General features: G+C 40.9%; 14 protein-coding genes, 1 long non-coding RNA gene and 1 other non-coding gene across 35 annotated transcripts; 10 read left to right on the top strand and 6 right to left on the bottom strand.

Annotated features, from left to right (window-relative positions):
* Nucleotides 1-42,588: 42,588 nt before the first annotated feature.
* On the top strand, nt 42,589-45,326 carry LOC113744880 (homeodomain-interacting protein kinase 2-like). Of its 2 annotated transcripts, XM_027275949.1 has the most exons (3): nt 42,589-43,304; nt 43,615-44,911; nt 44,976-45,326. In XM_027275949.1, the coding sequence occupies exons 1-2, from the start codon at nt 43,271-43,273 to the stop codon at nt 44,865-44,867; spliced, it is 1,287 nt and encodes a 428-aa protein (XP_027131750.1). In that variant the 5' UTR covers nt 42,589-43,270; the 3' UTR covers nt 44,868-44,911; nt 44,976-45,326. The 2 variants fall into 2 exon arrangements, with proteins under 2 accessions (XP_027131750.1, XP_027131748.1); XM_027275947.1 differs by having other exon boundaries at nt 43,615-45,326.
* A 16,074-nt stretch (nt 45,327-61,400) lies between these two features.
* LOC109139512 (homeodomain-interacting protein kinase 2) lies at nt 61,401-64,099 on the bottom strand. 2 transcript variants are annotated; one of them, XM_027275496.1, is made up of 3 exons: nt 63,423-64,099; nt 61,816-63,112; nt 61,401-61,751 (listed from the first exon to the last, which is right to left on the bottom strand). In XM_027275496.1, exons 1-2 carry the CDS (start codon nt 63,454-63,456, stop codon nt 61,860-61,862), a joined length of 1,287 nt encoding a protein of 428 aa, XP_027131297.1. In that variant the 5' UTR covers nt 63,457-64,099; the 3' UTR covers nt 61,401-61,751; nt 61,816-61,859. The 2 variants fall into 2 exon arrangements, with proteins under 2 accessions (XP_027131297.1, XP_019118934.2); XM_019263389.2 differs by having other exon boundaries at nt 61,401-63,112.
* A 70,711-nt stretch (nt 64,100-134,810) lies between these two features.
* trnai-uau (transfer RNA isoleucine (anticodon UAU)) lies at nt 134,811-134,904 on the bottom strand. Its single transcript has 2 exons — nt 134,867-134,904; nt 134,811-134,846 (listed from the first exon to the last, which is right to left on the bottom strand). It is a non-coding gene; the product is annotated as a tRNA-Ile (tRNA).
* A 1,469-nt stretch (nt 134,905-136,373) lies between these two features.
* hcar1-3 (hydroxycarboxylic acid receptor 1-3) lies at nt 136,374-139,332 on the bottom strand. The gene is made up of 2 exons (XM_010739660.3): nt 139,238-139,332; nt 136,374-138,350 (listed from the first exon to the last, which is right to left on the bottom strand). The coding sequence occupies exon 2, from the start codon at nt 138,292-138,294 to the stop codon at nt 137,317-137,319; it is 978 nt and encodes a 325-aa protein (XP_010737962.2). The 5' UTR covers nt 138,295-138,350; nt 139,238-139,332; the 3' UTR covers nt 136,374-137,316.
* Nucleotides 139,333-141,170: 1,838 nt separating this feature from the next.
* Nucleotides 141,171-150,653, bottom strand: haao (3-hydroxyanthranilate 3,4-dioxygenase). 2 transcript variants are annotated; one of them, XM_027278411.1, is made up of 11 exons: nt 149,187-149,371; nt 148,962-149,040; nt 148,534-148,617; nt 148,312-148,418; nt 147,616-147,705; nt 147,470-147,513; nt 147,245-147,390; nt 146,563-146,631; nt 146,354-146,436; nt 146,116-146,231; nt 141,171-141,196 (listed from the first exon to the last, which is right to left on the bottom strand). In XM_027278411.1, the coding sequence occupies exons 1-10, from the start codon at nt 149,273-149,275 to the stop codon at nt 146,159-146,161; spliced, it is 864 nt and encodes a 287-aa protein (XP_027134212.1). In that variant the 5' UTR covers nt 149,276-149,371; the 3' UTR covers nt 141,171-141,196; nt 146,116-146,158. The 2 variants fall into 2 exon arrangements, with proteins under 2 accessions (XP_027134212.1, XP_019118937.1); XM_019263392.2 differs by lacking the exon at nt 141,171-141,196 and adding an exon at nt 150,572-150,653 and having other exon boundaries at nt 146,016-146,231; nt 149,187-149,386.
* Nucleotides 142,036-145,878, top strand: LOC104925917 (transmembrane protein 229B). Of its 2 annotated transcripts, none has more exons than XM_027278412.1 (2): nt 142,036-142,060; nt 143,969-145,878. In XM_027278412.1, the coding sequence occupies exons 1-2, from the start codon at nt 142,057-142,059 to the stop codon at nt 144,451-144,453; spliced, it is 489 nt and encodes a 162-aa protein (XP_027134213.1). In that variant the 5' UTR covers nt 142,036-142,056; the 3' UTR covers nt 144,454-145,878. The 2 variants fall into 2 exon arrangements, with proteins under 2 accessions (XP_027134213.1, XP_019118939.2); XM_019263394.2 differs by lacking the exon at nt 142,036-142,060 and adding an exon at nt 142,355-143,004.
* A 2,451-nt stretch (nt 150,654-153,104) lies between the features above and the next one.
* papolg (poly(A) polymerase gamma) lies at nt 153,105-167,992 on the top strand. Of its 4 annotated transcripts, XM_010739641.3 has the most exons (24): nt 153,108-153,532; nt 154,278-154,439; nt 154,651-154,717; nt 154,888-154,969; nt 156,223-156,332; nt 157,273-157,326; nt 157,887-157,998; nt 158,213-158,302; nt 158,563-158,701; nt 158,821-158,893; nt 160,505-160,625; nt 160,848-160,932; nt 161,882-161,935; nt 162,183-162,302; nt 162,565-162,674; nt 163,290-163,411; nt 163,532-163,674; nt 163,787-163,971; nt 164,126-164,328; nt 164,898-164,978; nt 165,065-165,124; nt 165,244-165,347; nt 165,434-165,534; nt 165,685-167,992. In XM_010739641.3, exons 1-24 carry the CDS (start codon nt 153,516-153,518, stop codon nt 165,858-165,860), a joined length of 2,571 nt encoding a protein of 856 aa, XP_010737943.2. In that variant the 5' UTR covers nt 153,108-153,515; the 3' UTR covers nt 165,861-167,992. The 4 variants fall into 4 exon arrangements, with proteins under 4 accessions (XP_010737944.1, XP_027134211.1, XP_019118936.1 ...); XM_027278410.1 differs by lacking the exons at nt 160,505-160,625; nt 160,848-160,932; nt 161,882-161,935; ... (9 more) ...; nt 165,434-165,534; nt 165,685-167,992 and adding an exon at nt 159,084-159,545 and having other exon boundaries at nt 153,106-153,532; XM_019263391.2 differs by lacking the exons at nt 160,505-160,625; nt 160,848-160,932; nt 161,882-161,935; ... (9 more) ...; nt 165,434-165,534; nt 165,685-167,992 and having other exon boundaries at nt 153,106-153,532; nt 158,821-159,545.
* A 1,774-nt stretch (nt 167,993-169,766) lies between these two features.
* Nucleotides 169,767-184,266, top strand: rel (v-rel avian reticuloendotheliosis viral oncogene homolog). The gene is given in 11 exon segments (NM_001303377.1): nt 169,767-169,849; nt 170,334-170,372; nt 172,069-172,208; nt 172,379-172,527; nt 173,289-173,380; nt 180,063-180,203; nt 180,922-181,026; nt 181,247-181,465; nt 181,590-181,655; nt 181,784-181,843; nt 181,948-184,266. Coding segments are annotated over 11 exon segments (1,935 nt in total). The 5' UTR covers nt 169,767-169,842; the 3' UTR covers nt 182,865-184,266.
* A 7,609-nt stretch (nt 184,267-191,875) lies between these two features.
* On the top strand, nt 191,876-195,997 carry pex13 (peroxisomal biogenesis factor 13). Its single transcript, XM_010739638.3, has 4 exons — nt 191,876-192,063; nt 193,240-193,943; nt 194,148-194,270; nt 194,939-195,997. The coding sequence occupies exons 1-4, from the start codon at nt 191,990-191,992 to the stop codon at nt 195,304-195,306; spliced, it is 1,269 nt and encodes a 422-aa protein (XP_010737940.2). The 5' UTR covers nt 191,876-191,989; the 3' UTR covers nt 195,307-195,997.
* A 251-nt stretch (nt 195,998-196,248) lies between these two features.
* sanbr (SANT and BTB domain regulator of CSR) lies at nt 196,249-206,395 on the top strand. 7 transcript variants are annotated; one of them, XM_027277069.1, is made up of 21 exons: nt 196,249-196,551; nt 197,813-197,964; nt 198,115-198,286; nt 198,990-199,086; nt 199,171-199,409; nt 199,627-199,685; nt 200,109-200,269; nt 200,373-200,459; nt 201,274-201,384; nt 201,493-201,616; nt 201,756-201,908; nt 202,462-202,604; nt 202,694-202,790; nt 202,885-202,917; nt 203,061-203,160; nt 204,369-204,454; nt 204,728-204,756; nt 205,029-205,102; nt 205,227-205,315; nt 205,509-205,584; nt 205,678-206,395. In XM_027277069.1, exons 1-21 carry the CDS (start codon nt 196,494-196,496, stop codon nt 205,761-205,763), a joined length of 2,226 nt encoding a protein of 741 aa, XP_027132870.1. In that variant the 5' UTR covers nt 196,249-196,493; the 3' UTR covers nt 205,764-206,395. The 7 variants fall into 7 exon arrangements, 5 of the variants coding, with proteins under 5 accessions (XP_027132870.1, XP_027132862.1, XP_027132875.1 ...); XM_027277061.1 differs by having other exon boundaries at nt 198,987-199,086; XM_027277074.1 differs by having other exon boundaries at nt 198,987-199,086; nt 205,502-205,584.
* Nucleotides 206,396-209,059: 2,664 nt separating this feature from the next.
* xpo1b (exportin 1 (CRM1 homolog, yeast) b) lies at nt 209,060-234,074 on the bottom strand. 5 transcript variants are annotated; one of them, XM_027277047.1, is made up of 25 exons: nt 233,932-234,074; nt 231,534-231,665; nt 231,274-231,375; nt 227,085-227,157; nt 225,623-225,684; nt 224,402-224,446; nt 221,855-222,036; nt 220,530-220,578; nt 220,318-220,437; nt 219,998-220,126; nt 219,738-219,896; nt 219,401-219,598; nt 218,651-218,789; nt 218,299-218,480; nt 216,474-216,630; nt 216,192-216,355; nt 215,887-216,021; nt 215,609-215,801; nt 214,290-214,396; nt 213,591-213,785; nt 212,130-212,298; nt 211,622-211,756; nt 211,139-211,298; nt 210,931-211,027; nt 209,060-210,526 (listed from the first exon to the last, which is right to left on the bottom strand). In XM_027277047.1, exons 1-25 carry the CDS (start codon nt 233,935-233,937, stop codon nt 210,380-210,382), a joined length of 3,237 nt encoding a protein of 1,078 aa, XP_027132848.1. In that variant the 5' UTR covers nt 233,938-234,074; the 3' UTR covers nt 209,060-210,379. The 5 variants fall into 5 exon arrangements, with proteins under 5 accessions (XP_027132848.1, XP_027132849.1, XP_027132852.1 ...); XM_027277048.1 differs by lacking the exon at nt 233,932-234,074 and adding an exon at nt 233,256-233,648; XM_027277051.1 differs by lacking the exon at nt 233,932-234,074 and adding an exon at nt 233,523-233,648.
* A 6,111-nt stretch (nt 234,075-240,185) lies between these two features.
* LOC104925895 (uncharacterized) lies at nt 240,186-241,463 on the top strand. Its single transcript, XM_010739634.3, has 4 exons — nt 240,186-240,426; nt 240,513-240,758; nt 240,877-240,966; nt 241,103-241,463. The coding sequence occupies exons 1-4, from the start codon at nt 240,334-240,336 to the stop codon at nt 241,361-241,363; spliced, it is 690 nt and encodes a 229-aa protein (XP_010737936.2). The 5' UTR covers nt 240,186-240,333; the 3' UTR covers nt 241,364-241,463.
* Nucleotides 241,464-245,103: 3,640 nt separating this feature from the next.
* On the top strand, nt 245,104-255,702 carry LOC104925894 (RING finger protein 122). Of its 2 annotated transcripts, XM_019263386.2 has the most exons (7): nt 245,104-246,091; nt 247,014-247,093; nt 250,220-250,361; nt 251,730-251,772; nt 251,882-251,923; nt 252,240-252,322; nt 253,138-255,702. In XM_019263386.2, exons 3-7 carry the CDS (start codon nt 250,252-250,254, stop codon nt 253,253-253,255), a joined length of 396 nt encoding a protein of 131 aa, XP_019118931.1. In that variant the 5' UTR covers nt 245,104-246,091; nt 247,014-247,093; nt 250,220-250,251; the 3' UTR covers nt 253,256-255,702. The 2 variants fall into 2 exon arrangements, with proteins under 2 accessions (XP_019118931.1, XP_010737934.1); XM_010739632.3 differs by lacking the exon at nt 247,014-247,093 and having other exon boundaries at nt 245,105-246,091.
* A 3,492-nt stretch (nt 255,703-259,194) lies between these two features.
* On the top strand, nt 259,195-264,684 carry pcgf6 (polycomb group ring finger 6). 2 transcript variants are annotated; one of them, XM_010739631.3, is made up of 11 exons: nt 259,195-259,325; nt 259,613-259,706; nt 259,832-259,931; nt 260,384-260,480; nt 260,714-260,769; nt 261,098-261,157; nt 261,357-261,471; nt 262,050-262,077; nt 262,507-262,605; nt 263,630-263,716; nt 263,830-264,684. In XM_010739631.3, the coding sequence occupies exons 2-11, from the start codon at nt 259,632-259,634 to the stop codon at nt 263,875-263,877; spliced, it is 765 nt and encodes a 254-aa protein (XP_010737933.2). In that variant the 5' UTR covers nt 259,195-259,325; nt 259,613-259,631; the 3' UTR covers nt 263,878-264,684. The 2 variants fall into 2 exon arrangements, with proteins under 2 accessions (XP_010737933.2, XP_027134204.1); XM_027278403.1 differs by having other exon boundaries at nt 259,206-259,325; nt 259,580-259,706.
* A 411-nt stretch (nt 264,685-265,095) lies between these two features.
* LOC104925892 (alpha-internexin) lies at nt 265,096-270,235 on the bottom strand. The gene is made up of 5 exons (XM_010739629.3): nt 269,942-270,235; nt 268,375-268,605; nt 267,713-268,240; nt 266,090-266,214; nt 265,096-265,952 (listed from the first exon to the last, which is right to left on the bottom strand). The coding sequence occupies exons 1-5, from the start codon at nt 270,233-270,235 to the stop codon at nt 265,757-265,759; spliced, it is 1,374 nt and encodes a 457-aa protein (XP_010737931.2). The 3' UTR covers nt 265,096-265,756.
* A 14,561-nt stretch (nt 270,236-284,796) lies between these two features.
* Nucleotides 284,797-285,858, top strand: LOC113745670 (uncharacterized). The gene is made up of 3 exons (XR_003462307.1): nt 284,797-284,969; nt 285,184-285,278; nt 285,434-285,858. It is a non-coding gene; the product is annotated as an uncharacterized LOC113745670 (long non-coding RNA).
* The last annotated feature ends 2,500 nt before the right edge of the window (nt 285,859-288,358 follow it).

Genomic DNA, 288,358 nt, shown 5'->3' with positions numbered 1-288,358 from the left:
GAAAGAAGTTTCTCATGAAGTTTTTGAAGTTTAAGGGCTACTTAAAATTGTGTAACAGCAATACAAGCGGTAAAACCTTATTTAAAGCAAGATAATACAGTTATTGATATTAATGTTACTGATTTAGTACCGTCCATTTCAGAGTACAATACCACAGTCTTAAATATGTACACAGGACATAGTAGCCAGCTAATATTACTTGCTGTACTAGTCCAACAGCAGTCAGCCCAAACTCTCACCATTGACTAAAAGTCAGTCCCAGATTTACTCTTGTTGGGCGACCTCTGAGCTCACAGCCAGAGCAACACAACTACAACTTAACCAGCTGAGCTAGCATTAGCTAATACAGTTAACAGCGGTTTACCTCACTGTCTATCAGGAAACTCTGTAAATCACAGAATTCAGGAGGAGGACCAGAATATATGATCACAGTTTTCACCAAAATAAGTTAATTTGGTGGTGCGTGACTAAGTGCTGTAAAGCACTGTTATGTACGGGCATCAGTGGCAGAGGCTCCATTCATTCATTCATTCATTCATTCATTCATTCATTCATTCATTCATTCAAAATTACATAATGTTGCATAAATATATGTTTTACCCCTTCTTCCTCTCCCCAAAAAGAAAATGCCGCATGCTACCTTTTGACAATCTAAACGACAATTAAGATAGGCTGGTTAGCTTCATGTGGTATAACCAACAAAACGACTAGGATGATAGACCATCAAAACTGATTTTAAAAAAAAAGTCAGTAGATTGGCATTGGCTAAAGCTATCTGTGACTGTGTCTGTACTGTTGCAGCTTACATCTGCTCTGTGGTTTCTATGACATAACCGTTTTGATGTGGTAAAAGAGTCAAAAGATTTTCGTCTTAACTCAATTTTGACCAAATATAAAGTTACTGTGTTTGGGTTTTGTAGGACATAAGGAAAGAAGTATGACGAGGGCCATGAAAGGGCAAATCGTTAATAATATTGCAAAGGAGAAGGAGAGGTGAAGGTCAAAATAAGTGAGATTATTGAAGAAAAGAAGAGAGGAAAGCAGGATAACAAAGAAGATGGGCAACCAAACAGGATAGAAGAGTATCTGCAAGAGACGCTTGGAGAGAAGATGAGAAAGAAAGAGGGCAAGAAAAGGTTCCAGTCATTCACAGGAGGAGAAGGAGGAGGTGGAGCGGGATTTGTTGTTTTCTTTCCTGTGTGTTGATAAAGCAGGACAGGAAGGAAGCGTCCCAGTGAGGACCAGTAAACTCCACTCACTGTGCCAGAGCTATTACCGCTGCATTGTTCTCCATCAGCCTCTGTTATTGGCTCTTGTCTTCATTATCTCACCGCTATTGTCTCAGGACCCTTAGGTGATGAGCCCAACGACCTGACGACACCCACGGACACGCGCATAATCACACATGGGCACAGACACACAGTTATACACTGAGAGACAAAGGGGACAGACTGAAAATAGAATAGTAATGACCGTGATGTGTGTGCCTCTGTGTGTGTGTCTGCTTACCACCCTTGGCTGAGCTACAGTAAAACGGCCAACACAGGACAGATGGCCACTGTCAAGTCATTCTTCTCCCGGTGTATATCTCTCTTTCTTTAACTCTCTCGTATTTGTTTCCACCACCTCTTTAAATCCTTTCAACCTTGAACCAAGTGGTCAAACTCCGTCTGTCTCTGTAACTCTCCCTCTTAAGCCAAAGTTTCATTTGTGCTTTTTTCTCTCCATTAATTTACACTCAAGCTTTTCAAAACTAGATTTTGATCTGCTTCTATCAAGTTGTTGGAGTGCCCTTGAACATGATACTGAACCCCTAATAGACTATGTCACATGCATTGTTTTCTTCTATAGGAACACCTCATTGTGCATTATCACTAAGATATTCCACAGTTGGAAAAGGCAACATAAAACAGGATTATGGCTTCATGTCTCAGAGAAATAACTACGACATTGTGTCTTTCACTTTTGATATTCACAGATGCAATACAGGAAAGAGATTACACTTAGGAAATACAGAACATTCAATGTCTACGTGCAGAGACAGATGTGCAACAAACACAGCATATAAAAAAATGACAGGAGTGTGTTTGAGGGTAATATTCCGTGTCTGAGTCAGTTCAAGCAGTGACTTAATGTGTACCAAACGGCCATGCCATGTGCCTTTTAGCAAGCAAACAACGCGCCATTAGTTTCTGTGGTCTAAATCAAAACCACTGCTTGTCACAATATCCTGCTGTTTTAGTGCACTCTCACATGGCTTTCCTTTACTCGTTCAGTTTGCGGCTGACAATGTTTGACTGTTTAAAATGTCCCTCTTTTTTTCCTTTTTGAGGAAAAGTTTGAGCCCCCTTCAGAGAGCCTTTGAGATGAAGCCATTTGGACAGCAAGTAGAGAGAAACAGTTTTAAAAGATCTTTTCTCTTCCCCTCCACCCTTCTCTCTTTCTCACTATATCCCTCCTTCCGTCAGTGAGGGAGTGGACTGGACAGGAGAAGAGGGAGTTGGGTTGTGATGTTTTCCGTGCAGCCATAAATAAGTCCGTCCCTGCTCATGCTTTATGGAATCCAGAGCCTCTTTATCCCTTCCATGTGTTCCCTATGAGCCAGGACCCTGACCTTTGACCCCCTGACTCTTGACTTGGTTATCTCAGGCCCAAGAGAGACAGTGTGTGTGTATGTGTTAGTGGGTGGAGTTGATAGGGGGTTGATTATCTCATGACCCTATTCCCCCTCGCTGCATCACCTTACCCCCCATCTTCATTTCACAGGCTATAAAACACACACATACTCAGACACAGACGCACACACACACACCAGGTGGAGTGGTTCAACTGTCACATCACAGATCACCTCTAGGCCGGTCTGACCTCAGCCGTGTCACAGATATGTCTTCTGCTATTCTTACATGCAAACAAACTTGACATTCCCATCAGCTTGTGCTTTAAGTGCTCATTAGTGAATGTTGCTAACATGCTAAACTAAGATGTTGCATCTGGTTAACATTATGTTAGCATGCTGACTTTAGCATTTAGCTCAAAGCAACACTAATGCTGTAACTCAGTTTGTATGCTGTGTACTGTTAGTACACCTCTATGTACTACACTGTGTACACGATATACTTCCTAGTGTAGTGCACTAATTTCATCAGGGTAGTGTTCAATTTGAGTATGGCTGCTGTGCACTTAACGGAAATGACCATTATGACATTTTATTGCCAATTGCAACCAGGCGGTGCCTTAGTGCCAGCAGTTGACTGCCAAATTATAAACATAAAACATATGTACAACTTAGGTTTTGTATATTCTTCAGCTCCAGCAGCTTCCTTGGTTGCCATTTCACAATGCCAGTCCCTGGCCTTTCGCTACGTATCCAAAATGACGACTACTGAGGGCGAGAAGTGTTCCACACTCAACTTTCCAAAGTTCTCACAGTCTACAGTTCTCACAGTAACCGACGGTGTGAACACACTTATGCACTCAAAAGAGCAAGTGTAAGTATGGAAGAATGCAAATTGAGACGCAGCATTTTCCTAACTGCAGCTTAGGGCCTGCTAGCGGGGTTGTATTAGTCTTGTTTTTCTCTGTGAGCACCACAAACCAAATACCATTCACCTCCATTGCACTGGTGTGGCCTGAAGCACGTTGGGCAATCGTCCTTGATTTATAAATACAGAGCAGTTCAGAAATTGCTATATTTTTGACATATGTTAGCAGATATGTTTCTCACACTGCAGCTGCCCACAGTATTTTCATTGGGGTAAAATCACACATGGAATGCAGTGAGGCAACCATTATGTATATTTCGGTTTTATTCATCCGGATTTATTTTCAATTGGAGACAGACTATATAGATTTCATTTAAGTCCTTGCATTTTGGTTGCGATATGAGCCTCTCACTGTTGTTTTTTTTCTCATTTTCAGTATATGAAATGCGTGTCTAAGTGCAGCCTTCTGCTTATGTTTTGCAGTACTATGGCCTCGCCTGTCCAACTCTTTTGATGCTGTTATCCATACAATAATTTATCCCCTGCAAATTGTTCCCAGTGAATTTGTTGGTTGATTACATTTATATAACACAACTGGCTGCATTCCCACATACGTATGATATTCTCTCTTTTTTTGCTGTCTTTTATTTCTTGCTGCAATGGCACAATCTTCCCAAGGGGAATCATTAAAGTTAATCTTATCCCAGTGTTACTATTATGTCCTATGATCTACTCGCTGTTTGAGATGCTTGCCTTGCCAAGAATGAAACACTGGGGAAACAATGAGTACATTTTTATTACACACATTTTTATTACATGTAATTCTGTGTCGTAAAATAGCCAAATGTCGATGTATTGGAACACAATGTAAGAAACACAAGTATCATCTTCAGACTGAAGTCTACAGGTGTCAGCCTTCATAACGCCTCATAAGTTGAGCCTGAGACGTCATGTTTTTGTGGTTTTGGGAGGTCTTCTCGTTCAAAAAGAACTGATTGGACTGTGCCACACTGTATGATTAACACATGGAAACTCTTTGACTGAATGATCCTTTAAATGTTCTCTTATGAGCTGTGTGATCAAGGGAAGTTGGCCAGTGTACATGACCAGAAACAAAGTGTTAGTGAGCATTGTGAGTGTGAGAGGAAAAGTGTGTGTGTGTGCCTTGTGTTAAAACAGCAGGGAGGCCAAGGCTGCTCTGTGTCAACAGGACACAATCACTACTCATCCATCTACACACACACACACACACGCACACACACACACACACACACACACACATACATATACAGCTGTCTGGTTCTTTTAGTGCCTCTTCCCAGGTTGCTCTGATCTAAGGGGAAAGGGGCTAAAGCTCAAAGGTTAAAGGTCATCTTTACAGGGAGCGCTCTCCTTTTACCAACAGTTCCTAATTAGGCTTTAATCAAGCTAATTAAGCTTTATTAACTGGCCAAGGGGGTTGGCTCTGTCTAACCCAGGCCAGACCTCACCCATTTACAAGCTGCAAAAGACAGAGTTTGGGGTTCAGTGAACTGAGGCAGAGGTAATAGAGGTCCCCACACAAAAATGTTGATTTCTGATCAAGATGAATCTGTGTTACATAACACTGAGAGGGGAGAGAGGGCATGCACACATGTGTGCCCGCATGTTTTATACACAGTTCAGCATCACTATATTCCATCTGCATTACAACAAACTGAGGTCATGTCCTTTTCAGGCTTAAAGGAAGCTTATTATCCTTTGGATGTAATGAAATTATAAAAAGGAACAAACTTAGGAGACTTAGGAGAGATGCAACCGCAATATGTTCCTGAGTGCCCTTCTGTCTTTCCGGGTATGTGTGTGTTCAATGTCCCCGTGTGTGTGTGTGTAAACCTCCCTTTTGTAGTCTGACGTTCCCAGTGCGAGTCCCGGGCCGCCGCAGACCTGTGGTCCAGAGAAAGGCCTCTTTGTGTCAGTATGGGACCGATCGGCCACTTCTGCACTCTTGGCTCCCCCTCAAGCCCTGGCCGACCTCCAGATCCCAGAACCAGGCCAGGCCTTGCATCTCTGTAGTCCATCCCAGACAAAGAGCCTCTACACTGGGCTGACTCTTCTCTCAACCCCCGACCCACCACTACCACCCTCCACATCGCCCCTCGCTCCCTCCCCTCCATAGCAAACTGGGTTACAACAGTGTGTCCAGCCATTAATGTTGACATCAATACCTTCCATTGATGCAAATGAAATTTTCCCCAGTAATGCATGATTTCCTATTGAATTATGTGATTTGCATGGAAGTTCATGAGCAGAATACGGCCCTTAATGATTTATTCAAGACGTGCTGCTGTGCGTTTGCCCGCGCATTTCTTAGAAATAGTTGTTTCTTGAAAACATTTGCATGTGTTTGAAAAAAAAGAGTGTGAGAATGAAAGGAAACTTTTGATTGTTTCCAGCTAAGAATATGGACTGTGTGTGCTAAATCTATGTTGAATTGCTTAAGTGTGACTCAGTGTGACAGTGCTGCCAAGAGCTTGTATACTCTGGCAATTCCTATTTTTGTACATTGGTTCTTTTTTCAAACAGCATACATTTCATTATGTGTCTATCAGCAGCAAAAGATAAGGCCAATAAACCTGGTGCTTTAACATCCCACATATACGGGGCTACATTTTCAGTTAAACAGTTAAAGTTGTAGGGCAGAAGCTGAGGACACAACCTTAGCTGTACCCAGGGGACAAAGGTAAAAGGTCAGATGTCAAGTTCCTCTCCCTTCACTGTGGAGTGAGATGTTCTAGTGACTGACCACAATCCATATCAATGAAGTTGTTTTGGAGAGGTACTGAGCTGGAGGTCAAGGGTTAATTTGTTTACTGGGTCTGATGTTTTTTTTCCGCTACAATTGAAAACATTTTGTTGACAATAATATGCTGCAATGGTCATGCAGATTGCAGTGTTTCAAATTAGTCAATCCCGTTCATGTGGTTTTGCAAAGAGAGAATGTCTTCAAATGATCTTATAGCCCATGAAAAGCATCCAAAACTGATTATTTCACTCCAAAAATAACTTTGCATCAGTGGGAAAATCTACTTTTTGTTTGTGAGGTCCAGCTGCCCACGTATCATATTCAGTATGCTTGTTTAGGCCTAGTAAACCATGCCAGAGAGCCTGATGAACAACATCCCCAGGTAATAAACTGTAATATACATTTATTCTACATTTCATAATGACTCCTTTTTTTTAAAGATTTTTTTTTTTGGCCTTTTCAAGCTTTATTTTGATAGAGACAGCTGAAGAGTGACAGGAATGTGGGGAGAGAGAAATGGGGTTAAGAGCCACGGGTCGGATTCGAACCCTGGGCTTCCGCAGCAAGGACTGAGCCTTTGCACATGGGGCGGCTGCTCTACCAACTGAGATAAACACCGCCCCCATAATGACTCCTTTCAACAGTGATGCAGATAGGAAAGAGCCTTCAAGCACAGAACAAATGAAATTTTATGATTCATAGCAATGTTTTTTTTGTTTTTTTGTTTTGTTTAACATAACTTCAGTCTAAAGTACCACCTTTGTTCATAACTCAGGTTGGGTTTTGTCATGCTCACACGTCTGGACTGAACAGCAGAAACTCATTAGAGCGCTCGCAGTAACACGCAAATTCTTTTATAGGGTGGATTTCCCCTCGTGGAGTGCTTGTGGAGCCCCTCACCTCCAGAGGAAACCGGCCTGCTGCTGAAGGTTTTACCGTCTTAAATGCGGCCACAAATTGCTGCACCTCAATTATCCGAATCCCAACTGATAATTAGTGTGCCACTCACTTCACCTCGCTTGCATGGAGGAAGGGATTCACACCTGACGCGACCGTTTGCTTTTTTTCCACCTCAGCGTCATCATTCACTTCAGTGCGCTTCAGCTCTCTCCTGCGGTTTGTTGGCTTCAATTTCCTGCGTAATTTGCACGCACACATGTATGCCCACACACGGAGAAGCCTAAGGACACGCTCGAGTCACATCACTAATCAACCTGAAGGCCCTGCTGAAGTGCCCTTGAGCAAGAGGTTGAATGTCTACCACCAGGTGCAAACCACAGGAAGTGTTACAGCCACTTTGCTGTGCAAAAGTGCTGAAACAGTGAATGGCAGATGCATTAAATCTACCCACAGCTGGCAGGACACTGAGCTTCCTAACGCTGATCCTCAGGAATGTGGAGGAATTCGTGAAGGACACACACATGCACACACACATGCACACCGACAGAAACCAGAAGAGTCTCCCAGGGAACTCTTGTGTGTTTGTACACCCTCCTCTAGGTCTAATAGCAAATCATTGCCCCCCTTTAACCCCTTAGCGTGACATGTCAGCTTTCCTCTATGCATGCAGCACAGTACATCCTGTGTGTGTCCGTTTGTGTGTGTGTGTTTGTGTGTGTGTGTGTGTGTGTGCTTTGTAGGTGGAGGGGGGTTTTCCCATAACTGTATGGCAGCCAGCCAAATAGACCTGTACATCTGGTTTGATTGTATAGTTTTGTTATCGTGAGCTCAATCACACATTTACAGCAGTCTTGTACTCAGTTCCATTAAATCATGTGTGTGGACTTCATCACAAGCTTTCTGAACATACACACACACACATGCACACACACACACATGCATAGACGCATGCACCCTGCTGGCCCGGCTTCTCCCTTGTGCATAGAGAGCGTGAAGGCAAGAAAAATACGACCTCACAATTGCAATTCCACACCTTTAGTGTTGTTGTCAGGCTCGTCAGACACGGCTGTCTGTGGATATGGGCAGGGCAGGGGCTGGTTACGCTGTATTGTATAGGAGGGATAAGGGTATAAGCTACACCCGCACGTCCATTCTCTATTCTACCAAACAGGTTCTCTCATCCGTCACGTCCCCCCACCCCACTCAACAAGCAGGCCCGAGCACTCCCCTTCCACCTCCGATTCCCCCTGCCAAGGAAAAAAAACAGCCTTTCAGCTCCAGAAAGCGGAGGTAGGGGAGGTCGGGGGGACGACAGAGGAAGAGACCAATGCAAAGAGATTTAAGTTACACGCAAACCAGTAGAGACGACTACCACCACGGCCGCCTGGTTCCGGCCCGGAGACAAACAAAGGCATAGCTGTGACAGTGTGGGTGCCTTCATTGTGAAATGAAGGGCCTGGCTAAAAATAGCACATCTGGTAAGCATAATAACCACAGTTACATATGCACTATGTACATGGAAAGACAAAAACAAGTCAATGTTTTTAACATTTTGTTTTTTTGAAAAAGCCACCAAGAGACAGATAACTCCGCTGAGATATATATTCCATATATACACATATAAAACCATATGTGCATGTAAAATGACACACACAATGCACGCTATAAAAAAATCATATTTTTTACATGCCAGCTCCCACTCACTTGCACAAACAGAAAAAAAGAGCCCAGTTGGTTTCACTTATTAACCCAAATGAAGTGAGATTATATTACCAGAAATGGTAGGAACAGCAGGTTTTGCTTAGAGCTTGGCACATAGAGCAAGGACACCAGAAAAAAACGGTTCAAAACAGACCTTGACTCAGTCAATGAGCTAACCAGAGAGCAGTGTGTCACAACTGATCCACTCCATCTCATCAGAATCACCCGAATCCACAAGAACTTACAGTACAAATGGTTAAAAAAAGGTCCTGGGGTTCATGAGTTTTTCGGGAAATTTGTTTGCAGAGAAGCAGCAAGACGGGATTAAAGCACCCGACCTGAATTTTTGACTGGAAGTCTACCTGTTGCCTGCAGTTATTGGCAGTGTTAGTTATGATTAGAAAACGTAATGATGATAACTTAATATTCTTATCAGAGTGTGCTTTACATCACGGCAGCTCCAGGAACCCATTCAAAGTAATGAAAGTGTTTACTGAGTGTACGGAGTTGTACACTGTCACGAAATTAAACAGAGGTGCACCGTACAAACTAGTTATTACATACATACATAGAGATTCATTGTTACTGAATGGTTACACCTGTCAGGTGTTTGTTATGGAGCCAACTGACAAAGCAAACGATAGCTTGACTCATTTAACAGTGAAGAGTACAAAGTGCTGTGATCAACACGTGACCGGACACTGTTAATGCTGTTTAACAATGATGTAAAGATTTTACAAAACCTATACCTCAAATTACTATTATTTATATAATCCGTCATATTTCCCATTAATGCATACACACAGGAAGTCACATTTACAACATTTTAGGATTGTCACTTCAGCAATAGTTTTTAAATTTGGGAGTAATAAGCTCTTCCCAGCAGCCGGTTAGCTAATTTTAGCATCCCAATTTCATGACTACTTTTTGAAACTAGTCACTAAGAGCTCGGGGGCAGGAATGGATCCCTGAATTGCTGCTGAAACCCAATCCAGGTGCTTCTTTCTGCCGTTTACTGTAAGTCCCACTGAAGATGGAAATCAGGCTGACTAGCACAGCCAAGTGCACCGCAGCTCTTTAATGGCTTTTCAATGAGGGAACTGAGACAAATCAACTATTAGCGGCGGTGGGGGTTATGGGATTGCTTGGAAATGACACTGTATGTTGTGTGTGTGTGTGTGTGTGTGTGTGTGTGTGTGCGCGTGTGTGTTACATGCGTGATTATGTTCAGGAACAACCTCTCCTTGGCAAACTTTTGGTCATAATTTGTGTTTATGGCTCTCCCTTGTGTGCGCTTTTTACGCGCCCTCCATGCATAATTGTGCTCATGCATGACCATCCATTTCTTTCTTTTAATGGCTTGTGTGCAAAAGTTTATGTGTGTGTGTGTGTCAAATGAGGGTTTGGAGGTAGGTGTGGCTGCCCCCCTTTCCTCTAGGTCACCTGCTTTACGGGGCAACATTCCCTCATATTCCCTCGTTCGGAGGCCATTAGAGAGGAAATGGGGCCGCCAGCACTCTGACCTTTCCCCCCCTTCCATCTCTACCCAAATTCCCCCGAAGCTCTCAGCATCCCGTCATCACCCCACATCCACCCCCTTTCACCCCCTCCTTCTCTCTGTGTTTTCACAGTGTTAACAATCAAGCCGTGGCCCTGAGTGTTCCGGGGCCTAATTGGGCCCAATGCTGGCGTTGATTGTGATGGATGGAGGTGGGCTGGAGCCAGGGCCCACTGTGGACGTGTCTTTCATCCGCCTGCTCCAGCCTGTTGTGCTGCAAGGGTATGGGGAGATGGAACTACTGAGTCCTGGTTGTTGAACGTTAGACTACAGGCCTGTGAACACTGTTGTCCCTCAGTTTAAAGAAATATTCTACCAAATGCTCTGAAGAGTTTGTAGCTTGCTCATATCCTTATCAAAACACTCCTCCTGTGATCCATATACTCTTTTTTGTTTTGTTTCGTAGAGGGAGCTGGTTGTGGTTAAGTAATGAACCCTTTGAAATGAGGCCAGTGTTACCTGTGTTTGCGGAGCACTTAGGGCCATTGGCAGCTTTCAGGCCATTTGCTTATCTTTGGGGTGAGTAATGTGTGTTTGTGTGTGTCTGTGGTTGCAGCCTGGCCCTGGCTGAAATCATCAATCACCGCAACCCTGGGGCTGGTTGACTCAACGTGGCCTATATGGGGGTGGGGGCCCTTGGAGTGGGAGAAGAAGAGAGTGCTGTAAGAGATATAGAGAAAGACAGACGTGTGCATTTATGTAAATACCATGTATGTGTATTTGGGTTATAGAGGCTACATCAGGATAGTCACCCTCATTTGTTTAGTCAAACTTTGGGCCTAACTCTCTGCTATGTGATCAAATCGGCTATAGTTTGCATAATGTACCCGTCAGCAAGAGAAACATCATGCAGTATGTTTACAAGAATGCATGTAAACAAAACATACAGAATTAAATGCACCTTGATTTGATGATCTTTAGACACACCGGCTTAACGTTCCACATGCATTCAGTAATGCTGTAGCTTCTCCTCTGCCTGCTCTTGTTATTATATCACCTCAACGCGAGTGGACACGGCTGGAGAGGAGCGTGAATCTTTGTGAATCCAATAAAGTTTGAAGTAAAGTTGTAACTATAGTTTAGAATTTTCAGAGGGATGTAAATCAACGTCTTCATCTTCTCACTGCTGACAAAAGCTTGGACTTCCCTTCCCAGTTTTCATCCGCACACCGTGAAGATGGCCCCAGCATTGATATGAAACTCTGAAAAGCTTGTCAAGCTTGTTCTTGGAAGACTTTAGTGGGGACAGTGGTGTCTTGTGGTGACGCAGGCTGAAAACTATTCAATAGATTGCGATGAAATTTTGAAAAGATATAATGATCCCTGATGTTTCCTCTAATGCCACCATGACACTGACATTTATGGTTCCAGGTGAAATATCTCCACAACAGATTGTTTGCCAGGAAAATTTACAGCACATATTCGAGGCCCACATGGAATGTATTTTAATGACTTTGACTTTTCTTATAGTGCAACTAGCAGGTCAAAACCTTCCCTTATCCTGCAATATGTTCCAACATCTGCAACATGGATTAGCATAAAATTTGGCACATATATCCGTATCCCTTCGGACATTAATAATGCTTGCTCCACCATGAGGTTGACTTTTTCATTCTTTATTAAATATCTGAACAACTTTTGGATGGATTACTGGAAATTAAATTCATGGTCTCCAGAGGTTGGACCATAATGGCTTGACGTCTCATCTAATACTATCATCTGGATACAATGTCGTTCTATCCATTACTTTGGTTTATGACTAAATATCTGCAAACTTTTGTTACCATCAGCTTCAGCTGTACTTATATGTGCTGCATATTTCATAGTATAAGTGTAAGGTGAGGGCTCCATGTGTGGTGGTTGGATCACTCTTTTTAAGAATAAACAGCAGGATGGAGATGGATAACTTTCTCAAGCAGCATTTTATTCGATTATTTACTGACATAACACTTCATAACATCTTCACTTCTTTGTTCGGACTTCTCTCATGACTGAACTAACCAATCAGAAGCTAGGACTTAACCTAAGGTAAACGTAATTGAATCAGAGAGGCAGATTTAACAGAATATACCAACTGTCTTAAAGATGCAGTTGTAAATATTTAAACATGTAAAATAATAATAATAATAATAATAACAATAATATGTAAACAGTTAACTGATGTAAATTATAACATAATAGTAAATTAACTCATAAGTTAACTTCCAAGCTTTACAACTATCAAATATGAATTAACTTTGCTTCTTACCTTACATAAGTATTTGTCAATCTTTTATTGGTATCTGCCCTAAAGCCTATTTTCTGCTGCAGCAATGACCCAGGCTTCCCCGCAAGGATCTCTGGTGTTTCATCTCATAAATCAGTCACTCATGACTCATATTCAAGGTCTGGCACGTGCAAACTGCAGATTGGTGTTGTCCAGTCAAAGGTGTCCTTGCTTTTGCACATCAAAATCGAGTCATCTTCATCCCACGTGTGTGTTGGGTCATCAAAGATACCAACAAGATGATTCTACTGCCATGATTGGAGCAGTGACATGGCCTTCTCCAAAACCACATCTGCTCATGGTAAGAGGTCAGAAATAAAGAGATGTTATATCTCGAGATGGATAGAGGTAACCAGCACATGTTCCCTTCATGTTGGATGTGATGTCACAGGGAGGGATTCTCAGCTGTGTTGTTAGCACAAGGACAGAAGCTATAAATCATAGCCATGGCACAAGGCAGGATACAGAAATAACAGTGCAAATGTTGTATAGATCTGAGTGGCTGTATGTGTTTAAACGATAATGTACATGACAGCTTAATGCTCAGGGTGTCGAGTGGATCAAGTTGTCCTGCTAAATATTCGTGTACAAGTTGTTCACCATGTGAGTCATCCAACCCCGTACAGTTGAGCCTTTAAAGCAGCAGCCACTCATTTTCCAGTTTGTTATGTAGTCATTGTGACATATTGTTGCTACAGGATCATTTCAATATACAGTAATGTAAATAAAATACAGTAAATAATATTTTTCCATTTGTACACCACATTTAAACTTTTGTTTACAGTAATGGGGGGGACCAAAATCCATTTTGTTTAACTTCTTTCATTTCTCTATTGTCTTATATATACACATATGGTGTCGTGCATCTAACTCTGACCCCTTTTCAGTCAACATCACTGCTACAGTAGTAAGTAAATTTAGTGGTGCTTCTGGAAACAAACTCATCCCCTTTCATAGAAAAGCATAGAAATGACTTGTTGTATTAAGAACACATTTACATTTCAGGAAACATAGACACAGTAGGAAATGTAATGTTGTAATGCTGTGTAATGAGTGTCTACATGAACTTTTCCAGATAAAAGTAACTCCACGTTCAACAGGGATTTAGTGCAACATGCACACTACTAAACAGGCAGTTTTCAGTAGAAATAATATTGTGGCTGTGTCTGTTTTCTAACTGTATTGATGGACAAATAAAACATTAACAGAAAACAGAAATGTTTGTGCTGTCATTAGGCAATTAGTATAATGGCACATAATTGTGGAAAGCAAGAATATTGTGAATTCACAGAGAAAATTTGTATGATTATTGTCCTCAAAGTCTATTAAACTGGTAAAAAGGCAAGAAGCTAATGACTGAGCTACACTTGCTGATAATGTTCTTGTCCTTTTAACGACTATTATATATATATATATATATATATATATATTATAGTGTTAATATATATATAAATATATATATCTATATATATATATCTATATAATTATATATATAATATATAATATATATCTTTATATATAGATATATCTATTCTTTTATATAATCTATATTAAATATATTATCTATATATATATAAGCTTAGTCCTCCTTTCCAGTGCATTAGAATAACTTATTGGATACCAAAAAAGAAGAATAAAAACAAAAACAATCATTTCATGCTTCCATTTGTGTATTTGTTGCTTCAATTTGGCCTGTGTTTTTTAAAGCAGTCTCTCCAGCAAAGGATAAACACCCTGGTATAAACAGTGACATGTAAGACTACTCTCAGCAGTATTTGCACGGTGTTTGTGCAGCTTGACTTCAGAGAGCAAGGATTATTATGTAAACATCAGCCACAGAAGAGCTGCAGATTTTACAATAAATACTGACCTGCAAATGATTGGGACAACAACATAGTTATGCACTTTGAGTGTTACTGCATTAATAAATGAAAACTGGACCTATGTCGCGTAAAATCAGCACATAGAACACTACTGCATGATAGGCATCAGAGGGATGTAGAAGTGGGTGTACCCAATGCTGACTGAAAAATAAGTAGGTATACTCAGTGGCAGATTAAGGTGGTCATGGGCCCCTAGGCTACTCTTTGTGTCGGGGCCCCCCTATTCGTTACGCTTTACCAGAAAAAAGGTGGACTTGGGATATTACGAGGCCCACACACACAGTCAGAGCAGCCTGGCATTTAAGATATGATCTGTACATGAATATTTCAGAGACTCAAATGTCTCAATCCATTATGAGTCAGATACAAACATTATTACTACCTGGAAAATCCTCAGAACATATAATACAATCTCAATTTCATGGATTACAGCTGAAAATGGCTAACTAGGCTACTCAAAGTAAACTTTGATCATTTGGTGCATACAGGTCATGGATGTCAGTACCAGTAAAGTTATGTTTACAGTGAGTGGAGCGGTTTCTGCAGTGTCAGCACAGAGATCTATCCACATTGAAAATGGCAGAGAATGCAAATGCCACAGTTTGCGTGGCTTAAGTTATGTGCACACACACCGAGCTCTCCAACATCTCTAACCAACTTTCTTGTATATTCTATAGCCTCCTATCTATAACATAATCTACTCAAATGTCAAATACAATCAAAATACAGCTATTATTGTGACTCAGGCAGGTCTCAGTCATGTTTGAATCTTTCAGTAACATTGTTCATGTGTTTCAGAATGTATCTGGGATGAAACATCAGGACTGAAACTCTGTTTGCTTTTCACAGCTGGCTGTGGGTCAGACTTTTAATCCTTTAACATTATTAAAGTGACATGCCATCCCATCTGGTTTGAGCTCAATGGGATCATCATTTGTTTTTCAACAGGACAAAAACACACCTCCTTCTGTGTAAGTAATGGCGTGCTACATGAGATGACTTGGCCTCCTCGATCACCCTCTCAGTCTCAACAGAAATCTGACATAAGCTTTATGAAGACAGTGTTTGTCTCATGGGTTTTGTATGTTTTAGAGGTGCTGATGGAATTGTGTCCGCTCCTCTGTGTGATCATACTGAAAACGGATCAATCAAATGTGAAAACTGTAAAAAACCAAAAGCCTAACAATAACTCCTCTTGTACAAAAATACAAGACGTCTGCCAGCAGCCTGTCTGTGCATCTGTTTCAGAGGAGTCGAGCGTGAAAACATTTGACAGCAGGTATCTGGAGGTCACTCAACCTCTGCTTCCTTCCCCAGGCCTGCAGAGCTCCTCGACTCTCATTTGTTCCATATCAGAGTCATATAAACTCTCATCACTCTGAGATCTGTATGAAAATAAACAAGCAGGCAGGGAAGCAGCGGCAATGACGTCAAGGAAGAAGACGGAATCTGATCAAAAACACAACCAGATAGAGAGGAGGGTGTCCGAGGCGTTTTATCATAGTCAGGGAAAATGTTTTATTAGTGGAAACCTGCGGTTAAAGATATAGATTAGATTGTTATAGTCACTGTTAAAGTGTCATTGGGCAAGGCACTTACCCCTGCGGCACTTCCCGTGGAGCAGCTGCCAATACAGGACTGGGTATCTCCTGTGTGTGTGTGTTTGAACGTAACCCGAGGGGAACAGCCCTGCTGACGTCAAGGAAGAAAAGAGGATCTAATCAGAAACACGCATGACAGCTGAGGAGGATAAAGAATTGGAACAGGAGCTGATCTATATTCAGATTTGGATGCGCTATCTAAATGACAGCTGGGTAAAAAGTTCCAGGCTAAAATCTGCGCTTCAGAGGAGGGAGGAAAACACTGGAGCTCTTCGATCAGTGGAATCCCCGGAGTGTGGCAGGGTTTGATGTGGCGAGTCGTCGAGTGTTTGCATGAGTGTGTATGTGTGTGTGATATTATCCAGACACCTGACGACTCAACACTCAGCTTGTGGTGTTGATAGCGGTGGGCGGGGCCTGCAGGTTGTAGTGAGAGGTCATCCACTTGGTGGGATCTGACAGGAGGCCAACGGTTATCTCCCTGACCTGCTGACAGCAACACACACACAAACACAAACACACACCACATGTGTATTGCTTGTGTTCAGTATATCCATTAATGTATAGCTGCATGTATGTTGCGCCACAAAACAACTGGCTCTGACACACTGACCAAAGTCACGCCACCACCCCCTGCCAACTCTCTCAAACATACACATCTTCAAAAATCAAACAACACCCTAAGCCCACTCCCTTTACTCCACGGTTTACCCTCTGACCCCATCCAGGCCCTCCCCTAACACAAACACCCCCAACGCCTCACCCCTGACCTCACACTCCTCACACACCCAGCGGCCTGCAAAACACGAGCTGGGCATTCCATCGCTTCTGCACACAGCAAAGCTTTGCTCCTGATAGCCAAATGAGCCATGATACAAACTAGACATTTGTAAGCCGCGTGCAGTGCTTGGTGAAAAGTAATTGCCAGTGTCAGTGAGGCGGCTAAATAAATGAAACTTATTTATCTATAATAAAAAAATACGTCTTAAAGAGACACAAAAAATGTCCTCAAACACAAGTTTTATTCATATTTCTACACCAAAATTGACCATGTGGTTTTCAATTAAATGTAGATGTTTGGTGATACTTTATATTTTTCACACTGTCAAGAAATCCCATGAAAAGACCAAAACCATCAATGAATTGTAGAATTGATCTATCTTCTTCTTCTGTGCCACAGTGCTCTATTGTTGTTCAAAAATGAACACACATCAATGAGCCATACTGTTGTGTGTTCTTGAACCAGAGGTGTGGACTTAAGTCGCATGACTTAGACTCAAGTCAGACTCGAGTCTCAAATTTGATGACTGTAGATTTGCCTTACTTTGACACTAATGACTCATGACTTCATTTGGACTTTAGCCTTCTGACCTCAAAATACTTCCCCAAACGCCAAAGATCAAAAAGTATGTTATTTAAAAAATGTGCCACGAATCAGTTAATTTCCCTTCATTTCCTAAATCAGCTAAATACAAGAAGACAGGACGCAAACAAACAGAATTCATTCTGGTAATAGTGTTATATGTTGGGAAATGCCTTGTAGCTCAATGGTTACAACGCATGCCACATGACTGCACAGTCACTGTATCTGTCACTGTTTCCCTTTTAAAGATCAGTCTCAGGGGTAATCACATGCATACGTGTTTCGCAAAATATCTCTGGAAATAACTAGACCAGTAAGAGAATGCCACAAGGTTTGCAATAAATATCTATTTTTATTATTGATTTTGATCTGATCGATTACTTTCTTCATCAATTGATGAATCCTTTGCCAACAACCCAAAGAAATTCGGGTTACTAACATATAAGGCCACGGAATTCAATAAATCAACAATGTAGTCTGAGTAGTATTGACTAGTCACGTTTGAGTGGGTTTTTGTTGCATGCATTACAGCCTTGTAGCAACCAATAATGTCATGACGTCCAATAATGTAATACCCGCTGATAGTGTAATAATTTTGACCATTTTGAAAGTAATAAAGCCAATAATGTAATAACTGAGTAATAACTTTTAACTTTTTCATCTAACACTGAGCAAACACATGTAGGTCACATGAGCACTGTTCTCTTCCTGAGGTCTTGCACATTCCACTAAGTGATCTAACTACCATACACTTCACAGTAATGAAATAAATAATATTCCTCCACACATGAAATTATGAATTTACATATCTAAGCAAATAAACAATATTCTAAATAAAGATTTTGTAGAACAAATAATTCTCAAATTGGCTCTTACAACCATAATCAAGGAGAGAGAGTGCTGCATAGTACATACCCTTGTTGAATATGATGACTATGCCATCCACTATATCAATTTTTGATGAGCAAACTGCATAACGTTTTTAATGCTACACCAATAACGTAATAACCAGCCAATAACGTAATCACATTATTGGCATATTATTACATTATTGGCTTTATTACATTTATAATGGCCAAAATTGTTATGTTATTGGCCTGCATGGAGACCAAATGAGGTGAAATGTATTGGCCACAATTCAATGATGATTTAGTTTTTTATTAGCTTTTTAAAAAATTCTGTTCTATTCTCATGCCTCCAGTTGCACACAGAGGAGGTAGCCTTGGCTCAGATACCTGCTATCCAGATACACAGTGGCTAGACTGGAAGCCCCAAAACATTGGCTGTTTTGGGGCTTCCAGGAATCGTTGTCAAGAAATCAATCACCAAACCACAAATTATTTCTGGATCCACATCAGATTTTGCTTCTGTGTATAAATTGAGTTTCAGCTGATGAAGACAACACACAAATTCTGTCTACAAACATTTTATCTACAGTGCTGCAACAGCTGCCCACACACCCACACACAGTGTTTCCCTGACCTGTGCCACATGACAGCGAAGGCTGTACACACATCCCACCACATCCCTATCATAATGGGTCCCTCCTCAAGACACCCAGGAGGATCCTAGTCTGTCATTGGCTCTCACAGCGGACCGCTTTTCAACAGCAGTGACACAACACCTCTCTAATTAGCCAAAAGGTTACTAGACAGTGAAAGTGTGCATAAGCATAAGTGTGTGTTTGTCTGGACATATGTGCATGTCCATGTTGTTTGTGTGTACGTGTGTGTGTGTGTGTGTGTGTGTGTGTGTGTGTGTGTGTGTGTGTGATAGGGAGTGTGTGTGTGTGTATGGGTCTATCAGTCAGCAGTTTGGTTAGGCTCGCTCGGCAAGGCCTGTGATCACACAACCTTAAAGACTGTGATTAGAAGGACACGCACAAATACACACACAGCAGATCTCAAGCTACAGGAACACACACGTACACATGTGCACATGACTACACTCACCACTCACCAGTAGCAGCTTTGCTCACGGGCACACACTCCCACAAACAGAAGCAAACCACTACACACACTCGTGCTCCAAACACACACTTACGCTTGGACTCCTGTGAAATGACACACACACGTCTCTGGACGCTCTCTAATTTCCTGAGGATGAGCTGTGTGCTTGTGAGATAAGTCATGATGAGGGATTACTCATCACGCTTGGTTGGGATTATATGGGGAACTCCGAACCACATGCTCAGTTTTTGACTGGATGTGTCACACACTCAAGGTCAGGGAAGCTAAACTCAAAATGGTAACATGTGGCACATTTGCAACGCACTGTTCTCTGCATAATGTCATCATTACTCAGGACTATTTACATTCCATTTACAAGCTGTATAGAGTGCTGTAAGTCCATCTTAAGTCACAGGTCACAAGACAATCAGGGCAAGTCCAAATTATGTCTTATCAAAGGAAGTCCAAGTTTTTGAGACAATCCAACCAAATTCTCATCAAATAAATCAAATAAAATCAATCTTCACTTCAATTTAGTTTGATATATAGCCCCAAATCATAGAAGAACTTATCTCATGACACTTTCATGACTCCATATAAAGCAGGACTAGACCGTACTCTATATGTTATTTACAGAGACCCAACAATTCCCACCGTGAGCAAGTACTTGGTAACAGTGGCAGAGAGAAGTCTTGTCCAAGTTCAGACTAAAGACCTAATTTGACAAATTCAGATTATATAATATCAGCCTGATAACAGCCGGACTTGACTGACATATGGTGTCAGGAATAAAAATGGGCATTTGATGTAGTTTTGCCACTTCAATAAAATTACTTGTCCTGGTCACTCCAGTAGGAAGGTTCTGGGTATGAATCTCCTCATGTGGCCTGCTTAACCTTTAAGTGGGATAAGCACGAAAGTAAAAAATCTAATCAAATACTTACACCACTAACTAACTAACACAGCAACCAATAGGGTATTCTCTAAATAATAAATGAGTAGAGTATACTGTTGGTACTGTGTGGTTACAGATCGAATCTTGTCAAATTCTCAGGCTGGCAGTCAGGTAAAGGTCCTTATGCTGGAAATATTTGACAAAAATAAGGTTCTTCTTCAGTGTATGATGCTATACAAATATCTAAGCCACTGATTAAATGCATAAAGTTGTTCTTTCTGCAATTTTTCTTTGTGAGTTTTTTAATACTTCAAGACTTGATTCATTCCTTTCTGCATTTTGCACGTAGGTGAAGTTGTACCTCCACTTGACCTGTAACCAAATGATCACGTATGACTCCCACTACAATTACAAGTTAAGTTACTGTAGTGTGACTTACTGTGCGTTTAAATAAAAGCAAAAAGCATAAAATGTACACCGGTTCTTTTGGCCTACTAACAGATTACAGTTTCCAGTTTTATTGTGAACAATATGATTGTAATTAAGTCTCATGTAGTCTGTTACTCCACAACCTTAAACATTCCCCACAGCTTGGAAAGCTGCCTCATAGTTTGTGGGTGAATCACACACATAGCAGGTTTTGCAAAACTCTATCTATTTTGAGAGATTCCATGTCAAATCTAGCATCTGCCACTTAGAAATGTTGGATCATATTCTGCTCCAAATCCTGCCAGTGATAAATGTCTGCTTGGGGTGTGTTAAGTAAAACAAGATTTAACTAAATGAGATGGTGGAGTGTTTAGTGACACAAACTGGATTCTGTATTTATATTTCGTAAAACCATACGATCCCTGCCAGTTCTGCGAGGGTCCACAGGGCGCCAAAATGGCCGACCTTCTGCTCCCATGGCCTTTAACTATAGGCTTCAGCAGAAAATGACCACCTTAAGTCTGCCTCGACCGCCCTGCACGGCGACAAGCACCCCCGGAGACCCGTGATTGGTGGGTTGGTGACAGATGCGTGCCATGATTGGTGGGGGCCATAATTCAGGCTGTAATTTGCAAAGTGGAAATGTAGGTGACTGAGAAGTTTGTGTGTGTGTGTGTGTGTGTGTGTGTGTGTGTGTGTGTGTGTGTAAGAGAGTAAACAGCCCTGTCAGAGTGGGATGGACATGCTCAATTTGCAGAGAGATCTTAGATACAGTCCCCCCCCCCACCCGTGACTCAATGCACTTTCTGTCAACCCTATCATGAAACCAGAGGAATGACAGTAAGTCATGACATCATTTCCTCTTTAATGCTTTTCATATTGCTCTGGTCTGGGTGTCTTTCCACATGAGTTTTAAGTCATAAATATGCTACAACAAAATGTGTTGTAGATTCAGGGAAAAGTGCCATCACACCCTGATGAGTGATTTGTGTGTGTGTGTGCATGTATATCTGTGTCATTGTGTGACTGTATGTGCGTACGTGCCTGCTTATGAATACGTGTGAGGCAGACTTTGGTGGTTAAGCAGCCTGTTCTCTTAGAGGATTGGTTAGAAAAGAGAAAATATCTCCTTATTTTTATTGTGGCAGCAGCCAGGAGATAGCTGACCAGCTGCAGCGCTGACACACATAGAACGTTAGGGGAACCAAAACACAAAGTTGCAATCTGTAAAACCAAAACTATGAGCTGAACGATGCTAAAACGCCCTATGAGTGAGTCACTTCATACATTGTTCATGTAAAAACAATTGAAACTGATAATAGCAGCTTCATATCCAGCTGACACACACACACACACACACACACACACACACACACACACAAAACCCCCCACCTGTTCCTACACCACAATCGATTGCTGCTTTGATGCATGGGAGCGCGGGGGCGATGGTGGAGAGCCGTGGGTGTTTGGGTAGAGGGCTACATGGCCCATGGGAACTGCGGGTGTCAGAGGAGCTTTGATCCTTGTTACGCCCCTACATGCAGAGTACTGGTCTCTGGGGGGGGGGTACTATATACTATATCCCCTCTGTCCCCCCTTCTCACACCAAGTTACCCCCAGAAGACTGCCCTCCGTCCCCACCCCCTTACCCTTCGCCTCTGCTCCAGCTCTAGTGCTGATCCTCTGGGACAGGTGAACCAGATACCAGGCCTGAGGAACACGGACGCTCTCACGGCTGAACTGGACTGATTATTAGAGTTGGAACACATGCTGGAGTTACAAGCCAAAACACACAAACACTGTATATTCACAAACATGAGGCATATTTAAAGTGTAAGTTTGACTTTTTAGAACATACACATATTTGTTTTCACGCTGAGAGTTAAATGAGAAGGTTGATACCACTCCATAAATGTAAGCGTTCAACCAGCAGCTGGATAGCTTAGTTTAGCATAAGCTAGCCCGACTCAGTTGAAGGGAAACAAAATTCCCATCCCAGCACCTCTAAGGCTCACTAATTAACATGGTATCTGTGTTTAAGCCATACTTCTACCTATTCATTTCTCTGACCTTCTGAAGTTGTGTCATCAGCTGTGACTAGACTTCCAAGCTAACTGTTCCCCATGTTTTCAGTATTATTGCTAACCTAAGCTGACTGGCTAGCTGTAAAGTTAAGCAAGTTTTTGAAGACTGATAATGATACTGCTTAAATCAAAGATATATATTTTTCATGTTAGCACTGTTGCAATCATTCCAAAATATTACGCCATGACCACACAAAATGCTTCTTTCGAACTGGCTGACAAATGCTCATTCTAAGATGATTAAGAGGTCAGAGAAGGTTTAACTTCCCCAAAGTTTTCACTGCAAAAAGAAGTTTCATTTCATAGGCTGTAACTAACAGTGCTGTCAACAAAATACTAATCTGAGTTCCTAAATATCAACAAACTTGGGGTTCTTTGTCATGTATGCTATTTTCTCGTATTAGAACCTCTCAGAGGGCATTACTGGTTACTTCATACAAAGTTATACAAATATGAGGTGTTTCTGAGAGATGGACACTTTTAATTAAAAAAAAAAACTACAAAAATCTAAATCTAAACTAATCTAAACGTCACTCTAACAAGGCACCAGAGGTAAAGTAAGTAATTTTTTAGTCCAAGTCAAGTCTCAAGTCTCTCGCCAACACTAAATCAAATTCAAATTCAAAAAGTCTGCTTCTTAACACAAAACACGGCAGGAAATGTGTGGGGATATTATAAAATATGTATATATAAAATGACCATAGTTAACGCAACTTTGTGTTTTTTAATAATTAGTAGCTGAGCCACTAAGTTAGTAGCATTAACTAATGGAGTCGCGGCGGTTTGCTGTCTGAGCTTTCAAAATAAAACCTTTGCTATTGTGCGCTTCTTCTTCTTCTTATTATTATTAACAAACAAATTTGGGGCTTGTCAATTATGGGAGAAATGACCAAACGAGAGGGCAGCGGGAGATGGGTTCGAAATATGGGAAAACCAGGGAAAAACGGGAGTGTTAGCAGCTATTTTATTAGCATAAAATCTCCCGGATTTTACTACTCAGTTGTTGGCTGGTATGTCATAGACTAATCTTCGTAGCATCGTAGACCTGGTGAAATGTTAACCCAAAGTCTGTCACATCATATGGCCAACAGCAAATATGCAATCTGCCTGTTCACAGCATTAGCAGTTTGTTGTGGCTAGTTTGATAGCTAATTGCTAATTTTAACGTCTTTCACGTTAGCAAGTGACTAACCCGTTTGGGTGTGTTTTCAGATGCAGGATGAAGTTTGATGTAGTTGAACCACAATCTTGTATCTTTTTGCACACTGTTCGCTTGTTGGATGTCTGTGTGAAGGCATTGTATCCAAAAGTAACGATCCGAGGCACTCCTGGTGAACTTTTGGCACTCGCCATTGTCTGATACTGAAGTAATGTATCAAATATATGATACTTAAGATGTGCGCTTCACGCATGTGTGTGACATGACGTTGGCGTTTACATCTAGCCAGAGATCATACAAAAAGATGAATGACAGATAAATAATGAAAATAATACCATGAAATAAAGGTTGTTTGTGACTTTCGAGCCTCAAGTTGAAGTCAAGTCTCAAGTCTTTTGAGGTCGAGTCCAAGTCGAGTCTGAAGTCTAGGTTAACTGAGACTTAAGTGCAATTCGAGTCCGAGTCTCGAGTCTGAGTCTCCAGCTCTGCAATGAACATAGAAAAACTTGTGCAACCGCATCCTGATACAGGATGAACACGTATAGTATATACAGTCACACAAAGGTTCAGTATCATTATCGTGCCTGAGCATAATCATATTTATGACTGCCTGGTTCATTCAGAGTTGAATTGTCTTCAGTTTGAATGTAAAGAGGACGGATACAGTAACCACAGCACAGGAAAAAAAATGAAAATGAGACAAAGGAGTGTAGAAAAAAGGCGAGAGAAGGAAGGTAAGACACTAAAAATGGGTCTATGTTTGTGGGCTTGTGGTTTCAAAAACAGTCAAGGCCGGTGGATGTTTCAGAAGATAAATGGGGAAGATGAAGGGGGCATATAGAGAGAGACGCACACAGAGAGAGGGATTGAGAGAGAGAGGAAAGCAGCAAGAGAAAGAGGAACACAGTTCAGCATGAAGAGGACAGCAGGACGAACAGTGCGTCCATTGTCCATGTGGCCTGGTTAACATTTTAATGAAGGAGCTGCATCCAGAGTCCTGCCACAAACTACACACTGACTCACACAATGATTAACACTCTGTAAATACGCTCAGACAATACTGCAGCTAACTGCAAACTCATTGACATGAACACATACAGACACACTGTGGACACACACACAGGAGGACACACATTCACACAAACCTGCAGATACACACATGGATCTATGGGGGTGAATATTTAGAAGATGATTCAGCTTTTCGTGGATTTAGAAGAGCGTTTCATGCTGTAAATGACTGCCTGTAAATGATGGAGACAACAACCGACAAGGGAAGGGTGTCACTTTTGAAGGGAGAAGGAGCCTGGTTAGCATTATGGCTAATCTAGTTTGGTTTGCATATCTGACCAATATTGGCTCTGTGACCTGTTATTATTGCATCTTATCTTATTGTACTATTTTATTAGTATACATTGCTTTGGTTGATATGAAAGCTGCCATTCACACCCTAATGTGAGTGATCGAATAGTCTTCCAGGGTTCAGTGTGTTTGTGGTGTGAAAGTAAACAGACCAACCACAATATTTTGTGATAGTAGATGAGTGATTTTAGCACAACCAAAGCCAAACTGCTAATAAATTCATCAGTATTCATAAAGTCGATGAGCATCCATCCATCCATTATGTGTCACTGCTTATCCCCATCAGGGACACGGTGGCTGTACACAGGTACACCGTGGACGAGGTGCCAGCTCATCGCAGGGCACATAGAGACAACAAGGCGACAGTGCTAACCACTGCACCACGTGCCACCCCTGATCTGCAAGTTAATATGCAAAAATAGAAAGACACATTTCTGGTGAACAGAAATCCACATATGAATTTAGATGACTTTTTGGACAAAGCCTTCTGACATTTTTGCTGTCCACACTGACTGCTGCAAGTCCATTCATACTGAACTGGTGCCAAAATCTTGGTTGCTTGCCTACAGATTCAGCATTCATATGCAGATATCTGTTCATTACGTAGATGAGTGTGAACAGAAGCTGGACGAGAACTAAAATGCAACAAAGTATCTTTTTTTCATTTGGTCCAGACCAAAGGTGTCAAAGAAGACTGTATGTTACAGAGGGTACCATGACATTAAACTGTGCTTTCATCATTATATGCTGAGGGCCCTTTTCATTGGATGTGGATGGTCACAATCCCTCTCCTGTACTCTCCTGTACTTTGATTGATACTCTACACAATGGTTAAAACTTGTTTAATCATTTGATTGCATGTGTTTCTTGCTTCCTGACTTCTTTTTAGTGATGTTGGCATGTTTCCACATCTCAACAATTCAATTAGTGAACACCATTGTTTTTACAGATGGTTGAAAATGATCACAATTACAAAAATACCAAGATTTTACAAATTAAGAAATTAAAGTACAATCACCATTGCACACATAACTTAAGTGCATAAGATTACAGACACATACACACACATACACACACACATGTAACTGATGGATCCAATGAGTTTTCCTAAAAATCAAAGGCCAAATGTCCAGTTTGCATGCCCACAATAATATGGATGATTAGAGGAGACTGCTTTGATTCTGGCAGGGGAGGACATTTGCAGCGGACTCGTATGTTAAATATAAAGTGAATATGAATGTTTTGTTGGTTTTTTTTGTTTCCTTTCCAAGAAATGTAATTTTCTATGATGAATAGGTAGTTCTGAAATTGTGGGTGAAATGGCCCCTCAGATTGTGGTGAAATAGCCATAAAGACTAACAGCCGTCAACCCACCACCCGTGCTGCTCAATGCACAGGAAGCGAAAGATTCTTTAACTTTGGCCAAATGTTCAAATGCATAAGAATGACTGTCCTTTTGAATGAGCACAAAGAAGCCCACCCTCCTCTTCCCTATACACACGCACACACATACATTATACAAGACGTAAAGACCTGCAGGACATATGTTGAAGGGGCTACACAGGGTTGTTTTCAAACCAGATGCAAATGGTATTGAGAGGAGAATACAGAAAGACGTATGTAAATGTCGGTAAAAGTTCAGTGTGCCTTCTGCTGCCACTGTGTCGAATGTTCTCCTCTTCTGTCTCTCACACTCTTTCCTTTCACTCCTTATTTTCCCATTTCTTTCTTTCTATCTGTCTTTCTCTCTCTCACACACACACACACACAGAGCACATAATGTCTTCCGCAGCTGTCTCTCCAGGGCAGGCGGTGTAAGGGTGATATGATGAAGAGGGTGAAAGAGAAGAGAAGGGAGGAAAAAGGAGGAGTAGGAGGAGGGGGAGTAAATCTTGGGGGTCACCGCCACTGGAGTTGGATTCCATCACACCAGTTGTTGAAAGCTTCCTCTGCACGCATGGGAACATGTGTGCATGCAAACACACACACACACACACACACACACTAAAGAGGTTTTGCGTAGTGTTTCCTGTCAGCTCCTACTACCTGCCTCTGTATTGTGTGCTGGGAGGTATGTCTTGACCAGGTGCATTTGATCACACACACATACACCTTGTGCTACCACAGGCCCCACCTTGATAGACAAACACACTGTCGAGGAGATCTGGATAAAGAAAGGAGGCAGAATGAGGGAGATTCCTTTACATAAAATGTTTCCCAGAAAGAGATACAGCAGCAAGTGAGTGGTGGGACTTTCCGACATGAAGATAGTACAATGGAATTAAACGCTCCCCAGTCACATCCCTGATCCCTAATCACAGGGTGCCTTATTAAGAGTTTGGGCCTCCTTTCTTTATTCAACCCCTTTTACAATGGCCACTTAAATTAATGATTCTCAGAGTGCCTTAGAAGCTCACTTTACTACTGCACAACAGGGTCTACAGTTTCAAAACAACGCAGTGAGGAGGGCTGCATGTGCAAGAAAACTGGACCCAGTCACACTTACATTACTGCACTGGAATAACTCATTCTAATTTGATGGTATTGCTGCTGCAGAATTACTCTCACGCTTTTATTAGTATCCTTCTCCACTCTGATTTCTGCACAGATTGAAGCACTGCAGGGGCTGCAGTAATAAAGTAATAACTTGGTTATGTAAAGAGTTTGTTGGGGTAGTTTCTCTTTTAAACTTTTCCAAATCCAAAAAACACAAGAAGAAACGCTCTAATGAAAGCTGCAAATGTTGTAGCTAAGTAGCATAGTATAAGCATGCTGTAAGCGTCACAGTCCAGTCTACAGCAGACATAATAATTAACTATCTACATGAGTGTGTGGGGTTATAATTTACATTTTCACATTCTCCATATGTACTTCCCCATGGTGTGGGTGTTGGTTCTGGATGCAGAGTTTAGGCTAATGTTAGCAACTCTATCTTGATCTTTATTGGACTCGGAAAAGTTAAAGTTGACCAGTGTACTCTGTCAGAAGTGCTTGTTGGTTTCTGAAGTTGAATAGATTTCAGAAACCACTTCCCCTCCAACGTCAGTTTGCAGGTGCTGTGTCTGCCCATTTCTATAACTTCCCAAAGCTGGCAACCCAACATTAACACAACATTGGTCAGCTATGCAGAGGTGAAAAAGGAGCCAGAGTTTGAACTTCTCTTCTAGCTGACAACTGAGTGAGTTACTATTCTTATCATCCTGTGTGCCATTACCTCCATTTTTGAAGACATTGGGTCTCATCACTCTCTACAGCTTTTTTTTCACCCTGCCTTTGAGTGTGGCTGTTGTCAGGATCAGGTATTAACACTTTTGGTGTCCAATTACAAGACTTCAAACAAACTAGTTCTGATCAAGTATGCCATGACGTACACCGCAGGCACCAGCACCAGGTAACCAAGAAAGTGTATTCTAAAAGCATTTTCTCAGTTCAAAGTGAATAAATCTGTAAATAGGGTATGTAGACTGATTGAAATTCAGGTTGAAGATACAAATATGCTCTTTGGAACTTTTTAAATCTGAATTGGGGAGATTTTTAGACTTTTGATCAGTTTAAAACTTTTGATCTTTCTGACTTCACATCAACTTTGATTTATAATTCATTAGACAAACTTATCCTGATTGCAATGCTGAAGTACTCTCACTTCTGTGTCCCTACAGAAACAATAAACAAAGCACATATCCTGTAATATGGTTTCTTATATGATTTCTCTGGAATAAAAACAAATCATGTATAACTGATGGCTATAATCTTAATCTCTATTGATGTTATTGTTCAAACTAAATATATCCACACTGTTCCTGCTGTCACATCAACATGGCAGCAGTGGAATCACTGTCCCACTGTGCCGCATTAGAATTCCTCTTGCATTATTATTACTACATTATATGGTCACTATAAAAGTTTAACTGCTGTCCCAGCTAGCAATTACTGGTTCCAGCACCGCTCCTCCAACATTCCTACTGGATTATGAGAATATCTTTTTAAAATGTCCTGATAATATGTTTTGTATAATGTTTTTAAAAGGAATGTGCCTAATGAGAAGCTATGAGAGTATCCCTAAAACATTTTGATGTTTGCACCAGCGCTCTGGGAACAACATTATGTCATCTTTGCTTTGCCAACAGAGGTCGAGAAAGTAACTAGGTATATTTACTCAAGTATTATTTTTAGGTACTTCACTTGGTTATTTCTGTTTTCTGCTGCTTTACAGGTCTACTTTATCACGTTGCAGAGGCACTCAGTAATCTTGCAGCGATATGCATGTTACTTTATTTGCATATTTTGATTTTATGATAAGCTTGTGGAATACAATGTATTGTTAAAGATTTAAAAAGCGGCTCCTGGCTTGTTTACCTTGTGGGCGCGCTCTTGGAAATTATCAGATAACTGCCTTTTAAATGCTGCAAATCAAAGTGCCAGAACGTTTAAGCAACATTTAGCAATATTGTGCAATGAAATTCTAAAATGTATGTCTCTATCATGGGACTGAATGTACTGAATGAACGGAATGTCCCTATAATCAGTACTCACATTCATTCAGCACACACCTTTAGTTGACACCTCCACTGTACAATTACACTGTGCAGTAAGCTGAACACACACACACACACACACACACACACACACACACACACGGACACTCAGACACATACTGTGCACATATGCTTGTTTCCAGACACATTTCCTGTCAGGGATCAATGGCATTCATCTTATCTTAACCACACACCGCACACAAATGCATGAACATACACACACTCACAAACCACACACATGTGGATACAAAGTTTGGGATTCACAGTTGAGCTTGGACTGAAGGGCACACACAGACATGTAATGTCCGGGTTAGTGTGAGCACAGAAACACACACACAGATATGCAGTTTGCAATCACACCCATTCACAAGTGTGCGCACACACACGCACACACACACACACATACACTCAGAAAGTAAACACACACAGTGAGTGAGCATGGCTGGAGGTGCATGGTGTTGTTTTCGGACTCATATTACAGCTCGCTGAAGCAGCTCCATGCAGCTCCTTCTGCGGCCGCCGCTCTCATTCCTCTGAAGCCACATCAAGGAGTGCTGGCTTCCCTGCTAAACAGACGCTTTAGCAGCACCGCCGCTGGGTCCCACCAACCTAGAGAAAGAGAAAGAAAGAAAGAGAGAGAGAGAGAGAGAGAGAGAAAGAGAGCCCTCCACCCCGCAGCAGCACGGCTACACCACAGCCATTATGTGCAGATTCAATGGAATCTAATGTGGAGGATGTGGCTGGCTATCTCAGATGCTGTTTATGTAACCGTGAAGAGAAGAAGAGAGGAGAATGTTGAGCAGAAAATGGTGGAGGCCAAAGGCAGAATAAAGCAGTCCATTCTCTGCCTTTTGTCTAACTGGGTGAACTCTCCTCTGCAGCCCTTCAGCTGCCCTGTGCTTTCTAATGGCTTAATGAGCGCTAAACAGAGCCATTATAGACCAAATGACCCTGTGTTTAAGGTTTGAAAAATTGGGTGATTACAATATGGTGATCATCTGTATAAACAGAAAGAGGGATGTTTGTGCCAGTTCTGGACTGTTGTTGTTTTCTAAGAGGGTTAAAAAAAAAGTTTGGAGTTTCAAGCAACATGTGTGTGATCAACCATCATACCCCTCAGTGCAGTGCTTCCAGTGTGAGTGACTCAGGGCTGTGCTCTCCTCATGTTTTCTTAGATTAGACTGCCCCCTAGTGTCGGCGCCTCCCCTGCCTCGTCTCTCTCTCTTTGTGCATGAAGTTATCTAACAGGTATTAGCTCCGAGGGGATCTCGACTTGAGTGAAACCAGCAGATGTTGAGGTGATAATGACTCTCAAAGTCCTCTAGTCCTTGGCTCGGGAAGTTTTCCCAGACTTTATGTGCTCAGTCAGCTAAATTAGTAGAACAACAAGTGCTTGGGGAGTCAGAGAATAAGGTTTGTGTGTGTGTGTGTGTGTGTGTGCGTGTGGATGGTGAAAGATGGAAAGATTATGTTGGCCATATTTGATCGATCCCTTGTGTTCAACTAAAGTGGTGCTCACAGCCCACTCACTGTCCAAGCATGCAGATGTGCAAATACGTTTTTTTAGTCATTGTTCAAGTGATATGTCAGCCACAGATTTCTTTATTTCCTGTTTTTGTCAGCTTGTAATTCACTCCTGTGTCGCTGGCTGTTGATGCCGTCAAGTCAGTCATAACTTTGTCATGGTTAAAAGCAGAAGTAGACACTGGAATCTGTTCAGTTTCTGTTTGACAAATCCCCAACACTGCTTATCTGAGCAAATCGGAGGCCTTATTTCACTTTATTTTCAAGCTGTTAAAAACTCTGAGACAGATATTTTGGAGCATTGGAAACAGGTGGAGTTGGCTTACCACACTGCCTTGAGTAATTCCATTTTGTGAGACTTGATACTTTTTTCCCCACCAGATTTCACAAGATCCTTTCCTCCACTAGATTAATCTGACAGCTGCACGTTTTACTTTGTGGAGACTTTCACATACATAAGCTATGATGAGCTCACGCTGTGTAGAATCATGCACTGATAGAGCCTGAACTAATCATTATTATATAGTAGAGCCATCACCTGCAACACTGAAATATTAATAATAAGGAGAATCTGAACAAATGAGGTGAAATCTTTATTTTTACTCTATGACAGGCTGCAGACTAAAAGTTTAGATGTCCTGTGCACATTGTTCCTCCCTCATGTATGAATGATGAATGATGGTATAATGGTACAAAACACTACACACTAAACACACACACATAATTGTGTCATAAAAGATAAGTACAGTAGAACCGGATATAAAGCAGGAGGTGCTTATTAAAAGAAAGCCTCAAGTTGTAATAGCCTGGTTAAAGACATTAATGATATAAGAACAGATATTAAATGCTCTCTAAGACGATGGGCTTTTTTTTATGTTTTAGTAGAGGCTATAGTATGTTTTATAGTATTTTGTAGTATGATGATGATGATTTATTAATTGAGGTTTTAAGTGTTTAGTAACATTCATCACTTTTAACTTCTTTCTGTGTGGAGTTTGCATGTTCTCCCTGTGTCTGTGTGGGTTCTCTCCGGGTACTCCACCCCCCGTAACAGGTTAGGTGTCCTGACTCTCACCAAATGTCTGCTGGAATCGGCTTCAGCCCATCGTGACCCTGATGAGGATATGCATTTATGGAAATGGATGAATGGAAGTTATTTTCCTTGCTAATGGTCAACTAGATGATACTACTTACTTATGTTGCACCTACATGTCATGTACGTGCAGCACAAGTACTTCCACTACTGTTGATACACATTTCAATGAGGTACAGTGAGTTTCTATAGTTGTCATTTGACTGAATATGATACCAAATGTTAAAGAAAGCCTTTGAATTGCAGATGGATCACATTTCTCTGCAAAGCTCTTCAATACACAGTGTGTTCAAAGTGAAGCTACATTTAATGGGTCAGAGTTCATGAATTGTTTTCCACTGAGGCAGAGACAGAGAAAACGATCAGAAACCTGTTGGGACGTTAAAAACATGATTTTTGGTTCTCCTGACCTGGAACGTATCCTCACAAGACTCCGATATGGCCATGTGGCACTTTCCAAAACTCATTCATCTCCCTGAGCAAGACAGGTTTCAGTGAATACCTCAGGCGAACACACACACACACACACACACAGACACACACACACGCACACACACACACATGCATGCATGTATTAACAGTAAAGTGTATGTTTAACTTAGCAGCCAGAATATTCCTCCAGTGAGAGGTGTTGATGGATGGATGTCAGAAGGCGATGACCTGCCTGGGTCTCCTCTATTTCACACAACCACATTAACTAGGTCATCAATCAGTGTGTGTGTGTGTGTGTGTGTGTGTGCACATGAACATTTGAACATGCAAAAACACACCATGTATTTGGCTACACCAAAGTTCCAGCATGTGAATTGAGCATGAATCAATTCAACATTTAATAGCAAGATACACACTTGCACACACACAGGGATAAAGATCTGTTCTGTTGACCTGCAGGACCTCATTACTGCAGCCAATCAGGAGACAAAACATTAGTGACTGATGTAACTGATTAGTGAAAGACCTGCACAAATAAACAGCAAAAGATTGAACACAGGAGGGAACACACACACACACACACACACACACACACACATATGCAAACACACCCATCAGTTCACACACTTGTTTTTCTTTCCTTATACTAGTATCTCTCTCTCTCTCTCTCTCTCTCTCTCTCTCTTTCACACACACACACACACACACACACACACACACTGACACACCTAATGTTCCCTGCAAAGAAGATCTGTCCACAGTTGAGCAGCGGTACAGCTCAGTGGTTGTGATGAATGAGGAAAATCGTGACTACAAATCTTATCTGGGCCTTCAGTGTGTGTGTGTACATGTGTACATGTGTAGGTGTGTGTGTGTGTGTGTGTGTGTGTGTGTGTGTTTCCCTCCAGCTGTGCTCTACTTCATGGTCCAGTCTCCTGTGTCTCCTCTGATACTTCTTTAGTGGATTATATAAGAGTTGGCAGACTCAATTGTAGGTTGTGTGTGAGTAAATTAAAATATACGTTACTGTTTGTAGATGCAGGCATGTGTGTTAGGAGGTGTGTGTGTGCTTGTGTGCCTCCAGCTCATCTTAGTGACACACTCACACCAGTGTGAATGGCACTACAAGAGCTGAGGAATCTGGCTGCTGGATATTTCCTCCATTCCTCTGTCAACCATTCATCTCTTGCTCCGAGGGGAGGAGTGGAGTGAAGGGTGAGAGAGGTATACAGAGAGTCAGAGATGGAAAGAGAGAGAGAGAGAGATGGTCTCTTCATTCACCCGCTGGCATCTGTCCAAGAACATTCTGTACCGGTTTGTCTGTGAGGGAAATAGAGAATACGTTTCTATTCCTTATGAACCTGACCTTGATCTGCCTCTCCGTCCATATGCTGTCTTTAGGATTCCCTGTCTGTCTGTTTTCACATCTGTCTGCGACTGGCTGAGCCTCTGTGTGTCAACTCGTCTTCCTATGGGTCTGCATGCAATGTGAAGTCTTAAAGCTCACACTGTCAAAGACGCAAGTCAGGTAATGACCTAAGACAGAAAATATGTCTGTGAAGCTTCATATGTAACTGTGAGCCCTCGGTTCAACACAACTCAGAGGCCCGGGTCACCAAGATTGCTACAGAGGACTAAATCTTGTACAGCTGGTTCTTGGAGTCGTGCCAGATTTGTGATGGAATGATGTACCAGAGTCAGGACAAGATCACTGGCTTTATTTTGGATGCAGACACTGGGGCATGTAGCCCAAAGGTGCCACCAAGTTGATAATTATCTCAGAAACAGCTACAGTATGGCACAAAACGATTACCACCAAGACACTTTTAGCAGCTAGCTGATGTACAGTTAAAAGGCCAGATACGTCCCTCAGGTGTGGGTAGAGACCAAAACAGAGCTAAAAGTAGCGTGAATGTTTGATTTATATTCATCAGATGACCAAAAACTTAAAATAAATGTTGATCACTGTTCCTCATCAATGGTTGGAATGTTCTCTCCTGGAGTTGTGTGAACCTGTTTTGATACCCCAACTGAAATCATGCAGCAGCAATTAGAAGCTATCAGTCCATCGAACTGAGATACCACACAATCAAAATGATTTTAGTGAAGTGAACAAGCCCCCCATTTATATCCATTAAAAGTTACACTGTCAGATGATGGTCTGAAGCTCTTTACAGCCACTGAGAAGGCAGTTTTCCTTTTGTGACACCAAGGGGCACCAATGTGAGAACAGTTTTCACAAGCAGCTTCAAACACTAAATTGCATGACATGTTAATGGATATGTTTAAAGTATATTTACCTGTCTGTCTGTCTCTTTGTCTGTCGTCCTGCCTGCATGGACCACGGTACAGCACACGACAAAGCGTCTAAACACAACCAGCTGTGCCCTGGACTGCTGGGAACCCCCCCATCACATCTCTGCTTTCAATACACACACACACACACACACACACACACACACACACACACACACACACACAGACACACACGCACAGACACAGGGAATCATACAAGCACAAGTATGTGCACAGTATAATTGCATGGATGTACGGTGTGCAGACACACACCTAAAACCAAAAAAAACATACCCTGTATGAATCCCTCAGGAGAGAATGTCTAAATTAAACAGGCCAGAATTATACTAAGGTTACATATTTAATCACATCATGTAGTTGTGTAGCAAAGCTAATTGCATAGTTACCTCGACTGCTACTTCCTCTTCTTAGACTTCTTTTTGTATGTGCATACTTTTTTATATGACCATGTCCTTTGTGTGTGTATTTATGCAAGTTCATGGTGCACGAATGTCCACTCGACCAACAATCAATAAAGGCTCTTTGTTAGAAATATATTAGAGTCAGTAGACCTCTCTATGGGCTAGGCTGTGCCATAAACACCACTTATTAAACTGTATGAATTGGCATTATCCAGCACAGATCTGACAGTAAAAAATGTATTTTCAGTGCTGCGTTGGCTGGCATATATCAGTAACAGCTTCTATAAGTTATTAGCGAGGGTGTGTGGAAAAGCTATGATGACAGAAGAAAATGTGCCATACAGCAGAAAGCTATAAACAGAGTATGAGCTCAATGTAAACTGAAAAGTATTAGTTTTTATTTCAGTGCCCCGGGCAAATAGAGAAGGCAGTGGAGTTCATTTGTTTGCTGCGACTGGAGAAAAGTCAGCATCAACGCTGACTGACATCTCATGGGTATCTGTGATGTAGATGATGATATCGAACTCTAAGGCAAAGAACTCCATGAGGGCCAAAAGAAAACAAAGTATACAGTTGGTATAGATTTTCATCTCTGGTGGTTGTGTATAACATGACTACAGAACATATTAGTGTCATGCAGCGTATGTAATTGACAATAATAGCCCCATTTCCACTGCAGGAACTGAACAAACCTTAACATGGGGCTTACCAAAACCTGAACTTGAAGACCTTGACATAGAGAGAAAGTTCAGGCGTTTTGAAGTGGGGGTTGTTTGAGTGCACAGCACAGTTCAGCATATACCTATGGAAGTTCTGGCAAGGTAAAGTCATGAAAATATAAAATATTAAAATAGCAAACACTTGAACTGATATTGATTTTTTTATTGACCGTGCATAACTCTGCTTCTCTGCCTGAATCCCTGTCTACTTCTTGACAACTGGCGGCACAACTATGGATAAGTACCTCATCGAACCATACTTCAAATAACCAAACTATCCCCTTAAGGCTTTATATAATGACCTCAATTATTGTTATGTGCTGTTGAGTTAGATGAGAAAGAAGTGGTTGCTAAAAGAAGCTCTGATTTTGATATTCTTTTACATTTATGTGAACATGTGATACATCTTGATCTGCTGAAGAAAAATCCAGTGTTGGTCGGTGGTCCAAAACACACTGAACCACTTTTCCAACCATCAAGTGCAGCTGTCATTGGATGGCCTCCTCTCCCCACATACTAATGCATGCCTGAACATCTTTGTTGTCAGTGTGAGTCCAATATTAAGTCTTCTTTTGGATGTTTACAAGCTAAATTGTCTGCCATTTGGTGCTGGACAGGTAGTGTAATGTGGGTTCATCAGAATGCCAACAAGGTTGATGAGAGCGGTGAGGGTGGCCGTTAAAACAAAGAACTGAAAACAAAATTGATTACAGCAACTTGCTCTTGAAGTATGCTTCATCCATCACGAATACTAAATGTGCATCAAACACACACACAGGTGTAACTTGTGTTTTTCCTTTACTTCTTCAAACCTGGCTTAGTCAAGCCTCGGGCTATCTTCTGTTTCACAGGTAGACAGCTCATCAAAATGAGTGACAACTACAGGGGTGGGAACTTGACCAACTGTGGGGGAGGAAAGCACGACTGACAATAGGCTTTCTGCCTCCAGGTAAAAAGTTGCATACTGAAGCTTCAAGTCGTGTCTTGCAACATTTGAGGTCATAAGCAATCTGTGAAACTTCCAACAGGTTTCTTTCTTTAAATCCTGAACTTGCAGCCGCAGCTTATGAATATCAAACGTCTTATCTAGCAGACAACAACCTTTGAAATGAAAAGGTTAAAAACCTCCCCTGTCTGCTAGAGACACCATCAGTTAAGTATAGTATATTACCAGTACTAAGGCATGCGTTGTTTTTACATAGCAAAACCTCTCATATCTGACTCTAAATCCAAGCCAAACAATGCTATATCACTATGCTTTGATACTCATAGTAACACATCCTTCAACACACACACACTCATACGCACACACACACACACACACACACAAGACTTTCAGTGTGTAAAGGGTCCACCTTCCTTCCTCTGCCTTTGAAAGCAGCCCGAGCGTTCAGCAGCTGTAATACTCTGCTGTTGACTTCATGTTGACTTAGCCATTAAAAGCTGTAGCAGGTCTGAAATCAAAACCTTCACAACTGTTTGGCTTGGACCGAGCGTGCCTCATAAGTGTACACTTGAGCTAGGTTAAACACTTGTACCTCTGACACAGCCCTCAGGTCGGTTTGGTGCATCTCTCAAAGAGAAACGTCACTCAGATTAATGTGTTATTTTCAAACCTTGCAAAAAAAAGGTGAAAATGAGCATCATATGCCAGAGACTGAATGTTCGGCTTTTGAAAAAAAGAAGTTGTGTGTGTGTGTGTGTGTGTGTGTGTGTGTGTGTGTGTGTGTGTGCGTGTTTGTGCATGTGTGAACAAATGGGTGATTAATTGCCCTGGCTCTGATGAAACAATAAACAGAGGAAGAGTGGGATTGCTCCTGTCAACCTGACTGTCATGTCAGGCTGAAACATCTCGATTTCAAGATTCCTCCATTCTCCACATCTCATTCATTCATGATTCATTCCTGACTCATGTGTTTGTTCTTTCTGAGTCATTTCTTTTGAAAATGAAAGACATTTCAAGGATAGTCTGAACGTCTTTGGAGTCTATTTCACCTTTTAAAGTTGTGAGTTTTTCAGAAAAACGTAACCTTGCCCTTTAAGATGTATTCACTCTAATATTTGGTTTTGCTCTGGATAAATACATCAAAATGTGCATGCACACGCGTTTTCAACTTCTATCAACACAAGAACATTCCAAAAAACCCTCAGACTGATTGCTACACCCTATTACATCTCATACAGGTTGCGTGAACCCGCTCGTTTTTCTTTTTCTTTTTTTTTTCTCTTCGTCTTTGCTTTGACGTTCTAAAGACGTTTTGGCAGATTGTTGGAATGACGTTTAAAGTTGTTCCAGATGGACCGTTGATGGGTCGCCTGAAAAGAAGTCCTTGTTTTATAGAATCAAAGTGGAGTCAGGCCTGCTTAGAGCCGAGAGTGACATTAGAGAAGGAAAGGAAAGGAAAGGAAAGGAAAGGAAAGGAAAGGAAAGGAAAGAAAAGAAAAGAAAAGGAAAGGAAAGGAAATGTCTCAGGTGTTCACAACCTGTCCCCACTTTGTGTTTGACACTGTAAAACAACCTAAAACTCCAATTAGGCTCATCTTTTCAGTATGAGTAATGTGTATGTTCTTGTGTGTGTTGGAAAACTAATCCCAGATGGGTAAATGCTTTCCAAAGTGGTTGGACACTGTAAGTGTTGGGAGAGAAGGCATGAGATGGAAAGTGTCTCTTAAGAATCCAATTCCTTCCTAATCCTCATCTGATTAGTTATCTTAGTATTAGCTCCCCTCCAACGAAAACACATAAACACACACTCACACTTGCTGACTCCCATGTTCTGCATGAGACAGGGTCATGTATTTTGTTCTGTATGTGCAGACATTGTTTTGAAAAAGAGGACAAAGTGCAACACAAATTTAACTGTCGTCTGCTGCTGCTGACAGAGCATCTGCTGGCCTCATTACGATTGATGATGGCCGCTCAGTGAAATAGTCTGGCCAGGCTCCTGGGAGATGACGAATACGCAAACACACATAGACATGAGCATGTGCATATGAATGCATTTTAATTGTCAGATATGAAGTGCCTTGTCTGGTTCCTTTAGTATGGACACACACACATTCATATAATGACATGCTTGTGTGGAATTTATGCAAAAAAATTCATCCACAGATGATGAATGTAACTTTATGTGAGAAAAACATAAAACTTTTACTTCCATTAATATTACTTCCATAATATGCCTGGGTATCCGCCACACAAATATACATCTAATTTAAATACAGCCAACTCCACTACATGCCCATCTTGGCTTCTTCAGGACAAGCTGTAAATTTCCAGTATTCACTCTCCAGCTCCTGAGAAAAATACTTGGCTAGTTGCTTAATGCTCCAGACTGTTGACCATTTAGGCTGTGTGGTGCTGGGCAGGTAATGTACAGTATGTTTATTAGAGCTTTTATTAGAGCAGCTGCCTGCTGCTGACAGAAACAAGGTTGATGAGAGCAGTGAGAGTGAATCAGAACAATAAAGCCGATGCTAGATCAGCTTTAAGTTCCTGTGGAAAAGCTGAATCAGACAGGTAGAAACACAGGTGTAACATTTACTGTAAAACACTGTCCAAGTGAACCATTTTTACAGTGAACATAGTCAATCAATCCAATGATGATTCATAATATAGAAATATTATTTAGAGCAGCTTTAAATTAAACTTTACATATCCATATTCAGCATATTGTTCAACTTTTTTCTTTATCCAGCTGTTACTGTATGTGTGCCGTGTGTGTGTTTCTTGTGAGCCATGTCAGAGGCATGCACAGGCATGAACTGGTATTTGTACAGTCTATGACATGAAAACGTGTATTATTCCTGCATTCATTGACAAAATCTGATGAGTGACTACCTTTGAATATCTTCAAAGAGTCGTTATTTTGTCTAGGCCAACCTTTTCATACTGTATTATATTTCTGTGCATTTTCTTGTTTCTTTATTGAGGACATTTCTGTGGCAGGCTAACCTAAATCGAACTCATGATAACCCTAACTATAACACGTTCTGACAGTAATATCACAATAGTTTGTTTTCCTACCAATCCATAGAATAATAAAACTATTTCACCAGCCTCTATTATCATTCCACATGCAAGGCAGTTTGGTTCCAGTAGAAACAACGCTGCTGCCCCGCTGCTCACCATTGTGCAGTTATCTGAGAAATAATATTTTCTCTCTGAATTATCATTATGGAATATGGACCAAGGCTGAGGGCTTCAATATAACAAGGTAACAAATCACTGGCAGGCAGACGTGCCGACGCACTCACAGGCCAAGACACACAGGCACACAATACTGTACACACACTGTAAGCAGACACACAATGCGTCAGCTGGGTAGTTATTGTGTAGAGCAGTGTAAACAGGAAACATGTCGCAGGACTTTACGATTCGTCATCAGACCTCCCGAAGCTTTGGTACACAGCAGAACAATATGAGCAAGATGCTAAAAATACACACACACACACACACACACACACACACACACACACAAACACACACAGGGAATCATACAAGCACAAGCATGTGCACAGTATAATTGCATGGATGTACGGTGTGCAGACACACACCTAAAACCAAATTCCCCTGGGTTTCAGGGGAATGAAATCCTACACCTTTATCTCTAAACCTTATTTATATAACACACACAAACACACACAAATAATTTTTCTCAATACACACATTTATACCACACTTTTACATCAATACCAGAACACCATGTTAATTGTAATCATGAATCCTGTTTGCAAGCAAAAGTCAGAAATGCAACAGAAAAGGGCCTCAATTAAACAGCATATAATGGAGCTCTCAGCCATATATTGGAAAATGACGTCATCCATCCAACCATTATCTATAACCGCTTATCCTCATCAGGGTCATGGTGGGACTGGAGCCTATCCCAGCTGATTTTGGACGAGAAGTGAGGTGCACCCTGGACAATTCGTCAGCCCATCACAAGGCATATAGACATTCACATTCACACCTACAGCCAATTTAGAGTCACCAATGAACCTATTATGTGCATGTTACGGCTGCCGCCATTTCGCCCCGGCGTATATGCGTGTGTTTAATGTCTATTCCCTATGTGAGTCCAGGTGTGTGGTTGGCAGTGAAATACTGGGTCTCAGCTGAGGAGGTGTGGTCCCGATGACGCCCGAGCCTAGAAGCCGAGAGGGCTGGGATTGGAGCAACATCCCCTGCGTCCTCTCCCGGCCGACCAATCCGCTGGGCACAATTGACCTGGCCCGGGCATTTAAACTGCAGCCGCCCGAGCATCGTGGCGGCTGTCCATGGTGTTTGTGAGCTCGCCTCAATATTCGAAATTGTGAACGTTAACTTTGGTTAAATCAGGTCGTTTGAGGAGGTTTGTTTTGTGTTGAATTACTGGGACTGGGCAGGGTTTAGTTTAGTTATAGATCTACTGATTACTCCACAGTATATTTCTGTTAGACTCATTAGTTCACGGGTGCTGTTTTGATGTGTATTTTGTTATTTAGTATAAAATTTAGACAGTGAGGTTTTTGTTTCTCGTTTTGGTTTACTATTTAGATAATATAGGCTCTGGTTAGAGTTCTCTTTTTGTTATATTTGTTTGTTCGTTTAAACAGCACTCGCTCGCCCTTTGTTCCCTTTTGCCTCACCTCCTTTTGTTAAAACATTTTGAACTTTCATTTAATAAAATACCTTTGTTTATTAACCACAACATCTTGGTTTTATGTTACTTCCTCATACCCCTTTTCCTGGTCGTAACAGTGCATGTCTTTGGACTGTGGGAAGACTTTTAGTACCCGGAGAGAACCCACGCAGACATGGGGAGATCATACAAACTCCAGGCAGAAAGGCTGAGGTTCAACTTTCCTGCTGTGAGGCGACAGCGCTAACCACTGCACCACCGTGCCGCCCGAAAATGACATCATATGGTAGAATATATGAAAAAAATTCAAGTGAAAAGCTTAGATTGACAAGCTAGTCACATGTAAAACACTGTTTCATGCTGAAATTAGAGTAGGATCAAAAATGTATGTTATACAGGTCAATGGTGCAAAAATGTCCAAAGGGTAAAAGGTGAAACTTTTTCTTCTACACAGTGTAGTATAGCCCTATTATTAGATCCAAGGCAGAAATATTTAAATTTAAAATGACAAATTCTTGCAAAATTTTGTCCTAGTCAAAATAGTATTTTTAATTGAAAAAATGCAAAAAAAATGTACCAAGGGGTGCATAAGGGTTAAAGGACCAGTGCGTTGGATTTAGTGGCATCTAGTGGCTGGTATGAAGGAAAAACTACAATGGCCACAAAACATGAACAACTGACTGACTTATATGTCCATGTGTATATGTATTTAGGAATATGTACCATGAAAAAGTAATATGTAGGCCCTAGATTTTAACTCACAGTACTTAATGAAAGGGACTTAGGAGTAGGTCTCATCATATGTTGTGCTTTAGTATGATTCACAGTATTATAAAACAGTTTGCCTGATTAGTAATTCAGCATTGGCCGCTCAACACTTGGATCATATTGAAATGAATGAGAGGGTTAAGGTGTTTCCCTTAATACTGTTGTTGTTTAACCATGGCAACAGTAGCCTTTTCCACCTCATAACAACGAGTGATTTGATTGGTCGAGCTGGAAGGAATAGAATAAAGGAACCCGATGATGTCACATAGAATGTGCCTTTGGTCTAGATCCTAGAATGTCCTTAGATTCTACTACTTAAAGTACAGAGACTTACAGAGGACATCGGTGCAGATCAGACCTTCATCGCGACAAGACGTGACGTTTGATAAGACCAAGTGCAAGGAAAATATCTTCTTTACATTTGTTTAACACCTCAGGAGAAAGATCATGAACTGCTTCAGCATTAACACTAACACAGCCAGTGAGTTCAATTTTCTGTTTTATTTCTGTGTAACCACCATGAGTGGTCCAATGTTTCATCTTTACAGTAGTTACTAAAATGTTTAATCATGTGTAAGGGTCTATACTTGTAATAGTTGAAATCAATTCCATGTAACCTTCAAATTAAAGGGATCGGCTCAAAGAGTTTAATAGAGCTGTTGTCAGTGTGACAACACCTGAAAGTGTTTCTTGGTTATGAGAATGTTATATTTTTGACTTTAGATTTTGTTATGCTCTGTTGTCTTCATGTTGTAACCTTATCCTCTCTCTGCTCTTCTTCTACTGCACAGATGATCTTCAAATATACCAAGGGACCACTCTGGGAAACTTTCATAAGGTAGAGTCCATCCTTGGCGAGGGCGGCTTTGGGTATGTTACACAATGCCTCAACCTCAAAACAAACAAGCATGAGGCGATCAAAATAATGAAAAGCTCTCATAAGACGATCCAGCAAGCCAGGCTTGAGATTTGTATCTTAAAGCGGCTGCGATGCCTGAACCCAGACACCTGTAACATTGTCAGGTGGAACGGGTTCTTCTTTGACCAAGACAGGATCTGTCTCAATTTTGATCTGATGGACCTAAGCCTGTACTCATACTTGAAAGAAAGGAACTTCGAGGGCCTCACCACGACTGAGCTGAGGCCAGTTATCGCGCAGCTGGCCACAGCCCTGTCCCACCTGAGGTCAATTGGCCTGGTTCACGCAGACTTGAAACCGGACAATGTTATGATCGTTGACCGCCATCAGACACCGCTTCAGGTCAGGCTAATTGACTTTGGCCTATCACATCCAGTAGCTACAGTTAAACCTGGTCCATGGATACAAACCCTCTGGTACAGGGCACCGGAGGTGACGCTTCACCTCCCCTTTAACGATGCCATAGATATGTGGTCTCTGGGCATCACAGCTGCAGAGCTGTCCACAGGGTACCCCCTGTACCCTGGTAACACAGACTATGATGTGTTGCGTTTCATTTTTGGAACGCAAGGACAGCCATCAGACAACGTACTGGACCGTGGATTGAAGACTGGTTACTATTTTGATAGAGACCAGACAAATGGCCAACAGCATTGGACATTTAAATCCCCTGAGGACTTTGCTGAACAAACAGGGATCTATGCCGTGGATACAAGGGAATATAGGCTCGAGAACCTGGATGCCCTTGTCCATGTCATGGAGGAGGAAACAGAGAGGACTCATCAGGGACTGCTGGCGGATCTCATAAAGAGGATGTTGCACCTTGACCCAGATGCACGTATAAAACCTCTGGAGGTGCTGCATCACCCATTCTTCTCCATCACATCAAGTTCCTCAGCAGACCCTGTCACTACAATGGACGATGGACCAGCTGACCTGGAGGTCAGCACCGAGAACACAGAGGAGACCGAAAACATCGAGAATATGTTGGAGGACCAGCTAGTGGACAACGGTGGATATGGACAGGCAGTGTGGAGTTTCTTTAGCAGAATAAAGAACACTGTCCAAAACTACTTCAGCTGGAACAGACAGCCAGTTGTCAACCCCCCCCCTCAACCTCCCTAACTCCCTCTCCGTCTAAACCAAACCGGTCACGGCAGATGACCGTCCACCATGAGCCTGGTTCTGCCTGAGGTTTCTGCCTCCTAAAAGGAAGTTTTTCCTCACCATTGTCGCCAAGTGCTTGCTCATGGTGGTAATTTGGTTTAGACCTACTCCTTGTAAATAGTTTAACTTGGGTTTTCTCCGGGTTGCTCCGGTTTACCTATGATTCTATTATTCTTATTACCTAGAATCTAAAAAAAATGTAGTTTAGAATGACATATATCTGTCATCTGTCATGTAAATATTTTCTTTATAAAGGTTTTCTCCGGGTTGCTCCGGTTCGCCTATGATTCTATGGTTTACTTACAACTGGATTACCTAGAATCTAAAAAAATGTAGTTTAGAATGTCATAGAATGACAGGGTTTCTCCGGGTTGCTCCGGTTCCTCCTATGATCGAAATAAATGTTACTTAGATGCAGTATATCTGTGTGTCTTCAGGTGTTCTCACTCTATATGTAAAGTGTCCTGACATTATGATTGTGTTATGATTTATACAGTATATCGTATTTAAAACATTTCCTCCAGTTTGCCTTCTATCTAAATAAATGTTATTTAGAGTTAAATATATCTGTGTGTCAACAGATCAGGTTTTCTCACAGGCTAACAGCTGAGCTGTGACACTTTTGTATTACTGCAGTTGATGCTCATACCTGTATGTCAGAAAATAATCTCTTACAGTGCTTAATCATCCCATGGTATATCTTTATTTTTTTTTACTTAAAAAATTATCTCAGACATCTTGATTGGTTGAAGTTCTCCACTTATTTTAATTTATTTTTTAAACTTTAAGTTTATATCTCTGTTTAATTTGCTTTTGCATGTCCACTACAATGGACCTTTCAATTGAGACGGTGTAAAATGTCAATATAATGTTTCCCATTCATGTTGGTTTTGAACCATACAGTATGAGCTATCTGTACACATACAACATGACAGTTTAGTTAATATAAAAACAATAACACAAACTACTCAAAATCCCATCAGATTAGATTCATTTTGCTTCTGTTTAAATTCATTTTGCAGATAAATTCGGGCTTTTTATTTTTGTCCATCCACAATGACACCACAAATCTAACCTATGGATATCAGAAGGTGTGATCCTCCTCAGTCTTTTTTAGATCATTAGTTCTAAATATGGTGTATGCAAGAACAAAGATCTGTCCCTCAGACTTGAATTATTTTTGTGAAAAAATAGAAATTTAAGAGTCATAAGTAAACACACACACACACACACACAAACACACACATCTGTCAGCATATCAGCACATACCTGTTATGTGTGTGTGAGAGTGCATGTGGGTATCTGTGCATGTCTGTGCATGTATGTTTGTTAGCGAGTTTATCTACTCGATGTGTGCTCATATTTATGTGTGTGTGGTTAGCTGTGTCGGTAAAGCGGCGCAGATACAAACAAACTTGTGGTCTGTTCTGGAGAATGGAGCAGTTTCCTGATACACACAGCCGGATAAAACCCTGGACAAGTTAAGGCAGAGAGAGGAAGGGAGAGAAGAGTGGACGCCAATTTTTGTCCTCTTCTCTCAGCTTTCACAGCTTTTATTTTTTTATTTTTTTAAGAGAAATTGCCTCCTATTTTACTTTACTTGCCTGAAAAATACTTTACAAAGTTTAATTAAATTGATTAAAATAGCAACTAACAACTAGAATATAACAACATACATAAACAAAGCATAATCTACCAGTGTAGAGTTATATTTGTTTGGTTGGGTGACTAGTAAATAAGCTTGTACTGTGAGGCTGCTCTGAGCTAAATGTCACCATCACCTTGCTAAAATCTTAATATTTAGCGTTTTTTGGATAAAGCTGGAGACTTCCGAGTGACATTTTTTCCACAATAGTTAATTAATGAGCTTCTCAAGCAGTATTTCAATCAGTATGAGACAGTAATAACAGGGATTTCAGAGAGGCACTGAAATGTATTTAGTTCAAATGATTTCAGTGGAATCATTGTGGACAGAAGATCTGCAGACACGTACTGTCTTGACAGTGCTAAACTTTCAGGAACTGGAGAGGAAACTATTGTAGCTTGTCACATTATCCGCTTTAATTGAACCTCCTCTGTCAGCGTAAAAACTGCTCCACAACAGAGCAACAGATAGCAGACAATTGTGAGACAGCAGTCAATGTTACAAATTCATGTTAACCTATTGCCCTATTTAGCAACAGAGCTAAGCTAGTCAGTGTCCCATATGTATGTCCTACCAAATCAGTTATGTGCAGCTACAAAAGTCAGTGCATGTGGAGAATACACATCCATGTTTGCAGGACTTTTTGCAGGTAAGCCTACACATCCATCCAGTGGAGTGTGGACATGCCGAGAGAACAGGCACTCAGCCGAGGCCACAGCCCCCACTAACCCCTTCCCCTGAGACTGAGATGCTGTAGGCTGGTTATGGGGGTCATGTCAGACTCAGGGGGGCTCAGAGCTATCACCACTAGGGATGGGAATTGATAAGATTTTTACGATTCCGATTCCATTATCGATTCTGCTTAACGATTCGATTCTTTATCGATTCTCTTATCGATTCTCATTTGGGAAAAAAAGGAGAACAAACAGTTTGATCAGCATCAACTAGAGGAGGTAGTGAACTGGAGCAAGTACTAGTACAGCTGCCAGCCTCTGAGCCAGCCAGACTCTCTCTCTCGTCATGGTCATCTTCTAAATGTAATGCAGAAGGCATTCGTTTAATGGTAACTGTTAAAGCATGTTTTACAAAGAAGCACATTGCGCTAACATGGTAGGCAGTGTGTTATTTACCTTCCGTAGTAACCACAGAGGTGGTCATAGCCTGGCTGCTGCTGCGAGGTTGAGATTCATCTCCAGTCTGAAGCGTGTCAAAAACACGACATTCATTTAAAAATATTGCATGTTGTGTGCGCAAATGTTTCTGCATGTTCGTCGTGTTCCCTCCCGACGCTGTTATCTCCACTTTGCAATGATTGCAAGTCGCCCTCTTTCCATCTTTGTTTGGACCGAGTGGGTGCCATTGTTTACTACTCATTGCACTGCACGTGCCAAACTTGCGTAAGTTACGTGCCATAATTAGTCGTGATTGCTGGAATCGAGCGTGCGTAACTTCTTGCGGAAGTTACATGACGTAATTTGTGCTTCCTGGAATCGATAAGAGAATCGTTAGATAAACTGCCAAAGGATTCCATGGAATTGAAACACACGGAACCAGTTCTCAACAAGAACCGGTTCTCGATTCCCATCCCTAACCACCACGGCATGGAGAGTCTGCTGAAGGTGTCTCGTTAATCCAATCTGTCCAAAACAGAGCAAATGTGTCATTATAATACATAATGTACAATATAAGAATAAAATAATCTTAAATAGACTCTCACTGTGAGCTGCTTTGTTTGCAGTTAACTCACTCGCTACCATCAAGTAAAATGTTCACACGTGCGTGGTACAAATTGTGCAGGAGTAAGTACATGCATGTGCTGAATAGATCCAGCAGCCAGCACAGGTCTGGTACTCATAACCCTGACAAGTTTGCTAACAGTTATGTGCATGGTTAACCCATCAGCTACAGTAGTTCACTAGCTAGCCCTGCAAGTACACACTACAATTCAACTCAATGTACACATACTGTAGGTCACCAAGCCCCCAGCCCAGTTTATTTCACATGGATGACAAACTTCACCCTGCTATAAGAAGTTGTGCCACTATCAGAAAGTCACAGGTTTGATCCCACACATGTCCATTTTTCTCATTCAGTGTGACAACTGTTTATAAAGACAAGCAGCTTAATACCTGCTTTGAAGGTTAAATTAAATTGCACAGCAGCTTAGCTGTGTTAAAGTAAAAGCAGGTAGTTTGCTGTTTGTAACCCTGAATGACATGTGACACAGCTAAAGACCGAACCTGTCCGCACATGCATATACAGCTCATACTGATGTAATTGGATGGCAAAGAACGATCTTATCATTCTGCCATCTGAAAGGAGTCATTCCACAAACACACACACACACACACACACACACCCATACACACACACAAACTGGGAGGATGAAAGCAACACATTTTATACATTGCTCTGGCCTAACCTACACTAAATTAATGTTGCGTTTCCAATGTTTGCTTTGGAGCTGGGCCAAATGTTCTCACAGCCTGCAGGCCTGACTAACTTTCTTCATAACGTGTCGCTGGTTAGATTTGGGCTTTGGATCAGCAATGCATGTTCACACACACGCACACATGCACAAGTTATTAATGTGCGACCCCCACTAAAACACTTAAACCCTTAAAGATTACACTGGGGGTAAACCCTCTGATGATTTTCATTTGAAGTGCAGAGAGCTTGTTTCAGTACAGCACATTTAAAATATTTTTAAAGCTTAATTGACCACGAACATGACTTAAGATTTTTCTCCATATCTGTGCTCGACTGTTTTTTTCCGTATTGAAACAAAGAAGGCTTGTGTGTCTGCAAAGTCTGGGGATTACGATCGACTCTTTGATTACTGAGGCTGTTTTAGGAAGAGAGTGGGGCGAGAACGAGGAAGTGGTACAAGACAAGAGGAGAGTGGGTGACTAGAAAACAGTGCAAGACGTGATGAGATGCAAAGTTAGTAACAGTTTATCATCTTGGGTCTCAACGGCTGGTAAATTGTGGCTTTGTTTGTGTGTGTCTGTTTGGAATCATGCCAACGTCTCACACCTACAAGGCAACCTGACACTCGCTTCTATTGTTGTCTTTGTTTTCCAGAAGACTGTGGGTGTGCGTGCGTGTGTGTGTGTGTGTGAATTTTCAGCATGTCTGAACAAGATTAAACTTACCGTAACTTTGAAACCTGATTTACACAGATGTTGTTTACGTGTAACTGCACAGTACACATAGACAGTGGTTGTAAACTAATACAGTACAGACAACATTCAGTGTACAAAGCACGTGGAAATACCCGACATCCTTGCTAATTTTATCCTCTGAGCAGGATCTAGTATAACTTACCTGTCAGAACACTGGAATGTGTGTTTGAAAGTAGCACTGTCAGCTGCATGAGCTAAGCATGCAAAGAAGAGGGTTTCCACTGAAGCAGACTGATTAATGGAAGTTCTTTGGATGAGCCAAACATTATCAAATTTAGTAAAGTAAAGAGATGCATGTCCTAAAGATGACACCTGTATGTAATATATTTTATTAAATCATTTGTTTATTCATATATGTTAACTGTCTTATAGTTTCAGGTAATCTTTACATCAGAATGATAGTTTCAAAGATCTGACCTTTATATGAATACCTTTTGAAAACACAATACCCGCAGGAGAAAAGTAGACACTTCAACGCATTTTATTCCGCTGTGACATCATCACTGGATCTGTTCTATTCAACTTTGACATTATAATTGGATGCATTCTATTCTACTGTGGCATCATAATAATCCACTAATGTAATAAACTGACTAATAATGTCATCAGTAACCTAATCCTGTGGTCATATGTATAATCAAACTATGACTATACACATATCAAGGACTGCCTACTAGTTATAAAAGTTCTACTACACATGGCCTACTTCACCCTGCCTTTAAATATGCTGGTGTCACAACAGGTTCTAATTGGCAAAGACTATTCACATTTCTTCGGCTTACATCCGGCTTTATCCAAAGCATATCAGTTTTACACTAAATTGGTCACAGCTTTGCTTGCTTATTTGTGTTTCACTGATGTGGTTTTATTTGATTTCCCTTCTATTTTCTGCACCCATGTATCCTGTTCAGGGTGTGGAGTGTATCCCAGCTTGCATTAGGTGAGAGGAGGTGTTCAGCTAATATTATTTTGTCTCACTTTTAAATGTGAAGTGCTTATTGTGGTTTGGTATTCTTTACAGTTCACCTTCCAGACACCAATTTATCACTCAGTATCATTTGCTTTGCTCACAGTGCTACCAGACAGAACTGTAAATACAAAAGGTTTGTGGTCTATATATAGGCTGATTCTGGTGGTATATACTAGAAAGACTCCATGGGTAAAAATGGTGTTTATCTTAACCTGTGTTTCTGTCTAATGTCTAGCAGGTATTATGCTGACCCTCTTCTCCACCTTAGTGTAGCATGTTACCTGTAGCATGCTAAGATTTGCTAATTAGCACTGAACACAAAGTACACCTGTGGCTGATGGAAATGGATTATTGTTTTGCAGGTGTTTGGTCAGAAACCATAGTGATAAATGAAAAACTTCATAGATGAGCAATTGAGCAATCCCCAAAGTTTCTACAATTGAACATCTGCACAAAGTAAAAGAAACATCAAGCCATAGATTATAGTTTTGGTTTTATTCACCCAGGCTTTTGGTTAATTTTGTTTTCACTGGTTGTTTGGCCCAGTGAAAATTGTTCTCTATTGTCCAAAGCAGACATTGTTGCTGAAGAGACACATTTCTGTTGAAACTTTTAAATCAGATTTTTCAATTTAATTCTGTTCACTGCCAAATTTTTCAGGTGGAGGCAGAAACAGAAAAATATCTCAACAAACTGAACAAATGAAACCAAAACTATCTGCCTGGCAACATATGCCTAAAAGTGAGAAAATATGTCTCTTGTACTATGGATGAGCTGACCTTTTAACTCTGCATGCTTCGTGTTCATGTGCACAAAGAGACAGGTTGCTTCAACCTCTCAGGCCTTTTCTGTAAAGGGAGTGGAGCTCTCCCAAACCCAAGGCTGACTTATGTTTTATGAGCTCATATTGCTGCTGTAGTACGTCGGTATTAGAGTACTCAGTGTAGGAGTGATATATGCTGTGAAAAGGATTCCAGTCTCCAGTCTTTTCAGATTCTTTTCTAGGCTCTGCCTTTCATCTGTGTCTCTTGTAATACTCTGTGAATTCCAGCACAATTTCCTGTCCCACTGGAGGACGTTTTGTGATTGGGAGATGAGGGAAAGTAAAGACAAACACACAAAGTTTATCTCATACATATGCGTATGGATGAACACCCACACACTGATTACACGTGCTACAGGGCCCAGGGGAATCCAGATAAGATTTAAGTATGCAGGCAAAAATGAATACCCTCAAAGCCAGCCTGACACACAGGCTTACAAGACAAAATGCTGCATAGAGACAGGATGTAAAATGCAAACAGTGAATACCTTCTCGTAACGATCATCCTCAACCTGTTTTATAACTGCACTCATGTCCTCTTTTTGAACGTCAGAGCGGTTTACGAACCTCTGCAGGTCTTAAAGGAGAATTTCAGCAAATTTTGAATTCTAATTCAATCCTCAAAAACTTCCTGTGTTTGTTCTATCTGAGCGTAAACACAGTGGAAACAGAAGCACCTTCCTTTTGACCATACAGTACATTCAGCTTTGTGTGGTGCAGAAAGGCTCGCTGAAATTTCTGGGTCTGATATTTACAGTGTTAGCAATATGCAAGAAATAGTTCAAAGATATTTCTGTGAAAAATACTTATTTCCTCTTACACCAAGACTCTAAGAGAAAGTCAGTCTAGCTCTGTCCAAAGGCAACTTAAATGCACATACCAACACTTTAAAGTTCACATTGCATTGTATTGTCAATTTGCACAATCAGTTGGACTATTTCCTGGCTGTGACTTTCTGGACTCCACACTTCGGTCAGAGCCAGGCTTGCTGTATTCAGTGTTAAACTAAGATAACTACTAAAGTACTACTCCTACTTCTACATATGGCATGCAGATATAAGAACAGTATAGTTTCACATCATGTCTAACTGTTCCTTTTACCAATTCTTACATATTTGTTGCTAAAAGAGAACACACCAGATATGCGTCTGCCACATCACACCATTCTCTGCATAAATAACGTAATAAATTATTAATGTTCTCTCAATGGGAAAACTGTTGTTTGTACCAGGCTGTTTATTTCTGCTGTGAAGACATTTTAATATGGGCGCTTATGGAGATTGATTCATTCTGTAACCAGACTTAAGTGGACATTTAAGGAACTGCAGTTTTTGGCACTTCCACATTGGATTGGTTTCACAGCCCCGGATGTTGCTGTTTGGTTCAGATCTGTACCAAAGAACTGAGGCTTGCTTAAAGGCATCTAGAGTAGAGAGTAGCCAGAGAGGGAGGGCAGTGAGGGCTGAATTTAAGCTAAATTGGCTTCATCCAGATGTCTGTTATCTGTACGTGAGACTGGGTGGAGGGACAGAGACTGAAGAGAATGGTATCCTAGTTCAATCAACTGGCCTTACTATCCGATGAGAACTCTGTAGGCCACAGATCCGGAGTCATCCCAAATCCCAAAAGCATTCCTTGACAGCAGAGCCCAGTGATCTGCCTCTATTTGTTGTGTACACAAATCTTAAAATGCTGTAATGCGCTCAGATTTAAATCAGAGTAGACCTCTATCAGATGTGCCTGTTTTTTTCACTCTCACGTCAGCCTTGACACACTAAGCTGACCTTAAAGAAGTTCTATCCGAGGATTTACCTCTTCTTTTAAAGGTCGCGTTAACACTGCACTGCGAGGACTATAGACGTCATGCACATTCTGTATATTCTGTATTATTATTATCCAAAACACTGCAAAAAGACAATTTTCAACAATTTTCAAAATAATGTTGATTATTTAAACTTAGATGGAGTGGAAAGTAGCAAGTACTCAAGTACTGTACCTAAGTACAAATGTAGCGTACATGTTATATAATATTTTACTTTCTATTGCACTACATTTATCAGAAGATATTTTGTTTTTTATATTTTGCCATATTTTAGTTTTTTTTTTAATTAATATAAAAATCAACTTTTTCAAAATGTTGTGTCCTATCCTGATTCATTCATTCCTGTTCCAGGATTTAAATTGTTTCACTATACTGCTTTTAAGACTTTTAGGACTCAATTATTTCAGGAAAATGTTTCTGTAATGTCTGTAAAGATTTTTGTAGAAAAACACGTCCATTCCAACCAACTTAAACTGAAATGCTGCTCTAATGTATATGCATGATGTGGTATATGACGTTATGAAAGGTGTTATTTCGCACAACAGGTACAAAACCTTTACTTTTATTTGAGTAAGATTTTGTAATCAAGTGTTCTTTTTACTTTCTTATTTGAACAATTTTTCCACTGCTGAGAATGTGTCTGGTAAATCATTTAAAAAAAACATTTGGCAGTAAAGTTTTACTTCTAGATTAGAGGTAGACGTGACCAACAGGGATAAACCACAATAAAACAAACAAACTGATTCACAGTGCAAAAGTCAGACAGCTGTGTCTCGCCGGCTACTTCCCATTCACAAGCTGAATCACACAACTTGAACTTTATTATCCCAAAGTAAGAAACTACAGCCAATGGTCAGACAGAAATGCTAAACAATTGGCATGGTTTGTCAGTACCCTTAGACTCTCAACATTTCACTTCATCTTTTTATTTCGTCTCATTCCTCAATACTAAACCCCTCCACCCTCTCTGTCTCTCTCCCTTTCATTCTTTGTCTCTCTCTCCCCCTGTAGTCCCAGGAGTTTGATAAACACAGTTGATCCTGGGCCTATGCACTGAGTATGGAGTGTTTGAAGGGCAGCCTTTCTACTCAGGACCTTGTTTATTCTGCCCACTTCACGTCAACCGTGTTTAATGTCACCAAGGCTTTTCTCTTCCCTGAATACACATGCACACGCACACACACACACACACACACACACACACACACACACACACACTTTACACAAGTTGAATAAAAAGGCAGACAGAGTGGAAGAAGGGAAGGAAACAGATAGGAGCTCCGTGATCATACTGTAGTATGTATGTGTATGTTATGGTAGGAGGGAGAGGCAGTGCACGAAAAGCAGAGCTGCTGATTACATCTCCTTTGAGGAGTGTGTATGTGAGAGAGAGAGAGCGAGAGAATGACTGAGTGTGTGAGTGTGGGGGGAGTTTACTGAGTAAAACCAGGCACCCCAATGTTCTGGCACATGCACACGCTTTTGGCATTTTGGTTTTATTCACAGAAAAACTGCATTCCCTCTTTTCAAAGGCTGCAGAGTGCAGAGGGGTGTGTGTGTGTCTGTGTGTGCATTAAGCCTGTTTGAACAGTGGGTTTCTATGCTCTCAGGTTAAGGTGTATGATTTCTATGGTATGTGTGTGTGTGTGTGTGCGTGTGTAGTTAATGTTAAAAGTGAACCAGCAGTGTAATCTGAGTGCTGACAGTCTAAATCCTCAGTGGGAAAGTGGCTTTTGAACAGTAAAAATTAAAAAGACATGTGACCCAGATAGCTAGCAGAAGTGTACATATCATTAGATTATCCAACGTATAATCAAATATCATTCATTAAAGTCCGGAACTCATACTCTGGAAAAAAAACATATATAAGTCATGCAGGATCAACGGATATTCTTGGAAAAATGAACTGCAACACAAAGTTCAAGATTTTGGTGCTGTGTTTTCTCATCACAGTCTTTTAGTTGTAATTTAATCAATTCAATTTGCTTTTAGTTTTTAACTGTTGCAAAGCATGACATAAGTGTTTCTCTGTATATATGAGTTGAACTTTAGTGAAACACAGGTCAGTTTGATAGCATCAGCAAACTCTCGTAACATAAATCACATCTCCACTTAGTTTTACTCCATATTCTTCCCCTCGTCATCCACGCCGTCTTGCAGTGGCTCTACACAGTTTGAGGAACACTCGTGTGAAGAAAGAATGTGTAACTTAGGCCGAACAGCAGCTACTGTGGTCACAAGTGGCAATTACAGTTTTCAGTTTTCTTCCATTTTCCATGTTTGTCTGAAGTTTTTGCTTTAAAAACATCATCGGGTTTTTGGGAATGAGTGGAAAATGACCACTAGCAGGAAATAACACAGTGTTTACTGTGTGTTTGTGCTAACACACACCAGCATACTGTAGAGAGTCATTGCATAAGCAGGCCGACATTAGCACACAGCAGTATCTGTCTAATGCTAGGTAACATTAGTCGGTATAAGCTACTGGTCACACCAGACAAAGCCCCTGGATGTATTATACTGACCAACAGTGTGCTGTATCACTGAGGAATTCCTCTTCATTCAATGTTATACTTTTGAGATAAATAAGCTTTTATTTGTCCCTTCAAATGTAACTTGAACATGGTCTACTGGATTTAACTACTAAAGCATATTACATATTAACTGCACCACAATATATCCTGGGTTGTATCAGTAGCCAGCACACAGAGGGTTTTGTGTTTTCCCCACTTTGTTTCAACAGGTCTACTTGATAGATTTCTGTAAATCAACAGGAGCAGCAGCTAAAGACATTTATACGCTGGGCCTGATGTTTCACTAAGTCACACATGCACAAACACACACACACACACACATGTAGATGCATGTGCACATAAAACCCTGAATGGTTCACGGACGAGATCATGGATGCAAGCACTACACAGACACGTGCACACAAACACACGTGTGCACACACAAACTCACAAATGCAAACAGCCCTCTAAGGTCTAGCCATCTCCGTAACCCCCCCCCCCCCCCCCCACACACACACACACACATTTTCAAAACTCCCAAACCCCCCCATGTCTGCTGAGTTCACAAAGAATTTATTAGCCGAGCGGAGCCACATCTGCAAGCCATTTCAGCTGTTGTTGTTGAGTCGGGCCGGGTCGAGAAGAAGGACTGGACACTGCATCCAACCCCCCCTTTTTTTTTACCTCCCCCAGGTCAGGACATCATAAGGGAGTCCAGGGAGGATGGAGTGTGCATGCATGTGTGTGTGTATGTGTGTAAGGAAAGACCAGCAGGAAACCCATCCTCCCATTTCATGCTCAGAGAGACTTTATTGTCCAGGTCCGGTGCTAAACCCCTCAAGTTCATTAACGTGTTCAAACTGCTTCAAGGTTTCTTCCACAGTTACACCCCCCACCACCACTATCAACCTCCATCTACCGCAACAGCAAAACAATACTTCTTTCTCAAGGATTAGCATTCAAATGGTGCATACAGTACAGACCCTTTGACACTCATATTAATGGACCTTATGAATGTGAATGAGACACAGTAGGGGGGAGACAGAGCTGGATGAACCCACTGGATATTTGCATGTTTCATTAATCTGCTAACATTTGTCCTTGGGTGGGCCATGTGTATGTGTGTAGGAGCATTTAAATTTTCCACTATTTTAGGCATTCGATCTCTGTTGAATAGAGATGGTCTGTGAAACCACGAAAAAAAAAGAAAGAAAAATCCCATCAGAAGTAAAAAGGAGCACATAGAAAGTTTGGGTGGCACCCGGCGTGTACACTTAGGAGTGTGTGAGCTGGAGATCTACAGTAAGCCCTGTGCACACAAACCGTCAGCTGTGATGAATAGGCCTACCTGTTGAGAGGGCCCTTCATTGGCACACACACACACACACACACAAAGTCTTCTTGCAAATGCATTACACTGCACCCACAATAGTCATCTTCTGTTTCATCTCTTTTATCCAAACACCCCCCCTTCCTTATCCACCCTACCCCACACACAGACACAGACACACACTGAGTGTAATCCACTGTATGTGTTTACATTGTCCATGGCCCCGTGGATTACAGCAGCTAAGCAGGGAATGTTGGGAACAGCAGGTGAAGTACCTGATGGGTCTTCTTTCCATGACGTGTAGCTCCGGAAACAGGAGAACTGAGGCGGCAACACAGATCTGCAGAGAGACGGGAAAGTAATCAAATGATGTGATGCGAATAAATGACTTCATTTTTATATCTTAAAGTAATGTAAAGAACCTTGGAGAAAACATTACCCGAGTCTCCAGTTGTCCTCGGCTCTACAGATTTTTAGCATCTTTTAGCTCATTGTTTTGGTTTTACAGGCCACAACCACCACGAGAGTGAATATCAGACAGGTAAGGAGAAATATGGCTCCAAATGAATGCTGATTTTGCCTTGTGGCTGTTGTGTAATGAGGAAAGTGTTTGTTTGTTTTTTTTTGACACATTTGCTGTATTAGCTTTATAGGGTGATGATGTCAGGGTTGTGAATGCAGCTTGTTTCACAACCAAACTGCCCATAAAATCAATTAATTGTGCTTTAACTCTTTTTAACAACTTTGCCCTATTCTTCTTTTGTTTTTTTGCAAAAAGTACTCATAGTGAAACCTTAAGAACCCAAAATGAGACCAGAAGGGGAAAAAAATGACATTAATTCTGGTTTATACAGCTTGTGGCCATCATCTGTGCTGGTTATGATAATGTTGCGTTCACCAAAGTAATTACTGAGATCTGGGAACCCAACAAAGTTTTCTAAAGAAAAGTCTGACCAAGAAATATGAGAAACAGACTTTCTGAATCACTTTATTTGGAGGTGAAATAGAAAGTAAGCACATCTGAAATGTCAGCCAAGAAGTTGGTCTGTAAACTGTGATGGATGTTTACAACGACAGTCTGGGAAATAATTCTTCTGTTTTCTTTTGTTTTCTCTTTCACATATGTTTGGCTAACAAAACCAGTTCCAAACCAGTATAATCATTCTTCCACCATACAACTTATTTTAAGTGTTGTCCTCACATTTCCAGATCTCAGAACAAACCTTGGTCAGTACAATGTTATTATTACCAATAGAACTGATGACCAAAACTACAAAAATAAGCCCCAAGTTGTAATAACCCAAAATTATCCTTTCGAGTTGCTGAGTGAAAGAGAAAGGAACCAGTGAGAATGATGTGAAGAGACAAACATCCTCTCCTCTCCATCTGTGGATCGCTGAGGGTAGCAGCAGTTAACCTGCCTGTCACTTGTTCTACAACTGAGGAAACCGCTGTCCAAACAAGATACGCTGCTACCGCGACACCCGGCTCTGACTCATCTGACTCATCTTCCTTGCTTTTATCGCCGACACCACTTTCCCACAGCTGAATCCAAAGCCATTACAGAGGACCTTCCAGGTCAAAGGTCATGGAGGCAGCCTGGGACAGACTGTGAGATTCCATGAGTAACAATATCCTCATATTGTATTAGCTGAATATAGTGTCGTATTACGATTATGCCAAGCACTCATACAAGCTTTCAATAGCATATACGTGTTTCTCTTACATGCAGTAAAAGCCGCAGGTGTAACACTGGTATTATGTCTTTTATTTTAGTGTAGCACTATCTTAGAGTGTAAATGTAGCCTGCGCCACACTGGCGCCACACTACATTCACTGTGTTCATTATGTCTTGGATTTATGTGTGAGAAGATATTGATAGTGATCTTCTCCATAACGTCTGCATGTCTGCCTGTGGAGATGCCAGGCCTTGAAAAATAGTCAACAGGCACAATAAGACAGTTTTTTTTTTAGTTTTTTGGTCATTAAGCATGCCAAAGGAATTTTCTGATGGAAGGAGGTTTCTGGTTCCCAAGCCAGGGTTATTTCAAGCTTTAAGCTCCATCACTGCTGCTAAATTTTAATGTTTCCACAGGCAGACATCAGATACCTCAAAGGAAATAACTGTAAAAGCAGCAATGAGCTTTAATATTAATAATAGCAGAGATGTTCCAGGTAGGGTTAGCAGGTAGCATTATGGTGTAACTGAAATCTCACAGATAGAAATGTTAAGAAGAGTGTGTTTGAATGTGGGTTGTACGGACATCATGTGCTTTATCCAGGCTTCCCAGGCTTTTCTCTCAAATTCATACATTGTGAAAGGCCAAGCCACTGTCATGTGATGGCTGCTTTGAATTACAGAACTGAAAAAGCTTTCAATCACATTTCCGACAGACTGTTTCTATACAAAACCACCCTTGGTTGATCACGCAAAATAAAGGCAGTCATAATTATATTTACTCCTTGCAAATGACAGCAGCTTGGCCAAGCAAATCTTTTGGGCATCCAAAGTTAAAGCATCTGGAACTACTTAGCTCATGTAAATGCTTCATGTCAGTCATTTGCCTAATCATTGTTTTGTGACTTCATCGCCTGGCTTGTAATATTCTGACTTACAGCCGTTCAGTCTGTGGATGTCACAATTTGTTGTTTGCCTGAGGAAGCACTGTTTACAGAATATGGCAGAAATGGAATATAATGTTCACAAGTATGTTTCCATAAGTGTATAACCATCTGAATATAAGAATTGTTATGTTTTTGTAACCTTAGAATGAGCCTTGATATCTACAGACACCACAGGCTCTCTTTTATGGAGTTCACCATGTTAAAGCACCAAGTTTCTACAGTTGCCCAGATGGGACAAATTAAATTATGGCTCCCTCACACTAAAGCAAGGGTGAATAGAGGGGGTTGCAATCCAGACTCCATGCCACCGGTCCTTGACCTGTATGTGCAGGTTTGATACTAAAAGAGGAGGAGAAGCAACAGAGAGCTGGAGGCCTGATTTAGAAAAAGAAAGAAAGGAAGTGAAAGATGGGATGAATGGAAGCAGAAAGCAGCAGGGCGGCACTCATCAGTCAGTTATATAAGCTGGCCAAATAAGTCAGTGCAGAAATCTGAGCTATCAGACCAGTGAAACAGACAGACTTGGCCAAGGAACTGGAACAATGTGAAGAATAACACACAAATGATAAGACTGTGTTTCATGGCCTCTTGGCTGCTGAATCAAGTTGTGTCTCGGTCTTGTTTTAATAAACCTGGAGATCAAAGTCTGGAGCAGATCTGTGCCCAACAAATGATGTATTTCTGTTTCCTGGTAACTCTAAAAAATCTGTCCTGGCAGACAAACTGTTAGGCACACATTTTAAAGACTTCCTGATCATTGACTAAACTTTCTGGCAACCCCATTGTGTTGATCATTTGCCAACAAATCCATTACAGATTCTATCTTACCTTAAGCAGGTATGTGCAGTAAAACAAACACTGTGTGTGTGTGTGTGTGTGTGTGTGTGTGTGTACTTGACTCTTAAATTTCTATTTTTTCTTCACAAAAATAAGTCTGAGGGACAGATCTTTGTTCTTGCATACACCATATTTAGAACTAATGATCTAAAAAAGACCTTCTGATATCCATAGGTTAGATTTGTGGTGTCATTGTGGATGGACAAAAATAAAAAGCCCGAATTTATCTGCAAAATGAATTTAAACAGAAGCAAAATGAATCTAATCTGATGGGATTTTGAGTAGTTTGTGTTATTGTTTTTATATTAACTAAACTGTCATGTTGTATGTGTACAGATAGCTCATACTGTATGGTTCAAAACAAACATGAATGGGAAACATTATATTGACATTTTACACCGTCTCAATTGAAAGGTCCATTGTAGACATAAACTTAAAACTAAATTAAAATAAGTGGAGAACTAAGCACTGTAAGAGATTATTTTCTGACATACAGGTATGAACATAAACTGCAGTGATTGTGATTGTGAGTGAAAGTGTCACAGCTCAGCTGTTAGCCTATGAGAAAACCTGATCTGTAGACACACAGATATATTTAACTCTAAATAACATTTTTTTTTAGATATTAGGCAAACTGGAGGAAATGTTTTGAATACGATATACTGTATAAATCATAACACAATCATAATGTCAGAACACTTTACATATAGAGTGAGAACACCTGAAGACACACAGATATACTGCATCTAAGTAACATTTATTTCGATCATAGGAGGAACCGGAGCAACCCGGAGAAACCCTGTCATTCTATGACATTCTAAACTACATTTTTTTAGATTCTAGGTAATCCAGTTGTAAGTAAACCATAGAATCATAGGCGAACCGGAGCAACCCGGAGAAAACCTTTATAAAGAAAATATTTACATGACAGATGACAGATATATGTCATTCTAAACTACATTTTTTTTAGATTCTAGGTAATAAGAATAATAGAATCATAGGTAAACCGGAGCAACCCGGAGAAAACCCAAGTTAAACTATTTACAAGGAGTAGGTCTAAACCAAATTACCACCATGAGCAAGCACTTGGCGACAATGGTGAGGAAAAACTTCCTTTTAGGAGGCAGAAACCTCAGGCAGAACCAGACTCATGGTGGACGGTCATCTGCCGTGACCGGTTTGGTTTAGACGGAGAGGGAGTTAGGGAGGTTGAGGGGGGGTGTTGACAACTGGCTGTCTGTTCCAGCTGAAGTAGTTTTGGACAGTGTTCTTTATTCTGCTAAAGAAACTCCACACTGCCTGTCCATATCCACCGTTGTCCACTAGCTGGTCCTCCAACATATTCTCGATGTTTTCGGTCTCCTCTGTGTTCTCGGTGCTGACCTCCAGGTCAGCTGGTCCATCGTCCATTGTAGTGACAGGGTCTGCTGAGGAACTTGATGTGATGGAGAAGAATGGGTGATGCAGCACCTCCAGAGGTTTTATACGTGCATCTGGGTCAAGGTGCAACATCCTCTTTATGAGATCCGCCAGCAGTCCCTGATGAGTCCTCTCTGTTTCCTCCTCCATGACATGGACAAGGGCATCCAGGTTCTCGAGCCTATATTCCCTTGTATCCACGGCATAGATCCCTGTTTGTTCAGCAAAGTCCTCAGGGGATTTAAATGTCCAATGCTGTTGGCCATTTGTCTGGTCTCTATCAAAATAGTAACCAGTCTTCAATCCACGGTCCAGTATGTTGTCTGATGGCTGTCCTTGCGTTCCAAAAATGAAACGCAACACATCATAGTCTGTGTTACCAGGGTACAGGGGGTACCCTGTGGACAGCTCTGCAGCTGTGATGCCCAGAGACCACATATCTATGGCATCGTTAAAGGGGAGGTGAAGCGTGACCTCCGGTGCCCTGTACCAGAGGGTTTGTATCCATGGACCAGGTTTAACTGTAGCTACTGGATGTGCCAGGCCAAAGTCAATTAGCCTGACCTGAAGCGGTGTCTGATGGCGGTCAACGATCATAACATTGTCCGGTTTCAAGTCTGCGTGAACCAGGCCAATTGACCTCAGGTGGGACAGGGCTGTGGCCAGCTGCGCGATAACTGGCCTCAGCTCAGTCGTGGTGAGGCCCTCGAAGTTCCTTTCTTTCAAGTATGAGTACAGGCTTAGGTCCATCAGATCAAAATTGAGACAGATCCTGTCTTGGTCAAAGAAGAACCCGTTCCACCTGACAATGTTACAGGTGTCTGGGTTCAGGCATCGCAGCCGCTTTAAGATACAAATCTCAAGCCTGGCTTGCTGGATCGTCTTATGAGAGCTTTTCATTATTTTGATCGCCTCATGCTTGTTTGTTTTGAGGTTGAGGCATTGTGTAACATACCCAAAGCCGCCCTCGCCAAGGATGGACTCTACCTTATGAAAGTTTCCCAGAGTGGTCCCTTGGTATATTTGAAGATCATCTGTGCAGTAGAAGAAGAGCAGAGAGAGGATAAGGTTACAACATGAAGACAACAGAGCATAACAAAGTCTAAAGTCAAAAATATAACATTCTCATAACCAAGAAACACTTTCAGGTGTTGTCACACTGACAACAGCTCTATTAAACTCTTTGAGCCGATCCCTTTAATTTGAAGGTTACATGGAATTGATTTCAACTATTACAAGTATAGACCCTTACACATGATTAAACATTTTAGTAACTACTGTAAAGATGAAACATTGGACCACTCATGGTGGTTACACAGAAATAAAACAGAAAATTGAACTCACTGGCTGTGTTAGTGTTAATGCTGAAGCAGTTCATGATCTTTCTCCTGAGGTGTTAAACAAATGTAAAGAAGATATTTTCCTTGCACTTGGTCTTATCAAACGTCACGTCTTGTCGCGATGAAGGTCTGATCTGCACCGATGTCCTCTGTAAGTCTCTGTACTTTAAGTAGTAGAATCTAAGGACATTCTAGGATCTAGACCAAAGGCACATTCTATGTGACATCATCGGGTTCTTTTATTCTATTCCTTCCAGCTCGACCAATCAAATCACTCGTAGTTATGAGGTGGAAAAGGCTACTGTTGCCATGGTTAAACAACAACAGTATTAAGGGAAACACCTCAACCCTCTCATTCATTTCAGTGAGATCCAAGTGTTGAGCGGCCAATGCTGAATTACTAATCAGGCAAACTGTTTTATAATACTGTGAATCATACTAAAGCACAACATATGATGAGACCTACTCCTAAGTCCCTTTCATTAAGTACTGTGAGTTAAAATCTAGGGCCTACATATTACTTTTTCATGGTACATATTCCTAAATACATATACACATGGACATATAAGTCAGTCAGTTGTTCATGTTTTGTGGCCATTGTAGTTTTTCCTTCATACCAGCCACTAGATGCCACTAAATCCAATGCACTGGTCCTTTAACCCTTATGCACCTCTTGGTACATTTTTTTTTGCATTTTTTCAATTAAAAATACTATTTTGACTAGGACAAAATTTTGCAAGAATTTGTCATTTTAAATTTAAATATTTCTGCCTTGGATCCAATAATAGGGCTATACTACACTGTGTAGAAGAAAAAGTTTCACCTTTTACCCTTTGGACATTTTTGCACCATTGACCTGTATAACATACATTTTTGATCCTACTCTAATTTCAGCATGAAACAGTGTTTTACATGTGACTAGCTTGTCAATCTAAGCTTTTCACTTGAAATTTTTTTCAATTATCTACCATATGATGTCATTTTCGGGCGGCACGGTGGTGCAGTGGTTAGCACTGTCGCCTCACAGCAAGAAAGTTGAACCTCAGCCTTTCTGCCTGGAGTTTGTATGATCTCCCCATGTCTGCGTGGGTTCTCTCCGGGTACTAAAAGTCTTCCCACAGTCCAAAGACATGCACTGTTACGACCAGGAAAAGGGGTATGAGGAAGTAACATAAAACCAAGATGTTGTGGTTAATAAACAAAGGTATTTTATTAAATGAAAGTTCAAAATGTTTTAACAAAAGGAGGTGAGGCAAAAGGGAACAAAGGGCAAGCGAGTGCTGTTTAAACAAACAAACAAATATAACAAAAAGAGAACTCTAACGAGAGCCTATATTATCTAAATAGTAAACCAAAACGAGAAACAAAAACCTCACGGTCTAAATTTTATACTAAATAACAAAATACACATCAAAACAGCACCCCTGAACTAATGAGTCTAACAGAAATATACTCTCGAGTAATCAGTAGATCTCTAACTAAACTAAACCCTGCCCAGTCCCAGTAATTCAACACAAAACAAACTTCCTCAAACGACCTGATTTAACCAAAGTTAACGTTCACAATTTCGAATATCGAGGCGAGCTCACAAACACCATGGACAATGACAAGCCGCCACGATGCTCTGGCGGCTGCATTTTAATTTAAATGCCCTGGCAGTTCAATTGTGCCCAGCGGATTGGTCGGCCGGGAGAGGATGCAGGGGATGTCGCTCCAATCTCAGCCCTCTCGGCTTCTAGGCTCGGGCGTCATCGGGACCACACATCCTCAGCTGAGACCCAGTATTTCACTGCCAACCACACACCTGGACTCACATAGGGAATAGACATTAAACACACACATATACACCGGGGCGAAACGGCAGCGGCCGTAACATGCACATAATAGGTTCATTGGTGACTCTAAATTGGCTGTAGGTGTGAATGTGAATGTCTATATGACTTGTGATGGGCTGACGAATTGTCCAGGGTGCACCTCACTTCTCGTCCAAAATCAGCTGGGATAGGCTCCAGTCCAACCATGACCCTGATGAGGATAAGCGGTTATAGATAATGGTTGGATGGATGACGTCATTTTCCAATATATGGCTGAGAGCTCCATTATATGCTGTTTAATTGAGGCCCTTTTCTGTTGCATTTCTGACTTTTGCTTGCAAACAGGATTCATGATTACAATTAACATGGTGTGCTGGTATTGATGTAAAAGTGTGGTATAAATGTGTGTATTGAGAAAAATTATTTGTGTGTGTTTGTGTGTGTTATATAAATAAGGTTTAGAGATAAAGGTGTAGGATTTTATTCCCCTAAAACCCAACTTTAAAATGAGTTTAGGTGTGTGTGTGTGTGTGTGTGTGTGTGTGTGTGTGTGTGTGTGTGTGTGTGTGTGTGTGTGTGTGTATGTGTGGCAAGTGTTCCTGCATTTATGTCTGTGTGTGTTGTGAAGGCACAGAGGAGCCGGGCTGTAATGGTCCAGCTCAGTTTGTTTGCACAGCCACCCAGAGACCCAGCAGGTCTATAGATTCAATCAGAGAGGAAGTGGTTTCACTCAATTTTACACAAATAGTTTTGGCTATGCTACGGGCGACTGTAGAGTCGGGATGAATGGATGTACAGACGGATGGGTTGTAGGAGATATGAGTGTGTGTGTGTGTGTGTGTGTGTGTGTGTGTGTGTGTGTGTGTGTGTGTGTGTGTGTGTGTGTGCGTGTGTGTGTGTGCCTCAATCCATGTCTACATGCAGGCATGTGGGGAAAAGAGGAATTCTGTTCGTGCAAAGGCATATAGAAAGTCTCATGCATACATGTTGTGTATATGCACTACATGTGTACACACAGCATCACGGTGTGTAATTTGCATGCGTGTGCAGAATTCCTGACCCACTGCTCCTACAGCAGAGTAGTAATGAGCTTATTAGTCGGGGGATGTATTTAAAGCAGGTCAGAGCAGTCTGGATTATTAGCAGCAGACTGTACACACATGGGCATTTGATATACTGTATGTGGTAGTGGCAGTAATTGTAACAGCAGTATTAGTAGTTGAGGCGGCATTGGTGCTAGTTGTTAATGCTGTGGTCATGTAGTTTTGTTAGTAAGCACGGCCGATATGTCTGTATCGTATAATTTTGATAATTGTAACCATTTGGCTGTGGATACACACATATTTCCTAAATGCTTGATAGTAACCAAAACTCACATTCCACATACAAGTTTGATATGAGTGCCACAGTGTGTCAGACCGCTACCAACATGGAAAACTGGCGTTCATTCATATGAAAAATGCAATAGTGCATCTGATTTTGGCCACACCATTAAAGCTCTTTTGAAATGACATGGACACACATCTGATGCAACTTCCTTAATTTTAAAATGTGGAATTATTTTTGATTCTCACTGTGAAATCACTTACCCCAAATGAAAGTGTGATAATAACATTCATAGTGTGTGAGATATGTAACAGCAGGTATAGTTCTACTGATTATTTGACCAGATTGCAAAAATAAAAATAAGCCTGAGTATATGACAACACTGCACAACACAATGCAGGAATTTGTCATAAGTTTACTAAGGAGTAAGAGAAATATCTAGATGGTGATATCCCTATATTGTTTTCCTTCTTTCATTCACTGTCATTCCTTGTTTCTTGCTAAGCATCCAGCAGTGAGTGACATAACAGCACTGCCTGTGTCATTTTCAGTTGATATAAAATCTGTGATTATCAAAGAAATACTGTATGTTAATGCAAAGTTAGTTTAGTACAGTACAGCTACAAATTTTCGATTCACTGTTTTATTTTATGAATGTGGCTTGGTGGCTAACTATGAAAAAAGATGATGACCCAACCTACAAAACTTGACTATGCAATTGATCTACTGTTTCTCAAAGTATGTTTGTCACTATTCTAACTTTTTTCATTAGTGATGCCTAAATAATTCTTAAGCCCACAAACTAGTCATTAAGTTCTGATTACTTACATAGACCAATTGGCCATTGAACTACACAAAATTCTGCATGCTATTTTGGGAACTGTAATTAAATATTTTCTTCCAGTACCATTAAAAATCAATCTATATATCGGCAGTTTGTTTAGCAGTTATGACAAGTACAGCGACTAAAGTGCTGGAACCAATAGCAATGTACAGAAGGACATTGTAAATGATGAGCCACCATTTACACCACGGTATTTAGGTGTAATTCCAGATGTGTATTAATCCCTTCGTATTTTCCATATTAAGTCTAGCTATCTAGTTATCCTATAAATCATTACATCTGACAGTGTTTTTTTTAAAAACACTCTTTTTTTTCTTTTCAAGCAAAGGTTTAAAGGCCTCTCTGAGCTAGACTGCATTTATAGCAGTAATTGAGTAAAAAGGTGGGTAAACACACAGGTCAAAAGTTAAAGGCAAATATTGACCCACTGACTCAAGACCAGGAGGCTCGAGAAAACAGCTCCACAAAATGAGAAAGGTGAGTGAAGAAACTACAAGACGTTACTCATGGAAAGTTTTTACTGCTGCTTCACAGAACAGCCTTCTTGGACCATTTTCACAGACAAAGAAAGTCACACCAAAGGTCCAACTCTTCCCGTTTCTATGTGAGCTTTAGGCTTTCCAGCAATGATACAACAACTTCAAGTTCAAGTTCCTTTTAATTCCACAGAGTCAAGCAGGAGGAATTTGTTTCGGTTTGGATGAAAATTGCTCTGACATTTACAGCACCTAGCAGTGCCATGCACAATATAAAAACAACCGAGCCTGTGGACAGAACAAAGTGCAACAGTGCAGGAGTTCACAGAAGAAGAAACTAGTGTGGTTGCTTTGTCTTAAATATATTGTTTGTCTGTATATCTGCTTCCTTGGACCTTCACAGGCTTGTTTTGTATTTTTGTATTAATGATGCAACAAACTCAGCAATTACTTTCCAAACTCCCTCTGTGTCCTTCAGCCTGCTGGCTAAGCCTTCCAGTTCCTTCTTAAGTTACAGTTTCATATCACTGACATCTGCACAGAAAAATTTGACCCTGGAAAAGCCTTTCAATCTCTGAGATTGGACAAAAAACCTTATTGCCTTTCATAGTAAATTACCTATATCAGAGAATGCATATCTTAGCTATATCTTCAACTGCTTGCTTTTGCTTCCATTCATTATGAATACTCTTGAGTTTCAGCCAAGCAACTATCACGATAAAGACCCCTGGGTGGAAATCTAAAGCAGAGGCCATTTTGGTTCTTCAATGACACGTAATGGAGGCCATTGAGTGGTCCCTGGACAGGAAACCAGGGGCCGTTGGGGGTCGTTGACAGGCGTCACTGACCCCTTTCTCCACTCATCTGGGGAGAAACCAGAGCCCTCCAGCTGACAACACAACATCTCCTCACATTCAGACCCGGGCCAAAGATTTGGTGCTAATAGCTGAGGAATGATGATTGTCCCTGCGGTTAGGTTTCACAGAGGAGACGTTTGTGGACAAAGGACAGGGAGGGGAGAGTCAACTCAGTGTCAAATACTATGTGCATGTAAGTTCCTAGAGATAGAATCCACAGGAAGGAGGGGAATGTGCGTTTTTCTTCCTTTGGCTCGTAGAAAACATCAGTGATTCAACCTATATAAAGTCTTAAAGGCTCTAAAGACCCCGGACATCCTGCAGATTCCATATAATTAAAGTCAACTCTAATTATTTGCTTTAGGGCTTAGGCTTGTGATGTACCAATATATTGGATATGAGACAACAAGCATCTGTGACCCCAGTGACACTGGTCACATACTTGTATCCTGGGGAATTACATCCACATTGGAATATTCCAGACCGCACAATGTAAGTGTAGTGACAACACACACACATCGCATCTGCAGTCCAACAAGAAAGACACATTTTGGTCATCTCTACATCTCTATAAACTGCATGTGAATGCAGAAACATTTTTAAAAACAAAGCTAATAAAAAGCCAAATCCTTATCAGACGACAGCCAAGGGCTCTGACATTGCACTTTGGCTGTACTCAGCCACCTTTGCTCTCCACACGGACTGTTTACCTGAATGCAAGCAAAGCCAACTCAAATATGATTGGTTAATAACCACATGGACTACAAAGAGGAATCAGAACACTCCAGATGCCAAAATCCTGGCCTACAGACAATGCAACTTGATATCCTCTTTTATTAAATCCTTCCTGTCTAGAAAACGTTGTCTCAGATTTGAAGCACACACTGTGATAACCCGTATCACATCATTAGGGTTCATTTTTCAGACTCCATCCAGAGCCACAGAGAACATTATATAATTGTATGCACAACTGTATCATGGCTAAATTATCCCTGCATGGCACCAGAATATTTTCTATGAGAACTCCATTCAGCACAGAGTGAGCTTAAGTAAACATGGCAACACCTGATGAGGTTTTTAAGTCAGTGCTCATGAGATCACGGCAGAGAAAGTGGCACAGACACCTTCCTAGATTAGTTTCCCTTCGAAACTTTTTGTCATTTGTTCAGTCTGCTGTGACCTCACTCACTGATGTAATGTCTCCTCTATTTGTTTACTTAACTGCGTCTAATCTTGTGAACATTAATTAATTTCAACTCGGAAAATGTTTTGTGACCACAGTCGAGCTCTGCTTTGCTTGAATCTTGTAAGTTATAAATTCTGATGACACAACCGTCAAACGCCGCAAGACCCACATACACAAACATCCCTCTCAGATAATGACATGTGCAGTGAATCAAGTGATCGAGTGACACTCAGATCCCTGTCCTCAAACACTCCCACAAACCCACCACAGACGGAGAGGGAGAGGCCTCCAGTCGAGTGAAAAGTCAAACTCCATCTCAGAATCAAACAAACAAAAAGATTTGCTTAAGACAAGCAAGACCAAACAGGATTAGTGTCGATTGCATATAGCACAGACATAAAGGACACGAAGGAGTGACTCGTAAGTCACAGACAAAACTCTGCTTTACTTTTCAGACCACAGTTTGAAGTATGAAGATGTGGATGTAGGTCAATAGAGCCCATCTCTCTCTGTCTCTGTTTAAAAAGCATCCAGACCTTTCGTCCTTCCTCCAACCACAAATATCTCCTTATTTCTGCCAAGTCTTCCCTTGGCTCTCACCCAGCAAGGCAAGCACAAACCTCTCCTCCCTCATTCCACCCCACCATCCATCTCTCCATCTTTCTCTTTCTCTGTCTGTTTTGTAAACCTCGTAACTACAACCACAGGGATTTTCATGTTTTTACAAGAAATGAAGTTTGACATGGCCCTCAAAGGTACGCTGAGCTCCGTGACCCCATGTCCCTTGAAAGCTAGTCAAACCCCAGAAGAGCAAATTAAAAATGCATCGTCATTAATCTGAAGTGACGTCTGTTTTTTCTTTTTTTCTTTTCCAAGTTCAAGGAAGTTTTTTTTGAAGTTACAAGCTTTCCATCTCATCAGTCCATCTCCCTGGCAAAGCTCTATTACCACTAATCCTGCTGTCTGACTCAGGCCTGGGACCCTCTTCTCATGGATGGCCAACAGGGAGAAACCTCATCTGGGTACAGGCAACCAAAACCACAGTACGTTATGAAGGATGTGTGAAAACCCTGCAAATATCTGGGTTTGGAGTAATGAGAGGGAATCTGATGTATAGCACGGAAACATAAACGCTGTTCTTTGTTTTGTTCCCTTGCCCATTCCGTCAGTGCTCCTTTCCCTCAGATACATGTATCGGTGAATCTCTGTTTGTGTTGCTGGTACATGTAAGGAGCCGATGGTTATATCAAACCTAATTTTTATTGGCTCGAGTCAAAAGCAAATACCAGTGTTCCAGCAGTCAAGCAGTGTACACACACACACACACACGCATACACACACACAGCTTTCTTTGTTTAAAGCTAAGGCAGCGTGCCTGGAGTGTAGAATTAAACTTGTTTAATCAACAAAGCTCTTTTTTTTTGTTTTTAGTTACATAAAATTGTCTACAGATCCTCATCCAGCATTTGAATGTGCGAGCACAGAAGTTTAACGTGCCGATATTCATGAAGTACAGTCAGGAAGTAAATGCCAAAACATTTCAGTCACACTACAAATCAAGAGAAGACCTGATCTCTTGTTTTAACTCTTTTTTTGCATCAACATGAAATATTAAGATGTAACTTATGCAAAATGTGGCTGGTACACAGAATATGAGTGATGAGAACTAGTTGGAATGAGACTAAGAGAGAGAAGATTGATTGTACTTGTCTTTAGTTGCGGGACATGCATGCAAATGTAGTCACAACAGACAAAAAATGAGCAAAAGTCAGGCCAGAAGCGTCCTTAAACGGTTTTCCTAAAAGTAATCAGTGAACAATTACAACAATTTATCATGACTCTTTCAAAAAAAACCCAGCTCAGACTAGCTCACACTACAATGCTCAGCAGTGATACCATTTACTAAAGAGGCAAGTCAAATCCATTAGGTTGTTAGGACAACAGATAAAAGGCCACAGGTCAGCAGGCTTTTGTCCCACAGGACGACTCTGTGATGATTTACTATGAGGAAGCTGCAGAGACTCATCTAGCAGAGACACATACAGAGTCTTAACCAGCATCAGACCACCCATCGTACAGAAACAAACACTCACAAATAAGGCCACACTGTGAGAGATAACTGTGAAGCTTGAACATGACACTCGCTGTATCAACAGGCATGGAGGGGTCACGCAGGGAGAGGGCTTGTCCTTAACACCTGTGTCGCAACAGAAAACATCCAGCCAAACAATGATCTAAATATGAAAGGCATTCTGGGAAAACACAGCTGAGTAATGGAAAGGGCTAAACCCCAGACAGACACTGACGTGATAGTGAAGAACTAAAAAACAAAATGAAGCCTCTACTGTGACTCTACAAACAACATAATATATCTCCAGTGCATCATTGCAAGTTGGTATATATAATATAACCATTATTGCTGATTGCTGTTCCTTTCCTGCTGCAGTGAATATGACATTATTATATTGTATTGTACTGTGCTTGGTGTATGATTGCAGGAAGTCGAGGTCAGAGCCTGGATGTTGCAATAAATATATTCCACATCATACATCACTCTTTATTATAACTATAATATTCCATTCACTTGGATTCAGTCCCTCAAAAGAAAGCAGCAGCATTATGATCACCCACTATACATTTTTTTACACCAGAGGTGTGAACTCAAAGGACATTTATCACAAATCTTGTGACTTAAACTCAATTTGACAAAAATCCAAAAGGAATTTTGTCTGCAACTGAACTTGGCCTTTCTACTTGGAAATACTTAATATCCTCCTTAGGCCAGAAGATTATGATGTTATTAAAAATGTTCAGGGAATCAACTCCTCTTTTTCCCGACAACGGAGTCTAACAGCAGCCATCATGTTGCGCAAGAAGGAGGCATAGGGACGTTTGGTAGTGTCTGAAAACAACTCAGCAAAACAATGAACTGAAACAATATATAAATTACACTGTAAAGCTCAGTAAAACAGAGGGGATGATCACTCTGTTGGTTCATCACTACAAGTGACCTCACCTGCTTTCACACTGTCGTTTTACACATTGTTAATATAAAAATATTGATGATAGACACTTTAAGATTAACTTGTGACAATAACTTTGTCCCATCTCTCTTCTATACTGTAGACATGAATCCAAGTTACAATGAGTTACATCAGAATGAGCTCAGTTTAAGGGCTTTGTGTAACACTACAAATGCATGTTGGTTAACTTTACATTACATTTGAAACTAAGTGGACCGTATTTGATTTTTAATGAAAGCAATCTGCCTCAGACCTGTACTGTACATCAGCAAACTCATACATCAGTCTAAGCCTAATATGCAATGAAACGTTCAATGTGTTTTTCTCTAATACTGAAATGGAGAATACTACTCAAGGACTTTATTTTCCTCTTCACACCCTATTCAACATACCATTTATTGTGGCATTTCTGAAGAGCCATTATTAGGTGCTATTACCAGATGAATTACAGTCTATCTCCCAACACACATGCTAACTTCAATGACACTGTAAATGTACATACACTCCCACACACACACACACACAAATGCAGCTGCTGGTGCTTAGGCCTCCCATCTGTACATCTCAGACACTGATAGACCCCCATTACTTTAATATGAAAATTACAACCACATGAAATTTCTCCCATGGTTCAAACATACAGAGGCTGGCAACCGCACAGTATGGCAGCCTGTTGCTCCAGTTCTTTGTTTTTTTTCCTCCCCTCCCTCTACGGTAGATCAGGCACTTCAAGGTTTGCCAACCATAACACAGTTGGCACACAGCATTTGCCCTCCCATCACCGTGGTGCACGCAAACGTTGTTTCACGTCTTTCTTCTCTTTTTTCCTCATCATCTGTTTATTTTGGTTGTTCTTTTCTTTTCCGAATGGAAATTTTGAGGTCGATTGGTGTTGCCTGTTCCGGGCGAACAGTTCCGAGCACAAAGAGTAAGATGAGGGATGGGCGGAGGGTTGAAAAGAGACAGCAAGAAGTCGTGGGGGAAATTTCGATTTTTAACCGGCAGAGAGGGAGCTTCAAAACAGCTCCCATGTGTTCTTTATTTCAGCTGGGGTTTGATCGCAAATGGAGCGAGGCGAGAGCTGGCTAGACCCTCTACCCGACACACAAGTACTCTACGCGCTCACACATACACACACACATGAACAAGAAAGAAGTACATACTCTGCCCGCTATCCCCATCCACCAACCACATCCACTGACTACAAACCGATTCAGAGCAGAGGACTGTACTTTCCCAGACCCTGCTGCCAGCTTGGACTTATTACATTACCTAGATTTGGTTTATGACAATACAACAAGACACTGAGGTTTCAAGGAATGCAGGACTGTCTTACAAAGCCATGAATATACACATACTTACAGCTTACAGTCATCCAGGGGAGGCAATTGAGAACACTTTCTCTTTTCCAGAAGCAATCTGCTTCACAATCAATCAGTTTCAGGCCTGGGAGCTGCCAGAAGACTGTTGGCCACAGAGCAAGGCTTCCTGCCTTGCTCAAGGGCAAACAATGCATCTGATGAGGGGGGAAGAGAACATTACTCATTTCTTTATCCTCCTGGCTGGTAAAAAGATTGAAAGGAGCCCCGCTGTGTCATACACACAAGATGAATCTCTTGGCTGTGGCTATTAAAGGAAAATTCTGATTAATCACTACTTATTTTGTATACTTTTGGGCATCATGTCTATTTGTAATGATGTGATGGTTGTTTAAAACAGAAATCAGTTTTCCATTTTGTCCATTTTGCTAATTAGGTTTGGCTAACTTGTCTGATTATCGTTTGATCAGTGTTCAGTTAATTTGGTCAATACGATGTTATTATCACAGATGGTAATAATGGCCAAAACTATTAAAGCTGCATTAATGCAAAACTCGTTTAAGTTGTGTTTCTTGCCAGCTGACGCCTTAAAGTCCAATATTCACTCCCCTTTGAGTTTTGTTTTGCTTTCCACCAACTCCGGAGAAAAACATCTGGCTCTTTCAGCTTCTAAACGTTCCGCTATGCTGACCAGCCAGTCGCTAACTTCGTCCGCCTGACTGTTCGGTGATGAACGGGGGTTATCAGAGATCTTTCAGTGAAAACAGCTGTCCTCTGCATCTGGAAACAGGTCCATTAGAACATTGCGACTGAAAGAAAACAGCAATGCTGTGGTGTGTAAAGCCAAAACAATGGCTGAAAGGCGATAGAAGGCTTCAGTAGAGCCGAGGGGAACTACGGAGATGCGTGATAATCCTCTTTGGGTTCATTTGCCACTACAGACACCTTCGACACAGCTTTAAAGTAAGACTCTGCTTGTAATACATCAGAATTATCATTTGACAGCGCTGATATATTATTCATAGTTACCAGTGTTTGACTTAACTGATCATTTGATCCCATTTCTGACATGACTTTTGTTCATAACCAAGAGTCTGAATGCAAATGACCATTACTGATCTCTAATCAGTCAGAGCATATGTTTTGTTTCTTACTGCTAGAAGGGAAGGCGGTCATGGAAACAAGCATATTACAGATAAACACAGGAGGTGAAGCCCTCCTCTGTTTGTTCTGCTGTAAACATGAAAGCACTTTCATGCTGGTGGAATGCAGCGGCCTTGTGTTTTCTTGAGTGCATGTCTGCGCTTTCATGTATGAATGTGTACAGAGCTCTATGCCTGTTTATCCTCACCCTTGCATGTGTCAGCACTATTGCTCAACCTTGACGTATCAGCCATATCACTGTGTTATGTTTCGGTGAGCAAATTGAGCCCACTGCCATTTGTAGCACAAATGTTGTTGCAGTAACAGGCGGGACATACAGCTATTCTAATCTTGGCTGCTGATGGGAGATGTTCGACTGCAGCCAAGCTCTCAAACCCACCGAATGAAGAAACATGCTGACCGTGGTTAACATCATCCAGCCAAAGTTCTGCCTGTCAATTTAAATAAATGGTTTTCTTCAGGTTTCTCTCGTTTATTGCGGTGAACACATATCTAGCATTCGAGGCATATGGTTGTAAAGAGAGTATACATAGAAACAAAGCTCATAAATCCATGTGTGCAAGTCTGAGAACGGGGTTAAAGGTGCATTTTTCAACATCAGCTTGTTACTTTCGTGCCACTTATGTGGTCAAACAATTGAAATGACCTGTCTGTAATTTTTTTTGGTGATGTGACCTCTTGTGGCTTTGTGAATAATGACCGTTGTCTCTCAGAAGCACAGGTGGAAGTAGCATGACGGCTCCACAGTGGACGTTTGGAGCACAACAGTGATAGGCCGTCCACATCCTGCCTCAACTCAACAATTAATGTTCTTTTAACAATAACACAATGTTCCCCCAACCTTAACCACATAGTTTTATTTGCCTAACCAAACTGAACCTATAAGCAGCACATAAGGAAGCACACAGTTTGTTTTGGTCGTCTAAGTAGATAGGGTGGAGGACTTGTTGGCAGGGAAGTTGTTCAGTTAAATCAGACACCATCTTGATATCCAGTAATACGTCCTTGGTGTAAACACAGAACTGCGTCCCCGAGCATGCTATGTGATGTCTTGCCCAAGACAGAACTTTCCAAAACTCTTTGATTTGGAATAGGAGCAATGGATCTGCTCTAAAAAATGAACGGGCCACCTCAGCTATAAACTCTGCTGGAGAGCTGTAACACTGAGCAACCTGTGTCTTTCCAGTCTAGACGAACTGTAACAGGTTCCCCCGTGACTGTGATTATGCTCTTAATCTCACAGAAAATGTCAATGATCTGTGCTAAATACCTTGACCTGTAGCCTTGGAGCACAGGCACATGGAAACATGCACACATGCAGCGTGCCGATCGGCCATTTGGTTTCATTTTCAGACACAGGAAGAGGTGTGGTATAACAGATTACTGGGATATTCATCGATCAGGCTGTTAGATCACGCCCCAGGTTCTTACACGCTGTTCAAATCCACACACAGATAGTGTTTAAATCGAGTCAGATCCTCGCTTGAGGAGAGCTAACGGCAGACCAGATGTGGCTGTTTTAATGTTAGGACAACTTCCATAGGAGCGACCTGCTTCACCTAGAGCACCTTCAACACGTCATCAGCAGGACTAGAGCCACCGAAGTGAATCAGTCAAATCCCTTGTTTGAGGATTAATATAAGCTTCACTAGAGCGAGTGTAGGCGTCAAAGGTAGAGCGCAGTGTTTGATAGCATGACAGCCAAACCTTTGGATGTTTTATCTTTCTTAAAGTTTGGCAGTTTTGCTGTCTGGCGATGATGTTTGTTAACATTGCTATGGTAATGTTGGACATAACAATTATTATCATAACAGGAGTCATGATGAGGGAATTTCCACTGCAGGAGAATGTGTGTGTGTGTGTGTGTGTGTGTGTGTGTGTGTGTGGAGGAGATGCAAGCAGATATGGCAGAGATATCTGTGTGATGATAGCGGTGGTTTGGACTGAATCAGGTTGGTACGGCCAAGAAGTCTCTCTTTCATTTCTCTCCTTCGCCCATGTTGGCTGTCCTCCCTGTCTCTCTTCCCCTCACAGCTTTACCTTATGGGAAATGTTCCTGTTCTTCATTTCCTGACCCAGATACTTTGTGTTTAGACAAGTGAATGTAAAAGACTTTACAAAAATAAATAAAACTCTTTCAGTGAAAATAAAGATTGGATAACTGACCAGACCTGGAGTAAACTGCAGTCCTTCACACAGTTGCAGTTTGCATGAAGGACGGAGAAGTTTTATGTTGCCTTGCCAGACAATTAAAAATCAGATTAAACAGTTGTGTCTGGAGTGTCTGAATGTGCATGTGTGTGTCGCCTTTTTAATCTTCACTGCAAAGCTCACTGAGGTTTTGCTGGTGAACAAGTTTTTGCCTTTTAATGGTTTGTTTTAGGCTGTTTTCTTACATGCTGTCAAACTCTTCGGGTAGTCTTGAGACTTAAAGTTTTTAGTAAATACATCAGGAGAGATACATACATACATATAAACCAGTGGTGTATGCAACTGGAAGACATGAACATTTCAAACACCTTGCAGCAACATGACTGGATGTATTTTTAGCACAGCCCCAATGGGAAATAAAGCCAAAACCATGACTGTTGATTAACTCAAACCATAATGAGGTTTCATAATATCAGAGATACAAAGCTCACGTCAGCCCTCAGATATGAATCATTGCTGTTTTTGGCAGTCTGGATATCTGCTCTAACTGAAAGAACTGTTTTACTTCTTTATTCTCTCTCCAGCTTAAATTGTTGGAAAATACTAATGCTTGAATAAATTGTGCAATTGTCCACACCAATTTCTGACTCTGCTTCGGTTTCTCATGCACCACGCCAGTACTCTGTGTATCCTACTGTGAAGAGATATTTGCCAATATGTCATCATCGATGTAACAACATGAAAATCCTTAATATTTATTGTGCTGTGTGATTTAAAGTGGCTCTTATTCTGTTCCTCATCTAATGAGTCGGAGCTGCAGACAGTTTCTGCCAAACATTTCTGAGAATGACTTCCAAAACAAACCCGTGCAGACTTTGGGGTGAGTCTGTCAGTCTTGTGAAATTAAACCCATTAACCTCCTCTTATGCCTCCTCCTCCTCCTTGTCCTCCTTTACAGTACATGCTGAAGAGTAAATATGTACGCCACAAAGAAGGAGAAAAGGCAAACAGAGAGCCTGGACTCTGCTCTGTTCACTCCCTCCTTTCATTCACAATCTCTGCCTCCTTTTCTCCTTGTTTCTTTAGCCCTTATCACAAGACTATGACTGCAGTTGACCTAATTCTTTTAAATTTTAGAAATCAGTACACTTAGTGTGTGTTTTGAACTTAATTGGTCAATTATATGGCAATATTTCATAATATCACATCAATTCCAACTTTTTAAAAGATAGCTAACCAGCTTACTTAATTCCGTTGGCCGTTCAGTCTCATCATAAGCACTGTGATAGGTATGTTCATTACTCCTTGTCATGATTGAAGTGAATAGGTTATTTCAGGAGCCATTTCTCAAGTATATTGTCACTGTCGAATGAAAACTGTGTAGGTCCAAAAATCAACACAGTCATCAGTGAACCGTTTCATATTTTTTTATTTTATATATATCCACGTAACTATTTTAACATGGATATGCATGTTTTTGGCTCTAATGACATACAGTACAGGTGGTTGTCCTGTCTTGACCTGTATGTCACAGAGCCTGTCCTCTATCCTTACTACATACATGATGTAACAAAGCATATGTTCAGCTTCTGAATGCCGTAGACTGAAGAGAACATGTACATTCCATATAGAGAAACAAGTTATGGCATGCATGGTTTTCATCGGATAGTGACAATATGTGCAAGGTGTGAACCTTCACTCACACGGGTATGACAGATGTCACGCTATGTTGTTGTATTGTATGTGTGTACGGTTATAGATGCTTGCATGCATCACGTTAAAGAGCTTTAAGGGTGTATACCATCTAAGGTTATACAAGGTAGGTATAATAATTCAGCAGCACACACCCTGCAGCCTCCAAAATGATCATGAAGTTAAATCAAACCTCTCTGAAAGAGTTTCAACACAAACCTGACCTCTAACCTTCATGAAGGTAGGATTTGGTTTTCATTTATTTATTGTAACTTTAGCTAAGTGTACAAAGAAACTCTTCTGTACAAAAACTATTTAACTGAACTAATTAAAACTGAATATGAACACAGAAAAAAACGTAACCCTTACACACACACACACCACAGCAGCCAAGCAGGTGCACACACACACACACACACACACACACACACACACACACACACACACACACACACACACACACTCCATCCTTTTTTCCCTCTTTATTTTTCTACCTGATTAAACACTAAATTAGAAGGCCTTCATGTTCCTGCCTGGGAACTCAGCTTTGGCACACACAGCCTGGCTTGAGCTGTGCTACACATCCTGGGAAAAAATCATCATGTATGGGACTTACACAGTTTCCATGTAGAAATCCAATGGAACAATATTGACGTTTAAAAAACTATATTTCCACCCCCCTCACTCTCTCTCTCTCTCTCTCTCTCTCTCTCACACACTCACTCACTCTCTCTCTCTCTCTCTCTCTCTCACTCTCTCTCTCTCTCTCTCTCACTCTCTCTCTCTCTCTCGCTCTCTCTGGGACAAGGAGTTCATTGAAGGAAGAAAATACAGCTAAGCCCACTTGATTGCTGGAGCGGCCTTTTCCTCCAACTCCCTTGGGTCACCTGCTGCTTCCCCCCACCGCTCCCCACCACCACTGCTGCCACCACCAGCTCCTCCCTACTCCACCATTTCTCTTTTTCTTTCTTTACATTGTTTGCCAACAGCGGGCCAAGAATGTGTTAATCCACGGGGCACATCAGCAGATTAATTGAGGGCGTTTTTCTTTGATCAGGACGGCAGTATCTAACGCTTGAAATATTTAAACTCAATCAGCGGTGATCAATTAGTAGAACAATAGCTCCAGGGTCGGAGTTGAGGAGCAGCATGTGCCCCCTCGTCTTTTTCTCCTTCTTCATCTCCTCCCTCTTCTCCTTGTGTTATTTTTTCTGTCTGCTGATGATGACCCCCTGGCCAGCAATCAGGGCAGCGCAGGAAGGATTAGACGGACATTAACAATGATTAATGGGAAAAATAACAAGGCAGCCAAACAAAGGCTCCACTTCCATGGCATCTTGGAGCGGCTTTGAAGAGGGCTTCTCATTCTCGATCTCCTCGAGCACACCGCACACACAAACACAGACATGTACACACACACAAATGCATGTGCGTTAATATGCACAGATGTACACACGGACACGCACACATGCAAACACACTCCCCCACACAAAACACACACTTTTCCATCTGTGGGCTGCCTTTCACCCTGACTGAGGACCTATAAATCAAAGCCTGAAGAAAGAGAGGGAGTACCGGACTTGTGTTTGTGATATAAAGGAGCAGAGTGTGTGTGTGTGTGTGTGTGAGCATGTGTGTGTGTGTGTTTGTGAGAGATTTAAGGGGAACTTTAGGGCCATAAACCCCCTGGACTAAAAGAGAACAAAGGGCAGACATTCATTAATCTCTTTGTGCAGGCCTCTATTCTCTCCACTACAATGGAGTACAGTCAGCCACACACACTCTGCTGCACCACTTCTTATATGTGACAACCTGCCTCTTCAGTGTGTGTGTGTGTGTGTGTGTGTGTGTGTGTACATGTGTGGGTGTGTGATCTCATATCAGCCCCATATGGAAACACTGCTTCTTGAAAAATGCATCTGTACTGTTTATGTATTACTTCCAGTCATGTGGACACAAATAAATAAATGTGTGTGTGTTCTGGTTGGTGTGTACGGTGCTTCAGAGAGAGCTGATGCTGCAGTCAGGCCAAGAAAGGCAGGATGTTCCCATGCTATGGAGTGTCAGGCAGCTGGCTGGCCCGCAGCCAAGTCAAACCTGTGGCGGCTGGAAGGAGAGCAGCCCAGGACTGAGATCCAGTTACCATTTCCTCAATCACAGAGCGAGAGAGAAAGAGACCTGATGAGCAGTCTTTCCTGTCTACACAGAGATGATAAAATGATAGATTTGGGAGCACAGGCTTGGCTGTGGGCAAACACCCCACGCCAACTAAAGATGAAAGCCACATTTCAGATTTCACTCGCAAAGATAAACTGCCAATTCTCTTGTTTCTTCTTCTTCTTTCCCTCCCATCATGCCCTCTCTGGCTCTGTGGAGAAGGAGGGAGAGGTAAAAGAGAGAGAGAAAGAGAGAGAGGTGGTGGTTGGGGGGGCAGGGGGGTGTTGTACCCCCATATGGAAGCCATTCTCCCTGTCCCTCCTCTATTCACTGCTGGGAATGTTTTGGCGTGCTCTGAAGATGAGCCTGTGATGTCACACGCTGGCATAGTACTGCTGTGTCAGTAAAGAGGAGGAGAAAGAGTGAAGCAGGAGAAGGAGGGGTGGCAATGGCGGTTGGCGGGAGGAGGAGGAGGAGGCGGGGTAGGAGAGCGAATTGCTGAGCCGCCAGTTTTTTCTCACCACACTGTAAATTAGCGTGCCGGTTTCTTGATGGAAAACATTCGGGGTGCAACACCGAGGGGCCCCCAGAGATCCTAGAAATGTGAGCGAGTCGTGTTCTGTTGGGGTTGGAGGGGGTTCTGGTTTTGGTGTCTTTTCAATTAAAAAGGCCACGAACGAAACATCTCTGCCTCAGTGCGAGTCCCAGCAGAGGAGCGAGAGCCTGAGAAAGAGCAGATGAGTGCTGCTCTGAAACAGCAGAGGCTGCTGCTTCTAATAAAGTCTCGACATGCACCCCCACCCCCTCCACCCCTTTACGGAAAAATCAGAGGCGGTACTGCCCGGCCTCGCACTCCACTGGAGATAATTAGGTAAAAATAGAAGTGTAATTTCCATTGGTTAATATTCCAGAGCTGCTGTGTTGTCACACTAACTGTCTCTTGAAGTGGCACATGCAATCTGCAGTCACACTCACCGGCCTTTACTCACCCGTGTGCCTCACCTGTTGATCGTTTCATTCAAAAATGTTGGAGGATAAAATGAAATATGTTGTGTCTATACTGTTGACACACCAACTCCAGAAAAAGTTGAAGTTTTGGACCGCTTTGCATCGCATCTGTTAAAAGGATGAACTCAGTATTTATGAATGAATTTTAGCCTGAGGAGAAACAGGAGCATTTTATAAAAACTATGTTTCCACGAGCTGACACGCACTGTAGCCATGTGTGTATGTGTGTGTGTGTGTGTGTGTCCACCATACTGCTCACAATCATGTGAATTGCGGTAATCCTTCAAGTTCTTTTTGATGTGGGTTTCCAGCATTTTTAGTAATGTATCAAATCAAACCCTTCGGCCTTGAAGCGATTCTGCAGCTCCAATGTCGACATGTAAAATGATCCCTGCTATTGAAATGTGTGAGGGAGAAACAGGACTACCTGTGGGCTGAATTTTATTTTGTGATTTGAATTTTCATATTTTCATGATTTAGAAAAGCACATAGTTTATAGGTACGGTCAGTCAGGATCCAGCTCTGCGGTGAAAACGCAGGTTTTCCCATTCATCTGAGAGGGGGAAGTGCGTTGCACTTGAAGCGACCTGCATTGGAGAAGTTGAGCCGGATCCAACTTCTTGTCTCTGAAACTGAGACTATCCACGTGGATTCATGGACTAAACTCTGATACTCTACTGTTACGTTCACAAATGGACACACCCCGACAGTCCCCCCTCACCCCCACACTGCCACACAACCCTGCAGCGATTCACCATAGCACCAAAATCTGTCTGAATGAATGAACAAACTCACTTGTCCCAAAGTCCATATTAGACACAGCATTCAGGTGCGGTCATAACAGAGAGTTCACTTGCATGTGAACAGGTTGTGACGTGAACACGGTCATATAAAATCTTAGCGAGGTACAGACTACTTGTAGGCCAAGGAGAAAAGTTGCATTTGTATCAAGTTACAAGTCTCGTTTTGTGACCCTGCCTCTTTGGCACAAAGGTTTACAACAAAGATTAAACTGGCGCAAAAGAGTCTCATGGTTTTACTTTACCCCAGAGATGAATTCAGTTGAATAACACAAAGTCTTAAGCTTCATCATCAGAAAGAGTTTACTTAGCTCTCTGTATGTAACTTGTGGTCAAGTGATAACAGCTGGTAGTACTGAAGGGTTGAAGTGAGTCTATTTTCAAAGATCTTCTACTTATAATATAATGTAATCTTATCTGTAGAGAATAGATTCCTTCATAAAGTTCAAAACAAAATGGTTGCAAACATGTCTGGTATTTAGTAAGTAGAATATTGAGCTGATAAATGTCAGACTAACCACACCACACACCCCTTTACCTCTCCCCCACTTCCTTACAGTTGTGGAAAGATCTGAACTGCAGCTCTCAGGTTAAAAATATGGACAGAAAGGGGAGGGGAGGGGTGTAAAAAAAAAGAAAAAGGAGGCCACTCTTTATGAGGCTCAACTGTATTGACTGTGGCACACATGGTGACTGCGGGGGTCGGGGGGTATTCTGTCACACACACCTAAATTTAAGCCATTCCCAGAGGCCAGGCCAAACAAAGCTTCAGGAAAAAGGCCCCAGCTCTGCTACAGTGGGCCGGCACAGCGCTGCTAGCCTGAAAAACAACAGGAAACACATGTGAAGGTTCTTGATACAGGGAGGGACGGCGGGCCTGCAGAGCAGCCAGGAACCAGGATCCCAGGACTGAGACCCAGCCTGACCCTGCCGGTTCCCACTGACACTTCCTTATCCGCTACATTGGGGCAAAGGTCGGGGCAGAGCGACAAGCAGCAGATATCGGTGCTGAGCTCAGCCACAGGAAGCAGCCTGGGCACAGAGCGAGGGATGGAAGGAGTGAGAGGAAAGGATGATGGATGTTTTTGTCCTATCTAGGTCAAGGGCCTTCTGTGGCGTTGTCATGCTTACATAACAGATAAACACAGCCTTAACTTTTAATGCTCTTGCAAAGCTATTTCTGCATTATAGATCAAAACAGTACATCAATATATCTTGATATTTATATACAAAGATAACAGTTGTAACAGCCAGCTGGTATGAAAGAGCACCACCTGTGTCTCATATTGGAAGTTGAGGTGGATGACAGTCATTCAGCCATGTTTGTTTTGGGAGTGAAGCCTCATTTATAGAGAGTGGGATTACTGAATGACTGGACCAGAGGCTGGAAATGGGGTGTCAGCTGAGATGTGTATGAAGCCTTGTCGTCTTCCAGCTCATACACAGGAGATGGATCACTAGAATGCCCCCAACGCTTCTCATCATCATCATCATCATTATCATCAACCTTCCTGTCATGTCCTTTTCTGTTCTCTGTCATTGCTCAGTGAGTCAGACAGAAAAGCGAGGCAGAGTTTAGTCTGAGTTTGGGAAGCGGCGATCTCCTCTTCCAGCAGGGCCAATGTCAATGAGCAGAGCAAGCCAAGAGCTTAACGGCAGGAAGTGATATCAGTTTATAAATCTGACAAACGTGCATAAAGAGAAATGTACGATCTTTAAACTCAGCTGCCAAAATCAAAATGAGAAAAGAGTTTATAAGTTGTTTTTACATAGAGCTTGGTCACCATCAATTACTTTGCACTCACAGATATGACCTTTGCTGGGCTATCAGGCCACATTACAGGCCCTTACCACCACAGGACCGTCCACAAACTTTGCGGATGCATTTCTCAAGGTAAATGTCAGCATCACTCTGGAGATGCTACTAAATCCAAGTTCCAGGTGCTCTTGGAGGAAAGGAATGCAACAGCTCATTTACAACACTGCAAACACAGCAATACGTAACGCACAGCATGTGTTTAGCAGTGAGAGGAACTATGTTTCAATACGCAGGTGACATTCTGATTCTGTTCAGGAACATGCTTGTTTAAAATAAAATTCCCTAACAGTCGGGTATTGTTGGTATTTGCATGTAATATCCCCACTGGTCTGATGATACAGAGCAGAGAGAGAGAGAGGGAGAGTAGGTCTGGCAGCTAGTGGTGCATCTTACAGGGCAGCTGATCTGTCCCATGGGATGCAGCCAGCCCTGGAGAGCTGGTCAGCGGGGTGGAAGGTGGTCTGGCGCCGGTTTCAGGTTCTCTCTGCTCCATTTTATCGACCCCCTACTGTGAGTGGGGCCCTCATATTAACATAATGATATTGATGTTTAAAAGACATTGTGTTTGCCCTGGTGTCACCTTTTGCAACAGTGTATATGCAAAGCAGTGTCATATTTTCATTTCACAGTGGACAGAACCTCACAGAGCCTCAAACCAGAGTCTTATGCTTTCCAAAAAAAAGTACAGGTTATGGGAGGCTCCATGTTGTTAAAAGTCCAGCAGCGAAAAAAGGCCTAATAGAGGCTAAGCCTGCAGAACTAGATGGTTTGTTACACAGAACCAATGACAGAAGTCGACGTGGGAAACTGTTGAACCATCTGTCTATATCTATCGCAGGCAAATCAGAACAACGGTCAGTCAGACAGAATCTTTTCTACCAAGAAAAACTTTCAGTGCCGCTCTTTGCTCTTCTTTCTAAATAGAGGCTGCTGTAATCATTTGTTTGATTGGACCTATGAAGCCTTATAAAAAGCTCTGCAGACAGTGCTCAGTCTGTTTGGGTATTAAATCATTTCATTGGATTATGTATGTATGGTTGCAGTTGTTGTTGTCTACATTTTTAGGGGTAGTGCAAAATAATCCAGAGCTTTGGGCCATATTTCTAATTCTTTTGTTGAATTCATAGAAGGAATGAAGACCAGTTTCATCACAATGTGTTATTTTGTAATACATGTATGTATTCACGTTCAAAGTTTTTTTGCCCTGGACTTTCTTGTGTCACCTCCTACTATGTAACCAACCTACATAGTTGTGTTTGACTGACATTTTGACACTTCCCTATCAACCAGTGACTCATATTTCAAATACCCCATATTTACTACAGTCCTTGCTCCCTTTGATGAATCACACTCCAGTGTGTTACCACTGCAGCCACCCAATTTCCCCGCAGGATCATTAAAGTTTCATCTCATCGTCAAAACAAACACCATTCCCCTCCACGCTGCGCCATTTGCACATTTAAGTCTTCCTGTGTAAACTTTTGTGTTGTACGTGTTGACAGAATCTTGCATCAGAACCCCGTGAAAAAATCCCACACCTCTAAGATCCAAATTATGCAGCACTCCTTATAGCTAAAAGTTTTATTTCTCAGGGATTAGATCAGCATTGTCTCCTGTCAGGACACGACGGTGCAATTATCAATCGCATCCAGAGTCAACATAAGGAGAGATGGAGGGCAGTTAAAGTTTGCGGTTCTTGGGTGTGATCCTGACGTGCAGGGACGGACTGGCAAAAAGATAAGGATTGCGATCTAGTAACACATGGATGAACCAACACACGTGAATCTGCACTTGCACTTACAAGCTTTCAATAGCCTTAAGATAATCAGCACAGGAAACTCTTGATTCACTGAGAGCTGTTTATTTAAAAGAATCAATCACTTAGATGCATGTTCAAACCACAGCATTTTTGAGAGATTAAATGAGTTAGAATGAATTTCTTTCTCATTTGCTCTCCGTCCACATTCGGCACAGAGCTCACAGGCGAAGCTATTGCGATGGTAATGAAAATAAATACAGGCCTTGGGAATCCATGTCCATTCCAAAAACCATTCATCTATGAAGCAACCTCATTCTTATATAAGAGTCCCTATTTGGATTCGGTTCACATCACAGTTTATTTAAGTTGATTTCCCTAAATAGGGTCCTGATTGGGTTGCATGAGGGACTCTGGGTCCTCAGTGGAAAGGGGGTGGGGGTTACGGGACGAGTAGAAGATGGAAGGGGTGATCGGGAGGAGGAAGAGAGAGTGAAAGACTAATGACAGGGGTGCTTCACGTTCAAGTTTCAACTTTATTTGTCCAAGAAAGGAACTGGTTTGGCAGCGAGAAGTTACACTGACATTACATAAATATGTAAGCCAGTTGCTGATGTAAGGTGCTGAAAACAAGAACTTTAAGACAAATCACGGCTGTCCGCAGCATCATTGACATTTTACTCATCATCAACCACATTAATTCGTAATCTAGCCAGAATCAAAGCCTTCCTCCTTTTCCAAGAGCCATCACACCTGTTTGTCTCAGCTGTAGAGCACCTGTACTGTTTAACAGAACATTGTATTACATGTTACACATACAGCAAAGGGCACAATCGGGCCTTATTCTTTCAGATACTGTGCAAAAACCATGAACAGTTCCATGATACAGTTGATCAAGGGTCATCAATGCTACCCTTTAACAAAGATAATTCCACTGCTGTGAGCACTGAGATCCACGAAACTTCAAAATCACAAATGTAAAATGCACAGTGGTACTACAGAAGAAGGGGATCCTTTATCTGTGCACTATGAATGTGATCAAATAGGTATTGATATATTTCACAAGTGACAACACTGACCTGCTGGATATGTCAGATGAAAGTAAGGGGATCACTGAATATATCTAATGCACATACAATACATCGAAGAGTTTTGGAGATTTGGTCCAAAGTAGTGGACTGATCAATCAACCATAATGTACCAACTGTCCTCAACCTCTTCATCATGTAGAATTTGATAAATGGCTGCTGATAAGGGCCAACTAGATCCAATGGTGCCTGATATAACAAAAAACTACAAACTACTGTTAGCCATAGCCTGTCAAATGAAAGTCTGACTTTTCAATGAGCCAATGATGGTCATTAAAGGAACATTATGTAACCTTTAAAAAAAGACAGACCACATTCAATATTGTACAGATGAAGATTTGAATTATTTAGAAATAAAGCACACTCTTGCTACTACAGCCTTTTATTTGGTCTGGTATGACCACTTGTGGTGGCTAATGTGAGCTAATAGCAAAATTAGGATACATAATGCAGTATCATTTAAATCACTGTCTTAGCTTGCTGACTTTATGACTCTTATGTCTTTGTGCTGTTGTTACACCATCTTATAATCACACCATAATTGCAACTTGTAGCCGCTGTCCAGCAAAGGTCCAGAGGCCATGATTACATGACATTACATTTATTTGGCTGACATTTAATTGCAGTTAACCATGTTAAATCATACAAGTACTATACATCAACTTCATCAAATATGCTAATTTCAGAGACAAGTAAATACTTACTCATTAGGGTCAGGGTGGCTGGAGCCTATCCCACCTGACTTTGGGTGAAAGGCAAGGTACACCCTGGACAAGTTGCCAGTTTATCCCAGGGCACATAGAGACAAATAACCAATCACACTCACATTCAGACCTACAGGCAATTTAGAGTCACTAATTAACCTGTTGAGTGCATGTCTTTGGACTGTGGAAGGAACGACCCGGAAAGAACCCCAAAAAATAGTGTGCAGTCTAAACAGAGTTTCACAATGATTGTGCAGCTGCTGTATGTGTAATAGTCTATAATTAAACACTAATAAGCCAGAAAAGCGTTTTGGCTTCTTTGCATCATAGCTAGCTAGCACAAGTATGTGACAGATGCTGAACTTTTTATTTTTGTGACACATTTTTCATTTTAAATACATCCGCTTATCCAGGCCAGACTGTAGAAAACAGATGTTTTCAGATGTGTTCGCATTATTGTGGACATGGTTTTAGTTTGTTTTCCGCCTGTCTGCTGTGTAGCTTGAGTCACTTGTGCTGTGATACTTACTCCCACATATCCCACTATCTTCTTTGGAGGATTTGCTCTGCCATCGCCAAATCGCCAATGCCATAATCAACAAGTATAAAAGGTCACTTCATCTGGCTCTAAATAAGACAAACGTTTCTTTCCTCTTTTTGCACATCATTTCAGTTTTGCAATCCAGTGTCAGCCAATTATTTTTTGTAAATTGTTCCAGGTTGAAATAGCACGTTAACCAATGTTGAACTCCATTAGCACTTGAAACTGAGAAAATAAAACAGTTGAATGCAAGAGTTGAATTGGACTCTTGAATCTTAAAAAAGCATGTCCAGGAATTTGGCATTATCTGACTCATGGTATTTCTAATGGTTTTGAGAGCAGGATAATGACCTATCGTCTTCTTTCGCAAGACGGTTTCAATTTTACAAGGTTATCCATTTAGTTATTTCATAGTGCATCTGCACCTGAGAAAAATATAATATCTTAAACAAGCTTCTCGTGGCAAACACTGACAGGAAATGACAAGAAACTGGAGACTTAGAAAAGGCCTTCCCATGACTGCTTGTATCACAGAATATTTTTGCAGATATTTGGCCCAAAAACTTTTGTGGTTGGTACGTCCAAAATAAATTTGGGGCTGCAGTGGAGTGAAATAAAAACCAAACGAACTAGTCTGATGATTTATTCAGAAAGATTTTCAAGAGTCAGGACACATTTCACACACCACGGACACAAGAACTGTTCCGCTGATTAAAAAAAATGCACACACATTTCCACATAGAGCAACCTCACGACCCAGAAAAGCACCATCGCCGCACAAAATCCCAGACACATACAGACAGGTGTGTGTGGGGGGAGTGTGAGAATCCCCCGCTAGTGTGAAGACAATGGTGAGAGATCGCTAACACCAGAGCTTTTTCTCCCACACGTCTCGTCTGGTGAATAAGCCTCTGTGCGGTGCGGCGGTCCGTCCGAAAGGCCCATCCGGATGCCGACAAGATTACCGTGGGGATATTGCGGGTGAATTCCTGAGTGGCCGCTGTGACATTTTAGGATTAGTCATGATGGCTGAAAGCATGAGCGCCTGTTAATTGCATTATCAATGGATGGTACTGTCCGTTCTGGTCGCCCACTCATATTTGAGGAATTCTCTCTTCCTCTCTCCCCAGTTCTCTGTCCTTGTGGTTCCTCTCTATTCATTGGGTTGGCTTACTATTGCTTCACCTCCAAAAACACAAAGAATCTGAGGTTCTAGCAAACATTTCAGATTTGAATTTATGACCTTTGGATTATGAATCTGGCTCTAAATTAGCTTTCACAATGTTCATCCTTTGTATTTGATCCAGTACATTTCTCTATAGGCAGAAGTTCAGATAGAGCTTGGAGTCCTAATCCTTTAGGGGAACTGTATTGGGGACTGCATGGAGATGGAAAGTGATGGACAGTGAGAACTATGTGGACTATGAGATCCTCCTCTAAGCCCCAGTGATTGTGGGATAAGACAAAGGTCTGCTGAGGCGTCTTAGTGGAGTGCGAGAAAGCATGTTAAAACTAAAAAAAAAAAAAAACCTCATCTTCTTCCCCTTCTCAACATCTGCAGCCACTCACAGTTTCCATGTTCAGGCTTGATGAGCCACAACACATGTTGGGTCTGAGTGAATACGTTTCAAGCACACACACACACACACACACACACACACACACACAGCGAATCAGGGGCGACAGTGATGGTGTGTGTGTGTGTCTGTGTTTGTGTACACTAGAGGCAGGGGAGAGATGTTCTTGGCCAAGACACAATCAGGAATCAGACGTCTTTCTCTGCCAAGGACAAGTTCACTCTATTCTGCTTATTTTTGGCAGCAGTGGCCAGAGTAAATCACAGCGTTGCTTTATTGGCAATTGCTGAGAAGCTGCCACGGGCTGCAGCCCAGCTCCGATCCACTCACTATGTCAACAAGACTCCATACCGTTTAGGGGTCAGAGGTCACACTGCTGTACAACTCCCAACCAGTGGAGGGGCACAGAAAGAGTCTTACACACTGGAAAACAATTTTTCAAATGTCTGAAAAAAAAAAAAAAAGTGAGACAGCTGCCCCTTTTCTCAGTCACAGACTGAAGAGGAATGTACAGTAACCCTAGACTATGATTTAAGGAGGATCCTGACAGAGAGAAATTCACAACATTTCTTGAGGCTTTCATAGAAGCTTTCATTGTGTTGTGTAAGTGTAACTAAACGGAAACGATTGATTAAAATCTCTCTTTTTTTGGCATGTGCGTGTGGGGAGGGGGTTCAAGGGTCCCCATTTAAGGGATAGCTTGACATTAGAGTTACATGAGGATACTGATAACTCTCTCACCTCTGTCCATTAAATATGAAACTACCGCTGGTTAGAAATACATTCCACTTCTTGTGTGGTTTTGACTGGGTTATTTCTTGGGCAGAAGCTGTCTCCTGCTTCATGGCAACCTCAAGGTGACAAGACTCGAGGAAGTCACTGCTCCCTGCAGCAGTCAAACACAACTTGTACAAACCAAAATATGTTGTGCTGGTGGACATTTTACCAGCTGTTTCTTCCCCTTTTTCCTGTCTTAAGTTAAGCTAAGATAAGGTAACCATCTGCTGGCTGTAGCTTCATACTCTAATTATCAGCAAGAGAGCAAAAAATGATGATCACATCTAATCCAGAGAGTGGATTTAAACCTTCTTAAACAATAATAGCGAGTAAAGATCTGTTGCAGTTTTACCAAACCAGCATCTTTGTTTCTATCCTTGACAGAAAGTTTCTCTCTTGAATGACTCTTTCCAGCTTTTTGATTGGAAGCCTCCACCCACTGAATGGAAACACATGCATGTGAGTTAATATGACAAATTTAAAGATGCAGGAGAAAAAACTCATACACGAATCGTTCTGGAACATGTGGTGACTACCACAGAAGAAAGAGTACATGGAAAGTTTCGTGTTGATAATGGTTCTTGGCCAAGTTATGTAAGGCATGGAGCAAGTTCAGGCTGCCTTGTTCACAGTTTAGGGTCCTGGCTTGGAGGGGTTATGGGGTTATGGGGGATAAGAGGGATACAACCATGTTGGTGCCTCTCCAGTGATTATAGTATCATTACAGGAGGATTAGTCAGAGGATCATCCAGGACGATACACCAAAGACAGCTGTGGTGTGTAGGGTGGTCCAGCGGTCCTGGGAAATGCAGCCCGATCTTACAGAAACGAAGAACTAAACAGGCAATAATTTCATTTAGTGTGAGAAAAGACTAAACTTACTTTTAGATCAGAAACAGTGTTGTGTCTAGGACTAAGACATGTGGTTTGCAGGCCATCCTGAACTATCCTCACTAGAGGAGTCAAGTCTGCAATGTCACCCCTGAAATCGATGCAAAGCTGTAACCAAACCTGCTCCCTGGGGTGAACTGGGCAACCGCTGCCTGTGTCACTGTGTCTTTGTATGTCTGGTATGTATGTGTGTGTGATGAGGAACGTGAGAATGTTTAGTGGAAACCCACAGGTTCAGACTCACAGGCCAGAGGGGTAAAACACACAGCAGACCAGACTTCACTACACTGTGAAACACTCAAATAGAGAAGTTACACTGACCAGACCAGTGTAGTAGACTTGGGGCACCGTTGCACATTGACTGGTCTGTTGGCAATTTATATTTCCAGTGTTGTACTTACGTTGTTTTGGTTTGTAAAGGTCAAAGAGAGAAGCACTCCAACCTATAAAAAGACTTTTCAGACTTTATTTTACTTTTCTTTGACTTAAAAGACCCCTGAAATACTTACCTGCTTACTTACATACTTACCGATTAATCAGTTTTTTTTAACTTAACTTAAAGACTGTAAGCAGAGAGAAAGCCAGTGTTGAATTCCAGCTGATGCATTTTAAAACAATAATTTTGTCTTCATTGTCTTCAATATGCACTTCATACATACATGATGTCATGCTAAAAGACTGAGGCTAATGTTACGTGTCCCAAGTTACATGTTCAAGATCCCCACTAGTTGTTGTGGAACTTTCTCACAAGTTCAGTCTAGAAGCTTCCTGGCTAAGATACTTATATTTTTGTGTGACGAAGAGCAGGACAGAGCTGCTAACATTAACATAAACTCTGATACAGTCCAGGATCTCAGCTGTGAACGTGAACACTGTGACATAACGAACCTTTAACCACAAAAAATAAAATGTCGCTTGCTAATAATTTACCCCTTGGCCTTGGAAGTAGGTTAATCGTTTGTCTGCATTAGCCAGACATGCCAATGTCTGCAGCTAAGAAACTCACTGTTTAATACATTCTTTACACTTTTGCACTTGTGAAAGGCAAAAAAACAAACTGCTCTTTATATACCTCTATTACTTCAACAGAAATCCAGAACTTAACAGACCTGCCATGTGTAGTTGGTCACTGGGCAGTCACTTCAGGTGAGGGGTGTAGTGAACGGTCAGTTTTAGGTTTTACAGAAGTAGTTGTTGCAGAGCTGATTGCATTACAGAAAATGTGTTGCTTTTGTTGTTTTGTGTGTCTGCTATGCTATGCAGCAGCAGCTAGTCATGAAACTCTGAATGAAGACACAATTTTTGGCCATTTGAATGAGATCTGTGTCCTCGAACGCAGCTCCAACATTACAGAACTCAGAGTCTAGAAATCAATCATAATCACACACATGCACACACACGTTAGATCCTAAGTGTGATACACGACTGATTGAGAGGAAGGATGAATAACAGCCTTGTGTTTGACGTCACCCGGTCGACCTTGAAAGGGGCCAAATAGGCCTCCATTCATGATCTCTAATCATAGACCTGTTGCTTAGCAACTGCAACAAAAACACAACTGTTGCGGAACAAATTAGTCGATGTGATTCAGTGAAAATTCATAAAAGAAGACATGAAGCGCTGGATGGCAAAGGTCTGAGTCATGAGTGTCGTCATGCTGCAGTGAAGAGCTTTAACACAATGCACGAACACACACACAGAAGTGGTCTCATTAGCATACAAAATCAATTATCCGCACACTTTAACATGCTTTAATATGCATGCGACACACTTCTATACATTTTCACACATATTCTCTCTGTCACACACACACACATTCTCTGTATACTATGGCCTGTACAACTCCCTGTGGATGAAATCCCTTTATTAGTGGCCAGTAGCCGCTGGCTGGCTTTAAACCTGGCAGCGTCTGCCAGGGCCCCAGAGAGAGAGGCGAGCCATCTATAAATGTGATGATTGTTGCCCTGCGTTTTCCCCTGTGCTGTGTAAAAAACAGCCAATGACCTCCCTGCTTCCCATACTGGCACCAGTCTCAGCATCCCACTGGCCCCACAGTGGCTCCAGCAACAGAGCCGCGAGCTCCAGTCATCTGCACTTAACTGTAATCTCAGCGACATTATTGTGAATTCAATAAAAATAACAGCCGCTGAATCTTTCACCCAAATTATAGGGTTGAGTGTGGGGCAGATTAAGGAGGGGTAGGAGGGTTGGAGGGTATGGTGTAGGGGTCTTAAGGAGTAAAAATAAGGGGGTGGGAGTATGGGGGTTGGGTTGTACAGGCTGAACCCTGAGTTATGACTACAAACTGACCGCTAATGGACCAAACTCACACTCCACTGTGATTTGTGAGGGGCGAGGGGTCACTCCACAATTCTTTGTCCTTGCTTTGAATCCAAGAACCTCGCAACACAAACCATTTATTTTCTCCATCCTTCAGTTACTTCCTCAATCCACTAACGTTTTCAATCTGGGGTTCACGATCCCCAAAGGAGTCACAAGATGATTCATGGAGTGTGAAAACAAGGATCTTGAATTCACAGCTACACAGCTGTGTGATAAATGATGTTTTTTCCATATGAAATTAGTGTTTTGGAGCTTTTAATGTTCCGAAATTAATCAAATTAAACCTCAAAAAGGGAATATCAGATTTGGTGTTGTAAAATCACACGATGTTCACACCCACAGCCAACGGCTGTGAGTCAGGCTGATGTATGGCTTTGATTAGGACCAATCTTGGCCTGACTAGAAACACAGGCCTACTGGCGACTGTCCAGTATCTGATTTAGGTTTTGTTTCAATAGTTTTGGCCATAATTTCTGTCAGTAATGATAACATTGTACTCACAAAGTAATTGCTGAGATCTGGGAAGAAGCAACATTGCTATAACAACAACAGGGGAAGTACTTCTGTCTCACATTCATCTGATGCAATAGATATGCTTTTCTTCTAATCAATACTGCCACTTTAATTCCACAGTGCACGCACACACTAGTCCGACACTTCCTGTGAGTCATAAGTTGCACTTTGGTTTTAAAGGATGAGCAGCATAAAGCGCGTGACTGAGCCTCTAGCCCAACGCTGGGCCTCATCCTGAGGTCCGGGGATGTGGGACTCCCAGCGGGCCAACCCAGGGAGGGTGTTTAATGGCTGGGCGGAGGCCTAAATCCTTGAACACAAGTCTGTCCAGAAGAAAAAGTTACAGCTGCTCAATTGGGAGACATAACGTCAGATGAGTTTAAAATTGTAATGATCCCCGTGAGAGACCCTGGGTAGCTGTGGAGCCAATGGTCATAAGCTACAAAACGATTAAGAATGAAGCAGAAGATATTATATTATTATATTATAATGTATATGTATAGGACTGAAGATCAAGTAAATGCATGTATATACGATAAATATAAGACTTGAAGAGCTGCTTATGTGCATTACCACGGCACTATAGCCACTGAGTCCATGCAAGTGTGCTCAGTGACGCCATCTCTCCTCCCTCCCTGTTTGACAAGAAGCCAACAACTCAGTACAACCAGCTGTTTCTTATTTTTCTTCTGCCCCCCCCCCCCCCAACCTCTCCTTCGGTCTCTCCTCCATCAGCACTCCCGCCATCCAAACATCCCCTCCACATGGGAGCCGCAGAGAGAGCCTACCTGATATCCACATCTCACACACATGCACACACAGGAAGGGTGGAGGGATGGAGATCACATATGATTGGTCAAACCAACCACTGTTGGTTTGGTTAGCTCGTGCCCTGCTCACACAATGCCCCCTCCTCCATACGATATATTCTGTGTTTGCAGCATAAAAGATGGATTTTAGGGATTTGCGAGCATGTTCGCGATCTCATATAGAGACTGTTTTTTATCAAGCGCGCCCACTGGGAGCTCGCTCTAGTAGGTGTTAGCAGTTAGCGTCTATAGTGACAGCGTTGTGAGGGTCCTCACACACAGACATACAAACACATACAGACTGTCAATTAAGTCCTGACATGAAAAACTGTACTTAGCGCTGTTTTCCTGTAGTTTGTTGAGTAAACACTGCAGCTAAATGAGCATCAGACAGCAGCAGTAAAGGGCACACACATTACTGACAGTGCCTCTCTCTCACTTTCCCTCCATCTGCCTTTATATCACTCACTCACTCACCCCCCGGGCCTTTAATAGCATCTCTTTATACCTAAATATTTTCCCTTTTTTTCTTTCACAGGAGGGGATGATGGAATGATTCCTGAAATTTACGCCTGTCAAAATAAGTCTATGTAAACATAGACTGTGTGTGTGTGTGTGTGTGTGTGTGTGTGTGTGTGTGTGTACACATGCACACATTAGTCCTTCTTTCACAGCTTTCACATAACTGATATTTGGGTGTTGTGAACTCAACACAAATTTATTGAAAACAGACCCCGTCATCCACCAAATATCACACACATTTTGCTTTTCCGTGTGCTAGTTTTTTGTTGTTTTTTTTAACTTCATCCATGCGTGTGTGCTTTCTCTCCATCACACACATAAACATAACCACAGAAAACATCTTTGTTCTTGTCCTATCTGCAGAGGGCGAAAGATAAACAAGCATTCTTTTAGAGGAGATGAAAGAGAGCTGGAGTGATTGCGAGGGGGGGGGGAAGAGAAGGTCAGGGGGAGGCGATGATAAGATCTGACCCTAATTATGTGGGTGAGATAGAGCCCCATGTTGGAACGGGGGGAGGGCTTCTCCTGCAGACACCAAATCAAATGCTTTCAGATAGCTGGATCAGACAGCTGCTAATCAGGATATGGGCATCACAGGAACTCCTTAAAGAAATAGCTGAATATTTTGGGAAACAATTCATTTTATTGGGGAGAATTAGATGTGAAGATTGATACCACGTGCATGTCTGTATAAAAAATACAGAGCTGGAGCCAAGAACTAATTAGCTTAGCATAAAGGCTAGAAATAGGCTCTGTCCAAAGGTTAAAAAAAAAGAAAGAAATCTGTCTTCAGCAGCTCTAAAACTCTAAAACTAACACATTATGTCTCATTTGTTTAATCTGTTAACTCTAAAATATATATAGTAAAAAATATAGTAATATAATAGTATATCTATAGTAAAATGTCAACAAAATATCAAGCTATTCCTGTGATACCCCACGACAGGTGTGATCCATGTTACATAGATAGTGTAATATTTTGATTGAATGATATGAGTTTTTGTGCAAATCTTCAAGGGAAAGAAAAGTGCTACTGGCCCAAACTTTCATTTCTCTTAGACAATTCAATGTGGGATGATGTCTTTTCTACAAGCATGAGCTGACGGGCCCGGCCACTGAACGTTTCCTCCTACGACACAGCTGGTCAGCAGGTGATGTAACTCTCTTGGTGGAAACTTGGCGAGAAGTAAAGCGTTGATAGACGAAAAGCTGAAATTGTCTTAACAACTGATTTAATGGTTGAACAAAGCTAGAGCGTGATTATTTATCCGCGCTTGTCAGAAAGTTTTTATATTTCGTGACAAATGTTGGTGAGTAAAAATTCTGAAATGAGTGTGTCATTTTTAAATAAGCTCATGTCTGCAGTTACAAATGTTACTCATTAATGTAGAGCTTTAAAAAATTGTGTATAATGTTGAGTGGATTTTGTTCCAGATAATATGAACTCACTGCCAGATGTGGAATATGACTAAAGTCATCATATTTAAAGCTGCATACTGTTTTTTTTTTTTGGCCTTTTTGTCACCTCATAAAGTTGATTTGGCAAACAGGTGCTTATTTACACATCCAGCAGAGCTAAATTATTATTCATTTACAGTCATATTTGTGGCCATCTAGCAAATATGTGTTCAGTATGTGCTCTCCTTTTAGCTTTGTTTTGGTCTCCACTCCCTTTTGGGGAAATATCTGGATCTTTAGCAGCTAAATGCTCCACCATGTTCACCAGCTGGGTGTTAACTTTTACTTTAATGTTTGGTGGAGTCAGTGACTCTTTTAACTATTGTTTATTTTGTTAACAAACGGTGGATCAGCATCTCTTATGTCTAATGTGTAACACTTGATTCTAAAAAGGAAAAATGTATGGCATGGTTGCTATTGCGATGCCATAATCCAAGGCCTTCTAAATCATGCTAAGGCCAATCCCTTACTGTAAAACACTCCAAGGCACACTGTAAAAAGGAATTATCAACAGGGGAGGGAGGTCGATGTTTGGATGGTGCGTGTAGGTGTGTAGGTGTATGTGCACGGGTGTGTGTGTGTGTTGGGCAAAGGGGGTTGAATGGACGAGAGCGGATGGTGATAAGATTGAAATATCTCAGCAGTGTGTTTACTTTAGGAGTCAGTAGTGCTGGTTAGAGTCCAGACCAGCTGAGAGATGTCTGCAAAATGTGGGGAGGAAGTGTGTGTGTGTATGTGTGTGTATACTTAAGGAATTTAAGTATCGAACAAAAGGTCAATAGGCTGAGGAGGTGAGTAACTTCCATAATATACAATAAAATCAGGAATGCTCTCAGTCTGGCTCAGTCTTTCTCTACGTTTGTCTCTCTCCATCTATGTTTCTTGTACTTTTTCAGCATCCAACATCCATCTCATTTGTTCCCCTCTCTTTCTCTCTCTCTCTCTCTCTCTCTCTCTCTCTCTCTGTAGGGATTTAATGTGGATCAGTGTGCCCCATTGCAGCCAATCACAGCTGTCCTGGGGTCTTTTGTGCCAAGTGCGAGTGTGTTTTTTGAGTTATGTGTATTCAGTGGACCACAAAATCTAACCACATGCATGCACGCAAGCATACACTCGCACATATAAACACAGCACACAAACTTTTCCACATTCTCTTGGTGTGTATCTTTTTTTTCTTAAGTTCAATTGTTGGAGAACCACCATCTCCTCTTTTCAAACTCGGATGTTTAAATATTTATACATTTGATTATTGTACATATATTCAGAGTTTGGAGTTGGAAAGTGGGAGCATGCAGAGCTTTCATAGAGAAAGCTCCATCTGTGTCTTCAACGGATGTGTTCAGGCACAGTATTGAATGTACGTCATCTGCATTTGGCAATGCTCAGAGCCCAACAAACAATCACATACGCAAATAAAACTGAAGAAAATAGACTTGAAGCATAAAAATGCCTCAGGGCATGTTTATGTGCATTTAGCGTGAGTGAAACGCGAGCCATTACATGTGCTGTATTGTTTGGAACAGAAGCGTATCTGTCCTGGCAGACACGCGAGATGGCAGTCTAAAAAACGTAGTTGAAAATACCTCCTGAAGATAAACTGTCCGAGGCGCAAATAAGAGCTGTAGTGAAACAAGCTGTGGGCAAAATTTTAACTGTTTTCATCCAAAATTCAGAATTTAAAAAAAAAAAAATCGAGTTAAGCAATTGGATGTTTTATGGCTTAAATGCAGAGTTGTAGTTGACCTCTCACCTTATGTTTCCATGTACCTGTACTTTTTTAAGAAAAGATCATTTCAGACAACAAAAACAGAGTCATTCATGTTTTGTACAGATTCAAACCATGGAAGTGCTCTGTCAGTCAGTTAACATGAGATTTCACATCTATGGGACTTTCCAGAAACAGGTGCACAAGCAGCAACCTCTGTGGCTGTGAAGTGAAGCTTATGTGGAAGTGCCAAAAATTGCAGCTCCTCAAATGGCCACTTGAGGCTGGCTACAGAATAAGTCAGTCTCCCCATGTCCAAATGTCCATCTTCACAGCAGAAATAAACATTTTTACAGCCTGGTAGAAAAACTGTTTTGGTCTCTATAGCTAATTTCCCCGTTCATGACAGCTGTACTGAGGATGATTTTTTTATACAACTCACCTGTTTAAATGATATTAAGACTTAAAGATATGCATAATTAACATATGGCTGCTTTCACTGACAGGTTGCAGTTACACTGCAGTTACAGGTGGCTTGTTTGAGTGTCCAGGCGTCATTCAGCCCACCTCAGGTCCACTGACTATCCACATCTTTGACATTTTTAGATTAAAAAAAAAGAAAAACAGGCCAGAGCCACCACACTCTGATCTTCAGAAACCTCTGGGTCACAGATATGATATCCATTCTTTATACTGTCTATGGTGCACCCAGCATTTCCCCACTTCACAGTACTACTACTAAACTGTTAAACTCTAATTCAAGATTTACTTGTTTAGAGAAACACAAAATATCTTCTAATTTTGCGATGAACTCTCAGGGAAATAGGATAACAAACACCCATCTTGCAGATTTCTTTACATATGATCATATTTACTATAGATTAGGTCGCCCCTGTGTTCAGTGAGAAAAGCCAGAACACTCTGAGGAAGTGGAGGGATAAATTACATTGTTTTTCCCAGAAGTGCGTGGGAAAAAAACTCATTTAAATTCAAAAAGTCACGGCACTCCTGCCTGCAGCCTGCAATGAATGAACTAAAATATGCTCATTGACACATTTTGGTGTTCCTTTACTGGTGGAGCAAATACAGCTAAATCCCAGATCCATTTTGGGTTCCAAACAATTGTTTAAGATAGTACAAACTAATGCTGCGGTATTTTCCTGTTCCTATAGTTCCCCTCTCTCTTTACACGCTCTGCTGCTTTTCATTCTCTCAGATGGTGATTGCTGTCTGTTTTTCAAGAGCCCGGCGATAGTTCCCTAGTGGATGGGGGGCCATGATACTTTACAGATGTGTACGCCTGTGTGCGTGTTTGTGTGTGAGCACGCCAGTACAGTTTCCACTGATCTGTTCTTGGATTTTATGAGCGGGGCTATCAGATGAAGAGTGCTCCTGAAACGTAGCTGAGGGTTTCACCTCAGCAACTGCATGCTGGAGGTATGTGAACGGACTTTGTTTGTGCATACATGCATGCATGTGTTGCTCTCCCTGCCAACCAGTATTCCCTTTCTGTCACTCAGGAGCAGGACCCAACAAGCCTGCATTTATTAACCAAACCAATCCTTTGGAAATCCCGCTTAATCCTCCCTAAGTCCCCTATAGCCCCTTTATAAACACTCCAAAAAGTTTACCTCATGCTTTGCCTCATCAAGGATCTGTATTTCCAACCACCACAGACAAAAGATGGAGAACGCCCACCACTCAATAATCAGAGACAGGCTGATTGAATGGTGAGCAGACTCAGAGGCAGCCAGCGCCTGTCATTTGGGTCACTGTGTTATAAAAGATGAGGATTGCTATTGTCATGTGAGGATATTTTCTGTCTGGTTGTGTGTATTTCTGTTTGTTAGCGTCAAAAGTTAACATGATAATAATAATAATAAATAATAATATGACCTAGAAAGAAAGAATAGGTCCACGGACAGACCCATGTGGTACTCCACGAGCAAACAGCTTTTTGTCCAATAGTGTTTACTAATGAAGACCTGTAAGACAGAGTGGCTGACCATGGCAAAGGTTGCGCTTAAATTAAGCAAAGCAGAATTCACTCAGTTTGTCCAGTACTGTGCAGTGTTCTGAGACAAGACCAATTTAAGAGATCAGGTCTACTCTAGATATAGTTATCTGAATCTTTTCACAGGAATAGTAATGTCAACATTGGTCTATAAGAGAGTCGAGTGACAGTGTCCTGGGGAGGATCTCACTGCAGTTTTAAAATTTAAAAATAAGTTTCAGTAATTTTTACTTGTATGAAACAATGAAACAAATTCAGAGACTTTAATTTGAGTGTCAAACATAACATAGGTGCGACATACATCTTTATGTGACAGTGTCCAGCTTTTTATGGAGAGTCATCTCTTGTGTTTATTTGGGAGATCTACTTTTCTGAGTTTGTTTTAAAATTTTTGATTTTGTTACTTAATGGTGAAACAGAATAATTGTAGTGACACCCTCTCATTCAGTATACACAAGTTACTCTTTGTCCTATTAATTCAACCTTTGATTTAGGGTGTTGTCATTATTGCTTTAAACTTTTATCCTAATTTTGAGCTGGTAATATATCAATTAGTTAATCAATGCAGTTGTCAGAGGATTCTCACAGTAGTACTATGTGTGTGTCTGTGTGTGCTGACAGGAAAGAGTATTATCTTTGTCCTTGCCAATGCTCCAGCAGGTCCATGCCTATACTTGAGGATTTAGTGTCTTTCAGCACCTTCACCCCACCTCCAAACTCTGACTCACGAGCACACACACACACAAACACAGACTCACTGATTGAAGTCCAGACCTGTTACATGTGTTGCAATCAGTATTGACACACTTACACAAGAACACATGATCACTAAGTGTAGAAACACACAAACGCTTTCACACAAGTGTGATTCTGTGCACAGATTTGCACAAATACTTGCACAGGACTTCTTCTGTGTACACACATGCACAAAGCACACATAAAGGTACACATACAGATGCTGACCTAACAGTGTAAATGACACAGCAATAAAAGGTCATTGTGTGTTTCAAACACAGAAACATGTAGCTACAAGTGGTAAAGGTACATATATATTCATGCACATACAGTTAACAAGGGTCCCTCCAGCACAACACCCTGCTGCCACTGATGTAGGTCTAGGGTAAAGCGTTTCAGCGTTTTTTGTAGCACCAGCCAACAAACAGGACTGGTTCAAGTCAAATTGTCAGAACACATATTTGGCAGGTCTTGAAGCATCCCTGTTAGGAGGTCAGCCCCCACTGTTATGGAATAGTACAACAGAATCTGGAGCAATTTCCTTCTGTGTGAGCTTTGCTCATGTTTGTGAAAGTTTCCTCTCTTTCATCTCTGTTTAGTTTCACTTTCTTTCTTTGTTTTATGCCTAGCATAAAGACTGGAAACACCGCAAGATTTGAGTTTATCAGGAATTATGTGGCAGACCATTTCCGGCACTTAAAACCACCGGGGTTTGTGTACGAGTTAAACAAACAATACACAAAGCATTAATTAGTGAGTTAGTTTGATGTGCTGGATGGTGTAGTTTGTTTTATTTGGACTTAGTCAGGCTAGCTGTCTCGCCATGTTTCTAATCTTAAGCTAAATTAATGAGCTGTCAGCTTCAGCTTTATATCAATGGGACTGATATGATTCGTATGAATTTTCTCATTAAACTCTTTGCAAGAAATTGAATCTTGTTTGTTGAGCCATTCCTTCAATGTTTTGTAATGCTTGAGAACTGGAACAGTGGTTTTCAGCTGCAACATCTCCATCTCTGCGCTAGGCTTTAATTGAAGACCCATAGGCTCCTGGTGAGCAGTGTTGCATTTCAAACACTCAGCAGTCATAAACTGTGTTGTTTCCCGGACCCCACTCTGACAGTCTCAAAGAGGGGTCGTAACACAGGACAGGAGTCCAACTAGTGCACCTGATTTGTGTCAGAGGAAGATGGTTACTGGAATAGCACTCGGTTTAAGTCATGTGCATTACTGTCTTTATTTGAAGAGGCTCTGACGCATGCTGGCACTCAAACAGAGAGCGGCAATGAGAAACAGACTGTGGTTGGTTGGGGGTGGAGTGGAGGTAAAGCAGGAGGGAGGGGATTATAGAGAGAGTGTGTGAGAGAATTTAATTTCTGACACGTCTTTATGGTTGCAATATAACACCACATACAACTGATAAAAATACTGTACACTTAACCAAGCATCAGTGAAGCCAGATCAAGATTAAGCTGTCTCACATTTGGAAATTAAATTCCGCTATGGCAAGAAAATAAGAAAAGGGAAAACAGTGAGCTGAGTAGCAGAGCAAAAGGCAGTTAAATCAAGGTCAGCTACACCATAACTCATTTTGCTGGCTTCGTGGTCAGTTTGGCAATGCTAGCTGGGAAGATCCCAGAGAAACCAGAGTTCCAATTAATTTCCAATGGGTGGATCTGCATCCATGGGGGACACATTAATGTCCCAGTGTCCCATACAGGCTTGACTTCCTGCTGTCTAAGCAAAATGAATGTGAGTGTGAAAAGACCATCTGGAAAAATGAGAGGTGATCCAGGAGAAGAAAATAAGGGAAAGAAGCAACCAAAGAAGGCGAATGATGGGGTATTTATCTTTTCCATCAGAGGCAGAGTAAAGAGGTAGCACTCCTTAGAGTCAGTGATGTTTGTGTTGAAAGCCTCTTAGTTCTAATGTACATAGGCCTACCACAGATCAAAATATTTCATGTGATTGTTTGAGAAAGTGTGTTGTGATATTAGGTATAGCTCTTCTTTTTTTTATATCCATAGCTGAGAAAGTGTCTGTGTATTTGACCTTTGGAGTTCCTAAAGTGTCAATCCTGGGACCTATTATATTTTCAATTAACATGCTTCTTTTTAGGCACATTATCAGTTCAGTTAATTTGAGTTTGTTCTTTCTCCCATACAATGCCAATGATGTCCAGCTTAACTTTCACATGTTGTCATATTTGTATGTCAGTAACTAGTTGGGTTAGCTTAGCATAAACACTTGGTATTAGCCATTTTCTAACTGTAGCTTCATATTTACTATTTGAAATTTCTGGAAATGATCACTATTTCTTGATCATTAATAATATGTGTATATCTTTTTTTCCTTTTTTTCTACTGTCTTTGCATATAATTTTGTGCAACTAACAATACATTTGTAATAAAGATAAAAGATAAAAGTTTTGAGTTAAAACTCTCACATTGGGTCAAAATAACAAGATTTTACTTTGGAAAAATAAACCAATGGCAGCATAAAAAGATTAAACTAACACGGGATGAGAATCATCCATAACTGAAGTGAGTAAAGTGAATCCAGCATTGTGTCAGTGCTATATTGATGCAGTGTGATTTTTAGTGTGAACTTCTCTTTTATCATGGGATTGTCAGCCTGCCATGGACGTGTTTTCCAAGCAGTCTCTCCTTTACAAAAAGTGTCAGATTTTATTAGTTGGCTGTAAGATGTGACTGAAAAACTGAGGGAGAGAAAAGTGGTAAAAGGAAGAAGGAAGGAATTATGATATAAATGAGAAAGGACAGAGAGGGTAACAGACCTGGGTCAACTAATTTTGAACATTTGCTTTAACCTGCTTGGAGTACCAGCAGGTTTGGTGAGGCTTACACCATTAAAACAGCTTAAATAGTGTCAAGTCAAGTTGCCAGCCACAGAGAAGTTCAACAAACTGACTTTCAAATACTTTCAAATGATTGTCTAATAGTTCTGGCACTCATTGTATTGTTCTATGTGGCAAATCCCACCCATCTGGCACCGAAGCAGAGCCAACACAAATCATAAAAAATATCGTCAAAAAATGATTTGGCTTAGTTTTTTGGGCCCCTGGTGGGAAGAGAGGGAAGGAGAGATGGAAAAATAGAAGACTTATCCTCTCTTCTGTGAGTCTCTAGCTCCCCCAGTGGGGCGACTGAGGCGTCTCCCAGGCATTCTGCATCCGTTTGTCATGTTCTTATCTGTCATCCATTAAAACATAATGGAGAGCAGATGCCCTGGAGATGGATAGCTAACCATAACACCCACCCACACACACGTACACACACTAAAACACACACAGACATCTGCAGTGTCCATAGAACTAGGTCTAATTACATAACACTTGCCCCACTCGCTGTGGAACACTGGCAACCATGCCAGGCTTTCCTAAATCCAGAGATGCTGGAGCGATAAGTGACACCCTACATATAAATATACAAAATGACAACATAAATGTACACTCACACACAGTTAAACAGGAGGAAGTACATACAAACACACTTTTTTTGCACAAATATACAAAACTGATTGAATGATCACAAGCAGAAAAAGGCAAACTCACGCACACAGACTCGACCAGTCACACATTCAGATGGAGTGATGTAGTGATGGGGAAATGGAATAACAATTAGCGTAACGCCTTGGGAGAGCAACGCCTATAAACTGCTGAGGACGCACGGCCAAGAATAGATTGTCAGAGAAAAGGAAGGGAAGAGAGGAAGAGAGAGAAAGAGGGGAAAATGTGCAGTGTCACTGGGACCAAACCACCATCGAGCCTGTTCACCTGCCAAGAAAAACAACCATCACCAACAACACAGAGGGAGAAAGAGGAAGAGAAAGAGAGAAACAGACAGGGAGGGATGGAAAGAGAGGAGGGGAAAAAAGGCAGATGTTGAGAAACAGAAGCAGAAGGACAAAGAAAGATGTAAAAAAAAGGGAGAGAATAAGGAGATCGGTGTGAAATGGACAGTTTGCGTGGAGGACGGCGATGATGATAAAGGGCGCTGATTGGAGATGAAGGGCCGACGCTATGGAGACAGGGCAAAAGTGGCCGTCCGTTTACGTGGAAACGAACATTATTATGAGTACAGTTTGTCCTCTGATGTCATCCTACTGCTTCTCATGGTCGGGCCTTCAGCCATACCGCTGGTCTGCCGGTAACACACATTGACACACTAACACAAAAACACACACTAAGACAAGAAAAAAATGCAAATATTCACATATTAACACTCTCATTTCACAAAAATACACATACTAAGCTCATACAAACACACATTTTAACATGCAAAGGTGTGAAACAGGAACCAAGGCCTTATAAACACAACACCTCTCTACTTGGACCACTTGTTATTTTACCATAATGGTGATGATGATTCAAGAAAAAAGCCCCGTTTATGGAAATGTAGTGGGAAAGCTGCTGAAAAGTGTTTCCCCCCTCTTTCTAAAAGGAGACTTCAGGGTCTGAGTAGAGGGTAAGTAAGCTGGCTGTCTCTCTCCAGGCTCGGCTTGCGTTGACTGATTCTATCTCCTTCTGGGTTTGGCTAATGCTGACGGATTCTGTCACCATTGGCAAAGTGGGTCTCCATATGCACGGGCACTAGCCTCCACACTGCAACCTCCTAACACACATACACACAGGGAGCAGGATAGATTCCCACAGTCTACTAGATTTTGAGAAGCATGAAAACTGGCTATCTAATGCAACATTTTGTTCTATATGTTACAGTAACACACCAACGCATTATCTTGTCAACGATTCCATTAAATTCAAGGAAATATCATTCAGACTAACATTCATCATGCTAATGGTTTAGCATTTGTAAGTGAACACACGCAAATGGTATTATTCAGAGACAGATTTTTGGAAATGCTTCATGCAAAACGATTACATAAAGGTTGTAGCTATGTACGCTTAGATAGCCAGCCAAGACGTGTCTCCAGCCAGTGAATAAATACAAGAAGGATTCTGTCTGAGATGCCTGTGTGTACCATGATATGTCATTAGAAAAAAAAGAAAAAGCTTTATGCTCAGTATAAAAGCAGATTGATGTAGGCATGGCCAGTGATTTCACATTTCATGATCCAGTCTCATTTTCAAATTTCATACTGAGCAGGATCAGATGTTCAGCAGGAGAGGTAATTTTGAAGTTATAGCCTACAGCTTTAATAACTGGCGTTTTCCATTTATAATTAGTTTTGAATGTTTTCTTGTACTATTAACCTTGACACAACAATGGCTCTGGACCATAGTTTAGATGGTCCTAAGCTAATTTAGCCTGGCTCGTAACAGTAACATAGCTTTTAACAATAACAGCATTGGTGATGGTTGAAAGACAATGTCAGACACGAACAAAAGATTCATTTCTCTTCTGTAGTTGCAAATAACACACATGGATGTGCCAATAACTGTGTCATATTAAAGGATTTACTAGAAAGTTGGGTTGATGAGCAGCAGAGCTATGGCTAAATACTGGACAGTCTTGCAGAGGGCTGCTCACACACAGGTACAGACACAGTAACTGTTTCAAATGGGCATGAATGTGCTTCTAGTGGAGACAAAGGAATCCCAAGAATAGTTGCTCATGGCTGTTTAGTTTTGACTACCAGCACGAGACATGCATGGTCCTACCCATGAGTGTGCTGAGTGATCCGGTCACTCTGTGTATATAATTGTGCCCCAACCCTCACATCTCTGTTGCATTTTATACACTGGGGGAGAGGGTCCCAGCTGAATCTGAGGGTGTACTTAATCTTTAATGGCTATTTGAGGAAGTTTTATGGGTTCAGACTTTGGCCACATTTGCTGAGAATCAGTTCAACCCAGCCGCACGGGCTTGGTTTGGGGCAGTGCTGGCACCAAAAATTGGATCAGTGCCTGACATACCATTCATCAGAGGTCTGGCATGAATCCCAGAGATAGCTATACTGGATTTAGGACTCTGTTGGGACCACTTTGGCCTAACATCAGTTTGAGTTTGAAACAACACTGATAGCTTAATTGGGTATGTCATATTTCATGTTTATCAAAACTCCCAGACTAACCATATCAACATATTAACCACAGAGTATGCTAAAAATTTGCTTGGAGGTTCATATGAGTCACCAGCATAGATGACTGGACCACATGATTTATTGGGACATGTGTGACTATGATGTCTTCTTTCCAACAGGTCTATTTCCCAAAGACTGCGTGCTCCATTAAAGTAGAAAGGAAATCCCAGTTGCTGAAAAACACCCTAGCCAGAGTATACAGTATACTGAACTCTGCTGTAGGTGAGGCCAAACGAGACCCGACCTGCTCCATGCATGGATTTTTACACATGACTGGATTTGTTCGTGTTTAATTAGACTGGTTGATCTGCAAACAATCGGAGCAGGTTTATTTTGGCTAATGCGACACCGCTGGTAGTGAGTCATCATGACAGATGAGGTGAGCCAGGATCTTAAGATAATTATACTTGTAGATAGTGTGATTTAAAGATTGCTTTGTTATGTTAAGTGGTTAATGTTGTCATCGACATCGCCTAAGCAAGGACTAAGAAACTACCATGTTTCAGAGAGTTGGAGATTAGAATAATTACCAAATGGTAAGATTGGACAAAGCTGTTTATTAAGAGTCCACTCTTATTTACAGCAGTTAGCCTAAGGGCAGCAGTTGAATAGGGTGGATCAAACACTCACACCTGATGGCTGCACTGCAAAACCACAATTACACACAGAATCTGTGGTTACTAAACAAGCAGTTCAGTCAGTAGATTGACAGGTTGGCCCATGTTCCAACCTGTAAATGGCAGTCATAGTTGCAGTGCCCTAGACACCCAATCCCAATTAGGATGTCTTTAGGCAATATCTATTTAACCCCAACATATTTAATGAAACTAACATAGAGGTAAAAAGGCAACACAAGATGAAGAGGAAATAGGTTGGAAATATTTTAGCGACCGATAATAAGTTAGAAGAAACAATTAAACCTGGTTTCTAATTACATGTTTAATTGGAAGTGGTTTCGTAGATGACTCAGTCAGTCTTATCTCTGTAACCTCAACCCAACTCTTAATACTTTGTTTATCCCAGTAATACGACAACCAAAGTGCTCTGACAGATATAAGTGTTCTCCGGGGCCTGATTGTGTGGGTACGTCCTAAGGGAGACCCAGATAATATCAGTCCTCTCATAAATTTGCAGCTTTCCGGGGGAACTGAATGTTCTCTGGGCAGCAATGATTGACTGCCACTCTAAGAGTCATTATTTTCTGGATGAGTGGCTGCGTCTTAGGGGAGACAGCAAGTAACTCATGCCTCTGGAACCAGAGCTATAAATCTGCGTGGATGGATACAATATGTGCGTATTTCTGTCTATGTGTGTCAGTGCGTTGCCTCAGGGCTCACTTGATGCTTGCTGTGGAGCTTGCTCCTGCTTGCCCATCAATCAGTTCTCACTTTATAACTGTAGAGTGTCAGACATAGACTCAGGGAGTCAGATAAGTTACCCCTGACCTTAAAATATCAGTGTTTAGTGGATTCTGAAGTTAAACATCTGAATTTTGCAGCCACAGGTGGAAGGTTGAGTTGAACAAGCCTTTGATACATAAGGTCAATTACATAACAGTAGGTGTTGGATGTATATCCACAAATCTAAATAGAGTGAAACCCCAAACTCTGCTTTCAAACAGTATGGCGCCCTAATTAGAGAGAGAAAGGCACAAGCATAGCAAAGAAAACTTTCATTATTCTAAATGTGTTTTGTAAAAAATATATTTTAACTTGAAATTCAACTTCAATGAGAGGACTTCAGTGGACTTAGTGGACCCTGGATTGTTGAAGTTTGCACTACAATGTTTTCGTATCATTACTGTTGTAATGACGGGGTAAAGGTAGGTGTCCTATATAGAGAGTCACAGACGAGCCAATATAAAACATTTTGAGACTACATGACTACATGTACTTACAATACACAGGCACAAATATTCACATATACACATCCTCACGCCCTTGCACCAATGTAAGGTAGAATACAAATGAAATAACTATTCCCCGATATCATTTACAGATTCTTCAAGTAGTAAGAAGATAGAAAGAGTAGACAAGAACAATTTTAATTTGACATTTTAGGCATCTTGACAAGCCTGACTATTGTCCTTGAAGTGACAGTTACTGTATTAAAATAGAACATTAAACATTAAGTAACCTAGTGACAGGTGTGGTTGTTGTTATTGTCTCTATTCATGTGTAAAGGAGTGTAATCTTTCAACCATGAGGAACGTAAATCACATGTCGCCTCACTGAGTGTTCAGTACTTATTTTGAATTCTGTTGTTTAAAAGCAGAACCTGACTGTCGATGCAAAGAGTTTAAAACCAGTTCAGTATCGAGTATTTTGCATTAGAATAAAAATAACACAGTTGAAGTGGTGTTGTGGCCTATTATTATTATTTACAGTACTAAGCTGTAGCTTTATTAACATTTATCCAGATGTTTTACCAGCCTGGATGTGCTTGTTTCTTGCCCTGTTAGTTATCTTGTTATGTCTTGTTCCCAGATATCAAGCTAACACAGCATTTAACACCTTTTAACACATTTAAAGGCTTCACTTGACAAGACTCCAATAAAGCTTGAGCAATGCTGTACACACGTACACACAGTGCGTGTGTGTGTAACTGTCACATCACATTCACTCCTCATAACTGACTTTACTGGTTACCAACTGATGTTCTGGGACATGAACAGGCCTGCGGTTGGCGCAATGAGTATGACTCACTTACCCATAATAACACCCTCTGCTGTGATTTGCCTAAATCAATCAAACCTCAACAACAATAGTCAGTCAACCTTGACATTATAGAAGTGAGACTTGAGGTGAATTGGGTTATGTTTGCTGTATAACCTGCCAGCATGAAGAGTGAAGATTTGCATGTCAGTGACAGGAACGTTCTGTATACAGCATTTATTGACAGTTTTAAATGGTCTCCAATGACAATGACTGTGTTGTCTGATACCAATGAGAGAATTTACTGTAATCATCTACTGCAATATAGGAAGTTAATTTTAGGTCAGAGTTTATGATTCATTATGTCAAATAAGCAGTTGTGTTCCACACTGCTGTATCCTGCAACGCACCATGATTTATTTAAAATTTCTATCAATCTTTCTGGTAGTTTTCTCTTTTTTTCAAGTTTTTTTTTTTTAATGGAAAGTCTACAGACACAAGGACAAGAGAGTTCTGCTGCCATTTTTTTTGTCAGCCATATTGTACGCTGTATATTTATGACTATGTGACAACAACGTAATCCGAGGAAATGTCAGCTCAGTCCGTGGTCTTGTATTCCAGCCCTCTGTCTGCTTCTCATTGATACTATCACATCATTATTTCTCCAAATAGCAGGAAGAACCTAAATCATTGTGACGTAGGCAGAAAGCAAGGACACACTCAGAATGGCTCGATGAAAACAGGCAACAACAACGTCTCTCTGTGAATGTGAGAAGGCGCTGACAGACTCGGAATCGAGGGAAAGCATTGTGACAAAAGCTGCCTTCTTGTTGTTATTGTTATGATACAGCAAGACAAAAGTTAAACAATTTTCTCTTAGCAATGGAAAACCGCTCGGCCCAGTGTGCTCCAGCTGCTTCAGTTTCCTCCCTCACCCGTCTCCCCCAGCAAGACGTCTTTCATGCCATTGTGGATGTGGCATGCTGGAAACACAATGAAACAAACATGAACCCAAACTACACTTCCCCTGGCACCAGAGTTGCATTGTGGGACCCGGTGGGAGGAGATGTTGGGTCAGGGGTAACTGAACTGGGGCCTTACAGTTGAGAAAGCAAAGACAAAGAGCAGTCAAGTAGATATATACTGACCTTTTGGCTACTTTCTTGTTTTTATCAACCTCTCTTCATGCTTTTGCCTTTACAACATGAATTATTTACATGTTACAGTCTGAAGGAGACCAAGTATGTGGAGTCTAGATGGGTAGAAATTGGTTAATCACGTGGTCGATTGAATCTTTAGAAGAATGAGATAGAAAAACAGTGTACATGCAGTGTGAGCTGTCAAAAAATGTACTGTGGTTTTTATGCAGTACGAGTTTGCATCAGTAGGTGGTAATGAGACCGACAGATTACAGGTGTGTGTGGCCGCACACAAGTACAAGTCTCACCTAATCCCTAGGATCCCTAAATTTTATCTATATTTGTTGACCTAACCAGAGTGTATGAGGTGTGTGTACACAAAAAAGTTACCCTCCAACAATGCTTAGCTTTGCCACTTCGCTATCGCTTGCTAACTAGTAATTACCTAACGATAGACAGACAGAAGTTCAGCAACAGCAGGGAATGCTTGTTCAAATGTTACGTTAGCTAACATGTTGAACCATAACTTCATGGAGCTTGCGTAGTGTTGTGAGCCACATTAATGTTAGACGCTAGCAGAGATTCCAAGAAGTTTTGTGCCCAGTTAAGAAAAAAATATTTTAAGTGAAGGCGTATATAATTGAAAATGTGTTTATGTAATTGTTTTCATACATGTAGAAACAAATAAGACGTGTTGGATCGTACAAAGGAACAGGAAAGGCAGAGCTTTTCAATTAGCTGCTCATTTTATACCCAGAACCTTGGAGTTAAGATGTTTAGTGGGTAATGTACTGGTTTAATTAAACACCCCCAAGCCCTCCAGTAACACCAGCAACACCCATTTACAGCTCATGTCATGAGCTCTATAGGAGGGGCTCTATAGGTAGCAATTAACAGCCACCACCCACCTGAACCACACGCACTTATAATCCCTGTCCCTCTATCTCCTGACCATAACCCCACCATCCATCTCGTGTATCTTCTCTGCCTCCTCGTCCTCCTCTATCAGAGAGATCAGATTACAGACCCATCTGATAATTTACCGTGGTTAAATGTTGACTCTGGACCTGCGAGTACGTGTATGTGTGTGTTTGGGGACGTCACGGCAGTAGTAGTTGATGTACAACAAAGCTATTACCAATCCTGCTTCCCTTTTTTTAAAGCACCATCCTGCTTGAAGCACTACGACACGCACTCACACATGCTCATGCTCTTGTTTGCGTTTCAAAATAGATTATAGGCTGTTTTGTTTTCCTCGTCTCCTGAATTCAATTTGCAACCGTACACGCGGTCTGCGCTATGTGTTTAACTCCATCATCTGTTAGGTCATGGTCTGTTCAGCCGTGACATCCAGACCATTCTGTCCCTGCAATCGAGCCAGCCAATTACAGTAATCCTATTGATCCAAAACACACCTAACCCCACCATTACATGTTATCTGCAGGATCGACCACAAACAGCGAGGGAGCCTCTCGCTGTACACATCCGAGGGCTGAATCGTGTGTCTGAGCAGCGCTTGATATTTATTAAAGATGACATCTCCCTTCCAAATCAAGCCTTTACTTGAATCCTCCTCCCTACAGAGTTTGAGTTGAAGCAGGAAAAAAAAAGCCAAGCGGCTGTAGAAATGTTGCTGTGGTTATGTACAGCTGCCTACGCTCAGACACACTGGATTTATGTTTACAGCTAGCCTCGTTTAATCTGAGCAGTCTGAGTGGTGTGTGTAACGGAGCTGTAATTTGGTGGATGTAAATCAAAAACACTCCAGTTTAAAAGAGCTGAGAGGAGAGTGTCAATCAGAGCCTGTCTGAGGAGCAAGAGATGCTCTATCTTCATCTTAATGACTTGATGGTCTAGCGTTTAATGCGAAGGTTCTGAACGTTTTGTTTTGTTTGGAGTTAGTTTAGAAAAAGTTGGAAGATTCAAGTGGGACAAATGTCACCAAGAGCCAAGTTTTATGGGATTTTAGGTCCTCTTCTTCAAGGAATTACCCCCTCATTGAGATAATTGCTAAGCATAAAGTGAAATATTAAGTTACATTGCTGAATATCACAAGAAACCCCAAAAGAACCAGCAGCTAGCTCTATAAACAGATAAACACTGTTTAGCAACGGTGCTCATGTGCTGAGTGTTAACAGACAGGCCACATACCAGTGTGACAGGTCTGTTTCTATAAAAACAGAAAAAGGAGTCCTGTGATCACCTGCCGTAGAAGGGTGGGACTCTTCATCTGCCACTACAAGAGCGCTGAGAGATGGACAGATTGGAAGATGGGGGGCCGGATTCCTCGAACACAATCACACGCAAACACCTGAGATCAGATCATCACCTGCAAAGATAGACAGACATGTGCACACAGATTAGGCCCCCCTCCCTCAACGGCTCAAACACACACACACACACACACACACACACACTGCACAGACAGATACGGTCCATGTGTGCAAACAGCTGAAATGAGCATAAATTGCAGTGACATGAATGCAGAAACCTCAAAGATTAAAATGGATGGGCTGGAGCAACAGGTGATTCAAACCAGACCTGTAATGTTTGCCTGTCATTCCCGGGGGTTTCTTTTCATGCCACAGGGATAATGCAGGTCATGTCAGGTAAGTGGTGTGCAACTTTTGTATACCTACTCTGGGATTATCCAAACTTTCTGGTGGTCATTCCAAGTAAATACTTTCAAACCAGGTTTATTTCAGATGTTGCCATGCAGGAGGCCACTGCATCTGCTACTGCTAGCTGGGAGGGACACACACACACACACACACACACACACATACACACACACAAAAGAGGTACACAATGTGCTTTTCATGCTGGTCAAACACACACATAAACACACACACGCGAGAGCACATGGAGTCAGGAGGCAGGCATCCCCTTGTAGGCATTTCTGTGGGCAGCTGGAGCTCTTTAGTGGTCAAGGCAGACGCAGACACAGTCAGAATCAGAGCGGCATGGAAATCTAAGGCCCTCATTAGCACAGATGATTCAGCCCCTTTTCACAGGGCCATGCTGTGTGTGTGTGTGTGTGTGTGTGGAGGGGTGAGGGGGGCGAGAGTGGGCGTGAGAGAATCATCCAGCAAAGTATTGCTTACAATGGAAAGGTTGTGACCTGTTGTATTTGCAAACACTTCTTGCAGTTAATTTCTTTCCTGCGTAGGTGCCAGGAACTAATAGTATTATTCATATTATTACTGCTGCCGTCATGTTTTCCTCCTCTGGATTGTTTTCATATAATCACTTGAACATAAACAGCTTGAGACACAGGTTTTAGTGCCGCTACTGAAGCTATGGAGGCCAAAGGTCAGCGAGGAAGGCCGCAGGTGACCACAGGTGTGTATGTGTGTAATCACAGAGGTGTGTTTTACTGGTAGCAGGGGGTCACAGGTGAACACAACAACAGCCACATAACACCAAAGGTGAGCAAATGCCAATCACAGGCTAACAGGTATTTTCAGGTGGAAGCTTAATGGGTTTAGTTTCCACTTGAAAATACCATGAATTAAACATAATAATTATGTGTTTTTGCACGGTTTAAATTTATCAAAGGGGCCGTGAAATTTTAGTTCACTTAGATTCATATGCTTTGAAGCAGAATTTCAGGCTGAATTAGGGAATTACCTCCTAATATCTTATTAACATCTACAATTGACAGGTCATGTTGCCCTTTACTACTTGTTCATTAAGGGAGTTTGAAATTCAGTCTACACTAACTTGACTTTTTGGCCACTTGGGGGCAGCGGAAACAAGTTGCGAGCACAACATTGACATATTATCACCTAATTAAGTTATTATGGCTAATGTGTCACCTTAGCAATAATTGCCTATTTCGACATAAAGATCAACGTTAGCATTCATTACAAGTAATTTCTGACCACCTGATGGATGTAAGTGCAACATTCTCTCTCCTTTTAGCTCTGTTTTCATCTCCACCAGGTCCTGAATATCAGACTATGCTCACCCACAGCTCCTTACTAACTCTGTTTGTCTGCTGTTTGCTGCTGGGAAGGTAGCGTGCAGTTGGTTTATTTGAGTTTCTCTCTCCCTTCTGCTGCTGGAAACAAGGTTGACAAGAGCAGTAATATAAAATCCAAACAGGGAAATTGCACGGCAGGAAAAACATATTTGAAAATGAAGTTCATTCTTGACATTGGGAACATGGACTAGGTGAACTGTTTTCAACCTTTTCAACCTTATCTTATGTTGGTATACTGTTCATTTAGCTGTAAAAAGGTATTTATTAAGCATATTTAAGGTATCCTTATTTCATAATGTGTCAAAAATGCAAGAACTAGAATGGAAATTAGAGTATTTTTGGACCAAGGTATTAAAGTTATCTAATCATTATTATCATCCAGGGCTAGCTGACTGGAATAAATGAATAAATTCTTCTTTAAACTGTTAATGGAACATTTTTTACATTCTTATTAGACAAAGCACAGTAGAGAAAGAGATGAAAGGCAGGGAGCACAGAGTGGATGACATGCAGCAAAGGGCCCTGGCCCGGACTCGAATCCTGGCTGCTGCATACAGACTCTTTGGTACTTGATACATGCTACGTGCTTCACCTGGTAAGCTACCATGGCGCCCCTTAATGTAACTTCAGAGTCAGATCCATCTTGTGCATGTGTCTGCCGATGTGGACTGAAGCTTAACTTATTGGACTAACCCCTTTAATTAATGCCTCCAGAGGAATGATGACCCGCTGCCTCAGGTAACCTGAAGCCAACTCCGCACACATACACACACACACCCCGCTTGCCCGACTACCTGAAGCATTGTGGGATATTGAAACAGTCGCCCCCCCCCGTCCTCCCATCTCTTGTTCCCCTCCACCCAAGCTCATTAAAACTCAAGCTACTGGAGGAAACGCCCACTTCCTTCACATTCCTGAAGGATTTTCCATACAGAGAATAGTAAACAAACCTGCGAACAAAGAGCGGGGGGGGCACGGATAAGTTAATGTTATTTCCTTTGTGTAGTAAATCAAACCAAAGGGCGAGGAGGGTGGGATTTCTTTTGTGACTTGGTGGAGGTGTTTACCATCAGCAGCGATGGCGGCAGGAGTAGGAGATGGAACAAAGGCCTGTGCGAAGGGCTGCATCACCCTCCTCATCCTCCCACTTACCATTCCCAGCTGCCCGCATACACACACACACACACACACTCAACGAAAAGAAATAAAAAACACACTCACACTGCCTAGCACCACATGCGAGGAGAGAGGAGTTGGCAGTGGGAGGAAGGCCTCCTTATCAGCTTTCAGCATGGGAACCTCTGTGTTGTTCACTGACTCGTGTCAAAACCTCGGCCTGAACTTGACGCAGAGGGAGTGTTTGTGTGTGTGTGTGTGTGTGTGTGTGTGTGTGTGTGTGTGTGTGTGTGTGTGTGTGTGTGTGTGTGTGTGTGTGTGAAAGAAGGACAGAGAGAGAGAGAGTGCAGAATCTTGAGAGACAGGAAGAGAAACAGTCTGTCGTTAACTGACAAGTACAAACATCCAGTCAGACAGTTAGCCCAAGACTAAATGGAAAGATAGACGTCTGGCTTATTCCCAATGGGACTGATAGACAGGTAAAGGTCTGATCTGTTAACCGGTGTGTGTGTGTGTGTGTGTGTGTGTGTGTGTGTGTGTGTGTGTGTGTAGCTCTGTGTGTGTGTGTAAAAGGGAGGGGAAGGATGGCAAGCACCCAATCGGTGACATTTAACATTTTATTCGACCTAGCAGGTGAGTCTTTTGAATTTTCCAGTACTGAGGGGTCATGCTGGCATACAGCTGTTGACTTTTAAAAGTGCTGATTTGTACAGTTGTCAGACGTTTCCTGCTGGCACACACACACACACACACACACACACACATATATATATATATATACAAATCCTTGGCCCACACAAACCTCTGGGCCTCTAAAAAAGTCAGCTTCCTTCTTTAAAGGTCACTCCACTCAGTGTTGACAGTTTCAGAGGGCATGTGAATTCAACATTCACCGATGCGTCCAGAAACAATAAACCCCCGTTCCAGCCTTAGACCTCCGAGCTGCAGAAAAGATCCACTGCACTCGCACAAACACAGCAGCAGGCCCATTAAACTGCCTTCCACTGTCTTGGAGGCCAGCACAGGATGTGTGAATAACTCATCTTCTATCTTGCTATCTAGCAAGGGCCTACTAAATGTGAGTCCTGACCTGCTGCTTGTTCTGACGCCGTCCTTTTTTTTTTTTTTTTTTTTTTTTTTTTTTGCTCAATCCCTCTGGCAGAGGCCGGCCTGTAGCTGTGGATCCTGCCCCAGCTTGCACACAGGAATGTACTATTGAGAAAGCTCTGCACCGCAAACCCTCCCAGCCATTCCAACCCGTAATCAGATCCAGCCCGTCATCCCCCATCCTGTCTCCAATCTCTCTCCCTCTTTTTTATTTCTCCTCCCTTCGATCCCTCTCTCTTTAAACGACATGCACACACGCAGAACACAAACACCCACGTACAGAACAAGCACTCAGACACCCGCGCTGAATCGCAGACACCAATTTGTAGGCATGTAAGCTTGTGCAAACACGGCGCTGAAGTGAATACTGTGGAAATGTGCAGCGGCAGTACACCTAATATAAAGAGATGACGAGCTGATGCTAAAATATATTTGCTGGGAAGTGAGAAACACCCTGATCTCAACAGAAAGTGGCACAGTGAAATTATCCGTGCGTCCTCACAAAATAGGTCAGTCACAGTATCTCTCTGTGCTTTGATATATTTTTTCTGTGTGCTGTTACCCGCCCCTGGCATTGTGTTGTCAGGATTGTATTATTTAATTACAAAGTGGTTGTAATGGAAAAAGAGATGATATTTTATGTTAGCTTGTCAGGTTTTCTGTTTTCATTGTAACATCTCGTGTACGCCCTCTGACCTGCCCCGCTCATCATTTCATTAAATAAAGAGTTATTGAACTTAGAGGAGAAGCTCTCCCAAAAAACAGCTCAGTATCAGTCTGGTGTCAGAAAGCTTGTCGGTTAGTAAGCTAGGCTGCTAAACGGGACAATAAATTCACAGTTTGTCCAAAAGATTCATTCGTGCGATCCATTTGTGTCTCGTGACATGGCAAATCATCCCAAAAATTCGGGATCATTTCTCACTCGGACAGAGTCTGAAAGCAAAGCCCCAAAATCAAAGTTGCCAAAGTTCAACATGCAAAAGACTTGCATGAATTCATTCTCACCAAGCAAAAATCCACTGATCACAGAAATGCACCATTCTAATTGCTGCCATGACCCCGAGGAGTCAGTCACGCAGAGTACAGTGGGCATCTTTGATGAGATGAGCATGCATAGGCTGTAGATGTTTTGAATTTCAAATGTGATTCACATTTCAGTCTGCTTCGGACACTTCATGAATGTTTCACTTTCCCTACTTTTCATATTCATATTACATTTCATATTCCGTTTTGGTAACACGGTGTTGTGGATGTGTTTGCTAACAGTTGTAGATTTATTCTCTTGATGCTATAAGACATAGGAAGTCACGCTTGTGTTATAACTGGCACTTTACATGTCTAGTTATAGCATTAGTTGGAGTCTCATTCGAACAATGAGCTACCTCTCATTCTCCTCTGTTCCCACCTGGCTGGCTATGATTGCTGCTTATCCTACCCTCGTCATCTCTCCATCTCCAGAGCTTCCCCCTCTCCTCTCTCTCTCTCTCTCTCTCTCTCTTTTTGTCTTTTCACCGAGGCGGGATGGGGAATATTTCTTTAAGCTCCCTTTTCTCTCTTCTTCTCTCAGGAAACTCTGACTGTGGGGCTGTTTTGCTGGCTTTCAATAAACTCTTGGATCCTGCGCCTCTCTGAAAAACCACAGCTTCGATTACACAAAATGAAGCGCCACACAAACCCTGGGCAACCAAAAGGTGTTTTCAATAATTACTTATTATATGTGTTTGGTGAATCAGAAACATCTGCGGTGAATTTGACTGAAACAGCCCCAAAACAATTCTAAAATAGGACTGACGCACGCAGCCTCTGAGACACACAGTCGCACGCGCGCACACACACTGGAAGGCTACACTGCGCCATTGTCAGTGTGGGTCTATTTGCGGGCTGTTTTTTTAGCTGGCCACAGCTGCGGAAATGAATATCAAATGTGGTTCTGCTCCCATAAATCAAAACCGTCTGCCGTGTTCTGACTTTCTTTCCCCCGTTTAAAGTCAATTCGCAGGGGCAGTGTGCATTACACTTACACCCCACGGCTTAACTCTTTCCTCTGAAACAGTCACAGAGGAGTGTTCAGGAGCTGGAGGTTAAGAAGAGGCAGGGGGGATATAAAAGCTTGTTTTGAATGTACAGCCGTTTGAATGCACATCATGTATTATGTATGCCAACAGGAAGCCTGGGAGGCATTCGATATTGAAAGTGTGGGAAATGAAAGGTATGATGATTACAGAAGGAGTGACATATAGTGGAAATGACTCCATGTTGTTTGCCCAGTATGAATCATGTGAATCTCTTCGATGTTTTCTTTTTGGTGTTAGAAAGCATTTCTCCCCTCCGAGGATGGTTAGCCACAGCTTTTCAAATGCTGGGGTAGGACTTTCTTATAATATACTGAGTAATGAGTCTTATAATTGGACCTGGCTTCACGGTTAAAAATAGAATTAGGTTTAGGTTAGGGCTAAAGTTCAGGGGTAAGACGAGGCTGCGTGTGTGTCTATGTGAGCTTTTACTATCCCATTTGAAGCCTGGTCACATTAGCATTTTTTGTGGCAAATTCAATTCACTCACATTGAATCACAACAATCGGTGGATTTGCCTGTGGGCCAAAGTAAATCCACACTAATTTCTTAGCAAGAATTTCAACTTGTGTCAACTTTGACTCCAGAAAGCCAGAGAGTCAAATGAAAGAATTTATTGTTAGAACAATTTTTTTATACAGCAAGTAGTTCTGACCAAGCAATCGGATCGGTCGACTCAACATTTAGGACATGCTCAAATCAGCATGACAGCACGCCTGACTCATCACTTGTCCTGACTCCACATTGTCACGTCTTGAAAATATAGAACACTGGAAGTCAAGTTGCGAGCGCCAGCAAACGCCTCGGTCCTGACCGCATCACTGCCGTGCCAATAATGACGGTAAAACACACCCTTTCTTGTCATATTGCTTAATTACTAACTGACAGGCTTGCTCGTGGTTAGCCTGTGAGTGGTTGGCTTGCATGCTGCAGTAGTTCACCAACATTACGTGCGAGCATTCACTACGTCACGAAACTTCTGCAGCCAAATATTTTGTGAGAATGCACAGATGAATTTCTAAGAACCACTCTCCGGTGTGACCACGCCTTTAAAGTAAAGACATCGTTGCTGATCCACTGTGGTAATCACAACAGCGTATGTGTGGGCGAATTTGCGTGCGCGTTTGCAGGTGAAGGAGGGGTAAAAAAAGCGCCGGAGGTCCTGGACTCGGCTTTACTTCTGCTTTTTGAGGATTAGAGGGGATCCAATGCTGTCCAAACGTTATCCTAACCCACCGTCCGGGCCAAACCAACACACACACTCCAGATCAAGCTGTGGGACAATAGACCTGGCCGTCTGTTGGTTTAACAGGTCTGGATGCTTACTAAAGGGGGATTGGGAAGGCCTGCTCTGATGTCTAAAGGCCTGGGAGGGTGAGGGAGCTAGGAGGGAGTGAAGCATTGCCAAAGGGGAATGTGTGTGTTTGTGTGTGCATGTGTATGTTCAAGTAGGGCAGGGTGGAGAGGGGTCACATAAGGCCGTGTATGTGTGTATGTTTGGGAGAGTGGAATGTGAGGGAGGAGAGGGGGGACATGCAGCAAGGGACATCCCATTAATACCAGGCCTAATCTCCACCCTGGGCACTGAATATATACACACACACATACACATACACAGACAGACAGACAGACAGACAGACAGACAGACAGACAGACAGGAGGAAGATGGGGGGTGAAGTCCATGTTTTCATTCCAAACTGAAATGGAAAGGAAGAGGAAATGTTTTCATTCCATTTGATCCGACCAACACCTTCAGTCAGAGAGGGAAGAAAAAGGTCTGAACACACATCATCAGCATAACTCTTCACTTCATGTGACTTTAACCACTTATTTTCTTCACTCCATGAGTGCTTTTGGTATTAAAGTGCTGGGCGTCAACAGTGCTGCCTAATGTCAACACTCAACTCATGATTAAATGTCACCTGCCTGGAAAGAAAATATGTAATTTGTTTATGATTCTGACTATTTTGTAGCTTTATTTGCCATATACTGTATGTGGAATTTAATGTTTAGACCATCGACATATGTCAATCATAACATGCACAGCCTTTTTTAAAAGGCAAATAACTCATTAAAAGCTAATTTAGCAGAAACATTAAAACATGAGCGTGATATACAGTAAACTGCCTAAAATGGCAGAAAAATATATTGTGTATTGAGTTTATGACCATTACTGCCACCAGAGGGTGATCAAGGTGTTTTAGCTTCACTTTTGGGAAGCTGTCATGTCATCCATCTTATTATTTTTTTAAACAATTTGCACATTTACACAACTGACTGATCTGCAGTGCATTGACTAAATGACTATTGATTGGTTAGTTATAGCATTAGTTAGAGTCTCACCGGAACAATGAGCAACTTCTAACTATTGGTCTAACTTAAATTGAATTGTAAAAGTTGTACACTGTCCCTATAATGAAAATCAAATGACATGGGCCTTTCCAGGAAACTTCCTAGAAAATGATCAGGAAATTCCATGAAATCCAGGGATGTCTTCCACATTCTGTGAAACGAAGTGTGCTCTGGCTGCTCACAACACGTCCAGTACATGCATACTTTGTTACTGTATGTATGCAATTTCAAGCCTTTACAGGAAATAACAGCTCTGCTATTATGAATAATGATTGATATGGTGAAAACCTAAAGGATTTTAACTTTAAAATATTTCTCCTCTGCATTGATTCAGATGAAATAGCCTCTAAATGTGTCTTTTTAGTTTAAAGTCTGCTGGTTTCCCCATTGAATCATTGTCACGCTGCTTTGGTTACAGTGTTTTTTTAAGAATCAAACTTCTGTGTCACTTTTAAATGCACTTCTTTTCATACAAGGCCAAAAAAACAGAGTGATAGAGTGCATCAAAGGTTTGTTCATGTGTCTGACATTTGTATCGAGTTACTATGGCTTAACAAAGTTTTAAAGAAAGCTTATTTCCCATCAGCTATTTCCCAAAGTCAAATTTTTTAGTGCACATGTGAGTGTGGACGGTTCAAATAAATTCCAGATTGCACCTTTAAACTCCATTCAGCTTCGCCCGCACTGTGCTGTCAGGCTTCATAAATTTCCCCTGAAAGCATGTTCTTTGCATGCAGCCTAATGTGTTTAAGCCCAGAGTCTGGGTAACATGTGCAAGCAAGTGCCTACTTGTGCTCTACCCATGTGCGCACACACACACACACACACACATACACATACACATACACACACATATACATACACACCCCCTTCCCCAACCCAGCTTTACCTTATTAAGATGGGCAGATTTACAGCTGATGTTGAGCCATAATTGGCGGTTTCACCAGGAGTGATAATGCAGCAGTGTCAGGCTCTCTCTGTAATTAAAGTGGAAATTATCTTGCTGGTGTGTGTGTGATTGTGTGAAGTGCGCTTTATGCTTACGTATGTGTGAGAATGTGTATGCTAGTCAGCGTGACTGTATCCTAGCACGTGTGTGTTTGTGTCCCTGTTTGTGTGCGTGTGTGTGTGTGTGTGAGTCTACAGTAGGAAATGACAGAGCCCCTGTGATGTGAAGTTCCATACAAATGTTTAGCTGTGCCTCGAGCTCCTCTGAGCTGAGAATGGCAACAACAACAACCCCCTCAGCACTGGAAGGAGTGATGTCAGCCTCTCCCCTCCCTTTACCCACACAAAAACAACTGACACCCCCTTGATCGCTCAAATCAGACACTGGCGCAGCATACCAGCCTACCTCAGTCCTTACAAAACGCACACGGCTTCCTTCACTTTACACTTTACTCCATCCCTTCCTCGCATCCTCCGCTGAATAGCCACATTCATAGCCGTCTGCAGCGAAACATAAAACACTATTAATAAAACAGCAAGGGTCTGCTGAGTGACACCTGCTCGGCCCTGCCAATGTACACGTAAGCTCGCTCCGGCAACAAGTGTTATCATAGTCAGCCCTGAGGAAGGTGTCGTGAAAAAAAATATGTTAAAAAGAGTTAAAAATATAGAGGAAAAAATGCTGAACTCTAATTGGTGTGTGTGTGGAGGGGGGGTTGTACTGCACCTTTGGGCAGGGCAAGATGGCAGAGTAACAAGTATAACAGCATCTACGGCCAGGCATGAGAGCATGGACTGCACATTATAACATAGCGTGGAGTGTTGGAGGTGATAGCCAAGAGCACAGGAGAACCAATCAGAGCACTGCCTCATGGAGAAGATGATGATGAAGAGATGTCTGACCTTTTCTCCAGCACCCTGATTAAGATAGAGACTAATTTTAGTGTATTATTGTTCTGTATGTCTTATGTACTGCAAACATTTTTGACTTTTGGTTTAGGGGTTTTTGTTTCTTTTTTTATCTGAATGTTGGTCAGGTTTCACTGAACTCAGGTGTCGTTTTTTTTTTTGTTTTGTTTTTATGGCCCGAAACTCAGGCCATAATGTACAAAAATAGTGTCTTGTCGACAAATAATGACCGAGCCTCACATAAATAAAAGCTAATAAAGCGGTAGTATTTCCTTTAATATCTCGCATAATATTCCATTTGTACAAATTTAGACTCATACTCACCAGTTGTTCAGAGTTTGTCCAACAGAAATATTTTCATTCATTTTTTTTTAGTCACTTCTACTTTGCCGTTGTCAACTGCTGTTACCATTAATAAAACTCAGTTTTTCTTTAAGCAGCCTTAATGGATATGATTCATTTTCCAAGTACATGTAGAAACCACCCTGGAAGTTGTGACTATGTTAGAAAACAAAATTCTCTGATTAATAAAGTGCAAAATAAGGGAACAAAGCACTAAAAATATTGGCAGAAATGGAGCTCAGAGGTTGGAGGAGCCGCACCAGTTTGGACTCTGGTGGATGAATTGATTACTTTTTCTACATTTTAGACAGACCGGCTCGTGATTATTTTTTTTTTCACATACTACAGTACACTCTGTGCCAAGCCGTCAACCCTCGCCTCTCATTGAAATACATGAAATATTGTTCAGCTTTTTCAACAGATTACAGTTTCTGGCATATCACCGAGCCTGAGCAGCACTGTGCAGCACCTGTAAGTCCACTTGCCTCCCTGCCTGTAACCACAGGCAAAGACGGGGGCTGCAGAGTTTTCCCAGGCTCAGCCAATGTGAATATAAAGACCTCTCTGTTCGCTCTCTGCCTGCATCTCCTGCTCCATCTCTTTGAACTGGGCGGTCATGTCAGCAGCTCCCAGCCCCCAGCCACCATACCGCCCTTCATGTGCCCACGGGGAGCGATAGGCTGGGCGCCGACAGATCCACAGAACACCCCAGGACTAATGCACGCACCTACACACACACACACATATATACACACATACACACACATATGCACTTGGTTGTGCCCTGTCTGCCTACAGGAGACGCTGATGCAGCCATGTGCAGAACACATAAGACAGAGAGGGAGGAGGACTATGGGCCACTTGCCTGTATTTATGTTTTGAGCTTGTGTTCAGTTACAGGGTTTGAGCCAAAGGGCACCACTGCAAGAATTAGCCCTTTAAAAAAACATAAAATATTCTGTCACTATAACGTTGCTGTTCCCAGTTGTCCACCATAAAATCAAGGGCAGGATAGATGCTGTTAGCTGGCTTTACAATTTAAGATTTAATGAGCTCTCAGCAGTTAGCCAAACTATAAAATTAAATGTTGGACTGTTAACCAGTAAGCATTCGTTCAAAACTAGTGCACACTCGAACCCAAGATCGTTTATTACAGAAATGTCCCACCGCAAGCGACCAAAGCATGCAACAACGACTCCAGCATGTCGATGCATGCAAGCCAGCTAGTAGCCAGTACTGTGGAAAGCAACCTATGACAACACTCTATGTTCAAGAAGACCTGCTGACTGATGAGTCTGCCAGCCAACTATCCAGCATTAACTGACTGCCTCCACCAAAGATAGCACTGAAGCACTGACTGACAGCTGACACTAGCTGAAGCTGTAATGTCTGTGGCTGCATTGGTATATCATCACTTTTTAAGTGGATATGGTACAGATGCAATGCTCCACTATGTTCTCCACCAGCTAGTTCCTAACTTTATCTGTCTTTATCTCTTTTTTTAACTTCTTCACTGAAACAGCTGCCTGCTGTGGCCAAAAGTGGTAAGAAGAATGAGAGTGGACCAGACGCACAGAGAATTGTTGGCTAGACAGCTGAACAATGAAAATAAAAAATCACAATTGCAACAATATGTAACTTTGACTGTGATTGCATATTGCATATTGACTGTGATTGATTGGTTGTGATTGTGGGCTGCAGATTGGATCTCCTGTGAGAAAAGTGCAGCACTTTGCAGTACAGACCACCAACTATTTCACTTATTTTGAGGATGATCATATTTTAAGGAGATGTTGTTGTTGAAATGTTTTTCTATTCTTTTTTTGTTTCCCCTCTCTCAGCTCTCTGTGATTTACAGAGGTTACGGGTGGACAGTAAAGCAAATTGCAAATTGTAGCTGTTGTTAGCTAATGTTAGTTAACTGAGTAAGCTGTGCTGCCCAGACAGTGAGCTTAGAGCACTGGATGTTGTTCATTTACATTTAGTCATTTAGCTGATGCTTTTATCCAAAGTGACTAACAGCGAGCAATTTGGGGTCCAACGTCTTGCCCAAGGACACTTCGACATGCAGACTGGAGAACCCAGGGATCGAACCACTGATCATCTGATTGGTTAGGATGACCCGCTCTACTTCCTCTGCCACAGTCGGCCCGTTAATGTTTGTACCACAGGCACTTTAGACGACTGGGAGGAGAAGGCCCCAGGGCGTGAGGGGAACAAAGCCAGAATGGGCACCAGAACTGGAGCTGTTGTTGTTGTTGCACTTGCTTGATTTTTGGCTGGTCGCAAAGTTGTGAACTTACTTAATCATAGGTAATCATAAGTAATATCATCATAAATGCATGTGTACAGCAGTCCATGTTTACGATTGGGGGGTATCACTGGTAGTGATGTTTGTTCATCACTACCAGTGATACCTTTCACATTATCACATTGATTTCACATTGTTATTTGGCACATTGTTATCTTCAAGTATGATTACAGCCACTTAAAGTACATCACATCTTCATCTGGATCTCTGTACATTCAAAGCTGAACAGCAGCTTGTTCTGCCAGTGAAACTACAATGTTAGCTAATGTTAGCTGAGCAGCTAAAGGGAGAATAATCAGCAGGATACATTTAGATCTCTTCAGCTTTAATACTTCAACAGCTGTGTATTCTGTAGTCAAAGTAATGGAGCTATTAGATGTTAATAGACTGGTTTCCTTGATGCAAAAAACTAGTCATATATCTAATATACTACGCCTAATATCTGGTCTAATGTCAGTCATTTTTTGTTTTCACAGGATTTTGCAGTGACTCCGTGAGAAGTACTTATAGGTCCATTTGACCCCCTTCCTGGATAATCCTGGCTCAAACATAGCACACCTGCAAATGAAGAACTACATACTAGAGAAAGTTATGCTGTCATGTTTAATACACGCACACACAAAAAAAAACGTATAGACATCAGAGAAAAAGCAAGTTATGAATTCATTCATAAAAACACATGCTAAAATACGCCGAGCGGCTCTGCCTAGACAAATACGCAAGCAAACGCACTCACATACATTCTCTCACACAAACTAAATATACAAACTCGACACTAATCAGGCATCCTGCCCTCCTTTTCCGGCCGCGGTGACGTTAAGCTGGCTGAGCAGGTAGAGTACACAATCACACACAATGGCACAGGATCAGACAGTCTGCTTCCTCTATCAAAGGTCATCATTCTGTTTATTAAACCACCCAAATCTGACTCATTCTGTAGTTGTCACACAGCAAGCGAAACGGACACAATGGAAGCATTATAAATCATTTTCAAGTCCACATTAATTATTTAGAGAAATTATGAAATACACCTGACTTGTGCCAAAATGAAGATTATAGAGTTTGTTGTGGCAACAAAGTGCAAATGCACAAATCACGGTGACCAGAGGGGAGTGTGTGTGCGTGTGTGTGTTCGTGTCAGTGCCTGTTGTGGCAGAAGCAGATGGCTTAAAGAATCGTCAAATTTAGAGATGTTAAACCTTCTGTGTCCGTTTATCTGCACATGCAAAGCGTTCATGGGAAAAGACGAAGCAGCAGTCAGAGAGGCAACTGTGAAAGCAAGACAAATACTCATTGGTATTAACAACATAAAAAAACTTCTCTGTGATGAGTTCAGGTCAGTTCAGCCAAGAATGCTGCTTGGCTCAGACTCTCAGGAAGGACCCTTTAAGGGATCCTGGCCCTCCATCAGGTCACACACTCTTCCTTTTCCAGAGGACTCTGCGCACACATAAATCAAACGCACTCCCAGCACTTCCCCCATTATTTGTGACATCTATCTGGATGGGCAGGCGCGTTGTAGAGGATGTGGTCGTCCACCAAGCCCTGCCAGGCCAGAATCCTGGGCCAGGGGAGAGGGGCGGAGGCTGGGATACAAACAAAATCTCTGGCTGGGGTGATAATACTCCCCATGCTGTTTTTTTTTTCCTTTGACAAATGAAAGCTTTAAACTTTGCTGGGAAGATATAGGAAGTTACAGACGTTAAGGAGTTTCAGGTCCAAGTTTCCTGGAAGTTATGAGACAGTGCGATGGTTTGTTGTAAAGTACAATTTTTTCCTGGATGTTAAACAAGGGAATGAGTACATTCATGCATGTGAACCTATATACACTCACACAAACACTGATTCATACAACATGTTGTATATCTGACCCTAAATGAAGAGTGAAGTGCTGCAAATCCTTTAAACCCAGGTAATTTCCAGGAAGACTGTAGTGTGTGTGTGTGTATTTGTGTGTGTGTGATTGGAGTTGGCATAGGACCCAGGCCGTTGGAGGGATGTCTAATTAGGTTAAGGAGGTGCAGCAAGGGAAGACAGCCAACTGGCCTTACACACCCTTGTCCTCAACACACACACACACACATACACACACTTGTAGACACTCCACTGCTTAAGTGCATCTGGCCCTTCGGGCTCAGCACAGTGTTCAGTATGTAAAACCTGGAAAACTGTACAAGTTTCCAGTTGCCACCTGCTGCTGTACTCACTTTTCATTACTCCTGTGAGAGAACACACAGCACAAATTACAGTAACCAGTAACCTTTCATTTGTTATTTATGCTTGACAGAGCAGACCCAAGTGGAAAAGACTACTGGCCTTTATTCAGCCTTTGAACATGTATAGTATTGTAGCATATTGAAAAGATACAAATATATATCAGAATAATGATTTGAAGGATCTAAAATGAAGTACTCAAAATGCTGTGTTTGTTTAACTATCACTTAGTGCATGTTATTATTGGATTATTATTACTGATGAATTCAAATTTTTCTGTTGTTTATTAGTTTACTGTCAGTTGAGGTGGAACTGATTTGAATCAAATGGTTTTGAATAAAACTCTGCAGACTGCAAATACGATGATGATACAATGATAGAAACTACACAATAGGACAGACCAAAATAAACTGGGTGATGTACTGAACATAATCAATAACCGGGAATATATGTAAGGATGAAAGTATAGTCATATATTTTATAATAATTGTAATCCCTATCTCTCTCTCCTCATACTCCTGTCACTCCTAGTCGAAAGCAAACTTGGGCTAAGACCTGACTCAGATGCAGGTTTTTTCGTTCATGTAGGGGGAGGCAAAACGTATGGTGGCTTGAGAGAGAGCAAGACTAGTTCAAACTGAAGTGTGGTACCCAGCTGATGGAGTGATGCTAAGTTGAATGAATGTGATTTATGTAGGAGAAATGCTTTTGTGCTGACCTTTATTTCTTTTTGATTTGTTGATTTTGTTCATTTGTTGCTTCCTTCTGTCATTATTAATGATTGATAAAATCTGTGGGATGGGTGCTGGGGATGAAATGAGAACCACTAGACTATGCACACAAGCAGCAAACGGTATGATCTGGCGCTATGAAAAGCAGTGCACAGCCATTTTCATTATTTTGTTTCCGATGCAGACCTAATTTGCCCCCCGAGAATTAAGGCTCCTCGTTTATATCATGTAAGAACACATTGTTGGTGCTGCAAGGTGCTGCCACAGGGTGGATCAGCAGGGACTATTGAGGTCCTGTATCTGCACTGAAGATGACCCCCCTCTGCTCTTGTGGAGCTGAGCCTGGTTATTGTTGGTGTTGTGTCAGGGAACATTTACATAAAGTTGACATTTTCTTGAACCTCCTCCTGTAAGCGCCGATAAGTGTCTCTGAACGGGTCGCTGGCTGCAGCACCAAGTCCCTTTCACAATGAAAAGCAGCTTTTGGGTCTGCATGTGTGAACAGCACGTAACACAACAATTACCCTCCCACACACAGAACGCCATCGTGATCATTCGCTGCCAAAGATGATGATGATGAAGTGTGAGAGAATTTCACAGGTTGCCTTGAAAAAGTGGAGGTAAAAAAATTTAAGTGGTACACCTGGGAATTCTTCGACCACAAAATCTCCACCGTTCCCAAGAAGAACAATCTCATAATGGACTTCCTAGGAACAAACATCATTACGTCTTTCTCAAAACTCATTCAACCATATTTTATATCCAACACACACACACAAGCACACACACACATCTCCCCTCCTGACAAGACACACCTTTGACCTCAAAGTTTACCAGGGAAAATGACATCACTTCCTTTTGGCAACTTGACGGGCGCTTCATCAGCGAAGTGGCTCCAGGCTTGAGAGTGCAGTGGAAGGGGAAAAAGAAAAAACAATAATGATAATAATTGTACCTTCACACGTAATGAGCACACAGCCTACGGGCCACAATACATAACAGCTGGGCCTGGGAGCTGTCAGACAGCTAGATAGTGACTGAACACTCAGTGCTAACCAAACACAGATGTGAATTACAGCTTGTGACACATAGCTGCATGATTAGTAATGGGCCAGGGGCGGGCTTGGATCTAAAGATCTCAATATGCTGTTGCAGGGCTCCCTTCAAAACACTGAAATGCTGCTCGAAGTTAGAAAAATTAAAGCTCGAAGTTGTGGGTCATTCTATGTCTGTGTTTCTGCTTGTTGTGTGAGAATTTCAGTGCATATCCTCCCACACTCTTGTGGGAAGCAATTACCCTAAAGTTTATAGTCTTATAACAGGTAAATAAAAACTTCAAATAATCACTGGTGGTTTGAATTCATGAAAATTGTAATCATCATAACTGTGCTGATTTAATGACTGCAAAAGACTGCGCTGATTTATGGTCTTTGTGTTGCAGCAGTGTGTGTGTGTGTGTGTGTGTGTGTGTGTGTGTGTGTGTGTGTGTGTGTGTGTGTGTGTGTGTGTGTGTGGTGATTAATGCTGCAGGCCAGATCAGGGCAGAGATAGGAGAACAGGTCTTGCCACAACACCTACAGACTTGCAGTTGCGATGCCTTCGGGTTCTGTTTATTCTCAGGTCTCTCCTTCGTCACAGAGACACAGTTTTTGTAGATCTCTCTCATCCTCACACACTCTTTCATGCTTCCATTGAACATTTTGTCCCGTCACATTTCCCATCATTACTCATAACGTACAGAATGTAAAGCCCTCCGAGGCAAATGTACTTTGTGACTTTGGGCTATACAAATAAAATCTGATTTGATTTGGTTTGATAACTCAGAACATACTCATACTGCACACACGCCCTGATTTCTGCTCTCTGTTAGAGGGAAGTGGGCGCTTGCATGCTGTATCTTTAAATTTATAACAAAGACACGATGACCTACATCCTTTACAAACAAAAAGTGTCCCTAGTGGAAGTGTTGGTTGACACAAATCTTATACGAAACAAATAAAACAATAATAATTCTGCACAGGTTGTTCTGACATAATTGAAACAAAACAATAAAGTGTGCAGTGTACACTACTGTCACATGAGGAAATGTCACAAAGACAAAGTTTGGATTTTAGACAAAACATGACTTGGAAATGTTCTCGTCATGTGCTGGAAGCAGCTTCTTGGTTGGATGGTTGGCTTGTTGAGTGAGCGAATGGAAAACAGACACAAAAGCATTCGTGTCACTGTTACTTATACTACAGGAGACTCCACTCACATTTTAAGCCTGGCCTATAATAACTTTTATATTTACTTTATTCATCTTTTATTTCACCTTAGACCTGTATTTAAACCTATCACCTTAACCTATTTATATACTGAGTCATTAGCCTATATGTGTTTATGATTGATAAAAAAGTTGCATAATTATTTTTGATTATTAAATGCCAAGAGCTGTGCGTCTTTGGACATGTCCACTGACTCATCCGATTGGATTGGAATTGTCAATTATTATGACAAAAGTTGGCAGACGTCCTGCAGTACCTCTGCGGACCCCCTCTAGGGGTTGTGGATGAAGACCCTTTGCCTCAGACTCTACTCAAACACAACAGTAGGGCCCATGTTAACACTTTGCATGTTGACAGCCATGTATAGTCAAAGGTTTCTGCTAACATTGTTAGCTGCGCTAAAATTTCTGTATACACGAAGATGAGTGACACGTTTCATTTCAAATTACTGTGGATTTAGCTTTAGCACTGTCTTTTTTACAATTACACCTACAACTACAATTCCTCTTGTCTAAATACATCCAACTGCATGTTAGCGGTTGTTATCTTATAATGATAACTGATTGAATTCCACACTTTGCTTGTCATTTTACTCTGCACTTTTACATTTATTCTACCATGTGTACAAATAAATTACATCTTGCGAGGAGACGTCTGGTTTACACTGGGAGCCAAATAAAGAGAGAAGTCATCAGTGGGACGAGGGGGGGGAAAGACTCTTCTGCAAATGTTTGGACATACAAGTGTGGTACGGTGATGATAGGGACGGTGATGAAAAAACTGACAGAGTGTGTTTGTTAGATTAGAGGAGACAGATCTTATGTGTGACCTTTTCTCATCCCACATTTGAGTAAATACTCTTTACCCGAGTGGGTAATGAAGTACTCTTTGAACCCCAAACCAACACTCTGATACACACACACCGATCCTGACTCTTTTTTTTCTTTTTTTTTTGCAATATGGTGATCTCATGCACATTGCATCTGGCCTCAAGCGATCATAATGGAGCAAGTTGAGGTCTCTAAGCACACCATGTTTTCTACATTAGCCCTGTTCCTGAGCTTGTGACAGCCAGTGATGTGCATCTTACCCATCCACGTTTGGTGTCAAGACAGTTCAAACCAGTGTGTGGGTGTTGAGCTAAGGTTTACACCATGTGATATTTCCCCTTATCCATCCATCTTTCCATTCATACATGTAACCAATCATGTCTCCTCCTACACTGCACTCTGAAGTGTTTTAATGGGCATTACAGCAAGATTAAAAATGACTTTAGGTGTGCAGGAGCAACCAGATGACACACTCCAAAATGCACAGCTTCGTTAAAATGCATTTAAAAATGCATGTTATGTGCGGGCCTTGCAGCAGTTCCCACTAGATAATAAAGTTCAGTTTGTGTACAATGTAATGAGACAGAGAGAGAGAGAGAGAGAGAGAGAGAGAGAGAGAGAGAGAGAGAGAGAGGGGTAGAAGTGGGATGAGGAGAGAAGGACCAACTGTTTTCATTCAAACAGCAGACACAGCCAGTCAGATTCAAGAAGTCTCATCTGCAAAAAAAAGAAAAAAAGGCCAGCTCCTTCAAACAGTGGGCAACAGTGACCTCTAGTGGCAGAGTTTTGTATTACCTCCTAATGTTTCAACAGCATGTTTATCATGTTGGGAATATTAAAATGCACGTGTGGAATGACTGAACTTTCTTTATATCCGATTTACAGTACAAAGATTTTGACTAGAGTATTATTCTATCCAAAGAATGATGTTGGACATTATATGAGTTTGATATTTAACTATTCATGTAGTAACAAGTTATGGATAATGTGACTTTATTGACAAGAACTTGGATTTCTAATGTGAAGTTTTATAGTTAATATATTTTAAAGGATAATTAAAGGGATCTTACTACATTTTGTATGGTTTCTATGGTATCACTATAATAATCCTATTGATTTGTTGACGTATGCCCTTGTACCTCATATCAAAAGTATAATTGTACTTATAGGCTCGTTTGGTCATAAAGTGACAGGGAAGTATTCCGTTCTGAATATGTTTTCTTATATTAATAATACGACATAACGCCAATTCGGCTATGACACGATTCCGTTTCAAAAGGCTGCTCCAGGTGAGGCTCGAACTCACAACCTCGGCATTGCTCTACAGTGTACTGTCATATAAGTACCGCGCGCTAACCGATTGCGCCACTGGAGCTCACTGCTTCTGCTTTGCAGTTGGGTTTATAAACACGAGGCCGTGATCAGACGCAAAGCCACTGTTCTTCCTTTCTTTTTTTTTTCTTTTTTTACTACTGTACGCATCACTCTGTAACGCCGTGACACTGGCTCCACACAAACCTTTATGTTTGATGTTAAAGTGAAAACAGACAACTGTAGATTGAAAAATAATTACATTGCAGATCATTTGTTCCACGACGTGTAATGTAAAGGTGTTAGCCGGGTCGTCGAACAGAAAACCGCTAATAAATATACTAAACGCTAATAACAGAGCCATAGAGGACTCAAATTAATTTATTTATTGGTAAGTTAATATATCAGTACTGGCTTTTCATGGCCCCCCAGCGCCTCCCTGCTGCCAGAGAGCCTGGTTAAAAGACAAGGTCGGATCTATGATGTCATGGTGAGACAAGAGGAAGTAAAACACGTTTGTAGAAAAAAATTATCACAATTCTACAGCACAAATTGTATTGACGAATATAACACACCATTACCAAGACGTATTCACTTTTAGTCACTTATTCATTACTACTTACTTCTCTAATTATCAAGACAGAGAAAGTTAAATGAATGACTCAGCACTACGTCATAAAAGTACACTGACAATGTTTTCTATTTGCAAAAGTTACATCTACGTCAAGTTTGGGGAAATATGGCATTAAAACGTGTTACTAAAATAAAATTAATAAAACAAAACAACAACGAGCACCAACACGCTAAAGTACCTATCAACAGCGACAGTCTTTGGGACTGTAGTGTGTCCATCAGGACCAAAACCTCTTTCCTCATCAGCAGGGCCCCTGACTCTGAGCCCTACACCCACCAGGGGCCCTACAAATGACATCAACATAGGGTCTACTAACTCGATGTGTTACATTAACACACAGCTTTTAACAAATATTCTGTGAACCTTTGCACATTACCTGGAAAATACTGTATATTCCCACACAAACTACTCTTTTCATTTAAAAACATATTTAATGCTTGACTTTTATTTATCTTTCTTCTATTTTTTACTTAATGTTTGTTATGCACCAGACACACCGAGGCGAAATTCCTTGTATGTCAAAAATTACTTGGCAATAATTATCATTCTGAATCGAAATATATGTATATTTATTAAATAATATGATTTTTTGAATAGTTTTTTACTATTTATTACAAAATCATTTGTACATATAAAGTACAATATAGTGTGTTGATGCTGTTTCATTTCCTCATTTTGACACTTCTGCACCGCCTGTGTGCTGAAGTACTGTTTTGTGTTTTATTGATGTGCTCCAGTTGCAACAGACAGGAAGAATTTCCCCCATAAAAACAATAAATCAGAAATGAAAGTTATTATTTTCAGGAAGTTTTACTCTTATTACAGTAATCATGTTAACAGGTAAATCAGATCATGCATAGACACGTTTATTGATTTTTGTGAGACTGTGGTGGGTGGACCTCAGAAGTTCTTAAACATGATTAAACAACTTTAATCATGTTTTTTAAAAAAGTCCCAAGACTAAACTTGTTCACATTAATTTCTTTTTTTTTTTTAGGGTGCTTTATCTTGAGTACTAAAACACTGGTGTCCGGATTTATTTTTCTGTATACACAATTCAGTCATGCATTTTGCAAGGATTTGTATCATCTTTCCTTTGATGCATGTTTGTCAGATATATGTCATATTAGGCATCCATAATCCAGTTGAAAAGTATATGGTAATAGAAAACAGTCCTGCACACAGTTTTACAGGGTTACATGTAAATGTTTTGCAGATCCAGAAGCCTGTCCTTACCTTTCCTTGAATATAATTGTTACGTCCCAGTCTATCATCAAACTATAAAGCAGATAATGTAATGAAATTTCATAGTTCCGACAGTGTTTAAGCCAAGAAGGACTGAATTGCTTATTAATTATGCTTCAAGAGCTATGTATTTGTTTCTTCCTTTTAATTTAATATTTTGTTATCTCTGCATTATTATAAACATCTCTGAAATCAGTAGAGAACCAAAAATAAAAAGACATAGCACACACACTTTACATGTTGTTGTTTTTTATGTTTACATTCATGTTATATAGTTTGAGCATATATATTCAACATTTGCAGGGATTCCACTGGTCACTGTATTTGTTATACTGATGTTATAGACATTAGAAATGCACTGACTGACAATACTTGCAGACAGAACTCTACCTGTCAGGGTACTTCCCTGCAGCATTCATCAACCCAGACTTAAGTTCAAAACACATACTATAATTTCATCAGTCACCTGGCTTGCCTTATTCAGTCAGTAGTTTAACATCTTCCTCAAGACACCTCAGCAGTCTGAGGATTGAACCTAAGACCTGGTTCTGGAGAAGTCTGTTCATTAAAACATATTTATTTCATTATGTTTGCCTTTCAGGAAGTGTCTGAGCTGTTGGCAGCTCTGAAGTTATTCTTGAATCCTAGGTGGCTGATACAACTCTTGAGGGCATCACGAAATATGGTGCTAGAGAAACAGTAGATGACAGGGTCCAAAGCACTGGTTAAGTAGGTCAAGCCGATGAAAATCATAAACAGGTGGGTGGTATTATTGTACAACTTGCAGTCTTCTGGGTATAATTTTTTGATAAACACCCCAGCCAAGCCTGTAACGACACTTGGCATGAAGCAGAAGGTGAATACCAAACTGATCACACATACCACTCGCATGGCCTTCCGTACCTTCTTCTGCCCGTCTAATTGCCGTTTGTGCAGGAAGTAGACAATCCGGGCTGAGCAGAACAGCAACAAGGGCCAGGGCAGGATGAACTCTGCAATGAAGGCCACATAGTGTACTTGTATTGCCAAAGGGATTACACTGTAGGAGTTGAAGCTGCGACACCAGGAGAAGTTTTGACCTTGGTGACTAAACTTGTGGAGGAGTTTGGTGGTCATCAGCGGAATCCGAAAGGCAACCACAACAATCCAGATCAGACCTGCGAGCCAACCTGACTGAGTTAAACTAATGCGGCTGATGCGGTAATGCGGGTGGACCACTTTAAAGTAACGATCCAGTGCCACCACTGTCATAAATGCAATGCTGGCAGAACGATTGACAGCCAGCATGAAGAGGTTGATGTTGCACCAGAACTCTCCAAACCTCCAGTAGTCCCCTTGGAATTCGGTGTCAAAGCGGAAGGGTATGCTGATGAGGACCAGGAGGTCAGCTAAAAGCAGGTTAAAGAGGAAGAGAGTGTGGGGTTTCCAAAGTTTCATGCCAACGTAGAAAATCACCAAAGCTATTATGTTGAGTGGCAGACCCACGATCATCTCAATGATCATCATAATACGCAAGAACAAAGTCGAATTTTCTTGGATGGATTGGCAGTGCAAGGTTTCATTTGTGGTACTCATGTTTGATTCCTCTGTTTTTTCCTATGCTCCTTATTTTCAGCAGATTCCAGAAACCCCTAAAGAGGAGAGAAAAAAAGAAAAGGGAACTTAATATTTCATAGATCAAATAGTTAAAGCAAAAGTTTGACCTTTTGGGAAATACATGCAATTTATTGTTGCAAGACTTTTTCTCAAGAGACTTCTCTGATATGTACTGTGGCCTGGATTGTACATAATTTGTACGTTGCTTTTAATAAAAGATTCTGTGAAATTAATATATTCAAATGTAAATGTCGCTTTCTTACCAAGAGTCAGATAAGATGGATTAATAGTACTCTCATGTCTGTACAGTTAATATGAAGCTACAGTCAGCTGCCAGTTCACTAAGCCTATAAAGATTGAAAACACCTAGACTGGCTCACCAAGATAACAAGTGGTAACATGTTAAATTTCATTTATACAAAAAACAACATGCAGCTTTAATCGGGCTTATGTGTCATTGCACGGTAACTTCTTGAAGCTTTGTCATTGCCAGAGGCTTTAGAGGTGTTGGTTGACGGGTTTTGTTACCTAGAACCGCTGTTTCACACTACTCCAAAGTTTCTACTAAGCTATGAAAACCTATTACTGGTTTCAGCTTCATATTCAGCGGACAGACATGAGAGCCCTATCAGCCCTATCATCTAACCTGCAGCAACAAAGAAAACTGATGCATTTTCTGAAATGTCAAACTACTCCTTTAAGAAACACATATGTGTTTGTAATGTAACCTGTCCATGTCGTGTAGTCTAAATTTTCCGTGTTATAAAGTAGTGTGCCAATTTTGAACTCTTTTCTTTCATGTATTGCAAAACATTTAATAGTTAAATTACCTTGATCTTGTAATGTAACAGTAATAGTAAAAAAACTGAAAGTTATCAGACATTTATAGGAATACACACAAGAATTAAATTTCATTACTCACCAGAAGTCAACACTGAAATCCTTGAAAAGACCCGCACACGCTCCTGTTCAGACTTCTCGTCTTTATCGTTACATTCAGAAAATGTCCGAATATAAATGTAGTCTGATGAGATCTTCCTCTATAAAAATGCTGGCCAACTCTGAGGGCTTGTCACAACATGAGAGTCAAATATGTTCCAAGGAAAGGAAGCTGAGAGTCACTTCTGTTATTTGAGGTCATCTAATATAATCAGGACATGTTTTGTTGATGGTGGTGAAAGAATAAATATTTAAATTAATACAGAATCAGAATTTCCTCTTTATTATGAAACCACGAAACCACACCTGATACTGGACTGATTCTATTACATTTTCTCCCATATTTCATTCCTCATCTCACTCCACTGCATCCTGCATCAGTTTACTTCACCTCACCTGAAGCCAAGTCACCTACATCTGCCAAAATCACACCTTCACTCCAACAACACCACATTTTGCTTCATCACATTACATCTCATCTCATTGTTGTTCATGTCAATTCATTTCAATCTACCGTATTTTCCGCACTATAAGGCGACCAGGAGTTCAGTTTTTGACAGATTAAGCTGGAGATGGTGGTCTTTCATCCAAGTTGACAGATCAGAGAGACAGGCGGAGATGCGTGCGGAGACCGTGGTGTCGTCCGGCTGGAACGACAGGTATAGCTGTGTGTCATCGGCATAGCAGTGGTAGGAGAAGCCGTGTGAGCGGATAACATGGGACAGCGAGGTGGTGTAGATGGCAAACAGAAAGGGACCCAGCACCGACCCCTGCGGCACCCCCGTGGAGAGGGTATGAGTCGATGACAGACGACCTTGCCAAGACACATTAAAGGAGCGTCCAGCGAGGTAGGACTCGAGCCAGGAGTGGGCAGAGCCTGTAATGCCCATGTTAGCGAGTGTGGTTAGGAGTATGTCGTGATTGACTGTATCGAAGGCAGCCGATAAGTCGAGAAGGATGAGTACCGATGATTACCCTCGTGCTCTGGCTGTTTTTAAGGCTTCTGAGACAGATAGTAAGGCTGTTTCGGTGGAGTGACCACTTCTGAAACCCGATTGTTTTGGGTCAAGTAGGTGGTGATGGGTGAGGAAGTCAGTGACTTGTTTAGAGACCGCCCTCTCAATGGTTTTCGAGAGGAAGGGAAGCAGTGACACCGGCCGATAATTTTCAACCAAGGCGGGATTAAGCGTAGTCTTTTTCAGTAATGGCGTAACTCTGGCTTGTTTCAAGGCCGCTGGAAATACGCCTGAGGACAGTGAGGCATTGATCACGGATGTGATAGGTGGGACTACCGTAGGAGCGATATCTTGTAGGAGTTTAGAGGGGATGGGGTCCAGCAGGCAGGTGGTGGGTCGGTTGTTAATGATCAGTTTGGATACCTCGTCTTCTGAGAGAGGGGTGAATGAGGAGAGAGTTGCGCTGTTGTCTCGGGGGAGTAGCAGGTTGTGACCGGGGGGATCACAAAATTGTTTGCTGATAATTGCCACCTTGTCTGTGAAGAAGGAGACAAAGCTGTCACCAGTGAGGTTGGTGGCAGGTGGGAGTGGGGGAGGATTGAGCAGCGATTTGAAGGCGGAGAAGAGTTTCCGTGAGTCAGTTGTGCTGCTGATTTTCTTGTTGTAATATTCCATTTTAGCAGTCGTGACAGATGAACTAGATGGAGCTGCGCTAAAGGGAATGTCAACAAAACAGTCAGATAAGTCAGTCAAACTTTATTAATAGAATACAAACCAGTGTCCTGACAACTCCGTTCACTCTCAAAATGAATAAACAGATGTTTTATTATTTTTCCCGAGGTAATGTCAGTGACGTAGTATTTTCGCTACACAAATGGTGTTGGACAGGAATTCCTCTTTACCGTTCTTACCGCTGTTACTTCCATCGACATATATACATAGACATATATACATATATGTGTGTGTGTGTGTGTGTGTGTGTGTGTGTACACGTTAGTGCTCTTTATTCAGAAAACCCTCATGTCACATCTACATTTCAGATTCTGTGTGTGAATGGGTGTATAAGAGACATTAACTTAAAGAACTTTGTAGAAAGGCGCTTTATGAAGTTCAGTCCATTTCCTTGTATTAGTTTACCGGCAGATCTGCCCGATCCAATATGGCGGCGACGTCGACGTACGATTCAGCGCTCAATGCGGTGTCTATGTATATATGTCTATGTCTACGTATATATGTCAATGGTTACTTCGGCGACGCCCCCTGACTATGGTAGCCATGATTAACCAATATTAATCCATATATAAGGCGCATCGGATTATAAGGCGCACTGTCAGCATTTGAGAAAATTGAAGGCTTTTAGGTGCACCTTGTAGTGCGGAAAATACGGTAGTTTGAGTCCATTCAATTTGTCATACCATAACGACCCAACACTGAAAATAAGTGACTTGTAAAGGGAAATGTGAAGGCCCTCTGGAGCTCTCTGAAGAGAGAAGATGCTAATTATCCTTCACCAAGCTTTCATCAATGACAGTTACATTATTGATGACACAATGATTGATGATTACACAACAATGCAAAACACACACACACACACACGTACACACACACGGTCAGCCCAGCTTGCCACTGTGTGAACAATACAACCTTTGTCAGCTCGATAACTTTATGGTCATTGACTCCCATACAGCGGTGCAGTCCCCTCTTCCCAGCCCTATAGGTGTGTTTGCTAGTATCACTGGACTCTGATCTAGAAGTCCGGCATTCATCTAACTGTTTTATTAGAGTACACACAAAACAAACACACAGGACTCAGCAATGGCACCATGTGAGGACAGACATCTGCTCTATGGGTACGTTGTATGCTGTACATGTGTGAAACTACTGCTGGAGCTCTGGATCCATATTTATATTTATATCCCTACAGCATGTGTTTATATGTGTGCTGGCTGCTCGTCTTGCTGTTTGTGCATAATGAGTGAATTCTAGTTAATCCCTTTTATAATTGAAGGTGGCTGATTAGTAGCAGTCTTTATTACATATCATAAATGTCTTTACTGCAACCAAAACATTCAACTGCTTAAATAACCAAGATGAAAACAATATTTACAGAGAGGCTAAAAATAATAATAATAATATAACAATAATAATTGATCAAATATACAATTTATTTTTATGCAAACCTGACACATTATATTACCGTCTAATGTAATAATATAATGATACAGACCTACAATAACTTTGCAACTGGAACACAGGAATAATATGGATAAATGGATTTGTGTTGTTTGCAAATTCATAAATTATTACCAAAAGAGATTTGAGAGCAGCTTATGTGACACACCCACCGATAACCTCCAAGTTCCCCTTTTAAAACATACATTTGCTCGCTTACTGTGTGCTCAAAAGAAACTATTCATGCAGCCGGTGTCAAATCAATACTTTTATTGGTGCTACATGCACACACACACAATTTTTTCCTCAGGTGGTCTAGGTTTGTTTCCCGGGTCTGTCCCTTGGTTCACGACCTCACCAGCCTGTGACAGGGACATCACTGTCTCTCTCTCTGATAACACAGAGCCGCTTAATGTTTAGCCCAAGATCCACACACACACACACACACACACACACACACACACACACACACACACACACACACACACACACACACACACACTCAAAGACACACACACACAGGGAAGCAGAGGGATTACAAAGGTGCAGAGACCCATATGCTGCCCAGGGATGGAGGCGAGAACACTAAATGCAAGAAGGACGCAAGTTAGTACGGACCACGGTGAGAATGATTACTGTTTGTTATTTATTATGTTTAATAACTGTAGCAGGCCACACCTGCTGGCATAATATAGCATTTATTGCCACTGCATCCTCAACTCAGTTGACATCAGTAAAGTGATGGAGTTGAATTCAGTGCTAAAGTGACACTGTTGCTGACTCTTTTTTAGTTTAAGGATAAATCCTTGATTGGCAGTGATGTCACCAGGTTGATTTGGCATTGTTGAATGGCGCCTTTTTCAAGCGCAGAGTGAAAACCTGTTGAGGATTTTCCAAGCCTTTACCCTGCTAAGCTGGGCTATTAGCCTCTTAATCTACATTAGACCCTGTACACTCTGCTGTGCATCCTGTGGACGAGGGACGAAACAGAACTGTGTGAGCTGGAGGGATTTGAATGTGCGGAAGTACAGTAAGATCATGGAAGCTTCTTCTAAAAGGAAAAAAATATGATCTTTAATGATTTTACTACATTTGAACACATATTATGTTTGTTTAAACTGAAGATGATTGTAAAAACAAATGCTGAATGGAACACTGTGTTTTCTTTATAAAGAGAGCAGTAATCATAATCCTAATGTAAACAAACCACCTCTAAAATTCAAAGAGGTCAGAGATTACAAGGTGCTATCACTCCTGGAATAACTCAGTTTCTTTTTAATCAGGGACAAACAATAGGCATTAACCACAGTGGCTAACAGCTACCTAACTCTGTCGAAGATAACAGAGTCAGCCTAGCAACTCCTCTAAGGGTGACTAATTTACATATTTTGTAAAACTGTGAAGACAGTTTGTGTTTTCACAGAGGTTGTGTGTCCCACTGGTCAAGATTGTAACCTCTGCTCTTAACTTTTATTGGCATGTTAGCTGAGTTTAACATTAAATAAGAAAGTAGTTTGCTAAAAGTATTTAAAGAACAATCATACTTTTATTACATTTTGGATATTTAGCAGTTTCCTGTGTGACAGGGTCTGGTGTTGAGGATGAAGCCCCAGCAGAGCCACACGAGAGCGTCTCAGGCCGTCCTCTCTCTGCTGCAGTGCGCCTCTATGTGTACGCGCTGCATGGCTGCCTCTGTGAGGTGGCCTTCACTGCCGTGTGGGACTGGTGCAGCACTCAGGACAGAAGGCTGGCAGGTCACAGCAGCCTGTGGGCGCTGCCTATGTACGCCATTGCGATATACCTCATGGAGAGCCTGAGAAGCCGACTGCTGGCTCAGCAGCACCCACTGCCAGCGCGTCTGCTGGCCTACACCGTGTTCATCTACCTGTGGGAGTTCAGCTGGGGGGCAGGGCTGAGGCTGCTGGGGGCCTGTCCGTGGGACTACTCAGGTTATAGGTACAACCTGGGAGGACTGGTGACTCTGGAGTATGCTATTCCTTGGAGTGTGGCGGCGTTTATAGCAGAGCAGCATGTGATCAGAAACACTCTCAAGATAAGACTGTACAACTGAACTGATATCAGTCTGGAATCATGTGCTTCCAAAAGCAACAACAGAGCATTTAAGGACACTTTTTTTATCATAATTATTTGTTATTTTTGAGTTTTTGACATTTTGATTTGAAAAAGTTGGTGGACCTTTCTGAACTGTGTCATTAAATCTGACAACTTTTCACTCTGTGAGTGTGTTTTTCTCTCAGACTAACATACAACAAAATGTTGACACCACTCTTCAATCTCTAGTTGCATTTAGCCTAAAATCTGAACCTTGGGGTTGATTCTAGATTAATCAGTGGTGGTGCAGCAATGTGAACGTTTTGTCCAGTTTCTACTCACGCATACTACAGACTGTGTTCATTAACTGTCCACCATTGTACTGCCCCCGGGAATTTTCCTCCATAATACTGGTGGCTATTTACATTCCACCTTCAGCTAGCGCCAGCACTGCTTAACAACAGCTGATCGTATTGTGGAGGCTGAGCGTCATCGTCCAGACTCTTCGGGGTTATTATTCTGGGAGGATTTCTAAGTGCTGATCTTCCAAAATATAAACAGTTAATAAAAAAGACCCACTAGAAGGGCAAAAACACTGACCATGGATGGCTACAGAGCTAGCACCAACTTGGACACTGAAACCAAACTGTCATTTTGACAGAGTCTTTATTTTTCACTGATCACCTCCAACTCTGTTTTTAAGAGATATGAGATGTTATTGACCTCATCTAAATCATAGCAGGTAAGGGTTGTCAAACTATAACTTTAGATATTAGATTATTTGAATCAGCTCAACTTTGGACTGTCTAGTCACTGAAACTAAATGTGAATGTACGTTATAAATAGTGTTAACTCTAAAAACAAACACATCTGTGAGTAAAGCAGCAGAAAATCATCTCATATCTAAATGGGAATCTGTGCTGTATGCAACTGAGTTAGTCGTGCAAATTCAAAAATCACATATTATTTCTACATTCTTTAGCATTTCAGTGAACATTTGTAGTCTACATTAGCAACCTTTCTGAAATATCCATAAGCAGATCTTTCGTTCCCTGTAAAGAGGAGGTTTTTGAGGGCAAAAATCAAAAGCAAAGCATCCACTGGAAATCCACCAACTTCTGTGCTGCCCGTCAGTTGTTTATTGCTGCAATCTGTTATCTGTTGCAATTTATTCAATCAAGCTGTGACAGAAGATACTGCAGCTTCCAATCTCATGGGTGGAGGGGTGGGGGGCCTGCAAAACCATTTGACTTAGACAAAAACAATAGCTGCACTCATTATAGGATGACAGTGTCTGTAGTTCTGTGGGAGTATGTGTCACAGCACGCACAGTTTTTCTGGAATACACCCACAGATGTTTTTGATAAAATAAGAATCTGGTTGGCAGGAATATTATCTAGATGACACAGCATCTTGTTGAAACCTGACTTTGGTTTTAGTGAGTGCATTTTTTAGGAGGTAGATAACATTAATGGGAATTTTTGTGTCTTTCTTTATGTAACTTGAAAGTGAAAGTTAAGAGTGTGTGTGACACATATATTTCCACTGTTTGACTGCGTCACACATAATAGTAGATTCAGATTTAAATGAGTGCATGATTTATTTTACTTACTGTATGTGATATTACACAATTTATAATTAGAGTTCTTCTCCCCACCTGCACGGAAACTGTATATTAAATGTGTGTGTGTGTGTGTGTGTGTGTGTGTGTGTGTGTGTGATGCTCAGGGTCTTTTCCGCTCAGGGTTTTGGACCACAAACAGGGCGACGGTCCCTTCATCTCTCTGCCACCGGTACCTACAAAAGAAGAAGCTGTGTTAGCTTATTTTGTGGGGATTTTAGAAATAAAAATAAAAATCTTGGAAAATAGTATCCCTTGTCATTCCTGCCAAATAACATCCTTTAAAAATCTGACTCACTGGGTCTGTTCAGGAATGAGTAAACTGTCTCCGGCAGAAAGAGTGCACTCCTGCTGATTTATAGTTACTTTTGAAGCACCCTCCTGAAAGACAGAGAGAGAAGTGGATGGTTTGAAGAAGACATACAGAAAGTTAGGTTATTACACAGCAGGTCCGACATGAATGCAAGGACATTTAAACAATACAGAGAGACAAGATGGAGAACAAACCATCTGCCAAATCCACACATCACTTTGTCGTACTGATGCCTCTGCCTTCCCAGGTCCAAACAACATTGCCTGTAATTGTCGTAAGAAGAAGCATTATTACCATATTACCATCACCTTCTACAGCACATCACATCTGCTGCTCCTACTCCGTGCTTTGTCCATTCACAATCAAACGCACTCTTTTCATTTATAATGCAATCCAAGTTTAGTCATGGAGAATGTCCACTGGCAGGAAAATGCTGAAATTGCTTTTCCTGGTTCTGATTTTTGACTTTGCTTTACAAAAACATTTCATTATGGCGTTAAAATGACACATTCTGACAGAGGTCAACATTAAAGAGTACAAGCAACAACAAGAATAATGATATCAAACACTGTGTGTACTTTATTCAGCTTATTATGTGTCTATTTATCATAATATATATATATATATTTTTTTTTTTACATTTTTCCAGGTACATTTTAGATCGTTGTTTTAAAGTTGACACTGTCAGACACTGAGAATGTCAACTAGACTCAAGCTTTTCACTACCAGTGCCAATATGATCCCTGCATGTTGCTGCTGAAGCTGGATCAATATTGTATAAAGCCAAAGCTCAAAACTATTAAATAATACCAGAAGAATCCATACAAGAGTTAGAGCTTTGTGCGAAACAAGATGTTATCTGATGAGTCCTCGTACCTCTGTCTCAAACTGAGCTCCGAACATGTCGATGGGCCCACCGTTGGCCAGTGATGGCCTCTGTTTGTCCAGCCAGTCTTTGAAGGAGAAGGGCAACATCACGTTCATGGTGTTCATCTGAAACGGAGGTTCCCTAAAGACTTCATCTGTTCATTGAAAGAGAATCATGACCTTAGGTGGAAAGTTAACAGGGATTAGATTTTAGATTAATCACAGGAAACTCACTCGGATTTGGTTTTCCTGTTTTGAACTGCTTTGTTGCCATGAACCTGCAGAAAAGGTCAACCAACAACAACAAACTTAATTAAAACAAATAACGTGATGACAGGAGACCGTTTATGAATATGTAGATCACAATGAAGGTGTCTTACTCTTTGATTATTGGCACCAATTCAGTTCCGAGATCCTGGCAGTAAAACCATTTCTCAAACAGGATAGCCGTAGTGTTGTCCACGTAGTACCTGAAAGCACCAAAACATACAGAAAAAACATTTGTTGTTTTTGATCCATACCTGTGAGGTGTGTGTGAAGTGTGTGAGGGACATGGAGGGACAATGAATGGACGAACTACAGTTGTTGTAGTGAATAATGTGAAGGTGTCATCAGATGGAACTTTAGAAGAAAAGTCCAGTATATAAAAACATAAAATAAACAATAAAAGCAATTGCCTTCCATTGTGTGTGTGTGTTTGTTTTGTGTTGTTTGTATAGGCATTTAGAAAATGTACAAACTTAAATCTCATGTCCAGGGCTTGGTCTGAAGTTATTTTAGTCAAGTACAGTCGGTTATGTGTCTAAAAGTCTATGAGTAAATGTAATTAACAGACAAGATAGTGAGCAGTTAACAGACTGCCCATAATATAATGTTGATTTTATTGTAACAAAGCACAATTTATTCATTTATTCAACATTTTTACAGAATTGTCTTTTTACAGAAATAAGCCACACAGCTCTGGTGTCTGTCACCTGATCTCAGAACTGCTCTTTGCTTTTGTTTTGTTCTTGAACCCTCTAGGAAGAGAAGAGAAGAGAAGAGAAGAGAAGAGAAGAGAAGAGAAGAGAGTTCACCTCAGGCAGTCGGTCTCAGTCAGCAGCCGTCTCCTCTCCACCACCAGTCCCACAGTGTTGGCCTGTCTCTGGGGGGAGTGGGGGATCCGAGCTGGCAGCAGAAACATCTACAGACAAGGAAGAAACAGAGTAATGATACATTAGAATTTATTTACAATGTAGAACATACAACTATGCAAAAAAAATGTTTAAAACAGTATATTAAAGCACATTAGAGCTCACCTCTCCCTCCTTGATGTGCACATCCTTGTGTTTGCCATTTTCAACCACCTTCAGACACATGTCCCCCTTCAGCTGATAGAACAACTATTTAAAACAGAGAGTGGAAGACAAAAGAAATATTCTCAAGGGGGGATTGATTACATAATAATTAATATGTTACATGTGGCTGTCACCTGACCACTCTTTGAACTTTGCCAAAACAGAAAAGGATGTCAACAGTGGCAGCCAGCCAAAATAATTTCACCAAGTGTTGCAACATTGTGGTGGAGTTTGCCCCCATTAGTGGGGGAAGAGGCCCAATTTAACACGTGATTCGTGGGTAATTGAACGTAGGAATGTGAATGAAATCAAAAGAACTGAGGGCTAAAATAACAGCAGGAATACATTTGAATTAAATTATCTAATGTAGAATCAAGACTGTCTCTTACCTCCTCCCCTTCCTCGATATGATAATCCTTCCTCACATTAGGACCTCCAACAAACATGACATTCAACTGGGAAAAGTGCCTGACAGAAAAAGGAATTAACCACATGGTGTGCTCACTGCATGTCCTCAAATACTCTATATTTCTATCAGCTGATGATCTGCAAAACTGACTATTCATAACAAACATATCTAACAATGTGTCTCACGTGAAAGTCAGATTACTCACATGAGCTTGTTGCACACTGGTGGCAGAAAAGCATTCTGGTTCTCTGCAATCCATTTTTCGACATTCACAGGACTAGGTGCATTGCTCATTTTTGCTGCAGAACTAAGCCTCTCCGACCACTCTGAAGGTCTGACTGCTTTAAACAGTGTCACTGAGACTGAAAGTCCAAAATGCAGAAGTGGGGGAGGAGTTCTGTTTTTCTAGAAAAGGTGAAAGGTTACTGTATAAGTAACAGAGTGGATACCTGCACTGATTCTCTACACCTATAGGAATCCCATGCAACACTCATGAAGTCACACTGATGACAGCCAATGACAGCATACACATTAAGTTAGTCATGTAAAGTAGAAAACCTAATTTGTTTTTATTTTTTAAAAAAAGGACGCAGGTCTTATCTCATAGAGACACTAATGTCAGAACTAGCAATAGAACAAACACAGAAAGGCTTTGAAATACCAGAGAATATTCAATATTTAACTTACCATACATTTTTAGATGTGAACATAGATCACATCAAAGCTCTAATCACAGTTTGATGACAAACACTGGTGACCAAAAACTACACTAACCAAATAAAACTAAATATCATATTTGAACTCAAACATTGGCCTTACAAACATTAATATACCTAAGACAAGAAAAGATAAAATAAGATGCTGCTGCAAAAGAGTCTGACAGCTGTTGAATGAAGGACCTGTGCTAGAGCTTCTTCTCACATGGTGGGAGTAGCAGTCTGTTGCTGAAGGAGCGGTTTAAGGCCTCCACAGTCTCATGCAGGAGGTGAGAGGAGTTGTTCATGATGGAGGTCAGCTTTGCTAACATCCCCCTCTTCCCCTTTTCCTCTGTGGAGTCTGGGAAACAGCTGATTTGTCTGCTGTACTAACATACATACTGTTACATATCTTACCTTACAAAGGCTTTGATGCACAAAATAATGAACTTGGAGATTGCAGATTATACATCATGTGTGCAAAGGTCTAAACTCTGCATTCGACTGTAAGCATCATTCACTGTTTACACTGAAGAAGAATCAAGGCTGACGGTCAAATACATTTATTTGAGGTTACTTCAGACCAGATGTAATCATTTCAACTGTCCACTAGATGAAGCTGTTTAACCTGAAAGAGTTGGACCTTCTGACTAAATCAAATGCTCCATGCTGTACATTTCAATAATTTAATATCAGAATTTCAAAGTTTATCAGTTGCCCAGAAGCGTCTCATTACTGTTTACTGTTCAGATGGTGACAAAGTTATTTCTGAAGGTGTAGATAGTACACAGTAACACAGCAGATAAGAGTCGTCAAAAGTACTGTTACTTTTATACTTTTACTTTCACTTCAGTTTTATATGCAATAGTATCCAAACAGTGAACAGTTAACACACCTGGTTAGTGCTGTTATTTGGTACCACTTTGGTTCTGACAAAAGGTTCCTCTCCTCTGCAAAAGGCGACTCACCACTGCTGTGAACACACAATCACTGTTTTGTTTTTTGTTTTGCTTTTTTGGCAGCTTCATAAAAATATAGTTGTTCCTGTTTGATAGAGAGAGCACGAAACAGAAATAGGCTGAACAGAAATGTGTGCAGTTAGAAAGTAAAACCACAATAAGGAAGAAGCAAAATTAAAATGCTGATGTGAGAAATAAATAAATAATAATAATAAAAACTCACCTTACAGGTTGTTCATTTAAAAGAAAAAAATCTGTAAGACGTCGTCAAAAGAGGCACCGAGTGCCTTTTTTTTCAGTGCTAGTGTTGTATCAAAGTTTATTCTGGCATCATGACAACCACAGTATCTGTGATGTCACCCACAGGTTTCTGAAAATCAGTGTGGTGGCTAGTCCTTCCACTGCCAGCTCAGCTTAATTTCACAACCACGGAGGTTGCTGCTTGGAGAAAACCTTACAGCAGATTACTTTTGACACATTCAAAGTTTTATTTTCAGTAGAAAAATATGTGGGCCCTGAAGTACAAAACACAAGAACAGAACATGCAGCATAACAGCATTGTTGAGAATCAACATTTAATTATTACATTTTTGATATCTCACAAACATTTGGAGCTTTAATCTGCAGATGGAATGTTATTTATATTTCTGACTGGATAGAGTATCATCATCACTGTCGTGGATATTTGGATGTGTATATGTCTGGTACCAAGGCCAAGGCGCAGGAATGAAAACAGAATTTCACACAAAGTAAGGGCTGTGTGTGTGTTTTGCTCTCACTGGTTGTGTATAGTGTAGGATTTTCCTCAAGGCAAAACTCCACTTCTGAATCCCTTTGTCTCTGAAGGCCACATTTGAGCCCATTTTCACTCAACATTCATGTGATAGTCTTCCTGGCTGACAAAACAGGTGGATGTAAATCTCAGCATGTCCAAAATATGCTTTTTAGGTTTGTTTCAGACACTCAAACACTGTTACCAGCTCATATTTTGTGTTATTTTGAATTAAGAATGTCGTACATATCACACTATTCTGAGAAAGCAGGTGGATACAAATATTTGAAAGAAGACTGACATGATACAAATCCACTGAATAATGCATGCACACTTGCAACTTAATTTCCAGAGATCAACAAACCTAATGTTTTTATCAGAATATGCCATTTTGGCTTGACAGTGTGGAGATCAGGTCAATATAACCTTGGATGAAATAACAGGAGGTGCATACAGTCACAGTGAGTTATGCTGAATAACACTATCAGCCCTGAACGCTCGGCAAGGACACTCTAAATCAATCTGTGATAGCAATAAAATGGTGTTATCAGCACATGCTTTATTTTATTGAGTTTGATAGAATGTGTTTGACACTCAACATTGTTTTTTCTACATTTTAAAACACCAACGAGTCCTCAGGAGTAACGACAGATACATTTGAAAATAATCAACATGCTAGGTCTACTGAGTTTTATAAAACATTGATGACTAAACATTCAAAAACTATAAATGTTTGATCATTTCTCATCCACAAAGAACCCACAAGTAACCTTCTGAGCAGACAAGCATACATTAACACAAATAAGACACTTGAAATGCACCCTGTATAGGACTTATTTTCTACAGTAGGAGCCTGAAGAACACAAACCATTGCCCACACTGCAGCACAAATTATTCACAAAGCTATGGCTATGTTTTTTTAAAGTGGTTATGGCAAGGGGCGTCCAAAGATTTTACAGGATGACTGTCTTACCAATTATGTGTTTTACCTTAAGGCCACCATAGAAATGCAAGATGCATATACAATATGTGGCCTGCTATAGTCCTTCATTCCAACAGCTGTCAGACTCTTTAACAGCAGCTTATTATTTTATATTTTCTTGTCTTAGGTACATTAATATATATATTTGTAAGGCCAATGTTTGAGTTCAAATATGCTATTTACTTTTATTTGGTTAGCGTATCCACCAGTGTTTGTCATCAAACTGTGATTAGAACTTTGATGTGATCTATGTTCACATCTAAAAAAAATATGGTTAAGTTAAATTTCTTTTTTGTGTCTATAATCCCCAATTACAGTAAGACAGTGAAGCTGTGTATTGTTTTTAGAAATATAACTTACCTTACCATTATGTAATTATGTTAATTAAGGTTAGTTTTGTGCAATGGTGAACTGTGTGTAATATATTAATATAATATTATATGTATTAATACTGGAGGAGTTTTCTTCTGAAAAACGGAAGTTGTTCTGTGCAGTGGGCTACATTTGCTTCATGTCAGGCTAAGACAACAGCCAATATTGGTTTCTATAAATGTGGCTGGCGTGCTCTCCCAACAAAGTATTACACTTTAGCCTCCATGCTACCTCATATACAAAACACTATGTTCATAAATGTGTCGTATTTTACTACTTCAAACAAACCCGCCAAGTGTAACAAGTGTTGTAACATGTTGCAGACAGTGTTGCTTCGTGTCGGCTCAGCGGCCTCGGCGGTCACGTGATTTAGCGGCGCCCGCCTCCTGACGATGGTTGCTCAGCGTGCTGCACGCAGACGTTGTCTCGACAAACGCCGTTACATTTGTAGTTTTGAATATTTAAAAAAAAGGGCCTAACAGCTATTTAAACGCGCGTTTAGCTGCTAAGCATTAAAAAAAAAATCCTTGTGCGTTTTGTAAATGTATTCGATATGAGTTTTCTTTCAGGACTACGACCTGATGCGTTATCTTATAAGAAGTGATTCCGGTTCAGTGGGAAGGTTTGAACCGCTCTCTGAAAAGTGACCATTGTTGGAATCAGGTCGAGGCTGTTATCATTTCCACTTGCCGACTTTCTTAGTTTTTTTTACGGGTTTACAGCGGGAAAAACAGTGCAAGATTTTTAGAGTGTCATGAAAGAAATGTCAAGGTAAGTCGTGCATGTGGCACATTTCCCGTGTGTGAACATTTGTGTCCGCGCTGAACAGAGTCCTGAAGAATAGGCTAAGAGCTAACGCGAGCTAACTGTCACAACAACCAAACAAGGCCCGCGGCCGCCGCTGGTCGGCTGCTCTGCTTGTTTTGTTGTTGTGTAACTATGGCGTGAATCTGTCTCAACGGAACGAGCCGACTTCACTCGTCGTTTTCGTCCAACAAGACACGAACTCTTCGACGGAGGTGACAGGGAGGCGACTCGTTGGTTAAAGTAATTCTTCCGTAGCGGTCAGCTAACATTTGCTAACTTGCTAAGTTAGCTACATTTGTTAGCGCCACCTTGTTTGCAGCCGCGCGGCTAACGCGCGTTCAGCTCAGGTTGTATCACAGCGATTAAGTCACGTTTAATCTTAGTGAATTAACTCTGCGGTTTTTGAATAACAAACAACCGTGTAGTTATTTCGAGGCTTATTGTATAAGTAATGTAAACGAAGCACATTGCTGTCAGAGTGTGCTAGCCTGTGTTTACACATGGGTTCGCGGCAACAGAGAGCAGAGGGACAGACATTAGTACACACTTTGTCTTTGGCCTTAACTTGCTAACGAATCGTCAAATCACATCTTGTTCATTGTTTAGGCGGCATGAGTAGCCACGACGTGAACACAGATAACGCAGTAACGTGGAGTGTTGTTGTTGTTGTCTAGCTGTCATTAACGTCAATATTGCGTTTCCCTCGCAGCACCATGCCTGGTGGGCAGCAGCAGCCACAGAAACACTATGGCATCACCTCTGCCATTAGCCTCGCACCCCCGCGAGAAATAGACCACCAGTACACCAAGAAGCTCTGTGATGCTATGAAACCTTTTGGGGTGTTTGAAGATGAAGAGGAATTGAACCATAGGTGAGGAAGGAACAGCAAGTGCAATTTCATATGAATCACATTGTGGCAGTCACGTCTACAGTTATAGGACGTACAGACAACAACATGAACACCCTTTTGATATCATGCATTTCTCTGATTGTGTGCCGTGTCGTTGTTGTAACTAAATGTGCGTCTTGATGCTTAAATGCATAATTCCTGAGGATTGTGAATGGATTGTGTCTCCTTTCAGACTTGCAGTTCTTGGGAAGTTGAATAACTTTGTTAAAGAATGGATCGCAGAGATCAGTGAATTAAAGGTAAGCTCTGTGCTGTGAAATGCATTTTGGGTAAAAGCTGTGATTTCTGATGCATTATTCAGTCAGTAATGTCAGCTGACAAATCAGAGACACTAAAGTTTTCTATTGTTGGGCCGTAAAGTGGACAAACACCACGCTGACCTCACCATGTATCCTCCTCTCCTCCACAGAACCTTCCACCATCAGCTATAAGCTGCGTTGGAGGCAAGATATTTACATTTGGGTCATACAGACTCGGAGTGCACACAAAAGGTATGACTTGTTGATGCTTAAGTATAGTAGTCATTCATGCAGTATATGCCGGAAAGTTGTCTGACAACATTGCACAACAAAAAGAGCAAAGCGAGACAGAGGTGACATTACTACTACACAGCACTCGACCCGACCTGAGCAGGCATTGTTTTTGAAAAGCTCACTTTACTCTAACCACACTAAAGCACACAGCTTGCATTGTCATATTCCTCTGCTATTGAGTGTTTTTGAAAAGACTAGTTTTGGTGTCCGAAAGCCAGGTAAACACTAGCTTACTATACCGGAGGTATCGGTGTGAATGTGGTCTCCTTTATGTAAACACAACAGGTGAGGTGAAAAAGGTAAAAGATATTTTTGGAAAACATACAACGGGATAAAACACAGCTGTGTTTGTATTAGAAGAAAATAATTTAAAATGTATATTTTCATCAAACCATGCAGTGTTTACCATTTAAGGATAATCTAAATTGATAATGATGCTGGTGGTGATTGATTGTTTTGTCCATTGATGGCTATCAGCTATATAACTCCTGACCAATGTTCAGTTCTGTGTTTATAACAGCCTGCTGTGAAGCAACCTAAGGCAAACTGATTTGTGATCATGCACTGTTCAGATAAAATGTTATTCGACATTTGTCAATAAATCAAACATGAAAACTGCCCATGATGAATTATTTACCACTAAACCAGTTGAGTTGTTGTGTTGTGAGCTAAGTTAACTGCAGAGGTGACAGTGGAAAGCAGCTAAAGTTTCAGTTCACAGTATGGGCAGAGATTACAAGTGAAGGCTTTTGTTAAATTGGGTTTAAAACTGTATTTAAAGTTGTGTATTATACTGGAGCTAAAGGGAGTTGAGACTCTGTTAAAGATGCACAAGCATCAGTGTAGAGTTGATTTGGTTTCAGGACAGCAGATTTTTCCCCCTGCCTTTTACTGGGTTCACTTAAGGTCATCGGAGTCAAATCCAGCTCTGATGTGTAGTTTAACTTGTTTAAAAATGTTGACTTGCACAACATTTTTTAGGTTGGGCTTGTCCAAAGCAGGGCCAGGATTTACAGCTGGACACTCAAACTAAATAGTGTTCAAAAGTTACTGCACTTCACTTCAGCTGCTCCTATTTGTTTTATCACATGAACTCTCTTTAGCTTGGAATGCAGTTACTTTGTTCTGTGTACTTATCAGATCGTGACAGAAGTCATCAAACATTGAACCTACTGGGCAACACAGATTACAATTACTACTGTTTCTTCCAGGGGCTGATATTGATGCCTTATGTGTGGCTCCACGCCATGTAGAAAGAAGTGACTTTTTCCAGTCTTTCTTTGAGAAGTTGAAACAGCATGAAGAGATCAAAGATCTGAGGGTAAGTCTCTGTGGCATTCTGTCATTAAAGCACATGATAGCTCACTAACTTTTAGATAGATATTTATACACTTCTATGACAGAAGTCCCACACTTCTCAGAGCATTTAGAGGCTAACCACCATGTTGGCCATTCCCCAATGAATCAGGCTCCTGTTTCATCCCTGGGCAATGTAAAGGTTTACAGTGAGAAAGGTGCAAGAGCAACACACTGCTTGCATCACTGCTCCTGGGGGAGAACACTCCCTCTCTCGCTCCAGGAGAGCTGTACTGGGAATGCAGAACTATTCCTAACCTTGGTCCAGATTGCTGGATTACATATGTGTGTTCTGTAAGTTGACTTTGGCTAGGTAGAGGAATAAAAAGGCACTTTACCAGTGAGTAATAATGTAGCAACTCACAACTGATGAGCAATACCCAGGAGCATTCCTGTGGTGTTGTCATGTCTGCTGGTAACGACATTAATTTCGTGTGTGTGTGTGTGTGTGTGTGTGTGTGTGTGTGTGTGTGTATTCATTAACATCAGTACACATTTAAAAAGTGTGTACACCACTTTTAGTGTGATTGTTGTGACAGTACATTCTGTTTAAATAAAACAACCAGATTGGCTTCTATTTGTTGAAGCATTTAATAATAAAATTCTTGTTGATCTTGGCAAAAATGTGTAGTCATGTTTTCTGAGTGCACTGTCTGAATAATCCTGTGTTTCTTGGGTGATCATTTAGTTAAATGCTGAATGTCTGTATTTCCATAAACATCCATAAAAGATAATGTTGGAATGATTACTCTACATGTTGTAGTCTAAAAGCTCTTGACCCTGATTTCCACCTCATTTGATGTTAGTTTGGTGTTGAGTTCAGTCAGTGATGACGTCAGTCAGCCATGTGACTTCACCTTGTCTCAGATTTGTTGGTGACGTTGTCTTTTTTGTGCTTTCTTAAGGCTGTCGAGGACGCTTTTGTACCCGTGATAAAATTCAAATTTGATGGAATAGAGGTAAGTGACTTTGATTTGCCTACTTAACAAAATACACACCACTAAGAATATAATTCCATAATTGACCCAGTTTTTCTAGATGTTGTGTTTGTAGTGTTAAGCATTGTTAGGGCTGAGGATTACTTCGCTTCAGATGTAAAAGCCGTGCCGAGAAGTGTTTTGATTTCCTTTTAACTTTAACAGAAAATGTGACAGAAAACAGGTTTTCTCAGGTAGGAAACACATGAGTCGGTTAGTATCAAAACAAAACCACTTTCCAAGTATCAGGCTAAATTTGAAACCTCTGCACATGTTGTAGTCTGAATTTGAAGTGTTTTGACTTGGAATGGGTTTTCAAAATAAAACACTTAAATTGATCAATAAATATTGGCTGGTCTTGCTATGCCATACTGGCTCCTGTCTACATATTCATCACCAAAGAAAAGCTGTCGGTTGTCCCATGTTTGGCTCTGAGAACCACCAAGTCCAGCTACCCTGGACAGGATGGCACTTGTAGTTTACTGATATGTAGTTTGTACTGTTTCATCGTGACTTTACTGTTTCTGTCTCGGTCTGGGTAGATTGACCTGCTTTTTGCCAGACTGGCCTTACAGTCCATTCCAGACAACCTGGACCTGAGGGGAGACTCCATCCTGAGAAACTTGGACATTCGATGTATCCGCAGCCTTAATGGTATGCTACATGACTTCTGTTAGGTTACATACATACGATAGCTTATAGTAATATAGTGTACATTACATATGCAGGCAGCCAGTTGTGCTGTGTGTATGGATCTAAACAACAGATGTATGGTTTCATCTGAAACTTGAACCTTCTCTTACGGGGAATTTTCTGTGAGAGCATAATATGTTTCTCAGTGTTTTAGGTTTCTCGTCTTCTCTTACAGGCTGTCGAGTGACTGATGAAATTTTGTACCTGGTGCCAAACAAAGAGAACTTCAGGCTGACACTGAGAGCCATCAAACTGTGGGCAAAACGTAAGTGGGCACAAATGTTCTTGTAAATGTTCGATGCACTTTTTCATTTACTTTTTGTATGTCTGCCTTTCTTGTATCCACGGCTCATATTTTGTATAATATATAGAAGTACTCTGATAAAAACAAATCTGTCTGAGGAATAAAGATCTTTACATCCTACATGTGTCCTCCCAGTTTAGTATCTACTCAAAACCAACACTGTGTTCATGTTTTGCATAACACCAGTCACTGCCTGATCATTATGCGTCCTACTCCTGCAGGTCGTGGGATCTACTCCAACATGCTGGGGTTTCTGGGTGGAGTGTCATGGGCCATGCTGGTGGCCAGGACCTGCCAGCTTTACCCTAACGCTGTGGCTGCCACGCTGGTCCACAAGTTTTTCTTGGTGTTTTCCAAATGGTGAGAATTGAGCTCTTGCTGCTCTGACTTCATATTTGTGCTGTTCCACTTGATGGCAGTATTTCACAGCCGTGTGCAAAGTCGGATGTATTTCACAATTTGACATTTCCATCATGCAGGGAGTGGCCAAATCCTGTGCTATTGAAACAGCCAGAGGACAGTAATCTGAATTTACCTGTGTGGGATCCTAGAGTGAGTATGATGATGGTGCTTTACCTCCACATGTCTTTAATGTTGCTATGTGTATTTGTGTGCACAGGAAACATTATCTGAACAGAGCTAAACTGCTGAGCTGTGAAAAGTTTGCTTTTAAAGTTAGCTCATCAGATGGAGTATTCTCTTATTTCATTGTCTCCTCTGTCCTCATGTGACCCGGATATTGATCGGGTCCCCTATATGAGTTCCAAAGCCCTTAACTGTGCTCGGAGGAGGCCTCCCAGAGCAGCTCGGAGCAAGGAAGACTTCCCACGTGGACGTCTTTTATCAGACATACACACCCGTTCAATAAAAACTCATTAGCAAGTAAATAACACAACAGATCTGACGTTTGTGTTTAAATCACATCAGTACAGCACTGCAGTCAGAAACCTGTGTGGACAGATGGATAACAGTACTGTGTGCAGTCAATATATTCAGGACACGTTTTGAAGTTCTTTTCATTGGCCAGCTTTGATATTTGTTTTGACTTAAGTTTTGCTTTTCTTGTTTGTTTTTTTATAATAATAATAATCTTAAATTATCCCAAACTAATTGCTCTTTAGCCTTAATGAAAAACATACTAGCTGTTGTAACTGCTGTGTCATGTTTGTGGTGTCCCTTCAGCAATAAACACGTTTTAATTATCTATTGGTGTCGTTTTCGTTCAGTCACAGTACGGCCAACAATCACCATGCATTTAGATCTATAAATTCCCAAATGTTTAGGCAGCTTGAATTATTTCTGTGTGCTCCGATACATTCTCATAATGATGAAGACTGTTTGAAACATTTCCAAACAAAATATGCAGAAACAAATAATTGCATGGCAAAGGCTTTGCTGCTGGCAGAAATGGCTTAAAAGCCATATGTCCAACAGCTCTTCAAAATACAGTATGTTCACCACCGTTTGGTGGTGAAAGGGCATTCTTTCTCACATAGTCTCCCTTTTTTAATGGAGAAAGGTTGGACAACATTGACTGGCATCTGGTTTAAAACCGCTTAAGAATGTGCAACCTGTTTACAAGTTTAACTGGTTTGATGCATCTGTACACTAGTCTAACTACAAGTCTGTTTTGTGTGTTGATGCGTGTCATGTAGTTCAAGGCTCAGTGTGCACATGTAATATTTTAAATCAGTTTTGTCACGTTGGAGAACATAAAAAATGAATGGCACAAACGTGGTGACACTGACATTTATTATCAATGCTAAAGCTATGTCACAGCCGCAGATGTGATCCAGCTGTGCAACCTTCGTGAGTGGCTGACAAATCACTTGATGCGATGTTTGAGAGGGAAGGACGTCTCCTTTCACAATGCGTGCTTTGTCCTGTCTCACGTCACTTTGAGGAAAACATGCAAATGAGGGAAACATGCAGCAGTAAAGTAAATTGGGATGTACCCTGTGGGATGGTGCCATCAGGTTTATGATGGCTTTCGGTGCGTGTGTGTGGGTGTAAAGGCACCCTACTCTCAGTTCGGTGGGTGGAGTGTGTTGACAGGTGAAGCCGCTCATTTGTGCTGTAAAATCAAATTCAGTCCCTGTTTTTTTTTTTTTTTTTTTTTTTTTTTTTTTTTTTTTGTGTTTTGTTTTGTTTTGTCTTTTTTAGGTTAACCCGTCTGACAGATACCACCTGATGCCCATCATCACGCCTGCCTATCCCCAGCAGAATTCCACGTACAATGTCTCCACGTCAACACGAACCATCATGAGCGAGGAGTTCAAATACGGTACGACTAAAACAACAACAAAATGTAACATCTGTTCATCCGATTCAAGTTCTTAAACTGATCTTTGTGAAATGGTAATGGTATATTTGTCTACTGACTAACACAATTCTTACAGGGCTAACTGTAGGTAACAAATGAATGAGACTCCACGTTAGTTGACATTTTATGTCACTTTGAATGTTTATCTAAGCCCAATATGTTTTTGTCCCACGGCGTGAACAGGCCTCAGTGTCACAGACGAGATCCTTCAAGGAAAAGCAGAATGGTCCAAACTCTTTGAGCCACCCAACTTCTTCCAGAAGTACAAGTACGTGATGCCTTTGTTACATAATTGTGACCAACCAAACACAGCAAATAAAACCTGCAGAGCTGGGTGTTTCTCAAATATATACACACGGGTAACAAATTAGTATCTTAGTGAGGTGCCGTGCCTCCAACATGCCACCAGAACAGCTTCAGTACGCCTGGCTTTGATTCTACAAGTCTGTCCTATAATATCCACTCTACACGACTGTCTACACACGCTTTCAGTCTGATCGCGTCCTGAGTTGACCTGCTTGAGGAAGACTTGCTCTTCTGTTTTTCCTCACATATCACAATAATGCACGAGCATCACACTAAAATTTCCAGACCTTATTTACTGACATCTTTCCCACAGATCTGAATGTAAATGTCACGTTAGTCACTGTTCCTACAGAAACACGAGCCAGTCGAGCGGTTCTTGTCACTTTGTGTGCATTTCTTGATTGGATGCACTTGTGTGGAAGCATCTGCATCTCCACTCATTTATACAGGCTTTTCCTTTAATTTGATTTGTCACCTGTTTCTGTGATAATTATGAGTTCCTTGCTTAGAACTAAGATCAAGTAGTGAATTTCCCTGTTGTGGGATCAGTAAAGTATAATCTAATTTAATCAATAAATCAATAAAGTATAATCAAATTTAATCTAATCAGTTCTTCATAATGCATGTTGTATGTATTTGGTTTACAAGTATTAGTAGTATAGTTTAAAAATCAATCATGTAAGGCTTTGTGGAGCCAGGTTTTGGCAGGCCATACATACATTTGTGCAGTTGAAACTAAAAAACCTGATGGTGTAAGATTTTTTTTTTTTTTTTTTTTTTCCAACCAACCTATTGTTTTCACTTTTTGGGTATGGGTGGATTTGAGTCATCTTAACTGTGGTCAGTAGTTTGGTCGACTCATTTTGTTTATGAAAGTTCCTCCCACACTGAGTTTCTGTTTTGTGCTGCAGGCATTACATCGTTCTGACTGCCAGTGCGTCCACAGAAGAAAACCACTTAGAATGGTGAGTGTCGAAGAACTGGGTTGCCAGTAGGTCCTGTAAGGTGAAATCATATAAAACCGCCATCGCTCGCCGCTTCATTGTGTTTAAATTGCATCAGTACACTTTGACTCAAGCTAAATGGTGTGCTGTGAATTTCTTTGAATGTATACACCACTAGAAGAAGAACTCATGCCGCCGAGAAACTGTACTGCCATCCCCTGAAGAGGACTCTTTATCAAGCACCTCTGCTCTGATGTTTTCCCCTCAGGATCGGGCTGGTGGAGTCAAAGATCCGTGTTCTGGTGGGAAACCTTGAGAGGAACGAGTACATCACCCTTGCTCATGTCAACCCCCAGTCCTTCCCTGGGTCCAAAGAGAACCGCAATGAGTGAGTCCAGTTCATGTATACAAACCGCTCCGTGAGTTAACAGTTAATCGTTACCTTCAGACCTTTTTATATGGTCACTCAGCAAGTGTTTCTCCTTGAGTAATTGGAACAAGTTGTCTGTTGAACCAGTCAGTGAGTCATGTTAGGCAGGCACATGGAACAAATCAGCCGAATGCAGCTTTAAAAGTGTGCATGCTTTACTTCAGTGACTTGGTCTAGCATCACAAGCGTGTTCAAGCTACCGTGTGTGTTTGTGGAACAGGAACGACTTTGTGTCCATGTGGTTCATCGGGATCATCTTCAAGAAAGTGGAGAACGCAGAGAGTGTCAACATCGACCTGACGTATGACATCCAGTCCTTCACAGACACTGGTAGGTCACACCATAGCCCCCCTCGGTTGGTGGTCATGGAACAAGCTGGTAAACATTTACTGGTATACTGTCCACCTACACTGAGAGTGAAGGAATTAAAATGACTAAACTCAGGGCTCAGATTAATAATCACATTTCAGATAAATCCACATGTACCAGAACTATTTCTGCTGGTTTGCTTTGTTGGTCACCACAAAATGAATCACATTAATATTGCACTTTCACTTCTAATCACATTGCAATTTACATTTCCTTTCCTTTTTTTTTTTTTGGGCCAGTGACATTTTTACAATCTGTATGAGACACTTTTTACTTTAGTACTTTATTAAAAATGTCATGGAGTTACTTTAAAAGCTTTTTTAGTAAATTGAAATAGACTTTTTATTTCAAATGTGAGTGGAGGTTTTAAAGTCATAGTTCAGGTCATTGGAAGTGTGGTTGTCTGCTGTGGATGTGGCAGTTTTTCTGTTGCTTAAAGTATTTGAAAATATTCATTCAGCAAAGTCGAGTGTTGAAGCATCAGAACTAAAAGAAATGTCCAGCAGTCACTCTGACATGAAGAAGCCTGTTCTGTGTCAAAAATGAGTGAGCCTCTACACGCTATGTTCTCTGCAGTGTACCGACAAGCCAACAACATCAACATGCTGAAGGATGGGATGAAGATTGAAGCAACACACGTGAAGAAGAAGCAGCTCCATCAGTACCTTCCTCCTGAACTGGTGCAGAAGAAGAAGAGGGTGAGATGTCTTTCTCTCCAAAGCCTGAATCGGTTTAAACATATCACAGTTATCGTCTTAATATTCGTCCTCTCTGTCTATTGTCTGTTAATTCCCCCCTTTTCTTCTTCTTTGGTGCAGAGCATAGCTGAGTTGAACCGGAGCTCTAAGCGGATCTCTCTGGACAGCAGTCATCTGGACAGCTCCAGAGACACAGACTCAGGGACTCCCTTCAGCTCCCCAACCAGCAAACCCTCCAAGCCTGTGACTGACACAGATGACAGGTAGGACACACCTCAGCACGTCCACTGCAGCTCCTTTTGTATTTGCATGTTTCTAAATGATGCACGACAACACGGTGCTGACAAAATGTGAATGTTCTTCTTTGTTTTGCAGCGTCAGCCCTCCCAAGCAACTTTTCGTAGAGAGCTCTCCGGCACCCAGCACAGCAGCCAGTGCGACACCCAGCGCAGCACCCAGCGCGACACCCGCCGTGGCACCCAGCGCAGCACCCAGCGCAGCACCCAGTGCAACACCAGCTCCTCAAGACCAGGGCATGTCCATCCCTGTCATTGGCTCAAGTGAGTCATTTTTCCAGTGACTATTACAACAACACTATTTAAGTATGGCAAAGTAAAGTCACTTTAGTTTCTGGGATATGATTAATACTTTGTCATTGCATAACTCAGTCATTACCCAGCCTGTGAATCTAATTTCTGTCTTCTCATTCTGCAGAGCCTCCAGGTAAAGTGAAGCCTCCCTCCCCACCAGCCAGCAGCTCCATCACCACAGTGCTGAGCGGGGATGTGACGCCCAACACCGCCAGCAGCCCCAGAGAGGAGCCCAACGGCCTGGAGGACTCAGTTAACGGAGCTCCTGCCAAGAGACCACACTCACCTACAGAAGAGGACCTGGCCAAGAGGCACAAAGACTCAGAGGTAACAGACTAGTATGAAGGATCATTGCAGGGAAACAGCTGAGCACCTGTGACAGTTGCATTTGTAGCTGTAGAGAATGGTCACAGAGAAAAATGCTTTTCTGTTTTTTTCCACAAATAATTTCACCTTTTCAGATGCCTCATACAGGTGCACCAATCCTTACATTGCTGCAGTGGATATGGTGCAAAAAAACATCCTGCAGGCCAATCATAAGTGACATGATGAACTGGCTTTAATGAGTTGTCATGGGAAACATCAAGTCTGAAGGACTGTAAGTCGAGCATAGAGGCTGTAACTGTGTGTTTAGGGAAGATTAAAAAAATAAATGATACAAGTTTGTAACTCAGGAAGCATTTTTCAATGTGACTTTAAATTCACTGACGTGGTTATTTATTTATTTATTTATTTATTTATTTATAATTTTCACTGTCACAGGTGCTCAGTTGTTTTTTTCAGTGCCTTCATATTCTCAGGTCAGGTGTTTAAAGAATCTATTAGGTACTGTTAGATGAAATGGCATGAAACTCATTCAAAGTGGAAGTTGTGACTTGATCATTTCTTTGCTGCAGGCGTCCAGTGACGACGCTACATTCAAAGAGCCATATCCACCATCCTCTGACCTGCACGCGCACGGAGAAGGACCCAATACTGTACGTATTATTTACTCTGCGTCTGTTCACTTCAGTCAGACAAACACGAGCAGCATTTTTACTTTTTGTCCGTCTCCACCGTTTAGACTCCCCTTTCTGGATCAAAGGCTAAGCCCATTCCAACCATTGATACCTCAAGAACACAGGTAACACCTTTGTCAATCGTTAGCTCTGTTTTAAACCTGAATAGTTTGATTGAATGACTTTGTCTACGTGGTGAACCTCAATGATTTAAAATCCATAACATCTCCGTCTCCTCCCTCAGAGACTTCCCAGCATGGAGCTGCCAGACGCCTCCTCGCCTCTCCCAGCCAGCAACAGCTGTCGTGTCGTGAAAAATTCCATTAAACTGGCCCTCAACCGCCACAAGTAACTATTTTCACCAGCACCATTGCAGCAAACTGCTGGTTTTATTTAATGTTTTTCTAACGTTATGTCTGTTCAATTTAATGTAGCATCACACCTCCCAAGCCCCCAGTGTTTGAGGGCACCATGGCCACTGACACGCCTCCTGCCAGTGAAGAAAAGGGCATGTCCATTCCTGTTATCGGCTCCAGTGAGTGTTCAGCTTAGTGCCGATTTGTTTATTTTGTTAAGAAAGCTGTGACTAAGAATATTGAGTGAGGTTTTATTTCTCAAAAAACTTGAACAAAGTCAGAATCATGTGCCAAAATATTCACTGTTCTCGTCTCCTCTTTCTTTCTAGAACACGTGGTATCCAAACACACGGCGCCCTCCGTTGGCAGCTCCATCCCAACATTAGTGAGCCGAGGAGCCGACCCACTGAACGGAGCCGCCTCCAAGAGACCACTCTCCCCCTCTCTGGAGGAGCAGGCCAAGAGGCTTAAAGAAACGGAGAAGGCCAGAATCCACATAGCTTGAAGACACCAACTATAGACTGGATTCATACATAACACAGAGGTGGGGCTTTACAATTAAGTCAAACACAGAGAAGATGACTTCACACAGGGAACAGGGAGTGTGTTCAGGTCAGTCAATCTCAAGTGTGTGAAGCAGCAGGATGGGACACCTCACCTCAAATCTTCAGAGTTTATAGATTTGCCAGTGGATAGGTGATTTGGTCAAACCAGATGTTGTCAGCTCCCTTCGTCACGCTCGCAGCCAGAGGGCATTTAACACAACAGTCACGGAGATATCTGACATGAGAACTCAAGCGACAGTCTTTTTTTTTTTTTTTTTTTTAACGCGTCTTCTCCCTCCGTGTTTAAAAATGTTCACAGTACAAATGGAAATGTGCTGTTTTTTCTTTTCATTTTCCCTTTTTTTTTTCCAGTCGACACATTTTAAAACAGCCCGGAACATTTATCGACGCTTGCTACACACACTTTCGGTGTATGCTGATTTCTTTTCTTTTCATTTCTTTTCTTTTCTCCCAAACAGAAACCTGTACAGTAAATGTTGATGTACATAACCTTTTTTGTCTTAAAAAAAAAAGCAAAAGATCACTGTTCAGTCTTTTGATCATTCTATTGTAGTTTTATCTAAAAATGAAAAAAAAAAAAAGTTTAAAAAATTGTAATTTTTTTTTGTTTGTTTTGTTTTTCTCTATTGCTTGTGCCCCCAAAAAATAGTGTCTAGCCCTGGATATTTTTTCTAAACACTGTATAGGTTTGGATACAGTTGCAGGGAGGCTTTATTGAGGGTTTGTTTGGATATGACGGAGATCACCACCTCAGTTCTTTGGACCACCACGACTACCCAAAGAAGACCACAGGTTGGTATCGGGCTTGCAGTGTGTAGGTGATGCTAGACGCGGTAAGAGCACCCTCACAACAGCAAGGAAACGTGCATTTTCTGGAAGTGATCTGTATCAGTAATTGCTTAATTCTCAGAAAAGGAATGGTACAGAACATCAGAGGAGAACCATATCAAAACGCTACGCTAATCCTTCATTCAGTGTAGCTTCAGTGTCACACCTATTGTTCGTCTTGGATTAAAGAAAAGTTCAAGTTTTCTGCTTACTTTTCATTGTGTGTTTAAGCCGTAGATGTCAGATAGGTGTGCGGGTTACACAAAACAAGTGAACGCTGGACAGTTCAGACATGTCACAACAAACGTACCTGTGATTCACAGATTGTCGGACCTTAAACCCTGTAGTCCATCAGGAGGGCTAAACAATAACAACATCAGAAAGAAATAGGTCAGGATACCGCTTGACCCCCACCCCCACCCCTACCAGTTCACCGTGGTCCATTTGTTCGAAGCCCCAGTCCCAGTTGTTTTTCGTGTCCACGTCCATGAAAGATTTTGTGGTGCTTAGTGGAAAAAAAAATGTTTCGAAGCTTTTTGACAAGTTGCGCTGGTTTGTGTGTGTGTGCATGCGTATATGGTTGACTGTGTGTGAGCGTGCATGCATAGATGGTTGTGTTTACGTGTTGGAGAGAGACAGAATTCCCTTCGTTTTGGGTGTTAACCCTCTGCGCCTCCTGTGGAGGTTCTTAAAAACAGGCATCTCCTGGGGCCACGGGTGGGGGTGGGGGTCAGGAGACAACTTTTTTCCCTTTCCTGCCCGACCCTCCATCTTTCTGGTCTGAAGCTGCGTGTGATTTCAGCACAGAAGATAAACTGTATGCATACAACAAAGTTTAAAGTGATGCTGGCGAGGCGCCCTCTTCTTCGGAGCAGGTAGAGAGTTGGGACACGGGCTGTCTTTTTTCCAGCATCAGTCCCCCCCCCCCAACGAAATGTACAGAGAACAGTTTTTTCAAAAGGCATATTCGTCATTATTGGGGGTTTTCTTATCACTTTATTTATATTTGCATATTTGTACCATGTGATCTTTTTTTTTTTAATAGCATTCATAGCAGGTAGGTCTCTTTTGAATGAAATCTGCACCACTCTGTTTCAGACAACTCATGTTTTGCTGTTTGAAAACATTTAACAATACAGGTCATTTAGATGTTTGTTTCTAAAATGTATTGAAAGGGTATTTTTGTATGTGTTTATCACTTCCTTTAAATGAATCTGTACACCCATTAAACCCCTAAAAACTATATTTGTGTGTATGTGTGTTTTGTTATATTGATACATTTGTTGTTGATGGTTAACGCGTCATTAGGAAAGCCATGCTGGCAGCAACGGGGGACATTTTATCTAACCTACAGTTTACTCACAACAAGGATGGTGACAGAAATGACAACAGAGCAGCATCTTGTGCCAGGTTTGTTCTGTCAGTAACTGTTTTGAAGGTGAAAAATCTCAAAATGAGAAAGTAACTTTATTTTTTCTTATCCTCAAGCTCATTAATATTCAAGTATCTAGAGAAGTAACATGGGACAGTCATAACATAAGTTAGCTGTTGGTTTCACCTATTTTCATATGACCTAGGTCATCTCACTTTGTACCTCTCGTGTATTACGACTGCACTCAAGTCACAAAGTGAAAATGAATACTTGCTGATCTTTGGAAAAACCCAGAGACCCTCTTCTAAAGCTGTGACTAGCTGTCCTATCAGCTTGCTGGAAATGACGTACTGCTTTTTTGTTTGTTTTTCTTTTTTCTTTTTTTCTTTTAAATATACATTTTGGCAATTGATTTCTTTGTATGTGCAGATGGCTGAAAAGATTGATACCGCAATCATATCTAACAAACACAAAGCTGCAGCCTGCAGCTGGTTAGCTTAGCAAAGCTAGAGACATGGGGAAATAGCTGACATAGTTCTGTCTAAAGGTCACAAGAATCCACCTGCCTGCATCTCCAAAACACACCAATTCAAACGTCATACGTTATTTCTTTAACCCGTGTAGAAACCAAAGCGTAAAAGCCACATATTGCTGGTTTACAGGGGGGTTATGGGCAGAACTGTTTGTTGGCTGGGTGCAGTGGCTCTGCAGGTCGCCTGGTAAATGCTCACAGTAAAGAGTAAAAGGCTGTCGCTTTTAGGTTTTTGTCATCATCAAACATGATAATTAGTGACCTGTAGAGGTGTTTGAAGGCTACCTGTTTCCCATTTGCATTCTTTATGCTAAGCTAAGCTAACCAGCTGCTGGCTCCAGCAACATATTCTAAGAGATGGATATGAGAGTGGTCTTGATTTTCTGACTAAAATGTTGAACTGTTCCTTTACAGGTCTAGCCTGAAACATTTAGAAGGATCTATTGGAAATGGAATATAACATTCACAAGTGTTCACCTGAAAATAATTTTGTTTTTATGACTTTAAAATGTCCCTATATGTACAGAGAGAGCGGGTCCTCTTCCACGGACTCCGCCATGTCGTGCCACCATATTTCTACAGTAGCTCATAATGGAGTGTTGAAGCCAGTGTAGTGCATGCCAACACACTAGACCTTTAAACAACAGATATAGACTGTTTATTATTCATGAAATCAGATGTTTAGCTCTACTTTAATATAATCTTAATACATGGGAGACTAAGGTGGCTAACACAAAATGATCTGAGCCATCAGTGTTGGATGACATTAGGCACCCAGTTTAGCACAATGTCTGCTACTGCTAACAGCTGGTTACTGATCACTGGACTTTTGCTTTCATTCTTTCTCATTTGTGTTGTCATGTGCCTCTGCTCAGCACTGTGACTCCATATTTGACCCACAGTTCTTATCTTGGAGGCTACACTGTGTGAACTCCCCATGAAACACTCTGGACTCACAGGCAGGCTCTGTTGAGGGGAGTGACTCCAGCACTGCTCCTTCATGAGTCATGTGGCTTCTCATTGGTCAATTCAGATGGAGTGGGTGGTGACATAGGGGAATTCCCCCCACTTGTCTCTTCTAACAAATATTACTTTTCCTGTCCTCTGTCACTCATTCACATCGGGGTTCTCCAAGAGACAATAACCTGTAATACGGCTGAGGGAGAGAGAGTGTGTGTGTGTGTGCATCATGGATGGTGAGTAGTAACACCTTTATTTACTGTATAATAACAAAGGTAACATGTAGGATGTTAGGTTAAGTCAGAATGTCATAAATAGTCATAACCATGCCTGTTATGTTCAAAAACATGTACTCACTGAGGTTTCTATTAATATAAAATGTACAAGAACAACACAAACGCTTAGTTGTGAAGTTTGATTTAGAAGATTTATTTGAGTCTGAACAGCAGTGAAACTTCCCCTCGTTGCAATGATTGACAGTGTCTCTGGAGTCAGTGTCAGTAATTACAGGACAGCTTTAGCATGAGCTCACAAAAAACTACAAACCAATTTAAGTGAAATCCTGTTCAGTATAGTTTTGTATCTTATTTGCATATATATATATAATATCTATATATATATATATATATTATATATATTTATATATATATTATATATATATATTATATATATATATATATTTGCTTCATTTCTTCTTATATTTCACATTTTCCTCCTCAGTTCTTATGCCCTCCATGCTAGGGGATGATCCACACCTTAGTAAGTAGATTTTAATACCTCTTTCTTGTGTCAAAACTAGCTGCTCCACAAGTCAAAAGTGCCAAACAGTTAATGTATTGCAGTGTCACTTCCTCATTTTGTTTTATTGGTAAGCATTGCTTGTTTTTCAGACCTGTGTGTGTGTGTGTGTGTGTGTGTGTGTGTGGCTCTTGTAATCACCTTTTACAGTTCACAATATATATATCGTGCTACAAATGTCAATGTTTGAGCCCCATCATCTCTCAGTTCTGTGTTTGGGATGTGCTCTGCTAAAGTAGCTGCAAAATGAGGAATGCAGAACGAGACCGAGCCACTTTTTTTTTTTTGGCTAGCGTTAATTTCTTAATTATGTCAGAAATGTAACAGGACTTGTTACTTTTGTTGTTTCATGCAGGCATGCAAAGCATCTGTGTGTGAACGCTGGCACCTTTTGGTCGGCACGCTTATCGCTCGGCTGTCATGTCCAAAAAAAAAAAAAGAAGCATTTTGGTGTTGGTAAATCAATGGAAACACTGTACACCAAAAACAGACGCACTTCCCGGATCAGTTTTAGTTCCTCTCTCGCACACAGGCATCATGTGGGGCAGGTTTTGTTTCATGCAAAAGGGTCAAAGCCACCCGGACAAACTCATTTCACACTTTGTTTTGAGTGCAGAATGAAGGTTTGTCTTTTTAGTAAGAGGTAACTGCAGCTTAAAAGCCCACTATATGTCTAATCAAGCTAAATTTGACGCTCACAGATTTTACATATTACATTGTTCGGAAGGTATTTCAACTACTGTTTAAATGAAAAGCATAATGCCACTCTGAAAAACACATTTTCATGTAGTCTTAAATGCAAACTACTGAACCAGTGCTTATTGATTTATTGAAGCAGACAGTATCCATTTTAGATTTAGCAGCGAACAAGGAACAAAAACAGGAAGGCTGTAGACAATTGTACACAAAAACACAGGTCAGGTTCATGACACTGGCACTAAGGCTGTAAAACCAAAAGGAGAAATAAAGAAAATGTTTTCTGTAGTCGGTGTACAGTAGGTCAACTTGTATGAAGTTTGGATAGTTGACAGTGTCTCTGAAAAGGTTTAGTGTTTGGTAATAGTTTGCAGCCATCTTCAGGTGGCAGGTGGCAGTTTTACACAAACCTTTATGCATAACTCCAAAACACAAAGAGAAAAACAAAATATAAACTCTAAAACACAAGACAGAGGTCGTTATGATGCTCTTTCCTGACATTTTTTAGAACCAAACTAGTAATAGGCTTTAAACATCTGGATGTTTTTTGTACTCCCTGTGTTATTAAATGTCAGAATCATGGACCTTAGTCTGACTTATTGATCTTGACTATTCACTATTAGATCCTGTATTTCGTTAATCCAGGGGAAAAAGCCAAAATGACAAAAAATCTGCTTTGCTGCAATGTTTTTAGAAATGATTCATAGTTTGATCATCTGAATCTAATCATTTGAAACCACTTTGTCCTCTGATGAAAGCAGATTTGTGAACTCACTTTCCAAACACAAAAGCACTGGTGTGGAAATCCAAACAGCCAAATCTAAAAAAGCAGAGAATTCTGTCTCATCTGTGTACCTGTTCAACTCGTCTGCATCACCATTACCTCCCTAATTTCCCATCCCTTCATCTCTTCCTCTCCACATCCCTTGACTGACTGTTTCCAATCATCTGTGCTCTCCAGTGGCTGAACCGGAGATCCAGATCTTTGAGCAGCCCAAGCAGAGGGGAATGCGCTTCAGGTACAAGTGTGAAGGTCGCTCGGCAGGAAGCATCCCCGGGGAGAAGAGCTCTGACAACAACAGGACCTACCCCAGTCTGCAGGTCAGTCAGCAGGACTGTAATGTCCTCAATGTTTATTTGTACTTCAGAGCACCTATGGAGCATACCTGGCTGTAGTGGTATCACACAAAGCCCTTAAAACATATTGTTGCATGCAAATGTGGCAATATATGTACCTATAAAAGACTTAAAACAACCTCATGCCTCCACAGATCCTGAATTACTGCGGTAAAGGTAAAGTGCGTGTTTACCTGGTGACCAAGAACGAGCCTTACAGACCACATCCGCATGACCTGGTGGGGAAGGACTGCAAAGACGGATTCTATGAGGCAGAGTTTGGTCCAGATCGCAGAGTGATTGCGTGAGTTCTCCTCCCACAGGCACCTCCGTCCAACAGCAATCTGTAGTAATATTCACTGACTTTCACTGTCACTGCCTTCATCAGAGTAATTATCGCCCCAGTCTCAGTCTTAATCAGCAGCTTCTAAATAACTAAACACAGTCTCCCTGTTGCACACACACACACGCACGCCACGACATAATCTATTTGCTCTCTATTAATAATATTTCGTGTTTCACTTGACGGTTTCGGAAAGCATCAAATGTAAATTGGACACCTCTCAGATACAAGAAGGAACTCATACAGCAAATTACACACACATACACAAAGCATATTTGTCAAACCATGTCTGTGATGAGGATGGCAATATGGGAATTCCCCAAGTGACATCACCCATATTTGCTGTGTGTTTGAGAGAGAAAACAGAGGTTGTGTGTGTGTGTGTGTATGAGAGAGAGAGTGTGAATGAGTCAGTATCTTTTGGTTTAATTTGCAAATACCTCATGGACATCTATAGTAAATTTAGATTCATTTAGACTTTCTCCGACAGATGCGGCTCGAACACTATCAGAAAATCGTTAGTTTGTGGAGATCTGTTTTACAAGAAAAACCAGATGGGTTACAATAATCGCACGATTGCTTCACGCTCAACCTTATACACACCAACATCCTTTTTTGAGATCATCATACGTCACTCAGGTGTGGCCCTGTGTGTTATTATGCTCATCTTGTTGTGGCAATGTCAGCGTGTCACAGCCCTGTTGTGTTATTTATTCGCACAGTTTCCAGAATCTGGGTATCCAGTGTGTGAGAAGGAGGGAGGTGAAAGATGCCATCATGCAGAGGATTACCAGAGGCATCAACCCCTTCAATGGTGAGTCTGCTCCTAATTTCCATATTCTGTCTGTTTCTGTGTCGATGCAGAGAACACATCACACTGACTCACAGATTGGTTTCTTCACACATGTATAGCTGTACTGATACTGGATTTTTTAGGGCCAGTACTGATATTGGTATTAGAGAATAAATAAATAAATGTTATACAGAGACCTAAAGTTTGGGGCATCTTTGGAGATATATTGCAGCTAAAAGTCAGTTATTGTCAATAAATGAAAAAACTAAAACCAACAAATAATTACAACAATTTGAAAAGTATTGGAAGGTGGACTAACACATTGTTGGTTTTGGCCTTTTTTGGGGGGATATTTTGACAGCGCTATCAGCCCCATTGGTGCGTTGAGCCAAATGCTCAGAATTGAACACAATCCATTAAATAGCATCTGACATAAGCAGTGCACTAACCTACCAACAGAGCGGCACCGCCATCCCCAGAGTCACGCTCCTGCTGTGGCAAAAAAAACAACAACTATAGAACAACAAGCTTTATCCTTTAAGTAAATTTACTTTTAAAGTAAGACTGTGTAACATTTAAATGAAGAATCAACACAGCCTTACTCATGCAAATAAAAAGTTCAATTCAAAACAAATAAAATAGTTTAGCTTCTAGCCTAGTTTGGAGGGTAGGGGTTGTTTTTACAGTCTCACTTGGTCTGGTATGACTATTCTTTTACTTATTAAGCTAAATATGTGATATATATTTGACTATGGGTCAAACATTTATAATAATGGAGCCTGTAAAACATTAAAAAGTTCTTTTTGCATGTCTGCCTTTACTGTATATGCTGATACCAACATATCTTTGATACTATCTACTGATAATATCAGTTGTCTAATATATAGTTCACACTCTAAGTAGCTGTGGACAAAGTAAAGAGTGTCATTGTATTGGGTTGAAAGACTTCACATACTTGAATTCTGTTACTGTTGCTTCAGTTGTTGGTGTTTACTGTCACTGGATCTGCTTCTGTTGCTTTTCCTGCAGTTGTTACTGTTAAACAGGTTCAAAAGCAATTCAAAAGAATTGTTTTCAAATGCTCGTTGACCCAGTTCTCAGGCCGTTTGAAAAGATTTTCCTAGCATCAAGTCAAAAGGCCGCTCTCTTGCCACCGCGCAGTCTACAGTAATGCCATTTCCTCAGTGTGCTTTTATTCTGCGGTCCTCCAGAGCAGACAGACAGCGGTTCTCGTGTACAAACAGGCGTTGAGCTACTTCCCCATTCTTGGTCACAGTTGCTCAATTCAGCACAGTGCAGGATGCCACGTGAGAGCTGGGAATGCAGGATTCATTAAAAGGGGGAGGGTGGGCCGAGGGGGTTCCCCGGCTCTCAGAGATGATGATAAGCGCAGGGTATGGTGCTTTACAGGACTGTAAAACCATGGAGGGAATGCAGGGTTTATGATCAGGTTTGATTTCGACATATATGCTTTCAAGTTTTTATGTTTGGTGTCTCTCAGTGTTTGTTACAGACAAACACTAGGACACATTTTTTGGTGACTGAAACTTCTTGAAATAAGTCCATTAGCTAAATTCCCATCCTCATGGTTATCTGCTTATTTCACTTTTTTGTAATTTGCTCCAATGCTTTGATTTATGTTTGCAAAAGTGTCATTCATAAACCCTGCAAAGTCAAAGCACTGCATATAGTCTCAGTCATACAGATGGCTGCTTACTAGTATTAAAGTCAGAAACTAATGTAGGTCTTCGAAGAAGACCTCAAACACTTGTAGTCTCATGGATGTGGATTATGAAAAACGTATACTTTCATATCAACTTTTCCCTGCATGTCATTCTTGTCAATGGAACAGTTTTAGTGGTTTCATTGATTATCATGAGTTCAGATGGACTGATAGATGAACAGAAAGTGTGAGTGGAGTATAGGGGATGTCCTGGGCATTGACCTCAAATGAGATGAAGAACCATTCATGGGAAGTGGAAGTTCAGTTTGCTTCATTTTTATGTAGCTACAACAAAATCATTAAGAGTGTGGATGAAGCTGATGAAAGATGGATGCGGACCCTTTTTATTAGACCTGTTTGCAGCTTCTAGATGTTGGCTTACGGGCAGGAATTATAGTTTTGTAACTGTAAATAAAACAGTCATATGAAGCTTCATATCTGTCATATCTTGTATCATGAATAGATATAGGAGCTGACTGTCAGATCGCAGGTAGCCATGGTAACATCATAGACATAGTTAAAGAGTGTTTGCAGACTGTGCGATGGGCAGCTTGATGTCTTTGTCACATGGCTCAAACCTTCCCCTCTCTTCAGCTCACTTCTGCTGTGAAACTCAGCTGCTTCCTGTGTTAGGGGGAGATATGCGTTTCCCTCTACTCCTCCTACACCCCCAACCCAAAACCCCCTGACACCACCTCACTTGAGGCATGTGAAATGTTGTTTGGGTAGCATCGGCGTCCTAATGAGATCACAGACTCAGTGAGGTCACTGGCTATTAGTAGGGTTTACCTCACTTGTACTAGTGATGACACATAACCGAATACATGTGTGTGTGTGACGTAGTAGCATGTTTCTGTATTACTTTTCTGTCTCACAGTGTGGTGGTGATGTGGTGGTACACCTGGTAGATGTTTGCTCTGTTCATATGGGTGCTTTCTTGACCATAAAAATTCTCAGTCTTGGTGTAACCTCACTGCTGATACAGTTTGTGCACATGTTGTTGTTAGAGAATGTTTTCTATGATTACAGTTGATTCGTTTTTAAAAGGTCAAAGGATGATGCTCAGAAATTGTTTCTGCATCGCTTTTCAAGCTCTAAATTCTTACTTGCGGAGACCATAGTTTTGCCTCTCTATCATTAATATAAAACGATAGTACTAGTAAAAAGTACTAGTAAAACTTGCATAGACACACCTATCACTTTATACCACCAGGGACTGTGGCTCAAAGCACTCACAGGTTTACAAAGGATTACATGCACCCACTTCATCAACATCATTTCATCAAGTCCAAAATTTCTAATCAACTACTGCTGCAACTGAGTAGATTATCATAACAACAAGAAAACCTAACACTGCTTAAAAATGTTGCATAAACTATATTTGACTCAGATCATCATTGGCAGATTAATTCTTTCCCCTCTGTACAATCAGCGTAGATAAATTAGATCATGGGGGAGACTCGTGTAGAGTAATGCTGACAGGTTTTCCAAGCTCCATGAACCCGAATGCTTTCTCTCACAGAGGAGATATCTACGCTTGTCCCACAATGGTGATATACTGAAGAGGATTGACATGCTGCAAGTGCTACTTCCATTTGCCATTGTGAAAACATGTAGGTTACATTTGTATCCGAAACATCCTACCTACCATCTTATAAGTTGTGTGCCCTAAAGCAATTTCCATCTGTTCTGTAAAGCAATACCAGATTTCAGAGAAAAACCGATCTACATGTGTTGGACTTTAACATGTTAAAATGCTACGCACAGTAGTTTAATAGCACAGTGAAGGTGTGTTTTATATATGATGTAACTGTCATATATGATTCTGTAGTCATTGCCTCAGCCTCAGTGAGATGCACAAACTGAAAGATACGTGCCACGAAACCCAGATGAAATTATGAGTCACACAGTGGAGACGCTGTTTGTGGTGAGGCTTGCCACCTGCCACCCCTTCTTTCTCAGTCTTTCTCACACTAACCACTCGCCCCGCACGCCACACGCCCACCCCACACGCCCCCACCCAGCACTGTCCCCATCGCCCACTGCAGACAATGACCTCGTCCCTGTGCAGGTGCAGTTCTGCACCGCCAGGATGCTCGCTGCCTCTGTGCCCAGTTTTTCTTTCCACAAAACACCCTAACCCACCACTAAGTTTACCTCCAACCCATTTTCCTTCACCTGTCTACCATCTGCCCCCTTCAGTAACATAGTCCACACACACTCACGCATACAGACTACAACCATACTATGTTCCATCAATATCTACTACTCCTTCAGTTTCTCCACTGTGTGTGTGTCTGTCTGGGCCACCTACAACAGACAAACCTGATGACCGAACAGAAATTTAAAGTAGAGCTGAGCTGCAGGACTAACAATCGTTTAATATTTAGTGTTTCAGTTCTTCTTTTTGTCACCGCTCAAGACCGTTTGGAAATGTTGACGAAACTGATTTAAAACCTTTTAAGTACTCCTATTTGTTGCTTTAAAATTCTATAAAATGATTTCGCTGTACTCCAGACAACAGTGCCATATTAATTATGTCAAATTCTATACTCATAAGAACTAAATGCTCACCCTTTAATCTTTTTTTCATCTTTAAGTTGAAATAAATAATACAAACCGAAAACAAATCATCATAAAGGTGTTGTAAACGTCTTCTGTGGTCATCTTTATGATAAAAACACATGTAATTAAACATGAAGTATATATGCAGAATATTATTCTTATCTGAGCACAACTGCTGATCTTTTTTTAAACATAAAGGGAAGTGAAAGTTGTAAACACTGCACACTCTGTGATGTCTTTATCAGGATGTGTTCATTTATATACTCCTACAAATTCCTTTACATACTTCTCAAATCTTTATGGCTGTCTTAAAAAGATAGTTCTGTATTTGCTTATTCACTTTCTTGGCTTAGACAACAAATGTATCAAATGTGAAGCTACAAGCAGGAGACAGTTAGCTTAGCTTAGCATGAATAGTGGAAGGCACGACTTTGAACAAATATAACAAATCGTGTCTTGTAGTTTTGTATAGATTAAACAAATGAGAAGCCGTTTATTTGTCGGTTTACTTCGAAGTTTGGAAGGAGCAAGGCAAGCTTTTTCCAGCTTTTATGCTAAGCTAAGCTATGCACCACCTGGATGTAGCTTCACATTTAATGGACAAGGGAGGTATTGATGGTATCCAGACAAAACTGCAGTTAATATAAAGCAGCTCAGACAGTCTGAATGCTATATGCCATCTAAAATAGAACATTGTCATGAACGTAAGAGCCAGGCTGACATGTTTTGGCTGAATCTGATATCTAATATGAGAGTTTCTGAACAGACAGCCTTCGTCTGGTGTTGTATCATTTCTCACAAAAATGCTTAAGCAGAGGCTCGAACGCTTGGAGAGACATGTTGGCAGCTGTTTTAGCTCTTTTTCTCTGCTTGTTAATTGCACCTCTGTGGAATCCAGTCAGACTCAGGTTACAAATGTGATGACTTCTGACTAAGCAAAATCCAAACAGCACTGATGACCTATGACTTCACTTGGACCTGTGCCTTTAGAAGAGTAATGTCTTGTGCCAGCAGTGCATGCAGAGACAGAGCAGGGCAAATATCTAGGTAGCTGTTTGCACCGAGCATGTCCAGTGACACACTGAGTAAGGATGAGGAGTTTCCCTCCATCTCATGTGTAGCTGCACTGTAGTTTTTTTTTTTCTTGTATACTGTGTGTCAGTATTATTACAGTGTAAAATGTTTGGAAGTGTAATAACATTTTTGCTAATATACTGCTGAAGTTTAGTCAAAAAACAAAGAGACACTGATGCACTAAGACTTTCACACACGTCAGGATGGTGGTCACTCGTGCAGGGAGCCTCATCTCTTGCTTCTGTGTTGAGCAGACACTGTCACACACACACACACAGGCGCACACTCTTTTTTTTTTTTTCCACCTTCAGGGTGACGTCGCCAAGCGTCACCGTGGCGACACATTGTAGGCGGGGATGGCCTCGACATGAGCGCAAAAGATAGAAATTGAGAGATGGAGGAAGAGAAAGTAGGCAGATGTGAAAGCCTGATGTGTGTGTGTGTGTGTGTGTGTGTGTCGTTGTGTGGGCGTCTCTCAGTAAAAGCTCTCCCTGCAAGGTGTGTGTTTGTGTGTTGCCTCTGAGTGTGGTATGTGTGACGCTTGCATGTGTGTGTGTGTGTGTGTGTGTGTGTGTGTGTGTGTGCAGATAAGAGTGTAGGCTGAGGGCGCCTGAAAAAGCTTATCTGTGACGTGTTTATGTTGATCCAAAGTTGAGGTTTTGGGGACAGCCTACAGATCTGACGAACATGAGAATATATAGACTAGCATTATAGATGATTACATTATCTATCTATCTATCTATCTATCTATCTATCTATCTATCTATGTCTTTGTTTTGATGGTTTCATCACATGCTTATGACTAATTGTTCATAACAATTTTCTTTTGTACAAGTAGTTTCAGTGAGAATTCCTTTAACCTAAATCTGTGGATTATTCAATGAAACTAGGACGCTGTTTCTGGAAAAACAAGTTCCTGAAGTTGGTGAATGTTTGTTCTGAAGTGTCTTTCTCACAACATAGCAAATAATAGTATTTCTATTTGCATGCTTTTCTTTTTGAAGTACTTTTTGCTGTTTCTGCTTTCATTTCTCTTAATAAGTATCATTTTCAATCATCTTTATTGAAAATTGCTGATTAAGTTTCATTTTCAATGCAGGACTTCAACTCATTGTCAAATGTTTTAATAGTGTAGTTCACGGTGTCGCTACTTTTATTCAAGTCAATGATCTGAATACTTAAAGTCAAAAACCTAAACTACTACCCCGTGTGCAACCTTTGTGACGTAAGTGGTCCTTTGCTTTTATTGCTGGTTGCTTGTCCTGTCAGTACTAATACCTTCAGTGAGTGTCAGTATTTGCTCTGTGATGCTGACATCTGTGTTTGCATGTATGACCTCAGTGCCACGCGAGCAGCTGCTGCAGACAGAGGAGTATGACTTGAACGTGGTTCGCCTGTGCATCCAGGTTTTCCTGCAGGACGAGAATGGCCACTACACCCGACCGCTCAAACCGGTCATCACCAACCCCATCTACGACAACAGTGAGTGTCTGCGCTCCATCTGCTTCAAACTGTGCTCACGTTGACGTCATGTTGGGCAATTACAAGTCATGAGAACATTATCAAAGAGCCAGCTCATTGTACTTACGGGACAACAGGCAACTTGATGTTAAGTGTGTCCACCTTAGGGTTCAAGTAAAAGCGTTTTTCAAGAGCTGATGATAATACGATTGTAATTAAAGCCACATATTTTGTGCTGCCTTTCCAAGAATAGTTTTAATAATACAGTAAAAAAACAGACAAAAGCTAAAATTATTATATAATGTAAAAATACAGTTCATACAGTATGTACCTGAAGCTCTGCATGTAAGTGCTTGTTGCGAGACTTGTGTGTGTGTGTCCAGTGCATGTTCTTTCACTGCTGTATTGAGTGTTGCACTGAACTAGTTCAGTGTTCCTCACACAAATTGAGAAAGAGGAAGTTCTTTAAACACACTAACCCTCAAACAACACCGTTACCATGGAGCACTTCCTCTTCTGAGAGCAGGCATGTGACATGTGACTCAACCTAGTGAAGCTTCAACTGTAAACTGAGGCAAATATTGAATAGGTAACACTGAGCGACTAAAGCTGTAGTACAGCAATACATCAACTAGATCAAGTAAAATAAACATTGTCTTGTTTGTTGCATGCAGCCTGACTTGTTAGATCTGTTGCATCCATTGGGTTGCATGCTTACTACTTGTTTCCACATCATCAGGGGCCCCAAACACAGCCGAGCTGAGGATCTGTCGGGTCAACAGGAACAGTGGCAGTGTTAAGGGAGGGGACGAGATCTTCTTACTGTGTGACAAAGTACAGAAAGGTACATATGACCAGTGTAGGTCTTTGCAATGAACTGATCAACATTTATTGTTGTACACATTTTACAGTATATGTTTTTCATCTACCCTTCATCTATTTTCTGTCTATTCATCCTCATTCAATCCACTCATCCATTTGCTTTTCATAGCCATAGTGTTAATCTCTTTGCATGTTTATTCACTTTTCCATTCCTGTCATCCCATCATCTTCCTTTCCACCAGATGACATTGAGGTGCGATTCTTCTCCTCTGATGGCTGGGAGGCCAAAGGTTCCTTCTCCCAGGCCGATGTTCATCGCCAAGTAGCCATCGTCTTCAAGACTCCGCCCTACTATAACACCTCCATAATTGAGTCGGTCACCGTGCACATGCAGTTGCGCCGACCTTCTGATCAGGAAGTCAGTGAACCGATGGATTTCAGATATCTGCCTGATGACAAAGGTGAGCACTGATCACCATCTTTGTGTTATTGGTGAACAATTTCCATTTTTCCATGTCCAGGGACTGTTGCCCAGTTCTCAGTTAGATTCAGGTGATATATGTGGACACTTTGTGCTTGCCATAGATCCTTACGGCTACAATGAGAAGAAACGCAAAAGAGAGAACTTGATGAGGATCTCAGGATTGTCAGGTAAGACATATGGTACTGTATATAGTACAGCCCATCTGATGTGATTCCATGCATGTATGTATGAGCAAGTCCTTTGTATGTCGGTGTACATGTATGTATTTCAACAAAGGTTTCTTGCCTTTCTTTAGGTGGTCCTTTTGCTTGTCTTGGTGTGAACAGACCAAAGGCAGTGAGTCACATGCGGAAAGGTAATTGATTAACATGATATCCCTCAAATAACAACGATTACAGCATTTACATTTTCATGAGGATTATACTGCTATCACACTGAAAGTCACTATATGTTTTCCAGACCTCGGCAATATGTACCTGAGGCAACAGCACACAACTGCAATGCAGCAACAACCTAATGTATTCCAAAACCAGCCCTACCAACCAAGCCCTCAGAACTTAATGATGACATCACAAGCTCCTAATGTATCAGTCAGCCATTCATGGGCGAATCCCAACCCAGCACTCTCAATGGAAACAGTCACCATAAACCCATCTGGTGCTATGAGCAATCTGCCACATCCTAATAGCAGCAGGCAACAGCAGCAAAACCGTACATCTGGTTACTCCCACAGAGTGGAGCACAACAACTTTGAGAATAACATCCTCCCGCAGCTCACCATTGGGGACTTGCAGTGCTTAGATACAGTCCCCCAGGCCTCAGGAATGAGCCAGTCAGAGTCCCAGCCACTTTTCCACCTGCAGCTACAAAGGGAAAAGCTCACCTCCGAGAACCGTGCCCAGAACCATCCAGGCAACCAGAACCAGGGTCACCAGACCGCGTGGCCTAATTACAATCCCCTCAATCCAATTCAGAACACATTTAACGGCTCAGTACCTGAAGGTGGAGGTGGATCACAGGGGCTGGGCTCTTTCCCCTTCCTAGAGGGAATGGAAGGGGATGATTTTCTGAAGGGCCTGGGCATAGGGTCTCAAACTGTCTTCCAGCTGAAGCAGGAGCCACAGAGCACAGTGGGACAAGAGACTCATGCTTCTCTCATGCAATCCCCAAGGGAAAGCCAAGGAAATACTTACACCAACTTGCTTCCTCGTCCTATGAGCAATGGCACCAACATGGATCTAATGAGGCCAGATGGTAGTGGCAACAACCAGCCTCTCAAAAATGTGCAAAATCCTTATTCAAACAACGGCATGCCCTCTGATGGCCACTACCAAAATTTGGCTGACTGGTTCAAAGCAACTCAGCAAAGTGACTAAAAGGAGTAACTTTTTCTGGTAACAAGTAATGAACAGAAGCAGTTCCAAAGAATGCACTGGTCTTGTTTAGCTTTGCAAAGCCAGAACATTTGCTTCACCTGTTCTTGCCCTGTGAGGCTCACTGGGCATTTGCTTGGGTTCTTATCAGTGGGCATAAGAACAAATTCACTGGTAGCCAATAGGATCCATAACCAGACAAAAGGCATTGTTTCTAGATGGTACACTTGATTAGGGACTAGTTCATTTTCTTAGCAAAGACATCACCAAGAATGCTTTCTATACCTAATTGACCATGGTGTTTGGTAAACTGTCAATGGTCACTGCTTTCCAGTATTAATCCGGAAAGACACCTTTCTCCAGAAAATGATCAAATTCGATTCACAGTTTCAAAGCCTTACCACATTTATATCAAGTATGTGTTGTTCACATGTTGTTCACCGTTAACCTGAGGTGCAAGTTACACTGTCATTCTAATTACGCCCCCAAATTGACTGATTTGTTTGGCTTCTGGCTGCTGGTGTAACAGACGTTAGTGATTTAGTGATCAATAAAACTGAGCTAACATGAAACCTGGCTACTGCAAGGCTAAGACCCGAATTCTGATGAGCCATGCCTTAGTTTGTAATGATAACCTCATCAAACAACATGTTGATAGTTTCCAAGCCAAAGTTAGATTTACGAAAAGTGAATGTACTTTTTTCTTTATTTTTCTTTCTCAGGTGAAGTTGGATTCACTGTCAACATACTGTATAGTAATCAACGTTTTGCTGGGGTGTGTAAGCTTGAAAAAAATGGGGATAAATGGATGATTTTTGGATTTTGAAAACACAGCTTAAAAATGGCTTATCATGTATACTTTTATTGCTTTGTAAACGACTCTTAGACATACTGTTTTATTGATTTTCTTAGCAGAGTATTTGCTGATAAGTGCACTCTGTACATACATGTTAGCCATAGTTGAGAGTGAAAGCAATAACCATGCTGAAACGCTCAAGAACTGGCAAGGTACCGAAATTTCCATTGAGGAAGTTGGGGGAAGCACTTTGAGTGTTGTCCTTCCTTTGTAATGACTATGTCATACCAGTGATCACATGTGTTCTTCAGAGTTCTCAGAGCATTTCTACCAGATGTTTTAGAAATACAGATGTTCATTTTGTGTTTTATTGTTGATTCATTCATTCAGCTGATGCTCACAGCTTCACAGAGCAGTTTGCTTATGGATTTGTGGCTGATAATGAACAAACACTGGCTTTTCAGCAGCGGGCAGTGATCTGACAGCAGCCTGCAGGGCTGCTCTGTCCCATTTAGCCTAGTTCATTTTAGCATGTTGTTTTTTACTTGTATGCCTCCCTAAAGCTTTTTGGTTTTAAATGAAATTAAATATTTTGATGACTACTTACTATTTTTTGATTTGTCTATGGGATCAGTTCTTAATAAAGAGTCTGTCCACACCTTTTGTTATTTAATTACCACCTTTATGTTATATCTCTTACACATTATACATAATCTACATGCAAGCATATAATAGTTATGTAAATGTTAACCATGGCCAGGTGCCCTGATAACACCTCTGAGTGCATTATCACACCTATAACATGGAACAGATGAACATTTGGGGAATACGCCTATTTTCTTTTTGACAAAGAGTAAGAAGATCAATACTATACCTTAGACATTAGAGTAGTGCTGACAGTATCAATCTTCTTGTGAAACTCGCAGCAAAAATACAAATAAGTATATTACCCAAAATGCCAGACTACTCCTTTAACAAAAATCCAATTCATTTAATACTTGTCCATGTAGTAAATTAAACTATAGATATAATATACATATCAGGATTTCCAAAATAGTAGGAATTTGTTCCGGCAAAACAATATATCATGTTGGACTCTGTGATTTAAAAATGATATATCATAACACAATAATGCACTCATAATTATAATATTACACATTTTGCCTTCATTTCCATCCTCAACCAAGTTTCATATGTTGGAGTTAATAGGAGTAAAGAGTGGTTAAACTGACACCTGCCAGCCAATCAGAAACACACAAGTATTTTTCATGATCATGATATAAATACTGTCTTCTTACAGAAGATACTCCCCTGAACATTTTGTCCTAACCGCAACATTTACGAAACATAAGAAAATAACCAGATTTAACAAACAACAAAACAATATATGCTCAACAACTACATCGTAAAAACATAAAAGGAATAGCTTAGCTATTTGCTTATTTGCTTGCCGTCTGAGAGTTCTTTTTTAATTGTAAAGTAAACATGCTTTAAGTCCACAGCCGGCAGTCATGTAGCTAAGCTTAGTGTACAGACTGAAAAAGAAGGAAAACGGCTGAGCTCACTTCTCCCAGCCAAGAAGAGTGGTATCAATCTTCTTATCTTATTTATGATGGCTTGAACATACAGCAGACACAATTTCTGTTCGATGCTCAGTACAAAATATGGTTGAATTTAGAAGTCACCAGTTGCAGAATAAAGGAAATGCAGTGACTATGTTCATAGTCCTCTGTTGAGCAATGTCAGTTGAGTAAGTGGACACTTTTTGTCTTAAAATGTTGCTAGTCAAGTAAAAAAAAATGCACAAACCAACAAATATGAATCATATGTTGTGAATTTTACCAGATTAATGTATGATTTCCTTTCTATTAAGATTTTATTAACAGTGTTGTGATGTGGGGTAATGTAATGTAATGGACTAATATTGGCCTAACAATTCTCTACAAATGCCGCTTTTTTAGTTCCTCTGATTAAATGTGCGCTTGAAATCTGTCGACTCACTTTGCGAGCAAAAAGAGATAAAAATCTACCTCATTCCTTTGATATGAACACTGGCCATAACAATGAAGTTCTGGTTTGTACGTAATTCTACATAAAATGACGCGCGACTCTGACAAATCTGAAACTCATCGTTACCTCAAGGTCGGGAGTCAGCTGCTGTGGATGTTCAATGTGTTGCTAAGTGGCAGTTCAACAAGGCAGGTGTTTGCTAACACGGTGGCAAAATCCCATATCCACAAATTGAAGAACATATTTATTTATTTTCTATGTGTTGCCTAGCTTAGCATGTTAGCATGCTAAGATTTGCATGAAGCACGAAGTACAGTTGTGGCTGATGAGGAAATTGTATATTGGCTTAAACAAAATTCACATTCAGGTGCCAGTTTTCTGTTTTCCCTCCGTGGCCCTTGTCAAGAGATTAAACCAGAGATCACAGCGTTTGGAATATTTTCTTTAGCTTAACTCACATAGACAATACTGTAAAAGTGAGATTGATCCAGTACATATTTTTGTAATGGCAGTCACGATAACTTGTTGTGCAGTTTCACATTGACATCACTGTCGCTCACATTTCTTCACAATTAAGTGATGAATGTTGAAGGAAATCAACATTTTGATTCTAATCTTGTTTCTTGAAACAAGTGCATTTGAGATTGCCAAGCAGTCTGTCCTGAAGCGTCATTACCAAGGAATCCAGGATGTGCTACATTGGAGATGTTCGTTTTCTCTTGTATTAGGAGACTGAGGTGAAATGCTGTATGTAGCTTCCTTCCTGTCTCGTTGTAAGGAACCACAGTGAACCCTGATTTAAGCTCAGTGCACAGGATACTGCGAACAGCACGCTTACTTTTTTTGGTTCAGTGGTCACAACTCATTTGCAGTTTCAATTCACTTCAATTTAATCAACAGCATTTGTCACTCTGATTCAGATCCAGATGGTGGTCATAAAAATGTCATAAACACAATAATCTGGAGAGGTTTACACCCCACAATGAGCTAAAAATCCTGCGTTTGAGATACTATGATCTTATTATGAGAATGGAGCAACCTTAAAATTCATTTGAAGCTGTGCTTTTGACCTCCTTGCAAACATAAGTCATGTTCATTCTCCTCTTAGCTCTGTTATGGTCTGCTGAGTATTAGCTGCTAAGCTGCTCCACTGTGTTCACCAGTGAGTCACTAACTTTGTCTCTCTGACGTTTAAAAGTGGGCAGGTAGTGCACCGTGGGTTTGCTGTGGTTGGAAACAGGATCGATGAGAGTGGTAAGACTGAATTTACAGGCTGTTTAATCAAAACACTATGCTGAAAGAGGCTAAAACACCCTAGAGTTGAACTGCAGAGTCAGGTGATTTAAAATGATGAGTAACCCTAACCCTTTTACGTGATACAAATTCACATCATGTATCGTTCATGTGAAAATATTGCAGCTTTAATATTTAGTTTTTGTCCTCTTTAGGCTTTACACAGTGATCGAACTTGGACCCGTTGATGAAATGATGGTGATGCACATAATGTGTTCCTGTAACTTTGGTTACTACACTGAACTTTTGACAGAACTTTAATATTTTGACATCTGAGCTGAGCTGACATCATTTCCATTTTGACATTGACCAAAGGTCATGTTAGACTTTACTGCAAGAGTTACTAAGTCCAGGAAAGCTACCCATGATCTGACATTTACTGTGCATAGACTTTTCTTTGTCTGAGAACACCAGTTCAAGGGGTCAAGGACAAACTATTGTGCTTTATGGTTACTACACCTCACATGAGCAATGATGAAGTAAAATTTTGACATCAAGACATTACACCTCTGCAAGGAGCTGCAGTAGTATTGGCATGTGACAGTTACACAGTTACAACACAAACATTGCATGAGTGTGTGGGTGCACATGTATGTGCTGTATGTTACATGTGTGTTTGCAAACATGCCTGTCTCTCTGTGTGTGCATAGTGAAAGTTTGTCCTAGATACTTGGCACAGTGTGCCTCTTTCAGTATTTCCTAACCATGTCCTGGAAAAGGCAAGCTAGACCTGTTTAGCCACCTATTTCCAGTAATGCCCCTCCTCTGCTGCTGCTCTGTCTCCTCCCCTTCCCTCCGCTCCCCTCCTCCCCCTTGCTCCCCTTCCTTTGAAGCTTGCAAACCCTCTCTCACTGCAAATGGTTGCTGACAACATTGGCATCCGGTCACACTTCACCTGAATGAACGCGCCATTATCTCATCGAGTTAGACTGGTGTTACTACAGGGCAGGCTTATCATTGACGTATGCAAACAACAGCATGCATGCAATACTCATAACAGAAAGTAAATCAAACTATCTAGGGTATGAATGTAAACATGATTTTTTTTTTTTGTCTCAAGGTAATTTCTTGTTCAAATAAAGGATTATGCACCCTGACACCTTTGTTTGTTTTGACCTCCGGGCTTTGGTGGTGTTAATAAGACATACACAATATTATCTGCACTAGGAAATATACAATATATATATATTTTTAAATCTGTTAAGAACAAAATAAGTAATCTGTCTTCTTCTCAATCGTCTCATGGAATGATGCCCAAACAATGTCATAACCACATATAGTCATCTTTTCCACCTATAAGATCACTGAGCCAAGAGCTCTCTGTGAAATATGGAGAACAGTTATTACTCCATTCTCTGCGAGCAATTTCCCTGATCCTACAATTTGCAAACTTCCTGCAGCACATTTTAATTATAGGTATTGTATCTTATGTGTTGCTAGAAAGGCTCGTCATGCAAGATCTAACTCATGTCACAGAGCAGGGAAAATCCCACAACGCTTTTACTGCGTAATGTTTGACCAGAACAGTGTATACCTGTGTGCATACCCAGCGTGTTCAGTATGTTTAGGTCATGGCTCCATTGTTTTTAGATCTCATTCCAAAGGTGAGCCAGTCAGGTGTGTTTGTTTATGTATGCATGGTGGTGCATACAAATACAAAGCTAAAACACAGTAACATATAGCATACAAAATGTAGTCTAAACTGAGTTTTTGAATTAAAAAAAGAAAAAAGATATACATTATATATATATATACATTATAATTCCATAGGTATGTATAATTTTCCATAAAAACAACAAGAGGTTAGCATAATCTGCATTTATAGCCTTAGCTAACCTAACATGTTTCCTATCATTTAAAAATCAATTTTGATGCGCCAACATTGTAGTAATTAAGTCATATATATAGATTCATCCCAATATAATCATCCTAAAAAGGTATACAGTTATGGTGTTACAGATTATATAACTGTTATTTACTTTAGCCAAATTTTAGAGCCCTTTTTTCAACTTTTCAGTGTTTTACAACTTGTATAACAGAACTGCTAAACTTGGTAATATTCCCTCTAAGTCCAATACGACAGACACTATAGTGTTGTGTAATTGTGACAATGCAGTACAAAGTCATGTCACAAACTCCAGCTGAGCTCTGTACGTTCCACCAATATTTTCTCTCCACAGTTCCACTTTTGTATGAGCTTCCGTCTTCCTGTCTGCCATGTTTACTCTGTGCAATACACACATAGTGTGTATGCGGCACGAGCAGAACACACACAAACACAGAAAGCAAAAGGGGGAACTAGTGTTTGTGAAAAGTACACACATCACTTTCTGGCCAATCCAGCGTGCTGCCCAGCAAAAACACATACAACCAGTGAGGAAAGCTGGAATTTCAGAGCGAGTGGAGGAATGCTGAAGTCATAGGTCTGGTTGGATCGGTAGGCTAAGTTCAGAAACAAAAACAGTTCATGGTGTTTATCTTTTATGGTTGTCACCTACCATGGATGTATAATGCAGGAATATACAGGGTAAATTTTGGGGCCACCCCATAAATTTTTCACTCTAAGTGTAATGTGTTGTAATAAGCAACATTTTCCTCTGAAAGATGTTAGACTATACATGTTAGACTATATAATACTAGTGCAATGGTATCAAACTGAACTGCAGATAGACTGTGTTTCTTTTGCCGTACCTTCATTTTTCTGATTTCTTACCCATATTGGAATATTCAGGAAATTCTTCAATTCCCATGCCGTATTTTATCTTCTCTGAATGTATTGTGTCTTGAATGTCATAAACCATATGTATAACCAAATGTCCACAAACTTTTTTGAACTCTGAGTCTGTTTTTTATTGATTGACTCAGGCTCCTTCAATTCAATTAAAGGAATAGTTCAACATTTTGGGAAATGTGATTAGATAGAGGAGTGCATCGACATGACACTTTTTGTGTAAATTAGTGAGTTTTTTGGCGCTGCTACACATAATTTTTAACTTTTTGGAAGAGCCAGGCTAACAGTTTCCTCCTGTTGTCGGGTCTTTATTCTAAGGTAAGTTAAGCTAAGCTAACTGTCTCCTGGCTGTAGCTTCTTATTACAGGGAAAAATGTAAGAGTGGTATCAGTCTTCTCATCTAACTCGCCAAAAAAACAAAATCTATCAGCTGTCAGCAGTTCAACTAAGGACTAATGTTCTCCCCAGTCATCAGGTTCAAATATTTTGGAAAGCCTGACACCAGAAGAGTGTGACATATCTACATCCAACAGTGGGCGTCACGTTTGGGTGTCCTCATATGTTTGACCTCGTAATAAGTTTCCAAATATTTAGAAATGAGCTTGAATGTAACAATCCTTTAGTGCCTAGTGACCTTCTTATATCATCACAATGCAAAAGGTCACAGGTGCTCAGAGCAAACCCCAAATACCAGGACCATCATCAGCTCACGTATCTACCCACGCAGAGCGACATCACAGGCCGGCACTTTGGATTGCCACCTTTCGACTGGGATCAGCAACCTTAGTCTCACACACCTACATGTCCTTCTGGCACCACACAGACATCTTCAGTCGTCCTCCCCCTGTTGAATCTAATGTGACAGCTCTGCACATGCTCTCCCCCACACACACGTACTCAATATTTGACATCACAGGGCTCCCTCCTACGCCTCTGCACTCCCAGCTTGTGCTCAAGAACAGCTTTCCTCACACATACACACACACACACACACACACAGCAACGTAGTCACAGGTCGCCCCCTCACAAGCCTTACTACAGGGTTAACTGAATAACACTTAGCTCAACCGTGAGAGCTGGTGAAAGCCCAAAGGGGAATCCATCCTTGAACCAAATTTATACATGTCATTAAGTCAAATCTCAGTGCTGCCATGTCAGCATAAAAACGGACTGAAATCTGTCAGTAAACCTGTTTCTGATTCTGAAATAGGACAAAAAGATATGTAACAAACTATGTCACTGCATTTTTTTCTATTTTTTTTAAAGATTGTTATGCATTCTGCTTTGCAACCAACTTTCCCTCAGCTGTCAATGGTCGGATTGGGTGAAATGATGAAGAAAACAGAGCTGTTGGCAGATCTTAGCAACTTACAGTTGAGTGTTAAAAGAGGAAATCGTGAAATGTGCAACACTTCTCATGGGTGGGTGGGGTTGAGGGGATGAGGCTGAGGACAGCAGACTTTTTATAGCAGGTTTATGTGTCAACAGTGGTCTCTTTATCCAACTTACATTTTATATCTGAACTTCTTTAGTGCAGTTTAGGTAGGTATACACATGACCAAACCTTTGCCCAAATCACTAGAAATTTAAGATGACTGTTGTCATCGTGACTGGAAATTATTTAGTAAAATATTAATGAAAATGTATCTTCTTTGTTCAGCCACAGTGTACTACAAGGGAGGGAAATTCCCCTTTTCCCACTGACACTGTAAGCTGTAAACGATTACAGAGAGGTCCTTCTGTCTGATGAGCTACACCGCCCTCTGCTGGACACAGGCGAACAGTGCATGTCAATGTTTGACTTTAGGTTGTACTAATCAATTGCGAAAAGCAGATAGATATTTAATAAGAGGAAATTCATTAAACAATAAGTATAGTTACTACAAAATACTCCGGTCTTTAGATAGATTTGGTTGCATGAACTACATTTATCTTCGTCTTCAATCTTCTATCAGTTATTCTGGTCTGACCACATCACGTCAGATGGTGCCTTTAGGAGAGGTCGGAAATTTTTAAATTATGGAAATTCCACAATATTTACGCATATAATGTCACGAAAGACGCGCCAACAGCTAGTAGAGAAAACTATGTGTATTACATAAATCCAATAGTGTTTAAATACATCTATATTTCCTTTAGAGCTACTGAATCCGTCCACATACATAAAGTGTTGCGACATCAGAAGTGGGAAATTACGAGGCGCACGGAAAGGCAGCAGAAGTAGCTGTCAGGGGGGAGCAGCGACAGGCCGGGGACAGGCTCCGCTTTATTTTTCATAATTTGACATATATTTTGACGATGGATTCACAGCCTCCACAAAAGCCGTGGGAGAGGCGGGTTCCTGGGGCGATGGCTGCACCTGTGAACTACAGGTAAACGCGCTGTTAGCCGGGTTAGCATGCCAGCCATCGCACGGCGAGCGCTGACTGGCTGCAGCAGGTTAGCTGTCGTCGCTGGCTGTTTTTACGCTGGGATTGTTACACAGAGGAGACTTTGACACGGTGTTGTTGATTATTATCAGCTGACTTATCGTATTCATATGTTTGTGAGAGTTTTGCCAACGAAGGCCGTTTAAAGAGAGCAATGCCTGCACAGGCAGCTGAACAACAAGCTAGGCCGAGCTAGGCCGTGTCATGTCTCCTCAGGAGGACGCCGAGCTGTTTGCTCGTCAAGCTGCTCTAACTTCTGAATGACTTGTCTACTTTAAGTACATTAGTTTAATACGATATTCAGCTGAAATGTCCATAAAACTGGCCTTCTCGACGTGTTTGTATCATTAATAAATAAATAGAAGTAATATTCAGTCAAGTCTATAAGGCCGAGTCAGATCTGACAATGTGAAGATGCCCGGGGCCCAATACTGACATTTAAAAATGAAAGATATGACCAATAAAAGTTACATACAAATGTTCTGTAACAATTTTGTTTTCATTGTCACAATTGTCTTTTTTTTTAATGACAATGTAACCAAGTCTAAAACCCAGTTCTGCATTTCTTTCACATCTGAAGTCAGAAAACAAAGAATAGTTTGTAATATGTTAAACTTACATGAAGCTGATACAAATCTGAACCTCATGTTCATTCTAAACATGACTTATTATATAATACATTACATATGTATACATGATTGAAGGCTCAGTCCTTGCTGTGGAAGCCCAGGGTTTGAATGTTTCCTGCATGTCATCCCCCATCGCTCTCTCTCTCCACATTCCTCTCACTCTTCAGCTGTCTCTATCAAAAATAAAGCTTAAAAAGGCCAAAAAAATCATCTTTAAAAAAATAAATAAATATTAAAGCTTTGGGCCGCATGAAATCTTTGGACATCCCTGCTATAATGCTGTTACATGTTTAAGCCATTTCCCACGTGTAAAGGGTGTTATTTCCGTTATTTGTGGTTGTTTAAACAAACCCAGTGGGTTGTTTTGAACTATCCTGGTGTTGGCACAGAATTGGGCACTTGGCTACCTTACTGGAATTTCATACTTTTCTGTATTGCAGTAGACGTCCATGTAAAATCACTGTCTTGCCTTGTCTATCTCACCAAACAGGTCTGCAAACATTGCACCATATGCAGGCCCCGCTGCTTCCTCAGGCCCTCCTGTCCTGACCAGAATGGTTCCCCCAGTGCCCCCTCGACCCGTCCAGCAGACCTACCGTCCGTCCTACAGCTCTTTCACCTCCTCTTACAGCCCTTATGGGAGCTCCCTCTATGGAGGTTACAGCCCATACAGCTACGGTGGTGGTGGTGGCTACGGCCTGGGAGGGTACGGCCGCCTCCCCCACAGCGAAGACGTCGCCCCCAGCCGGTTTGTGCAGCAGGCCGAGGAGAGCAGCCGAGGTGCCTTCCAGTCTATCGAGAGCATTGTCCAGGCCTTCGCCTCAGTCAGTATGATGTTGGACGCCACCTTCTCAGCCGTGTATAACAGTTTCCGTGCCGTGCTGGACGTAGCCAACCACCTTACGCGGCTGCGAGCGCACCTTACCCGAGTTTTGTCCGCCTTTGCTCTGGTGCGCACCTTGCGCTACCTCTATCGACGTTTGCAGAGGCTACTGGGGCGAAGGTCAGACTCTGAGGTTGACGACTTGTGGGCTGACAGTGCCAGCGATGCCCTGGCTACAAGCTCACCCAGAGCTGGGATGGAAGATCAGGCTGTGAAGTCCTGGCCAATCTTTTTGTTTTTCGCTGTAGTCTTGGGAGGGCCTTACCTGATCTGGAAACTGCTGAGCTCTACCGCTGGCTCTGAAGAAAGCGGTGAGACTTACACTCAAGATTTTGGCCTTGCAGTCAGATGAGATGTTGAACTTTTAATTTTTATACACATATTTTTTAAGTACAGGAGGCGTCCAAAAATCAATGACAAATAAGAGAAAAGTTGATGAATGTCATTATCGGCGTAAGTAGCCTTTTAGTCTTTCACTGCTAATAAGTACAGATGTTTTCTGTTTCTTTATTTAGCCACTAACTGGGCCAGCGGAGAGGATGACCATGTAGTGGCCAGAGCAGAGTACGACTTTTCAGCATCATCCGAGGAGGAGATTTCTCTGCGGGCCGGAGACATGCTTAACCTCGCCCCTAAAGGTGAGAGCTCGTTGTTTTCCAAATGGTTTACACAGCTGCGCATGCTGGGCCATTCATATGATGACAGAATTACAATGATAGAGGATTTTGTTCATATCAGCCACTCCTAGCCTAGATACTCTGTTTTACAGTAGTGAAGTGAAAGTTTCTAGACACTTCACATTGTTATTCTTGCTTCTCATGGATCCTTAAATACACTTTGAATCTGAGAGCAAGAAGTCGAAGTTATATATAAATATATTTTATTCAGTAGGGTAATAAGCCTTGATCTGTGTCTCAAACTGTGCCTTGCTGGGTACTTGAATTTAAGAGATTTGCACCTGGAAAGTCCTTTAATTTTATGTTGAAGGTGTGGGAACTGTGAGTGGACACAACTTTATATGTTAAGATTATTGTATGGGTGTTTTTTAAATGAAGGGATGTTTTTTTGTTTTGCATTTCATACGTTTGGTATTGATTTCAGTTTTTGTGTTTGTTCTAGATATATATTGTTTTCATGTCATGTGGTTTGTTAAGGGAAGTGTTGATCATCATATTGTCAATAACTGAAGAGGAAGCGATGCTCTGAACAATAGAAATGTGTTGTTTTTTTTATAAGAGATATAGTTGTGAACTTCCTTCATGTTGACAAGCTCAGATCATGACCTTTTATTCTCTCCTGTGTTTAGAGCAACAGCCCAGGGTGCGAGGCTGGCTGCTGGCCAGCGTGGACGGTCAGACCACAGGACTTGTCCCAGCCAACTATGTAAAGGTCCTTGGCAAGAGGAGGGGTCGTAAGCACGCAGAAATGGAGAGGCTCGCTCAGGTGCAGCAGGACGACATGCAGGCTCCGCAGACAGCCCTTCCTGCACACCCACAGTCAAATCCTGCCCGAGGCTTTACCGTGGGCCTCGCTTCAGCCTCTGACCCAGCTTCCTCAGAGGAGCTGCTAGAGTCAGTGTACACAGAAACACCAGCTCCCTTCAGTCTGGTTACATCCAACTCAAGTTTGTCCTCTAGCACTGCGCTAAACATCCCTGAGAAGAATGATTTGTGATGCTTGTGCATGAATGCATATCTCTGTATGCAGATTTGCTCAGTTAGTTAGCTTGACTAACAATCAGCTGGCAGTAGACCCCATGAAGCCCATTAAGTGCTCAAAGTAGTTAATTGGCTCATCTGTAACAATTAAAATCATCGAATATATTGTGGAAAAGGGTATTGGTTTCCGTTCACAGGTTTCCTCTTGTACAGTTTTCAAAATAAAAGGGGTTCTTTTTATTTCATCAGCCAGATCGTGTTCAGGAAAGACAGTATGTTTATTCTCTACATGTGGTACACATGGTCTGATCATGTCTGATATAGTATGCTATGTCTTGACATTGTTTAATAACAAGAATTTGTTCAATGTCGTTTAAGGTAATAAAATGCACTGATGACAAAGCCAGGCAGGGGCGTGGTGGAGGTGAACTTATCCACATCTTTGAAATGAGGCTGAGAGTTTAGAACAACTCTATCCATCAATGAGTGGAAACGAGGTCTGCATTGTATTGTAATGTCTGTATGTATCACTACACCCCTGGAGCCGGGGCACTTTGTTTGACCTTGTCGTTCTTTGACCTTTTACTCGGCTTCGGCCTACAATGACAGGCTGTGTGGTCCTCTGTGTTGTCATGGGATTGGATTCATTCATTCATAATGAGATGAGGCTAATTTTGCACATTTTCAACAGTTGGTCACAGTAATTTTGTAAATATTTAATATAATTATTTTGAAAATAAATATAAAAAAAAACTTTTGCCCATTGTGTTATGTCTTAATTTAAGTGAATCGCAGTTGTATCTTATTTGATTATTTAAAGCAGTAAGGTGTTCAGGTTAGTTCATATTGTAGTGATATTAGTGTTATTATTTTTCATTTATTTCTCATTTCACTTTATTTTGTTAAAGTCTAAAGAGGATTTATGGTAGAAACCTCCGGTTTACGGCCGCCGTGTCTAAGCAACAGGACGCCTAACCTGCTGCAGTGCGACAACTGGACGAGTCGGCGTTGCAGATACGGACGGAACTAACGAAAAAAACAGTTATTCGTCTATAATATTTAAAGTTAATGCCGCTGAGTGTGTTCATGTTGTGGCAGTCCAGTGGGTCCGTAACATTTTAACGCTGTCACTGGGCTAAAACATGTACAAACATCCGTGCTAAGTAGCTCACAGCGATTTGGGAAGCTAACTATTTGGAGCTAATGCTGCCTTCAATGACTATCGGAAATACTACATTCGTGGATGGAAGCGAGTTTAAAGGTTCACTCTTAAACAAACTTAGTGGTGTTACATTCCACAACTTCCTAATTTGAAGAAAACAGCAGCAGCTCAGCATTACTGTACGACAGACTGCACACCGTCCATGTTCGTGACGCGTCCTATGGAGTGATTGTGTTTCGGATTTTACGAGGTGTACGTGAAGGCATCGGAGCCTGTCCCGCAAAGTTAGCTAGCATTAGCAATGGTTGCAGTGAATCCCGCAGCATCAGCATCAGCACCACCCGCACTCACAGACATAAGACAGGCACCGGCTTAGTTTACCGCACCAGACGAGACGACGGGGGAGAACATTCCCGACTGCAGATAAGTATGTGAACGGTATCTGTCACTGTTGTTCATCACTGTGTTCATTAGAGGAGCAGCTGCTTTAATCTGACCTGAAAGCGGCTGATGATGATGATGATGCTGATGCTGATGCTGCTGCAGCGGGAGGACGCCGGGACTCGGCCTGCGCCAGCAGCACCACTCTGCGGACTCTACTAAGTTTCTCTGTGCTATAACTTAGCATGAATTCATGTCGCACACATGTGAAATGCACAAATCCTGTTCCTCATCTTTGCCTGCTCACAGTGCGGAGAGGATGCAGTGATCCGTCGTGTATTCAGTGGTAGACAGTCATTACCACTGAGTGAGTGACGCAGTCAGTCACAGGAGAAGACACTTTAAAAATCAACTCGCAGTTCATACTGATGCCAGACTGCTTTGTTTGATGTATGTGAATGTATCGTTTATTAAAGTTTAAAACTATGACCAACCTTTATGGAAACTGGTCAGACTGAGTCTAAGTTATTCATCTCCATTAGTTATGTTTTTAGTTGTGCGGTATTTATAATCCAGTAATGAAGCAATGCCTCATGTATGATGATTTAATAATACTTCATATTTAACTGCTGCCATGCCCCATTTCACCTATGGTCTTTAATAATTAAAATTAAGGCTGTGAACTAACTATTATTTATTATCAGCTAATGTGAGGATTATTTTCTTTATTAAACAATTTATTATTGGTGTACTTAAATATCAGAAAATGGTGAAAACTGACCAAACATATTGCGTTTCCTAACACATCAAGTCCAGATGTGATACTAAATGTCATTTAGCATTTTTTAGTTTTCAGTTTTAATAAACAACTTATTCACTTGCTAATTTTCTGTGATCGACCAGTCGTTTCAGCTTTCTTTGGATATGATGATCATGGCATTAGTCGTTGACGTCGTGTCTCTTGTTTCTGCCTCTGTAGAGATGAGCCGCTTCTGCTCGGACAACAACAACTTCCCCTATGACAACAATGTCCTGGTTCTGGACATGGTGCTGGGCTCTCTGTGGGGAGTCCCCCAGCCCATCAACTGGGACAATGTTGCCAAGCTAGTTCCAGGATTCACTGCCAAGGAGGTAACTGGAATGCTGGGTAACTATGAATGCCTCCATCCATGTAACCCCTTCATCTATCTAACCCCATCCATTAGTCATCTCATGGTTTAGTGACATTAGGGCTGATTTGTTGATGAGAAATAATACTGTGGCACTGATGGGATCTTACAGTGTGCGCGTCGATTTGAGGAGCTGAAGTGCACGGGGGGTTTCCCTCATGTGGACAACCAGTGTAATGCCCTGACAGAAGGGAGCACGTCCCCTTCAGATGGCCTGTCCACGCTGCTGGACACCGGAGAGGTGTTGGAGACGGGAAGCAGCCAGAGCAGCAGCAAAGTTACAGGTCAGTTAGTGCCAGATAACATTTTTAATTTAAATAGTTCAACCAACAAGAGCTGGGTGTTCAAATGTTTTATGTTTCAACCTGGAAATAACCTTTATTCATACAGGGCATGTCTGCATCTTTCAAGGCATTAAAATACTTACTTATTTTAAAAGTAACCTAAAATATTTTCTCTTGCCTGCCACAGGAAGGAACATTACTTATAAAATGATCACAAATTCATACTTTTAATTGGTTAATCTGTACATCTATGTTAGGAATAATTATGTTGTTGGGAAGCACTGAGAAAAGTGATCTAATGATAAACAATTCTAGGTCTTACCATAGTTACCGCTTTTCTTTCATACTTTAATATTTGGCCGGTTATGAAACAGGTATTAAATTGAACTCTGTGTTTTACTACAAAGGTGAAATCTTAAATGTGACTCAAACCCTGTTTTAAGTTTGTCATCTCACTTATTTTCTGTTCAAGCTGTTTTATACCTGCTCTAAAATACATTTGACTTTTCATCTAATAACAGCTTGTATCAGATCAGTTCATCAGTGTTATGTTACACAACGAAAACATGAACTTCTGTAACAATGGAATATTTCAGAGCAGTAAGTTCTTCATTAAAATGTATGTCAGGGACATGAAATATGTATTTGCTAGGTTTGAAGGCTATTTAAAGTCTATTTCCATTTTTTCTGCTGGTGTCAGCAGGCTCCAAATCGACGCCCTCAGGACGAGCTGGTGCTGTGGAGAAGAAAGAGAGAAGAGTCTCAGCAGAGGAGAACGACAAACCTCAGAAGCCACGAGAGTGAGTATGGAGAGCTCATTCCCAGAGCAGTAAACCAAACTGACAAACACGCACACTGATGGATTTGAACTTTGTTTCCTGCAGTCCTAACATGGTCATCCATGTGTGTGATGAGACCAAGAACCTGAAGCAGGACTTCACATGTCCCAGAGATCTGCTAGTTAAAGAGATGCGTTACTTCGCTGAGTACTTGTCTGTGGACTCTCAGAGGTGGGAGGAGGTGGACATCTCCGTCCACTGTGACGTGCAGATCTTTGACTGGCTCATGAACTACGTCAGGAGGAACTCTGCAGGAGAGGGAAACAAGGACAAACCCCGGCTGGGTAAATTCTGTAAAACCTGTAAAAGAACCACAGATTCCACATTATTTAGCCTGAGCTGTCACTTACTCTGTTTGTGTAATGCCGTGGACGGTGCTCGATTTATTGGTTACTAAACGTGGCGTGTGATTGGTGGGTCACTGGCTGCGTGTTCTGTGTGTGTTTGTTTGTCGGTGGTGGGGTTTGCTTGGTTGGTCATGTGGTGTTTGTCGGTTTACAGAGCCCAGCAATGTGATCTCAATCCTGATCTCCTCCGAGTTCTTGAAGATGGATACGTTAGTAAGTGTTGTGATGTGTGAAGCTGAGTGTGGTGATGTCTGTCGGGCCTTTTGTTTTTCACATCTAAAAATATCAGTCAGTGTGTGTCCTGGAAACAATATCTTATAGCACAATGCTGAAGTGTCAGAGTTTCCCAAAAAGCACTAGCAGTTTGCACATTTGTCTTTTAGTCCAGGAAACACAAGAGGCCCATACATAGAGCTTTGTTAAGTTGATGTTGCATGGTTGTTAAAAGTATTGATGTTCTTTTGCTTCCATCAGTTATTTAGACATTTTTCAGTAACCTCCTGTAGTTAAGTCCATACTTACATAGTATCAGTGTTAAAGAAGTGTTTGATTAGTGTTAATGTAGGACAATAGAAACTAAATATACTATCGCTGTGAAATGTCTTATGAGTGCGGTGTACGTTTGTCTGCGTTCAGGTGGAGGAGTGCATCCAGTACTGCCACAAACACATGAGCGCCATCGTGGCTACACCCTGCAACATGAACTGCATCAACAGCAACCTGGCAACACGCATCGCCGTGCTTTTCAGCCACAATGAGGCCGACGACATCAGGGACAAAAAAGACAAGTTCAAAAGGTAACACGAGGGGCGGAGTAATGAAAACATGCTGCATGATTCTGTTTGTGACAACATAAAAACACAAAGGCAAACTTTTTTTAATTTCATTTCTCCCTCAAAGCAAATTGTTTCAGAAGAAAATCGAACGTCTCTTTGATCCCAACTACCAGAACAGAGATTCACCAGGAAACGCCTCCACTCTCTACAGGTGAACAGTTACCTAGCTCACTGTTTAGCAGCAGCATTACAGGGATAGTTCAGGTTACTTCAAGTAGGGTTGTATGAGAGTCGGTGTGTCCTTACAGTAGACGGAGGTCAGCCTGTCCTCAGTTTGGAGGATCAGTACAGATGAAGTAACGCACTGCTGTGGATGAGAGAAGCATCAAAATGTATTTTAACTACATAAAATACTCAGTGTCAGTCAGAAGTGTGAGCTACATTTAGAATGTTTTCACGCTTTTTCAACAGGAAACTGAAGCTTTTATATCAAACTGCATTGGTCTTCAAAGCCACCAGACTTCATCTGCAGGTCCACAGCTGCCTCATTTCAATATTTTGGTTATTTTGTATTGTTGTGTCACGTCTGTGTCTTCACATGTTTAAAACACTAACATTAGCTGCTGTGGACTGAGGCAGCACTTCCTGTGTTCACGATGTAAAATGAAGTGTTTTGTCAATGAAATCTGCCTCTGGAGACGGCGATACAACTCTTTGATGTTCCTGTCAAAAATTGGATAAATAAAGCAGGAATTATTCTAAGTGTAGCGTACACAAACTGATATGGATTGTTCTTGCCACCCCTGTCCACAACAGTGCCTTGCTCAGCTTCCATGCTGGTCCTCATGTCTGCTGTTACTGAAAACACTGACTATCCTCATACAAGCCCAGATCATGAACCCAAACTATCAGTTTAATCGCGACTGATGTGTGTGTGGGTTTATAGACATCAGTTGCACCTTTATTTTGGATTTGTTCTCGGATTGTTGGTGGTTGTATTATTATTCATATCTGTGTTCATTCAGGTGTGGTCTGTGCCTTAAGATGCTGACCAAAGACACAGAGAGGAAGATTTCTTGTGCTCCAGGAAAAATCAACATTGATGCTCACGGAGAAATCATCTACACACACACCAGGTATAACAGCAGCCTTCGATATGTCAAAGCAGTGTCCTGTACGTGGACAACATTCATGTACTCATAGTTGTTTAGCTGATGTGTGTGTGTGTTTGTGTGTTTGTGCAGACAGAAGACCTGGGATGTGCATGAATACATCACAGGTCTGTACGAGGAGCTCAAGTCCTGGGTCCTGGTCTACTGGAGAATCTGGGGTACCATCAACTACCTCACCTGCAACCGATGCCAACAGGTGTGTGTGTTTGTGTTTACATATAAGATCAAAGCATGTACGATACTATCAGCCTGATTAATGATACGGACACTGTATATTCAACCTCACTTAACGACTTTCTGTGTGTGTGCGTGTGTGCGTGTGTGTGTGTGTGTAGGTGTTTGTGTGTGCAGAGCTGACCCATTGCAAGTACCACCCAGACAGTGTGTTGTACCCTGGCATGAGTACAGAGAAAGGCTGGCACGGTGCAGGAATCTACCCCTGCTGCAACCAGAGGGTTCTCCGCTTTGACCCCACCGGTATGCCCAAGGTATGGACACACACACACACTTGTGCAACAATAGTGTGACAGAGAATCACAAATGAACTCACAGTACTAACGAGCTATACTCATTTTTATACCAGCTCCTAACTAAATCTATTTATTTAGTTGTTTCAACATGAACTCATTCATATTTAATAATTTGATAAATCACCACGTGTGCGTTCACATTCTCTTTACAGAGGTCAGAAAACAGGCAGATTAACTAATGGCTGCCCCGTCGATGCTTCATTTAACCATCGTTTGTACTTTGCTTATAATGTAGTGCAGATCAGTAATCTCCTCATGCCCTCCACCCACTGCATGCTGGGATGTCTGCTGACCCCTTTTATCCTCTGTGGTTACAGTGAATGAATTAGTGGAGTTCACAGTTGATCCTGACACACATTCACACACACAGTTAAACTGCAGACACAGACACAGACACACTGTGGATGCATATTGTTTCTCAGTGATGTATTTCATTCAGTGCAGCGGTGTCAGAAGTCCCTGTGACCTCAGTGTGAGTCTACTGTGTATGAATGCTTCTGTCTGTGTTTAGGGCTGTAAGATGCGCGACCACATCGTGTCCGTACCTGATGAAGAGAACTGTGACGAGGCCACCTCGGCCCAGACCAGAGTCCTCAACGACCTGCTGCTGCACAGAGACGCAGTGTGTTTGTCTAGCACACCGCCTGCAGAGGGGTGAGCGTGACAGTGTGTGGATTTCACAACAACTGATTGTGTGACCTGTTGTGAAATTGCTAATGAAATAGTATTTTTGTGTGTGTTAGTACTGAGGAGAGTCCGTCCAGTACAGAGAAGGTTCAGGATTGTGATGTTCTCTTGGAGCCAACGCTGCTCGGACCTCTGAGAGGAGACGGCAGCACTGTGAGTCTCTGTCTGTTAGTGTGATTCTGTGTGATACTACCAGTGTGTCTCATTTTCCTGGTTCTGACCTCGGTCACTTCCTCTCTTTGACCAGTTTTCCCTTTTGAAAAACTGGAGTCTGCAGCTGGTAGGACCTTTCTCTCATTTCCTTCATTACATCTGCGTATGTTCTGCCACTGATCATTTTGTTAGATCAGTCAGCTGTAAAGATTGATAGTCCCAACATCTGAAGCATGTGGCGTCTAAAACATGTCACCTTTTCCCTTTCAGAGGCAGCAGTCTCTCCTGTCAGAGGACGAGGAGTACACCACAGGGTCAGAGGTCACTGAAGATGAGGTCGGGGACGAAGAGGAGCTGTCAAAGAAACAAGGTGGAAAAACTTTGTAGCATCAGAATGTTTTAGGAAAGTCACACTATGTTGCTTTAAGTAAGCTGGAGCCAGAACATGGTTAGCCTAACTCAGCATAAAGACAAGAATAAAACAATATTCCCATGAACACCTCTAAAGAAAAAGCAACATGCTGCATCTTGTTTGTTTCAGCATAAAGTTTTTCTCTGGAACTATTTCTTGATGAACAGTTTATCCATCCACTCAGCTTCTTCAGGTAAGAGCAGCTTGTAGTCACAGGCTCAGCTCGATCTTAGAGTAGCTGTCTCTTTATATTTTCAGGGTTCAGTGAATGTTTTGTGCATAAATGAGAAAGAGAACAAATAACTACAGTGAAGTATTTATTTCAGAGCAGATGAAACACAGACAGGAAAGTTCATGTGAGACCTTTAGGAGCTGTGAGTACGGTCAGTGATGCTCTGTGTTTTCCAAGGTGCACTGTGTCTGCAAGGAATAATAATAAGTCATGGATATATTCATGTAATTAAAATGCTGTTGCGGGCTGTAATTACAGGCTCTGAGCTGGTCTCGTCATTATTATTATGACAGCTTTGTCTCGTAAGACAGTTTAATTGCAGTTTTATGGTTAATTGTGTGTGATGACAGAAACTTTTGGAGCAGTGGACAGAGATTCAATAACACACATCACTGCAGTGATGCAGAGAGCACTCAGGGTGAGAATCATATTCATACACACAATACACTTTGCTTGTCTACTTTGTAGTTTGTAATGTTATCTGAAGAATCAGAAGGTGTGAGAGGAGGAAGCGTAACACACGATGCCTTCAGGTTAACATTTGCTGCAACACTGCTCAGCCCTGACCTCATTAGAAATGTCATGTGTGTGTGCATGAAGTGTGTGAGTGACTCCAGGTTCCTTGTGGTGGAGTCTTGTGGCGCTGCATCCCCTCAACACTGACTCATTGTTGTAGTTTAAAATGCTCAAAGTAAAACGAGGACACACAATGAAAAGTCTCTATTTATAGTTCAGCAGCACGGCTCCACCCCCCCCACTCCACACTTTCATCACATCTATTTTTAAAGCTTCATTGTTGTTAACGCGCAGCCCTTTTTAAGGATGGAAAATAATAAAACAGTTGCCCTCATGTGACAGCAGATGGCGTCAGACGCCGCCAGCGTGTTTCGTTCTCATGTTTTTTTTTTCTTCTGTTTTGTTTTTGTGTTTTCAGCTGCTAAGAAGGCCAAGAAGGCCCACAGACCTCTGAAAAAACAAGTATCTTCTCCAAACTTTCAACGCAAAGACAAACCAGAGAAAGTGAGTCAGAGACTTTGCTCATGTTTACTGGAGATCACTCAGTGGAGGGAAAAGTGCAACACAAAAAAAGTTTTTTGTTTTGGTCTTATGATACAACACAGTGTTATTTTTGATGCATTAAAGTGAGGTATAGTTGACACTAAATGAAGATGTCAGTTGTTTTTACATTCCACCACAGCAGTAGATATTGTTTTACAGTTCACATTACATTTAAAGACTCTAACTTTAAAATCTGAATCGTTCCGTTTCTGAAACAGATTTTCTTTCTTTCAGTCACAGTCCAGAGACAACACACCTTTCACGTGAGTTCATCTGCAAACACACCATCACATCACACATGCTCACGCTCATGCAGACGTATTTCTGTAGAAGTTTGCTTATGCTCAGCTTTGACTTGTCTTCAAAGATTTGTTCAATTAAAAATAATGTAAAAATATCTGACGCTGTCAGGATAACACTGATGATTGTCAGTAATTGTGCTGTTTGACCAAAACAATCCATTTTTCAGGAACACATGTGTGTGTGTTTCCCCTTTTTATGCACTGGATTTAACACTGTGACTGTTGTTTTACAGAGTGAGTGTCCAGAAAAGTAAGTGGGACAGTTCTCGCTCCATGCGGTACAACCAGGACGCTCAGAGGGAAGAAGGTAAAGAAGCACTCGACAGGAAGTCCACGTTATTCACACGTGATATTATTGTACCCTTCAATCACACTTTACTCTTCCATGTTGAGCTTACATCAGGTTCTGTCTTGCTGTTTTTATGAACTAGACCAGCGTCGCATGGTGGAGATCATCGGCCACCTGACTAAGATGAGGTTTGGGGAGCAGGAGCAGAGCAGATCCAAGGACACGAAAGAAGCAAGTATCTGTTCATACACACGGATGATGTGATTCAGTATCAAGACGACAGAGCTCTGTGGTCCAGAGTCCTGCTGTCCTAGTTTTTGCAGCTGCCTGATGCAGAATTGTTTTTGCTGTGTGTGTGTGTGTGTGTGTGTGTGTGCGTGCGTGCATGTATGTGTGTGTGTGTGATTGCTATTGCAGCCTACAGGGGGAATCTACTCAAGACTGGAAGCACAGTTTAAGAGTGCATCTCAAGCCAGACAGAGTTCAGAGAAGACACCCAGGTACTCTTTGTATGTGTGTAAACACACACACACACACACCTCATCCATGTCCCATTAATAATTCACTGTTTGCTTCTCTCTGTGGCTCTGCAGATCTAAAATCCGCTACGCTCAAATCCGGACCACATAAAGGACAGGAAGGGGAGAAGGCCTCTGAGCCGCCGAAGAGACGAGCATGAAGACTGAGGAAGAGGAAGAGGAGAGGTCCTTCTGCGAGGGCTCAATAACTTTGGCAGCCCCTCACGCACTTATAACCCAGCTGTGGACTCTCTCCTCACCCTTAACCCCCCTCCCCTTGTCAGTTCTGTTCCCTCCCCCTTTGCTTAACTCAGGTGACTATGTATGGATCACCATCAACCGCATCCTCCCGTCACTCAGCTAGATATTTATTTGTGCAGCTGTGGTCAGTCCTTGAAAAACAAGGAGGAGTCTGGATCCAGCTCGGCTCTTATGAAACGCTCTTGAACCAGGTCTCTCTGTGTTTCTTTGGGATTTACTTTTGGACAGTAACACGAGAAACACCAGTTAATTATTTTTCCACCGTCGTCTCACTTGAAGATCTGACTTATTTGGATGCAGTAAATACAGCGTGCTTCAGTTAAGCTGCCGGTCGTTACGTCGGCACATTAAACGAACATTTATTGTCGTCTGTGGCCAAGCCCAGCCGTCAGGGTGAGACAGATGCTGCAGTTATTTATAAATGTTCCCCCAGTTCTGATAGAGATATAGTTTATAGTCATTCCTCCCTATATTGGAATAACTGTACTGTACAACGCTGGGACCAATAAAACATGAATGACACTCAACTCCAGAGCTTTATTTCACAAGTTCCTTCTGGTGACCATCCACTGGGTGGCAGTACATCACCTCGGGGAGTGAACTGGGCACTCAGCAATCAACTTTGTCCCAGTTTGACCACAGCCTGTCACCTCTGCTCCAACTTGGTGCCAGGTGACATAAAAAAAACAACACTTAAATGATTCCACTTTTTCGGTTAGTCTTTAGTGAGTTTATTATTTTCTCGTCCAACAAAATAAAAGAAGCTGCTTCATTTTGTAGAAGTGGTGTGAAAGTCCTGGGCAGAGGTTTGGTATGTGCCACTGGGTAGAGGGTCAACACAGAGTGAGCAGTGGGTGTGCTAACCTGGCTCTTCCTCTTGTACTTACTCACAGGGGTATTAATAACCCGTCCTGCCTGCCCACGGTGCAGACAGAGCAGGGCATAAGGGGAGCGTGGAGCGGGCATTGCTTTCTTTATGGGTAGGTAGTGGGGTGGGCGGGGACCTGCCCCAGCTGTTCCCTCTTCTCCTCGACAGCAGATGCCGAAAGTGGCTGAGGATATCTGGATCTGGGTCAGGGAGGGAGGGGAGGGTGGAGGGGTTCCGGTTACAACCAGACTGAATTATGGTCCCAGAGAGATGATCAGATATGATCGCATCAAAGCAAAGGTATGAACCAGTGATACACCAGAGCAAAGAGATGCTGACTGCACAAATCAGGGGGAAAAAAACTAACGTTTGCACTCATATCAGCAAAAAGCCATCCTTCACAGAGGTGCTGGGACTTCAGACTGAAGGATCTGCAGCCAGAACAAGCAGCCGCTGTCCAGCTTTGGACATAAATCACTGTAAGACCCACAGCTGATGTGCTGGACCCCCAACAAAGTGAACAAAGTACAGTAAAGTGAATCATTTGATGCAGAATTAAAGTGTCAGAGCATGAGCAGCTTCCTCTCTGGTTGCATCAGAGCTGACAGGTTGTTGGATTGCATCAGACGAGTGTTTCAGCTTTCAGTGGCGGAGCGTCATCATAACCTTTAATGTAATACCAGTATGTTAACAGGGATTAGTGGCAGGGTCCGCTTACACAGCACCATGCCTGGCCAAAGATGTCCAAGCTGAAATGGCCGGATGCCACAGTGTATATGACAGGTGACGTCCATCATCATCCTCCTCTACCTTTCCTTTTAGGATTTATGTCAGTGTGTGTGTGTGTGTGTGTGTGAGAGAGAGAGAGAGAGAGAGAGAGAGAGAGAGTGTGTGTGTGTGAGAGAGAGAGAGAGAGAGGGAGAGAGATTGAGGTAAATTTCCCAGTTACCTAAAGAGACGACTGGACATCAGAGAAAGTGACAGTTTACACTTTGAACACATTTGTCCAACTGGAAGTTACATTTCAGTTCTCACACACACACACACACACACACACACACACACACAGGTTTTCACATAACAACAAACTTCTTGTTTTAACAGCATACAATTTATCTTATGTCAAAGTATAGTAGTAGTCAGTATAATGTATAACCAAGTTATCAAGTTATGACATGAAACATATTGTTCTAACAAGAAACGTCTTGTTATGATGTTTGCATGTCGTAATAACATGAAAAACATCTTATTATAACAATGAACCTTTCACTAACCAAAGTGATGATGCCTTTCCACCACACTGCCATGATGCTTAATATGAACCAGTTCAACTTTAGTACCTGTGCCATTTCATAACAATCTGTAGTTATATCGTCTGGAAAAGGCAAGCGTGCCCACTAAAGCATGAACTGTGTTCTTCTCTCCAAAGAAGACTTAACTAGAGCTAACAATCTCTGCACTACTTTACACTTTTTTCTGACGCCCTGTTGTGATACTGTAAAAAAGAAAATTCTAACAAGGTCATTCATTCGTTTTATTCTGGCGTGCAGGTCTCTGACTGCACATGAACTGTTGTAGACATGTGAGACCTGCAGGACAACTAGACTAGACACATTTGACTTTTATTATGATGCTACATTCATTCTTCACAAGAATAGGAGTGAAGGAAAGGCAGCTTACATATTCAAAGTTATGGAAGTTCTTTTTAACACTTGTCTCTCTGTGCAAACATGTGTTGAGACGTTTGTAAGACCTCTGCTGCGCAGAACATGGATAGATCTTTACATGAAACGATCAGAGTTTTAATGACAGTGTAGGAAGAACTAATATTACATGTATTTGATACATGTTTTTGATTGTCTTTCAGAGAAAGCAACAGCAAACAACACAGATGTACACTAAATTCTTTAGAAATATGAACTGCAGAATCAACATGATGTTGTTTCTGTTTCGGTCATCCTGATTAGAGATCTTCTCCAAACTTGACTTTCAATAATGTGTCTGATGTGTTTTCCACACAAAAAAAGTTTTATTACTTTTTGCTTTAAAAACTTGAACTACTGAACAAGATATTGCCTACATCACTCTAAAGTTGTGTGTGTGTGTTGGATGCAGTATACCTGTGTTGAGGTTTCAGTTTTCATTTAGTCTTCACCTAGTTATGATGACTCAAAATCATGTTTGTACTTGTATGTTTACGTCAAGTTTAAAACTTCCCTGCACACAGACATCCAAGGCAAGGAACAATAAGCAGAGTGTGTGTTAGAAACAGACATCAGTTCCTGTAAAATCAGTCTCTGTAGTGGAATAAAGAAATCGGAGCAAAGGCAGGGTTATAAAATTCTCAATTTTAATCAGTTCAAAAAGTTCACAACAAATGTAACACCTTTGAGAAGGGAAATTTGCCATTAGAGATTGGGTACTTATTTGGATTTATACATTCTTTTCCTAATTAAACTCGTTGGCAATTAATTTTCTCTGTGGACAAAAAGCCTTTTGTTTATTTGGACAGAACTCAAACAGGTACAAATGAAAAATGCAAAAATACAAAATTAAATGTAAACCCAGTTTTATTTTTCATTTTGCTCTAAAGGTAGTGTCTTGAAGCACTACTGCATGGTAAACAATCTAAATTAGTACAATTCAAAATCTTCAAAGCCTTCTGAGTTAAACAGGAGTTGTTATAAAGATGCAACCAACTAAGAACCCATAAATACCTCGCCACTTCCTTAAAACATCCCATTAATGAAGGCTCACAAATGAGCAACAATCCTCTTAGAGGAAAACAAAACGCTGATGTCGACTAGGCGACAGCACACACGCGCACACACCCACAACAAAAAGAAACAGAATAAAAGGAAAAAAAAATGTTCCCATGGTATTAAAGATGCTATACAATTGGGATGATATGCACATATTCGGTTTGCTTTCCCTAAAAATAGCAGCCAAACACTTGTATTTTTAGGTGGAGCACAACTCGTGAGCAACAGATGCTGATCCGTGGAGCAGCATCTCGACCTTCATTCATTCATTATCCGTTAGATTCACATTCTCCCACAATGCCGTGGGGCACCAAACAAGCGGTGCGTGTGCCTGTAAAAGACCACTTCCTGTCCGTCACACCACAGGTCTAGAAGCCTCTATGCCGACTTGACAGATATGCCGTTTTGTTTTGTTTTTCACAAAAACCCTGCTCAGACTGTATATATAATATATTTATATATAAACAAATATATGTGAAGAGGGCGGAGCCGGGGAAATAAAGAGAACATGGAGGGTGGAGGGAACAGAACGAAAACAAGATGGTTGAGTTGTCCTAATCGTTACAACCTCATCATGCAGATCTTGGGATGGGCCAGAGACCAACAAAACAAACTCAGATTAACAGTTCTGGAAAGATATTACACAAAAAATCTCCATAGAAAACGCAGATTATGTAAAAAGGGCCACAGGGTGACGCGGTATTCATTTACATATTGTTGGCATTGTTTTGGTCAACAAACATCCAATGGGACGGCCCGCTCTGCAGAGGGTGAGCGGCCTCCCACCACTCTCAAGTGCCTCTCTTGGGTTTTGTTGTGGTTGCTGTGGTTAGGGTTTATTTGTTTGTTTGTTTTGGAGTACTGTACAGTTTGGTGGAGCTGCCGCTCAGTCACACATCTCCTCAGGGATCTCGTGAGGGTTCAGGATGCCCGGGACTGACATCTGGATCTTGTGTTTCTCCTCCTGGGCCTGACGGAGCGACGCCTCCCTCTCCTCCAGGAACAGGTCCGAGGTGTCCTCGCCTGCAAACTCCTGGAATGGCAGCAGAGAACATACAGTGCATTAGCACTCTGAACCAATCAGTGGACCAGGAAACAGTGGATGTGTCCCGTGTGTCACAATCACACACAGTTTGACAATAAGCTGGCAGCGCAGCCACAAACCTCCCATATACTTAGAAGGACAACCTGGCCATGCAGGAAAATGTTATTTCTGGAAACAACAGCTAAGCAGCTAACTATGTAGTCCCTGATAACCTCTGTGTGAAGAGACAGCAGAGCCGGAGCTATGCAGGGCCTCGTCCACTTCAGTTCAGCTTACACACACAAATGCACACACACACACACACACACACAAACACAGTATGTCTCACATGTCCCACAGAGTAGATGAAAAGCTCTGTTCCTCTGTACACATGAACACTTGGACAGTCTCACCTTTATCTGGACGAGGAAGTCCCTCAGGTGCTCCTTGAAAGCGGGAATGTCCTGATTTAAGCTGAACAGCCCGGTCACAAACACCTTCACCTGAGCACTAACACACAAAAAGACACACAGCCATGATAAACACACATGTATTTTACTACGACAGGTGTGTGTGTGTGTGTGTGTGTGTGTGTGTGTGTGTGTGTGTGTTCATACTCACTCCTGTAGGTGAGGGAAGGCAGTCTTGAGCAGGTTGGCCACGTACTCCTGGATGAACACCTGGTTGTTGGTGGGGCTGGCAGGGTTTAACACTGTAGTGATCTTGCCCTCCTCCACCAGGTTGAACATGTAGGCCAGGATGGACGCGTGCATCGTCAGGCCTGCAGGACACCCAGCAACACACACGTCTCACTACAGACACTTGAACTACTCGTCCTTAAATCGGGAATTGGTTGAATAAGCAACTAAATGTTTAACCAATTGCTTTTTAGAAACAGTTGATACGAGGGTCTGAAAGTTGTTAAATTGACAGCAAATGTATGTGCATGTGAAGCAGTGTAGAGCTCGGGCCTCCTCACATTTCTTAAATATGAACACCGAATAATTAAAATGATATATATTCCACAACATACACAAAATGATGTCATTTGTAATGTCTTAGTGCCTCTTGGACAACCTTGACCTGTGTTCTGCTGTAACTCACCAGCAGTGTGCGATGTGTCAGTGACCACAGAGAAGATGTGCTGTAGGATGTCGCAGAAATACGTCTGGTAGAAACTCTGAGCAGCTGCTTCCTCCTGGGCCACGTTCTGCAGCAACGTGTAGAGAATCTGCAGACCTGGATGAGCAGGAAAAAGAACAACAACTTCATCTTCCTCCGCTCGGTTCACTTCAAACCTCCTTGCACAGGAACGTTGTACCTGTATTACTGCGGGGCAGGAGGCATGAGCTGACAAGTAAAGATCAGCGTGAGCTGCTGAACATTGCTGAGGTGAAGTATCACAGTGCACCTGCAGTCACATTTCTGCCTTTTAAACAAAAGTGTTTTTGCTGTTTGAAGATACTCCCCACCTGTGACACACTGTCCTCAGAGACATGATAACACACCCACATAGTTCCTCAGCAGTCAGTACTCTCCTTTTAGCCGCTGTTGCCCAATACCAACATCAATAAATATAGTAAAGTAAGTGTGTGTGTGTCAGCAGCCTTACCAGTGTCGGCCACATTCCTCATGGTGTGCTTGAAGGCCCAGATGATGGAGTCCAGCACCAGTTTGAACTGGGCGGGGGGGATGGCGAGGAACGCCGGGAAGCAGTGAGAGTTCACAGCTTGGAGTAAGTAGAAGAAGTGAGTCCTGTGTTCGGGATACTCCTCAAAGTTCTAGAAGAAAAACACCACAGAGCTTTTGTTTAAATGTTTTTCCTGCTGCTGTATAATTCAGGAGTTTATTCACGTCTGGGTGACTCTGCCGTCACAGACACAGAGGCAGGTGAGAGAAGATCTGAGTGGATACAAATGTTGATACTGTCATTCGAGTTGCCCTCGGTTATTACCATGCACTCAGACACTTTAACAAGCAGCAGCAAGTGCTGCCTGCCTGCTCCGCACACTTTCTAAGCCCTGGGTTTTGTCTCTCAGGTGACACTACTCAGGGCTGAGGTTCTGAAATCAGCTGGACTGAAACATTTATTTGACGTGGCGTATCAGAGATGGCTTTCCACTTCATTCAGTAAAGCTTGACTGTAATGACCATTATTTGACATATTTTAGACGCACACAGAAGATTCAAAGCCGGATTAACAAACAGGCAAAGCAGGCGACTGTCCAACAGTCCACAGCACAGTCTTGCTGCAGGGTTTCCTTCTGGGTTAATCCGGCCCTGAATGGTTCAGGTTTATATTTTGAGTGTTGGTCGGCCTTTTTTCATTTCGAGCATAGCCTGTTTGTTTCTTCACCTAAAGGCGGTCTGCAGGCTCAGACTAATTTGTCTCAGAGACGACACCAACAAACCGTTGACATCTTTTCACCTGCAACCTGTTTTTTTCCTGCAGTATTTCAGACAAATACTACTGATCAGGTTTGGTGGGACTTGAAAGCCTTGACTGGAGGCAAACCCTCCAAAATAAAGTGTACAAATAAAGTGACCTTTACTTTGAGACTATGATGAGTGAACTACATGAAAACACTGGGAAAATGGGATCTATATTTACAGGATATGTATTGCCTGTAAGATGGCCCATTCAGGTCAAAGTGCACAAACAATCAGTCTAACAGAGGACTGTGATTAACAGACTGCAGTGAAGGCCACACAATATTTATTACTCATCTATGCGGCAGTGAAACCTGCTAATTCAAATGTTTGCTCTTGATGACTGAAGTGCTTAGTCACCTACTGAACTATTTAGATTTACACTGAAGCCTCGAGTCTATTGTGTTTCTACCTTCTATTATTATTATTATTATTATTATTATTATTATTATTATTATTATTATTATTATTATTATTATTATTATTATTATTATTATTATTATAAGTGTTACACGTCACAAACATGACGTCTGTGTCACATGTTTAGAAAAACTTTCAGATACCCACAGATCACACAGTAAACCAAACTGTGTGCAGCTGATTGTGATTTTTAAGCTGCGCCTGGTCGGTCGTTGTGCCTTACCTTGTTGATCATGTTTAGGGTGCACTCGAAGACGGCGTCAAAGATCTGGGGGATCTCGCTGGTGATGTGTCCCCCCAGCTTGTTCACAATGGTTGCCATGGTGCTGAGGACCTCGGGTTCACGGGCAGCGGGGACGTTGCGCTGGTAGTCGATGAGGACGGCATCCAGCAGCGGAGGAACAAAGTTCTCCCCTACCTGGAAAACAACAGGAGGGATCAGCAGGGATCCACACACCCACGACAGGAAAAAAAAAATACAATAGCGTTCATTAAAAACGGTCCTGAAAAGACACTCAAGTGTCTTTTGTAGTCAGTTTGACTACAGAGAGGTGCAGCTCTAATTTTTACACACACCTAAAATGTGAAGTCCTGGCCTGCGGACACACACACTGGATATTAACTGTTATGCAGATAAAAACACAGCTGAGAGCAAAAACGGCAAAGTCCACCACAAGCAAATCAAATGTGTTTGATCTAAAAATACCAACTGGATTAGTTCTACCTCTTTTCTACTGTCAACCGCTTCATTGATTGCCACAGCGTGTAGTATCTCTTGAGGACACATCAGTAAAAATATCATGCTGTGTGCTCACTAACTTTTGAATTGAAAGTATGGCTTTATTTTTGTGAATTCAGAGGTGTTTCTCTCTCAGCAGTGAGGTGTGTTCACATTTCAGAGGATTTCAGAGCGATTTCTCACCATCTGTGGGTCGTTTGATCGGCTGACCCAGCCGGAGATCAGTTTCAGTGTCTCTCGTTTCACTGTTCTCATACTCCGGATCAAGGGCTGTTTCGTCACCATCTCACCTGTGGCACAAAGAGGAGACTCATATTGAAGAAGAGACATCACACCCTGTCTAATGAAACACTGTTTTCCTGTGTGGATGAGAGTGAGAGTTTTGTACAGGGCACAGTCATCAACATTTGCAGACATGTTTGTGTGTGCGTGCGTGCGTGCGTGCGTGTGTGTTTGTTTCCTGGCTGAGTAAACACTAAACTGCTCTGTAGAACACGTTAAGATGATTAAATAACAAGGTCTCCCTTTAAAACTGTATCTCCAGTTGTATTAAGCCATTAGACCATTGCAACCAGTGAGCAGGACTCCTTCATGCACGAGCAGATTTAGTGGATTTTTGCATGAACATGATGAATTATCTTGATTTCTCATCAGATATTAAACTCACTGGCTTATCTCAAAATAGACACCCACATCCTGTTCACAACAGAAAACATCACAACTAAGATCTTCGCCGTCTCACCCAGCCCTTACACACATCATCAGTGTGAGTACAAACATTTCTGATACTTGATCGTTACTGACAGACCACATACGGCAGCTCTCCTCTCATTTAAGCACCGACAGACTCACAGTAAGCGCTGTGCTGTGCTGTGCTGTGCTGAAACAGGCACATACAAGAAAAAAAACAAAACAGGACACGGCCTCGCTGGCCTACAAACAAAATGCCACAACTGAATGACAAAATGCTAAAAGTGAAGTCTGTAATAAAACACATCCATTGCGACTGCCCGACGGCCCATAATGAGCACAAAATCATTGTTTGTGATAGTGAATGTAACTTCATCTCTCTAAACTCTTTCAGTGTAAGTAGTACCATGTGATATTGAAAGAATTGGGGTATTTTTTTAAACCTGGCAACACAGAGGCCATGCTGGATTTACACAAAGGACTGCATGCCTAAACAACAATGAAGCACCACAGTCTGTGCAGTGTGCAGATCTGTAAACAGAACAAACAAGTCCCCCCACAAATACACCACACAGAAGAGCAAACACTTTAGGTGTTCAGTTATTATTTTGTGGTCAGATCATGCAGATCCGATGGACGATGGTGAAGTCGTCACCTGTCTGCTGCTTTTAGGATATATACATCTGATCTTACAGGATCATCATACATGTGTGGAAGACTGTCATGCATGTAGGTTTATGTCATTGTTGTTTGTATAATTATGTGTTGTCACATGCATGTTATGAGACAGCAGTATGATCACAAACACACACCTCCCTTACCATTTGTCTGAATGGCAGCAGAGATGTTCTCGCTGAGGCACTTGTAGACGTTGAGCATGTCAAGGTAAATCCGTCCCAGCTGGATGACAAACGGGTGTCCCACAGCCTTACAGGCTCTGACGTTGGTCTTCAGGATGCTGCCCAGCTGCTTCACAGTCTCCGGGTCCTTCAAGATGTCCACGTTCTAAGGGAGCAGCGGATCACAGATTAACACACTGCTCTGTCACAGTGAACATTTTTCAGCATGTGGTGGAATGTTGGCATCTTACCTTGGTGGCCTGCTGGATGATGCTGTCCCACACTTGATTGGGTAGCAGCATGTATTTTTCTATCAGGTGCTCTTGAACAGCCTGATCTGTCTGGGCTCCAATCATATAACCTACTGCCTCATAGAACGTGTGCACCTGGAAACACACAGGAAGACTTGTCAGCATGAAAACTTTTGGCAAAAAACAAACAAGCAGAACTTGAAGCAGAACTCGGTCACACTCTAACTGTTTCTCCCTCCGTGACGTGTGATAAATCTCAAGAGATGATAACCCTAACCCTAACCCAGTGGCATCCAGTTACTGACTTGCTGTGGTTGAAGGTCACAGATGATGGTGTTGATGTTGTTGAGGATCTCGTCGATGAAGGGCATCACCTCTCCCACCTGCACCTGGATGAAGTGGCGCCGGCACTTCTGGGCGATCTTGATGAAGGTGTCACAGGCCATGTCCTGAACACCATCATGGGTTTCTGATGAAGAAAGGACATAAAGGGCAATGTCGCATCAACACTGACATTTCCAAAACACATCCAATGCATTAAAGTTAAAAAAACAAAACAAAAAAAAAAAAACACCCTCGTCTCTCACCATGCATGAACTCAAAGAGTTTGTTGACCACAGTTTTGAGGAACTTCCAGTGGGCTCTGAGAAAGCGTGGATACTGGCCAACAATGTACATGATGTTGGAGGCTATGATGGCCTTGTTGTCCTTTCCTCTCTTCTGCTCGCACAGACCCAGCAGATCCTGACACAGAAAATTTATCATTGGGACATAACCTGGGGTCAGCATCTCAAGCATCAAAATGAAAAACAATTGTATGATTTGAATTAGAATATTTTAGAATATACAGGATGTACAGTACATAAAATGTCAGACTTATAGAAGAAGATGTAAGTTTGGTAGATCTCGAGCTGTTTAAATTTAAAGCACTACACTTTGTTCCAAATTATTATGCATGAAAGTTTTCAATTGTGCCCCTTCCCTGTCTGTTTATGACACTGATGTCAATCTCAGATAGGTTTGATAATTTGTTTGCCAAGTGAGCCTAATTAACAGGAAACTACTTAAGCAGGTTGTTCCACATTATTAAGCAAGTCACAGGTTTCATTCATGCAATATGGGGAAAAAGAAAGATCTTTCTGTAGATAAAAAGCATCAAATAGTGAATATGAAAACACTGGATATATCACAAAAAATTAAGAGACGACCGTACTGTGAGAAGATTATCTGATATTTGATTCAGAGTACAGATGCGTTAGTTCAGATAAATGCGTGTTAAGGAAAGTTTCTGTAAGGCAAATGTATCGTATTAAGAATACAGGTGTGAAAAAGCTGATGAGTAGCAAACAGGTATTTGAAGCTGCTGGTGTCTCAGAAGTCCCAAGAACCTCTCGATGCTGGATATTCTAGAGTGCATAAAGCTGTATTTCGGCCCGTCTTAAACAGTTCCCACAAGGAAAAACGACTGCAGTGGGCTCAGAAATACATGATGACTAATTTTCAACAGTTTTATTAACTGATCAATGCCGTGCAACCATGGATGGTCCAGATGAATCGAGTCCTGGATGGTTGGTAGATGGCCACCATGTCCCACCAAGGCTGCAATATCAGCAAGGAAGTGGTGGAGAGATGTTTTGGGCTGGAATCAGAGGAGATGAGTTGGTAGGGCCCTTTAAGGTGCCCGACAGTGTCAAAATGACCTCTACAAAATATGTGGAGTTCCTAACTGCCCATTTCCTGAAGAACTTTGCCTTCTGGAATAAAATCATTTTCATGCAAGACAATGAACCATCCCATGCTGCAAAAAATACCATTGAGGCCTTGGCTGCTTTGGGCATAAAGGGAGAAAAAATCATGTTGTGGCCACCATCATCCCCTGACTTCAATCCTATTGAGAACCTGTGGAGCATCCTTAAAAGGAAGCTCTATGAGGGTGGGCGGCAGTTTACCTCAAAGCAGCAGCTCTGGGAGGTGATTCTGGCATCTTCAAAGGAAATGCAGGCAGAAACTGTTCATGGACTTACAAGTTCAATGGATGAGAGAGTTGTTAAGGTGATATCAAAGAAGGGCTCCCATGCTAATATATAACTCGAACTATGAATTATTTAAGATTTAAATAGCTTTGATTTTAATTAAAAAAATACAACTGGTTTCTGTGTTCAGTCCTTTAGAAACTATTAAGTGTTTTAAAATTCTGTATTGCATAGTAATTTGGAACACTGCATTTTGAGTTATTTTGCATAAAATGCCAATGTCATCATTAGGAATTTTGCTTAATACATTCCAGATTATGATAGGATTGTCGAGGAATAAAAAATCTTATTGACTGCCAATTATAGATTATTGAGGGGAAAAAATAACAAAAACAGTATGTGCATAATCATTTGGAACACAGTGTATAGTCCTTGATACCTTGATGACAGTGACCAGGAACCTCTTCTCATCCTCCTCGTGCATAGCGCCACTGATGGATCCGATGGCCCAGCACAGTGTGTTGAGGTTCTTCCAGGACCACTCGGTACCGTTGACCTGGTTGTGAAGCTTCTCTGTCATTATGCGCTCTGTGTCTGCATAGTCCAGGTGAGTCAGGTACACTGTATGATGGCGGGGCACAAAGTGAACAGAGGCGGTGAAATGTTTTGCCAGTGTCAATCAAATGGTCTATTAAAAGCCTCTTTCTGATCACAGACTGAGGGGAGAACAAGTAAACTCCAAACTCAAATTTAAAAATGGAAAAAAAAAAGCTCTCATTACTAAATCATACCGAGGGTTTCCCTCATGTTCTTGTACAGGTTGATGGAATCTGTGTCCTTCATGAACTCTCTGACCACCTCTCCCTGGTCATTCTCCACCACCAACACCTCCTCTGGCTTTGCCATCCGACTTACCATCAGCAGACGCACCTGTCACAACAGATAAAACGCCTGTCAGCATATACACACACATTCTCTGCAGAGCAGTCTCACTGCTCTCGCACATATCAATGTGCAATGTGTAAAAGCATAACTGTTATAGGGTAATAAACAAAGAGGTGTTGGTCTCAGAGCCCCACACACACACACACATAAGAATGTAAGATATCAACACAGAGAAAAACAGCCAATGCTATTTTGCTTTACTAGCTGCTGAGTTTCAGTAACGTTGCATTTAGTGACTCTTTTGGCAGCAGTTTAGCAGCCACCTGTTGCCTGAGCAGTGCCAGCTGATTCTAGTATGACAGCGAGCGAAGACTGTAGGATCCATCAACTGAAACACTTCTGCACCTTTAAACCACCGTGCCATCTCTAACTTGTGGGAAATGTTTCTTATAAGTAATATTTGCACACAAATCATTCACAGCTGTGCAAATTCAAAATATTTAATGCTGATTAAGCTTATAGCCAACAATGCATTCATTCATCATATTGCACAACATTAAATCAACATTTGTACAAAGTGTTACATAAGGGACAATGCCAATCAACACTAGGTGTTTTACATCAAAGTTTGCTGTAATTGGCGGTGTGTGTGTTACCTTGGAGAGTACAGGAAGATAGAGCTGTCTGCGTGGTGGCACGTCAAAGTGCTGGTTGCCAGAGAGCAGGGGGGACGTGGACGTAGAGAAGGGACTCTCTCTGTAGAGCTCAGCAGCCAAGTGATTCCAATACTCGAGACAAATTTTGAAGATCTCAGTTTCTTCCACCTCTGAGACCAGCAGCATGTAGTGGAGGGCCTGAAAGAGGATCAAGGGACCAATTAGACCCTGGATGATCAACATGAGAGACCTTTTAGACTTGTGCTATATTTTCTCCTGTCTGTACAAAGCCATCATGCCACATCATGTCCCTGTGACTGACAGCATTCTCTCGTACCTCCATTAATGTTTCTCTGAGGTTGAGCCTCTTCTCAATGAGCTGCCCGTGCTCTTTAAGGAAAGTACAGAGGAACAGACTGAGGTTCTGGATGAAGTTCTGCTCGTCATCTTTCCCATTGGCGTAGGCCAGCCGAATGTTGGTGTTCAGAGGCAGCATCTACACAGGTATGGAGATCAGATTGAAGTCCTAATTAGTATCATTACAACAAGAAATGTGAAACTGAGCCAGGTCTTATCTGAGGCTATTGGTTAACCCACCTGTTTGAGTTGACACATAGTCAGGGTGAAGAGTGTGACAAACTGCTCCTCATACTGACTGACGCTCACACCAGCAATCTCTGTGAGGCACTTCAGTGTCACGTTGCGAAACATGGGCACATTCAAGAACTGCAAACAGATGAAACAGATGTTTAGTTAAAGACTATTTTGGTTAACAGTTTGTGTGTAACAGTAGCAATTATGTTTAGTATTTTGAGCTTGCTCGGCATATGCTTTACTTCACTGCTGACAAATCCATGGTGGAGGATTTGTTTAGCAAACAGTTCATTCTGGAGAGCCCTACAACTCTGCGTACACACCTTATAAACCAACGTGCTGATCAGTTTGGTTTCAAAGATGTATCCCAGAGGAATCCAGTTGAGAAAACGCAGGAGGGTTTCCAGAGTGGCGTGGACCAGGGGGGCATTCTGGGAATTTTCCTAAGGTACAACCAATGAGACCACACACAGCTGAAGGACAAACTCTGGTGTGTGACTGACGATAAAGATCACACAACAATGGATCTGCTTACCATGACAAACTGGCAAAGCTGGAATATCTGCGAGAATTCGTTGCACATGCTGGAAGAAAAGAAGAAACTTTGAGTCATACTGTACACGTCTAACACATTTCACACTGACATTGTAGAGATCGTCCTGCATCTGAGAGAGTCTGGTAATAATTCTGTCCACTGGACAGATCTTGAGGCATTTCTTGTGATCAGTTTGCTTATGACAGATTACTCATGACACTTCCTGTCTAAAATAGAGCTTCTGATTTCCCCTCAATGTCAGTTTTTCTGCTCTTGTGTAGAGGAGCGTATTCATGTTTTCTAATGTTAGTGGAGGTAGTCATTCAGTCTGTGTGGTTGCCTCTGAAAGAAAACATTGCAGGTTCAAAGCATCAATGTCTTCTTGACTGATGAATCAAAGTTTGAAAGGTTAACCGCTAATCCTCTGAATGCTTCAGTGTGTGAACCATTTCTCAAACAGAGTGGTGTATTAGATGTATTCAGGTGTGAGTGTTTCAGCTACACAGGTGAACTGGATAAGACCAACAACTCCACCCTGTAGACGGGTGTAGATCAAACTGGACAGAAATTAATAGTCCAAAACGAAGTGTACATAGAAAACATAAACAGCTTTGCCCATCAGTCAAAACACTTCAACAGGCATCTCTGTGAACATGTGAATAAGAAAACTAAATCTGGGAAATATGATGATGTAATGAAACATTTGCAGTAAGTAGTGCTCAACAGGCGCCAACTGTCGATGGATATCGATAGCTGACCCTCAAACTGTTTCCTACACTGTGCGGCCAAACGTATCAACTGGACCGCTCATTCATACATTATTAGATTATATAAAGTACCCAACTGCCAGTAATTATTGCAACACTGGAAGTGCAATCAATGGCATAATACTTGTAATAATCCTGAAATGTAGTTTTGTGGTAATAAAAGTGTTGACAACAAGAGGCAAACGTCCAACAGAAGGAAGTTTGTCTGCAAGTCTATTAGATACAGATCACAGAATTACCTCACTGTCTTCATGCTGCAATATTTTCAAATACCAACACACTGAGATCAGATCTTATAATGCTCTGGAAGGAGCTGGGATAACATGGACTCCTATGTTATGGGATCAATTAAACAAATACTTAACAATGCTCGAATCACGTCAAATATTTAAGTTATGATTGTCATGTAGTATTCCACACAGAGTCTATGGTTTGACTAAGAAACACATCAAATTTACATACATCCAAATGTAGGTTTTTCCAGCAATGCTATCAAACTGTACGCTTATTACAACATGATCGTGGTTTGAGAGGTTTACGCTGAGGAGGCATGCTGACCTGTCTTTTAGGTGCTTGGCCTTGACCTGGGTCATCTGGCCACTGGAGAAGTCAAAGACCTCCTCGCTGAGCAGCTTGAGAATGACCATGTTGTTCTGACAAAGGCTCTCGCTGGTACGACTTGCACCCACAATGTCACTGATGAAGGTGGGCCAGTGTTTGGGCCACTCCTGCTTCAGGATCTACAGACACACAGGAACACATAACGATGTTATATGGTTCAAAGATAACACTTTCTGCTGAGGATGTCATGTGATCTGAAAAAAAAAAAAAAAAACAGAGGACAGATCTGTGACTAAAAATAACATTCAATTTCAATCCAAACCTGTGCCCTGTTTCTGCTCTGTAGAAGACTCTTACTATGATCATATAGTAGTTGATGAGACACATGATACACACACACACAACATATATGTGCACCAACATTTTAAACACAGCCTCCTGAGGACGAGTGTGGAATCTAGAGCTCTACAGTCCCTCAAGGCCAAAACAACATTAGCTCAGCTGACGCAGGCAGTGACTCACTCTCACTGGCATTAATGCAAAGTCACTCATGTAGTCGGTGAGCCAATGTCTGTCTCCCTCACGCAAATATACATCACACACACGGACACACGCCCACAGAGCGTGTGATGGAAATTGTTTTACATTCAGGAGCAAAATTCAGAGTCTGAACACCAATAAGTCACCATAGTCTAACTTGTCAGTCTCAGGGCCTTTCTGATATCCATCTCAATGACTCACAACAGCCCCTGAAGTGGTCCACACTAGTTTGTTGATCAGACAGCGCTGGGTGGTGAACAGCTCATTTCTACAGGGTGGCATTTACAGGATTCAGTGCTCTCGTAGAGTTAGGATACAATTATGACTGACAGCGTTTCCTATATAATATGTGCTGTACTTGTATTCTGTGTCATTGTTGATAACCTCTTGGTTAAAACTGCTTCATCAATAATGATAATAGAGCTTACATCCCAAATGTTTCCACTTTAACAGACTGACTCTCCTGCAGCTTTCAAGACCGTCTGTAAACACTGGCTGACTGACACATTCAAAGAGAATTATTATGCAATCCTAAAAAGGTATCATGTACTTAATTGACACGGACAGTTTTGGAGTCAGATAGACCAATTAAGAGTGACATCTTCAGGTTAAAAAGTATCACTACAAAAGCTGAAGGAAGCATTGAGGCAGATGTAAGACACTCAAACCCCCGCTGCTGTTTAAAAAAAGGACTGCCAGCATGTCCAGCTCTATTTTTAGATAAATGATATAGTGGTGTGTTTCACATACAGGTGTGCTACACTGTCAACATTACACAGTGTATGTAGTGAACAGCAATATATTTTCACCTGTTGATCACTGGACTGCTCTGCACATAGCCGCTCACTGGAGCTACAGAAAAGCCATAAATCCATAATCCACACCGAGCAAAGACATTCAAATGAGATCAGTCTGAAGGAACAGAGTTCTAATTTTGTTTACATCTCCCAAGACAATTCATCTGTTTACTACAATTCATTATTTATAGTCATCCAGCTCAGCTACAATTTAATTATCTGCCTAAACCCTCGGTAACCACAGTTTTAGCCTGTGAGAAACTAACTAACCAACTCGACTCAGGAATTTCCAACAGCTGCCAGTGAGCCATAATGTTGTATTTTGCTTAATACACTTAACACACAAACAAAGACCATTTCAGTCTCCAGTAGAGTCTCAGATATTGTATACTGTAAATTATGTTTTTGTCCTGCATCATCTGCACTGGATCAAAAGGTGGCTTAATACTCGTCAGTGGCTTTCATCGGTCCTGGGTTATTAGCAGGATATGAGTCTCTGGCTCAGTTGCCGTCAGTGTGGATAACTTCATTCAAACTGTTTGCTGCCTCTATTCTTTCTCTCCACAATTCACTCACCTGCAACATTGTGGGGTTAGGAAACCACTTAACAGGTCACAATGAGGTGTTTCTAACAGCTGGACTACAGTACCCACAATGATGGGTCACAATAGTAGTCAGGTTTTATATAGATATTACTGATCAATTAAAAATCCCTGCAGACTGACTTCATGTGTAATCAAAATGACAATCGACAAGTATGTATTTGACTATATCATGCTCTCAAACAGCACAGGAATAGATATCAGAGCTAAGACAGGGTCGTAATGTGGGTAAGAAAACCCAAACCTGGGTCTTAGGCTCAAATAAGGCAAAGAGCTGATGCCTGAAGCCATATTGACAAAGATCAAGTGCTTTAACTGAGAATGTGATTTTGGCATCTTGTTTGCTGTTCTTAAAGCCACAAGATAAAATAAACACACCACATACAACTCTGTCAGTCTTTTATAAGCATAGACTGAAACAGTGTTCAAATGTTTCATATATAATAAATTAATGAGCTTTAACCATGCAAATGTAAAAAACAAAAACAAGATAAAAACAACTGGGTGTGTTCAGTATTTTCTCAGATGTGGTTCTAAAAGTCGTTTTGAAAATGGTTCATTTGGTAAAAACATTCTTGGACTTGTCATTAGTGTTGAGGGCTTACCTGAACAAGGATCATGTTCAGCTTTCCTATGTACACCTTTTCTTTCTGAAAAGTGAAGAAAAAAAAACACCAGGGATAAACGAATGTACGTCATACCATCTCAGTTTCAGAACACAAGCCTTCTGTCATTTCATCACGTCATTAAAAATTTAACTTGGAACATGGCAAAACATTTTGAAATGTAATATGATAAAAATAAGAAGATGAAGGGTTAGAGGTCATAAATCAAACAGCAAAACAATTAAACATTCAATTTTGATTTGAGTTATCTATAATCTTCCATTTGGTCAAGAGGGAGTACAGACGTGTGTGTTTGTTGTCTGGATAATTAAACTACATGAAGGTAATGCATCCTAAAATCATAAGCTTCAGTAAGGTAAGTGGTGAATGACTAAATAATAAAATAATACTTGTAAATTATGTCTTTTCAAGCTGAATGAAAATTGTTCTTTTTGAACTGAAGGGTGCAGACCATTTATAGAATCTTGTATCACTTAAAACCCAATTACTGTTCAAAAGCAGTCTGCTCAACTTGGTTCAATAATTCCAAAAACCTTGGTTTGTTTTCAGATTTAATATTTGCAGAGTTGTAAACAGCAGAAACTTCTTTCTCAGCATCAAGTTAGTTATCAATAATGACATTATATTCAGTATATTTCAAGCTGAGTCACATCAGACAGATGTGTTTGTACACTTGCTGCCTCTGTCCGGAGTGATGCATGTTTTTTAGATTAAAACACAAAGAAGTGATTCATTTATGTCACTTTTGTCACTGGACTTGATTCCAACAGTTTAACAAACATTTAATGAATGAGAGCCAAATGCTGTGTTCTCTGGAAGAAAGGCATAAAAAGTTGTTGGCAGTGTAGGTTAAACACAATGTTTGGTCTGGACAAGGACAGCCGTGAGTAATGCTGGTAACCATAGTGCTGAGAGAAGTGACGGCTTACATGCTACTCTGGTGTAACACAGACAAAAACAAAAGGGAGATTCACTCTGATTTGTAAATATGGCTGTCGATGTTCATGTGAGTAAATCTGCTACCTTAACACTAAAAGATTTGTCCAATTCCTTTGAATTAAAATTAATACTATGGAAAATAATAGTTTTGTTGCTCCAAGGCTTACATGTTTGGATGTTGTCGTACTTTCATATTAAGTACACTAATGCACCCACACAAACATGTAATTCAGCTTGAATTGAAATTCAAAGTTGACTCACCTCCACATTTGATGCATCTGATGAAGTCTTGATAATGAGACCAACAACATATTTTTTAATACCTGGTGAACACACAAAGATCAGAAGAGCAACGTTAGCGTGAACCAATAAAATATGGAAATCTAAACACATCCTGACATGGAGAGTTGCCTGGAGCACGTTACTCAGTAACCCTAACAGTCTGCTGGCTCACAACTAGCTAAATCTGATTATCTTATCCCAGTACAGTTGTACTTTAAAACAAGTGTGGTCCTCCATGTACATACACTTGCAAAGCCTGTTGTTAAACACATGGATGTGGGCTGCAGCTGCCACTGAACCTCTAAAGGGCAAAAGCTTTGGTGAGTTCAGTGGAAGTTACATTTCCACATGTGTTTTTATAGACAGTCAAGATTGTCATTGTGAGCAGAGCATCTTTTAAAATGTGTTTTCAGCTCCCTCGCATTTGTTCCTAGACTCTGTCTGTACTCAGCTCTGAAATGATGTGCTGGGGTGTAGTGAGCGGAGCCGAAAACAAGGCAATACTCTGAAAAGACATACTTGCCGGTCGCCCTGCACTGGGTTTGCCACTTGAACATAACTCAGGCATCTACGGTCAGAAGTAGGGAAGTCTTAGGTCAATGAAAAAAGAATTTTGAGCAAAATTATAGAAGAATGGAGGGAGGCAGAATCAAGTGATTTGCACTTATACAATTATTAATTGGATTTCATAATCATTGCTTTTTTGCTCAAACCAAAATCTTTTAATGACAATTTCATCCCACTCTGAAAATTAAAATATCTTGCTGTATGGTAACCAAGAAAACAGTAAGATGTTGGGATAAGTTAAAGTAAAATGCAATTAGGCAACAATTAAAATGGAAGACTTGACATTTATTCTAACCATATAAAGTGACTGTATAGATATACTGCAATACATAGAAGCATTTAAATAATATTAGTGAACATGTAGAATTCAAAGACATCAAATTAAAGCCTCTATGTGTAAGGTCTGAACATTTCTGACTTTGGCAACTCGTGATAATAGTTTCAGAAAAGACACTGTGGCAGAGATGAATCCATGCCAAAGTCTCTCTGCCCCCTGAAGGCTGGAGAAGATAACATAAACACGAGCCATTAGAGTCATTTTAAAGATATTGTCACATAAGAAATTTAAATCACATTTCGACATTTTTAAGCAATCTAAGCAAGTGTGAAAGTTCCTCTACTTCTTTCTTCACAAAGCTTTAAAAATCAATCCCGGGGTGTTTTGGTTGTTTCCTCTATAAAACAGCTGCTACAGTGCAGAATCCAACCTGGCTTGCAGCGACCAGTGCAAGCCAGTCAAGCAGAAAACAAACCAGCGTGCTTAGTGGGGGAACACTCCTCAACTTGGCAACCGCACGTCACAACATTTAAAAAGGCAGTAACGCTGACAGGATCGAAACATTTTGTTGAATTATGCCACAAAATAAAGTGTTACCTTCACACTGGTTCCTGGGAAGAATCTTCCATCTTGTTTTGATAACCGTTTCCAGAATCTGAAGAGCATAGTACTGTAACATGCAAAGAGGGAGAAGCATTAGGATGAAGCCATTATGGTAACACTCAACAACAAGCATTGTGTAATTCTGATACGAACCAAAAACAGTATGAAGTGGACCAGCCTGGAATAACTTGCATTTCTAAATTGGATTGGACTGAACCACGTCTTTCATGCAGATTTTGCAGTATGCAGAACATTCACTTGTAGTTTGGGTTTTTTGAAATCTCTATAAGCAGCATTAAGCTGGAACACTGCAGAAGTCCTGCTGTTTCACCCAGCATCACACCAGACAGCAAAAGACACAAGAAAAATACAATAATCCATTAACCAGCTTTTGCTCTGATTTCTCCAAGAGTGACTCTAACAAGGTCTGTGTTAAATGTTATTGTACCGAGGCTACAGATACTGTGTAGGGTTGGGCATCGAGAAGGTTTTTCTTCATTCACGAAAATATCAAAATAACTCACAATTATTATACTTAATTGATAAAGGTCATATGCAAATAATGGAAATATTTCAGCTTGTTGGCGTAATGACATTAAACCGTCACACAGTGACAACGATCATGGCTGAAAGTGAAAGTAACATTGCATGGCTCCACAGTAGAGGAATTGGTTACAAAAAGGGGAGCGATTTCCGTCGTGTGGAAGTGGTTTGGTTACTAAAGAACAGATGTACACAGCAAACCACGGTACTATGTGAGAACTACAAGAAGACTGCAACAACAAACTTATTTCACCACCTGAAGAAGCATTCCATTTTGAGTTCTAACAAAAATATCTGAATATTTTGTCATATTGTGAACAAGGTGATCACTGCACAAATGCGTCAGTCACACCAATTGTGGCCCTACGTAAGAAAGTAATAGAAGAAGCACCCTACAGCTGGCTTAACTGTTGCTGCATCACAGCGTGTTCCTGTCAAGGTGACGTGGTGGTCGGTCAAATATGTGCATGGCACATTCCTTGTAGATTAGTTTGTAATATTAATACCTCATTTCTAAAGATCATTGCGATCATTGCCACGAAAATTCAAATGATTGCCAAAGTGGAAACTTTCCAGAGAAATAAAATTGTCCCTCACATTGTAAAGCACTGTGCAGTCTGATATGCGTTTAAAATTTTAAATTGGAAAAATCAAATTGGACCTCCTGAGTTGTCGTTTATGGTCTCACTGGTACTTGAAGCAATGCGCCCCCCCATGAATTTAGCTCTTTGCTTTAGAATCTACGTTTTTTTTTTTAAAGTGAATTTTAATGGCAGACTAAAATCTGTTAAAAATAAATGGTTATTTGGTTTCTTATATTACTCAAACAGCATGCCGAGCAGCACTTAATAAGAAGCAGAATCTATAAGCAGAATCCAAAGCGATAAAATTTCATCGATACCCAACCCTAAACTATGTGAGTCCGTTTTCAAAACACTAAAATATGGTAAAGTATGCCCTAATAAGATCCATTTAACTGGTGTGTCATAAGGAACAGCAAGACCAACCACAGGTTATGCCCTGTATTCATTTATGATTGCTTAGAAGTGAAGCATGAAGAAAACAAAAACATTTGATTTATTAGTTTTTGATCTAATGTTTCTTCAACTGACTGTTTCAGCTGTAGGGATCATCATTTCAAGAGGACGATTCCAAGTAATAATGAATGACATGTAGTATAGGATGTTATTAAAGCAGGATTAAAAATGTGCTATAGACAATGGATGCTGGAAGATTAAAGGTGAAATCTCCTGACAGGCACACTGACTGCTGGGCACCATTGACAGGTGTCACTGAGTGTTGCACACATTTCTGTTTTGTTTCACCTTTAACTGCCACACTTTGCACAAACCACCACAAGAGGTAAGAAGAGAGAGATTATCAGCAGTTAGACTGCCAGATGCAACTTTTTTTTTAGCTGACAAAGCACGTTATTATTAAAAGGGTCTGGGCTGAAGAACTGAGGGGAAGAGGGGAGAAGAGGAAGAGGATGCACTGTCAAAGGAGAGAAGGGAACAGAGCCATGATCCCTACAGGTGAAATTAAGCCATTAACTGATTGCCTCTCTACAATGGATCCTACTGACTGCAGCCTGCACCCTCCCTCTGTCCAATGAAACAGATGCAATAGAAACGGATGAACAGAATTCAGTCAAAGAATTTAAAAAAGGGTAGACCTTGTGGAGGCCTGCCGTCAAAGCCTAGCTGTGTCATGATGCACAGGATGACACACCCCTTCTCTTCCTATTACAAGCCATAAACATAATGGAACATTGTGATTAATATCAAATAGTCACAGCTTGAATTCATTACATTTTTTAAATAGAATTACTGTAGTTACTAAGAAACAGCCAAATGTTCAAAGTGCTGTGAAATTATGCACTTTTTACACTAATGAAACAAGATAAATGCAGAATTCAAGAGGTGTTTACCGTTTGTTCCCACTTTTCCTCTAATGATGTCTAATTTTTTTTTTTTTTTGGCAAATTACAAATTTAAAACTAGAAAAAGTGCTTTTGATACATCAACTTAAGACATTAGTAATGAATGTCAGTGTTAAAAGCAATCTTACAGGCAAGCAAAAAAGAAAAAGGCAAATGTCACGTTGTGTACTTTGAGGAAGTTGTAGATGTACTGCACTGCACTTCACACTCAGTACATAGTCATTTTCCATTTATGCACTAAGCTTGATAAACTGAAGTATTATAGTCAATTGTTTTGTTAATACAATTGCGAATTACTAAATGACTGAATCACTGGCTTCACTATTCACCACTGTTTGCTTTATCAGCTGCATCAGTGCACAGGAAGGGCACAATGTACACTTATCTGTAGACATATTGCAAGGCACAACCCAAACCTGCCAATCAACTACCACATGAAACAAGCTAGAGATGTTGTATATTTATTAATAATACATTTTTATTGTGACTAATCAAAACCAGGAATGTTAACTGATAATATTGGATATTGTTTATGTATGTGTGAATATTTTTAGCAGCTGCACAACTGCAGTACCTGATGGGAGCCCATGCTGTGAGCGCAGCACCTGTGTTTTTATATGACAGGAGGGTAAAAGGTGTTGCTGACGTGCTGGAAGTGAGAGTCCATTCAGACTATATGCTATGGCCTGCAGCTCATTAACTAAATGCTTTACTATGCGTTTATACGCTGCAGAACTGATGCACCAGATCTTTATCAACAAAGAGTTACAGTAATAAGCTGCAGATACAACTGACCACCGGCCATGCAGACGGCCATATACACATATGTCTAACTAATAAGGTGTTACGCCACAGTCTAGGGGTGGGGGAAGCCCACTCTATTTTCACTGACATTGGCATTTGTGAGCTACAGCTCTCCATGGACTGAAAACTGGGTTGGACTTATGCTTATGACTCTCTTCAGATTACTTAATCGATTTGTTTATTTGGTCAGAAAATGGGTGGTTTGCAACAAATCAATTAAATAACTAATTGTTGCTGCTCTAATTGGACTTACCCTGAATGTTAGTCTCATCTTGTCTATGTGCAGTAAAGCATGTCAGTTCTAAATAAGTATGTTTAAACAGGAGCAACAATTGTATCATTTATAATTCAACTACTTTATTTATTACATTTTGCCCATGTCAAATTTTTTTTTAAGTTTTCTTGATGTTTGATCAACTGCTTCAAATGTGTAATATAGGAAGGAGGAAGGAGTTCATTCCAATTCAGACCTGACTGGGCACAATCTTCAATGGCTTATTTAGTATTGTATGTTATAACCAGGAGTTGACAGGCAAAGTCAGTTGTTTATCTGGTATGTTCCAATCCAACACAATTCATTTTATCAGAAGCACAGAGGTCCTGCATAGCTAAAGAGTTAGGGCATAGTGCAAATACCGCCAGGACTACGTATTCAACCTCTGCTGTGGCCATGTGCGCCCACAATATGCGCTCACAGTACATAAAGCTGCTTTCAATAAAAAAAGATCCAACAGTTTCATTTATATAATCTAAATCATGCTGTCAGCAAACCACTGCGGTCTGGAGTAATGCTTTGTTTTTTGTTTTACATATTGTATTTGTGATAGCATGGACTTCCTCAAAGCACAAGTAAGTGTATTTCAATCAATGCTTTCAGGACTGGAGGTGGCTTACTTTGGTGTTCATGTTCTGGGAGAACTCGAGGATGGTGTCCACTCTCGTCCAGGCATCCGGGTGCTCTTTTAAGTGTGTCAACACTTCTTGTGCCATTCTTTGCTGGAATACAAATATGAAGTATACTTTAGACTTAACACTGAGGTGTCGCAAATGTAAAATCATTGGTACTTGTGTGATGTAACGATCATGTGAATTTGTCACTCCTAGACTGACTCATCAAACAGTCTGTAAAGCATGTGTATATGGATATAACGTACCTGTGGTCCCACCCCATGATATAGACAGTTCACCACATTATCCAGCAGGTTGATATCCAGTTTCTGGTTGAAGTCCAGCAGCTGCTGTGCTGCATGGTCTGCTAACATTGTCATAATTGCTGGCATAGAGCTCTGCAACAAGGACAGCGGAGGGAGGGGTCATGAGTGCACAGAACACATTCAACAGGCAAAGTCATGTGAACTGTGTGTTTAGAAACAATTCCAAACAGCTGACCACTAAACAAAAAATCCCCTAGACCCACCAGTGAGCTGTCATTTTAAGAAGTTAAGCTCACAGTGTCACAAGCCTGTCACCGTTCAAATAAGCATACAAAGGAAATGAAAGCTTGGTCGGTTCTTCTGCTGGACTGAGTTTAAAAAAAGTGCAATCTGGCTGAAAATCTTGGACTCTACTCTGGTTTACCCCAGGAGTCTGGACTTTAAAGTAGGAACTCATGCAGCAAAGATAAATTAACTTAATTTTCACATCAGTGGCTGGTAACACTACAGTTACTGTAAAAACGTTTGAAAACTTCAGTTGACCTAATTGTATTGTGTGTGTGTGTGTGTGTGTGTGTGTGTGTGTGTGAGGGGGGGGGTGGGGGTAATATTGATTTGAGTACACCATTCATAAAACCAAAGTCAATGACATTTCCCCGTTTGTTTAAACTATCCGAACGGTAAATAAGCAGGCTGCAGCCTGCTCAGTCCGCCCTCATCGCCCGCTCTGATCTACTAATCAAGCACTTCTTTCCACGACCATATTAAGAAGGTTTAACCGAGCCACGTGCCGGATATACTAGGCGACGTCACGTTGTTTACATCTGCAAGTGACGGAGCTCACTCACTCCAAACACCGACCGTAGCGGGCGGCCGCGGTTTAAAATGACCGGATAATGAATGCAGCCTACAAGCACGCTGACAGTTAACGTGCATCACCTGTAACATGACGAATGTAAACAGCGTGCACGCGGAACCAGCGCGCCTCGCGCTCAGAACGCTAACACCCCTCCTTCAGTCCATGCTACATTCGGAGCTAGTTGTTAGCGGTGTGTCGCACAAACAGTTCACATGTGGTCCTTTCGACGCGGACTACAACCACTCCCACCAGCGATACCACGGAGGGGAGAGCGCCCATACATACATTTCTGTTCCCACTATCGTTTAACAGCGCTGCTTTAAGGGAAGTTAACGCTTTGTGTCGCGGCTACACTCCACAAAGACTGGCCGGCGGTGACATTTCCAGACAGCAGAGATAAAGTTAACGCTGCTAAGTACCTAGCAACATCAACTTGACATCCGCTCACATCACGCACGCAAGTGATGCTGTGCTGTGGTGGGAGAGGCACGGATTTAATCGCACAGCGTTTGGTTACTTATTCATCTGCAGTGTCGCACGTAGCGTTAATAGACGCAGCCTCGGTTAGGTATACGTTTAGTTAGGTTAAGTTACAGCACACTTTGTGACAGCCGTCGTTAGCTAATCCTTATAAAGTGGCCAATGCTAGCTTAGCGGACAGCCGAATGCTATTTGGTTATAGCGCTGGTGTTATTGCGGTGTGAATTAGCGCGTCTGCTCAGGACTATGACAAGGCTACGTAAACTAGAAGATAACACAACTATATAGCCACACCACAGTGCATTTTATTACCCTGTACAGGTTAAAGCCAAGAAAGGTTAATCACAGCATGGCAGGTTTGCACTTCACCCCCAGTTACCTACCTAAAGTCCGAGGCTCTGACTGAAAAGAGTGGCGTCTGCCAAAGAAGCTACAAGATATAGTGAGTACTTCAGTATCACTGTTAAAGAAAAGATTTCCTATTTCTGCAGCGTTGACTATCTCCAGCTCCAGCAGTGTGAGTGATGTCTGGCTGCTAAGAACCACTGATGTGGATTCCAAAAACTACTATCACGGCAAACCCAGCAATATGTCACTCCGATACATTTTACGAAACAAAGTAAACCTTGATTCACTAATTAATTCGTTACTCTAATAATTTTCCAGCGGGGCGGTGTAGAGGTTGTGTGCCTGCGCCTCCTCTCCTCTCTCAAGCAACTAACTCTCAACCGGTTGAAACCGGTTCAGACTGGGAGATTCCATCTCGGTTTAGTTTTCAGCCGATGGCGCCGCGTAAAAGTTTGGACTGAGGTGACGCCCACACCGCGCTGTGATTGGCCGCGGCTTTGGCAGAGACTTCCCAGTTGGCGTCCCATTGAATGAACGAGCTGTCAGTTTATTTCAATTCGCTCAAGCGCCCACGCGACTACTCCGCCCGGAGAGAAAAAGAGGGCAGACTCCCATGCAGAGTGGACTTGTACATGAGTCCGCTTATCAGAATAGGGAATAAGTAAGCGACCACTGTCTATTGCTGCTCCCGAGGGTCAAGTTATACATTACCTTCATTGATGTAAATGCCACATAGCGGTGGCCGCACGCGCGTGCGATACGAGGCGTTGAACTAATGCCATCTAATGATTTTATCCACTTAAACCCCTCTGTGGATGTTCTACCACTTTTAAACGTGACACAACCAGAAAACACAGTGATCGTCTAATGCAGGTACACACTTTTTTTGAGGGGGGGTGGTGGTTTGAATGATGTGCAGAAACCGCAAGTACAATTTGCCTGTTGCTGGTAATTTTCCACCAGCCACGAGTGGGAGTGGTTACATGATCATGAACGCACGGGGTTAGAAAAACGACCTGGAGGAGAATTTGTTTCCCGAACGGGCAACACAGTAACAAAAGTGATCGCCTGACTTTATAAATGCGCAGTGTCAGCAGCGGCACGGGCAACAACAAAACGCAGTAACATTGTCTATATTTCGCCTAACTGAGAGCCATATACAGCGTGCACCGCTGTCAATTGAGGATGCAAACATGACAGCGTCTCTCTCTCTCTCCCTCTCTCTCTCGCTCTTCTGTGGTCACGTGGTCCAGCGCGCTACTTGATGGAAAAATACTGGATTTGGTGTGTAGTGGAGACAGTACACAACCCAGTAAAGTCATTCAGGGAGGATTTTTCGAAGGGCGTTCGAGTCTTTACCCAGCAACACTGCCTGCCACTCATTTCTTTATGTCTGGGCGACCCATAGAGACATGCACGACTTATTTGTTGTTATTCGAAGTGGTCTGCATGCTGAAAATGCTGTTTGTGCAAAGTCACCTCATTTCTGTGTGTTCTGTTGGATTTGGACTCAAGAGCAAATGTCATTTTGTCCTCTCAGTGTGTTGCAACAAAAAGCTGGTATTACTTTTAGTCGCGTTGTTTCAGAGTTGCACACAACTAGTGCATTATTCAGCTCAGAGCATATGCTGTCATGCCCATAATGCATACTATAACAGCAAGTGGTAAACCCTTAGTGTAATGTAGGTGTCACACTAAGGTGCAGAGTATCATTATACCTCACAGAACCCTTCAGAGAAATACTTATTTTATTGAAGAGAAGTTCCATATGCTTACCATACTCGAATATAAGTTATTGTATCTGTGCACTGGTGGCGTGTCGATGTCCTTGGATCAGCCTCACACCCCAGACAGTTGGCCTATATCCGAGCCTTTGTTATTAACAAACAAGATTTCAAAGCCTATTATCTATGTGTTGATTCACGAATGCCATTTGGTTTGCCCTCCATGCTGTCACATTCCTAGAATCCTCGACCCTCACACACACACACACACACACGCACACACACACACTTCCAGACCCAAACAGGTCAGCCCACTTTTCAGGAACAGAATAGTCAGAAATTAAACCTGAGAGATATTCATATAGGTTCATATGACGCACTGCCCTGTGACTGTTTTCTGCTTTAACTGCTGTGGTTTATCATTTACATGAGCTATATGCACACAGTTGTCAACATTTGCGATTTTGACTGATGTCAGATATGCAAACAAATATGCATGCATGATAGACTGCCAAGCGTTCCATTCTGTTTTCATATTTCCTCATTGTCAACTCATTTCCTCTTGTCAAAAAGCATATATTCAGAGTGCAAATAAACATAAACCTGCAAGTGTGTGTGAGAGAGTGTGAACCCTTGGAAATATGCATTCACACCAGAAAATGTATCAGGTATAATCACAGTAAAGTCATGCTGAATAAAGGCATCCCAGCTCATGTCACTGATGAGAATTGATCTTAATAAGGCAAAAACATGAGTTATATTTTCAGAGGGGCATTCACTCCTGCCTCTTTCTCAAAGTAGGCCATGCTTTACAGTGTTTACACCAGTGTGATATGATTCAATATAAACATACTTTGACAATCTACATTATTTCATTCAGAGAGTGATGTCGCCCACGAACAGCCGCCTTCCTTCAGGCCCTCACTGTTAACAGAGCTGGGCTGTCTGTGCTGTGCTGGAATTTATTGTTACACATGTGTGAAGTTTAGAGGTAAGCAATCTCTGTCAGGCGTAGGCTGGTTAAATCTTGTTCTGTCTGGTTAGGGCATGGTAGGCCATTTACATATATTATCATTGCACCACACTAGTGGGTTGACCTCCATGTGGCAATCAGCAAAAAAAACAAACTTGTAATTGTTGTTGTGCTGCCGCTGATCCTGTGCCTCAACGTTCAAGAATTTATATAAGAGTAAGCCTTTAAGAGTAAAATGAGAAAGGAAAAATGGTGCACAGTTTCACAGGTTATCACTCAATAAAAGTTTGACAACAAAACATGTTTTATATGTTTTACATAGATTTCAGGGATCTTAGACTGTTTGGTGTGCTCATACTTGGTGATAGTTGGAGCAGGATATAATAGAGGTTGATAAGAAACTGGCTTTTAATGGGGCTGCCCCTACAGTCCATGCTTCAGTCAGGACATTATATAAACAAATAACAGCGCCATCTTCTGCAACTCAAGTGTTTAAGATCACTGCCTCAGACACGCGATCCAGGAGCGCCCTCTGCTGGGGAAACGACAGACTGAACGACTGAAAGTCACTAAAAACAAGAAAAAGAACAATCAATCAATACATCCACCCATCCTTGTCCTGTCACCATTGAATCCCCATGGGACTAAAGCCTGTCCTAGCAGGGCAGTGTACACCCTGAACAAGTCACAGTGAAATTATAAACTGTTCAATTCTGTTAGGTTTTCAAGCAATTTTTGAAGACAGAGTTGTAGGAGACCAATATAGGCTACTCTCTATACTCTCATTTTTCTCAAGGCACTTAAGTGTCAGCTCATGCTCCTCCAAACTTGTGGCCCTTGTGTCAGGTGGAACACTACACATGAGTGTTGAGTATTGTCAAAGGGTTGGATTGTCCCTTAATTTCAGTTGTGGGGGTCTATGCAGGCTCTGGGCTGCTGGGTCTAAAATAAAATGCTGGATTTGTCCAATCCAAAGCTGAACTTTTCACAGACGCTTAAATTAGCTTGATATGAGTGCAGGCAGCCACAGACCCAGTTTTCTCTTTTTGCTTGCTGTGATCTCATTAGCCAGCTCTGTGCTTGTCTGTGAGAGCTCCAAGTGGTCATAATCCTAACTTGTTTGTCATATTCTTTTATTTTCTTTCTTTGAACAGCCAAAAACCTTGTTATACCATAGCGATTTAAAAGGCAGCTTACATAATTTTCACATTTGACCACAGTTTTAGGTCATCCTTGAAGCTTTTCAGGGGCTAAAATTCAAACCAAGTACAGGTATCATTATCATATTTTCTTCCAGATGAGATCTTAACCCTTAGTGACTTGACCTTTTGACCATGAAAATACATTTAAAGTTATATTTCCACTGACAGACAATCAATTCAAAGCGTTATTTTTTTAGGCCGGTATCTGAAATAAACAGCAACAATTAGACAATATGTTGCTGAATCTTCTCCACACAGGAATATGCAGCTAGATTATTATTATTATTTTTATTTTTACAAATAAACCATTGAACATTACATTTTTTAAAATCAACTCTGTTTTTACAGTTTTGTCTTTGACTGCTACAGATGTTCTACAACCATTTAGTGGTCTCTTTAGATCAGTTTGCATTTAATGTAAACATCTGTTATATTTCTGATTCGGATTCGGATGTGTCAAACTCTGCATAAATAGATAAATGTGTATTTATAGAGAGGATATTCCTATTCAGAGTCAGCATAGATGAATGGACCAGTTCAACCAAAAAACTGGGATTAAAGGTACAACACTGATTTCAAAAAACATAAATGTAGCTGATTTCCAAAACCATCTTTCATGTGTCGACCTCTGCATCAGCATGAGCTCGAGCTCTGTGTTTACTGACAACAGTTTTCTGAAGTGTTCCTAAACCCATGCAGCAATATGTTTGATACTATCACGTCAGTTTTTAATGACTATTGGTTGACTAAAGTGGTGAACCTCATTCCATTCTTGTGAATGATCCTTTGATAGCCAATCATGATAATATCACTTGTAATCAATCAACCTGTTGACCTGTAGAATGTTCCAAACAGGTGTTTTTGAGTCTTCTGTTGCTTCTGTCTCAACTTTTTTGGAACGTGTTGCAGACTTCAAATTCATATTAAATGTGTATTTATTAAAAACAAAACAATAAAGTTTATCAGTTTGAACGTTAAATATTACGTCTTTGTATTATATTCAATTGAATATAGGTCAGAAATGATTTGCATATCATTGCATTTGTTTTTGTTTTTTCACTTTAAAAACATTGTTCCAACTTTTTTGGAATGAGGATTGTACACGTCCAGTATGACTACTACACTACAGCCAGTGTTTGCTCTTGTGCAGCGAGATGTCAGTCAGTACACTGCTCCACTGGAGTATTTTTATGGTTTTATGGTTTAACCATGTGCTACTAATTATGGAAGTGATTTGTGAGTTCATGTTTGAGCGAGCTTTATTCTGGCTATGCATGCTTGTGCTTGTGTTTCAGCACAAACATTAAGCGTACATATGTAGACTGATTACTGATGGCACAGGCCTACTTCACAATAGACATTTTGACTTGCAGCAGCAGGAAAAGTAACATTAAAGATGGCCCGGGAACCTGAGCTAAATGAAATTCACCTATTGTTCATTTAATTGTTTACACCTGTGCGTTTTCCAACCCCGACACGTTAAAACAACTCCTGTGGAAAAGGACCGATTTTCAAACTATACATTTTCACTAGTTATGCATCACTTGCAGTACTCACACACACCAGCAGGCTTGTCTAATTTGTCTTCTATGTTAAGTGCTCGAGTTAGGATTATATATGACCTGCAGTACATGTACAATCAATATTATTTATACATTAAAAATTAAAAAATATATATCTTGAGCTACTTTTAGAGCCAGCATTTATTTTTAAAGTTCAGTGTGACTCAATACATAGCTGGATGAACCTGTTGGGGCCTTCAAGGACACAGAACTTGACATTGGGTCCCTACAGTGCTAGTGCACACACATACACACTCTCCTGCTTCATGTACATTGCATATGTACTCCTGTACCAGTACTCCTGATCATAAGATATATTTTGTCAATGATTTTCTCCAAATTACAGCAACTTGTAGCCTCATCACATGATTAAACCTAGAACACTAACGTTAAAATTAGTAACACCATCACTAACGTCAGGTATATATATTACCCGACATAATATCGCGGATAAAATACAGTTTTCATCAATTTATGTAAAAGTACAAAACTGTATGCAAAATTGTAGTAGTCTTCTTTAATTTTCCAATATACAATATCACATAAAATAAAAATAAAAAAGGTACCATGGGGGACCCTTTAAAAAGGCAGCAAAATTATTGAAAAATCAGGTAAACTTAACGAGAAATTTCCTAACAAAACAAATAATGGAGCTGGGAACTTGTTCTTTGGTCCACCCATTCCTGGGACATGTGAGCCTTGTCTGGTGAAGGCACAGACTTTCTGCACTAAAATTGTAGATAGACAAAAAATGGCACTCAATATCACTAACGTCGGGTGAAAATCACCCGAACGCATGCCTCTTGAAAAAACCATAGATGGGAGGAGGGAAACAAACAAACCATTAATGACATCAGTGAGCAGCCTGAAGCTACCCAAGGACCCATGCAACTCAGACAGCAGCAACACAATGAAAATCACATGACAAGAATGGTGTCGGTGAAAATCACCGGACGTTAGTGTTCTAGGGTTAATCAGATGTATGTATAGAATAGAAACAGCCTGAGTCACAGGCTCGCTCTCCTTTCTCTTAATAAATCACTACAATCACTGCTAAGTCCACAGGAAATGATGGAAAAAGGGACTTCCCCTCCACCTGGCGCTTGTTGACAACTGAATTCGAATTCCCTGGATCATCCGTCCACTAGGTGATGCTATACAATAATAAAACAAGACACTTAACTTTTATTGTATTGATAAGTGTGCAGTTACCACTTTAATGCAAAAGTAATGCTATGAAACAGCATTGATTAGCCTGTTCAGATTTTTTAAACTGTAAAGATGTCTATTTCTTCATTTTTATCATAAGCATATGTCATACACATCATTTAATGATATTTCACAAATATAACTACATTGTATTTCACCTTGTTTTTTGTGGTGCTTTGACCTTATTTTCAAATGGAAACTGGATGCTAATGATCTCCATGTGAGAGTGACTGTTAATGAGTTTGATTATAAACAGCATACTGCCATGCATTCACTACATCAGATATTTTGATTTGAACTTGTTGCCAAGCTGGAATGCTCCTCCAAAACTCCTGCAAAATTTTGGGACATTGCTGATTTAAAGGGCGGGGTAGAATAATGCAAATGTGCACAGTCTTCACCACTTCAGATTTTAGATTTGAACAAATGTTTTGTCCTTAAAAATGCTGAAGATCTATGCATGGCGACACTCAGTTTTCACAGTGGAGGATCTTCTCACCCTGTTTTCACCTTTTGGGTGCGTCATGAGTGTTCAGGTAAGTACTTCACAAACCTTTGTTGGGAATACAAATTTCACTCACTTTCACTCTGAATTTTGCATCAATTTGATCCAATAACTCAGAAAATAGGGAAAAATACATCTCCATATGGAGTGGTGATTTACTTGGATGTTGCTGATGCTGCCACGGCCATGAAGGAACTGAAGGACAACGCGCCCTTCTTTTTGAATCTGTTGCCGCCCAGCATGATCAGAGCAGCTAACAAAGATGGAAGTCATGAAGACCAACCCCGCTGTCTCCTGCAAGATGGGTTTCATTCTGTGCCACAGCAGAGACCACCCAGTCTGTTGGACACAGCTTCCAGCCAGGTAATGAGGTGTTTGACCTCACACTAAACCGGGCATGTTTTCTGTTTCCTCTGTTTCTTCTGTGGATTTTAGATGCCTAGATGAATTTAAGTAAAACTTCTTTTCCATTTGTCAAAAGGTGTGTCTTCTAATTCAAAACTTTCCCACACATGTGGATGAAATACACCAGGTGCTCAGTGTGATCTATCCAATCACGACCAACGTGAAGGTACAAACTCACAGTCCTCAAGTGTGAATTAATTTTGTCAGACTCATCTCTCATCAGTGATAAGATGTGTTGAAAGTTTGACATTTTGTTTGTTGCTGCAGACTCTGATGTGTAATTTAACATTCTGACCTCACAGGTGGATGTGAAATCAGCCCTAGTGATGCTCCCTGACTTGTTCACCGCCGTGTGGCTCATGGATTTGTTAAATAGCCTCCACATTGGCTCCAAACGTCTCTCTGTTTCCTTTGCAACCCAAATAGGCGGGACACACCCTGCAACGATGGCAGCGAAAAGGCCATTAGAGCATTACAGCAGCCAGTCTACTGTTCAATATAACACAGTCCAATACCTTTATTTCTGCGGAGTTGGACATTTTATTGCAAAAATAAAAAAATGAAAAGTGATGGGATGAGCAGCTGGAGGATGAGTAACTTGTATGTTGTATCAGTAATATGGGGTTTACTAACACAATAAAAGACTTCCCAGGTTCAAACTCATCTGAAACCATTAAAGATATTTTGTACCATTTTCAATGTTTCCATGCTGTGCACATCCTGTTATATAATCACAATTGTGTCATGTGTAAATACACTGTGGCAAAAGTCTTCATGCCAACTTGAAGATACAGAGCTGGGGGAGATTTTCAAAATCAAATAACATTGTATGTTTGATTTAGGATTTCACTATTAAAGTGTCAATATTTTGGACATAACCATAGATAAGCAAAAAGTTCAGGTTTATATTTGTATGCTTACTTTGACCTTACATAACTCTAATATTACAAAGCCAGAAAAACAGGAGTCTGATGAATATTTGAAATATACAACAGTTAAAAGTCATTGATGATAAAGCTTATTTCTGAGCTGACACTAAATGCTCATACAATAGTTGCTGGATTGATTCAAAATCTTTATTAAACTGAAACAGACTCAACTTCATTCAAATTTATTCAACAAAATCAGCAAAGCGTAAATTGATACAGGTTATTATTAGCACAGTCTTACTCTTGAATGTAACACCAATGCAGGTAAATACACATGTACCATAAACATCGCATAGAATTATTTGCACAGTATGTTATCTGTGACAGCTCAATTATCAAAGATCAGTTTACATGACTCATTACATTGGTTTTGTTCTATTTATACCCTTATTGGTATTGCTGAGATATTCATTGCACTATAATTGCTGATTAATGATTATGAAAAGTTATGAAGTGAATCGAATTAAATAGTCCAATCAATCATTCCTTACAACACAATCTATTTACAAAGAAAAAGGCTTAAAGATTTGCTTTTTGTACAAACAGCATATTGTTTTGTCAGAAAAAATAAGGCTGCAATGTGAGATATTATTACATTTTGATAATAATAAAAGGCCAATATATGTATAAAATAGTACTTTAATATTTTTTCTTACAGGAGGAGGAGAAATATGTTTTGCAAGCATATAGTCGTTAGTTTTGTATCAATCTAAATGTTATTAGAAGACAACATTAGCCATGTAACAGATAATAAGGTCAGTAATTAGTAGGAAAACTGCAGCTAGTAAATTTTTGGTGAAGTCAGTATAAAATGTGCACAGACACTTTAATAATTTCAACAAAAATTAGAGACTACATTTCAAAACATGTCAAGTCTCAGTGAAGCTTGTAACACAAGTAGCCTTTAACAGGCTGCAGTCAGCACAAATAACACATTCATTTTATAATTAGTTTGCCTAAAGGTCATGTGACAATTCATTATGCACCCCTCGATATTTAACTTTAGTTGCTTATTTCTCACATTCAAATGTACTACTTTCAGTAAGTGATCTCTTTTCTGTTGTATTTCTATTTTAATTTCATTTCATGATGTTATATCAAACTAACAGGACTGACCCACTCAACTCTTAGACACATTTCCCCTCAGAGGAAATGTTTACTTGCTAATAACTGAAATCATTTTGCAGATAATAGTTGTACGTCAAAGCAGCTCTGCTCACTGCTTGCATTAATCCTCATTAAGTAATTTCTCTGGCCCATAACCTCAGGGCACATTTGCACCAAGTGTGTGTTTGCGTAGTGGTTTAGTTAAACTCTGGAGTGTTTACTCCTTTGGCTTGGTTCATTCGGTCAGGTGAAAGCGTTTGAAATAAAGTAGCAGTGAATAACAAACACAGTAAGACAACAGAAAATGTGTCTCAGTTCTCCAAGAAAGCTGTGCTGCAGCTCATTATCGAGCTGAAAGCAGGTCGCGGGGGCTACAGGAAACAACAGGTTTTGTGTTATTTCTGTGGATTTCTCTCACATTTCACCAGACAGTCTGGTGGCAAGGCAACCAGGCACAACCAAGGTGCACTTCAGCAATCCTCTGAACCTCCAACTGATCGAGATGCCATCCTATGAGGCAGTAACAGAGTGGGATAAAACTCACTTCCCCTCTTTGCATTAATAAAATAACAATAAAATAACTTCTTCCTTCTTCTTATTTATGATCTATCTATCATAACCGTGTTAACCACATAAATATCTGCCTCATGTATCGCTCATGTTTACCTATCTTATTTAACTTTTATGTCATGGGACTCAAGTCAGTCAGTTTCTCTTTCTCACGCTCTCTCTGTTGTCTTGTCACCTGTGTTTGACACTTAACACTGATATCTGATAGTGAATATTAGTTATTCATCCAAGTAAAAGGACACTATATTTAATATTGCACTTTAAAAAAAAATGAAGAAGGTCTTGTTAGAGACAGATAAAATAAAGAATGGTCAAACTCAAAGCAGTGGCTGAGATATTCTGACTTTTAGTTGGTCATTCGAAAACACTGGATCCTACATTTCCCATATTGCAACTCAGCTGCACGTTTCATTGATGAAAAGATTGCCATGTCATGCCAAACTTTGGAAGCATTTTAATCACCCGCACTGCCACAACAACCAGTACTGTGCCTGAGCATATGCTGTGTAGACACTGATGGAGGACTGGAGCTCTGCTTTTGCTCTGGGGGCTGTGTAAATATTGTGTTCATTTTTCAGCCATGTAAGACATTATACAACTGTTTTAACAGGCTCCAACAATCGTCCAACAAACCTCAATAAGGTTTGTTGGACGACTGGCTGTTATCTTTTAGTGACAGTACATTACTATCATGACAAAGCTTTGAAATGTTTAACTTGTGTGTACAGTGTAAGTCTAGTGTATGTGGGCTGTAATATAAATCATGTTCAGCACTTTTTCTTTTTTTTACTTTGGAAATGAATTGACTCTGAAATAGTTGGGGTATATTCTTTGTGGAGACCAGGGCTGGTCAAAACACTGGGGCACCTACTGCCTACTTTATTTATTATTTATTAGCGTTAAATCATCAGAAGTTATCTCATGACATTTTCCATATGAGCAGATCTAGACCGTACTCTTTATAATATTATTTATAGAGACCCAACAATTCCCACCATGAGCAAGCACCACTTGCGACAGTGGCAAGGAAAAACGTACTTTTAAGAGGCAAACCTGCCAACTGACCATCTGCCATGACTGGTCGAGTTGAGTTTAGTTTAGTCTTAATTTTGTAGAATTTATCTTATAAACACAATTAAAAATACACAACTGAAATAATCGAGGGCTTAAAACTAGATTTTGACCCTAGAGAAGTTGGGACCTCAGGTTTCAGGTGAATGTGTTTTGCCTTTAGGGCCATATTATTTAAATATTCTATAATGCACTTCAGTGCATTATTTACAAACATATTTATAATATATTACCATAAACAAATACCACATGTTGAAATTGAAACTTTTGCCATCCTTAGGGGTCTGAATCAGTTAAGGTTATGATCTTTTTATAAACAAGGACAGAGTTATAGCCGATATCAATCAGTTCTACAAATAGCATGTAATAAATCAATCAAGCTACCTTGTAACTATCATAGCAGCGTCTCCCCACGCTTGTTTCCACATCTGCCTGTCTGCCATCTGCTCTGCAGCTACTTCAATAATAGCTTGCAGCTGCAAAGGAGGAAGAGGGGGGGCCGGGGGGGTGGAAGGAAAAACCCAGAGGGGTGAGAGGTAAAGGGAGGGCAGGCGGGCGGGTGAAGAGGGGGGTGGAGGGAGGGAGGTAGAAGGAAGGAGGGGGCGGTGAAAGCAGAGCTGTGATGCAGACAGCGAATCACATGAGCAGGGATCTGTTTACAAACTGAGGGCTGTAGACGAGAAGTGGTGAAGGGAGATGAGGAAGGAGAGAGGAGGAGAGTGAATGTGAGAAGAAAAAGACTGAACAAGAGGGGAGAGCCTGGATCTGAATTAACCTCAGACACGTTGTCTTCCTGTGTTACATACCTCCCTGTGGTCTTTGTTCAGAGCAGGAAGGCAGGGGAAGAGATGAGACATGAGACTGCTTTTCACAGAAACACTGAGGCTGCCTGCCTGCCTGCCTGCCTGTCTGACTGACTGACTGTGCTGCCGGGAAACCCATCCATGTCCTTCTCTTTGTCTCTCCATAACTGGCCACAGCAGGTTTTCTCAGCCAGAGAGGAGGAGAACAACGTGGAGATCTAAAAGGAGAGGGCAGAGGAGAGAGAAGAAAATAAAAGAAAGAAGAAAAGAAAAGGAGGAAGGGAGGAAGACACTCGTGACAATGTTTTGAAGGGGTGACAGAACAAAAAAACAGGGACTGTGCTCGGTCCGAGGTACACATCCACAGTACTGGATGGGATTTGGAGTATATTTCTGTCAGTTACATTGGTGTCTTTTTATGCACAAGGCTCACAGGTTCATCCCTTTGTCTGTGAGTGAAGATAACAAAGGAATACTTAGATGTAATACATTGGCACTTGTTTGGGACTCTAAATCTCAATTAAGGTGGATATTTGTGTCACATTACTGGGGTAAATCATTGCGACAGTAGTTTCAGTGTCAAATGAGCCTTGTCTCTTCCTGAGAAACTCGGAATCTCTACTCTGCTTTCCCCAGACCACAAGGATTTTACTATTACGAGTCTGAACTTCAAAAGTTGTGGACGCAGAGGCTGAAGCTTCTTCTTTGGTGGAAACAAGACTTTTCAGAGAAGTCACAAACCCAAAGAATTTCTGGGTTTGCCAACCAAAAACATCCAAACATTTGATGCATCCTGTCAAGTGGTGTGACGGTAAGTCTCCTGGAGCCTGTTGCACCAATTTTATTTTAACTTCATGCTTAGCCTGTAATTAAGTTACACATCACTAAATCAAATAGGGTTGCACCACACAAACTACTTCTAATTCGAGAGTGCTTTGCCCTCGAACATGCTTCTCCAGTGGCGGACTCAGGCTGTCTGAGAGGCAGTGGTGACCTGGATGATAAGGCCACCAGCTGCACACAGAATGCATGATGCATTTGGTTTAAAACTGTCGTTAGGATTATATGACTCAGATTTAAGATTACACCTCTTCAATAGAAACACAGAAGGGACTTTAAACTAAAGCACTGCATCAGGTTTTCTCCACTGGAAGGGTAGTGTAGACTTTACCATGTTTTCTTCCACACTTGGCCACCGTGAAGCCCTTTGTCACGTGCTTTTGTGGCATCTTATTTTGAACATGGATAGAAACAAGTGCATCTGTGAGGAATTTCTTGTGTCCCTCCTACCTCTTCAACAACATACTGTACGGCACTCTTCTACTAACTGCTAAACTGCTAGACTAGTGCCGCATCACTAGCTAACACTAGCTGGTGTCTCAATTTGGATAATTCTGTTAGTACACTTCTCCTGTAGTACTATGAAGTACATTGTATACACCATGTACTTTCTGGCGTAGTGTGCTAACTTCAGCAGGGTAGTGTCTCAGTTTCAGTATAGCCTTTGTGCACTTACTGGAAATGACATTTGCAAAATTGTATTGCTTCTTCTTCTTGCTTGCTATTGTTACATTTCTATACTTAGTATTCACCGCGACTGCTTCAGCTCCAGCAGCTTCCTTGGTCGCCATTTTCTCAGCGCCGTTGGTCCCTCCTATTCCGCTACATAGCCACAATGGTGACCACTGAGGGCAAGAAGTGTCCAGTGTTCCACAACTTTTTGACTGTTACAGGTGCACCATCCAGGTACTCACAGGAAACTCCATTTTCCCATAGCTGACAGCAGCGTGGCCAAGAGTATGAAATAGCAAGTGTAAGTACAGACGTATGTGAATTAAGGCACAGCGCATGACTTGCTAGCATTTGATAAGCTGGTACTAATCAGCTTCCCTTGCTGGCTCTCTTGGCGTGCTCAAGGTAATGCACATTGATTGACCCAGATGGTGGAGGTGGAGGTGGATCTGCTATACCTCATGCTCCCTGCTTGTTCACCATATCATTATCATAGAACTGGAGTTCTATTCAGATAACTAATATTTGGGATGTAGAGTGCATATTAGCTATCAGTAAATATTTACACCCAGTAACTACCAGGTGTAAATGTTTAATTTAAACATAGATTGCTTAGGCTAGCTTAACCAGATATTTTCCACTCATTCTGCATGAATATGACTGATCCTGGGACATATATTTCTCCATTTATGCAAAAGAAAAAAAAGTAATACCTACTTTTACAAAAAGTAAAACTAAACCTGGTTCTGTCATTTTTCAACAAAAACATAAAAACAAAGCTGCTATTTCTTTTTGACAGTGTTCAGGTACAGTTCTGTCCAGACTGCATGCATTTGCACAGTGGCCTACCTTTTAGCGCTCCACTATCAATGATTTACTAACATCGTGCTAAGATTACAGCTGCCGCCTCCTTCACCCAGACCTTCTGTCAAACCCTTCCTAATTGCCCCCAACTGTACAACTGAAGACTGCACCCTCCTGCTGTGACCCCTGTCTATTTACAGAAGTCATGAAAAAATGACTATTGAACCAGGTCGTGGCACTTGACCTTAAGAAATAGTTAACTACTGTGGTATAAGGCTTATGTTTGTTATATGGAATGAAAAGTGTTTAGGCCCCTCAAGCTGAATTCACTTCTTTCTCCCTGAGCCAAACTCGAGAGAGAGTAACTAGGCCTACTCTTAGGCCAAGAGGCAAGTGGAACACATTCCTGTGTGACGCAAGGATGGTTGTAAAAGTTCACATGAAAGTGCTTTGCAGTGTTTGAGAGGTGCTTTTGCTGTGGGATCTATGAACTTTGTAAATATGTGCAAGATTTCCAGGTAGAGCCACTGAGCATCATGAGGATAGTAATCACCAGTAAAAACAAAAATGTTTTTTAAAATCTCCCTCAGTTCTTCTGTAGCTTAATTCCCAACCAGCCCATGGTTTGATGTGTCCCCATTAAAAAAGTATTGTAGAAATGTTTAGAGATTTTTTAATAAGCCTCATTCTCAAACTTTTTCACCTATATCTTTTTCAAACACACATTTTGGCACCACCTTAGCTGCACTCATATCTCAACTTAATCTCAACGTTCAAAAACCTTTTGCAGTTCAAGAAACCTGACAGTGTAACCAGTGTTACATTGCAGTTTGAAACACGAGGCTTCACAGATGCAGTGTGGTGCACATGTGCCAGGCCTTACAAGTTACACAGATACGTACACACATGTATGCCTCCTAAAATCCTATCCCACATCATCACCACGGGAAGCTGACACGGGAAAAGTATGGGATTGCCAATGCCATACTTTGGCTGACAGGATGATGGATGATGGAACATGTTGGTGACCATGTAAACACATCGGCTAATGTCAACCCAAGCAGACAGAGAGATTACAGAACACATGCACAGCAAATCTACAGTGAAAGGCCATTAAGGGTGACCTGTGCCTTGCTAAGAGTGAAAGGGTTTAATACAACACACATGTACATGCAACAAGTCCCACTATCCATCTGGGGACAATTAATTATGCCATTCCCTTACACCTTAATCATAACCATTAGGGCTGCACTATTATTACAGAGCGTGTTAAAGCCGTTTAATTGATTATTTTTGTCCACTCTGATGCAGTGGAACAAGCTGCAAACAAAACATTGATGTATTATTACCCTATAAAGATGGAATGGGAGACGTATTAGAAAACACTTGCTCATTTACACAGCAGACATGAGCAACACTGGCATTAGAGGAATGTTACCATCAGCACCCCAATTCCTGAAAACGATATTTGGCTTTTTAGTTGCTAAATGTTCCACTTTGTTTATGGGCTAGTTGCTAATTTTGTCTGCCTTAGGTTTGTTGCCAGGTTGCATACAGAGGGTTTATCAGAGCTTCTAAGGTTAAAGGGAGTGGGGAAACTGAACCAAAAGAGTAAAGTTTCGACTATAAAACCAAAACAATGAGCTGAGTTGAGGGAGACTATAGAATTGCATAATAATAACATGTCAGTTTATCACTAAGAGTGACAATTGTTACATTACACATAGTTGTTTGATCCATGATTTATATATTCATTTTGATCAGTGCAGCTTTAACGTCTAGTCTTACCAGAAAATTAAGTTAAAAGCTTAAACAAACTGTCAAACCTTTGACAAAAAAAAAAGTAGTCCAATAATCAGATTATTCATAAAGGAATGAATTATGGAAACTCACCCACACTACTGCAAAACATTCATGCTAACATCATTCTAAGAAATAAACGATGTGGCTAAATCTCTTAATGCTTCCAAATGGATTCACAGTCTTTAAATGCCACATGCAAAACACTCTTTAACGTGCTCTGTGTGGAAAGTCAATTTTTCGTCCTCATTTCTGCTGCTGAGTTTCTAAATGCCACATGACACAAGGCTGCATTCCATACGCGCGAATGAACTGACTGTGGCTTTGTTACCTCGTCTGTAGAACATGACATTTTCATATATTTTCTAAATGTATTTGAAAACATGAATGTGTATTTGCATTACCACAAACAGTAGGCTGCACGCATGGGTGCCTTTTTCTTTGTGTGCAGACAGAAGTTGACTCGGAGCGCAGTTGCACTCACATACCTTCATGAAAGATACTATATGTTAATATGATGGATATGATGCAGTGGCTGGATTTATTGATTTGTTGTATTTATTAATACATTATACTCTGTAGGAAGTTTGAATTATGCATTCATATAGGACATTTTTTTCACTGGAGTTTATAACTGCTTCAGAGACTTTTCACACTAATAAGAATGTAAATCTGAGAAATTTTCGTGTGAACCTTAATGCATACATACTTCTTTCCTTGCCATAGCCAAACCATGTTGCTTCAGCTGTGTTAACACAATTTCTTTTTGCCCCTGTTTCCATTCTGTGTAATCTTTTTTTTTTCATGTGTCTCTTCCTCTCAGGGTGCCTGTGTGACGTCAAAACCCGCTGCAAGATGACATCTGAAGAGCTCTTCCAACTGCCACTCAACGTCTATATAATCATCCTGGGCATCGGCCTCTTCATCCTCACGCTCAGCCTTATCTTCTGCTGCTACCTGTTCAGGTACAAGGCTGCTATACTGGACCAGTATTAGCATGTCCCTAAAAATCATTCAGTCAAACGCGTTTACTTCTGACTGGATAACCATCAGTCAAAAGTTATTTTCTGAAGACCTCCTTTGACGTTTCCACTTTCTCTCATCCGACCTCAAATACTTGCAGTAGTAGTAGTTGCAGTAGTTAGTTATTTGGTAAGAGTTAGAGCTAGAAACCTAGACTATAACCAGTAAGATTAAACTCCTACAGGCTTGAAATATGAATATATTAACAGGCTATATGATTTTAAATTTAACTGCACAGGAGGTTTTAATAGCCAGTATAGCTAAGTATACAACCAACTCTGAGAAGTCTTATGGCGAAACCCTTGTTTCCGAGCAGTGAGCGAATGTCTTGCCAGTTGGGCATCGGTTGGTATCACTTGGCATGGTTGGTTGGGATCCGTCATATGAAACTAGCAGCCCAGCTAACACCACTTAAGTTGTATTATGGGCCAGGTTTCACGTATACAAATCGTATTGGCTCACTCTGTGCATTAGCAGATAGCATTTTCCACTTTTTTGATCTTAAGATTTCAGTGAACTACACTCAGTTTATTTGAGCAGTCAGTCAAAGCAGAAGCCTCTCTTTGTATAGGGTGGAAACATATTGTTGTTGTGTTATCTGTTCATCCCTGCCCCCCCTTGTTTGGATGGTCTACCTGTACATAGTTAGTTAGAATATGTAACATTTCAACAATTTATTAGCTGAGATCTGTCCACGTCTACTTTTTGATATTACACCTCTTTGGTTGGTCAGGTTTAGACACAAAAAACATCATGGTTAGGGTATGTTCACAGATTGTCACATATACTCTGTAGATAATCAGTTGAAGAAGGTAGGTGAAGTAAGATGTTACTGGCTTTGGGACTATGTAAGGTAAAGGTATGTAAAATAAGGGTATGTAGGCTAGTGGGTTAGTATATTTTCCTAGAACACCTGTAAAATTAGTAATTTCCATGAAGGACTCAAATATGAAAATGGTGTATATGTCAATTATGAATGCAAATCTTTACTTTTGCTTTCCTGAACTCAAACAGTAATCTTATTTTTGCTTCAGTAACATATCATCCAACAGAAATCCAGTCTGAATTCTTATTCAAGGGCACGTTCTTCAAAGTGTTATAGATCTGCTCATGATGAGTGTAGATATACAGGCTGTTACTTGAATCTAGCATTGTGTGAATTCCTGGACTGCTTGAAGCAGTATCTCAGCTGATTCATACAGCATGATAAGACATGTCTTGATGAAGACAGACACAGAGCCAGCAGGCACATAATGGCGTTTTTATGCCTTTTAACCACAGCATGATATTTGTTTTTTCATGCTCCACAGATTCAGGCGACAAGGTGCACGAGAACAGTATGGCTACAATGAGGTAACATATCAACACTATGTCCAGTTTGAGTGTGAAATAGCAATACAGATGATATTTATTTGTCTAATGTTCTATATGCATTTGTCAAAAAATCTGTTCTTGTCAACAGGTTGTTTTGAAAGGAGCAGGGAAGAAGCTGAGCCTCCTCGGTGTAAGTTTCATTCTGATCTCTCTTTGGTAAATGACCAAATTTGAATTTGGTTTCACATGTCCGTGTATTTTCTTTTTTTTTATCTTCTTCTGGATGTGAAAGTATAAAGTGTGTATATTTCTTGTATAGAAAGTAGTAGTACTGTGTAATATTATAAATAAGATGTTATTGCAGTGTAATGTAAATGTAAATTGTAAACGCAGTATGACAGCTAAATTGAGTTGCATCAGGATAGACTCTATTAACTTAAAATAGTTAAGGTGACAGGCAAGTTGGTGATTCTGATTTCATTCTGATGTGATTTTCCTGTTTTCAGCAAACATGTGCAGTGTGTTTAGAAGAGTTTCGCAGCAGGGACGAGCTTGGAGTGTGCCCATGTTCCCATGCTTTTCACAAGAAGTAAGTTCGACAAGCTTTTTTGGTAACTATAAAACTTTTATGAGGTTGGACATTTGTCTCCATATCTGTGAACATCAACAACTGTGTTTCAACAACTTGGTAGACTTCATTTGTTTAGCTGTTTCATAAATAGGTAATCATGCAGCTATTTCTTCTGACTCATACATTATTAAAATGCACACAGACTTCCACTGAAACTATGTGGGATAACACTTTGGAATAGCTTTTGGCCCATCTCTTGTCAGTGAGTCTAGGCCTCATTTTGAAAAGCAGGAAATATTTTTGATTTCTTAAACTTTCTAATGTGCAAAAATGTTGACTAACCAGTTCGAGGGAATGACTCATAAATTCCACTTCATGGTGTGTTTCTGCCTTCAAACTAACAGCTGAAGCAGCCTGAGATGCAGTAAGAGTAAAAAAAAATATGGGACAACTTTTTCAGGGAGCCCTGCATAAAATGATGAGCAGATTCCTGACAACGTATGTCTTTACATGTTTGAACATGAATATGCTTCATGCAACTGAGACCTGTTTTTGCCCTGCAGCATAGGTGTGACAACAAGAACAGTGCATTAAGACCGGTTCTTACTTACTGACATTTCATTACCTGTATCACCAGTAACTGTGAACTGTGCAAATATCCTGTATGCCTGTTTGTTCAGTCATGTATTGCAACTGTTGCAAATGAAGCTGTTTGACGTCCTGTTTCTTGTCCTGATTCCTAAAGTTTCTGTCTAGACCTACCTGCGTATCTTTGTCTTTCTCCGAAACGATAAAATGAGGTAATACGTCTCTCCTCTATCTGCTTTTCTCAGGTGTCTGCTAAAATGGCTAGAGATCCGCAGCGTCTGCCCCATGTGCAACAAGCCCATTTGTCGCCTCCAACCTGACCCCCCGCAAGAACCTGAGCAGCCGAGTCTCCTGGCGATCTGAGAGGGGAACATATGTCCAGCAGCACCTCTGCTGTCAACTGAAACCTGTCACTATATCATCCTTCTTATACTGTCCGACAGACTGTAGTTTCAGTGATGCAAACATTTTTTGAGGCAGAGCTACTTATATAATTGTCTTAGGTAAACTGTAGGTCCAGAGCCAAAGAACCTACCCACACCCTCATCTTAGGTGGTATACCGTTCATATTTGCAGATTAAGGCTAACTATCAAGCCTAGATCATGCAATTTTTAGTATATAGCCAGATGCTTAAGATAATGCACAAGTGCCTTAAAGCTGCAGATCCTCTAAAGAACTAGTGGCAATCTTTAAGATGGCTGTATTAAGTGCATAAAGGTGTAATGTTTGACTGACTGGTATTATTAGTATTAAATATGAACAAAACAAAAGGACATGTACAGGAAATTAACTGAAAACGTGTAAAATGAGTACCCTAAACAGTGCATTGCCCTCAGCTGTTCTCAAAAGGGAATGAAACACGTCTAAATCATGTACAGTACTTTTCATAAACATACCACAATGCAATGCTTCACCTTTGCTAAGACTGCACCTGTCAGTGATGGCACACAGTGATGATGATTCATGAGTGTTTGCTCCACATTATAGATAAATTATGTCGGACACAATGAATGAGTGAACACTTGTGGACACAGTCCTCACTGTCTGGCTCCATTTAACTGCCAAGCTGACAGCAAGTCATTAATGTGGAAACTACAGTCCCATCGTATGGACGACATCACAAACGCTAATTCCACATTTTTGGTAGAGAGAATGCTACTGCTACTCAGCCTATGGGAAAACAGTGGTTAGCTTTACCCACTGAAGTTTAATTCGATTGAATGATTTGACGATCTGGTGTGGGGAAACTTTGTAGGAGATTGTGACATCAAGACAACAGCATCATTATTTCTGCCTCCAGAGCAGCTCTGCCTCTCAGAAATGTTTGTATGACAAACTCCAGTCTGCTCATTTCCTAAAACTGACGCGTATCGCCACATAAATATGATGTGTCTTTCGCCACAAATTGAGAGCCTGGAGCTTGGCAAGAAGAAGATTAAACCACCAGGCACCAGCTCTGAAGATATCAGGCTCTTCGCTGGCTTGTTGTTGTACCCAAATTTGAAGGCAAATGCAGAGACTGCACTTGTGAAAAAGAGGACTGGAATATCATGGGTGTGTGTATTTTGGCTGTAAATTTCGATTGTCTCCAGTCAGTCATCTCCACCCTACAATGTGTTGCCAAGCTGAGTGAAGGTAATGAATCCCTAAATGACAAGAAAGTTGAGTCATGGGATCTGATAGAAAAGACAGCTACAACCACTAAAATCACACACGCATATATAGATGTTTTTTTTAAGTTATTCATAGAAAAGTGTTTTGTATCATAAATGGCTTTCAGTAAAGGTATTGTGTTTCAGTGATGCTAAAACACTTTGACTGTTATTTGTCAAACAGTGTGTCATTGTTGCCAGTGGGACAGATTGAACCAAACATTCTTCAATGAAATCTTAGCTCCCAGTGTCGAAGAAACGTTCTGTACTGTAGTGATATAAATAGACACCCTGCACTGATACGAGGAGCCTGTTTGAGCTGGTTTCTTGTCTAAGTGAGTTGTACCGTAAACATCATTCTCTGTATGTACATGTAATATACCACAAGTACTGTGTAAATTGTAAATGCTTTAAAATTTTCTGACTCAAGAAAAAAAATATATATAACCAGTGTTTTGATATGGTCAACTGGATCCAAGTCTTTTTCTGTAGCTTTGCTGCAGGTTGGTGCTCAAAACAGTTTATTTATCATTTAAATATAGGCTGAAAAAAGTCATAAATACTCTAGGGTGTTGTTCAGCTTCTACTGAAATTCCAGCAGGCTGTTTGCTGTGAGGCGGAATGCTGCCCTCTACCGTCAATTAGGCACGTTTATAACTACAGGATGAATTGCCGGTGGCACGATAGTGCAGTGGTTAGCACTGTCTGACTGTTAGCATGTTCTCCCCACAACTCTGGGTACTCCCACAGTCCAAACATATGCAGGTTAATCAGTGACACTGAATTGTCCCTAGGTGTGAATATGAGTGTGAATGGTTGTTTGTTTTGTGCCCTGATGAACTAATGACTTTTCCAGGGTTGTACCCTGCCTCTCGCCCAATGGAAACCACAGGTATCTTTGTCCAATTTAAAGTCACCGATTAACATACATGTCTTTGGACTGTGGGAGGAAGCCAGAGTACCTGGAGAGAACCAATGCAGACATGAGGAGAGCATGTAAAGTCCACACAGAAAGGCTCTAGCTGAGGTTCAAACCTGGAACCTTCTTGCTGTGAGGTGACAGTGCTAACCAACCAAACATGCCGTGCCACCCACTGCTAAACTAAGATAATAAACATAAACATAAAGATTATAACTGCTACACAATTTAGCATGAACAGAGCATTAAGCCATCAAAGCTTATCTTGCATGGTTGTGAAGTGAAGCCAGTGTGGAAGTGCCAAACACTGCAGTTCCTTAAACGTCCATTTGAGGCTGGCTACAGAACATGTTGATCTCCATAAGTCCCCATGTTCAAATGTCCAACTTCACAGCAGAAATAAACATGTTTACAGCCTGGTACAAAAAACAGTTTTGGTCTCTATAGATAATTTTCCCATTCATGACAACTGTACTGAGGGTTAATTTATATAGAACTCACCTTTTCAAATAATATTAAAGTTACGCAGAATTAACAGTGTTGACGCTCTGACTGACCGGTGGGTGCCCTTACAGGCGGTTTGTTTAATGAATCAATTCAGCCCATCTCAGTTCCACTAATTATCCAAGTCTTTGCTTATTTTTGGATTAGCAGGCAGGCAGCATAGGGAGGACTGCCAAGATGACACCAACCAGGGCCACAACATTTTGAGCTTCACATACTTTCATAAACCTGGGAATGACATCACTCATGTAAATTCTTTATAAAAAGTAAATACTCCCAAATCTGTTAATCTGTTATCTCTTGTGACCATTCCTTGTTGTATTTCTTTGCTGGTTTCCACATTATCATTCTCAGAATAAAAAACAGCATAACCTTCATGAAATTACCAGTAGTTTGCCAGTGCAAACAGACAAATTATTTTTTGAGGGACTAGATCCTTAGATCCATCTATGAAAATCTAATCTATATTAACTCTTCCTGAAGACATAGTATCTACTACTGCTCTGTAAGAAAGCTCCCCCATTTCTGCAAGCAAAGTTTGACAAAATGAAGTTCTGAAAATGTCTATAACAATAAACTATCCTAAAACATTACCTCTGGTCTAATGTCGATTCCTTCACTGACTCACTAGAGCAAGTAAGTGATCGTGCAGGTATAAAGATACACATGGCTACAAAATCATCACCACACACAAACAAAGACAACACAAAGCTGTTACAGTGAGCAGATGTCTGGAAATTCCCTGCTCAGTCATGAAATCAAGATATTTGCACAAGAACAGAAGTGAGTCATGAAAGTTTTCAAGGACTGAGATCTTCCATTATTGACACTGACTAACTGCATGGCTTGCAAAGACACTTGAAGCACACTCATTTGAGTCCAAAAAACACAACATGGATTGATAAAATGCCATATGTAGTGCCCCTGTCAGCCCCTGACAGCCTGCGTCCGACACTGCTGTCCTTAATATTAATTAGTTAAGCTGAAACAGCGGCCACCATCCAGACAAAAGTTCAACTGCATGTTGAAAATATAAAAAGTTAATATACAGGCTTGCAATTAGTCTGACATGACTCAGGGCTGGAGTGTTTTCTTTGCTCTAAGATTTTGGGGGTTTGAAAACCAGAGGAGAGAGTTCAAGATCATTTAGACAATCAATATAAGAAAGATCAATAAATCCTGGCTGCTAATTTGTATTCATGCCACCGAATGCTGGTAATACTGGTATGTGTTATTAAACAAACAAACAAACAAAAAAATCCAAAAGAGTCATAACTGTTGACAAGCTTTACTTATCATGTTACATGTGGTTACTTCGGGGCGTTCAGCAGATCTAGGGGTGAACTGTAATGTCTCTGGTTCAAGTCTTGTCAGGCTCCTTTGTTGCATGTCTCTCCTCTAATTTTCTGTCTTCTGTCTACTGTCATAAAAATTCGAACGATTTCTCTTTGTTCCGCATATCTGTGCGATTTGTGCCCCTTTTTTCTCATGCAGAAAATTTCCTCTACTTAGGTAGCAGCAAGCGTTCATGTAGCAAAAAGTCTGTGGTGTATTTGATTCAGCTGCTCGCCTGCTTCTGTGCGGTGCTCTGTGATTAAGGTGAAATGTAACTGTAAAACAGAACAACCTGCACCATCTTCACACACTTCACACATTCAGTAACACTGTATGCAAAGCACACAGAGATGAAGATGTAATTCTGTTGGTGCGAGACAGATTAAAAGGATGAGTGAAAAATGTGTTTTTATCTGGAAACACCTCCAATAGATGAAACTTTGCTTCTTAAACTAAAGTCAACTGAAGAAAAGCTGAAATTAATTGATTGATTATCTTAAAATATTGTTGGATAGATAGCAGGTTTTATAAATGACTGAGCTCAGACCACCCTGGTTCATACCACAGTCATTAAAGAGTGCAGTAAATTTAGTTGTTACATGCTGCTCATCGGAATGCATTCAAACACATGAGCTATTAAAGATGCTTTGTACATGGTGGAGGTGAGAACTTGTTTTTTCCCCAACTAATATTAGGGCGTAGGCATGGTTAGAATGAAAACACCAGCAGCTTCAACAATATAAATACACAGTAGGTACACTCAAACATGTATACTGTGGTGCATCTCTAAACTCCCATTTAACAGATTATGGTGCAAAACTGAAGGATGATGTTACACCATCTGTTCATTCTGTCCAATAGAATTCTTTGCCTATACACCACAAGAGTTTAGGAATAGCTTTCATTTAAATCAGCCAGCTCATTCCTGTCAGTTCATGTATAATCCCTGGCTGCATGTGGTTATAAAAACACAGCAGCAACTATACATTTTGGAGCCAGTGACCTCTAATACATCAATTTTAGCATAAAATCCACTGTAATGCCTGACATGGGATGGGTTTTCCATCTTGCATAAACAACTGGATGTAAATTTTGTCCTGGAGGTAGGTCTGTGCTGCTTAGACGTGCTGCTGGGAATTACTATTAGCAGATGTCCTGACTCTGATGGGCATGTCACTGCAGCTGCACAAAGGGAGTTAAGCTCTCTAGGTTGGAGCTCTAAATCCAATCCAAAAGACTGTAAGCAGTTCCAGTGGCTATCTGGTGGCCACACCTGACACCTCTGGGGTTAATTATGAATGGAAAACAGAAAAATATTAGAACAACCAGATCAAATTTGATCTATTTAGCAGTACGAAGCAGAAATCACGTTACATACAAGGTTTGATGACAAAATAAATACAAGACACCTTTGTTTCGCAAGAAAAGTTACTTTTTGTGAATCTGTCACTGACACGAAAGATACGCTTCTAGCGCCCCCTGCTGACACAGCTGGGTATTACTATAACCGGAAAGGTTGTCTCTGTGTCTTCAAATTAAGAGTATGAAACGTCAATCGATCATGTTTGGAATTATTAGAAAGTGCTAAGTTGCTGTATATGGTGTTATATTTTATTCTAAACGTATACTTCTAGTTTGATTTAGTCATAATTTGAATAATATAACAGTGTTAAACTGACATCACGAATTAGCTTTAAGCTATTGTTAAGCGGTATGAAATATCGTTTTTGAATGCTTTGACACTTTGTTGGCCTGTATTTCTTAACACAGCTGCAGATGTACTGGCATTGTGTGGATAAAGCACAGGTCAGGAGGGAATATTTGGAAATAAAATCGTGTTTAAAATGAGCACATTTTGGAAAACGGTATAACTTTTCCGGTCAGATGACATTTATTCTGAAGGATTCAGACCGGAAGTCCTATTGTTGTCGTTGCCGCTCTAGCGCGAGTGAGGGAAGTTAGGTCGCCAGCGCGAGCGTGAGGAAGGCAACTAAAGTTAAAGAAAAGAAAGATTGAGTCAGTGTAAGTGTTGTTGCTATTTTGTGCTCATAACACAGACTGCGGCATTTAACCTGGCCAATGTGTGTAACCATAGAAACTAAGCAGGGACTGCAATAAGCGCGTGCGTGTTTCTGTTTATAGAGTTGCATATGTAACGTCATAAGCAAGCTAACGTTAGCCAGCAACACAAACGTGGTTAATTCAAGTTAACAAGTTAACCGGCAATTAAAGTTGACCTTTACAGCTAAGCGACCCGTGTTGGCCTCCTGTTAAAGATTTAAAAAGAATAAAGACAGGTTTGTTTGAAGTTGTCCGCAGCCGTTGGGGATGTCAACTTCTTTGTATGGAAGCAGGAGTCATGACGGGTCAACGAACGTGTCAAACAGCGACTCAGAGGACGAGGTGCGTTCACAGACCGACACACATCATCACTCACGCTTTGTTCATTCAGCATAACGAACATCATGTCACGTGATGTGTCTGCTGTGGCGTCGCTGTCATTGACTGATGTGTTTGCTCTCTCGCAGCCGAAGCTCCCTCTCAATCAGTTCTACCCGTACATCCGCTGCGCCCTCTGCTGCGGCTTCCTCATCGATGCCACCACCATCACAGAGTGCCTGCACACGTGTGAGTGACAGCACTGCTCTGCTTCAGTCCTCATAGTAACCTACTGATTGGGTTTCACCTTTTGGGTATCAAACTTTTCTGGGTGCAGAAACATGCAGGGTGGTCTGTAATAATCAGGGTGCTGTGGTGTCATTCATGAAACTGTGAGGGTGCCTATGCCAGCATTTCATCCCTAGCATGATGTCCCCATACCAAGTGCATCAGACTTAACAAGACCATGTCTGTATCAGCATATACTGGCTGATGTTTCCCTTGTTGTCCAGCAGTGACCTCTGACTGTAACAAACAAATTCAAGAGGTTCTAATAAAAATGTCTTTACATTAAATGTGATTTTTGGCTGTTGTGTAGTTTAGAGTTAAGATTTAAACGCTCAAATATTAATGTCTATGTAGGCTTTATACATAAGGTCCTTACTGTGTCTGACGCTGTCGTGTGCTTTGTCGTCTTCAAGTTTGCAAAAGCTGCATCGTGAAGCACTTTTTCCACAGCAACAGGTGTCCCACGTGCAGCATCGTAGTCCACCAGACACAGCCACTTTACAACATCAGGTAGGTTTGTCACATTGTGACGCATTTGCTGATTTGTATCTGTTCAATAAATAGATGTTTGTCAGTTATTCAGAAAGGATAAGTGCAGAAAAATGCTCCAGAATTCATGTTGAAATTAAAGTGAAATATTTTTTTTGCATATTAAAAGTCAGAAATGTTGACATGAGTAATTTTAAGTGTGGAAACATGCTGTCACTTCAGTCCGTGTTAAGCTTTCCTCTGTTTTCCTGCAGGCCTGACCGACAGCTGCAGGATATTGTTTACAAAATGGTTCCCTTCCTCGAGGAGTGTGAGTACAGTACAGCTTCTATCTATACTGTATATCAGGGGTCTTCAAACTGTTACACAAAGGGCCGGTGTGGCTGCAGGTTTTTGTTCCAACAAACCAAGAGCACACAGTTTGAACAATCAACTCTCTGAAGACTGAGATCAGTTGATTAAATGAGTCAAGTCTGGTGTGCTGCTGTTTGGTTGGAAGGAAAACCTCCACACCGGCCCTTTGTGGAACAGATTGGAGACCCCTGCTGTATATACTGTGTGTGTGTAGTCAGATGTATTCTCCTTTTCTGTTTTGTGTAATCTTCTGTGAAAATGATTATTTTTTGTTTGCACTGCAGTAGAAAGAGTACAGATGACAACCTTCTATAAAGACAGAGGGCTGGAGGTGCCAAAAGCAGGTAAAATAGTTCAGCTTTCATTCTTTCAGTTAAAACGGCTTATTTATTGTTTGTCTGACAGTTAGTAATAAATAGGCCATTTTGACTTATCAAAGCACAAGTGAAAACAACATGAACGTCACAGATTTTCAGCATAACAGTAGCTTGACAGTTCCTCGCTCAAACATTCTCCCTGTGATTTCTTTTTGCGGCTTTGCAGTGGGTGTCTCTCCTCAAGGTCCTGCTGTATTAAGGAGGCAGAAGAAAGACCTCCCACAGTCTGTGTTCACCATCCCTCCTGAGCTGGATGTGTCTCTGGTGCTGGAGTTTGTTGGGTAAGTCCTCTGACCGGACAGCCTTAGTTACAGATTCTGTAAAAAAAAGTAGTTACCAAATGTATTAACCGTTTGACTGTTTGTCATTGGCTGAACACACCATGGTATTTTTATTCATCTCTTGAGATATTTAAATTAGCTAACGAGCCACACTGTGCAGTTTTCACTTGTGACTTGTCATTGAAGCGCACAGGTGCACCTAATAACAAGCAGCCATTAATAATTGCTTTAATGTCTCTGCTGCTACGGCATGTTGTCTGTCGTGAATATGGCCTGGTGCTAACCATTATTATATATAGCTGCTTAGTTGCATGTGTCCCAGGTGTAAATCATTTTCTAATTAATTAATAATTCAGGAAGGACTGCTCTATTCTAGTCTCATTGGTGGAAATCAACTTCAAAATAAGAGCGGTAACATATACACATAAATACAGCTGACTGAACTGAATTTAAAGGGGAAAAAGAAAGTTTGTAAATGACATTATCATGCAGTTACAGAGACGTACCAGCAGAGGGCCTCATTTTCTTACATGGACTGCTTCATATCACTTGTACTGACTGTGTATTGAATCTTTCAGGGCTGAAGAGGGCATCAATAACTATAAGGTAAAGCCTTAATTTGAATTTCTAACTTCTTTATTAAATCATAATAGTGCACTGTAACAGAAACTATAAGGAAGATGGATGATGTAAGAGAATAACCCTGCTCTATCCTGTAATGCCTTTCAATAGTTTTGTCTCATTGCATTATTTATCAGGAACTGTGCAGTTCAAAAACTAAACGTTAACTGCTGTGGAAAGATCAATTAACCCAATGTACTGTGGTGTTTAAGCGCAGGTATCTGTGTCTTTATGGTTTATATGTGGTTGGGGGAGAAGTTACATTCAGTGTGTGCAAACAATGAGCTAAAGCTCTGTAGAGCGTGAGTTATATATGATCAGTTTATTTCTACATTCCTTAGAGATTTTGATGAATTACATTTTTGTTAAAAAAAAACATTGGTACACCCTGACCCTGACTCTGTTCCTGTTAAGCCGTTAGAGAGGCGGTATGTTCGTGTGTCGGGTGAGGCCACCGTCCGCCACGTGGAGCTATTCATCAGGAGGAAGATGGAGCTGAGCCCAAGCTGCCAGGTGAGTCTGCGAGGCTAATGAGTTTACAAAGTGACCACAGTCTTGATCCTGATCGTTACTTTACACAGACTTGGCAGCGGGACAAAGCAAAAGAGGTCTGCTTTACAGTGTAGTGTATAAGAGTCAGTACAGTTAGTAACACGTGGATGAGGATTAGCAGCTTATGCTGATTTCCTGGCCTCAGTGCTGCCCTGCCCTGAGAGTGACTAACCGAGAGTCACTGTCAAATTTAGCAGAGGTCACAAAAGTTCTATAATTTTCCTTTTTAGTTCTTATATTATTAAAACACTCTCAGATTTATAGGAATTCAGTAGTTGCCTTTGAATGTCTAGTCTACTAAGGGCTGGAGCAGAACTTGTGTTTCTGACACAAATTACTTCTTCATTACTAATTCCTTCTCATTCAGTACCAAATTTTGATACCTAACAAGTAAATCTCACCAGCATCTGTGTGCCTTTTTAAACATGCAGCATGCTTGTACCAAGATTTGTAACACCAGTGATGGCTGTGTAATGTTACTCGGCTGTCTAACCTTTATCTGCTCAAGCATGGCTGCACGATCCATACAGCTGCATAATACTGAGGAATACTTACTTTACCAGTTGAGGTCATTTAATTCTAATCCGTTACACCTATTTTCAAATTCAGTCAATATCTCCTCACAGTCTGCTTGCTTCCTCCTCTGTGTGTGCCCTGAAAAATCTGATGGTTGTACAACGCGCTGGCTCTGGAAATTGGAAACACATCCAACACTAACTTTGTTATTCAAGCCAGGATTTGTGTGTTAGGTAATGTTAAACTAAACACGAACAAAGCTTTAACAGCAAGCTCCTTTATGACATCCTCAGGAGCACGTTGACCATAAACACTCATTTACTCGGTTTCACCCTAGTCTTGTTTACATGACACTGTGTTGTCATTAAATAAATCCACACAGTTCTCTCTAGGCACCACAGGACTCATCTCTGGTCATCTCGGTCTTGTTGAATCTCTGCTGCAGTGGTGTGTTTGTGTGTCCTTGCAGGTGGATATGGCTTGTGGAGATCACCTCCTAGATCACTACCAGTCACTCAAAGACATACAGAATTCTGTGGGCAAAGAGGCACTACAGGTAAACCCCAGAGAAACACACAATTTTACACACAAACACACACACGTTTAATATTGTACATTTTGTAGAGGGCCAGGAATAGTTTTAAGTGCTCTGTTTTGTCTTGTTTCCAGGATGGTCTGTTGGTGCTGCACTTTGGCTTGGTGCTGCCCTCCCAGTGAGCAGACAAGGGGGATGAATTTAATTCCTGAGTGGATGAACTGACCTATTGGAATTTCTCTTCAACATCTCTCATCATAATCCTCAGCAGGATGAGAAAATGCAAGAACTCTAAACTTAAATTTTTTTGTTGAAAATTTGGACTGAAAAGCTGTAAATCTGAACCTCTACCCCACACTGTAGTATCAAGTGTTCAACTCCAGAGACTTCTGTTGTATTTAGGACAGCCCATGTGTCTGCTGTTTAATATGCTGGACACAGGTGACATACATTTGGTTTACTGAAGTGCCAGTGTGTAAATATGTCACCTCATCAATTGAAACTAAAATACCTGTTCCTACTGCCAAGGTATATTTTTAGGTTTTGTTCAGTGTCCTTCCACTTTACACAAGAATGTAGCTTCTGCTATAGCTAAAACTGGACTGAACTACTGTTCGTGGATCACACATCACTGTGAAGGCATTTTCTATCTTCTTTTTTTCTATTTATGACTTTAAATATAACATCAAATATGTGTGATTCAAAGGGCTTGAAACTAAAGGGCTACCACTACCAAAGCTTTGTGTGCGTGTTTATATAGAGCTTAGCTCTACTCTATTTTTTATCCATGGCTTTCTTCGTGTTGATTTATACATTTAATTTATGAGCTTTTGTACAGACTGTCTGCTGATGATTAAACCTGATTCACCAGAGCATCAAAGCAGTTGTGTAAAGGGAGTTTGTATAAAGAATTCTTTTATAGGGTTTTTTTTTTTAAATGTTCCTACTTGCTTTTGTCAGAATTAATTAATAAATGACTGCACAACTAACGGTTATTGCCTGATTCATCCATGTTTTCTTTTTTGTAAAGATGAGTATGATTTCAAATCTTAAAAAGCAACACTAGTGTGAAGTCTTTAAAGACATACAGTGGGAAGTGATACTGATGTCTGTGTGTGTCCTTGACCACAGCAAGAAAATATCAAACCTGTAATAAGAGTGCCAGCATTCATATTTAGTTGTTTAATATCTTACTATGCTAAATTAATTCCTTGTATCAAAAGTGAAATGTTTTTCTTCAGCAGCAAACTGCTCAAAGACTTTTACAGGATTCAGGAAAACAGAGTATGCCATCATTAAAAAGTTATTGAGGCTGTCTTCCAGTGTGGTTTGACCAGGTCAACATGTGTTTGTTGGTGAAAATGATTTGCATATGGAAGCAGAGAAAACAAGCTGTCAGTCATATTTTATTTGGTGCAATTAAAACAAATGCTTTTCAGTAGCTGTATACAAAGACACTAGAGCTAGGTCAACATTACATGTACTATTTGATGCACTGCTAAATCATTGTGTACATGAAAATACACAATGGTGGCTATTTTTCTTCTATTGTAGTATTTGAAGTGCTGTGTCTGTCTTTGTTAGCAAGGCAGAAAACTCTTATTACATCATGAAACAAAATGCAGTTTTGTCCTCCATCACCCTATGTGTCTAAAATGCTTTAAACTGACCTGACATTCATTTCCAAGTTCACTGACATACTGCAACAACATATAAGTTGAACTATGCCGACCTTTAGAAATGTAGCTTCTATCCAAGCAGTTTCTCTCCTGACACACAGCAGCATAATGGAAATTCATCCTGGGAGCATTCAATACTTGGTCACATATTTACTGTGGTACAATATTTGCAACATGGTCTAGATTTTCAGGCTAGTTTCCTTTGTTCAATGATTCATGATTAATTAACTTATAACTAAATAATCTGACTTACACCACAGGAAACATCTAATTCCAACACATTGGTCTTAGTATTGTCTCTGGTGAATACAGTGTATGACTATAAACTCTGCACAAACACAGTATATTTCTTTCCTCTCTAGATTTCCCTGTCTGTATTTCTTCAGTTGTTGGAGTTGATGTCTGCCTCATCTTTATCCTCACTGCTCTCCTTGAAGCTTTCCTTCGTGGCCCCTTCTTTCTCCCTGTGGCTGCTCTTGGAGGAGGAGCTGGCTGAGACTCGAGGCTGGTAGCTGTAGCTGGCAGCACCAAACGACATCCCTGAGTTAAAGTGAGTCTCTTCCCCCTCCAGCAGTTTCCTTATAGGACCAAAGGAAACACATGTCAGACTGGACACACAGACTTAATACACCTCACAGTGCTCTAGGATTTGTAATGAGTCTACTAGTCAAGAGAGAGTCGAGTCATTCGGCTTGTCCTTTAATCCAGTCAGCACCTGTAGGCAGCTATCTCTATGTCCAGGGCCATCTTGACGTTGAGCAGGTCCTGATACTCTCTCAGGTGCTGGGCCATCTCACCCTTCAGGTTCCTCAGCTCAGTATCCAGGTGGCCAATAGTGTCCTGTAACATTGGAAATAAGAAAAGGAGTTAGACAAGATAGAATCAGTAGTGTCTAAGTTCACATACTTGGCACGTATATATGCTGTTACTACATGTATAACTGCTGAGCAGGATTTCCTTCGACCCTTACAGGAATTCAATAACCTCTGGGGCTTAGCTCTACCTTAAAAAGCCAGTGAAAGCAGATGGCCTTCTTGTGTCAGATTTAGCAGGTCAGACGTTAATCTAATAAACTCTGAGGGTCAGTTCTCTAACTGTTTCCGCCAGTGTCACAGTCACAGAGGCGTGTTAAAGTGACTAACATACACTTAAGGTCATGTTTGACTTAAGACCTTGAACCCAGATTAGATCATCTTGATCTTGACCGTAAACCTTCAGTGGAGATGAAGACTGAACCCCATTTGAGACATGTTACAGTATTACAGGCATTTTATATGTGTATTTTATAACATTTTGTAGGAAGCCTGACTGCTTCTATTGTTTTGTTAATTTGCTGATTTTGCTGTTAAAAGGATAGTTTCACATTTTAACAACACATTTTTACTGCCAACCCGAGTTGCAACAATGCAACTCGGGTTGGCAGTAACTCAGTCTGTAGGGATCAAGTGTTTCAAGTCCAGCATGGACTAACGTATGGAGGGTGGACTGGTAGCTGGAAAGGTGTCAGTTCACCTCCTGGGCACTGCCGAGTTGCCATTGCACAAGGTACTAAACCCCTAACTGCTCCCAGGGCGCTGCTATGTGTGGCGGCTGTTCACTTTATCTATAACAAAATAAATAAAATAATTAAGAAAACAATATTTAGAAAACAAAATTAGCTTAGCGTAGCACAAAGACTGTAAACTGAGGGAAACAGCTGCCCTGTTTCCATCCAAAGCTAACAAAATCTGCCTACGAGCACCATCTAAAGCTTCCTAATTAAAGGTCCAGTGTGTAGAATTTAGTGCCATCTAGTGTTGACGTTTCAGATTGCAACCCAACTGAAAACCCGTCACCTCTCCCTCTTGGTTCAAGCAATGGAGGAGAAACTACAGTGGCTTTGAAACTTGTAAAAAGGTCTAATGTAGAGGCAGTGTTGGGTTTGCCCCTTCTGGGCTGCTGTAGAAGCAGCAGAAGTGGTTCAAAATGGCAGACTCCATAAAAAGAGGACCCACTCCTGCTCTGCAGCTGAATCTGTGACGTAATTATGACCCTATATTTAAAGGAAATAGTCCCTATATAAGACAATTTGGAGATATTTTTGTCTTTTCCCTGCTGGGTTCTCTCTGGACACTCCGGCTTCCTCCCACAGTCCAAAGACTTGCACATAACAGGTTAATCGGTGACTCTAAATTGTCCGTAGGCGTGAATGTGAGTGTGAATAGTTGTTTGTGTCTATGTGCCCTGTGATAAGTTGGCGACTTGTTGTCCTCTCACCCAAATCCAAAAATGAGGATAAGTGGTTACAGAGCGGTTCCCTTGGTTCATCCCAATTAGAGAATATTCAATGACTGTTTACCTGCATGGCTGTGACTTCAACGCTGTGTGCATCCTCCATCTCTGTGATCTGCCTCTCCAGAGATTCATTGGCACCCCTCAGAGATTCTATCTCAATGGTCTTGGACTGCAGCTGCCTCCTGAAATCACTGATCTCTTCCCTGCTGACCCTCATTGCCTCATTGCTCCTGGTCGCCTGCTCGCTGAGGCTGGCAAACTTGCCCTTGTACCACTCCTCAGCTGACTGCAGGTTTCTGGAAGCGATATTCTCATACTGGTTGCGGATCTCTTTCAGAGCCGAGGTGAGATCTGGCTTGGCGAGCTCGAGCTCCACGGAGACCTGCTGCGCCTCCATCATGCTGCTCAGCTCCTGAATTTCCTCATCATGTACTTTTCTAAGGAAGGAACATTCGTCCATCAGGGACTCCACACGGCGCTCCAGGTCCAGGCGAACGGCTGAGGCATCATCCACATCCTTCCTGAAGGACCTCAAGGTCTGCTCAGCTTCTTCCCGTGCCCTCATCTCCTCATCATACTTCACATTGAGCTTCTGAAATGAGACATGATTGAGACATGAAACATTAGTGATTTCTGAGGGGAAAACTAGGTTTCCCAGCAGGATACAGCAAATAAAAAACAGAATCTCCTTACATTCTCCTTTTTAAAACCCCCTAATGGTTTTACCTGCAGCTCGTCCTCCATGTTGTTCCTCTCGATCAAGATGCGGTTCTTGTCCCTGCTCAGCTCCTCCACCTGCAACCGGAGATCCCTCATCTCCTGCTGGTAGAGATGAGCGATGCGGGATGGCTCGCTTTGCTTCTGCCGCAGTGTCACCAGCTCCATCTCCAACACTTTATTCTGCTGCTCCAGGTGCCGGACTTTATCAATGAACATGGCGAATCGATCATTCAGACCCTATGAAACAAGATACAGGATGCAGAGGCGTTGAATAACTTAACCTTAAACTTAGCTCATGCGTCCAAATTTACCACGCAAACTTCTAAACCCACTTATTTTAATAGCATATACTTCTAAACACACTAAATCAATTCAGAAAATACATTGTTAAGCACATTATTGATTTTTTACCAACTGGGGGCAGCAAGTATCTGTTATTTTAGCAGCTAAATGCTCCATTATTTTTACCAGCTTGTTGCTAACTTTGTCATTGGTGTGCTTGGCAGGTAGTTTGGTGTGTTTATCTGAGCTCCTGCACTAAAAACATCTGGAAAACATGGTTGATGATAACTGAAGGAAACTGCTGAGTTGGGTGATAATTCTTGATTTGAATTGAATAAAAGTAGGATGCTACTTAAATCTGGTGACCTTATCTTAGTGCCTTGCTGACATTATTGTGATTGCTTCCTTAGAGGAAGTGGTCAGTCAGCAGCAGCTTGACCAATATTAGATCTACGAAGCAGCTAAATGGAATTCAGCCATTCAGTTTATTGTGTGCACCAAATGTCTTCTGTGAAAAAGTCTAATGAGAAGTATTGAGCTTCACTGTGCAGAATAATGCAGAGTTATATCAAATATGATACTAGATATGAGCATGTTGTGATACAGCAACAAGTTTGACACACAATCATGGGTCAGTTCAGCTTAGGAAGTGTGACGTGGACACTCGAAGCCTCAAGATCACATAGACTGAGAATGACTGGCATAGATTAATCCCAGATTCTGGAGGCGTAGATAGATGTTTTTTTTTTGTTTGTTGAGAAAACATATCAGACACAAAATATTCAAAGTAAAGTATTAATACATGTATTTAAACTAGTCTGGAGGAGATCTGGTGCTCGAAAGGTCAGGTCACCATTTGCAGGTTTGCAGAATGATTGGCGCTTTCATCTTGATAAAGATACATGATGTATTCGATGTCTATATTGATTTAAAGACTTAATAAAGTTCAAAATGAGGTCATTCTGTCAGGAGGGGGGGGCACTAGTTTCATCTAATAGACACTGATTCAGTCAGGTGAATGCAAATGACCTGATACTGAAGGACTGGGACACCAGAATTGGAAGTTAAATAGTCCTGATTATCTGTGTGAAGTGTTATTAAAAGGATAATGTCCTGTTTAGAGGTGTTGACTCTAATCTTATTAAGCTCTGTGCTTATACTGGACAGGTTGTGCCAATTAAATGCTTCATAATATCTAAACTATCAAACATAGAATTATTTAATTTAAAAAATCATACAAATATATATATATATATTTTTAAATAAAACTTTATGCAGTAACCCAACATACCTGCAGCTGCTCCTTCTCGTTAGTCCTAATGACTTTGAATTCACTGTTGACCACGGAGGTCTGGGTCAAGTCCAGGGAGTCGGTGGGCACCAGAGAGAAAGAGGCAGAGGACCGACCGACCCGCCTGTACGCGTTCAGGGAGGGCGCGCTGTTGCGGGACGCAGCCATGGACCGGAGCCCCGGAGAGCCCCGAGTGGAGGCACTGCTCATGCGGGAAGAGGAGGCGGAAAACCTGGGGGAGTCCCCGAAAATCTTCCTGTAGGATGAGGAGGTGTAACGGTCTCCGTGGTTCATTTTCACTCTGAGTCAGAAGTAAAACTGAAGTACTTAAAGAGCTTTGCAGGAGCTTATAGACTGCAGGCTCCAGGTGGAGCGAACCATTTTACGCACGCCGCTACGTGACTCTGTCACAGTTGTGCAGTGGAGTGAAGATGTTGAATGAGGTTTTATTGTAGATTTTTTTTAATAAGTAATAAAACAAAAACTAAAGTGCATTTTATTTTTCTTAGACTTCATACATGCCTCGAGTTCTTAAAATGATGGAACCGCCTACGGGGGAGTATCACCACTCTCTCCACGTGCGTCATGTATTTCACTTCTCACACCAGCAGGTGGACTACAGCTGGGTGACGCACAAAGTAGAAAGTAATAAGAATACATTTGGGGAAATTAAATGAACTTGGCTGTATTTATTAACACTCTATGGAGAACATTATGAAGTGAAATAATAAGGACCATATCCATCCTGGAGAGGGGACGTGATTTAAAATGCAGTTTAAAGTGGTAATTAAATTTTTTCCATAATGTCAGTAAACCTCTGCCCTGTCTGTCTCTCTGTCTCAAAGCCATTAGTCCTGAAAATATAAATCTTTGAAAATGTTTCACAAATACATGCTTTCATTTTTAAAAGGGTGCAGTTGTTTCCTAAAACAGCTGGCAGCACTACTTTTTAGTGCACCTTAAACAGAGTTCAAACAGGAGTGAATGATGTATTTGTTGGGGACCTTTTTCACCTGTACAGGGAGCACCTGCCGTCACTGTGGTCCAACAGCTCCTCCCCACTGCCATTCACCACTCTGCATCTCATGAAGAAAGCAGAGCAATGTCCTTATGACTGTTAATGCGATAAATTAACAGTCACTATACACAAAAAAATGTATATACTGTAGCAAAAAATAATAATGATCTTAATGTGAATAATCAATCAGGGAAGTTTTATGGGAATATCAATTTGTTCATATTTTTGACCCTCTTCACCTGCAGTGTCTTATGTAATTTTACAATACATATCAGACTGTTTTCTCAACATGAGTCTTACAGCTCATCAGTCATACATCAAACCTCATCTATATTCTTCAACCTTTTATAGAGGGGTTAGTTCATATTTCATACACGGCCTGATTTATTTCACATTTTATTTTTAAAAACCTTTTTATGTTCCTCAGTTTGACACTGAGGTTTATGTACCTCAGTTTCAATATCAAAAATAGGTCTTAATGTATTTTTGTTGATTTACTTACATGTATCATAGTAGGTTGTTATGTTTCAATAAGCTACAATGACATTACTGGTGACACTATTTAACTACTCCTTAACATTATAGATTATATGACATTTAGTTTAGATAATTTAATTATTTTCTCTTGCGAATGATCCATTTATCCATCCAACACAAGACATAACAGCCAGCTAATATTACTTACTAGTCCAGCAGCTAGAAGCCCAGCTCAGTGTCTGTCTTTCAGTCTTTTATTTCACCAAGCTCTTTGCTCTCTTTGCCTCTGCCATGCTCTGCTTCTGCTAAGCCTAGCTAAATCACCTGCTTTCCCAGGATTGGTTCTGGTGTTCATTCTGGTGTCACTCGCTTTCTGCCTTTTTAGAATTTTGCCAGACTGTTTCAGTCTCAAAGCATACTTAGAGGACGAAGTTGAATTTATAGAAAAACCTTTAAGATATTGTTATTGCTTCAATGAATATACTCATTTTAGCTGCTAGCATATAATTTATTTCCAGATCAATTAATAGAGTAAGCATTGCAAATAGAGCTGAGACTATAAGTTGATTAATTGATCATTGTCATGACAATTCATTATTTCAGTCATTTACCCGGTGAAAATGCCAAACATTGAGTTTCAGTGTCTTTACTGACTATGTGTTGCTTTAATCTGTTTTCAGTTGTAAAGTGAACACAGTTGTCTTTTGGACTGCTGGCTGGACAAAACAAGACATTTGAAGATGTCACCTTGGAATTGTCAGGCCGGACTCAAACAGGACTCAGGCGCAGAGGTGTCAATGAGCGTATTTATTGAAATAACAGAAAACCCTCGACAGAGTGAGGCTATTAGTGATGGGTCAATGAAGCTTTTGTGAAGCACTAAACCACTTGAGCCAATTGTTTCGAAAATGGGTTCATTACTTGAAGCTTCAGTTATGGTGGCCTCTCCTGGCGAAGTGCCAGGCTGCAGTCAAATTAGGCTAGTTGGTGAACAGGAAGTTCTTAAATTACACACACTGGTTATTATGTTCTATTCACAAATAAAGATCAATGAGACGATCAATGTGTGTATTGTGTTACTGAGGAAAGTGATAGGAAAATATAACATAGGTTTAGGTGGTAAACCTATGACATAGGTGTGCTTGTGTAACAGAGGATGATTATGTAGGATGGGGGGCAGTCAAAGATTTTTATTGAGATACATTATTTTTTCAACAGTTTTTGGACTGAGTCGGTTTCTTTTTTGCTGACAATTTCTCCACATTTTGAAAACACTCTCACAAGGAACTGATGAGGCTGGTGTACATAAAAATTGTTTTGCCAAAAGGTGAGGGTAGACATTTTGATGGTTTTGCCAGTATGTCAGTGGGTCTTCTGATCTTTGAAGCGGCGGATCAGTCATGTAGCGTTGCACCTCCACGGTAGCAACTGCTGTAGCATTTCTCGCCCTTCTCGCTTCAGATGCATCCCTGTCCAGTGTCTCCCAAACACTGAAACACAGACTTGACAGTAATCAGTACTGAAAGGTTTCAATTTGCATCGTTTTTTTTTTTTTTTTTTAAACATGATTTTATCAATTGACTATCTCTAACATTACCCATGGATGGTTGATGTTCAACATTTCCTGTGGCTGGTTGAGCTGATGTGGAGGGCTCTTCTGTCAGTGTGGTGTACCTGATCAGTTGTGAGCACTGTACCGTCAGCCGTTTTATTGATGCCTGCGCCTGTACCTGATTGTAAAATCCAATAGCTTTGAATCTGGGATCCAGCAGAGTCGAAAGGGTCATTGCAGTTTGACTTTCCAAAGTGTCAAACTTGTTTTGCATAGCTGACACCAAGTTTTGTCCCAGTAGTTTAGTTGTGCTGTGGCTTATTTTTCCCCATTGTGTCATACATGTACAGCATTAACATTTTTGTCATTGGGATGACTTTTGACCCTGAAACTCTTTTCTCCTCAGGGAGTTCTATTGTTGCCTGGTAAAAGGGGGTAAGCAATTGCAGGCACGCAGCAGTGGTTTCATAGTCCTCGGATGACAGAGGTCTCACATCCGTTTTAAGCATTGCAAGAGCTGCCCCCACTGACTGTCTCTCTTCAAAGAGGCGTTGAAGCATCAGGAACGTGCTGTTCCAGCGTGTGTCCACCTCCTGAATAAGCTTCTTCACTGGCCGATTGAAATGCTCCTGGACTTCTCTGAGCTTCTCTTTGGCTGTTGTGCTTGTTTTAAAGAAAGTGACTACTTTACGTGCCCTTGTGCGTATGTCATCTACACCAGGAGTTGCGTCAAGGGACTTCTTCACCACTAAATTTAATGAGTGTGCAAAGAGCGTGCCTTAGATTCAAACTCCTGACAGAGGAAACCATATTAGCTCCAGCATCTGTCACAATTGAAGTTACTTTGCCTTCAATGCCCCATTCTCCCATGAGAACCTTGTTGCAGCAGTGATGTTACTAGCTGTGTGAGCTTCAGGGAAAGGCAGCACACCCAAAAGCACTGTGGCCAGTCTCACAGAGTCATCCACATAATGGCCGGTCACTGCAAGATATGCGTCCATATTAATGGAGGTCCACATATCAGCAGTCAGGCTCCCAGCCTCTACTCTCTGAACGACCGCTTTGGCCTTGGTCTTCTCCTCCTCATATCTGTGGACCACCATGTTCTTTAGAGGCTGTCTGGATGGAAGAGTATATGTGGGATCCAGCAATGCCACAAACTCCTTGAATCCACAGTCATCCATGATGGAAAAAGGCTGAGAGTCTTTCACCACCATGTTCACTAGAGCCTCATCTAGCTCTCGCTTCCGGTCCACTAAGACAAAGGAATAAAAGAAATAAGAAATAAAAAGAAAATGAATAAAAGAAAATAAGAATGTATGAGAAATTGCATTTTAATGAAGCAGTCCTATGAGTCATGAAATTCAGTCATATCATATTGTGTTATAGCCTACCTTGATTTGTGTTCCCCTGGTTCACAGCAGCTCCATGCTTGGCAGTGAAGTGCCTAATCATGGAGGAAGTATTCCCATGATACTTCAGCTCAGCTGAACACACCAAGCACCGGACCTGTAGAGAAAGCTATTTGTAAATAAAAATGCAATTTGAGTTGATAAAGCTATAGCCTAATGGCTACACTCAGCATACATCATTTTACTATAATGCTACTTAATAAAGATAGATCAGAGCTATATTTCTGTACTGAAGATTATTGTATGTGTAACTTTACTTTTCGTTTTTTACGGTACTTATTAGATAAACATCCAGCGCACTTGCCTTATCAGGAGTGATCAGATTGAAGTGTTCCCACATGTCAGAACGACCTTTCTTCCTGGCTGGCTCCATAATTATCCAAAACACAATACAATAGCAACAACAACACTCCTACTACAACAACCCACAAATAGTGCATTGTTTAGAGCGGTTATAAAATGTTGAAGGCGCTCAAATTCAAAACTGTCTCAACCTGTCACCTGTCAGAATCGAGACGAGGCCGTACCATTCATTCACCTGATTGGACCGCAAACCAGTCAGGTGATTCATTCCGGCAACGAAGCAGTTTCTGCTTCGGACGTCACATGTCACATGTTTTTTTTCGCACCAAAGCAAGCTTCGAAGCAGTGCTTCTATGGAATTGTAGTCCAGGGTTTGAAGCACGTATCGAAGCTTCAGTGTCGCGCTGCCATCACTAGAGGCTATGGCAGGCTATAAAAAACAGGCCTAAACTAGAAAAAAAACAAAATCACTCCAAAGGAGGAAAAACTCTAAACTACTTTATGAAAGGTTATCAAAATCAAAATCACTCACAAGGAGGAAAAAACAACAGGCTGCGAAACATTAACTGAAGGCGCTCCAATCAGGCTGAAAAACACTACGCTATACACTAAGAAACAAAAGGGCTAGACTAAGAAGTTACAACAAAAAATCACTCATACGAGGAAGGATAACAAAAGAACACTTGAACTATAATGCTATGGCTGTGGACTACGAAACAAGGCTTAGGTGAACGCTACGAAAGATGAAACACTTTGGCACAGGACAAAGGGAGACGCAGACAATATATACACAGGGTAATAGGGAACAGGTGGAAACAATCAGGGCGGGGAAGACAATCAGACCGGTGACACACGAGGTAGGGCAAGTGACCTGAAACGAGAGGGCAGGTAAATATCAAAATAAAACAGGAAATGACGAGACAGAACAAAAACCCAGCTTGACCTGACAGGAATCAAAAAAATTAATTTTTCACATTTTATAAACATTATTCAACAATCAGTTATGATCAAGACTTTCCATACACAGAAGCACAGACGACTGTCTAGTGTAGCTCATTTCCTTTAGAGCAAGTAAATGATCTGTACAGTTCCTCTTTTCTACCAACACTGTTTCCTCTTTAAATGAAAAACAGAAGAACATGTCTCCTTGTCTCCATGTTTTTGTTTTTCTTACCATCTCACTATATTTGAATATTTAGCCAGGAAAGGATTAAAGAGGTGGAGGAGCGTTAACAACAGCTAATGGTGTAAATGTGTCACTGTGATAAAATGTCAGGATAAGGTTGCTATAGTGACCACGCCGGCATTTAGTATAGCGTTATATATTGCAGATAGGTGTTTACAGTCAGGATATAAATACTGCACTGTAGCACTTGTATTGAAATGTAAAGGAAATGATGTGTGTAATAACCATAAATGGTACAGGAAGCAATTTGAAGATTTCTAATTGATTTCTAAATTCTAATATTTATAATTACATAAACATAATTTGTATCGGTTGTTTATTTTATGTCACACGCAGTGCCATGTGCAGGCACATTTCACTCATTTTTGTTCAGCAGGATGGGACATTAGAAGCAGCCTGATAATGGTAAAATATGAATAAGACCCAAAAAAATATTTACTATAGCGTGGCTGGTTAATTAAACATTTATCTGTCCGTGTCTGGTAGATGTTCACATTTTGAAAAAGTTCCCAATCTCCATACATGTATCAATGATGACAATATTAAGGTAGCGTCGTAAATATTGAATGAAATGTTTCAGAATTGCAAACATTTTTATACACAGTACCCTTAATTTAGGGGCTCAAATATAATAGGAAAATTAACATAATCATCAATAAAATTTTTAGGTTTGTCAAGTGAATGATCTGTACAGTTCCTCTTTTCTACCAACACTGTTTCCTCTTTAGATAAAAACAGAACATGTCTCCTTGTCTCCATGTTTTTGTTTTTCTTACCATCTCACTATATTTGAATTTATGGAAAGTATGGAAACATGCAATGGATATACTATATATAGATATATAGCCAGGAAAGGATTAAAGAGGTGGAGGAGCGTTAATGGTGTAAATGTGTCACTGTGATAAAATGATAAAAAAAGCAAAAATGCAAAATATTGTACTGCATGAGATCAAATGACTGTGAGCTGTACCTGTGACACCTGTGAAACTATTTCAACAGCTGCAAGTCTGAAGTGACACCTCAGAGTTGAGCGAGAGCCAACAAAGATGGACAAAGTTCTTCTACTCATCCTAGCTGCAGCAGGCAAGTATTTGATTTGTTTTATATATATATTTATAACAGTACACAATATGCAGCTATGTCAATGCAGCTATAAAACACTTTTGATGTACTTCACTTATATAAAACACTTCACTGTGAATTTACATTCATACATGACTGGATCTACAGTAGAGAGGGACGAGGCACATCATATTTAAGGGGACTGTCCTCACACAGGCAACCGATTGCATTAAAATATATTGTGGTAATTCTGTAATTCTTCCAATCAGATAATTTATTTGAGTCAAAGATACAATGTCAAAATACTCAATTCTCAAAAAGTCTGTCTTAAAGTAACAGTTTAGTGCCTGTCTGAACATTGAAACAGTTCATTTGGCTCTAATAGTTCTTGTTCCTACTGGCCATTCAAAGATTCCTAATTTGCTTCTATGTGTTAAAATCCCTCCATTGCAGCAGAAACAGTGTCTATGCTCTTTACTGCAACTTTGGGAGATATTCATGTGATTTTATTATTCAAACTGCTGTTAGCTTCAGATAATCACTGAATATACCGATTACAGCTTTAGTAAAACCTGTAGTTAGAATTGTTTTAAGACAAACTTGAAAACTTGTGAACCTATATTTTAATTGAAGTATCATAATAGATAAATCAGTTGTGGTTCCTGACCTTCTTCCTTAATAGGACCACTTTTCTGTCATTGAGAAAACTGTCAAATTTTATGGATATTTCACATTATATTCAATGCATATCAATGACAGAGCAGAAGAGCTGATAACCGCGCCCACATTTAACCCAGACAGTGAACTTTTTCCTGATATTTCAGAAATGGTTTATAGAATAATCTGTCTGTATTAAACATTTTTTGACTTCATTCTTTTTTGATGAAAATGCTTATGTTCTATGAGCTCTTTGGCTGTGTTGACTGCAAACTACGCTAATGCAGGACAAGGTTTAGCAGAGAGTGAAGGATCTGTGAACGTAGCTTGTGTTCGGGTTTTTGGACTTTTCTTTGCTCTTTTGTGACATATTGGATCATTTGTGATTTGAGAGGTTGAGCAGGGAATTGCCGATGTTGGGGCCTCTTGTCATATTACTGATTTATTTAATTTAATTTAATTTAATTTAATTTAATTTAATTTAATTTAATTTTAAAAAAAAGTTTAGGATCCACTGGTTTAATCCTATATATAACAATGTAATGTATTTTGTAGTTTGTGTACAATGTTGATAATGTAATGTAGAGCAGTGGAAAGTATTATATTTCAGTGTGACACAGCCGAATACACTGAAATGTAATGTTATAAAGTCATATATAAAAGTGACATATATTATAAAAGTCATCTTTAACCCAGATCTAATCAATATTCATGTCTGTCATTACAGGCCTGAGTGCTGTCTCATCACATGTTAAACGCAACTACCACTTTGTTTATGAACCAAAGAACATAAGTGAAGCACGGAGTTACTGCAGAGAACATTACACAGACTTGGCCTCTATGGACGACATGGAGGACATTGAGAACATGAGGAAACTGGCAGATAAGCCCAGCTACGTGAGCTCACATTTTTATTTTCTTAATTTCAAAACTATTTTGACCAGTAAGTGATTGAACTGTATTTCAGTAACATTTTCATGTAATGACGTGCTTTTAATATAAATTCACTAGCAAACTTAATATGATGCAAGTAATAAGATTTATGTAACAGTACTAATGAACTCAAAATGACTGCAGTCATTTTTGCTGTTGGGTTTGGGCAAACAAATTGGCTTTATTAATACTGAATGCACAAACCTGGTTACTACTACACTACTGTGTAGTGGAATCACATTAAGTTTATTTGTACTAATATATAAACCTATTATTTGCTTGTGTATAAGTTAATTTATATTAAACCTATGTAATTCAAATGGATGGAAATTTGGGCCAGTGTATTTTTCAGAGGGATATTGTAAGCACTTTGCAACATATTTTGTTGTGAATCTCTGTGAATATTACATATTCTACCAAGAGACCTAAAGTCCTACATAGTAATAACTAAATATAGTGCACTAAAAAGTACAATGTTCTTCAGTAAAATGTGGCAGAGTAAAAGTGTTTCCCTGATAAGTGCCAGTGGAAGGATGGTAACAAAAGGAAGGAATTTTGAAAGAATGGGACTTTTTTTTGGGATGGCCAGGAATAATCAGTAATCAGAACCTGTTCTAATGTCCATATGGGCACCTGAGTGTTGTTTAAGATAGACACAGCTGTGAACCTTTCCTTTGAGTTTTCCAAATTGAAACTGTGTTGTGAAAGCTGAACCAAGGCGATTGTAAAATACTAAAACAAAGTCGTCAAGTAAATGGAACTTTTAGTTCATGATATTGTGGGGCAGTGTTTATCTCAGTTGGTAGAGCAGCCGCCCCATGATTGAAGGCTAGGTCCTTGCTGCAGAAGCCCAGGGTTTGAATCTAAACCTGTAGCTCTTTCCCGCATGTCCTTCCCCATCTCTCTCTCCCTGCGTTCCTGTCACTCTTCAGTAGGGATGTAACGATACATTTGAGTCATGATTTTTTTGTTCACGATATGTTACGTTTTTAAATCAAAATTATCTTTTTATTTGTAGGAAAAAAAATCTTACTTTACAGAAACTCTCAAACAGTTTGTATTCTTATAAAAAGTGCAACTTACATCTTAAACAACAAAACACATGACAAATATCTCCTTTCTTTAGAAACAGTCTCCAGTAAACTGCTGTTAACTGGTGTGGTGTGACCAAACCAACGTATGTACATTTAATCTGTGTCTATAATAACCATATATATGGTTATTATAGACACAGATTAAATGTTAAATATAAATATTTCAATATTTATCATCACAGTAACAGTGTTACATTAGTAGCTGTAAACACTAGAAAAATACATACGTTGGTTTGCTGCTTACATAAGGAGTAAACATTTATAATCATCACTTTAAAAGTTACATACGTTGTTTTTGGTGCCTGTTTGTTTCCCAGATATATTAGTGTGTGTGTGAATGGGTGTATAAGAGACATTAACTTAAAGAACTTTGTAGAAAGGCGCTTTATGAAGTTCAGTCCATTTCCTTGTATTAGTTTACGGGCAGATCTGCCCGAACCAATATGGCGGCGCCGTCGACGTACGATTCAGCGCTCAATGCGGCGTCTATGTATATATGTCTATGGAATCACCCACCAGTGACTTTTTTTAAGATAACGTAACCTATTTCTAATTAAAAAAAGATGAAAAAGAACATATCCTTCTCTCGCATTTGCCAAGAATCGCAATTCATTTTTTCTGTCAACCGATGCGAGTTGTACGGTGGCTGGTAAGTGCAAAACAAAATTACAAAATCCAAAACACTTTTACAAACTCTGAAACACTTTTCCCCGAAATGAATTTACAAACTCCGAAACACTTTTACAAACTCTGAAACACTTTTACAAGGACAAAATCCAAACGTAAAGGGAATGTACCAAAAGCCAGATCTGACCCGGAAGTAATTGAGTGAGTGGTTTGTTTTGAAAAGTCCGCCCAGTAGCCCAAAGTTTCACTTTGTTTACATCTCCTGTTACTCCCTGGTGGACTGAGGTAAGGTTTGAACAGTCTCTCAAGTTGAAGAGCAGTTACCCCCTTTTCCTAGTGGGTCAGGACAGGGGACAGCAAAGCAGTGTGTAGCTGTAGTGGAGTGAAAAACTGAAGGACTGATAGACCATCTTTGAATCTAAAGAGTGAACACAAACGTTTCATTTTTGTGTAGTGACAGTCACATTTAAATTACCCAAAGAAAACTATTAAATATTCTCTAAAATTACTATCCACCTTAACAAATATACATTTGAAGATTGGTTGTGTGTTGCTCATAACTGATCTAAAGAATCCCATGTCTTGTTTTGCACATGGTAAGACTGGAATGACACAGAGGGCAGGGTGGCTTGAGTACTTTTAGACCATGAGGCATTCTTACATAAAAATCCCATCATTACAAATATGATCTTACCTGTCAATTACAGATGAGTTGCGGTCAATAATATACCAGTGGAGGGAGTCAGACACAATGTCTTTCTTTGCTTCAACAGTAGCCACATGTCTCAGACAACCTGCTGTCTGTAACATTGTGCTGTGTCTCATGGTACATTCTCGCAGAGCATCAACTGAAGCAGCATTCTCAATCTGAATAACATAAAAAGAAATATAAACACTCAAGTCAATAACTGTATGTACTGTATCCCTGTTTTTATTATCCCAATTACAGTCAAAAGTTTGGACACACTCATTTAAGTATATGGTAAAGTATGTCTGATTTTTTGATTGTTACTGTGCATAGCATAGTGTAATGTTGCACTATCACAAAACAATAAATAAGGGTAATTCTGTTTATTTGATTAAGGAAGGAAAAATTGTTTCAAAACACTGCAGAGACTATGTAATACGCTGCTATACCACACTGCAGCCTTATTCTGTTCTCACCTCTTGCAAAGCTTTCCCTATTTCTTCATCAGTTATTGAATTAACTGTTGCTTTAAATGAAGGCTGGCCAGCAAGATAATGTACAACATCTTCTGACAGGAAATGGGGTCCTGGACCTCCATGCACAATTGACACTGCAATCATCTTTCCTGCCAGGTAGTACTCATCCTCCCTAACAGCAGTGAATGAAGTCATATAGCAAAATCAAAACATGTAATGTATTATGTACACTATAATGTATTAAGATGAAACTCAAGCAACAAAGTATATGTCACGTGATATATATGGTTATTGATCATTAACCATTAGTATAGTACACATCTAACCCTATGCATACCATTTGCATTGTAGACCAAGAACCGATGTCCTTCTGGTCAATCAAAAATGGGCCGGTCTTTCAGATGTTTCATTAGCAGAGTTAAAAACTCTCGCCTTGGTCCACCTGTGTCAATTCCTTCTTCCAAAACACCAGCATCATCAGTAAATTTGACCAGCATGTCACAGGTTTCAGAGTATGTTGTACACTTGAAACCTCTGACTGCTCCATCCCAAACATTAGCCGTTGAGATGTTGAACCTGCTGACTCTTCCATGATCAACGGGATGTGATAGGTTGGCAATAATGTCAGGTAGAGTAATGTTCATCTCCTTGCTGTAATGACAAAAAAAGTGACCTAATTAGTGGATTTTCCACTTTTACAAAAATTATTTAAAGACCAGAAATGTTGTACAGCTCAGTTTACATTGGTGTGTGTTGTAAACTCTTCATATTGTCTGCAACCAACTCCTCATCCTCTTCCTCAACACATGGTGCATACAGGTCTGTGTATTTACTGGTGGAAAATTAACATTTGCACGTTAAAACATCTTAACATAACAAAACATTTTTCTTTTCTGCGTAATTAATGAATTAAAATTAACTGAGTCATTATCATTTTTTATTTACCTGTAGCAAGTAGTCCTGACTGGACTTGTTTCATGTGGCTCCAGATCCTCACTATCAGATATTACTATCGAAATTAGTAAGGTTGATACACTTGATCTCAGGACCATGCGGACTGTTCACTCACTCAGTATCAAGCATATTTACTGTATCATTTTTCAGCAATTCATCCTCAAAGTTCATTATTTTGAATTGAAAATCCTCACTCCAGTCCTGAGATCAAGTGTACAAACCTTTGTCATAAATTATGGATCAAAGGGATTTTACAGTGGCGTAATAGGTTTGCTCACTCCGTATCATGGACTACATGCATTTGCCATACATTCTGTAATACGGGCGCACTTGATTTAATACACTAGACTATTGTTTTGTTTTCTCGAGATCTCAAATTAATTATTTCGTTATCACGAGAAAACTGAGGAAATTATCTCGTTATCACGGGAAAACAGGTGGAATGAAATGTATGTATGTATGGCCTTTTAGGGCTTCCGTAAGATTTGTTCCAGAGTTTGTAAATTTGTTCCAGAGTTTGTAAAAGTGTTTCAGAGTTTGTAAATTTGTTTCAGTTTGTAAATTTGTTTCAGAGTTTGTAAAAGTGTTTCAGAGTTTGTAAAAGTGTTTCAGAGTTTGTAAAAGTGTTTCAGAGTTTGTAAATTTGTTTCAGAGTTTGTAAAAGTGTTTCAGAGTTTGTAAAAGTGTTTCAGGGTTTGTAAATTTGTTTCAGAGTTTGTAAGTGTTTTGCACTTACCAACCACCATAGGGTCGTCACGCATTTGTATCGATTTTTAATCGTGTCACGATGCATCGTTACATCCATACTCCTCAGCTGTCTCTAACAAAAAAAAGCTTGAAAAGGCCAAAAAAATAACATATGCCTGGTGCAGCTTTAAAATGGTCTAATGTGTTATATTATAACTGAAGCTAAAGAAACACAAATCAAATATTTCTTTCAGCTCGTCTGGATAGGACTGTACGATGACATGGACAGCTGGAAGTGGTCACTGGCAGACAGCAGTTTCTACAAACACGGGGAGACCGATTTCAGACGATGGTTGGTTGGAGAACCAAACAATGTGGGCAGTAAAGAACACTGCGTATGGATGGATGGAGACGGACGATGGGCCGACGACAAGTGTGCCGATCGCTTTCAGTCAATCTGCATGAATGCCAGAGGTGACTATGTTAACTAGTGAAGTTAAAAATATACTAGTTCAGTTTCTTGACCTCTCCTCTGCCTTTGTTTTACCTCTGTGTTCATTCTTTGGGTCGATATTCTCTGTGGGTCTGTTTACTGTACAAGTCAATCAATCAAGCACCTTTCATAGAGGTTAATGCAATTCATAGTGCTTTACGGATGACATACGATGATAAGAAATGGAAATGATAAAAATGTAATAATAAAACCAATAAAATACACCAAAAGAAGTTAAAAACAGTGAAATAGATAAGAGACAATACCAGATAAAATGGATAAGAAATAAAACTTGAAAAAATTAAAACAAACATTGGCCATAACATGTTGTATGTATGCTTTAGATCCTCGGGTAAACTGCTGAACATAAAAGCTAAAATCTACCTCAGCCAAAGTTTTTGTACTGCATTTCAGAACAAGTGAAAGTGCTGCAGGGTATCCTGGTTCATACACGTAAACATGTCAGACAGTAAAGTCACATAACGTCAGGGCAAGTAAAAGAACTTTAAAATCAGTACAAAAACTGACAGGTAACCGACGTGAAGACTTTAGTGTGTTCTCTTCTGCTGCTCTTAGCAGAGTTCTGAATCAATTGGACCTGATCTGTGATCAAGCAGGACAGTTTCTTAATATTCTCTCCTGTTACATAGAGAACATTTAGTCAAGTACTGTACTTAAGTGCAGTTTTGAGGTACTTGCACTTCAGTATTTCAGTTTTAGGATCTTTTCTACTCAAATACATGGAGTTGTTAGTTCCACCAAAGAAACATTTTCCCTCTACACTCTCACACTCTACATCCTTTGGTGGGACCTGACCTCTAGGTTGGGAACCACTGGACTAGTTCAAATGAGCTCCAGGTGGAACAGCTGCAGCAGTAAAATGCTGTGTTGTTGTAGTGATATTTATTCATGTAGAAAGACTGTTTAGAAATACTCAGTAACATGCATTAAGATGATAATGTCATTCAGTAGTTTATTGATGTTCAGCAGAGCTCTGAGAATTTCTGTCATGAGTACTGCTATAGATGTAGCATGCATAGTAATCACTTCACTGTGGTCTATTTCAGGGCCAGATACAACATTTTTCATTACTTCTACTCCCATGACATGGCCTGAGGCTCAGAGTTTCTGCAGAACACACCACACAGACCTGGCCAGTGTGAAAAACATGACAGAGAACCAGAGGGTAAAAAGCATGGTACCTGCTAGACAAAAGGTCTGGATCGGCCTTTTCAGGGAACCCTGGAAGTGGTTGGATGGAAGTAACTCCTCATTTAGGTACTGGAAAGAGACGGAACCGACTAATGGTGATATACCAGAGCAGTGTGTGGCAGCAGACTTCTCTAAACTTGGAAAATGGGAAGACTGGCCATGTAAAGAAAGATTTGCCTTTGTTTGCTACAGTCCAGGTGAGTGCTAACCTATGATTCAAATACTCTTCATTTATTTATTCATGTTGAATTGATGAAGCATCACAAGAGAATAGAAGAACAAGAAGATCAACTTCAGATGATAGGTTTGTGTTGACTGAATGCTGAAAATATGTAACAGATGGCAGATGTAACTACCACATTTTCCATTTAGCATTTTGAGGAATGTTTAATGACCAAAATTTTGTTTTAGAAACAGTTACAAAGAAAGTGATAAGACTGAAACTGAAGACGAACTCCTCTGTGGATCTGAATGACCCTGCTGTGGCGGATAAAATCTTGGCGCAGGTAAATCATGTTTACTATTATTATTATTATTATTATTATTATTATTATTATTATTATTAATATACCTATGAATCACGGCCAGTATAACATATATATCTCTCGGGTGATATTACTCTAATGAGTGTAATGTAATGTTAAAGAGTTTTGTATTGCAGTTCAAACAGAAGCTGAAGGACCAGGGGGTGGATGTAGATAAGGTCAAACTGAGCTGGAAGAAGCAGCCAGATGGAAAGGTCTTCTTCAAGCAGGACCAGAAGCAGAGAAAGAAGAGGAGCACCATGAGAAAAAAGCTGGAGCTTTAAAGTTTAATTGCTGTGTCTGTTTTCATCAGGTTTGATCCTCACAGTGCTTGTGTAATGGCTCACAATAGATCTGCAGCAATGAATTAAGTTATGAAAAATAGCACATATTATCTGCTTCCAGCTTCTTAAATGTGAGGATGTGATGCTTTCTTTTGCCTTATGGGGTCATTCATTTTTAAACTGTTGGTCAATTACAACAAGTCGTTTGAATTTATGTTCTTGGGGTGGTGGAACTTCTACCAGACATTTTCACTGTTTTCTTACTTAAATAAGTATGTTAAGATTTGACTGCACTCAAAAACAAAATGGCCAAATTTCCATCCATTTGAATTACAGAGTTTTAATATAAATTAAACAATAAACTTAATTTGAAGCAAGTAATAAGATTTATGTAATAGTACTAATAAACTCAATGTGATTCTGCTACACAGTAGTGTAGTAGTAACTAAGTTGTGAATTCACTATTAATAAAATCAATTTGTTTGCCCAAACCCAGCAAAGATAAACACAGTCATTTTGAGTTCACTAGTACTATTACATAAATCTTATTACTTGTGTCATATTAAGTTTGTTAGTGAATTTCTAAGAAAAAAACTATGTCATTCAAATGGATAGAAATGTTCTATGTAATTGAAATGCATAAGTGCCCGAAATATTTTTTGGAGTGTGGAGGCAAGTTGAGCTTTATTGTTGTGAAGACCTTTTAAAAATCTATTTTAAAACAGAGTGATGTTCAGCAGTGTGTTTATTTGCAGTAGTAACCTCTAGTTGGTTGATTTAAATTTATTTTAAAGTTGTAGCTTTCGTTAACAGGGGATAATTGGCTAAATGTTATCAAAGGTACAGTTTTGTTATTATGAAAATAAAAGATGAAATAACTTTTCATAACACAACATATTATATTTTTTACAACATATTATATTATACTTTTTACTCCTGACAGCTTTAGTTTTTTCATTTTACAATTTAATGATTACAATACAACTCTTCCTGTTCAATGAAAGCATGTCTTTAAATTGGATGATTTTGAATGTGAATGTTTCTGATAATTACATTTTATAAAAATAAATGAACTATTAAAAAGAAATCTTTCGTAAAAAACGCTGCCTTTTTTTTTTATTTTTTTTTTTAGATTTTTTAGATTTAGACTGTTCTTAGAGGCTTAGGAGAGAACTAGTGACACCTCTCATCAAATGCCGCCAGGTTCTTCCCCGCACACCACACTCTGCCGGCTTTGTTGTGCATGTTCAGTAAGATGCACCCTCTACCTTTGCAGCAACCTCCCATCATCCAGGTGCTCCTTCTAACCCATCACCTTAAAGCAAAAGGTGCCCTTGCGTGACTGATGCACTGATGTTGTGCATATATTCACAAAACACACAATTCCAACCACATACTGCCACTCATGCAAGTGATGGCATATTCACACATAGGGAAGACACACACACATGCATGCATGCAAACAACCTGGGATTGTTTTTGTGTGTGTTTTGGAATTTGTAATTAAAATGCTAAAATTATTCTGAAATTCACCCTACCGAAATTAGGGGCATCTACTGTAGCAAATGGGTGCAACAACAAACTTTCTCTCATCATGGTCATCTTCTAAATGTAATGCTTGTTTTACAAAGAAGCACATTCCGTAGTAACCGCAGAGGTGGTCATAGCCTGGCTGCTGCTGCTAGGTTGAGATTCATCTCCAGTCTGAAGCATGTCAAAAACACGACATTCATTTAAAAATATTGCATGTTGTGTGTGCAAATGTTTCTGCATGTTCGTCTGTTTTGGTAAAAATGCAGCCAAACTTTGGAGCGTTTGAACCGAGTGGGTGCCATTGTTTACTACAGATTGCACTGCACGTGCGAAACTTGCGTAAGTTACGTGGCGTAATTTATCGTGCTTGCTGGAATCGAGCGTGCATAACTTCTTGCGGAAGTTACGTGACGTAATTCGTGCTTCCTGGAATTGATAAAAGAATCGTTAGATAAACTGCCAAACGATTCTCATCCCTAGAGGTAAGCCAGGTGAGCCAACCAGTTCTGGTCTTCAAGTTTAGCAGCCAGAGGATGTCCATGCTCTGAGGGGAAATCGTGCACCTGCTCTCTCAGTTCAAATAGTCTCTGTAGTGCTTTGTTCGAGTTCAAAATCTCATGCGCACCGCAAGTCAGATTTCAGCAACTTCCCTCCAAGCTTCTTAGCAGGTAGCTTTGCTTGTCGCTTGTAGCTAAAAAGCCATACAATTGCTGAGGAGCTAACTACACCAGCTGCGGCTATGCTAGCTAAAAGTCTTTTCACAAAGAGACACCTGGATCCCATGTTTTGGACATAATCTCGATTTGGCCACTGACAAAGCGCTGGCTATCGACAGGGTGTCAACCGTCTCTGCTTTTTCCAGGTCACCAAAGATGTCCAGGCTACTGCTAGAAAAACAGACAGACTCGGGTCTACCTCCCCACAATCTCTGCAGTTCAAGTGGTCATGTGGGACATATCCTCTTGCCTTGCTGCATCTAAAGATGATGCCCCCTGTGCCGTGAAATGAAGGAGAAAGTTCTAGAGGATCTCAACAAAAGATATGCAGACAAGAATTTACAGATTATTCTTAACTGTGCCACATATCTTGATCCTCATTTCAGAGACACCTTTGTGGCGATGACACCTGCAGTAATGTAGACTCTGTCTATATTGTATTCTATATATTGTTCGTATATATATTATTATCATATATTATATATTGAATCGCATCCAGCTCAGTTTCATCTGAGCACCTGCTCCTGAA

This window comes from Larimichthys crocea, chromosome III (genome assembly GCF_000972845.2).
Source record: "Larimichthys crocea isolate SSNF chromosome III, L_crocea_2.0, whole genome shotgun sequence".
Taxonomy (NCBI): Eukaryota; Metazoa; Chordata; class Actinopteri; family Sciaenidae; genus Larimichthys; species Larimichthys crocea.
The sequence above is the reverse complement of the archived record's forward strand: the minus strand, read 5'-3'. Positions and strand labels throughout refer to the sequence as shown.

Excerpts from the sequence above, each read along its gene's own strand:
- LOC113744880 (XM_027275949.1), top strand. The coding sequence starts at position 43,271 with ATGAACTGCTTCAGCATTAACACTAACACAGCCA. Across the intron at positions 43,305-43,614 it reads CATTAACACTAACACAGCCA|ATGATCTTCAAATATACCAA; the intron begins GTGAGTTCAATT and ends TCTACTGCACAG.
- LOC109139512 (XM_019263389.2), bottom strand. The coding sequence starts at position 63,456 with ATGAACTGCTTCAGCATTAACACTAACACAGCCA. Across the intron at positions 63,113-63,422 it reads CATTAACACTAACACAGCCA|ATGATCTTCAAATATACCAA; the intron begins GTGAGTTCAATT and ends TCTACTGCACAG.
- hcar1-3 (XM_010739660.3), bottom strand. The coding sequence starts at position 138,294 with ATGAGTACCACAAATGAAACCTTGCACTGCCAATCCATCCAAGAAAAT.
- LOC104925917 (XM_019263394.2), top strand. The coding sequence starts at position 142,953 with ATGGAGGCGAGAACACTAAATGCAAGAAGGACGCAAGTTAGTACGGAC. Across the intron at positions 143,005-143,968 it reads GCAAGTTAGTACGGACCACG|GGTCTGGTGTTGAGGATGAA; the intron begins GTGAGAATGATT and ends CCTGTGTGACAG.
- haao (XM_019263392.2), bottom strand. The coding sequence starts at position 149,275 with ATGAGCAATGCACCTAGTCCTGTGAATGTCGAAAAATGGATTGCAGAG. Across the intron at positions 149,041-149,186 it reads CCAGTGTGCAACAAGCTCAT|GCACTTTTCCCAGTTGAATG; the intron begins GTGAGTAATCTG and ends TTTTTCTGTCAG. Across the intron at positions 148,618-148,961 it reads ATATCGAGGAAGGGGAGGAG|TTGTTCTATCAGCTGAAGGG; the intron begins GTAAGAGACAGT and ends TGTTTTAAATAG.
- papolg (XM_010739641.3), top strand. Across the intron at positions 157,999-158,212 it reads ATGTATCCGCAGCCTTAATG|GCTGTCGAGTGACTGATGAA; the intron begins GTATGCTACATG and ends CTTCTCTTACAG. Across the intron at positions 163,972-164,125 it reads CATCCCTGTCATTGGCTCAA|AGCCTCCAGGTAAAGTGAAG; the intron begins GTGAGTCATTTT and ends CTCATTCTGCAG.
- pex13 (XM_010739638.3), top strand. The coding sequence starts at position 191,990 with ATGGATTCACAGCCTCCACAAAAGCCGTGGGAGAGGCGGGTTCCTGGG. Across the intron at positions 192,064-193,239 it reads GCTGCACCTGTGAACTACAG|GTCTGCAAACATTGCACCAT; the intron begins GTAAACGCGCTG and ends CTCACCAAACAG. Across the intron at positions 193,944-194,147 it reads CGCTGGCTCTGAAGAAAGCG|CCACTAACTGGGCCAGCGGA; the intron begins GTGAGACTTACA and ends TTCTTTATTTAG.
- sanbr (XM_027277061.1), top strand. The coding sequence starts at position 196,494 with ATGCTGCCTTCAATGACTATCGGAAATACTACATTCGTGGATGGAAGC. Across the intron at positions 196,552-197,812 it reads GGATGGAAGCGAGTTTAAAG|AGATGAGCCGCTTCTGCTCG; the intron begins GTTCACTCTTAA and ends CTGCCTCTGTAG. Across the intron at positions 202,605-202,693 it reads AGCACACCGCCTGCAGAGGG|TACTGAGGAGAGTCCGTCCA; the intron begins GTGAGCGTGACA and ends TGTGTGTGTTAG.
- xpo1b (XM_027277047.1), bottom strand. Across the intron at positions 225,685-227,084 it reads TCCCAGGAACCAGTGTGAAG|GTATTAAAAAATATGTTGTT; the intron begins GTAACACTTTAT and ends TGTGTTCACCAG. Across the intron at positions 211,757-212,129 it reads GAGGAATGTGGCCGACACTG|GTCTGCAGATTCTCTACACG; the intron begins GTAAGGCTGCTG and ends CTGCTCATCCAG.
- LOC104925895 (XM_010739634.3), top strand. The coding sequence starts at position 240,334 with ATGCTGAAGATCTATGCATGGCGACACTCAGTTTTCACAGTGGAGGAT. Across the intron at positions 240,759-240,876 it reads TGGACACAGCTTCCAGCCAG|GTGTGTCTTCTAATTCAAAA; the intron begins GTAATGAGGTGT and ends ATTTGTCAAAAG. Across the intron at positions 240,967-241,102 it reads CAATCACGACCAACGTGAAG|GTGGATGTGAAATCAGCCCT; the intron begins GTACAAACTCAC and ends CTGACCTCACAG.
- LOC104925894 (XM_010739632.3), top strand. The coding sequence starts at position 246,067 with ATGCATCCTGTCAAGTGGTGTGACG. Across the intron at positions 251,773-251,881 it reads AACAGTATGGCTACAATGAG|GTTGTTTTGAAAGGAGCAGG; the intron begins GTAACATATCAA and ends TCTTGTCAACAG. Across the intron at positions 251,924-252,239 it reads AGAAGCTGAGCCTCCTCGGT|CAAACATGTGCAGTGTGTTT; the intron begins GTAAGTTTCATT and ends TCCTGTTTTCAG.
- pcgf6 (XM_010739631.3), top strand. The coding sequence starts at position 259,632 with ATGTCAACTTCTTTGTATGGAAGCAGGAGTCATGACGGGTCAACGAAC. Across the intron at positions 262,078-262,506 it reads AGGGCATCAATAACTATAAG|CCGTTAGAGAGGCGGTATGT; the intron begins GTAAAGCCTTAA and ends GTTCCTGTTAAG. Across the intron at positions 263,717-263,829 it reads TGGGCAAAGAGGCACTACAG|GATGGTCTGTTGGTGCTGCA; the intron begins GTAAACCCCAGA and ends TCTTGTTTCCAG.
- LOC104925892 (XM_010739629.3), bottom strand. The coding sequence starts at position 270,235 with ATGAACCACGGAGACCGTTACACCTCCTCATCCTACAGGAAGATTTTC. Across the intron at positions 268,606-269,941 it reads ACGAGAAGGAGCAGCTGCAG|GGTCTGAATGATCGATTCGC; the intron begins GTATGTTGGGTT and ends CTTGTTTCATAG. Across the intron at positions 265,953-266,089 it reads ATAGAGATAGCTGCCTACAG|GAAACTGCTGGAGGGGGAAG; the intron begins GTGCTGACTGGA and ends TGGTCCTATAAG.